Source organism: Peromyscus leucopus, chromosome 10 (assembly GCF_004664715.2).
Source record: "Peromyscus leucopus breed LL Stock chromosome 10, UCI_PerLeu_2.1, whole genome shotgun sequence".
Taxonomy (NCBI): Eukaryota; Metazoa; Chordata; class Mammalia; order Rodentia; family Cricetidae; genus Peromyscus; species Peromyscus leucopus.
Genome location: NC_051071.1, coordinates 41,863,926 through 42,145,713, shown reverse-complemented (window position 1 = coordinate 42,145,713; position 281,788 = coordinate 41,863,926). Strand labels below are relative to the sequence as shown.

General features: G+C 42.3%; 2 protein-coding genes, 1 long non-coding RNA gene and 1 pseudogene across 6 annotated transcripts; 2 read left to right on the top strand and 2 right to left on the bottom strand.

Moving 5' to 3' along the window:
- Nucleotides 1–84,836: 84,836 nt before the first annotated feature.
- Nucleotides 84,837–213,506, bottom strand: Tbc1d19 (TBC1 domain family member 19). Of its 4 annotated transcripts, XM_028865920.2 has the most exons (21): nt 213,276–213,505; nt 194,288–194,360; nt 193,330–193,375; nt 188,372–188,447; nt 179,088–179,162; nt 177,611–177,674; nt 176,106–176,152; nt 175,833–175,943; nt 171,630–171,702; nt 169,636–169,674; nt 168,054–168,166; nt 154,763–154,837; nt 150,986–151,048; nt 137,951–138,035; nt 134,856–134,900; nt 121,371–121,403; nt 109,467–109,576; nt 108,426–108,517; nt 102,303–102,418; nt 96,905–96,975; nt 84,837–86,088 (listed from the first exon to the last, which is right to left on the bottom strand). In XM_028865920.2, the coding sequence occupies exons 1-21, from the start codon at nt 213,372–213,374 to the stop codon at nt 86,014–86,016; spliced, it is 1,581 nt and encodes a 526-aa protein (XP_028721753.1). In that variant the 5' UTR covers nt 213,375–213,505; the 3' UTR covers nt 84,837–86,013. The 4 variants fall into 4 exon arrangements, with proteins under 4 accessions (XP_028721753.1, XP_037064929.1, XP_028721754.1 ...); XM_037209034.1 differs by lacking the exon at nt 96,905–96,975 and having other exon boundaries at nt 213,276–213,506; XM_028865921.2 differs by lacking the exons at nt 193,330–193,375; nt 194,288–194,360 and having other exon boundaries at nt 213,276–213,353.
- Nucleotides 87,078–95,814, bottom strand: LOC114690910. Its single transcript, XR_003734151.1, has 3 exons — nt 95,758–95,814; nt 90,994–90,999; nt 87,078–87,139 (listed from the first exon to the last, which is right to left on the bottom strand). It is a non-coding gene; the product is annotated as an uncharacterized LOC114690910 (long non-coding RNA).
- A 28,925-nt stretch (nt 213,507–242,431) lies between the features above and the next one.
- Nucleotides 242,432–246,269, top strand: LOC114690924 (annotated as a pseudogene).
- A 10,023-nt stretch (nt 246,270–256,292) lies between these two features.
- On the top strand, nt 256,293–257,332 carry LOC114690930 (M-phase phosphoprotein 6-like). The gene has a single exon (XM_037209330.1). The coding sequence runs from the start codon at nt 256,302–256,304 to the stop codon at nt 256,782–256,784; it is 483 nt and encodes a 160-aa protein (XP_037065225.1). The 5' UTR covers nt 256,293–256,301; the 3' UTR covers nt 256,785–257,332.
- The last annotated feature ends 24,456 nt before the right edge of the window (nt 257,333–281,788 follow it).

The following is a 281,788-nucleotide window of genomic DNA, read 5'->3' as shown; positions in this document are numbered from 1 at the left end:
GGGCGGGGTCCGGAACAGCCGGCCGGGCGGTGCTCGGTTGGAGCCCAGGAACCTGAGCGGGAGGAAGGTTTGTGTGTCTCGCCCACGCGGCGATCGGGTGATGGGCAGGAAGCCTGGGGACCTGGAGAAAGCGTTGTCGATGTCGCAGATCCTCGAAGCGCGCTTTACCGCGTGGGTCAGGAAAACGTTGCAGTAGGAAACAGCGGCCTCCCCTCACTTGGATGTAGGTGGGGCTTACCGGTTAGTTACCAGCTGTGTAGAAGTGGAAGGTAACCCAGGCAAACGTCGTATTTACTTAACAAACATTTGGCCGAGCGCTTGCTCTGTGCCAACGTGCTAGGAATTTCTGCAAGCAGTTTACAGCGGCACAGTGTAACGCATCCTCCTCATCGCCATTTTACAAGTGACGAAATCAATGCCCTGAAATGTTAAAATAACTTAACCCACCGTCCCACAGCTAATAAATGGACACGGCCAGATTTAGCAGCTACTGGATGGAAATGTTCAAATAATTTGCTCTAGCTTCTGACTGTTCTCCGTGCTGACATTACCTGCAGTCCTCGCCACACTGTTCCAGTCCCACCCCCTCCTGTAGACTCTGCCAGCTGAACAGGTTGCCACAACTACGATATAGACGTGACCATTTCGCTTCTCTGCAGCGAAGCAAAGTTTTGTACATTCAAGATGTTCATTCTCTTGCAAATTCTGCCCAGGACAGATTTAATTGGGTTAAAGGGGGGAACGAATGAGAACCTGTTTCATCTAAGTACTGGGTTGGGACAATGTTGTTGTTTGTTTTATTTTGCTTTTTTATTTGAGGGAGTGCCCGGGATGTGACCCCTGTGATGGCACTCAACTGCGAGCTACATACTGTAGAGACCCATACCAAAGCATTTCTTCAGGAACCCTTTTAATTATAAAAGGAGGTGCAGGCTGGACGGTGGTGGCGCACGCCTTTAATCCCAGCACTCGGGAGGCAGAGCCAGGCGGATCTCTGTGAGTTCGAGGCCAGCCTGGGTTACCAAGTGAGTTCCAGGAAAGGTGCAAAGCTACACAGAGAAACCCTGTCTCGAAAAACCAAAAAAATAAAAAATAAATAAATAAAAGGAGGTGCAGAACACACACACGCACACACAATTATTTAAGATCTTGTAACTAGAATTGTCAAGAACATAGGTCTGCCTACTGTTGTTTTTTGCCGTTGGCTTGGAGTTTATTTTGTTTCAGAAGTCAAAAAGTCAAACTAGACAGCTTCCAAAATAATTTCTTAGGTAGCCTGACCAAAAGAACCTCAGATCATTCATTGTGAAAGACGGAGATACACGCTGCAGAAGAGAGTCAGGAATAAGAATGAGGCTAATCAACCCATCCACAATTAATTCTTGACATACTTCTTGGGGGCGTTATGTCGGGGGGGGGGTGCAGTTCCTTACAGGGCAACAGTTAAGATTCTATTTTGCTTGCTGAAAGGAACAGCAATAAAGTCATGTGTTTGCTGAGTAGACAGTACTGTTAGGGCACCAGGAAACCGTGAAGTAAACAAGTTGGTCTTCTACTCTCCAGGAGGTATCATCTAATTGATATTTACTGAACACATAATCTATGCCAAGCAAAGTATTAGATGGTGGAGATTCAACAGACTAAGAAACACTTGCAAAAATCAAATAAGTCAGCACTTGAAGCTATTAATACTGCTAACAGTCCTTTCCTGGAACTTTACCACCTTGCACAGGAAATAAAATGTATGTCTATTAAATAATTATAGGCTATTACAAGGTAGGAATCAGTTACTAAAGTGGGTAGTGTGGACGGTGATATAGAAATAACAATATAAAACTAGGCGAATTAAAAAAATGCTGGGCCCAAGCTTCTTTAAACAAAGAGGACATAGCATTTCTTTCAAAGACAGAGTGCAAGCACTGGAAAGATACTGGATTCAGGGCATAATGTTTCTTTCTCTCAAGTGGGTCCACAGGTAAGGAACTAGCATTCACTACAGAGGCCTCTCTCAACTGGACACGGGTTAGAATAAAACCTTTACCTTGTATCTTTTTCGTGGGTACCAAAGTTTCTGACAATTAAAGTGAGCAGCCATGTTGCACGTTGTTACTCAGAGGGGTATCACTGTCCCTGTGCATCATATCGTAGGCCTGGATAACAGGCAAGAGCAAGTCTATTACTTTGCCAGAAAATCCCATCCATAGAATAACCTGTGCTTTCAATTGCAAGCTACACATAAACAGAGGGGTTGAGGGGTGGCAATCAGGTTGTCTACCCTGGCTCCCTTTCCTTTCTCTAGTAATCTAGTGTCCTGCCAGTCCTCTCTCTTGCCAAATCCCATTCAAAATCTACCTGAAACCCCTGTATCCTGCTGGCTACCCTACTTCTACAGCTCAGCCTCCTCCTTTTAAAATCCAAACCTCACAACTTGCCATGTATTTGCAGAACGTGTTCATTGTCTTGACTTCAATCATGACTTCAAGCATCTGATGGGCAGCCTTGAACTTTGTTATCACATCAACCTCGTAGAAACCTCCACTCCATCTTTTCAGTAGGACGCGTTAGGCAAGTTAATTAGGAACCCAATATACCTGCACCACAGTTACTGATAGTTGCAATAGAGTGGGAAAAAAAATAGTAACAAAGCCTTCCCTGGGTGCCTGGCACCCAGGTACTTTGTACTTGGTGACTCTGGCCTTAGGCTCTAGGCGTGTAGTCTAAAACGTGTCCTGTGTTAGAATTAAACGCATCGCACTTGTTCATCTTCCTGCAGATGAGCCCAACTCTCGGTGCACGCCCAACGCAGAAGCACTGCACCGGCTCCGCCCCATGCACTGCCCCTTCTCCCCGCGACAGCCTACACAGCCGGAGCCGGGCTCCAACTTGGAGAACCGGATCTCCGCGGGCGAGCGTAGCCCCGCGCCTCGCGTGCGCGGCTCCGGCACCGAGCGCGCCAGGGTTCCGTGGGCGGACGGTCCGCGCACGCCCGACCCCCGGGTGGTGACGTCACCGCGTGGGCGGGCGCGGCGGCTCTAGGAGGGAGCGCTGTGGGCGTGGGCCGGGATGGAAGTATCACCCAGGGGAATTCCGGCTGAGGTCGAGCCTGCCCACAGCTTCCCCGGCCTGACTGTGAACCCAGGGAGTGGGGGGTGGGGGCGTCCCTGCGACATCAGAGCACGGTGGGCTGGTCCTCTTTGCTAGCCCTTCTTGGATAGCTCCTGGGGACACGCAGGAAACCGTCCTCTTTGGTGGAAACCCGCTTGTGAACTAACTGGACCACTTTCCTAGCTTCCTTGGAAATCTTCAAAACGATAACAGCTAATAAGGCTTCAAATTTGAAGCAATGAAAGTTTCCGAATATGAGTAGGAGCTTCAAGTTGTGGGGTACATTAATAAAACACTAAAGGGGGGGTAGTAAAAGATATTCGCTAACAAGCCCCTTGCTAATCCTCTCCCACTCCCGATTTAGTGAAGATGGAAAAAACCTTTGCATCTTTCTCTGGGAGTGAGAAAGGAAACTTTTAAAAAGACACTCCATAAAACAAAAGAAAGTCAAATTCACCCACCAAAGGCAAGTGGATCGGTGGTTTTGTGACATAATTTGTAAATAATCAAAATAAATTTGCTCTGTTCCTGCTTGATAGGAAATGTTAGGTGAGAGTTGTTGAACTCCTGATATCTCGGGTAAGTGCTGGTGCCCTGCGGTAGGAGCAGTATTGACGTTGCCTGTACTAGTGGAACTCGATGAAGAGGAAAGTAAAAATATCGCGGCTGTAAATGACTAGACTCAAATGACGGTGCAGGCTAGAATACCAGCACTTCAGAGGGTAGGTGGGGCAATTATGCAAGAGATATTACGAGGCATACACTGACGTGCGTGTGTGTGTGTGTGTGTGTGTGTGTGTGGCGTGCGTGTGTGTGTGTGTGTGTGTGTGTGTGTGTGTGTGTGTGTGTGTGTGTGATAACAGGTAAGCCTGAAAACATAACTGGTGAGATAGAAAAATCTTTTAGTAAAGTGCAAGAAACCATGTTTCCATGTACAGGTGGTGGTGCACACCAGGAATCCAGCATATAGGTGGGAGAAGCTGGAGACTGGAGAATTCAAGGCCAGTGGAGGGTCTAGGGTACCAGTCCTGTTCCTAGAGTGAGGGCTAGCGAGTAACTCATTGGTAGGATGTACGTTTGTCATGCACAGGCTCTAGGTTCGATCCCCACAACATATACATTCACACTAAGTTCATAACCCACCAAAAAAAATGTTAAAATTAAAAAAAAAAAAACAGTAAAGTTACAGGTTACAAAACAACATACCAAAATTAAAGCAACAACAAAGCTATTGGCATAATAAATTAAGGATTGATGGCACCAAAAATTAAATAGAATACTTAAAGTTCAGGGAGGGATGGAGGGTCGGAATGTGAGGATTTGAGATGGCTGAGTTGGGGAGAGGGACAGTGAGGGAATGCAATGAAAGAGATATCTTGATAGAGGGAGCCATTATGGAGTTAGTGAGAAATCTGGTGCTAGGGAATTCCCCAGAAACTCACAAATACAGAACGTCCCCAGCTAAGACTCATAGCAATCAATGGTGGAGAGGGTGCTTGAACTAGGCTTCTCCTGCAATCAGATTGCTGACTGCCCTAATTGTTATCATAGGACCTACATCCAGTGACTGATGGAAGCAGATGCAGAGACTCACAGGCAAGCACTTGGCCAAGCTCCTGGAGTTCAGTTGAAGAAAGGAGGAGGGATCATAGGAGCAAGGCTGGTCAAGATCATGATGGGAAAAACCACAGAGACAGTTGACCCAAGTCTGTGGGAGCTCACGGACCCTGGACTGACAGCTGGGGAGCCTGCATGGGACCGCACTAGGCCCCTTGAATGAGGATGACAAATGTGTGGCTTGATCTGTTTGTGAGTCCTGGCAATCAGACCAGGACCCATCCCAAGTACATGAACTTTCGAGCCCATTCCCTATGGTGCCATGATTATTCAGCCTTGATGCGGGGGGAGGGGCCTGGGCCTGCCCCAACTTGGTATGCCAGACTATGCTGAATTCCCAAGGGAGGCCTTACTCCCTATGAGGAGTGGGTGGGGGTGGGATGGTAAGTGGTGGGGAGTGTAAGAAGCGGGAGGGGAACAGTAAGCAGTGAGTAAAATGAAAAAAAAAAAAAAACTTTAAATAAATAAGTAAACCTTTTTTTAAAAAAAAAGAGTAATAAGGATATGAAAGATCTATACAATGAAAACTGTATAACACTTCTCAAAGAAAATGAGGGGACACAGTTAAGTGGAAAATACAGCCCGTGTGGTGAGAAAGCTAAAATATTGCTGCTCCCCAAAGCAATCTACTGATTCAGTGAAATTCTAACCAAAGTTCTAATGTTTTTCCTCAGAGATAGAAAAACAATTCTAAAATTTGTATTGAACCAAAGAAGATTCCAAATGGCTAAAGCAATCTTGTACAAAAAGAACCAAGCTAAAGCCATAGCATTCCCTGACTTTAATATAGATTTGAAAACTACTGTAATCAAAATACATGGCGCTGCCATCAAAACAGACACATTGACCAGTGAAACAGACAGAAAGCCTAGAAATAAATGCAAGTATTTATTGTCAATGAATTTTCAACAAGTATCAGGAACACACAAATAGAGGGACATGGTCAGTTTAATCAATGGTGTTGAAAAATCTGGATGTCCACATGCAGAAAAATCATAATAAAATTCACCTCAACATGGATAAAAGCCAGGCTGAAGAGAAAGAAGGCTTAGTGGTTAACACACTGCTGCAGGATCTGGTTCCCAGCACCCACATGGCAGCTTATAACCACATCTAACTACGTGTTCCAGGGGACCTGATTGTTCTCTCTGTCCTCTGCCGGCTCGGTACATATGCGGTACACATGAACTCAAGAATATGCACATACATACAATAATGATAAATAAAAATACGATGGCCAAAAGACTCAAAATGAAAATAAAGAAGAAAGAGGTGGAAAACTAAGGAGACAGGCCACTGAGCTAGCCACACTTTGCAACAAAGACTGTTGGCTGCTGGGTCTCTCACCGTGTCCCCAGAGAGCACTTTGGAGCCTGCTGTGTTTGGGAACGACACCAGAAGTTGGAAGAAAAATGAAGTTCCCAGCACCCATCATCTAAAGGCTCCTAAAGGAGACATGAGCTCCCCCACACTTTCCAATGCCTGCCACCTTTCTCTTCTGGCACCAGGGAAGCCAGATCCCAGCGCAGCAGCAACATTAGCTGTGCATGAGCTGAGCCAGCGAGGGAATGAGCGCCAACACTCCTCCCCAGCTGTCCACCTGCAGCCTGCAGCTTCCCAGGAGAGCCAACCACTCTTGCAACAAGAAGGATAAGCTCAGGGGAAAATGACTAGAGGTCTAAGACATGAGGAAAGGCATCATTAGGACATGTCCCGAAGTATATGATGGACCTGGAACATGTGGAACGTCACAACATTCTGGCCACAGTCACCAAAGAAGCCCTAGAGTTCAACAAGCCTTGCTCCAAACACAACATAAGCATTGGTTTCTGTGTTGTGATCAACATTCCCAAGTGTTAATAGTATTATTAAATAGAAAACTGTGACCAAGCAAATCAAGAGAGGCACAGAATCTTAACTCAACATATTGATAATAGAATAACCATGAACTTAAAAGTGCAACATACAGGAGGAGAGATCTGTCTGGCCCATGGTTCCAGAGGTTACTGACCATGGTAAGTTGTCTCCATGTTTTCAGGGTAAGGCAGGATATCATGGCCAAAGGTTTTGGGTGGAGCCATGTTCACATCATGGCAGCATGGAAGCACAGAAATTGGGTTGGGGCCAAGATACAACTTTCAAGGCCATGACCTACTTCTTCCAGTTAGAGCCTACCTCTTTAAGTTTCTAACACCTCCCCAAAGAGTTCAACAAGCCGGAGAAAAGGCCTTCAGCATGTAAGATTACTGGAGATATTTCATATTTAAAGCAGAACATTTCAATCCTGGTTTTCAAAAAAAAAAGCATGTCTATCCCTGTGTTGGCTGGTTTTATGTTAATTTGACACAAGTTAAGAGTCAGATATGAGAAAGGGAACCTCAATTGAGGAAATGCCTCCATAAGACCAGGCTGTACTCAAGCCTGTAGGGCATTTTCTTAATTAGTGATTAATGGGCGAGAGCCCAGTCCATTGTAGGTGGTGCCACCCCTGGGCTGCTGGTCCTGGGTTCTATAAGAAATCAGAGTGAGCTAGCCATGGGGAGCAAGCCAGTAAACAGCATCCCTGCATGGACTCTGCATCAGCTCCTGCCTCCAGACGCCTGCCCTGTTTGAGTTCCTGTCCTGACTTCCTTTGATGACGAACAGCAATGCTGAAGTGTAAGCCTAATTAAACCCTTTCCTCTCCAAGTTGCCTTGGTCATGGTGTTTTTATCACAGCAATAGTGACCCTAACTAAGACAGTCCCTCGATGCATGTACCCCACTTCCAAGGCTCTCAGAGTCTCAAAGTCCCACCATGTCTCAAAAACCCAAGTTGAAAATCTGCTCTGAGACTTAAGGCAAACTCTTCTGAAGTGTCTCTGGAGATGCAGAAGGAACACAACATACTTCAGACTTACAATGGTGGGACAGGGTATATGTTTCCTTTACAAAAGAGAGCAATTAGAGAGAGAGGAAGGATGGGACCAAAGCATGATCAAAACCTAGTAGGACAAACTTACAAACTTGTATCTCTATATCCAATATCCATGGCATGTAGTAGCCTGAGGTGAGCTCCTAAGGGGTTGGCCAACCCCTTCCTCCACCCTGCACTCCCACCCACCCCACCCCACCCCACCTTCCCACTCTCATCCCACATCTCACTGGCATTGGCTTCACTAGTTGTATGTAGCTTACTCTGGTAAATATTTTGCATTCCTGGTACCTCCACTTTCCACAGCTGTCATTGTTTCTTAGAGTTCATTTTCATGGCTTCAAGTACCAGCTCCCAGGGACTGCCTACAGAAATCTCTGACCTCCCAGATTTTCCTTGAAGTCTAAGTAGAAGCTTCCATAACACTGTAATTCTTCAATCCTCCATGCCTGTAAAACTAGCATTGGATAGGCAATACCAAGGTCTACCCCCTTGAGCAGATGAGCATGGTGACATTAATCCTGGGCAACACTTCCTTAGGAGCCTTTGGTGAGCATAGGGTCACTTGGTCTTGGTGGAAAGTCCTTCAAACAAGCCTGTGCTTTTGTGCTCTTGACTCTGGGGTGGATGGTGTCTCTTATTCTTGAAGTAGTCTCAAGGATCTTTCTTACTGTTCAAATGTGAAGTTCTTGCTTCTTTAATGGCACCAGTCTCTAACAACTGTGCCCTTGTGGACTCAAAATTAAATATGCTCCTTTTCTGGTCAAATTTTCCAAAATCGTTGTTCTACTCCTTGCTCCTTATTCTTCCTGGAAACCTGGATAGAAGCAGCCAGACATACTCATGCTATAACCTGAATGCTGGCCACCTTGAAAGTTCATTCACTAGATTATCTAGTCATATTTCAGTTGACACCTCATAGCATCGCAGGGCATAGACGAAATGTAGACAAAATGATTATGAATGCCTCTAGTTCAATTCCCAGTGGAGTCCTCATTTCCCTCTGAAACCTTATGAACACTGTGTTTTGCTCTCTGTAGTTCTATCAGCATTCGGGGCTTCTGAGCTCCCTCCAGAAGCATGAAATTCCACTTATGGCATTCTAGTGGTTCTCTAGCCTACATCTGTAAATGTTCCCAGATTCCTCCCGCATCACCCAGAATAGCCACAGTAACAACCCCCACTGATTTGCTATGTTCAACTTCCCATCACTAACAAGTACCTGAAGGAAATAACTTAAGGGAGAAGAGATTTAATTGGCTCGCAGTTCCAGGGGTCTCATCCAAGGTTGGCTGGCTTCTATCACTTTGGGCCTGCCTCAGTGTAGATTCATCATGGCAGTGGGAGTGTGTGATTAAGGAGGCTGCTTACCTCTTGTGATTGAGAGGCAGAGACAGACGAAAGGAGCCAGGACAAGGCATGTCACCCAAGGTTGTCCCCCTTCTCCTAGTGACATACTTTCCCCAGCCAATCTTCACCTCCTAAAGCTTCCAGGACTTCACAAAATAGTTGGGGACCAAGCCTTCAGCACATGGGCCTGTAGGAGACATTTCATGTTCAGACCATAATGTTGCTGGGGCATGGTGGCACACCTTTATTCCTATTACTTCGGAAGCAGAGACAGGCAGATCTTGATGAGTTCAAGGCCATCCTGGTCTACATAGCAAGTTCCAGGACAGGACAGCCAGAGCTATCCAGTGAAATTCTGTCTTTAAAAAAATAGACAGGTTTTATAGGGTGAATTATTATAGAGAAAAGAATTTTGAAAAACTTTCCTTACATGGAATTTAAAGTCTAGATGGGAAAGCCGAACATACATAAGTAAATAAAGTATATTCTGTGTTCGACAGTGATACATGCTAAATGAAGGAGATAAGCAGGTAAGCGACCTTTCAGGTAAAGAGCTGCACAAAAAGAGATAATTGACAAATAACCACCGAGGGAGGATTCAACAAATGGAGGGTTCTCGGAGAAAGGTCCAAACGCCATGCTCAGGAGCACCAAGGAGGAAGAGCATTTGAGGACAGGAAGACTGGTTGCTCCAGGAGAAGGAACAGAGACCAGAGACTCCGCGTCTTACAGGGGTGAGAACTGTAGTTCCTTCCGATGACGTCGTCTGGAAACCATTGAGTAGAGCGATGTGACAGGTGTTTTCCGACAGTCAAAAGTCTGACTTCACGGCGGGAATGAGGAAAGGCTGTTAGGAGGCTACCTATTGTACAGTCCGGTGACAGCAGTCGGTCTAGACTCGCGGCAGAGGACATGATGGATGACAAATGGCGGAAGTGGTGGCAAATGCTGAAGGAGAAATTGTTATGATCTGGGGGTCAGCTGAATATAATGTGCGGTGGTGGGGGGAGGAGTAAGTGAATCTAAGCTTCTGAGCTGTCAGGAACTGTCAGGAGCTGGGGAAGGGAAGACCATAGAACAGCAAGTTGAAAGCCAGGGCAGGTGGTGGAAGAACTCTGGCCACTCAGCTTGAGATATGTGCAATTTGAGATGCCCATGAACACTCAGACACTCAGGCCCAGAGTTCAGAGGAAAAGCACAGGCTGGAGAGTTAAACTTAGGAGTCCATTAGCATACAGATTGTATTTAAAGCCATGAGGTTATTCATACTTGTCCCAAACATACTCTTCCTGTCTCGTACTCTGTACACTAAACAGGTGCAAATGAAATAAACAGTACTTAACCCAGCCAGGAACAAATTTATAGGCTTCACTATTCATAGAAGTATCATTAAATAAATATTTATGTAACAGGAAAGACAGCTTAGTTAACTTTAAACAATCCAGAGTAAGTTTATTAAGGGAAATCCAGTAGCTTGTACAAAGTGTGAGATGTTGAGGGAACATCTAATAATAAGTAGAAAAGTTTAGAGTAAGTTAACCTTAGAATCAGCCCATTTCCCATCACTGGTCATAAATTAAATGTCTGGAGTAGTCTGCTAGAACTGTGAACTGTTAGAAAAGAAAGAATTGGTGACAGAATAAGTAGGTGATACGTAGGTAGATAGATAGATAGATAGATAGATAGATAGATAGATAGATAGATAGATAGATAGATAGATAGATAGACAGACAGACAAATGGACAAAAGGACCTTAAAGCAATTGGATTCCATGGTTATGGAGGCCAAAAAGTCCTGTGACTGACCATCTGCAAGCTGGAGGCCCAGGGAAGCCCTCAGTGTGTGTCTTAGTCAGGGTTTCTATTGTTGTGAAGAGACACCATGACCAGGGCAACTCCTATAAAGGGAATCATTTAACTGAGGTGGCAACTCATAGTTCAGACGTTCAGTCCATTATCATCATGGCTGCGAGGGTGGTGGCATGCAGGCAGATGTGGTACTGGAGAAGTAGCTGAGAGTCCTACATCTTACAGGCACCAGGACTGAACACTGGGCAGTATCCAGAGCACAGGAAACCTCAAAGCCCACCCCGACAGTGACACACTTCCTTCAACAAGGCCACACCCACCCCAACAAAGCCACACCTTCTAAATAGTGCTACTCCTTAAGAAATTATGGGGGCCAACTACATTCAAGTTACCACAGTGTGGCTCAGTCCAAGTATGAGGGCCTCTGAATCTGGCAAACTGATGGTTGCCTCAACCTGAAGCCTGAGGACCTGGGGTCTATGCAAGCCAGTCCCAGAATCCAAAGGTTGGGAAATCAAGAATTCTGGTGTTGGAAGCTGCAGATATCAAGAAGGATTCAGCAAACCACCTCTCTCTGCCACTGTAACTGTGCCTGCCTCTCTTCGTTGGCTCTTCCCTAGTAGTATACTGGGTTACCTGCCAAACTTGCAGAAACACCCACACAGACACACCTCAAACTTCAGCAGATTTTACTAGCTACCTAAGGATCTCTTATTCCAGTCAAACTGGCACGGAGAAATAACTGGCATAGGCTGCTGTAAAAGTGCCACACACTGAGTGACTTACAAGACAGAAATTCACTGTCTCACATTTACTGGGGGCTGCAGGTTCAGAACCCGGAGGCTGTTAAGTCCAAAATCAAAAAGCCAGCAGCATCGGTTCCTTCTGAGGGGTGGGGTGGGGGGAGCTCTGTCTTGGATCTCTGTAGATAAACTTCTCCTCTCTATACCTCCTCACATCGTTGTCCCTATTTTTTCTCTCTCTATGTATGTAGGTGTTTGTGTAGGCAAGTACACGTCTGTGCACATGCCTGCAGAGTTGTCCTTCCCCAAGGGTCACCAAATAGGCACGCCATCATGCCCAGACTTTTGGCATGGCCTCTGAGGAGCTAACTCAGCTCTGCTGCTTGCCAGGCAAGCACATTACCTACTGAGTCAGTTCTCCAAGCCCTGATATTTCCTCCATGCATCTCATGCATCTCTCTCTCTCTCTCTCTCTCTCTCTCTCTCTCTCTCTCTCTCTCTCTCTCTCTCTGAATTCCCCCTTCTATATGGACATCATAGTATACTGAATCATAGATGCACCTGACGACCTCAGTCTAACAACTTATTTTCCAATTAGGACATAAATATGTGTTTTTATTTCCGTTATTATTATATTTGTACAGGTGTGCCTGTGTGTGTGTGTGTGTGTGTGTGTGTGTGTGTGTGTGCCTGTGTGTGTGTGTACATGTCAGAGGACAGCTTTTGGGGGTTGGTTCTCTCCTTCAGTCATTGAGTGAGTGCTCTCTCTCCTGTCCCCTTCCTTCCTTCCTTCCTTTTTTTTTTGGTTGTCATCGTTATTAAATGGAAAGGAGAGGAACATCCATCAAATAAGGTTACATTCTGAGACAAGGTTAGGACTTCAACATACAGACTTGGAGAAGACACAATTAAACCCATAAGAGTGTCTGTGGGAGTGGAGGGCAACACTTAAATTTATGCACTTAGCAGTACCTGAAAAAAGCAGGCAATCAAACGGTAGACTGATAAAGAACATGACATGATAAGTTAGCAATCTATACACAATCCCGAGAAAAACCTCCCACAGACATCAATGGGCTATCAAAATAATGAAAATGTCACTCTCCTTAAGGCCTACCAAATGTTGCATATTCAAGAGTTTTTTGGATGACCCTAAATTTAACCTGGAAAATAATTTAGAATTTAAATTGACATAAAACAAATTTAGAGGTCCACCGGACAGCTAGGGAGCCTTAATTTAACTGAGAGATAGCTAATCTCCTTCATTCTCAAAAGGCATTAATACACATAGGTATATCAGCATTACTAAGTAAAGATGCTGCCTGCTAGCATCTGAGGTCTAAGGAACTGATCACATGCACCCACCTCAAAAACATTTCTTTCTATTCAATGACGGAGACAGATTAGCAAGTATTTATAATTAAAAAATTAAGACAGCGATGAAATAGCATGCTACAAAACTACATTCCAGCTCTGAGGAAGACTTAGATAACCAGCTGAGAAAGCTATGGCTAAGTTAAACGTTAACTAGATAAAGAGGAAGAGAAGTCATTCTAATAAGACGCAAAACCATGGGTTCTTGCAGGCATGAAGCCTCAGGCTTCAAAGTAATACCACTGACCGTTTTTGAGCGTGCAGTGTATACTTAGAGGAGCAGAAAGGAGCAGGACAAGATCTTTGTAAAGTCGAGGCAGCATCAGTAGCAGCAAGGCTTCTCAGAATCTAGGAAGGAAAGTTTATTCTTGTGATGTCAGGGAGCTCAAAGATGAATTTGCTGGTTAATAGTCATGTAGGAGTGTAAACCTATATGTGCTGGCTGGTTTTATGTCAACTTGACAGAAGCTAGAGTCATCAGAAAGAAGGGAGCCTCAATTGAAAAAAAAAAATGCCTCCCTAAGATCAGGCTGCAAGCAAGCCTGTAGATCCCAACCCACAGATTGAGAACCACTGCAGTTGGCATTTCCTTAATCAGTGATCGGTGTGGGAGGGCCCAGCCCATTGTAGGTGGTGCTACCCCTGGGCTGGTGGTTCTGGGTGGTATAAGAAAGCAGGATGAGCAAGTCATAATGAACAAGTCAGTAAGCAGCACTCCTCCATGGCCTCTGCATCAGCTCCTGCCTCCAGCTTCCTGCCCTGCTTGAGTTCCTGTCCTGACTTCTTTTAGTGATGAACAGCAGTGTGGAAGTGTAAGCCAAATAAACCCTTTTCTCCACAAGTTGATTTTGGTCATGGTGTTTCATCATAGTAATAGAAACCCTAACTAAGACACCATATAACAGCTTATTCTGATTTATTTTTTATTTTTTTAGTCTATCAAAATGGTAGGTTAATGTATACATAGCAAATAAAAGAGGTAACTGACTTGAGGCATATTTAGTTTGATTTGCATTTAGTATGGTCAGGTATCAAGGTATAGAAACATGTGATGAAGCTCCTAGAATTCAGGATGTGTAAATTTACCCATTCCTATGGTTTTAAAGGTCACCTGTGTTTGTTAGGATTCCTCAGAGAAGCAGAATCAATAAAGTGTGTGTGTGTGTGTGTGTGTGTGTGTGTGTGTGTGTGTGTGTGTGTGTTGTAATATGTCATTTGAGATAATCTACCATCCATCTATCAATCAACCCACCCATTTACCTCTAGGTATCTATCAAGGAGTGAAGAAGAGAGATATTTAGTATAAGGATGTGGCTCACAAGATTCCAAAGGCTAAACAGTCCTGTGATCTACATCAACCAGCAGGCACCCGGGAGAGCCAGTGGCATATGTCCATTCTGTGAGAAAGAGAAGCCCAATGTCTCAGCTCAAGCAAGTCATGAAAAGAGTGACTTCTCCATTTCTTTCAAGGTTTTCCTCTATTCAGCCTCTTTATAGAAGAGAATAATGCCTGTGTACATTGGGGAAGCAATTTGCTTCACTCAGATTGGCAATTCAAATATAAAGGTTACCCAGAAGCATCCTCATGGACACATCCAGACTGCTTAACTAAAACCTAAACACCCTATGACTCAATCATGCTAACACAATGAGTATCACATGGCCCTTTTTCCTGAGTCCCAGGTTATTACTACAGCTTAGAGAAATCCTGTGAACTGGAGACTCACCTTGGTAATTTTAATGTCCAACCAACCTCTGCTAGCTTTGGATCTTAAAGCCTCTCAAAAGATTCGTTTTAAAGGATTCAGGTACAGAGTGTTAATCTTGAGCAGTGGTGAACCCTTTAGGACATTAGAGTCTAGTGGAGGTCCTAGCTCATCGTAAGTGTGCCTTGAAGGGAGAGTGTGGGACCCTAGGCTTTTCCTCTTTTGCTTCTTAGCTGCAAGGTAGAAGATTTGGCCCTGACATTGCTCCTGTGATGGTCTCATGCCTCACCACGTACACAAGGATTAGCTATCCCATCAAGGACTCGAACCTCCAAAACTGCGAATTAAAAAAATACATATCCAAAACCTTTCTTCTTTGTAAGCTTATTACCTCATGCATGTGTTGTAACAGACAGCTAACATAGCTTCTCAAATTCACATATTTGACAACTGTGTTCCAATTATTCTTCCCGGAGCTGCCTTCTCTCTAGAGTCCCCATATCAGTGAACAATTATGTCATCCATCCTCACATTTCCACACCTGATCACTTGACAAGTCCTGTAGGTCCTACCTTCAAAACAGGAAAGGAACATAGCATTTTCTTACCAAGTTACAGCTACTGCTTTCACACAAGCAAACATTGTCTTTTCACAGGTTTCTCTAAATTTCCTCTGAGCATGTTCTCATGTTTTGCCCATGTTCTCCAGCATCTACTCTTGACATACCTGCCTTGAACCCTCCAACTAAGCTGGGCGACATATTCCTATAATCTCACTGCTAACAAGGCTGAGGCAGAAGGATTAGCATCTCTGAGGTTAGTCTGCATAGCAAGTTTCAGGCCAACCAGGGCAATGCAATGAGACCCTGGCTAAAACAACACAACACAACACAAACAAAAAACCCAGTGACCACAAACATCTCCACCTCTTCAACTGAAGTAAAATGGTTCATGGGATCTTCCATGATCCAGCCCTACCTGGCATTCTGATCTCATTTCCTGTTGCTTTCCTGCTCATTCAGTTGCTGGAGCCAGTCAGTCTCCTCATTGGAACAAACCAATCATCTTGCCTCCTTTTTAAATGCTATTCCCTCAGGAGTAGAAGTGGGAGTTTTGATCAGGTCAGTGTACTAAGAGAGGACATATAACAGAAGGAATGAAAGATAGAAAGGAATCAACTTTAGCAAGCAGAGAAAAAGTACAGCAAAAAACCCTGAAGATCAAAAAACAAGAATGGAAAAAAGAAGTAGGAGAGAGCTATCAAACAAAGAGTTAAAAAAAAAAAAAACCAAAAGAAAAAGTACAAATGGGAGGCATTTATCTGTGAGTTATGCATTTCTGGATTGTACATCCACAGATTCAACCAAACACAAACCACAAAATATACAAGCAAACGCTGAATATGGTCTGAACATGTACAGATTTCTTTTTCTTTCATGACTCCCTAAACAATACAGTACAATAACTATTTACATGGTATCTTCATTGTATTCAGTAACTGCAAGTACCCAGAGGTGATGTAAAGTATAAGGTGCACATAAACAAAGTTCAAATATTCTGCCAATTTATATTAGAGATTTCGGCATCCATGAATTTTGGTATTCAGAGGAGTCCTAGAACCAATTCCCTATAGATACTGAGAACAACTATACTTTGAAACAGAATGGTTAGCAGTATCAAATGTAGCAAGAAGGTAATAATAACACTTAAAAGTATCCATAGATACCTTTCAGTTGCTTAAAAATGTAGATAATCTTACACCATATATCAATGAGCAAAGTGTTGCATCCAAATATTCAGAAAAGACATATATTTTAATGTAGGAAAGAACTTTCTAAGTTTAAATTATATAGTTTACAAATTTCCTGCTAGTTCTGACTCCATTAAATGAAAATTACTCTTTATCAAAAAGATACTAAAGAAAAATAAAAGTAACAAAGTAAATTGGGAAGTATATATAGTAAATTTGACAATGGGAGAAATTTTTATATTAAAAACTTACAATAAGAAAGATTAAGATTCTAGTACATGAAAATAGAACTATAAGCAGATGCCAATGGATCTCGTTGATTAACAAATGAAAGGGATGATAAGGTCATAAAATTTTTCTCCCGTTAATTAACAGAATTTTAAAAATATAATTATGGTAACTGAATTGGGAGATAAGATCACATATATGTTGTCAATATACCAAAGGAACTATAATCCATTTTAGAAAGTAATTAAAATATATGTTTGCAATAGCCAAAAGGTGGAACCTATCCAAACATCTATCAGTAGATAAACAGAGACAAAATATGGTATTTTACACACAGCAGCTTGTTATTGAGTCTTTAAAAGGAATGGAGTACTGATGCATGCTATAACCTGGATGAACTTGACAATATAATAAAGGATATAACTCTGACACAAAAGGACAAATACTGTATTATTCCACCTGAATAAGGTATCTACAACAGTCAAATCTGTACAGGAAGAAGGTAGAGTGCTGGCTTTCAAAGTCCAGGAGAGGGAGAAATGGGGTGTTCTTGTTAAGTGGGCAGGACTTCAACGTCAGATAATGGACATTTTCTATAGTGGTGATGGTTGCACAACACTGTGAATACATCAATACTGATGTATTTAATTATAGACTTTGACATAGTTAAAATATCAGTGTTACATGATGTGAATTTTATTATGCCACAATTAAAAAAAAAAAACCTTGACAACTAATAAAATCTTGAAAATGACCCAGAAATTCTACTTTTAGAAATGACTCTTGTGAAGATGAACCAGAATTTAAGCAAAGATTTTTTTATCAAAAATATTATTTGTAATTGCAAAACAACTCTTGCAAACAAAACAAATGGACAAATAATTGTGGAATACTCCTACTAAACTGGCAGCCACAGGACAGCAGGGACCTTGTCTCTTCTTGCTCTGCATTTTCTCTCCACCTCCTTCCTCTGGTTGAAACCCAGAAAACACTCAATGGTCGATGGTTGTTGTTGAACTAATTAACATGGTGAAGTGATGGGTACAAGGGTATTTTAAAGGACTTTAACAACATAGGAAAATGGATTGATAACAGGAACTGAAAAATGCAGGCTAAAACTTGCGTGCCATTTCACTTCAGCTACATTAAAACAAGGGTTCTCATTAAGCAAATGAATGAATTCCCTTATTGTTCAAGCCAATCTTGAGTTGTGGCTTATTACATCTGAAAGCTTCCTAGCTAATCCTCCCACCCACACAAGAACTTCACTCATAAAGAGCTCTTCCTGCTTTCCCAGAGCTTGTTAAAGAGAAAAAGCAGAAAATTTAAAACAAACACACAAACAACTGGAGTGGGGAATCATTCATAAAAATTACCTGACAGCAAAGGGAAAAAGTGAGAAAATTATTTAATCCATGCACAAAACAACTTACAGCTCCGTAGAGCACAGCTGCATGGAACCGTTCAGCGTAGGATCTGACAGCTTTACAGTGAGTAACTTTTTAAGCTATTCTTATAATGATAGATATTTGCAATAATGGTTCAGTGTCACCAATAAAAAGTCTGATTTGTGCAATGTATTTTGTTTGAGAAGATGGTGCCTTATGTAACATAGTTCACAAAGATTTTCAACAAAATGTTAAAACATTTAACATTAAACAAGGTAACCTGAAGTTTTGTTAACTTCACTCAGCTGGAGCTCCCCTTTTTCCAATGTTGCTAAAAGGAATGAAAAAAAAAAAAAAAGGCTATTTTGTTTGGCAATCTAAGTCTTGAATTTATGTTGGAAATTGGGTTTTTCTACACTTTGGAATGCATGGCAGATGGCCTGGAATGCATGCTGGATGGCCTGGGATGCATGGTGGATGCCCTGGCATATGTGGTGGATGCCCTGGAATGCATGGTGGATGCCCTGGGATGCATGGCAGATGCCCTGGGATGCATGGCAGATGCCCTGGGATGCATGGCAGATGCCCTGGAATGTGTGGTGGATGCCCTAGGATGCATGACGGATGGCCTAGGATGGAGCAGAGGCCCTTCAAAATTTTGATGGATCTGAGATAGAGCTTAGGGACTGCTGTTGTCAACAGATGCCAAAGTGTCTGAAGTGGGGTGATCTAGATGTTCTGAAACAGTAGAACTGAACTAATTAGACTTCATTTAGGAACTATAGAGAGTTCTATGTTTTCTAATCCTCAAGTTCAGGACATAGCAATGCTGGCCATTCTACCCGTGAAGAGGGTCAAGGAAAAATTTAACCTACTCAGAAACATCCACCAGATTCTTGAAGTAGGTGAAGATCATATCAGTTCTGACTCTGCCAGGAATTTGTGAGCCTGTGTTGAACTTTAAATCCTGTTCTGATATTAATAAAGTCCAAACCAAAATTGGATTTACCAGTTCTACCTCAGCTTTATATTTAATGTTGATTAAAGGTAATAAAGCATATGTCATTGGTGGCAGCTTGTGGCAGCATGCCATGCCGTGAGTGCTGGGTGCTTTGACACCAGCCCTCTTTCTTTTGGCTCTTTGAGAGGCGGAATCCCTGCATCTGACACCTACATGGAGGGTGGTTTATTTGTAAGACACTTGGAAGATCATTAGGCAAATAGAGAGTGCACATTGCTGACTTCTTGTTGCTGTCCTGACCAAATGTCTGGCAAGAAGCACCTTAGGGAGAAGGGCTTATTTACTCACGGCTGGAGGATGTAGTCTGTCATGGTGGGGAAGGCATGGCAAGCAGGAGCTGCTTGTGGCAGGCAGGGGAGCGTGGGCCACTGGACCCTGTGTCAGCAGAATGAGACACAGGAAGGATAGCTGGTGCCCGCATCATCTCCACCCGCTTTGGGTTCAGTCTACGACCCCAGCCTATGTGATAGCCGGTCAGGTTCAGTATGTCCCCCCTCCACCGTAATTCCTCTCTGGAAAAGTCTACACAGACACACCCAAAGATAGGGCTCATCAACACCCTAGGTGTTCCTTAATCTAATCGGACTGACGGACTGAGGGATCTTCACTGTAGGTGTGGCATGAGAAAGCTTAGGAGATAGGTCAGAGCAGATCTTTAACAGACAACCATGAAACTTTAGCAAATACCGTGTTAGCATAGCCCACTAAAAATTTTAACTGTAAGGTTGATTTCAAACACTCATCAATTTCCACTATACCATGCTTTTGTAACTAAAGGCACTCCCCCACCCCCACCCCCACACACATATGCACGCTCCTGTTTTCTCGTTAAACTTCCTAACATCTGTGCTGAAAATGAACCTCTAGCCCCCTAGGAACTCCTAGAAATAAACTACTATATACTATATGTGGTGCCTCAAATATCTATCCATTGTTCAAAACCCAATTCATCCATGACCTCTTCCCAGAAGCCTTGTCATGACTGCCCAGGCAGAATTAGTCATCCTTCATTCTGTGATCTTACAGCTTGCTACAACAACATTTACAACATTTATGATAACATGAACATTTATGCTCATTTGTATGTCTGCTTCTCCAAGCAGACTATGAACCAGTCAAAGGCAAGACCTGTATCTGGGTGGCAAGAGACTCATTGTGAACTTGAGAATATGAGAGAGCAGGAGTGTTAGAATACAATGGCAACATGGATATGAGACATAATTCCCTTCATTCATTCATTCATTCATTCATTCAACAACTTGGCAGCTAACCTATTATAAGAGAATATTTAGGTGATATTTAATTAGAGAAAGAGGAAATACAAGGCAAGAAATCATCATGGAGATGAGGTCAGATGAGCAGACTATATTAAGGTTACCTACAATCCTCCCTCTGGGAGGCCTTGCACCCTCTGATGTGGGAAGAGCTGGGTTCAGTCTGTAGCTATAAAAGAGCCTTCAGCCAATGGAGACCTGGGAAGAGTCAACTACACCATGGGTAGGGCCTGGTGAACAATGAAACTAAGGCCCGTTGAAAGCAGGGAAGATTGCCATGAAAGTCACGAAAGGACTAGAATGCTAGGCATTAAGTAAGCATCTCCATCCATCCATGGTCTGACTCTCAACGTATTATGGTGTTTTTTTTTTAAATCTGCTATTTAATGTTCTAAGTAGTGAAAGTGTATTATTGGCATTAATTTTATCGTCATTTTTGTATTGTGTGATAGCAATGCCAAATATAAATACCAGAATATTTTATTCATGTGTAGAACCACCAGAACCATGCAACTCACTCCTCATGGCCTAACCCAAGAGGTACCTGAATCTGATCAAAACTCATGAACAGAGGATAGACTAGGAGGAATCAGGAAAGGGTCATCAGGCACGGGTTGACCTGAAGACTCTCAGAGCAAATTCAGACTCTCTTGAGGGCTCAAGGACCAATCTGGGGACTCAGAAGGTCTACGTGAACTCAGGCCTGGTAGTTGATACACTGTCCCTCCCACAAACCGTGTAACACCTCTCCACGAGGGGCAAAAAGAGGCCCCTTCCATGAGTCAGTCTAACTGATGGCAGATGGTCGGGTGTCCCTCTAAGGTGTTGGAACATCTGCATCAGAATATGCCTGCTCTTTAGACTGGGGTTGTTGAGATGTGGGCCTCACCAAATGCCACCAATAAATTATGTTACTCCACCTAAAGTGGGAGAGACCACTGCTGCCACACCTTTCCCCCAAATACCATTGAGTACAGGCACAACGACCCCAATCCTCTTGTCCCTGAACGTAGTTCCCTGCCAGGGTGAGGGGGAAAACAGCAGTCTTGGGGTGATGGGTAGAAGAAGGGGGCAGGCAGGAGCCAAGATAGAAAGGGAGGAGGAACAGGTGGCCAGAAGCCTTCCTAGGGAGGAGATGGATTGCACTTGGGCTGAAATGCCAAGCTCCAGCACATGTGCTGCTGTCCCATGGAACCTCTCTCGCAGATCGAGACAGTATTATAAGAATTTCATGGCAGCAGCTGCAGAGCATTAAGCTGGGCACAGAGCCTTCTGCGTGTGGGGCCCTGGACAACTGCATTGGTTGGTTGAAAGCCCAGAAAGCTTGCCCTGGTCTATGACATGGCCCGAGAGGATTAGAAAATAGAAGAGGACCAAGGAGAAATGCTGGGGAGCCACAGCATGGGAGTGAAGGGTGCCATAAAAGACCGAAATGAGTGGGCAAGTGGGAGAGAGAACCAGCCCAGAAACCACAAGAATCCCGGAACCGTCAACAGCAGAGGCCTCTCGTCAGAGGTCTAGAGATACGTGGATTGTCCCATGAGCATTTTTAAAAAGTTGAGCCCATGTTTAGAAACTAGAAACATTCCCAAAAGAAGCAGGCTTTTTACATCAGCAACAAAAATAAATCAGAAGATGTAACGGTGTCCACAGTTCCCCCATGACCAACATGAACCATAGAGGAACAGCAGCTGCTTCTATGGAAGGGACAGACACATGCCCACTCCAGCATCAGACTCCTTCTGACTCACCAGTGTCTGCCCAGACAGGCTTGCTGGATGCAGTTCTGTCGTGAGGGTTACAGCCATCTAATGGGACTACGTGCCTGTACCCCTAGCCAGTGCGACAGAAAGTTCACCTAGGAGGGGACCTAAAAATAGGTCAGTGGATTAGGGATGTTGGAAAACAGCAGCCAACTTCATGAGAACATCTCAATGGGACATGGGGATGGAAGCCAGATGGTGGTGGGCTGAGAAGTGAATGGGAGGTGATGAAGTTGAGGCAGAAAGGGTACAGACTAATTTTTCAAGGGTTTTTTTTTTTTTCTGTCATAAAAGAGAGTGATGGAAAAGTAGATTGAACCCACCCAGCTATCCCCGTTCCTCCCTCATGCTCCTTCCCACACACCCTCTCTGACTAAATAAAGAAGGAAATCGACATGAAATGAAGCAAGATCTCTGTTTGAAATTTTACACTTCAGAAAAGTATCAATTCCAGACCAGAAGTGGAAATTAACTGGGATTTTAGCTGTTCCCCGGGAAGTGTCACATTCAAAGCTATCCATCTCTCGGAGATCCAAGTCCCTTACGTAAAGTTCTGCAGTATTGCCACACAATGTGTGCTCATCTTCTCAGGTTCTTTACAGTATCTTTAACTTACTCTCACTGTCTAATGCAATGCAAATGCTATGCAAATTAGTTGTTATGCCATATTGTTTCTGGAATAATGTGAACCAAAGTCTGTACATGTTTTGGTTTTTTTTTCAAACATTTTTGATCCTCACTTGAATCCATAGCTGTAATGATAATAAGGAGATAGGAAGCTGACGATATTTGTTGCTACTGTTGTTAGTAATTAGAAAAATAAAGTTAGGTTGAGACTAATTCAGAGGTTTTTATTTTACCCTTTGGCAATGGAATTTTTGTATGGGAAGTTTTAGGACAAACCTGTTTATACTAAGGAAAACAAAATAGAGTTACACAATCTGGGAGGTACTCTAAAATTTCAGAAAACAATGTGACAGCCCAATTTTATTTTTTGAAATAAAACTACTCAGATCCTAAGACGCTGTGTCAAACAGGCAACATCCCCCCCTTCGATTGTTGGATAAACTAATCTTTAAATAAACGATGACATCTGTTTCCACCTACTGCACCAATGTTTGGATGTTTTACAGGCTTGTTTGTTCATAAGAATGAAATTGGAAGGGCTGATATTTTATTATGAACATATTTAGATTTGGATTTAGCAGGCTCTGCATTTTATGAAGAGTTTGTCTTGATTAAGTAGATGCTGGACCTGAAGTGGGCCTTAGCAGAAGTATGAGAGCTTCATGCCTCGTGCTGGAAGCTACAGGGGACGGCCTGATTTGTGAAAGGCTCCTGAGAGGTGATTTAGGTTGGATTTGGGGATCTTCGTAAAGTCATCAGACTTAACTCTGCTTCAGTACGTTTGCCAAAGAAGAGGAAACCGTCTCCCTCTTCCGTGGCCAGCGGAGGACTGTGGCCTGCGAAGTTCACTGTGGTCTTGGAGATACTCAGTGCTCAGTACTTACCAGTGATGTCTGTCAGTGTGATTCTGTAGCTTCACGTGGGTGTACAATACACAATGCAAAGCTACACCCTATGAGGAAAAAAAGAGGGGGGCTATAACACTTATCGCATTCTTTTGCTCTGACATTTTGTTCTGTTAGGAAGTCAGGCGGCCTTCACTTAGTAAATACTAAAATTCCCTCAGAACTTTGAGTTAGTGTCTAGCTCTGAGGACACCAATCTTTGATGTTTAGCCATAACTTGAGCACATCTGATAAACTGAAGTTAGTCACGTGAACTCTGTGTCTACTGAAGTTCAAGCTCACAAGTCAGTAAGCTAGCTTCATATAAATAAGACCAGCCACTGGCCTGGACTGGACATCAATCAGGTGATGTCGTGGAATGTGTAAGCGAATCTTCTGAGGCATGCTTGGGGGGGCAAGGGAAAGAATCCACCGGGGAGAAGAGAGAGGCCATCCTCAGCGCCCCCCTTCCTACTCGGCTGCTTTTCAGCCTTGAGAAATGTGGACTCTGTCTCCACTACATCGCTGAAATAGCTACCTGCAACCCTCCTAGTCCCCCCCCCCATCTTCTTAACATCTGGTAGGACATGACTGTGTTGGCAATTCTCGTTTTTTCTTGATCTCTCTTCCCTTCCTTATACAGCACAATGCTGTCTAGGTCCTTATGCAAACTTTCTGCTAACCTGTCTTTCCAGCCAACCCTTTTCTTGCCTCCAACACAGCTTTCCTCCCCTTCCCCCTCCTCCCACCACCCATGCCATGCATCCTCGTAGGCCTGACTTTTTCTATTCTCCCCCTTGGTGATCTCATCTGCTCTCACGCCTTGGATCTTCTCTGCATATGGTTATCAGATTGTGGTATGTAGCGTTAACCTCTTTGCCAACTAGTGGAAAGAGCTGAAAAAAATGGATTCTGATCCAATGAGATCACACAAGTGGAGACTCAAAGTGCTGACTACAAATGCCTTTTCTGCCTTCCACAGCTTCCCAGGCATTTCCACTCTGCCTTGCTGACGTCACGGAATGACCCCACCTTCCGGTTAAATGGGGGAGATTGTGGTGTCCTCTTGGTTTTCCTCCTACTCATTACACCCAACCAAGTGCCATAGCCTCTTAGTACCGCTTTTCTGACAGTTTTTTAAAATTTTTTTTTTCCTTTCCTGGCATGTAGCCACGATCAGAAATAACATCTCATGCCCACTTCCAATCTTAGCGCTTAATTCAAGACCTCAATGAATCTCCAGTGTTAGCCAAAACCAGCACAATCTTTTCTTCGTGGGGTTTCACTCTTTCTGCAACACAGTCCTTTTTTGCTTCTGTAGCTTTTTGTTATACTTCTCTTCAGTCATCGTGTTCTGGCCAAATTGAAAGATTTTTCCACTCCCCAAGCCCCTTTCCAAACTCTATACCTGTGGACGCTTGCTTATGGTGGTCTAGTCCATAGAGTGCCTTTCTCTATCTCTGCCTTTGCCCTTCCAATGGGTGTACCAGTCCGGATCCAGGCGGGAGCATAGAAACTGCCGTAAGAGTTTCAAACTGAAGGAATTTGATGCAGGTAGGCAATTGGGTTCTCCGATGTTTAAAAGAAGGAAAACAGGGAGAGAGGGCCGAGGAACAAAAAAGAGGCTGTGCCTAAGCAGTCGTAGATTGGAGGCTCGACATTTACACCTGCTGCTCGTCAGTTCTGCATGGAACGGAGAGTGGGCCCTGCACCCCCTGTTGCTCTGCCTGGGCTGCCACAGTCTAGAGGCCGCACCCCTGAGCCGCTCCAGCAGCTGCCAACACTCTGCCTCAAAGCCAGAGCTCTTTCCGGCTCTCCGATTCCCCTCTGGACACAGCTGACATGGGAGTATAGCAAACACAGTTGTCAGACACCCAGCCCTGCCTCTACCTAGCAGGAGGATAGGCGGGGGTGCAAACAACCAATGACTCGATGGAGGAGGCCAATACAAATAACACATGCTTCCTAAAGTGTCTCCCGGGGCCTCGCCTCTTCCTGCTCTCTCCAACACCGCCAGCTAAAGGAACCCCCACCCCCACAACCCCTGGCTCTCTCTCTTTTGAATTCTGAACCAAGGCATCTTTGACGGGATTTTATATTTTTTGGGAAACTACTCCCCTCCAGGTATTGTCATCTGTGCTGAAAATATAGCTGTGGGGCGAGCTTGGCTTCCATTCCTCTCAAGTTATGTGGGTTTGAAGGTGTGGTTAGAGAAGGCACAATTTAGTGTGTGATCACAAGGTAGTTTGCTAAGCACTAAAATAGAGGAGGGGAAAGTATCAGGCTATACACTGGGAAGGTTGGGAAGCGCTTCCAGAGGAGGCAAAAGTCTGAAGCCGAATAGATGGAAGCCAAGGAGAAATACTTTTGGTAGAAAGAAAGTCATATACAAAGGTCAACTTATAACAGAACAGAGAAAAGAGTCCTTCTCTATTCAGGAGACAGAATGTGTATGGTACAGGGAAAAGAGAAACGAGTGAATGGGAATAAGAGGGTTTGAGGAAACGATAGATACCATAGAGTACAAGGTCTGGCCTGCAAGCCAATAAAGGCATTTGGGACAACAGGAAGCTATGGAAGATTGTTAGGAGGTGCGTGACATGAGCTGATCTTTAAGTTTAGGAAAGGTGTGTTGACTTTGAGGACAAGAACTCACTGAAGGGAGATGGGGGGCCAATTAGGAAGCTGTCAGAGAAAACAAGAACAATGGCTGAGAAGAGGTTATAGCATTGGAAATAAATGAATGTTCTTTGAGAGGTATTTAGAAAATAGAGTGGAGATGAGTATGTAGGAGGAGGTAGGGAGTCAAGGATGGGTCATCAATGAGCTTTGCCTTGAAAATTTCCTTGATCAGAAGTAGCACATGTAAGATGGAAAAAATTCAAGAGAGTGATATTTGAAGAGTGTATTGCTACTTTAACAAATTATCACAAACTTTAGAATTCATAATCATACAAATTTACTAGCATTTTAGGTCTTGATGTCAGAAGTCTGTGTTGTCTCGCTGGATTGAACTACAATAGTATGGAGGTTTTACTTCATCTAGAGCCTCTAACACAGAGACCATTTCTTTGTCTTCTCCAGCTTCTCCAGACCACAAGAACCCCTTTGCTCCTGGTCCCCTCCTCCACCTTCAAAGCCACCTTTAAATCCCTTTCTGTGATTCTGCCTACCTCTTGTAAGGGCCCCATGATTATACTGGGTCCACCCAAATAATCCAGGACCACCTTTTTGTTTCAAGATCCTTGACTCACATCTGCAAACTCCCTTTTGCCACACACACACACACACACACACACACACACACACAATAGTCACATGTAACCCAAATTTTAAAAGGTCTTACTAATAAAAAACAAAAAAAAACAACAACAAAAAAATCCTTGGGGTGGAAGCTGAGGATCAGAGAGCAAGCCAGCCATGTTCTTACCTCTACAAAATCCTCAGCCTCAAGAGAGAGATTTCTTGTTTCCTCATGCCTTATATATTTTCTGTGTCTTGCCATTTTACTTCCTGGGATTAAAGGCACGTGTGCTTCCCAGTACTGGGATTAAAGGCCTGTGCCACCACTGCCTGGCTGTTTCCAGTGTGGCCTTGAACTCACAGAGATCCAGACAGATCTCTGCCTCCAGAGTAAGGATTAAGGGTGTGTGCCACCAGTGTCTGGCCTCTATGTCTACTCTAGTGGCTAGCTCTATCCTCTGAACCCCAGATAAGTTTAACTGGGGTGCACAATATATCACTACAGTCACATGTCTCTGGAGCCTCTTGTCTTGCCTACTACAAGGAATGAAGGTACAAATAGGAGTTCAATTTTGCATGTGTGGAGTTGGTAACTATGATGATGGCAAATTACATAAGGCAAGGTATGGAGGTTTACTGTCTAAAGGGGTCTGGAAAGTGCCTTCCTGGCCACCAATAGGCAACAGAATGATGGACAACATTTCGTCTAGAAATAACACACCTACACAGCTCCCATCATCTATGGGACTTTTAAAATGGCTCTCTGCCAACTGCACCATCTGCTTTAAGATGCCATAGAGACATTTGATCTCTAAAAGCTCCTCTTGGAGGTTAGGTTCTTACTTCTTATGCTACTTTGTGTGGTTATGGTTATCGAACAATCTGGAAAAGAGAAAACTAGAAGAAGAGCAGCTGCTGGGGGCTGGGAGTGGCTAGAGCAGCCAACTGAAAAGGGGCAGGAGGGAAGTGCGATTTTATAGCCCTGTCAAAACTTGTACGACTATATACTGAAAAGGATGATTTCTATCTGCTGTAACAGCTTAATGAACCTGACTCTTAGGAAATACAAAAAGGAGGAGGGAAAAAAAACACCAAATTCCTTTCCTTCCTGCCGACTCATGCCATGACTGAATCCCAACTCCTTCGGCCTTGGCCCCATAACGATCAGATCACTCAGGTTCATGAGTATATATCTGGTTCCCAGAAAGATAAAGTCTTCCCTTGCCCTGCTTATATTTGATTGCTTTTCCTGAGGTGACTCTCAGCACTCACTGATTTGGAGGGGTTTGTGTCAATCTAGAAGATTGTTACAGTTTTGATTAACTTTTCTTAGCTTTTGGCTTGTCTGGTGCCAGGCCTTTTTCTTTTTCCCATTAAAGAAAGAAAGAAGGAAAGAAAGAAAAGAGAAGTAGACCCTCCGCTATTGCTTATGTGTCAATATGAATGATCTCACTAGATAGCATGTAAAGGTAAATATTAAACAGGAAGGTAAGACGATATCTACTTATTTCAAATGTTGGGGGGTAGTAAAGAGCAGAGTCCCCATTGGTTGGCTTTGAGGAGGGAAGAAATGATAGACTTCAAAGGAGTCATCTTTTTTTTCTCTCTCTAGTTGGACAAGCACCAGCCTGAGCCTGGCAGGCACCACCTGCTTGCCTATGCAGTGCCGAGCCTGTGATTCTGAAGATATCAGGTTTCTAGAAAAAGCAGAAGCCTACCTGTGGAGGATCAGGGTGGGGTTTCCCACATGGAGTGAGGCCTCAGGGCGAGAAGATTGTTTTTACCACAGTCACTTGCCAACAAGCTGATTTCCTTGAGTTGCACAGAAAGGTAAATCATAGCTTAAAGAACCCAGTGTTATATTTGTCTTGTGCCTTCAGAGAATCGAGCCTGTGGAGTTGTCGATTTTTACTGTCAAGTGTTAACACCACCTCGACCTTGTCCAGGATGTAGAAATCTTTGTTGAAATTTGTCTTCATCCCACAACCACCACCAATAGGGACTGAAGTCTCTTGAAGTCAGTACGTGTTGTAGACGTGGCAGATATGTGAGCCTTATTGTTCTCATTCAATAGCTTCTTTAAACAAGACAGAGTTCAGCAACTAACATAAAGACACAATTGGGCCTTACATATGTGCTTTTGTAAATAAAGTTTTATTGAAATCCTCCAAGCCTGTGTATTATCTAAAGCTGCTTTTTCACTACAAGGACAGACCCGTGTAGTTTCAATACAGAGAATGTGACCTGCAAAGCTGAGACTCTTCATCATCTAACCCTTATCCCCAGAGGGTATGATGCCTCCTGCTCTAAGAGATCACTATTTCCAGAACCTGTTTTAGAAGGTCCACCAGGCCTGAACTCAGACATCCTTATTTTTGAAGGTAAGAATGGAAACATAGCATCTAAGATGTAGTAGTCTCTCATCAGAATTTATTTTTGTTCTCAAAAGGCTCTTAGGCAAATTTCCCATTGCCCTTTTGGTGACATGGCATTTTTGTCTCGTCTGTGTCTTAGTAGTAAATCACTAAAATAACTATAGAATAAACTATACTTGGCTGGGCAGTGGTGGCACCACACTTTAATCACAGCACTCAAGAGGCAGAGGCAGGCGGATCTTTGTGAGTTTGAGGCCAGCTTGGTCTCTACAGAGTGAGTTCTAGGACAGCCAGGACTGCCTCACAGAGAAACCCTATCGAGAGAGAGAGAGAGAGAGAGAGAGAGAGAGAGAGAGAGAGAGAGAGAGAGAGAGAGAGAACAAGCTATACTTAAGTTGTGATGGGTTAGACCCTTTGGGCACCTGCATAGACAAAATTATCTCTTTTTTGGGACTGAAAATGGGCATATGCCCATGTTGAGATCACAGATCACAGAGGTATAGGCTAACCTGTTCGTGCAGGTAAATTACTCTTTTTCTGAAGGAAGAGTCTTCATAGGCTAAACCCCGGGTGCAGGTTGGGAATGTAGCTTAGTTGTAGAACACTTTTCTAGCATGTACAAAGCCCTGAGTTCCATCCCAGCACCACAAAAGCCATAAACAAATACATACAAACAAGCCAGTTTGAGGAGGGGATTGTGGGAGTCAGAAGGTAAATCAGGGTATCTCTGGCATCTGTGCAAAGATACTTCATAAATGACCACTTTGCTTTATAAGTCTGACATCTTAAATGGTTTTAAAAATGGAGGGTCTTGCCGGGCGGTGGTGGCGCACGCCTTTAATCCCAGCACTCGGGAGGCAGAGCCAGGCGGATCTCTGTGAGTTCGAGGCCAGCCTGGGCTACCAAGTGAGCTCCAGGAAAGGCGCAAAGCTACACAGAGAAACCCTGTCTCGAAAAACCAAAAAAAAAAAAAAAAAAAAAAAAAGGAGGGTCTTGGGGTTCTGGTTCTGTGTGATCTTAGGCACAAAATGAAAACATTTGAGACCTGATAAACTGAAGAAACTACAATGGATGATTCAGGAATGCCCAGTTGTAGAAGATGATGGCAGAGGTCACAGTTGATTAACAACCCAGTTATATGCAAACCCTGAACAATCTGAGAGTTCTGTGAGGTCCACACCTAACTCCATGGCCTGTGCTGGCATGCGGTGGAAGTTAGTTTGAGAGGAATGTCCGGTCTGCAGAAGGAGGATGTCACACGCACTTGAAGTAACTAACATCCTCATGCTGGACTCCATTGTCCAGCCTGAATACAGGGGGAGGTGCTTGGTCTTAGGGCAGCTTCATAGGCTGTGCTTTGCTCATGCCCGGGGGAGGACTGCCTCTTTCTGAATGAATACAGAGGTGGGATGGATTGGGGGATGGGAGGGAGGGGAGGCTGTGGTCGGGATGTAAAATAAATAAATAAATAAATAGATTTAATTTAATGTAAAAACAGAGAAAACGATGAAATAGAGCAGCTACCGTACTGCAAAGGTCATCGGGTCGAGTTGAAGAACAGAAGTGAGTGAGGAATAGCAGTGTAGGACGGGATCTTAGCACCGAGGAGGCTGAGGCAGGCAGATCTCGAGGTCACTCTGTGTTAGGCAGCAAGTTCCAGGCCAGCCTGGAGCACGTTCACAAGACCCTGTCTAAAATAAGTAAAACTGAATTACAATAAAGGCTGTGGGTGTAGCTTGGTGGTAGGGTGCTTGCCTAGCGTGTTCAAACCCTAGATTCAATCTCCAGACTGATAAGTAAATGAAACAAAAGTCAAGACTGATACGATCTGGGGGTTAAAGTTTAGCTGAGGTGCCGAGGGCACTGTCCCTGAGTCCTGGTCAAACAAGGACATTTGCATGTGTCAATAGGCCTGTTTAGTCAGAGATGAAACAGGGGGGTCATTTGCAAGGATTTGTCAGGTTGAGTAAGCAGTTATGCAATTCTCCCCTCCAAATTCAAATGTGCAGAGAGTGCTGCTCTCTGGAGGGAGCTCGATTTCACGGAGAAATCTGTTTGCTGATCTTGGTTGCTGCAGGCCAGTAAGCTAGAACAGAGTGGAAGGCCATCCCTTGAATCACAGTTCTGGGTGGTGTTTTACTATCTTGCACAGTGTGGGCAGGATGTTAAGGAAAATCCGGAGCCCTGTCTCTGTGGGGACAATGCTGAGCTGCCCCTTTATCGGATTGTGTTGTTTACTGAAGTCATCCTAGAGTTCCCGCCCGACACACATGCACACACTGCCCCAGACGACAGAGACTGAACAGGACTCTATCCACATATGTCACAAAATGCTGCCAGGACCAAACACAGCAGCAAGATTTAGTCCTAATGAAACGAAAATAAAGGAAAAAATAACTTTCATGGCCGCTAATAACTTCTGCCTTGGATAGTTGATGGTGGCTTGCTCAGCCTCAGACTTTCTTTGATTAATAATTGTGTCATTCGTCTACGATCAGATTGTCCTTTTTTTTCTGTGTATGTGTGTCAGGAAAACCAGAAAATTTCACATCATCTGCTTGTGGCAGCTTCCTTTGCTCTCCCTCCCCCTCCCCCCTCTCCCTCCCCCCTCCCTGTTGCTCTCCCTCCCCCATGATCCTGAAGATGAGTTACAGAAAGGGCTGACCAGGGCTTTAAAAACTTGAGCTGGGCCGGTATTGATTTCAGCTCAGACAGTTGCTAAGTGGCCTCAGGCAAATCACTGAACTCCTTTGACTTTTTTTTTTTTTTTTTTTTTTTTGTCCAGCTGTAGAAAATGAGCTTCAAGGTTGGCAAGAGTGCTAGCTCAGTCAGTAAGTCTTGCTTTGCAAGCACAAGGAGCTGAGTTTGATCCTCAGAACCCCTGATTTAAAATAAAATAAATAATAACAGCAAAAACCCTGGGTGTGGCAGAGTATGCTTCTAAGTCCTGGTGCAGAAGGATTCCTGGGGCCCTTTGGCCAGCCTGCCTCACCTGGACTAGATAGAGATCCAGAATAATGTCTGAATAAAAAAGGTGAACAGTGCCTGGGGGACAATACCACAGATTGTCCTCTGACTTCTACACATACATGAACACACACACATTCACACACAGACACACACACAAGTGGGAACACAAGAGAGGTGGGGAGATGGCGGGGAGAGAGAAAAAGAGAGAGCGTATGTGTGTGTTTAGGACTGAATGGTTATGAAGCTCCCTTCCTTCTCTAGAGTGATTTTGTGGCTGCTTTGGAGTACTTTGGGGACAGTCCCAGACCCTTTGACTCTCACAGTAAAACCAGAGAGAACGGAATGGCACTAGTGAGGAGCCTGACGGAGAAACTAAACCACTTGCCACTGTCACCGAGTCAGTAACAACAGAAGCAAGATTTGGAGGTGCTGCACTCCAAGGCACATGGCTTTCCAGCATTGTTCTTGGTCAGGCATACACTTGTGAAGCAATATCACAGTACAGTTTTAAAAACGTCATTTCATCAGGAATTCACCGTCCATGCAATAGGTTAGTTCAAAGATGATTCGAACACGGCAAAGTGATTTGGTAATCTTCCAGCTCAAAAGTGTTTCAGGCCAAGCTAGAGATCAAAGGTCAGGTGGCCTCCATTTAAGGTATCGGAGGCTAGATTCCAGGAGGCGGCCAAAATTAATGTCCCCAACTGACGTACATTGTCTACCCAGGAGCAGTAATCAGAATGGGCGGCACTCATGTACACACAGCCCTTTGGTCCTCTGCCAGGCCTGTTTCATAAAAGAGGAAATAGAGGCGCAGGGTAGCCGAGGCCTCCCTTGGGGACTATACGACTAAGGGAGCCAGGACCAGGTCTAGAGCTGGGGAATTCCAACCTGCCTCTTGGACACTTTCCATTTCCCCCTTATCGCCGCGTCTGTCCATCACAGTCTTGGAGAAGCCATCTTCAGAATCAGAATCTCCAGGCACGGGTTTGCTGGGCATCCTCGGTTACCCTCAAAACTCCACTCGGGAAAAACAGTTGCTTTACTTGCAGTGGATTCCGGGCCAAGTTTGAGCCTCTGAGCTGATGGGTGTGGTGACTCAGGTGAGATCCTTGAGGAAGAACCATAGTTAGAGATGAGTGTTTTCATTTGGGGAAAGTGAAAACAAGGACTTTCTGTCTCTGTGAGAAACTCGTCATTTCAATCTGTGGTGGGGAATAAAAGTCGGGCTAGGAAATCAGTGGGCTTCGGAGCACCAGAAAGCATCATGGGAAGGCCAATCTAGTGTGGTTAAAAATTAAAAATGAGTTACCTTTCCCTATGATATAAATGAATGAGCACATTAATAATTCATAAAAAGAGGTTGTGAAACTTCGTCAAGAAAAAGAATATTATGTAACCTGTTTAGAGGAGAGCCTGTCACCTCCCTCGTCTCAGTGGGGGGTTGGGTTACACGTCTGGGAGGTTCCTTCCTGTGTTGTAATGATTATTATTTCCCAGGAAGGGTTTATCTTTTATTGCTAATTATAATTTACTCTCCTCCGTTCCCTCAATCTACGTCACTGCCCACACCCAGAACCACTGTAAACATCCATCTTTCCAGCATGGGGCACTAACTTTCATGAGGAGAAGTTGAAACATCGTTAGGTCAGCCTTCACTGGGTGTATTGTTAGGGCTGCTGACTATTGTAGCTGAATCCCATCCAACAAGGGTCACGTCAGCATCAACTGTGACAATGACTCAAATCGAGAAATCTGAAAGGAACATTGCAAGAAGAGAAGCACTTATGATTGTAACAGCTCTAGCATCCTCGTAAGGAGAGTTCCTTTGGAATTCAAAGGATGGTTGGCAGTAACACTATGTGTTTCTTTCTCCGGCATAATTTCCCCTTAAAGACAGTAAGGGATACTAAAAGCTGAAGAACAAATGGCTGTTTCTATTGACTGAATCACAGTAAACACTCAAATAGGCTGGGTATTGTTACATACATCCATTACTAATAGCTAACGCCCGGTGAAAGCTTAACTTGTACCAAGGCCTGCCGTGGGGCTTCATTCCTTGGTATCATAAGAATCCTATAAAGTGGGTACTTGTGCTAGTTACTGTCCTCATTTGTTGCTGAGACAGAACAACTTAAGAAGGACTTGTTTGGGCTCAGGATTTTAGAAGTTGAGGTCCACTGTGGTGGAGAAGGTGGGGTAGAGTTCATTGCAGTCGGAGTGTGTGTCCAGGACTCCTCACATCTCAGCAAACTAGCAAGTGGAGAGAACTCAGGAAGAAGCTGGCCAAGCCACAACTCATAAGGCCAACCCTCCAGTGACTGACTTCCTCCAGTGAGGCTCCCCGCTCCCAAAGCTTCCACAACTTCCCCTAACAGTACCACCAGTTAGGGGACTGAGTGTTCAAAGCATGAACAGTAGGGACCTGCTACATTCAAACAACAACATTTCTATTATTTCTACTTTATCAATGGGAAAAATAAAGCACAAAAATTTTGTTTTAAAACAATGTTATGCAGTTGTCAAACAGCTACTAAATAGTTGCACTGGGATTGGAGCCCCTAAAGTCTGGACCAAACCTCTTTTGTTAGCTATTGTAACAATACAATAGTGCTTCTCCAGTCATTTTATTTCATTTGTGACAGGTCAGGCCAGTGTTAGAGGAAATTGGCAGCAAAAACTCAAAAGAATATCCACCAAATGTTTCTAACCAACGCCAACAGAAAACAAACAAAAATGAGTAGGCCACATACCCTTATAGGCTTAGTTTCCTCCTACCAAAAAATTAAAAGAATTTTTAGTTATGAAGAGGCAAATCAATAACATTACAATAAAAAACATGCTCTTCTTAATTTGAACAGAACCATCCAGAGACCATAGATGAGTCACCAAGGGAAACGTTCAAGTGGCCTGCTGCACAGCAATTTTGCAAGGTATTATCAAAAGCCTGAGCAGGCATTGCCTCTACTCAGCAATTCTGCTTCTAGGAGTTTATCCCATGCAAAACAATGTGTAAACATGCTCACTTAAAGATGTTTAAAAACAGTGGGTAAAAGAGAACCCGAGCATACGTGTGGGCATGCAAAGCCATTGTGAAGAGTGACCATGCCTGTGGGCTAAGATTCATCATCACAGATGCTCATGATAATAATAACTAGTGAACAACAGGGGTGGGGGAGGGAGGAAAGAAGGAAGGAAGGAAGGAAGAAAAAGAGGGAGGGAGACAGGGGAAGGAAAACAGTGCCGTCAGCTGTTGAAAAGAGGTAATTAGTTAACTAGGCTGTGGTGCAGGCGTATAACATGGACATTATGTATTGACTCACAAATAGTGCATGGAAAACGACACACTCTAAGACATCAGTAGCCGCAAATTCAGACTTGTGGGTTCAAGGGAATTTTGCTTTCTCTTCTCTGTGTTTTTCTGTGTCTCAGATTTTCTGCATTACGCATTCATTAATTTTAGACTAGGGAGCCAGGCATATTATAATAAATACAAATAAATGTTTGTTAGTCTGGGGAAATTCTTATCTACATTAGTCAAGATTCTATCGTCCAAGTGATAGAAAACCCATCTCCAACTGTCTTAGTAAGTGGGATGCTATTGTTTCACTTACTTCGGATGTGGCCAGATCCTATACTGTTAGGACTCCGTCTTTTCTCAACATGTCTGCATCTCCTGTCTTTCTTTCCTCTGTACTACTGCCTTTTCAGAGACGTTCTTCATATACCCCTTCAGCAAACCCAGGCAGTTGCCTTTTCAGCAGGAACGAGAATAAAAGATCCCAGACTCGTTTTCATAGACCATCATGAGAGCATCTACCTTTTCCTGATCTATTCAAATGGTCCCTTAAAAGGATTGCCCTGTTTGTGCCTGGGCCATGTGCCCAACTCTGGGGCAAGGAGTTTAGGGTCAACTAGCGTGATGACAGGTCAGATGCCCAAAGGGCAAGCTGCCTAAGCTTCCTGGGTGTGTGTTCTGTAAGAAAAGAGAGAAGGAGAAATGTTTGAAGGTGACAAAGAGCCAGAAAAAAAAAAAACACTCTGACCACAAGATCAGCAGTTCCCAACCTCTGGGGCGCGACCCCTTCGGTGGTCAATTGACCCTTTCACAGGGGTGGCCCAAGACCATCGGAAAACACAGATATTTACATTACATTCCCAACAGTAGCAAAATTACAGTTATGAAATAGCAGAGAAGATGATCTTATGGTTGGGGGTCACCCCAACCTGAGGAACTTATTAAAAAGGGTCACTGCATTAGGAAGGTTGAAAGCCATGGCTTTAGATGTTGACCTGGCTGGGAAGAGAATTCACAGCCTTGAATCATTTAGGTCTCTTGCAGTTACAAGTAATAGAGAACGGGGAATTTATTTGCTCAAATATCTGAAAGTCTAGCAGCAGATCTGGCCCCGAGTAAGTCCATGTTGCACAGGATTTGCCATCTGTCATCTCTGAAGCGATAATTGGCAGTTCTGGACTCTCACCACACAAGAGAAAACTGCCCTGGAGGCTCCACAGCTGACCAGATTTTGTCACCAAGAACCGGTGATCACCACCTCTCTTACTAGCCCAAATGGGATGGACTGGCTCAACCCTGACCCATCAATGTGGCTTAAGGAAGATGTGCTGACTGGCTGGAGCTGGGTAAAGTCTATTCCTGAGGGGGGGCCAGTCCCATCCAGATCACCAAAGAGAATGGAAGAGGGTTGTCTTCCCAAGGAAAAGCCACACAGGAGAAGGAAAGGGGGTCCCAGCAGGGAAGGGGAGAAGCAGATATCTGTCATAAACCCCCCCCAGGAGTGAAGAGCGTGGCATAACCCCCCCCCAGGAGCGAAGAGCATGGCATGTTTTAAAGTCTATCAACTGCTCTTTTTATCTGGCAAATATCTATCAAAATGACTGCCTGCTTGCTGTAGATTGTTGCTGACTGGTGGGAATAGATGGTTTCACACACCTCAATTTTCTCTCTCCAGGGTGTCTTTGCTATTAAGGGTGGAAACAGCACACCCTGGGAGAGTCCTCACTGAGCCTGCAGGCAGCCTCTCTTCTTTGGGTTCTAATAACCTGAATGCAGGTTTGTGTGTGTGTGTGTGTGTGTGTGTGTGTGTTGGGGGGTTGTTTGTTCTTTAGAGGTGGGTCTTACTTTGTAACTCAGGCTGGCCTCAAACTCTCCATTCTTCCATTTCTATTGAGTATTGATAAGATTATAGGAGTGTGTCACAATGCCAAACCCTTAAAAACAGGTTTTTTTTTTTTAATTAAATATATCTTCATGAGATTTTGTTTAGGAAAACGTGTGGCTTGGAAATGCCAGCACCCTGGGAGGAAGTCGGAAGTGCAGCGTTTTGTGCTCCTGTCTCCTTTGTTTACAGTGTGGGTTCAAAGTCGTGCTGGGTTAGCAAGAAAAACAAACAGAAGGATCTGGTGGCTCTGAGTGACATCTGTCCACTAGTAGCTTGCTTTTGGTTTTATAAGGTTTTTTTTTTTTTTTTCTAGACAGCACTGGCTAGGAAAGAAACACGTCCCCTCTGAATCCAGAGGAGGTTTGGCAGGACCCCTTCAAAGGGAGCCTCCTTGGTGGTCGATATACCAGCCTGTGCCAGAGTGCAACCAGAAAACCTCAGCAACGGACAGCTCAAGTGGAGGACGAACCACCAAGGCTAATGTCCTTGCAAATGAGGCACAGCTTCGAGGTTGCGTGATGAAAACTCGCTCTGCAGTCAACAGCGGGCCTTGGCATATGATGTGACTAACTGATCTGTTCTCCCATGTGGCCTCTGCTACAGAACGCTTCCCCCTCTCGCCTCACATGAGTCAACAGAGCTCTACTAAAGTCTCATAAAATGCCAGGAACATAGATCTGCCATCAGGGCCCAGGGGATGGTGGTGGTAGAGGTGGAGCGAAAAGGTCCACCTGGTCATCAATGCCCAGGAACTTAGGTTGGCTGTCAGGAGGCATGGGTAGGGATGCCGGCTTCAGGGCCACTGTGGTGAGGCATACCTTCAAGACTTTGCGACTTCTCCACACCGCCACGGAACATCATAGCAATTCCACTACAAATCCAGGACCTGCATGAGCACTCAGGAAAGTGAGACTTCATTTTTCTGACTCCCACCAGGGAAGTTGATGGAGGAGATTTAAAGGGTTCAAGACCGAGGCCTGATGAAAAGGCAGCAGCCCATAAACAGGGCCAGATCTCAAAAGAAAATAATGGCTGTCTTAAATTACATGAGGAACAGTGAAATGCAAGTTCACAAGCGTTTAAGTAGATGGACGAATATCATAGGACAAATTGATTGCTCATAAAAATTTAACTACATTTGAAACAGTTTTTAGTTTAGATTTTAGTTCACTTACAAAGAATTGATGACTGCTGAGAGTCAGAGCCAATGTAAATTAAATGAGTCATGCTGCGCATTGCCAAGTGATTTCAAAGCAGAGCTAGGATATTGCTTTGAAAAAGGCTGCAGCCAAAATTATGTTTCATGTGGAAGGTAAACATTTAAATATCTTGCTAAGACACGAGGTGGGTCCATCAAAAAGGAAGAACAGCAAGGACACAAAATCCATCCCACCTGAAATTGAGGGCTTCGTTTACTTTTTTCACACTTAACTATTCCAAATTTTCATATCTGTACTGCTCTCTCTCTCTCTCTCTCTCTCTCTCTCTCTCTCTCTCTCTCTCTCTGTGTTTTGTGTTATATGTGCACTTGTGTGTGGGGGGGGATGTGTCCACTTGTGTGTGCTGTGTCAGTGTGTGTGCACTTGTGTGTGCAATGCTCAGAGGCCAGAGGAGGAAGTCGGTTATCTTTGTCAATTTTCTCCTTACTCCCTTGAGACGGGTCTCTCATTGGACCTGGGGCTGGGCTGGCAGCCAGGAAGCCTGTGTGACCCTCCACACACACACACACACACACACACACACACACACACACACACCACAGCACTTGGGGTTACAGAAGCATGGGTCATGTCCTCATACTTATTGAGCAAATGTTCTTTCCTGCTGGGCCATATCCCCAGACAAGCTTTAAAACATTTTAATGAACACTTTATTTTATATATTAAACACATGGAATTTCAAACTTGCCAGCTTGCGACTATGAATTTTTAAAGTTAGCATACAAAGTAATAGGTTTTGTCAGGACATTTCTACACACATGTCATTATACTTTATTCTGGTTTGTGTCCTTCCCCGAATCTGCACCCACACTCCCTGTGTCTTTCTGGTAGGTTCTATCCCTTCCCCCCAGGTGATCCCTACTTCTGCTATCATGCCGCATATATTCTTCTGTCCTCTCTCCTCTCTCCTTTAAGATCTCTCCCTCACCTCTCATGATCCCTGTTCTAGTTACTACACACACCCCTAAATACCACCCCCACACATGTGCGTGCACACACATGCATAAACACCCCCCCAAAAAGCTCCCTCCCTGCCCCCTCCACAATTTCCCTGTGTAAGATAAAACATGAAGTAGTTGTCTTTCTCAGTCTGGCTTACTTTACAAGTTTCATCTATTTTCTGACAAATGTCACACTTTCCTTTTTCTTTATGGCTGAATAAAATTCCGTTGTGTACACGCACTACATTTTCTTCGTCGATTCATCTGTTGAGGGACAGCTCGAGTGCTTCCATTTCCTGGCGAAAGTCCTTTCTTCATGTACCACATTGAGACTCAGTGCACGTCTACCCAGTGCTATGCAGAGACTGGGTTCCCAGCAACCTGAAGAGAATGATTCCAGTCTGTGTACAGCAAATGGAGATTTACATGTCTGCTAAGTTCCAGGAGTTCTTCTGGATGCTGAAAATGCAGTTGTAAAAAAACAAATAGATACCAGAACTGACGGTGCTTCCAGTTCAATGGGGCAAACATTACCCCCAGTATAATAGTTAGACGCTCACTGTGCTAGGTAGTTAGAACTGAGATTAAAGCAAAGCCAGGAAGGGAAATGTTGAGGGTTGCCATGTTTAACCATGGCAGCCTCATTGTGCAAGGAATTACAGTTGAAGAGGAATGTCATGTAGGTATGTGACGGGGGAAGCATTCCAGGTGGAGGGAAGGGAAGACACGGAGCATCTGAGTCATGACAGGTATGGGAGTCTGAGGAGCAGGCAATGGGGCAGGGCAGGGGAGTTACAGCAGAGCGGTCATGGCTGAGAGGAGTACCTGATGAAATTAGAGGTGTCTGCAAAGCAGTATGGGTAAAGACATGCATATACAGCGAAGAAGGCAAGCTTCTCACAAACAGAAGGAAAAAGGGCAGCTGGCTCCCCTGCCATCTTAGGAGCCCGATCTCCATGGCCTTGTTGCCAGTGGCTGTCTGACAAGGCCACGCCTTGACTTTGTCTGCCCAGAGTCTGTCTACCTGGCATCCCCATCTTCCCACACACCACAGTCCCTTTCCTAGATGCATTGTGTACAGTGAGCTGAGTCTGGAGCCTCACCTCGTGTGTATCTGACATCCCGGAGGAGGGTATTTTCCTGCAGGACTTAGCCTCCAGGGTCTTACTCACCTTCAACTTGCTTTTCTAAACAACAGGGACGATTTTTAAAAACTTAAAGCACTGTCAAGATAACATTCCTGCTCTCTAAGGCGAAACGACTTGATGCAGCATGATTTGTGGGTATATCAAGATTCAGTGTGCTCAGGGTCCTTCATATTAAATACACATTTAATTATTTCATTTTGTTATTACTTATTATTATCATTTATCACTTTTACCAAGTGCTTCTTATGCACTGTAATGTATGAGACTTTGTCCTTAACCTCTCTGTTAATGCAAAACTGTGCGTACGCATTTACTTGTGCACACACTTTTATGGAAATGAGACATGACTCAGCACAGAGGAAGTCAAAGAGCACAGACCCAGGGGAGCTTGGCTGTTTTGACTCAACAGTGTATCCCTGATAACCCTGCCTCTTGATCTGCAGCTGTAGGGAAGGACACACCGTCTCACTGTCCCCAGCGGTGGCCATTTGTGTCCTCCTCCATTGTCTGGAGCCGATTTGCCAGCTCATTCTGCTCACTCTGAGGCTGTGTCCTCTTGGCCAACTGATGTAACTTCCTGATGACTTATTTTTCTCCTTCTTCTCTTCAAGGCGGTGATTAACAATCTCTACAAGGTGGTAGGAATAAAAACTGTTTTTCCCCCGAGAGAAAGTGACCAGCATACAATCAGTGGTTAACTAATAGTTGATTGTCAGTCATATTCTGACGGAGCTCTTACTTTGAGGTCTAAAAATATGGTGTTCTGAAACAAGCCTCCCTCATCTGAGCTTGGATGATGTAGCAGTGTGGCTTGTAGGGTGGAGCATATGTGGTATCTGAGCAATGCTTTACTTTGCAGGGATGAAGTTTAATGTGGCTGTCTTCATGGCTGCTTACTTCCATGGTGCAAAAAGCACATTTTTGTCAGCTTTGGAGGATATTCCTTGAGATAGTATTGAACTCTTCCCCCCTCACCCCGGTTTTTAATTTTAGTATGATTTCAGATATGGAACAGCGATAGAAATAGTATGGATATTTTACTATGTATCAAGGGTTACCATTTACTAAATTTGTTTTGTACCCATGTGTACACACATATCACGCATTTTTCTTCTGAGCGTTTTGAGAGTCCATTACCATTTACAAGATCAAGTTATCAAAATTCCTGCAGCAGGAAGCTTCACTGTCCCAGGCAAGCTGAAAAGATTAGTCACTTTGGGGGTGGTGTGACTGTGCTGGAAACAATGACTAATATGGATAATGGTCAAAATCTGGACATTAAATTTGATACAAAATGTTTTTCAAGCTATAGATCCATTTCAGATCTTGCCAATGTCCCCACTGCTGTTCTTTATAAACACAGAATCTTTGTACACACCTTCATGGACCACGTGTTCCATCTTGTTCTTTTCCATTCTGGCCCAGTTCTCCAATCCTTATTTTTCATAACATTGGTGCTTGCAGAGAGTCCGGGTTTAACATTGTCTACAGTGTCCTCCATCCTCCTGTGTTTGCTTGATGGTTTTTTTTGACTGGGTGCAGATTAATTAGCTTCAGCAGGGATGTCCAGAAGCACATGGACTGGGGTCAGTGTGTCTTAGAGTGAATCTCAAAATAGTTTTGATCACTTGCTTGGGCATGGGGTGGGGGTGGGGTCAATCCTGGAAAGTACTCCTGTGAAATCAGCCTCTTCTTTGCGTGAATAAGCATGTAACAGAGAGTTATTAGTATTTGGAGATTATGTAACTACCCCATTTCTCATTAGATTCTCCTACTATTCACTAATGACTTTTGCCTAAATCAGTTATTTTTCTGATGGGTTATTCAGTGGTTGGACTTTCTTTTTTTGAAAATGATTGACAGAGGAGTCTTTACTAGAAGAAACCCAAGAGTTCATGGAGAAGACTAGCAACTTGAAGCTAATTATAGCACAATACAGCAAGTGCTCTATTAGAACAAACAAGCTACACGTTTCTGGATAAATCCACACAACACCTGCCTTTGTAGATGAAGTTTTACTGGAACACAGTCATACCCAGGTGCTGACTTTCCTATTGTCCGTGACAGACTGCTTCTGTACTGGGGAGTTTGTTGGGAAGTTGCAACTAAAGTACATGACACGTAACACCTAACATAATTGCTCCTGAGCCTTTGCAAAAATGTGGGCTGGACTTGGGTAAAAGGCCCATGGAGAGAGTCCTGATCAAGTGAACTTCAGTTCTGTTTAATCCACATGTAGAGGCCTTTGGAGAAAGGAACTAGACCAAGTCCAGTAGATTGAAGTAGATTCCAACAATAGGTTATTGTACACACTGCAGAGAGTCATGTCCTTTCTTACTTAAGGGCCATAAACTCCTTGGAAAGATGAGGCAGAAGGATTGTCTTGAATTTGAGGCCACTAAGTACCATAGTAAGTACCAGGCCAGCCAGCAAGACACAGGAGACTTTGTCATGAAAACAAACAAAGAAAGAAAGAGATAAAACCACATCAAACAAGCAAATAAAGAGATTAATTCCCTTTTTAGAATGACTATACATTATCAAGAATAAAGAGAGTCATACCAAGTTACAATAATTTAAAAAATTATTATAATTAGCCTGACCAAACTGTGTATTTCAAAATAATGCCAAAGCATTGTAAAACATCCTTTTTAGTTCTAGCACACATTCAATACAACAAAAACTCCAGGGATGAAAAGAATTTGAACAACTCTCCAAGTTCATGTAGCGCAAACATAAAAATCTGTCTTGGCACTGGGTTTGGTGAATGCAAACAGTAAAACAGCAAGGGTTATCGGGAGGCTAAGTGTATTAATTATTCATTTACATGTGAAAGCCTTTTTATTTCCAGAATGTGTCTGGTTTCTTAAAGCACCCCCCACCACACACACACACACACACACACACACACACACACATCTCCCTTGTAGCATTAGACTACACTGAATGAGTTGCTCAGAAAGCTGTATTTTGTGATAGGAAGAGGGAGTTCTGGAAAATCAATTAGGAACTCAAAGTAACTTAATCGTGTTGATTGTTCTCTTGTGTGAGACACACCCATGTGCTGCTTGGAGCCTCCCTGGGAAAAGACCTGACTTGAGGGCCAGGCTGACGTGATTCAAGTAGAGGAGAGTGTTAAATGTCTGGCGAATTCTGGCCACTGAATGTTGATCTCAACTTTTCAAAAGTCAAAGCAACAGTTGTTTATTGGTAGACGCCACCTGTAGGGCATGCTTGCTTAGACATAGTGTTGACATGAGGGAGTGAAAGATGTTTGAAAGTGTCAGGGTACTTACTAGAAAGTCTGGCTTTATGAACTTGGGAAGCCTGCGACTTAAAAGCAGACAGTACAGTCGAAACACAGGATAGAGTGTGGAAGAGAAGCAAACCCAGATGATAACATGTCAGGAGGGATGCACAAGACACACCCAAGAGGATGATGAAAGTTAAAACACAGGCATCGGAGGACCATAGCATCCCCAAATAGACAAATACGAAGGAAAGAAGCCTGCCTGGGCTTTTCCAGCCACGCTGTTGCCCGCTTGGGTCTCAGCACAGGGTGTTGGTATACTTCACGTTAAACAAAGCATAGGCCCCTTTGTGCACAGAGTCAGAGGCGGCTAGTCAGAATAACCGCATAGTCGGTTTCCTTTAGCGCTTTTGCATTCTTTTATAGTTTCTAGGACATTTTCACCTACACCCATTGGTTTCATCATGACAGCTTGCTCTGAAAAAGGCAAGACTGGCCTCTTCTTCCAGATAGGAAAACTACGGACTAGAAAACTAAGTGACTCAACCAAAAGCAGCCAATCTTCAAAGGAGGGTCTCTTGATCTGAGCCCAGTGCATTTCAAGGGCGTTCCGGGCTCGGATTCATCAACTCCTATTGAGAGCAAAGGGATGGGGTACAGATCCAAGAGAACTGCAGAGTGGGCTGGTCAGTCAGAAATGGTAGTAGCCACCACACTCCAACTTTCACAGAACTGCAATATGCTAAAAATGTCTAATTCTAAAATTAATTTGAACCTACTTTATAGAGGCCCACCATATAATCTGTTATGTGCCCTCTGAGTCCAGTGTGTTCCCGAGTTCTGAATATTTTTTTATTCTAGAAGAATACAAACAATGTCTAAGTGTGCTTAAACTTTCCATCATGTAATGCTTCTCACCAGGGCATAGGTTAGAACTCCGTAATAAAACACATTGGTATTTCAGTGATCTTAAAAAAAAAATGTATAAATAATTACTTGGAGCCGGGTGGTGGTGGCGCACGCCTTTAATCCCAGCACTCGGGAGGCAGAGGCAGGCAGATCTTTGTGAGTTCGAGGCCAGCCTGGTCTACCAAGTGAGTTCCAGGAAAGGCGCAAAGCTACACAAGAGAAACCCTGTCTCGAAAAAACAAAAACAAAAGCAAAAACAAAAGCAAAACAAACAAACAAACAAACAAAAAAATTACTTGGAGATAAATACTGACTGTAAATAAGTTTCCATTAGTTCAGGTCAGCATATGATACTACATGTATTTTAATTCTAAATTATCCCCTAAATTGGATTTGGAGCTTTTAGGGTGTTGGGGTTGTGGATAGGGATTATTAAGCAGTGTTTTAGCTTCCTAGGACCTCATGGCCTTTTGTGGTCATCATCATGAATGCCGACTGTCCCAAAAGCTTCTTTTATTTCCAGTGGTTACATATATTCATCCATTTCTGAATTCTATAAAATGGGAATTTATCTTCCAAAGTTTTCAAAATGTTTTAGTTGAAAGAGAAAAGATCAGGGCAATTCACTTTACAACAGGACTTGGTACCGGAAATGAGTCATCAAGGGTTCTAGCCAGCATCCGGGTGGCGACAGTTCGGCTTTGTTAACAAAAAAGTGGAGTTGTCCTTTTCCTGAGTAGCTGTGAAAGCTATGTAAGGGACACCCTGAAAGTGAAGAGGGCGCCTCCCAGTCAGTCTCCATCCTCTGAAAGCCGGTCCTCTCTGAAATACCCAAGTGTCACATAGCGAGCGAGTCATGGCTTCTTGGAAGTCAGTGAGGACCTTTGGTAGCAGTTACGCTGGCAAGCACTCTTACTCTCGAAAGCTCTGAAAACTCCAGTTCTCAGAACCACTTAACAGGAAGCCTCACCCAGTAGCAGAGGAAGCTGAGGAAGGAAGGAAAGATGGCCGTGCTGGGGGAAGGGGAGGCAGATTAAACAATGAATGAAGTCACAGCTCTGGGATTCTTTGTGGTCCAGGACACACCCCACTTAGATGCCCCGCCAGTCCAGAAGCGTGGCTCAGCATCCACTCTCTTGCTGGCCTGGATTACTCCTTTCCCAGGTTGGCTCAGAAATATCCTCAGGGTCCCCATCTCTGGAGGCTTCCTCTCCCTGCTCCTCATCACCTCCAGTCTTTCGACTTAGCTCTCACCTCCTCCATGACCTTCAAAAATCAATGCTCATCTCTTCCCAAAGAAGTAACCACTGACATTTTTATCCACTCCATCAGACCACAAAGTGGTTTACAATTTCCTCAGAACGTCTACTGTATTTTACTCCATATGAGGAATCCTTTTATCCCTTCTACAAACTTAAATGTTTTATCCCTTTACTAATTTTTTTAATCCATTAATCAAGAACTTATTTAAAAACCTACTGTGTGTACAATAGCATGTTGGAAATTTGGGGATAAGTAAGAGAATTCCTGCATTCTGGAGTTTATAGTCTAGTGGGAGAAAACAGGCACCATCAAAATAGTGTCCGCATCTCTCAGTTTGGGCATCTGCTGGTTGAAGGTGGTCAGGGAAGATGGAAGCCTTAAAGACAAGTGGGAGGCGGATGAGTGAACGTCCAGGGTGAAGGCTGTTCCCAGCAGGGAGAGCAGCATGGCAGAGGGCCACAAAACTTGAGCAGACCGTGTTCCAAGAACTGCCTATAATTGAGCGTGGCTGGTGGCTAGAAAGAAGTCAAGCAGGGGCGTGTTCTGGAGAAGGGGAGGGGGAAAGGGGCAGTGAGCAGAAGACCGATTGTCAAGGCTTTTTGGGACCTTGCTAAGGAATTCAGTCAGTTCACTGCGCTTGCATGGCCTGTTTTGATGGGCTGTCATTTGTGTTCCAGGTGTTTTGGTTTGAGTTCTCATGAAGCAGAGTCTGAGACAGAGTTTCAAAGGCAAGTGGGTTCATGAGGCCGTGATCCTGTGACAAGTCAGGACAGTACGAGCCCTCTGGTTTGGGTGTGTGTTCTTCCATATGCAAAGGTTTATAACGTCCCTGGGAGGTGCTGTGGGCCTTTAAGAAGTACAGCCTGGTGGGAGGTCCTTAAGCCAGTGGAGGTGTGGACTGTGAAACCTCATTTTGTTTCCCCTTTCCCTCCCTCTGGCTCATTAGGTATGTTGTCATGCTCTCCTGCTGTTGGCATCTGGAACCTTCAGTAGAGGCTCAAAACCAACTGGGCTGCCCAGTCTTGGACTTGAACCTTAAAAACTCTGGACTAGACAAGTCTCCTTTTTTTTCATAAGTAGAGTGTGTTAGGTATTTGCTGTATTAATACAGGCATGGCTGATGGAGTGGGAGGTAAGTCAGGAGGTGGTTCAGGAGCAGGAGAGCTGGCAACTCAAGATACACCAATACATAGCTTGTTGCTGTAAGCAGGTCAAGTCAGACCTCTAGAAAACCGTAGAAGTACTTTGGAGGCACCCTACCTCAGAATCAAAAAGGTCCAGGAATCATTCACCAGTTCCCCTCAGGCTTCCATTTAGAGCTGTTCAAACGGCCTGCTCTGTGTGAGGCACTCAGGAGAAAACCCTTCAGGCAGACAGCCATGGATGCTTGAAGAAGCCTTGACTGATGATAAGGATGTGGGCGGGACATAAGCATCTACTACATCCGATTCTACATACGGAAAAATGAAGGAAAATATGGAGGGTTTGGACCTTCACTCTTTCAAAGAGTCAGGGCAGGAAAGACATGGCGGTGCCCTCCAGGGGCTGACGGAAGACTGTGATGAGGGGTGAGTCACCGAGGTGTGGGTACCTGAGGGAGCTACAAGGAACAGGGGCTGCCCCCTAAGTTCACAACAGTGGGAGGTCAGTCAGGATTAGCCCTGCTTCTGAGCTGCCACATTTGAACAGGTGGGAGCCCTGCCTTCTCCCTGCTCAGGTGGGGTAACTCTGAAGCTCATCCTGTTTCCCAGAGCTCTGAGCCCAGTGGCTCCTCCGTGCACATTCATGCCAAGCTGCATGCCTTGTGACGCTGCCCTCCTTCACCCGACCCACTTCCCGACTCCCCTACACCAGGCTTCCCAGCCTCACCTCCCAGGTAATCTACCTGGTGGACGAAGGCGAGAGCTGGAGTCAAGAGAAAGAGGTTGCTCAACCCAGGTGTCACAAAGATAGAAAACTGCAACCCTGCCAAGTTCCAGCTTGTGTGGCAGGAAGCTGAAGGCAAAAAAACACTATGTGCCTTTTTTCTTGTCCAGTTCCCCAGCCATGGGTGCTGAGAGCCAGAGGACAAGGAAGTCCCAGGACATGCATGGTCCAAGAGAAGTATCTCCTGGGGCTTGGAGCAGGAGGGATGTGGAGAGGACACTTGGCAACACCCTTCTTTCACACGAGAGTGTGTCTTTGTGACCTTCCCTGTCCAGACATGTGTCAGAAAGCTCCAGACTTAACGAGAGCACCAAGTTTCCCAACAGCCCCTTCTGTCGGTAGGCTTTTAACCGTTAGCTTCCATTGGCTTCAACGTAACTGGATCATCTGGGCCAAGAAGGTGATTAGAGCCATTCTCGACTGAGCCAGGGCCCGAGCCTTATCTGTCTTTGCAATCAAAGTCAAGCGTCCACTTCAGTACTTCACGTCTTCCCAATAAATGAGAAGTGTTGGTGCTTGGCACTGAGTGATTTATTCAGTTCACCCGAATATTTTCATAATAGTTCAGTTGGCCGCTGGAGCCAGAAATCAAATGCCTGATTCCCACAGACAACTTTTAGCTTTGAGTTTCTTAGTTTGACCATGAGCTAAGTTAATGTGTAACTTTAGATGGGACCTAAGGTGAGAATATCTGTCTTCATGAGGCAGAACTTCATACAAGTCTCCACAGGGTGAAGGATGCAGATGGATGTAAAGCCCTTTAGTCCCAAATGCACTTACGCTAGCACTTCACACAGTCAGACAGATCGGGGTCCAAAGGTGGGGATATCCTGTGCAAGCTTACCCTGCTGGGAAGGGTGGATCCAGGAAGGCCATATATATTTCACTGGCTCCAATGTCACACTCGTCTGTTTCAGTATGGGTTTCTGATGGAGTGTTGCTCAGAAAAGCACACTATTTGCTTCTAGAACCTCAACCAAAAGCACACCCAGAGTTGTCATCCTACAGCCTTTAGTGACAGTGTGAGCATGCTTCCTGCAGTGGTAGCTATGACTTCTGCCTAACTGTCACCAGTGTGCTCCTAGGCCTGGCCATCTGGCATCAGCTACTGGTCTGTGAGTCTTGTTCACTGCATAACCTTGGGAAAGCGGATCAGTCCCCTGTGACTCAGTTTCCCCATCACCAAATTGGAGTGAATGGCCATTCTTGGGGTACAATAAACACTAAATGAAGTTAATGGTGCCTGGAATGGAGAAGACGGTGGATAAAATCCCAGTGTGATCGTTTGGATTAGCTAGCATTGCCCTAGCCACCCGATCATTCTGTAGAGAAATGCCTTCAACCCCTAGCTTGCCCTCCAGAATACAGAGATTCACCTGGAGAGGCTGAGAAGTGTGGGAAGAGAAGAGGAGAGGGGGCCGGGAGGAGTACACAGTGGCTGGGTGCTTTTATGCCCTGGGTGATGCCACGTGTGGATAGGCCAAAATGAACTAGCCAAGCACGTGGCACATTGAGAGGTGGAGATTCTTGTCAGAAACATGATTTCCTCTGTGGTTTCTCTGAGCTATTTTTGTCTTTGCCAAATGACCCCCTTGGGAAATACAGCTTTCACACACTCACCCCGTGTGTGTGTGTGTGTGTGTGTGTGTGTGTGTGTGTGTCTGTCTGTCTGTCTGTCTGTCTGTCTGTGTATACACACACACTACCTCTAAGACTTGAAAGGGGAAGTGATAGGTTTCCCTGGAGAGGGCGGGTCAGGAGCTGGGGCACACAGTACGAACGCAGCACCGGACACTGGCAGGCGCTTGGGATTTTCCAGACAATGGAAGGCTTTAAGTGACGTAGGTTGTGAAAAATCATCCACCCTCCTGGGCAGAGGACGACGGTGTCTTGGTGGCAGGTGGTGGCTCTGGCATCTTGGGTCATGTTGAGCTGAGCTGGTCTGAGGCACGGTGGCTGCTGCCTCATCTCAAAGTTGAAGGTGGGGCGAAGTCGGAGTCCTGACTCCCTCCTGAGAGAGCCCGACCTGCAAACCCAGAGAAGGAAGGTGTTCACCCTGTCCTGGGGTTCCGAGGGCTGGCAGAGGTGTCTGGTTACTTCTTTATCCCTTCTCTCACTTAGAAATCCATCCTTTCACAGTTGTAAAGGCCAGAAATTCACGCTGAGAGGGCTGGCCTCTCTCTGCGGGCTCGCACATCTCCCGCACCGCTCCCCCCCGCCCCCCCAGTTTCTGGCTTTACAGGAAATCTCTGTGGCTCCTTGGCTCAGAGCCGCAGAGCTTAGTCTCGGTGTTCTCTTTCACAGGTCTCCTTCCTCTGTGACTGCGTCTGCGTTGGCTTCACCGTCTTCTGTAAGAACAGTTGTGGTCCTGTTCTGATCCCATGTGACCTCACCTTAGCTGCATCTGCAAAGACTATTTCCAAGTAAGGACACACATCGAGACCCTAGGAGGACGTGCATTGGGTGGGAGGGTACTACCGACCTCAGTACAGGTGGCTTCTTTACGCCAGGCACCCTGCCAGTTGGCCTGCCAACAAGGATGAGTAAGACCCCTCCTGTCTCAGAGTCTCCCGAGGAGATAGACACGTGAATACATCGCCATGATTCCACAAGATAAATATGTGCTAACATCATACATTGATTGGGCACTTCCCACATGCCCGGCGCTATTTAAAGAAATGTCCATATAATCCTCTTAGCAACCCTGAGCACTCTTGTCAAGATCCCCACTTCACAGGTGAGGAGACTGAGCTCTGGAGAGCACAAGTTGCCTACTGGGGGTCGTGGTGGAGGTGGTCCCAGAGTCCCATCTTTGGCAGCAGAGGTTGTTCCTGTCTCTCTGAGGAGCCAGCGTCCGAGGAGAGGACGGCCAACGGTGCAGAGGCTGGGGGCATGCGGGGTGAAGACCGGGTTCCAGGCAGAAGCCAAGGCCGATGCCAGTGCTGAGTCAGCCAAAAAGCTGCACATGCTTTAAAAGGGTGAAACCTCTGAGCTCAGGGAGGGCTGCCGGGAGCCAGATAAGGTCAGGGAGGGAGGGCCCTTAGGCCCATGCTGAGGAACAGGAATCTGTTACATGCGAACGTCTCAGTCTTGTAATCATGGGACCTGGGGGTTTGAGGCATTCCTTCCAAGGTCTCGTTGGCTGTGGGTGGAGGGTGAGCCGAAGCGTGAAGAGCAGTGGGTTTGGTCAGAGGTGGGGGGGACAGGCTGGGCTCTGGGGTGTGCTGGTGGCACTTGCTGATGAATGTAAAGGGATAGAAGAAAACAAAATGACGGGGACCTTGTGGCTGAGGGGCAGATGGGGGACAATATGCCCCGGGGTACATAGAACATGCCGTGGGTAAAGCGGTGGCAGGAAGAAGCAACGAGCATCCTGCGTTGGGCATCCAGGGGTTTGAGAAGCCGGAGTTCGAATCCCACCAAGACAACCTAGGGTGAGAGTTCTTCTAGTCAGTGTTGCGTGGGAGTACAGGATCCTAGGTCCAGACCCCGCTGCTCAGCTGAAAGACCTAGGCAGCATGTTCACAAACACACACAGTCCTGTGCTGTGTCTAGAAACCCTGATTTTTTTCCCCATTAACCTATGTCTTAGTAGGATTCTATAAAGTAGTAATAGCTCACATTTCTGAAGCAATTCCTATGTTAACATTTTGCCTCGATTTTTGAAAACTCTCTTTAAAATTCTGTGATGTGGCACACCTCCAGTTGTAGGTAAAAACACTAAGGCTCAGAGGAGCCCAGTGATTCGCTAGACTCTGGTAGCCAGTGCTGACCTCTGCAAGAAAGGACGGTGGCCTGCAGTCTGAAGCCCTACGTGGGTGCCACTGTGCCGCTGGGCCTCTCCTGCCTCCTTCCTACCTTGGGTTTGTCTCCTCACTGTGGAGGCCTAGCTTCCGGAAGGCGGCCTTCTGCTTCCCCCCTCCATCTAGGTTCATTGGTTCCAGCCTCAGTCCATCTCCTCTTTGTCTCCGTGTTTAAGTCAACTTTACATTTTCCCTCGTCAACCTTTCTAAATAAAAATAGACCTCGCCTTCTGGACTGGGTTGGCAGCTTCCCACACACTTGAGAGCTCTGTGTAAGGTGCCCAGGATGAGTGTGGGCACAGCAGGGCTGACAGATCACTGATGTCTGATGGAGGAAGAAGGGAAACCCCTTCTCCCCACAAACCCCGATGCCTCTTCCACTGCTGCTGGGCCGCTCGGCTTGGGCTCTGTAGCCTTGATGTGTATGATTCTCTGGGCTTGTCACAGCTAGGGCACCTGCACAGAAACCAGATCCTAGCTGCTTGCTGTCTGTGTCCTGGGGCTGAGGTCTCCCTGTTTCCTCAGGCCAGAGGGTGTGCCACCTTCCTGACCGACTTCCAGATACCAGTCAAGGATAGCACAAGCAATAGACCTTTAATAATAACCAAAACATGCAGCCAGCTACTTGCTTTGAAAAAAATTATTACTATTCTGTACTTCAGCCTCGGGCGTTAGATCTTTACACCCTCAGAAACAGGTTCAGAGACCGAGGGACTGAAAGGGCTGACTCAGCTTGCCCACTTGGTTTCCAGAAAAATCTGTCTTTCCCATCATATTTCCTTCTCCCCTGTTCTCTTTGACTATAGTTCAAGGAGATCTTAGCACACACACCAACAGGAGCGTCCAGATGATTGCAGACTTCGACGCGAGGAGACTTTTCCTCACCCTCTTCCCCTAGCCATTCTCTCTTCCTCCTCTTCTGCCAGGGCCTGCCAGATTGCCAGAGCCACCCAGGAACAGACTTCCTCTCTAATCTGCTGCATCTGTTCACCCATCCTACTCCACGCTAATCCTCCAAAGCGTACTGTTTGCCACAAACCGGGCAGGAGACAACTGGGGTGAGACCACAGGGCGGGTGCGTGACTTCAGCCACTCACGTGTCCTTTCGTTCTCATGGGCAGCAAGGGAGCCACCTTGATGCCGACAGCCGAGTGACACTTAAGAACCCTTTAGTCACAGGGTCAGCTCCAAGTTCCCGTTCCACACAGCCAAGCCTTTGTCATTTATCCATTTGCGCACATCAATTTTACGCCCGTGACTTAGTTATATTTATCTGGGAATGGTTCAGATTCAAGCCATGGGAAAGTCAGGAGGCTTGCATGATATTTATGGTTCAGTAATTGCCTTACTGTGGGGCCCAGGCTCAGGAGCCTGTCTTTCTCCATTGTGAAACAGGGAGGAATCTTCATGCATGCAAGGGCTGCTCATCAGATGTGTTGGAATCTGCTGTTACAAGCCTTGATTTATTTCTTCTCTCCTGTAGAAGTCCCCCCCCCCCACAGCCTTGATCCCCAAAGAACATGTGAGAACTTAGCACCAGTCTCCTATAATCTAAATGTTCAAATATCCACCTCCCAGCCCCAGCCCACAAATTGAAGCCCTAGGCCCCAAAGAGATGGTATTCAAAACTGCTTCCTCTGCTAGGTAATTAGCTCCTGAGGCCGGAGCCCCAGTGAATGGGATGATTGCCCTTGTAGGGAGAGAAAGAGACACCAGGTCAGCTGCTGCTGCCACATGAGGACACAGCCACCCAGGAAGAAACTTCATCAAAACTAAGTCAGCCATCGCCTTGATCATGGACTTCCAGCCCACAGTCCTGTGGGGGAAAAGCCACCCGGTTCAGGTGGTGTATCAGCTCAAACTGACTGAAACACTGTCCCTCCACTACGTGTTCCTCCATATTCATGATTATTGACATCAACAAGCATCTAGAAAGATCAGTACGAGTAAGGTATTTGCCATTGAGAGAGAGAGAGAGAGAGAGAGAGAGAGAGAGAGAGAGAGAGAGAGAGAGAGAGAGAGAGAGAGAGCACGCACTTAATACTTAGTACCTAAGGGGCTCTTAATTTACTTGCTTCACTTTCAAATTACTCTTTTTAGTGGCTGAATGTACCAAGGTACAACTGTGTGATATAGTCAACTAGTCCCCAGGTGAGTATTGTTTCTAGTTTTTTTTTTTTTGCCAGTTATAAAACAGTACACATAGCTTTGCTTCTCCTAGGAGGGAGTGGGACATCTGGGCAAACCTTTGTGTGTTTTAATCATGACAGACATAGCCAAATCACTTCCCAAATGGACCATGTCTGTATAGATTTCCAATCAGAAATGTACAAAAGTCCCTCTTATTTTTTAAATTTTTTTTCCTTCAGCAACAGGAATTGTAAGTCTCTTTGATGTTTTCCACCAGAGTAAATCCGAGTGAACCGACATGTCCTTGAAACTTTAAGTAGTAACTTCCTGACTGCACATGAACGAGTCTCTTCCTATATGTGTTGACTCTGTGGATTTGGCTTGGCTTGGTCCCTGTCTTGGCTTTCTGCTCAGGTGTTCATCGCTGTGTCACTTGTTTTGCAAAAGTTTCACATGTTTTTCACATGTTTGAACCATTTGCTCTTTCTGCTCTCTGAGGGTCTGTTCTTAGTCTGCTAACTTTGTGTCTCAATCCAGAGGCTGTAACAAAAGACCCTTGACTGGCGGTTTATAAATAACCGAAATTTACTGGATGGAGGCTGAAAAGTCCAAGGTGAACAGAGTCAATGTCTAGTGAGGGCCTGTTCCTCAGCTACTGCTTCTGAATGCTAACAAAGTGGAAGGTGTGCATTCGCTCCCTCGGGCCTCTTACAAAGACACTAACCCCAGGCCTGAGGACCTCACCCTCATGATGTGACCATTTCCTAAATGCCCCATCTCTTAATGCCATTTCCCTGGGTAAAGTTAGGTTTCCACATATGCACTTGGTAGAAGAAACAGATATTCAGACCATTCATTTTCCATAAAGGGTTCTTCCTGTCTCTGTGCTCCATTAAGCCCGTCTGTCCTTCTGCAGCTTTCAAATCAGAAGGCACTCAATCACCTTCGAGGTGGCATGTGTGCCCTGGTATTGGTGTTGTATAAATGTTCCCATGTATGTCTTCAGCTCATCTACAACTGATTTTTTACTTATGGGATAAGCGCTTAAAAGCTGCTCAAAGAATGTGTAATATAAGAAAGGTCACACGATCTGATAAAGAAGAAACCTGCGTGTTCTCCACTTACATGCAGGTCCTAGCCTATGATACATATGAAAACAACATATGTTCTCTATGTACACATGAAAACAAATACACACATGGGTACAGTACAGCATGTAGGAAGGAGAACAAGAAGAGGAAAGAAATTATTAGGTGATGAGGAAGGACTGAATGAGGTAATGGACACTTGAGTCATGAAGGAGGTTAGAAAGCTAATTGTTCTTCTAGTTTTAACTCTGACATGGATTTTTTCATTTTTTGGTGGTGGATAAGTGCATAGAAATATCTTTGATAGTGAAAGTATAAAATTCAGTGTGAAGCTCCACAGAACTTCATTGAGGGGTACAGACTTTGGGTCTGGTTAACATCAACATGTGATTCTTTTTTTTATTGGCAAGTTCTTTATAATGAAGTTTTAATACATTTTAAAAAATAAAAAAAGATATTCAACATTACTCCAAGTGGGAAAAAAAAAAACACAAATAAAATGTATGGAGAAAGATTTTGTGGCTCTTGACTTGGCAGTAATCCAAAAGCTTTGTAATACACAGCAGTGATGAGGTTTCTGGCAAAGACATTCTTATTCATTGCTGGTAAGACCGTGACCCCTTGAGATGGCCCCCAGGGAAGGCAATCTGGCAAAAGTCCAAACGCATATTCCCAGCAGTTGTGTGTTTGGGAAATGATTCTACAAATGCTTTGCCAGGGGAAAAGGTATATATTTGGGGACACAACTTGTATTGACAGAATATTAAAAGCAACCTCAATAGTCGATAATAGGGGACCAAGTGTGTGCAACTTGATCAAGTGGAAACTAGATCAGCTGCAGTGTAGGTGACAAGAGAGACCTTTGTGCACTTACAAGTATCTTACAGACTCAAGCAGAATCATGATGGAGTGTGTGAACATTCTACTGTTTGTGCAAAACACCATAGGAAAAAAATCAAGCTCCTTATCTATATAAGAAATTCCTGGAAGCATCTATCTGGTGAGATGTGAGACTGAATTGAGCAGATGTGAGATACAGCTGGGAGAAAAGTTTTCACCACATGCTCTCCTTGAATTTCATTTTATATTAGCCTTTTATCTATTCGAAAACTTTCTCCTAGTTACTCTTGGGCCCTCATCCTTCCATACATTTCAAGATAATTTAATCTAATGTCTATCTTCTCCAACAGTAATTGATTATGTTTATTTCTTAATTTTGGTGAGATGGACCTTTATATTATATTCATAACCAAGACCGAAATATTTCCCCCATCTGTCAAGATCTTGGTTTAGATCTTTCATAAGATGTCAATACTTCATGTCCTTCATTTTAAATTCATTTCTAATCAAAAGACCATCTTTACTGTGATTGACATGTGTTTCCCATTCTCTTTTCTAGGTGCTGACTGTCAGAAGAGATCACTTCAAGTTCCTTATTTAATTCCTATAGTGTTGACAAAATTATCTTTTTCTTATTTAAAATTTTTTTGTGTATGGATGTTTCACCTGCATGGATGACTATGAACCACATTTGTGCATGGTACCCACAGAAGCCAAAAAATGGCATCAGATCCCCTGAAACCAGAGTTACAGATGGTTGTGAGCTGCCATGTGGGTGCTGGGACTTGAACCTGGTGTCCTCTGGAGGAGCAGTCAATGCTCTTAACCACTGAGCCATCTCTGCAGCTCCAAATCATATTGTTTTCAAAGCATATAACCACATTCTCAACATAAACATGCTATGTCAATATTTATAACAGTTATTTCAGATTCAATTCTTAATTTGTTAGATTCCAATAACAATTATAACTTCATTTTCAGGTTCCTGATTTTAATGGAGGCGGTTCCTAGTACTTTATTTTTTATTTAGGTTAATATTAGGCTGAGCAGATTGTTGTTATACAGGTCTGGAAGAATTGAACATTGGGGTTTTATTTGATTCGGTGTGTTTGTCCTTGGCTTCCACACCTATTTTAGGTATTTATTTGAAATTACTTTTACACCGTATCAAATGCATGGTTTGCTGACTGTGTAGACTGTTACCTAGAACAACTGTAGCTGTATGTTTTCCTGCCTCTGTGCTCTTCTTTCTCACATTGATTTGACACATGCATGTGACTCCAGCCAACTGGACATGGCAAGCATGATGCAATCAGAACCGGATCAGCAATTGCACAATAGAATTGCTGCTCTTGGAAGAGGCCCACACTTAGAGTCCTGTACAGTCCGTATTAAAGAATGGGTTAGTCTACGAATGATAAGAAGCTGGTTGGTCCCTTTCAAAGACAATTATGTAAGTCACACAGTAGCACCACGTGGAACAGAATTACTCACCTGAGTCCAGCCAAACCGTAGAATCACAAAGAGTAACATATTGTTATTAACTTTAATTGAAATCAGCTCTTGTCAATCAGTGGGTCATGACCCCTCTGAGGGGTAGAGCAACCCTTTCACAGGGGTCAAATATCAGATATCCTGCATCTCAGATATTCACATTATGATTCATAACAATAACAAAATCACAGTTATTAAGTAGCAACCAAAATAATTTTATGATTGGGGGTCACTACAACAAGAGGAACTGTATTAAAGGGTCACAGCCTTAGGAAGGTTGAGAACCACTGATTTAAATTAATTAATTTGTCTTTTATAATAAAAAACACATCACTGGGAGATTGTTGTAATAGTAAACCATGGTGACAGATTTTTCTCCTCTGGGGAACTCTTGAATTTTGAAATAACTTCAAATCGTGTAATTATTAATTATCCTTTAGTTACTATTTTTGATTAACGGCTGGATTCTTATTGGTTGATTTAATTTTTTTCATTTAATTTTTGATTGATTTTTTTCTCTTCTAATACTGGTTTACACAACAACTTCGGTTTCTCTATAGCTTAGGGTTATTCAGGTTATATTTTAACCATCTATGCTGAACAGTTAAAACTCAAGTGAAACTCTCAGGCCATAAAACATTCTAGGGTTGATGTCACCCTTTTCCATATCCTCCAGAGTAACTCATGCTTATATTCACTAGACGTTGATATTTTACATATTGCTTACAGAGTATGTATATTTTAGATATCAATAGCTAGAGCTTTTTGTATCCTTTTGTGACTTTCAATTTCCTTCATGGATATGATTTTGCCTCTTTTTTATTTCCCAACTTATCTGCTTAACTCTTTTTTTTTTTTCAATACTTTTTTTGGTGTTGGGAGTGGAATCTAGGGCCTCATACATTCTAGTCAACTGTACCACTGACCTATATCCTTAGCTCTATGATTTCTTTTATCTTCAATGAAGGTTTTATAATCTATTTATTAGGTTTTCCAAATAGTTGAATTTGGGATCGATTTACTTTTTATCATATTGTCTTTTTATTTTTTGCCTTTATTAATTTAATCTTCCTCATTTCTTTTGGCTTGCTTTCTTTTTAAAAGTTCAGTTTCAGAATTGAGAGCAGTAACGAAGGATGGTGCTGTCTGTACTTTTCCAGGCTTTCACTCCATCCTCACTCCCCGGGTCATCTTTAACAGCAGTAAGGATCCCTCATTGAAAGAAGAGCGTTTCCATTATAAGGAAATTGGCCTCAGTAGTGGAGCCACACACCATAGTCCAGTCCCTCCTGCAGCATGCTTCTCCTGTCTCTTTGGCAAGTGAATATTAATTTCCCTTTACGGCACCTGCCTCCCTGTGATCTCATCTCCACCCATGCACAGGCTGTGTGACTCAGGCCTAGCTAATCAGAATTCTCTATCTGCTTGGCCAGTGATTGACTCAGGAACTGACACGTGACCCAAAATGGGCCAATCAAACGCCCTCCTAGGGATTAATTAGAACTCTTAGGAAAGAGGCTGCTCTGTCCTGGATTTCAGATGCTATGACCTAAGATTATCAAGAGCTGCTAGAGGTTGCTAATCTTTATTGTCTCTAGAAAGCCATCGCAGAATGACGACAATGCACAGGAGGAGAGAAGAGATTTTTTTTTTTTTTTTTTTTTTTTTTTTTTTTTTTTTTTTTTTTTTTTTGAGTGTGAAGGGTTTTTTTTTTTTTTTTTTTTTTTTTTTTTTTTTTTGAGACAGGGTTTCTCTGTGTATCTTTGGAGCCTGTCCTGGAACTCACTCTGTAGCCCAGGCTGGCCTTGAACTCACACAGATCCTTCTGCCTCTGCCTCCTCCCGTGTGCTGGGCTTAAAGGCATGCACCACCGCTTCTCGACAAAAGATGGGTTCTTAATGACATCAGTTGTGCCCATGATCAGCATGCCTGGCGGGGGAGGGATTCATTCTGTTAGAGCATTTTGTAATGTGAGTGAATCTTCACTTTCGTTTAGTGAGTCTGAGTGCCCTAAATCATAGGCTGAGTTCTGACAGACATAGAAAACGTGCGTCTTAGTCAGGGTTTCTATTGCTGTGAAGAGACACCACGGCCACAGCAGCTCTTCTAAAGGGAAACATGTAATTGAGGTGGCAGCTTACAGTTCAGAGGTTCAGTCCATTTTCGTCATGATGGGAAGCACGGCAGCACACAGGCAGACCTGATGCTGGAGAGGTAGCTGAGAGTTCTTCATCTAGATTGAAGTTTTGAAACCTCAAAGCCACCCCCAGTGACACACTTCGTCCCACAAGGCCACACCCCCTAATAGTGCCACTCTCTGTGGGCTATGGGGACCATTTTCATTCAAGCCACCCCACATAGTATCAGGAAAAGCCTGTATCTGCCCATGAGAGTCAAATCACCCCACACAGTCTAGATGTCACCATGGGGGCCCTCCCACTTGTATCCTCCACTGTTCCTAGCTCACTCGGATGCTTCACCACCACACCTGCTGCATTATTTGGTTGCCCAAGTCTTTTGACTGTTAGATGTTGGTGTTAAGGACAACAGAAAAACAAAAACAAACTAAAAACGAAACAAACAAACATGAAACAGTCCAAATACTTTTTATCTGAAAACCTGCTAGAGTTTGAGCTTTCAAAGGGAGAAATATAAGATTGTTTATTATTGCTGGAATAGAATCACCTTCTTAGTGAGTCTGTTTTCCTGGAAAGGTGGAAGGCTCCAAGAATCCAGTCAGGCCTAACCTGTGTTGAGGTGGAGGGAGGGGCGTCAACAGTGCAGCTCTGCTGCGGGGTGGAGGCAAGGAAGGCTGGGACGACCAGCAAGCTTGTTCTAAATTCAGCCTCTCAGAGAGCAGCCTCCATGCCCTGTCCAGTGCTTCAGGGAAATGGGACAAGAATAGCATTTCTTTGTGTGGATTAATTTTACTAAAATTAATTGGCAGGAATCAGATTACTCACAAATTAAAACAACCTTCAGAACAAAGGGGGAAAATTCACATTTACAGAAAACTTACTATCGTTATCTGGCCGCTTTGGTCAACGTATCTAAGTACGATGCCGTTTAGCCGGCCTGAAGGAAGCCCCTGTGGACCTGGTGTTCCCCTCCAGCCCTGTCCTGGTGAGTTGCCTCTGTTACAGTCCCACTCACGGAACAGGTTGAGTCTGAGTTGTCTGTGCCCACTTCTCTGGTCCTGATCTTTTCCCAGCCCACTCCCCGTTCGCTCTTGTGAAGTCTCTAGAAGATTCCACGTTGCTAACTGCAGTGGTCCATTTCCAGCCCTCGGTGTGTTGACCTCTCTGGGAGTTGATCCACCTCCTCTGGAAGTACTCCTTTCCTTGGCTCCCAGAACCCTGCATTTTGCCAGGTGCCCCTCCCAGTAGCCGCTCCTCTGGTTTGTCTCTTTTGCTGTTCCTCCTCAGCTTCCAGACCCCTTACTATGGAGGAGGGCTTCTTTGACGTCCACGCTAGCCATGTGTTCTGACCTATGGTCCCAGCCAGCTTCCCAGCTTCAAATGCCATCTATATGCTGACAACTTCCAAATTTGTTCCCCTGCCTGGACCTTTCCCCTGAATTCCTATTGCATACTTGTCATCCCCACTTGGATGGGGAACACGCATCTCGGACTTAACACACTACCCAGAAAGGAAACCCATCCTCCCTCAATGAGCCGGCTCCTGCCCTGTCTAGTTAAACGGCAAGGCTTTCACGTTTTTAGGCTTCAAACCGTGGAGTCAATTTTTATACCTCTTTTACACTTAAACCCCCACCTCCAATCAGCCTGAAAACTGCCGGGCTCTATCCTCAAATATATGTAAAATTTCCACTCCTACCGTCCTCACCCTGGCCCAAGTCACCATACTCTATTATCTCTTGCCAAGATTCCTGTCCTGGTCTCCTGGATTCGCACTTTGCCTGGGCTTGGCTATCCTCCATCTAGCAACTGGCATGATCCCTTCCAATACATATGTCAGGTCCTGCCATCCCCTGCCTGGAATCATCCTGGATTTCCTCCTTGCTCAAAGTCAAAGATACCCTCCCTATGAAGCTCCTGGAGGCCTCGCTTGATCCCATGTGTTCTTCCTAGCTCCTCACTCACCCACCCCATCACTTTCTCGAGCCTTGGTATAAATGCTTTACTGTTCCATGAGTCTTTATCACCTGGCTTAAAGTGGCATCTTCCAATTGCATTCTGAAATTATTATGCTCTCTTGACTTGTTTTCTGCTTGCATTTATCATATTTAATGTCATGATTTCACTTATGTATTCTTTAGCTTTTTACAATCAAATGTAAGCTTCAGAGATTTTTTTTACCTGTTTTATTCACTACATTAACTCATAGTCCATAGCAAGTACCCACCCCCCCCCCCCGAAAAAAATCCATGCTATTTTGGGTTCTTCCCTAGGAAAGCCTGTAATTCTCTGGAAGAGGCAGGATGTGGGGCAGGGGGAAGTGGTAAAGGGGGTGTCCTGGGCAGTGAGGAGGACATGGTGGATTGGCCGGATCATCCGGGTGATGAAGAGAAGATTGGTGCTGACTCGGGGTCTCTGCTTTGTTCGTGGGGACAGAAAGGCACCGCTGTCAGGGGAACTCCAGCACTTGGTGCAGAGGACCACTGGAAGTCTGGCTTCACATACTCACCCATCCCCCGCATGGGCACATCTCACGGGTTTCTCTGTGTACTGGAACTCAGACGAACTAGGAGGGATAAAGGCGTGCATAATTTAGGAGGGAAAATAGAAATTATTTTTGCATAAACATTCTATTTGGTTGAGAAGGAATGTTCTAATCGTCTACCTCATCTAAAAATGTATCTATCTGAAGGAACTGGTTTTGCACTAAGGACCATGATAATATATTAATAAATAATAATAATAAATGACTCAACATAATTTTCTTTAATTTCATATTTTGCCACCAAAATGTAAACTTTAGAGCTGCACACACACACACACACACACACACACACACACACACACACACACAAAGAAGTAAGACTGTGGTCAACTGCCTTTACAAACTCTCTTCCTCTCTCTCTCTATTTTGCTTTCTCTCATTAATTTACCTAGGCATCCATCACAACAAGACTCACATATATAGATCATTTATATATGTCCCAGAAAGTGTTTCCTATGCTAGTTTATTTAAGTCTGCCAACCACCTTGTGGGACAGGATACCCTTTATAAAACGTCACCCTAAATTCTAAGCCTTTTAACGTAATAATTTTCTTTTAATTTTATTAATTTGGTTCTTTTTAATTAGATGTTCAGTGAAAATGTTTGGCAGTCAGCCTCTCTTGCGGTAACTCGAGGCCTTCGGCTCCTTCACATGGTAGCTCGATCACTCCCCAAGGCCCTTGGGTCAGACACACCCTCCACCAGCAGGTGGTTAAGAGAGAGTGGAGGATCACATTCCATTGGCAAGAGAATCTAACTACACAGCAACCCTGACTGCTAGGAAAGCTGGATTGGGAGGACCAGGGTGGCCATGGCAGGAATGTCTTAACTGTCGCATGCCAGCCTCTGCCAATGGCAGATGCCTAGTATTCACCTAGAGGAAATCCAAGTGCAGAAGGACCAGAAACTTGCTGAAAAGTTAGTCAGCAATGCATAATGGAGCTGTGACTAAGTCCCAGGCTCTCAGTCTCCATGTGGGCTTTTTGTCATTACGGCTAGGGTAGGAATTAAGCCAATCATTTTAGGATGACAGTGGGTCATCCAGATGAATGAGAGGAACAAAAGGCAATGGCACACCCCAAATTCTTGTTCCGGTTTATTTTCCAACCGCTCTTTGCCAAGTGCGTAGCCACCTGGGCCAGAGTTTGCCCACTCTACCTCCTTGACAGTGCTGGGTAGTTAAGAACCGTCTTCAGCCAGCATGCATAGCACCAAGAGATGTCCCCTTAACAGGAAGTTAGCCTGACAGGTAGGTGGGGGCTATGCAGAGGAAGGCTAGCTAGAAGGAGGGTGGGGCTCGTGGTGTGAGGGCTTTCTAAGTAGGCTTTTCACATGTTTAATTTCTGTCTTAAAGCCAGAATTAGAATGTCTCAGAAGGCTGCTTATTTTAGGCTCTTGTGGTGTCAGGGGAGAAGAAAAGGTTGAGACTCTCCTCTGGTGTAGACCAGTTGTGTGACAATGGACCAATCACCACAGTGAGTCTACCTGTGGGCAAAATGAGGAAGTGAGGAGACTGTGTCAACTGATACACAAAGTTCTTAAAAGAAAATGTGTCTGATTGAAAGGGAAGGTCCTGGTTGGGCATAGCAGTATGTGCCATTTATTCCCAGCACTCAGGAGACAGAGGTAGGCAGATCTCTGGGTTCGAGGCCAGCTTGGTCTACAGAGCGAGTTGCAGGACAGTCAAAAGCTACATAGAGAAACACCACCAAAAGAAGAAGAGGAAGAAGAAGGAGGAGGAGGAAGGAGGAGGAGGAGGAGGACAAAGAAAACACACAGAGAAAGAAAGAAAGAAAGAAAGAAAGAAAGAAAGAAAGAAAGAAAGGAAAGAAAGAAAGAAAGAAAGGTGGGGAGGAGAAAGAGAGAGAGAGAGGGATAGAGAGGGAGAGGAGGGAGGACAGGTTCTTCTCATAAAATGAACTCACTAGCCTAAATATTAGAGTTCACAGACTCCCTGCAGGGTATCCGTGAATTGCCCACTCCGACCAGGTGGATGGTGAGATCTTTCATTTCTCGGTCTCTTTCTTCCCAAAGGCAACCATCACTGCCCTGGACTCTGCTGCCTCCTACAGAAGGGACCTTCCAAGCTCTAGGTTACTGTGCCAGCCTCCCTGCAGTCAGTGTGGCCGGAGATACAGTCTCTCCCCAGAATCATTGGCTCTGAGGAGCCTCCAAGCACCTGGAACTGTGCCCCGGATCCGCAGCCACAGACTGTTCTGGAGCCTTGTTGGAGGGAGAGGGTGAGTGAGGACACGGCCGGATGCTCTTTTGAGTCGAATGAGGTTGAAGGCTTTGCTTCCCTCAGTACCATCTAATCTTCAAAACTCTTTGGCACCAGATGTAGTGGCCTATGCCCATAATCCTAGCACATGATTATGGCTAAGGCAAGAGGTGGCCATGAGTTCGAAGTCAGTCTTAGACTACATGGGGAAATCCGGGCTAGTCTGGGTCGTGTGAGTAGACCCTGCCTTAAAAAAAAAAAAATCAAATCAAAACAAAACAAAACAAAAACCTTCAACCACATTGACTTCCTGCCATCTGAGAGTTTCTGTCTGCTGCAGCCTTGAAGCTGCTCCCTGGGGATGGAAGAGAGCTCGCGGCCAGGATCCTGCAGCTGCTGTGGACACAGGAAGTCTTGGTCACTTGTAAAAGGTAAAGAAAACTATAAATACTGTTAAAAACAGAGCTTCCCAGGTCAGAGGAAGTCCGGATGTTGTCAAAGTCAGGCCGTGGAAGAAGGGGGGCCCTGGGAGCCTTCCCAGTCCTCTCTGAACCTTCCAGAAATCTCTGCTGCTATCCAGGGGAGGCTCCTCAGCATGGCCAGTCTTCAGGCTCTGACTTGCCTTTCCTGCCCCATGACTCTATAGCAGCCCCACCCCCACTCACCAGCCTCTGATATTCCAGGCCAGGTTCTGGTGCATCACAAACTACCCTGTTCCTCCTTCCCACCATCTCAGGCCACTCTTTTCTTGAGCCTGGCTTAAACCCCAGGAATACCTGTAAGATTTTCTAGACACCACTAATGTGACTGAAAGGCTGTTCTCTTTGCTAAGGGCCTACTACCTGCCTGGTGCTCTACAGGCCTCATAGTTCATTCCCTTAACAAACATGGCAGGCAAACAGTGTCATCCCCTGTGACATGGGGAGAGAAGATAGGGGAGAAGTTGGCTTTGGAGCAGCATTTAAATATCCTGAGGTCACATCACCAAGAAACCACAGAATAGCAAATCTTGTCCAGATCCAATGCCATTATATACAACTTACAGTCCCTCTGTCCATCTGCCCACCCTACCGCTCACTCAACAGACCATCCACCCATTTCCGTGTCCTCTTCCCATACTTAGATGTAAAGTCCTGAGTCACTCAAAGTTTGTGACCATGCTCAGTCAGCCCATTGTGGTGATTCTCCTGGAGTAGGTATTAATCTTGAACTGTCCTAGGAACGCCAAATACAGGCATTCCTTACAAAGCCTGACTGGTCTCACACTTTGAGGGCATTAGATGAACAACTGGAAGACAGCTGAATGCCCATCTTTGGGTATAAATGTGGTGATATTTTATTTGGCTCTGGGGTTTTTATTAATAAGCTGGTTTCGCAATTTGTGTTACATATAAATGTTCCTAGGGTACAAGGGTAGTTATGTTCCTAGGATCTAGGATTCAATGCCATTGGGCAACCAGGCCCAGGGAAGGCCATTCAAGAATTAACAAGAGATGATAAGCTCCTTGCCAAAGCTCCAAGCCAATGTCCTTCTGGACTCAAATGAAGCCCAGCTCAACTTTTAAAACTATCAACACTGCTATCAAGAAACCCTGCCACAGAAACATGAAAAGTTACCCTTGAGATTACAATCACAGGAAATGTAGTGTCAGCTTCTTTAGTAGACATAATTCATTTTCTTTCCATCCTGCTGGCTGCCTGGTTGTATGACAACGAGATCTCTGATGCCTAGAACGCAAAACCAAAACACTGCTGGCAGCATCCTAAGTGTTACCTTTGGAAAGCCCCTGGAGATCTTGGTGCTATGCAGCTCACACAAAAGGACGTGATGAGAGCATGCGCTGTCTGAATCCAAGGCGGTGCTGGCTGCAGAGGCAGGCAACGGTACCAAGAGTCGTGTATACACATGCACACTCTAAGTCTGGTGTGGGAAAGCTTTTGTCCCAAAAGCACCTCGGCCGTAGTCTCCTGTCCCTGGTGCTGGCCGCAGTCTCTGCATCTCTCTCACTGTATTATCACTATCGTGTGGTTATTTCCTTCAGAAGGCAGTTGTGGAGAGAAGGAATTGGTCCTTATCATGGGGGTGATGGTCAGGTCACTTTCAGAACTCAGTGAGTTGGAGAGGGCGTTGAGAGGCAAAGTCACGTGGCTAAAAGTCTCAGCAGGCTTGGTCTGGAGGACTCCTGGAAAGAAGGGTGTGGAGCTCTGCTCTGACTGGTTCCTAGTGGCCAGGACAGAAGATGGAGAGTAGCTTTGTGGCGATGGTGGACACCAGAAGTGTGCTGTGAGAGCATGTCTCGACATGGCCATTCCACCCTACAGCACACAGCAGTAAGAATAGGCCATATCTCTAAATATAGATGAGGAGCCGCCTTCCCAATGTATGCACCTGCCCTGGCCCTCTGTTGGCAGCTCCCCCCCCCCACAGAAGTTATTTTGACAATGCACTGCCCATCTTAATACTTCAGTTCAGAAAGCATAGCGACTCGATTTATCAAAGGTGACAAACTTTCTGCCAACGGGGGAAATGCAGCTAGTGAGTCTACATACACACGGCATCTCTTTAAAAGTGCTCTCTTAACTTGGTGTAAGACATACCACGTTATTGGGATCCTTCCCATCTACGTAAAACACTTTTTTTTCAGGTATTCATTTATGAAACAAAATGTTTTTCCTTGTGTGGTTCAGTAGAAAGTGTTTCTGCCTCCAACCCTGGTAGCTGGCCGACAGTTGATCGCATCTCAAATCAATCACTCCTCATGCCTTAATTAGAGCTCCAAATAGAAAACTGCATAGTGAAATTCTCTGTCCAAAATACCAAGTGAAAACACAAGCAGGCTTCATTCCCGGTTGTAGCCACGCCAGTTTTCCATGATCTGACCTGCAGTTGACATCAGTGGACCAAGACCTTTCTTCAAAGGCGTGCATATATTTTTATAACCTAGATGCACGAGATGATGACAGAGGATTATCTTCGGTCATTGAAGATGCTGGAACATTCTTTCATACGGATGGAAAAACTAGCCCTGTGGTTACTTCAGAGCCATGTTGAAGCTGACTTATCTTTGTTGTCACATGGCAGGGACTCTAACTGTCCCATGGGCGGCACCTGTACTTTTTAGGATGGATATTTAAAAGCATAGTGATTACACAGCCCATATGTTCTATGGTCAGCCCCATTTTTACACTACATTTGAAAGTCACAGGTGATACACACACACACACACACACACACACACACACACACACACACACACACACATGATCTGAACTCTTTCCACAGGGCAAGCTGGCTGTCAGGATGTGCTGTATTTTATTATTCTGTGACCTTTTGGTTGTTTTGTGAGAAAAACAAAGCCAAATCTCAATGGTGTTTTTGATCGACACATTCTCGTCTTACAGAATATAAGTAAATAAATGCTCAGTTATGAGAAACACCAGTGTAACCACAGGATGCCAGTGTCAAGGGAAATTTAGCTTCACAATAAAGCTTTTGGTTTAAGCTTCTCTCTCACATAGATTTCACAATGAGAAAAAAATCAAAGAGACAGATTTGAAACTTCCTGTGTCCATGAAAGGAGATTAGATCTCTACTTTTGATATTTGACTGTCCTGTTTCCATAGGTGCACCTAGTTCACGGGCAGAAAGCCTGTCTGTGGAGCACAGAGAGTGTCTCAGGCCAACACCACCTCTGGCCACAAGTGAAATCCGGACACTGTTGATTTTCTCTACCATCTCAAGCATTTTTTTTTTTTTTTTATTTTAACTGACTCTGGTTCCTGCTCTTCAGCAGAAAGTCTCAGTCATAGCAAACCATTCTAGACCTTCTTCTGCAAGCATGCTAAGTGCATGTGTGCAGACGTGTGACAAGTTTGAGAATCTAAAGATTTGGAGAATCCCAGCAGCATCACCATTAATTTTTACAAGTCTATGTGCATATGAACATCATACATCTAAGCAGAAAAATGGTACAAAGGGATGCCTAAAATAGCTATTTCCTGTGAGTGAAAGGATGGGGTTTATTTTTCTTCTCCACATTTCCTTGTGTTTCCTAAAATTTCTGTTAAAAATGTCTATTTTTATAACAGGAAGCCACACAGTGTACAATACAGTGAAAATGTTCTCCATTACAAGGTAAGGTAAGTGCTCAAATAATTTTGCTTAGTTTTGTTAGATTTAATTACAAATTTAAAACAAAAGCATCACATGATCTGGTCTTCATCTCTTTAAACAAAACAAAAGATACCATCCCGCCTCCAAGAGTGTAAGTGCAGGCAGCTAAATTTCACTTTTAAAGAGTTTTAATCTAATCTTTGAAAGTATTTGGATAAAAGCATTGGAAAACATATTTCTGCTTAAAAAAAAATAAATCCTTATCCTCAGAACTCAGAGGCTAAGCTGAATTACTCAGGCCCAGAAACATTTTAAAAAGTTAATTAGAAACGCATTAAGGGCAGCATTGTATACATGGATGTAGCCATCTGCTATCTTGAGATTTTTGTCCTAGGCATAAATTAGGTTTTGCAGACTTCCTTTTAAGTAGCAAGGAAGAGGCAAACTCTCTCTCTCTCTCTCTCTCTCTCTCTCTCTCTCTCTCTCTCTCTCTCTCTCTTTGTTTTTTTTTTTTCCTCTCCTCTCTGTTTCTTGTGTTTGTTTTTGTTTGGGGGGGAGGTTCTTTTCCACAGTACTTGGAACTGACTCCAGGGTCAAGCAAGCTCTTTGCTCTCTTCCACTGAGTTACACTCCCAGATCAGCTCATCTCATTGATTGGACTCATCAGGAAGAGGGCCGCTGCAGCCTCTTTGCAGTTGTTATTTTGAGACAGAGTCTCATTATGTCACCCAGGCCAGGCTGGAGCTTATACCAAAGCCCAGGCTGTCCTTGACCATGCCATTCTCCTCAACCTCTCAAGTAGCTGTGTTTTCAGGCCTGCGATACCTGGCCCCGGGGAGACAAACTTTGAAATGCCTGACACGACTGCCCTGAAGAAGAGGTTGTATCTGCCCCATCTCAGAGTCAAGGAAACATGTGAACCAGGTTGCGTCACTATCAGGTCTCAATTTAGTTTTTTAAGGCCCTCTTTGTGACCTCTACCCCCTTACCTCTGGTGGATCCCCATTCAGTCTCACCTAAAGGAGCTAAAAGAATCTCATTAAAGCAGTGACCTTCCAATATAAGCTTCTACCAGGATCATGTGGACAGCCTGTTGAGCACAGCCCGTGGGATCCTCTAGCAGACATGCGTTCTGACTCAGCAGCCTGGGTTTCCAGGTGACACGGATGCAGCTTCCTGAAGACTACACTGAGAACCAGTGGGTGAGGCAAGAATCTTAACTGTGGGACATATAAGGCAGTTGGCTTAAGGCCTGGATCCTAGACGCCTCAGATAAGTTCGCCTAATTAATTGGATGCTTAAAGCTGCAGGCCCACCATGGCCTTGCTCCACCTCCAGAACTCAGAGACAGCCTGTCTGCACCCAGTGAGTTTCTCAATCCCCCAGGACTTCCCTCCGCCATTGTTTGTCCTCTATTGGCTAATTAGCTACCCCTAAAGTGAATTTTCATTAGGCTAATTACTCACTTAGGGGCCAGGATATTTCTCCTCTTATTTCATATTCAAAACCCCACAATTAAATAGCAGCCCCAAGGGAGGTGGTGGTAGGCTGGGGGGGAGGGGGAAGGAGGAGAACATGAACCTGTTTTGGCCAGTCACAGGCAACCAGAGACCTCTCCGCAGAGGCTGACCAGCCTGCCTGGTTGGGTACCTGATCATTTGCCAACTAGGGCGGTGGTCTCAGGGAGGTTGTCGAAACACATCGTTTGGGAAACCAAGCCTTCCCTCAGCTGTCCTTTAGAGAATAGCTAGGATTAACGTCTCTTGATACTCTTTGTAAAGAAACCTCTGGGCTATGTGAACATTTTCAGGTCTTGGGGCGGCTTTTCCTGAACGATTTGGTGCTGGCCCCAAGCTAGGGCCTGTAGAATCTGCATGCGTGTTGGGGGCGGGAACTTCGGAGTCCTACTTAGTCGCCTGCCCATTGGACAGTTTCAGCTCTCAGTTTTCTTTTCCGGGAAGCCTAGAAAAAAAAAAAATGGAAAAAATGGTTACCTTTGACCCCGTGTAATTCTGGGGAGGTGTTCTACCATCTCCGGTGCAGTCAGCTAAAGGGAGTTGTGAGTGAGGGTTCCTTGGACTTGGAACCCCCAGAAAGCAGACCTACTCAGTCTTTGTTTTCATAATCAATCATCTCCACTCTACCAGGCCAGGGGAGGTGAGGCGTATTCTCTGGGCTATTGCTAAACCCAACATAGACTTGCCTGGTGAGGTAAGTCCCTCACAACCTGCTGACGACAGTTGCTCAGGTCTTGCCAGAGAAAAAAGTATGTAAATTATAAGCTGGGGTGAGAACAGTGCATGTTAAATCCTGCTACATGGCAGTCACCAGACCAAATGCTGCCTGTCATGAATGGAGTCAAAGTGGAGAGCTGATCAAGTTCTGTCACGCCACTGTCTCCTAGGCATTCGTCACCACGGCCCCTTTCCTCTCCTGGCTTACGTTCCTTAGTTTCATGGCTAAGACTAAAAAGTTTTAATTTAGTCCAAACCAAGGAAGCTTTCTGGACTCGGGAAGTCAGGAAAAGCAAGAGAAGCCTAGATAGACTGGGAAAGAAGCCGTAGATGGGTGGTGAGGACACTGGCAGGAAAAAGGGAGTTCGATTGCAGGAGCTGTGGCCCTGGGGTGCCAGGAAGTGGCTGAAGACTGAGTGGCCCCCTGGGCCCTAGGAATCACGTCTGCCCCACATGCACCAGTACATGTTAGGTGTGAGGTACCTGACGGCCCCTCAGGAGCCTGGAGCACCCCTCCCGTTCTGTTAGAATTCATTATATTAGCTCAGAATTAACACACCAGAACCACAGCGCCACAGCAGGGTTTGCCTCCCTTCCCTATTTGTCATCACAGGCAGTGTTGAAGGAAACCCTGGGCAGTTTCATTTCACTTTAGAAACACCTTGGGCCAGCAACACCCCTGCCACTGGGGGCCTTGTTACCAGGACCAAATCTTGGCTTCCACTGAACTAAGATAGCCCTTACATGTGGGCTAGTGAACTTGACTGTACCTGGGAGCTAGTAGCCCTTATACATGGGCTGGTGAACTTGACTGTACCTGGGAAGATTTGACTCCCAAACACGGTAATCCAATGGCTAGAGGTTCTGGTCTGGCAACTTAGATTTTATATGATTTCAGGGGATATAATATGAAGTGAATTGAGAAATACAGCCTAAGCTACCTTCTTTCTCTCCTTTCTCTCTTCCTCACAGGCAAAGAGGTTTACGGGCATTTTCAAAAAACGTAAGACTCCCATCATGTTGGCCCTCTGTGTTTCTGTGTGTCCCCAAGTAATGTCAGGGCCACCGGTTCGTGGAGAAGCAAGGCATCAAGGCATATGAGAGTAACTGTGTGAAGGAACACAGGCTGTAAGCATGGGAGGACTCTGTGCCAGATTTGGACCAAGTGGCAGGGTCCTGGAGCCAACTCAGGGTTCAGAGCTGGGCAGAGCTGTGTTCTGGTCTTACCCCAGCTGTGGGACCTTGAACAAATTCAATAATCTTTCTGGTCACTATCAGGTTTCTCAGTTTAAAAATGGAGCTATGTGGTGCAGGGTCACACATGACTGTACTCCCGGCACTTGGAGGGTAAGGCAGGGCACAGCAAGCATTAGGCCAGCTTGGGCTAAATTGCAAATGTCTGCCTCTCTGACCCCAGAGAAGAGGATAATAATGACACACAGTGACTCAAACTGTCTCTTCTTGTAGACAATGTAGCCAAACAGAATACATGGTGAAAATAAACTACAATTCAAAGGTTTTCCTGAGCTTTAAAAAAGATTAAGATTACATATTGAAGGGGAATACCGTGAACCTCGGAATATGAACACAGTCAACCAAGACATTTTTTCCTCACTGCTTACTTTAAAAAAAAAAAAGGACACACATCTCAGGATAGCTATACAAAAACATTACATGGCTTCTAAAGGAAAGAAAGTCAGATTGGAGCAAGGAGAAAATAAGAATACCACATTTAAGATTCTCAAGGAAAACACAACCAGGGATTTTATACCCAACTAAACTTACTTTTAAATAAACAAGGTACACAGAACTTTATGCTCACCATGTAGCTCCTAGGGAAAATTGCTCTGCTACAACCCTCTGGGGGAGTCCACTAGAAAGCAAGAGTCACACAACCCTAATGACTAGGCAAGCCACAGGCAATGTAGAAGCAAGACTAGTATGAATGAAATGCAAGTGTGTGCTGCATGCCGATGATGGAGGTGTGCTGAATGCTTCAGCAGCCATTCTAGAACAGGGGGAGCAACTATTACATGTGGGTTGCTGGATGAAGCAAATGAATACTTTATCTGCCATTTTGCCAATACTTGAGATCTGTGATTTAGTGTGGGGGGTGGGGCGAGGGTGGGGGGTGGGAGCAGAGTACAAACTGAAGTGAGAACAGTTTGTATTGGAATTGGGAGCTAACTGCAGGTGCCTGGAAAGCCCTGGTACCAACAACCAACCTTGTTACAATGAATAACACTAACAGACAACAACTGGGACTTTTTGGGTAATTGACTGATTTGGGGTTTAGGGAAGAAAATGTACAAGACGAACTTGGGACATCTTGCCACACCCGACAACAAACACGCTTTGAGTGATGAGTCAGTAATATCAAAAGGACCCAGCAGGCTCCACAGAGAGGCTGCAACTGACCAAAAATTGGCCACTCAAGCTCCAATCGTGAAAAAGCTGCAATGTCTTGAAATTTGTAAATAATTCATTATTGTGTTTAAGCTAATGTTGTACCATGATTAAAAAAAAAAAAAGATCACCACTTAGAATAAGGAGCCAATTCAGTATCTTGATAATCAATAAATAAAGAGAAAGAATCAGTATATTCTAACAGCTCTGTATATTCTCATACTAGTGGATTTGTGTTGCTACGACAGAATATGGAACCCAGAAGTTATAAGAACAAATTTATTGGCTCATAGTTCTGGAGGCTGGAAAATCCAGCATCTACATATAAGGGATCTTCCTGCTGTTTCGTCTGACATTGGAGGACAAAGAGAAAATTCCTGCTTCTGAAAGCCCTTTAATTAAGGAGTGGACCCGCCTGCCAGGGTGGAACACTCAACGGTTTACCAGGGCATTAAAAGCCCACCTCTTAAGGCAATGCTGTTAACACTGGCACCTGAATTACAATATAAAGTTTGGAAAGGACAGAACCTAGACCACAGCAGTATAGTGCTATATTAATCAAGATAATCACTGATCTGTCTTATTAACACATTAAAAGAGAGAAATCGTGATTATATCAATACATATAGAAAATGCATTTTTACAAAATTCAACACCAATTTCTAATTAAAATTAAACTCAGCAAAGTTAGAAGTAATTTCTTGAATATGACAAAAGGTGCCTATTAAAAATTGGCTGCTTCGACATCGAGGTAATTTCAGTTAGTTCAGGAAGTTGATGCAGTTAGATCATGAGTTCAAAGCTAGCCTCGTCTACTTAAAGAGAGTTTCAGCCCATTCTGAGCTACATGTTAACAAAACTCACATCACTACCACCAGCAAAAACCTGGCATTTTCACACAATCTTAACAAATGGAGAGGGCTTCTGTTTTTAGATTCAAGGCATACAGGATGTTCACTCAACTTCTCAACATGTTATGGGAAGTTTAGCCAATGTAAAAAGACTAAGACAAAAAAAGTCATTTAGATTGCAAAGAAGGAAATAAAACTGTCTTTATTTATAGACCACATTGTCACGTAGGTATAAAATGTACAATTTACCACAAAGCTCCTCCACCCAAAATAAATAACTTTACCAATGTTTAGGATAAAAGACCAATGTACAAAAACCAATTATTTTTATATATCAGAAATCAGTCAGAGATCAGAATTAAGCAATAGCAGTTGCTGTAACACTGAAAAATGTGAATCAGGCTTAGGGTATGGCTCAGTGATAGAGTGCTGACCTAGCATGTGGAAGCACCTGGTAATTCCTTGTATGTGAATCTTAGCTGAGCATGGTGGCACATGTCTTTAGTCCTAGCTAGCAGAGAGGCTGAGACAGGTGGAACACTTGTGTGTTGTAGAATATTAAGATGTGTTACTTTGGCTTATGTTACATTTGCTTAACTCTGTGAAGTTGTGTTACTTTGCCAGTCTAAAACACCTGATGGGCTAATAAAGATCTGAATGGCCAATAGCAAGACAGGAAAAAGGATATGCGTGTCTGGCAGGCAGAGAAGGAGAAATCTGGGAGGAGGGAAAGAGGTAGCCAGAGAAGGAGGAGGACTCCAGGGGCCAGCCACCCAGCTACACAGCAAGCCATGGAGTAAGAGAGAGGTTTATAGAAGTTAGAGAACGGAAAAAGCCCAGAGGCAAAAAGTAGTTGGGATAATTTAAGTTAAGGAATGCTGGCAAGAAACAAGTCAAGCTAAGGCCGGATGTTTATAAGTAATAATACGCCTGGCGGGCCATCCAAAAGGGAAAAAAGCCAACAACACTTGTGTTCTGGAGTTTCAGGCCAGCCTGAGCAATATGGTAAGACTGTGTCTCAAGAAGAAACATGGGACAAAAACTGTGCAAACCTGTACCCTGACAACAATTCAGACAGACTGTGACAACATCACTGAATGAAATTTAGAAGGACCGTGAAACTGATTGCTTCATTGTCATTTTCAGCCAAATTGATCCATGGATTCAATTTGAAATCCCAGTCAAAATCCCAGAAGCCCTCTCTTTTTGAGAAGCTGGCAGGTGATTCTGGAATTCACAATATCAAGAGCCAAGATAGCCTGGTATCAGAGTGGCTAGCTGGTGAAGACAATAAGCATAGGTCAAAGTAACCATATACTAGGGCAGGATAAGAAGAGAGTAACCTAGAAAAGAGGGCTGCCCACCCATAAGCCTGTTCATCTTCCCTCAAGAAATAGTTCTGGCTGACAGTCAGGACACGTGTGAAGAATTGTCTCAATGCCAAGGCACCCCAATAAAACACAGTGTGGAGCGGGGGACCTGGAGGAGACAGCAGGGGAAGGGGTATGGGTGGGAAAGTGTTGGGCATTGAGTCAGTGTGGAGAAAAGTGTCTTCAGTCTCTGTTCCTCTCCTAAAGAAGAAAGAGGCTCTGAGGAAGGGCGCACATGCAGGTACCTGGGTTAGGAAGAGAGGCCATGACCACAGACAAGGCACTGCACCTGCTGGGCACCTCTTCTGGTGTAGGGAATGTCTGCCTCTTCCCTTGAGAGCAGCCATGCAGAACCTTTGTGATTGTCTGTGGTTGGGTCATTACAGTCACACAGAGAGCCTGGTAGTCTGTTTGTATTGCAAAGTCCGTAGCCTGTTTCCAAATAGTTAAGTCTGGCCCTAGGCCACAATACATGCAGGTGCAGAGAATCCAGAACAGCCAAAACAACTTGAGACCATAACAAAGTCAGAAGGCTAACCCTGCCTGCCATCAAATGTATAGACATGAAGTTTTTCATGTTTTCATGCATATATCATCTTGGTTGTTTCTGATGCTGGTAATTTTTTTTTTACCCTTATCAGCTCATATACAGCTTTATTAACTAATTTTGGTCTTATCAAGGTCTTATCTTTTTTTGATATTTTTTATTTTTGTCCATTTCATATTTTTTTTGCTGTGATCTTTGTTATTTCCTTTGTCTTACTTAGTTTTGGTTTAATTTTCTCTTGTTTATTTTTCATAGCACCAAAAATATTTCAAAACACTGAACACCAAATCAGCCCTGTCAATAGAACTTTCAGTGTACAATATGGCCTGTTTACTATCAGCACATTTTGTAGAGCAGGTCTCCAGAACCTGTTTCTCTCGAGTAGCTGAAATGTTATCCCCCAGTAAAGTAGCTCATTTCTCAAGATCCTGCCTCTGGCAAGCAGAACTCTGGCTTCTGCTCACAGTTTCATGTGTACTGCATATATATTGTTTGTCCTTCTGCAACCGGCTCATTTCACTTAGCATAATATTCCCAGGGATTATCCAAGTTTTTATAATACACAAGATTTCCTTCTCTGTAGTATGTTTACACCACATTTTCTTTATCTATTGATTCATCAATGAAGTGTGTTGTTTCCATGCCTTGGATATCAAAATTAATGCTGTAACAAACACAGGAGTTCAAACAAATCTTTGGGATTGCCATTTTAATTTTTCTGCATAAATACTAAGAAGGATTGTTGAATGTTACTATATTTCTATTTTTAAACTTTTTGAGGCAACCTCAAATTGTTTTCCATTGTGGTGGCATCATTTTATATTCTTAGAAAGTGTGCATAAGAGTTCCAGTCTCTGCAGCATATCCTCACCAACACACACACACACACACACAACACACACACACACACACACACACACACACACACAACACACACACGTTCACACTTACTGATGATCTCTTCTCTCTGTCTCATTTTAGGTTGGTCTTGTGGTCCTCAGAATTCACACTAGTGTTTTCTTCCAACAGGTCTAACCTCTTTTTAAAGCAGCCCCTTGTTCTGCATATTAGATGTTGCATTTTCTCTAAAACATTGTCTTGGGACTTTCCAAAGCATCATCCATGGGGCTGGAGGATTCCTCCGCAGTTAAGAGCACTTGTTGCTCTTGCAGAGCACTGGTTCAGTTCCCAGCGTTCACATGGTATCTCACAACCACCTGTAACTCCAGCTTGGAGGGATCTGATTCCCTGCCCTGGCCCTACAGGTACTTGAACGCACGGGATGCATATAAATACATATATACACTCAGAAACACATGGTTAAATTAACAATGTCTCCCAAAACTCCATTTCCTGCAGCCAGCTTCTTCTCTACCTTCTTGCTAAACAGGAAGTATTCATAAACACTTTATTTGCCCACTCTGTTATCAGTGTCAACTTCAGTTTATTAATTTTGTTCTTATTGAGTCAAATGTTTCTACTTCTTGATGTCTGGCAATGTTTTAAATGAAGTGCCCAGTGTTGTGAGTTTTACCTCACTGGGTGCTGGATATATTTGCATTCTTGTAAGTAGTCTTGAGTTTTGTTCTAGGATAAGTTACCCAGGAATCATTAATCCCCTTGAGTCTTTTAAATGTTCGCAGGAAGTGATCAGAATAGCATTTGGTCTAGGGTTAAGGCTCCCCCTTAATGGGGCAGCGCCATTCTGAGTGTACTACCTAATGTTCCAGGTATTAGGAAGTTCTTCATTCTGGCGGTCAAGGACAGGCACTATTCTGGGCCTCACGTGAGCTTGAAGCCTCGGTGCCTCTAATCCTTTTGAGCACTTCTCTTTTGACCTTGGGTGGTTTTCCTTACACAAGGGAGGCTCTCAGCTGTGGGGCTGAGGGATCTTTTGGATCCTCAGTTTTCTCTCGTGGTGCATTTTCCTCCTTTCTGGTTATTCTGTCCTTTCTTCAAACTTCCGTTGTTCTGTCCTTATTCTACTTGGAGTCTTCTCTCCTTCTCTCCGGGAGATCCCTGACTTCTCCTGGGAGCCCCCTTCTTAGGCTACATAACTGAATCATCCTACAGACAGCAAGTTGGTGCTCACAGATCTTAGTGCTTGGTTTTAACTTAAGAATGGTTGTTTCTTCTGGTAAATCTGCTTCTACCGCATCCATTATCTTAGACTGCTTTGGGGTGCCATAATGAACTATCATAGATTGGGTGGGTTAAACAACAGATATTTATTTTTCATAGCTCTGCAGAACAAAACGTCCAGGGTGCCAGCAAGGTAGTATTTATTCTGAGACCTCTTCTGCTGGCTTGTAGGTGGTCACCATCTCACCATGTGTTCAAGTGGCCAGTGTGTGAACACTTAGGGAGAGAACATCAGTCTCTTCCTTTTCTTATAAGGATATTAACTCCACCTTGGGTACCTAATTTTATGCTCTCTTTTAAGCACCATTACCTCCCAAAGGTAATTGTGGTTTTGGGGCTCATCATATGATTTTGAGAAAGGCACATTTGGTCCTTAATCTTCATCTTATTCAGAAGTGGGAATCCTCTCAGACTGTGTTTTGAGGAAGCCTCACCTTCAAGATGTATAATATCAAGGAGCTCAGGCAGTTAATCAGGTAATTTCACCGTAAGAACTCCAGTCTCTAACGTCTTGCGTGCAGTGTGAATTCCCATGAGGGATATATAGTACGGAAGAGCTCCCAAATTTATTATGAGAAAATTCTAAAGGGCAAAGCATGTTTGATGGAGCCCGCTGTTCGGACATCACTATTTTTGCATGTTTATGTACCTGTTAATTGTAATCCAGTCAATGAGTGGTGTCTCTTTTCCTTCTGATAGTTCAACTTTTAGTGTTAAATGTTTTATATGTTTTATACTTCCTTTCATATTAAGAGGACCAATGTTGGAACACAGTCCAAGAATTCTGAGCGCTTGTGAGGAATCTCCAAGAAAACAGTCAAGAGTCTTGTGACCTCCGTTTCCTAAAAACATGGAATTGTTCTTGGGATGCGTTTTTGTGCCCCTCCCAGGCATAGCGGGCAAGAGTGAGGTTACTTCCGATTATTCATTACACCTGGCTATTGTTATGTGTTTATATGGAAAAACATGCTTTTGCCATGTGCTGCTTATCTATCACATGAAGCTTGCCGTTGTGATTGGACACTTTACTCATGTGACTCCTCTTAATTCTGAGTATAAATCGATCCTCTGAATAAAGGTGGCTACTGCATAATACTTTAATCCAACCTCACTTATCGGCTCCATTCTCCCAGGCTCCACTTGGTAAAGAGACCGAGTCCTATTTAATTGACATTCATTTGCATATTACATAGGGAGAAATGAAAGCTTATAAATGTTAGGCAACACATTCAGCAATGGTGGAGGTAGAATTGAAGTCCATTTTTGATAGCCTATAAACAAAAAAAGGGGAGATATTTGTGTGTCCACGTGAGAATCTGTAACTGTAATGTCTGTTTTCTGTGTCTGCAGATCAAGGGTGACTAATATGCACATTCTATACACATAGGAAATGTGCCCCTCCCTCTCAGTCACCTCCCTCACTTGGACTGGATGTACCTTAGAAGGGGAGGCCTGAAGGTAATCCTGGGAGGTGACTTCATACAGCCAAGGATTTATACTGGTAAGAAGAATCTGGAATGCCAGGACGAGTGCTGTTGCCTTTCTCTGAGTCCACTGACTTCGTTTTCGGGCTAACGAGCTGGGTTGGCCTTCTGTTGAGGAGCGTTAGTTCCTTGTCACTCACAGAGTGTCTTACCACATGTCCGTACTTGAAGCAGCTTGGCATCATCCAGAGCTGACAAAGCTGGCTGGTGTGTCCCTTCTATCTGTCTCCTCTCTCCTTTCTGCCCTCCCTCTTTCTGCCCTATGTGTTAGTTCATCTTCAGTTGGAGTCAAGCTTTCTGCATTATGTGTGCCGGGAAATTTGTATATTAGAGATAATGCATGCTTTCTAGTTCAAGGGAGCTTTATACTAATTCCATTGATGAAGAAAGAAGCCTGGTGAAGTCTAGCGATGGCTGGCTGCTTCTTGAGATAGCAAGAGCTATGGACAGGTGCCTCTGCTCTGGCACTGTACTAGTTGGGTGACTTGGCTATTTCCCTTCGTCTGATGAATTTGATTCTCTTCTTCCTCTTTTGGCTTCCTCCTGCTCATTATTTCTATTTGCTCAAGGCATGGAGAGAGATTATTTGAATTGTTCAGGAAGAACTCTTCTTGGAATTTACTGTAGATTCTAATCCACGGCAGAGAGAGAGAGAGAGAGAGAGAGAGAGAGAGAGAGAGAGAGAGAGAGAGAGAGAGAGAGAGAGAACGCAACCAAAGGCACAAAGATTTGAAAGAAGCAATATTATCTTTATTCGAAGTTAATATACTATATATGTAGGAAATCCTAGGGAAGCTACAAAAAAAGGATAACAGATGTATTAAGTTTTTCAAGGTCTTTAGGATACAGGGTCAATATAAAATTCAGTTGTACTTCTATATATTAACAATAAACCATTGGAAATTGAAGGTTAAAAATATAATTTACAAGAACATAAATGTGAAATAACTAGGGAGAATTTTAACAAAATATGTGCAAGAACTCTTCACTCAAAACTACATTATATTATTGAGTGAAAATGTAAAAAACCTAAGTAAATGGAGAGATATACTGTGCTCATGGATTGGACAACTCAATATTTATGGTATCAGTTGTCCCCAAACCTATTTATAGAGCTAATGCTGTCTATTAAAAAAATCCTTAACAAACTCTTTCGTGGAAAATGAAAATGCTGATTCTAAAAGTTATTTAGAAAAGCACTAGTGAAGTAGCTTGAATCATTTTGACATCTGTGAACAGTTGTACTGTCAATCCCCAGACCTGCTCTAGACCCACAGAAATCAAGATGCTTTGTTGTTGTGGTAAGGATGACACAAACCCACAGGAAATAAAATCACACTCAGACACTAGCTAGCTCCTCCTGACTCTATGGAGGTCCTGATGCAGAAGGCAAGAGGGGGTTCTGCTAAGTAAACGGTGGGTATCCAAGGTGAAAACATGAACTTAACTTGCCACACACACTAAAAAGAACTTAAAAAAAAAGTAGACCTAAATGAATGAGCTAAATTTATAAAGTTTACAGAGGAAAACATGGAGAAAGTATGTGTAACTTTGAGTTAAACAAAGATTTTATAGATAGTATGCAAAAAAAAATACTGTAAAAGAAAAAAAGGTAAATTTGGTTTCAATAAAATTAAAGCTTTTGCTCTTGAAAAAGATAGTTTAGTCAGTGCTCTGCATGGGGAGGTAACAAATTGTATACAAATATGAATGAGAGCAAATTTTTAAATAAAATTAAAAAGAAATGGGAATGGTTAAAAAAATAAGGGATAACCCACAGAATGGGATTTCTAAGCTATATTCACAATCAAGAAGTCTTACAATGAAAAAGAAGGTCATTGATTTTAAATGGACAAAAGTTTTGAGTATAAAATAATACTTCTATGTATAAACAGCAACTAAGCATAGTAAGATGCTGTTGTATCTAACTAAGTAGATAGCAGGAAAAGTATGGCCACCTGTTAATGACAAGCAGGACTTGGAGCGACTTGGGTTGTTGGTGGGAATGTAAATGGTGGAATCCCTTCACAAAAGAACCTGGAGACATCTTAGAAAAGTCAACAAGTGCTTACATGTGACCAAGAAATTATACTGCTAGGCAACTGCCCCAGGGAGAGGAAGATGCACGTCCATATGAAGATGTGAATTTGGCAATAGCCAACAGTGAACTACCAATCCCACAGTACGGATCTCAGCACATTCTGCCAAGTAAAGCAAGGCAGACACAAGAGGACAGATGTGGAACCTCTAGAGAAGAAGCCCTAATCTTTAGGGCTAGCCACAGTTCTATGTTTGAAGTGAGTGTCTGGAGGACTGAATAGGAAGGGCACAAAGGGAACCGTTTTGGGTGATGTAAATATTCTGCTACTACAATTGTTGAAAGTGGTGACATTGGTACATTTATACATGTCATTTGTACATAACTTAAAGTGAATTCTACTTTACGTATGTACAGCTTTATTGTATGCATACTCACTTAAATGAAAAAATGAGGCAGTAATCTTTTTCCTCTAAAGATATTATTCCTGTTGAAACTTCCTCTGTAGGAAACTGAAGGTGAAATGTCCAAATCACGCTGGGCACGTCATCGTTCTGAACAATGTTCCCCATCACAAGTAAAATGAGTACGGAATAAGATGGCTCACTTATTCACTCGTAAACACTCATTACGCCTATAACAGGGCAAGACCTATGCTGGGCTCTAGCGATGTAAAGCTAAAATGAGACCATTTCTGCCCTCAAGGAGTTACCCTGTAGCAGAAAAGCAAGACAAGCTAAGACTGGCATGACCTGGGCTGATTTAGCAGTCTTCCTGATGATGTAGCACTTGAGGTAGGTTCTGAGGTACAAGTTATAGTTAGGTAAGAAGAGAAGAGAAAGCATTCCAAGTGAGGGAGCTATATGCTAAAAGCCAAAGGTCAAAGACCCTTGTTAGGCATATCAAGTAGGCACGGAACATAGGCTTTATCCTTGTAAGGCCACAGTTTTTTGCCTTGACTGAGGGAAGTTTAGAAATTCTATACCAGTTTGAATAGTGTGTAGATGGGGCTTCCTCATCTACTGGATCTCAAACCTGAAAGGAAAATAACCATAGAAGTTAGGATCCTTTCTATTGCAAAGAAAATCCTTTGGCTTATGTACAAAAGGGTCCAGCGGAAGCCTACTGGGGTGTGCTCTGAGGACCCACAAGGACCAAGAGCAGCTTTTGTCTCTCTCCATGGGACACCAGGACACCAGGTCTGGAGCATACTCTTTCTTTCTCACATTCAGTTTCCCTGAAGGTTCGATCACAGTCTTCTAACCAAGTGCCACTGGCTTTCACTGGTCATAGACTTTGAGTTGATCCCAGAGCCATCCCATGGCCAGTAGGATGGCACATGTAGCTGCCAGGTCAACCCAGAGAACTTGGGGGTAGGACTCAGTGTCACCTGAAACACATTGGGAAGAGGCAACCACAAGTAGAACTCAGAGCCTTTGTGGAGAGACCAGGTATTTGTGTTGAAGAAAATTGTATCCCAACCATTTTGGAACACTAAGGAAATGCAAAAACATGTGGACAATCTCTTCTTGTGACTTGGACAGCTAGGAAGTTAATGACAGTTGCCTTAAGAATGCCCACTATGACAAGCACCACATGAATGGATGGACAAAGACACAGAATAATTCTAATGTGTAGGCTCCAGCATATCTTGGCAACAGAAGAGCCTTTTCTGAGTGGGACCTTGAATACATGGGCTCCTTTAACAGAGATAAAATGAAGGGAACAGCCAGACCTGGCCGAAGATCATCCTGCATTTTGCTGAGGTTGTGCACGGGAATGGATCATCACAAGGAAATGGCAAGGCCAGATTACGAGGAATTACTCCTGCTCTGCTAAGGAGTGGGGACTTCATCTTTTAAGCAACAAGGAGACAAACTTTGTAAGCACAGAAATAACTCAAACTGATCAGCATTCAGAGAACTACAGAAATAGATGAGAGACTTCTTGAGACAAGAAGGAAGAATTAAGTATGGGGATCAAGCTAAGCTTTGGACTAGAGGGTGGAGAAGGTACAAGCTTATTGGTCTCTCTTCTCCCTGTGGAGTGGGAGAAGAGTCCAGGTGGAGCAAGACACACTAGGCAGTTAAGTCAAGGTGAAAATTTCAGTTAGCCAGGAAACTGCAGTATCAAAGCATCCTGATCCAAAGATGCTCAGACAGGCTCTTCCAGACACAAAGCCATGGTGCATGTTTGTGGACTGAGTTCAAAAGAACCAAACACAACTTGCCTGTGAGGCTGCTTCACTATGTGTCCATGACCATTAGCACCCACCACTAGTCTCCCAGACCCCTGTGGTCACTGACAGAGCAGAAGGGGAGGGGGTGTCAGTGATTTGATCAGAGATGGCACAGGAGAATGCCCTCGGAAGGAAGCCAAGTGAGGCAGTATGAAGAGAGAGTCAGTTAGGGATGGGGTGGGCAGACGAACTGATTGCTCTCATTATAGTGCTTAGCCAGCAGCACCAGCAGCTTAACCAGCAGCTAAGAGCAGCCTGACAGGGGTTTGCCATCATGGCAAAGTGGGAAGTTGCCTACTCACTTTGGTTTGGGACTAAGATTCAGAGCTACTGACTAGAGCTAACTGCACTGAATGAAAGCGTCTATCATGTAATGATTCATTTCTCAAGAGACATAATCTCAAGGTGTCACGAAATAAAGAACACATGCCAGTGAAGCTGGGCATTCTTCATATGTCACCTTCTAGCAGGTGACCTTAAGCTGTCACATAAAAATTAATAACACCATATTTAATTGGTGTTTCACATTAAAAAAATCACTTTCAGATATATTCTCTCATGTGGTCCTTTACAATCTTGTAAGGCAAACACAGCAGAAATAAAATTTGTTACTGTCTGTGTGATTTCCCTCTCAATTGCCAATAATAGAGATCTAATTATTTAGGAACATGTACTCAGGGCAGAAGTCTCTAATCCAGTGTATCAGACAAACTAATTAATAAGTTTATATTTTTCTTTAAAAACTTTAAAGATGGGCATGTCAGTTTACATCTACTAATCATCTAAAACACAACTGCTTCCTAATATTTTTGCCACTGTGGCAAAGGGAGGGGACACTAGCTCTGAAATCATGCTTGTCCCCTCCATGGAGGAGCGTGTGGACATGCACAATGGCAAGGCATATGACATGAATGTGTCACTTTCAACAACCATAACATGGGGGTTTATTAGGAATCAATCACAGAATAAACTGTTTAGTCTTCACGAAGTCAGCAGGTACCTGATGAAGAAGAGAATTTAGATTTTTCAGTAAATTCCTCATACCTAATTTCACCACACTTGAAGTATTATGTTGAATTTCATACTTTTCCTAATATATGCTGTGACAATAACAGTTTTGTAAGATACATTTGGATGAGACTTAATGAAATTTCAGTTAAGGAGAGTATTAATCTATTGATTTATTTGAGCTTTATTAGTGTGATCAGCATCTTCAATTTTCATGTAAAATCAGAAGACAATGGGTTTTTTCACATCCTATTATTTCATATACTAAAATGGTATGTCACTAAAGTAATATAAAACAAAACCTTTTGCTCATAATAAACACTAAAATAAGACCCGATGCCTTGAATAATGGCTTCAGTTCTAGAATGGATGAATACTTGTGGTGCCTCTGAGCTGTTCTGCTCCAGAAGTCAATCTGGAAGACCAAGCTTCAGCAAAGCCACTGTGGTTTTGATTCATCCTCCTTGGATTCTCCCAAGGAAACAGACTCTGGCACCATGCCTCAGCAGTGTCAAGGCTTCTACGTAAAAGACAGAAGGTTTCAGGGGTGCAAAGGGAGCCCTCTATACGTTTCTGACTTCTAGAGTGAAGAATAAACTATTATACGATGGAGGCAGGTGGAGTGGAACACACCTGTAATCCCAGCCCTTGGCAGATGGAGGCAGGAGGATCTGGAATGCAGTCATCCTCTGCTACACAGTGAATTTGAGGAGAGCTTGGGCTATATAAAACTGTCTCAAAAAAAAACAACAACAAAAAATTATGGGATGGAGATAGCTGTTTAACTTTTTCAAATAGAGTTGTTTAATGGAGAAATAAAATGGAAGGGATCTGAAAATCCATCATAAAAGTTGATAAAAAAAATTACGAAGCACATTTGAATTCCCATTGAAATGCATTATATTTCCAAGCCTTTTCGTGTCCTATCCCATCATTGGCTTTAGTGGGGAGCAATTTGTAAAACAGAACTATGATCTAGGGAGAAGTTTACAAACCGACAAGAAGCTGTGTTACCTCTTGAAGTTTATTACAGTGCCTTGAGTTCTTATTGCATAATATGGTGCGTGCCCGTTACAAGTTAGCGATCTGTGCAGGTAGGATGCTCGGTTCAGCAGAAGAGATGTCTATTGCTTCTCTCTTGACCATCATCAGCATGCAAATGCAGTGTTTGGTGTGGAGGGCTATTGTCTCCGAAAGTGTACAACTTCTTAGCGTTAACTGAGGAGGGAACATGATCTTTATTGGCTTATATGCAGAGTTTAATTTTGGTTGTATGCAGAGTTTGCATAGTTCATGATTAGTTCCTAATGAAAAACTAGATGTGGTGTCAGTGACCTCGAAGATCAGGTGACAGTGGCGAACAGAAAAATTTGAAGAAGAGGCATAACTTTTAAAGTAGAAAGGTCAGCCAGAACTGCCTGGAACAAAAAACCAAAAAGGAATTATTAACACCAAAGTCTGTCAAATCAAGCACAACATAAACACCTGTTCAGTGTGATCCTGGCAGCGACCCCTCTAAGTTCTTCAGCTGGCTCCACTCTCTCCCAGGGCTACAACTTCCTTCTTGGGATCTCTGAACATGTGTAAAATCTAAAGTACACATAAGAAAATAACCCGACCTCAGCCTTGCACTCTCTTCACATCCACAAGGCAGCAGGAGTTTATAGGAGGTCTAGCATTTCAGCTCGCTTCTATAAATAAACCTCCATTAGGAAGCCTAGCCCCATTACTCTAGTGTAGAGTAACTGCGGGGAATCCTGTCGAGATGGAGTTAATATTTAGTCAGTTGCAAGACATATAAACATCCTCTTCCCTTTAAACACAACATGGAGGCAGCTATTTGAAGGACAAGACTTACATCTGTCTGAGAGAACATATACAGTACCACGACAGGCACTATTTAATTGAACCACATCTCAGGTCTAAACTCTGTTATTGAAAGAAATCAGTCTTAAAGTTTATCAGTGGCTACACCATGGAGAGGAATGACAGCCCCCTCGAACAAGAGTCAATGGCAAATAGGCCCTCCCCTGGGCTCCAGTTAATGCAGAGACTCATAAGTGGTCAAAGTGCTGGTAATAGGTGATTGACAAGTGCTCTGTTCTCCTCTAAAGCTCAGCAATATGGTGATATTTTATTTGTACTGAAATGTGATTTTATTTGTATGTTAAGAAATAAAGTTGCCTGGGGATCAGAGCTAATAGTAAGCCATAGTGGAGCTGGGCATTCGTGGTGCACACCTTTAATCCCAGCACTTGGTAGGCAGAGCTAGGTAGATCTTTGTGTGGTCAAGGATACAGCCAGCATTGGAGACACATGCCTTTAATCTCAATACCAACCATAGAAGACCTGGAGGTCTGTACAGACAGGCAGTGATGAGGTGGTCATGTGCTTGGGTTTACAACCAATGAGAAGGCAGAACAGAAAGTCTATATAAAGACAAACACACAGGAAGTAGGTCTCTCTTGGCTGAACGGGATTGCTGAAGCAGGAAGTTGCTGTGGATTTCTGTATGTCTGTGGAGCCATTCTCAGGTTCTCGTGCTTTACCAGAGTCTGCATAGAGGATGATTAGACATGGCCTGAGTGCAGGTGTTGAGATGTCTGCACTTGCTGTACTGGGGATGTCTGTATGTCAAGTTCTTGATTGTCAATAAATAAAACCTGATTGTCAGTGGCCAGGCAGGAAGTATAGGGGACTAACAGAGAGAGAAATAAAAAAAAAGAGGAGAAACTGACGCAGCCATGACAGCAGCATGTGAAGACGGTAAGCCACCAGCACGTGCAAGGAATAGATTTATGAAATGGTTAACTTAAGATAAAAAACAGTTAGCAAGAAGCTGCACGCATACAGTGTAAGCAATATAAGTCTCTGTGTTTACTTGGTCGGGTCTGAGCGGCTGTGGGACTGCGGTACAGAGATTTGTCCTGACTGTGGCCAAGGCAGAAAAACTCTAGCTACAGTAAGGCTCTTAGCTCTGACCTCTTGGGCTTTTATCTTTACATTGGCTCTGTGTTTCTTATTTAATAAGACGGTTACTTCTACATTTGGCACCCAAATGACAAGAATCCATTAAACCACTTGACTTGGCTTGGCAGCAGGTCCTGCTGGCTCCCTAGCTCGGGCCCAGGTCAGCTTGGTCTCAGGCCAGACTGACCATAGCCCCAAGCGGTTAGCTGCAGCTGGAGCTACTTGCTTAAAGCCGGTACTACAAACAACTCAGGCCTGCCCTGTCCAACAGGGCTCCTGCCTGTAAAGCCAACGCACATGGTTGGAGCTTAAGGAAGCTGGAGCCAAGGCTTGACTCAGCTCAAGTGGGAATACGTGGCTGATTTAAGCTTTTAGCCAGAACTTGTGGCTACGCTTTCTTGCTCTCTCTCTCTTTCCCTCCCTCCTCCCCCTTCTCTCTCTCTCTCTGGATTCACACCTCAAACACTAGGTGGCTGTTTTGAAATTCCCTTGGATTTCTACTGTTCTATGCAGACTTGGTAAGTCAATTAACATATCAGATATTTTAAAGAAAACTATTTAAAAGAGAATTTTTTTCCACATTAAAAAAAAAATGGGTTTTATGTGTACATTGCAAGAAAATTGGGCTTTGTTTGAAGTTTTAGGCAGTATGAAAATGGAACAACTATATGAGAAGATTAATGTTGATTGAATTATGCAGTTTATTACTTTTCTTATCCTCATTTTACTATTTAAAAAGATAGTCAATTTAAGTGCCAGGATAACAGTTTTAGAAAAACCTGTTAAACCTGTAAAAATGAATTATAGAGAAATTCAAATTCAGACAGAAGAAATTAACAATTGTTTCAAGATTGGATCATAAGGTTAGAGAAAAAAAGCCTGTTTTCACACAATCACCCTTAATTTATCCGGTAACTGTACAGCAGTTGCCTAATCAAATGACTACACAAAATATTTGGACTCCAATTGAGATGTAAATCCAATTAGATTTACAAAGGTTTAAGGAGGCAATAGTATCTTATGGTATGCATTCCCCATATATAAAGCAAATGTTAAACTCTTGGTCAACATATAATAGGATTATACCACAGGACTGGCGGAAGCTGGCACAGGCTGTTCTGGAACCCAGTCAAAGGCTCCGGTGGCAAATGTGGTTCAAGGATGAGGCTAAAAACATAGAAAAACAATGGAGGGATAAAGGAATACAAGTCTTCCAGGATCAGCTTATTGGAGAAGGCCAATATGCTTCAGTACAAACACAATGTTTATATAATGTCCAAACCCTAATTCTATGTCGAATGGCAGCCTTGAAAGCATGGTACAGAGTTGAGGAACCAGGAAAAAAAAAAAACTGAGTCATTTACAAAGGTTATACAAGGCCCAAAAGAATCTTTCACAGATTTTTTTTTTTTTTTTTTTTTTTTTTACAAAGACTGGCTTCAGCAGTAAAGAGAATGGTCCTGGATTCAGAAACTAGTCAGATAATAATTGAATCTTTGGCCTTTGAGAATTCGAATGCAGCATGCAAATGAATAATCAGGCCACTAAAGGCAAGATCTGCACCTTTGGAAGATTGGATTAGAAACACGGTTAATGTTGAGGCTCATAACCATGATGATATGTGGGTAGGAGAAGCAATTTCAAAAGGTTTGAGGAATGTTAGATGTTTGGGATGTGGAAAGCAAGGACACTTGAAAAGGGACTGTAAACAGGTCATTCCCAGAAACAATGTTTCTTTAAGGAACAATGGCAACAGAATGCCCCTTCCTTCTGGAGTATACAGAAGGTGTGGTAAGGGAAAACACTGGACCAACGAATGTAGATCAACAAGGGACAGGCAAGGTAATCCTTTGCCTTGGTGGAAACTCCCAGAGGGGCCTCATGCAGGCCCCCATAGCAAATCCAGTTCAAACCTTTCCTGCAGTTGTAGAGGAAACCCCTACTCAGAGCAATTAAATAACCAAATGCCTATTGGAATAAATCATGCTGGTCAGGATGATGAAACAGAGAGAATAGAAAATTCAGGAGAAAACATAAAGAAAAACTTTTGGCAAACTTCTATTAATGAACAAAGACCAAAATTAACAATAAAAATAAATGGTGTTTTGTTGTCTGGTCTGGTAGACACAGGTGCGGACATTACCATAATTGCACCAGAATTTTGGCATCCAACTTGGCCTCTTTAGGAGGTAACGTTCAAGTATTAGGAATTGGAACATTATCTCAAGTGAAACAGAGTGCAAGATGGCTCGAATGTATAGGTCCAGAAGGACAGAGAGGAAAATTAAAACCATATGTGGCTAACATAGCTATGAACCTGTGGGGTTGAGACTTGTTGCAACAATGGAATACTCAGATTAACATCCCTCCAATCTCAGAAACAAATCATAAACTAGCACATGTTTCTGAGAGAAATATTAGAAGATATTATTCTAATGAGTGGTCACCAGCCATCCATATTATACAAGAACAGGGCACAATAACTGATGATCTTCCAAAGACACCAAAAGCTCTACCTTTAAAATGGTAAACAGACAAGCCTGTATGGGTTCAGCAATGGCCTTTAACAACAGAGAAACTCCAGGCTTCAGAAGAGCTGATAGAAGAACAGTTAAATGCTTAGCATATTGAAGAATCAACTAGCCCTTGGAATTCTCCTGTATTTGTTATTAAAAAGAAATCTGGTAAATGGAGAATGGTAACAGACCTTAGAGCAATTAACAAAGTAATTCAGCCAATTGGCTCTCTACAATCTGGAATTCCTTTGCCTACTCTGTTACGAAAAGGATGGCCTCTCATAGTTATTGATTTAAAAGACTGTTTCTTTTCAATACACTTACAAGAAAAAGACAGAGAAAGATTTGCTTTCACAGTGCCTATTTATAATAATTCTCAAACAGTTAAAAGATTTCAATGGAAGGACCTCCCAAGGGAATGTTGAATAGCCCAACTCTGTGCCAATATTTTGTACAACAGCCATTGGAAGTGATAAGTAAAACATTTCCTAAATCTATAATTTATCATTATATGAATGATATTTTACTAGCTGACTCAAATGCATATACTTTAGAAAGAATGTTTGAAGAAGTAAAGAAAATTTTGCCTTGCTGGGGATTACAAATTGCTCCTGAAAAGATACAAAGAGGAGATTCTATTAATTATTTAGGATATAAAAATGGAGCTACAAAAAATTAGACCCCAAAAGGTGCAAATTAGGAGAAATAGACTACAGACTCTTAATGACTTTCAAAGATTATTTGGAGACATTGTTGGGGTAAAAAATGATGAACTTAATAATTTGTTTAAAACCTTAGAAAGTAACAAGTACTTAAATAGTCCAAGAGAATTATCACCTGAAGCTGAGAAAGAATTGGCCTTGTTAGAAAAGAAAGTACATGAAGGGCACATGGATCATATTGATCCAAAGCTGGATTGCATTTTGGTTATTTTACCTTCTAGGCGTTCTCCTACTGGAATATTAATGCAGAGGGAAGATATTATATTAGAATGCATATTTTTACCAAATAATCCGAATAAAAAATTAAAAACTTATGTGGAAAAAATCTCTGACTTGATTTACAAAGGAAAATTGAGACTTCGTCAATTAATAGGAATAGACGCAGCAGAAATTGTCGTACCTTTAACTAAGGAGGACATTGAAAAATTATGGACAGAAGTGAACCTTGACAAAGAGCTTGCAGTAATTTTTTGGGAGAAATTAACAGCAAATATCCTAAAAGCGATAGAATTGATCTTATAAAGAGAGCTGATTGGATCTTGCCTCGAATTGTACGGGAAAAACCCATATCTGGAGTTCGTCCCTTTTATACAGATGCCAACAAACAAGGAAAGGCAGGTTACAAATCAGAAAATTTAAGTAAAGTGGTTCAAAGTCCTTATAATTCAGTTCAAAAATCAGAATTGTATGCTATTCTGTTGGTATTAATGGATTTTTCAGAACCTCTCAACATAGTAACTGACTCTCAGTATGCTGAAAGAGTGGTTTTACATATTGAGACTGCAGAATTTATCCCTGATGCTTCAGAATTAACTTCATTATTTATTCAATTACAAGATACAATCAGGAAAAGGAGTCATCCTTTATATATAACTCACATTCGATCCCATACTGGTCTGCCAGGCCCTCTAGCACAAGGCAATGATGAGATTGATAAATTATTGATAGAAAATGTGCTGGAGGCCTCAGAATTTCATAAAAAACATCATGTCAATAGTAAAGGTTTAAAAAAGGATTTTTCCATAACCTGGAAACAAGCCAAATCAATAGTAAAGAAATGTCCTACTTGTTCCTTCTACAATCAAAGGCATTACCAGCAGGATGTAACCCAAAGGGTACTCAGAGGAATGAAATCTGGGAGATGGATGTGTTTTACTTTGCAGAATTTGGAAAATTGAAATATGTACACCATACCATCGATACTTATTCAGGATTTGAAATGGGCAACTGCTTTGAGTTCTGAAAAAGCTGATTCTGTAATCACTCATTTGCTAGAAGTTATGGCCATCATGGGTATACCTACACAAATCAAAACTGATAATGCTCCAGCATATGTCTTTGTTAAAATGAAACAGTTTTTTGCTTATTACAATATAAAGCATGGTACAGGTATACCACATAATCCTACAGGTCAAGCAGTAATAGAAAGATCAAACAGAACTCTAAAGGATATGCTAAATAAACAGAAAGGGGTAACAAAACCCCCCAGAAATAGACTGCATAATGCTCTATTAACTTTCAATTTTCTCAATGCCAATGAGAAAGGAACAAAAGCTACAGAGAGACATTGGATAAACTACAGAGACATTGGAAAAAACTACAGAATTAAATCAGCCTATATACTTTAAGGATGTGCTGACCTCAGAATGAAAACCAGGATATGTGTTACATTGGGGACAAGGTTGTGCTTTTGTTGCTACAGGAGAAGATAAGCTGTGGGTACCATCAAAATTGATAAAGGTTCAATTTGAACAAGAAAGACCTCTTAATTAAAGGAGGTGATAGTTCATCAACCAGCATGAACATCCAATTTAAACTAACTTATACCAAAAACACATGCCTTTTCATTTAATCAGATAATAAGTTGCCAAAAAGGAACATCTCCAAAATTAGTCTTGGGGAAATGTTTTTGTTTTTGTCTTTTAGGAGAATGAAGGTTAAGGAATTTGAAGAACACTGGACAAATGAGAAAACTGAAGAAAAGGGACAAATCATCTATCCCAGGAAACAGAGTGAAATGGCGTATGGGTATATCATCTAAAAAATTTTATAAGTCTTCCTAAATGCTTGTTTCTGCTCTTCTCTAAAGATTTAATACTATTGGTCCTAATTCAATTAAAATTTAAAGCTGACTTTGGAGTTGGGGAATGGCTCTCTCCTTCTTTAAACTCAAGCATGTTGTTAAAAGGAAAATGCAAACTCCCTGTATTATGCCAGAAGAAAAGAGCCATCTTCTGCTATGGGAGAGGAGAAAAACCAAATTAATTAAGGGACTATTCTATTACTAATCTCAACTCCTTGATTCTATTCTGATTCTTTAAACTTTTCTTAAAGTATGAATTTTATATCAAAATTTATAAGATATATATATATATATATATACACATATATACATTTTAAACTTTGTTAAGATATGGTCATATAGAGTACTAACTAATTCTAGAAAAAAGGCTTCAATTAGCTGCATATATATGTCTTTGTGTTCAAGTCTCTTATCAGTTTTCTGCAGGAAATCACAGCCAGGCCTAACATCAACTGAAGTCTCCAGGAAGAAGATGGGGTCCCACAACAACAATTCCACGTGGACAATAATAATATCACTAAGCTGACAAACATCATCTACAGATCAGCTTTGAACTACAAGGTTCTCAGAGCAATTTTGAGAGGGCTAGCTGAGATGATCCAGTCTAAAAGACTACTTGAATAAGGACTTGAGATAAACCCTGAACTTTGGCATTATACACAGACTGGAAAATGAAGGATATAGTTACCTTTCCTAGAATTTGACAATTAACCTAAAATTTTTCTTTTCAGGATAAAGATACCTTCGCCTATACCCAGCAGGAAGCAATTTTAAGAATAAGATGCCCACATTCCCAAAGAGGTGGTGTGGGGAGGGTGGTTTTTTGGTCTTTTAATGGGTTTTGGGTCTGGGATAATGTTCATTATTTATGGGGGTTGGTTACAAGTTGTTGTCAAGGGTAAGGAAAAGGGCTAAGCAAAGGAGATTAGATTTAAGGTTCTTGTTTTTTTTTTTTTTTAAAAAAAAAAAGAAAAAGACAATTACTAGTTTTAAATACTTTACATTGGATTGGATTGTTTTATATTATATACAAATTATATATATTGAAATTGATATTGTTAGAAAAATGCTATATGTATATTTCTAATTGTACTTATACTGTTCATTTAACAATGTAATCCAATTTTATGATCCTTGGATGTTATTATTACCAACTATTAGGATATAAAGAAATGAAAGTTAGTAGTTCAACATTATAATAGAACCTGTAGTCATATTAGGTATGTTTTCAAGATTGAACAGATATATTTTAGATAGACAGGTCATCTTCAAACCCTTCAGAGATCTACAGAATATGGCATTTAAAATGTTTTAATAACTTAGAAAATTTTTCTTTTTGTTATGACTATGAGACATGTTGGCTCCTGGCAGTACCAATCTACTTCAGAGAAAATATGGGTACTGAAGAAACTGCATATGGAGTTAACTTTCATTGTGGCAAAAGTTAGCCACTGGACAACAAAGTATCCTTGAATCAACTGCTGACAAACAGGACAGACAGGACATGCAACAAAGGACTACTGATTCTTGCCAAGACAAGTGTGGTTATGGCTTTATCAAAAGGCATCTTCTGAGGCCAGGACAAAATGGCATCATCCCTGAAGTGGCCTTCGCAATCCAGAAAAGGTACGGTGCTCTTTTCTTCGAAGGCAGCTGAACAGGCGGTGGGCTGATGGCTTCTGATGTGCAGTGGAACAACAGCTGAAACAGTTATTCTTGAAGAGTAACTAAGCTCACGCCCCTCAATAGTAGACTGGCATTTAATAGAGGGATGTAGAGAAGAATGGGATGCTGAGATGAAGCCATATACACACAGCCAAGAAGAATGGACAGCTGAATTCAAAAACTGTCAACAATTTCCAGAATTTAAAATCCTGAATCATGACATGACACTAGTGGAATTCAGGTGTTTCTGGTACATGGACTGTTCTCACCCAATGTGAGGTTGAACTGTTGACCTTGTGTACATCCTACTTCACAAATGAGTCTGTCAGATACACTAAGCCTATAGGCTGAAGATGATACCCCAACACTGCAGAGAAACCTCAGGTGACTGTCCAGGCAGCTGGCTGTTTCTGTCAACTCACAAATTTTTTGGAAGTTGCTTGCATGCACTTCCTGTTTTTATTTTTGTTAGCTAATATTATTTCCTTCTTGGGTCTCTGAGGGAGCTGAAGATTAGTTAGTTATAGTTGAAAGTTAGTTAGTTATAGTTGAAGACGAGTTAGGATAGAAAGTGAATTACATTTTGGACTTACCAAAATAGGATAGATAATGGAATTATTTTCTCTGAATTTGTCAAATACAAATGGACTAGACATTGTTCATGTATTTATTACTTGTATATATTGTATATAGTTATTGTACTTTTGTAAATAGTTTTTCTTATGTTAGTTATAACCTTTTTTCCTTTTTTCTTTTTATTAAAATAGAAAAGGGGAAATATGGTGATATTTTATTTTTACTGAAATGTGATTTTATTTGTATGTTAAGAAATAAAGTTGCCTGGGGGTCAGAGCTAATAGTAAGCCATAGCGGAGTTGGGCGTTTGTGGTGCACACCTTTAATCCCAGCACTTAGTAGGCAGAGATAGGTAGATCTCTGTGTGTTCAGGGATACAGCCAGCATTGGAGACACATGCCTTTAATCTCAATACCAACCATAGAAAACCTGGAGGTCTGTACAGACAGGCAGTGACGAGGCGGTCATGTGGTTGGGTTTACAACCAATGAGAAGGCAGAACAGAAAGTCTATATAAAGACAAACACACAGGAAGTAGGTCTCTCTTGGCTGAACAGGATTGCTGAAGCAGGAAGGGTAAGGCTCTTAGCTCTGACCTCTTGGGCTTTTATCTTTACATTGGCTCTGTGTTTCTTATTTAATAAGATGGTTACTTCTACACAGCAACATCGTAGAAGAGGGAAGAAAAAAATGTAAGAGGCAGAGGATGGGGTGGGGGGCTGTGAGTCTGTGTTGTATGGACAAGACATGGTCACCATGCCCATGAACTCAGTTGTCCTTATCTTCTCAAGGCCTACACCAATTTAAGCCTGTCAAAATTCCATCTGCATGGGGGAGAGGTTCATAAGGTCCTCACTGTCCCAGAGGAGTTCTTGATGGTTAATGGCTGATGGAGGACGGGGTGAGAGGGGGGTCATTTCATTTTCTCCAGTGGTATAGCAGCTAATAAGCTGACTATACTTCAGTCAATAACCCTATGCCCGAGCTCATGAAAGCAACCCTAATTAAACCCCTGGGGCCACACACATACACAGTATGGGGAGCAGAGTAAGAAGCATGGGTATTGATTAATGGGAAAAAAGATTTCATCGAGAGAGAGGGATGAGAGGGTGTAAGCAGGGTGGCTGAAATTGACCAAAATTCACTATATAATTATATGAACATAATTGTCAAGGGAAAAAAAAAAGGCACACAGAGAAAAAAAATGGTAGAACACTAGCAAAAATCATGCCTGGATTTGGAGATGGACAGAAATGAACAGAGATGACAAAAAAGAAAGGAAAGAAGAAAACCAGCTTTAAATAGTTAATTCACCACTGAAAAGAGTCCAAAGCTTGTGCCATTAGAACTTCCTTCAAACACACACTATTTAACTCCTTCAACTAGCAATCCTGTTTGTAACGCATGCGCACAGAAAGCGTACCATAGGTTTCCATTAAAATCAGTAGGTATTGGGTTTCCCATAATGATTATAATGGTTTCCTGTAATAATCTTGTTTATGACCCTTCATAAGAAGGTTGTTTTCAAGTGATTAGGGAAATCTGAGCACTTAATAATACTTAACTCAGAATTTATAGGTTTTACCCGAGTTACAAAATTCAGCTACAAGAAGTGCGCGTCCTATGCAGCAGACACTAGAGTGACAGCCTGGCGGCCGCCCAGGAACTATTTCCATCTCATCGGAGTGAAACTTATCCTTACTTCAGCTGCAGCCAGTGATGTCACCTCCATCAGGTTCACTGCTCGGAAGGCAAACACGGCAGCGGCCAGCACTGGAAAAGAATGCACACTATTTCAACTGCTGGCTTCCTCAGCAGCCCGGACACTCACGCTCCGCCCACAGTCACCACACCATGCCCAAGGAGCCGGCAGGGCAGCTGTTCCCCTGCGGGATACCAGCTAGAGAACAGTGCCTGCCTGGCCACTTGACCGAGTAAGTTCAGTTTGGGGAAAGGAAAATTCAGTGGCCTTAAAAAGTCATTTGTAAACTATCTCTTTCACACCTGAACTAGCATTGCATCTAGTTAAATGCATGACACTCTAATGGTGGTCTTAGAAATCACAGTTCATTTTGACACAGATATTTCTAGTTATGAAATTGAGAAGCCTTGGATAGTTACATGAAGTTAAATTTTAAAAAGTCATGTGTTTGAGGGAGGTGTCCCAATATAAACATGGGCATAAAACCATTTAAAAGTAATTTTATAATATCTTATTAGAGTTATATCTTTATATTGACTTTCTTAGTATCATAAATGAATAGCTCTATGCAGAAGGCTGTTGTGGGGCTAATCTTGATATTTACAATGTCAGGTACAAGAAAAAAAGGTTGAAAACTTGAAAACATATAGACAATTTGAAGTTTAGTAACAGACATGAAGTAGAAAACATTGGGACTGTTTGTTTCTGTTAAACACACGCAAGAAGGGCCAGGCAAGCACACACTGTTTATCAATATAGGAATGACCATGAAACTCCATGCAAGTGATGAGCTATGAGGAGCAGAGGACCCACATACTAGACAGGCAACGATGGTAAGAAAATAGAATTGCGCCGGGCAGCAGTGACGCACACCTTTAATCCCAGCACTCGGAAGGCAGAGGCAGGCGGATCTCTGTGAGTTCGAGGCCAGCCTGGGCTACAGAGTGAGTTCCAGGAAAGGCTCCAAAGTTACACAGAGAAATCCTGTCTCAAAAAACAAAACAAAAGAAAGAAAGAAAAGAAAACAGAATTGCTTGGGGAGAACTCCTGACTACCATTTTCTCGACATGGCCTGAGGTGGTAGCACACTCCCTACCTTTCAAAGCACTGAAGTTAGGGGATAAATGGTAGTAAGCATTAAACAGGATTTGGAAGACTGATTCCTGGGTGTACTGTATAGTGAACACAAACCTTTTTTAATGATTTTGCTATGAGAATAAGCATGGCAGTTAATTTTCACACCACGCACTAAGTAGTATCATCAAGTCCATTTTGCTAGTGTAGGAACTGAGGCACGGTGAGTTGGCTGACATGTTTTTGGTCACACAGGGAGAAATAGTAGAGCTGATACTTAAGCCTGGTTCTAAAGCCTGTGCATGTGACCCTTGCATGATTTCCCTACTGAGTTCAAAGGCAAGGAGTAGGACTCAGCCCTGACACCAGAGTCTGTGCTCTCCTAGGGAGGGTCAGCTTTGCTGCGCCTCACGGACTTCCAGATGTGGCCTGCAAGGTAGGGCTGGGGTGGTCCTGGGCCCTGACAGGAAGGCTGTGCTTGAGGAGTGGATATCTGGCTCTTGCTGGTCAGGCCTCCAAATCACCCCAGGTAGGGAGCGGGGTAACCTCAGGGGAGCTCAGGCATTTTGCTTGGGGGGTGAGAGATTTGGGGAGGTCTGGGCAAGAGCATTATAAATTAGATAGAAAAGAAGAGCCTGGAAAAAACTAGGGGATAGTAAGAAGACAAGTTCAAATAAATCATCTGGAACTATTCACCATGAAACAAGGGATATGAGAGATTTGGATCAAAGGATTTTCTCTTTAACTGAAAAGAATTAAAAAGGAATGTAAAGTCATGGGACATCATGTTTACAAGAGTATTCAATCCATTTCTGTAGGCCAGCAATTGTTTACTGCTTCCCACTATCTGGAATCATATTTTGGACAGTGGAAACACTTTAGAAGCTAAGAAATATGCTTTCCACTTTCATTCCTGTATATAATTGAGCAGTTGGCTGAAAGCTTAACAGGATGTCCAAATATTCTGCTGTAGCAGGAAGGAGTCTTAGATGGTGGTCAGCTGTTGTCCAAAGGTAGAGAACTCTACTGATTAAACTCAGCATCCAAATGTGTGCTCATAGCCTTTATTTATCTTGGTGTCACATCACAGAAGTGCCTTTCTGTTTGCTTCATGTTGAGTTTGTCCAGCCCTTCTGCACAGAACAGGGTTGCTTGCTTTGGAGAGAGGATGCATACTGTGGGATATCCTTAACTGAAATCATGCTGCATATGAAATGTGGAAATTGTGTTCACTTTGGGATTTTTACAACTATTCTCACTACTTTGATCTTAATAAACTATCATGACATTAAGATACTTCTGTTTTAAGCTCTTCTTTAGTGGTCCGTAAATCAGAGTAAAGGACAGATATATTTATGAAAAGATTTCTTAAGACTCTATAATAACATTTGATATAAAAAAGTAGCTCTTAATTACCTTTATCAAAAGTATATGACAGAATTGATGGAAATCTACCCATTACTCTGTGGGGGATCCCTTTCACTTTTCTCTAGGGTACTCTTGAGGAGGTGAAGTGAGAAATATTTAGATAGAAGGATAAAGGGGAAAGAAACAGATAAACACAGGATAGCCTTGGGAAGGCCTGGATCATTTTCCACCAGCCCCTTCTGTCTCATCTAAAGGGCCTTTTATAGGAATACCAAGGGGTGGAGCAAAAGACCTCTCCCTAGCACAGCCAAGTGCAGACCCTTTCCAATCACCTGGTAACCATACATGTGGTCAAGCAATCATCTAAATGCAGCCCTGCTGGGTAAAGCCAGCTCAGATCTCACTAGGAAACCTTTGTGGGCCTCTAGAGAAATCTGTCTCTTCATGCAGTGATCTATTATTGCGGACTTTCATCTGAATTCCAAGGTTGAGAGCTCCCAACATTCCAGTTTCATTCGTAGATGGTCTAAAATTCTTCCCTGTGAGTTTTGAGAGCATTTAGGCAGCCGAATGGATGCAATATATGGACCAGTTTCTATCTCTAGGCCAGTGTTTTTGTTTGTTTGTTTGTTTTTTGAGACACAGGTTTCTCTGTGTAGTTTTGGTGCCTGTCCTGGATCTCGCTCTGTAGCCCAGGCTGGCCTCAAACTCACAGAGATTCACCTGACTCTTCCTCACAAGTGCTGGGATTAAAGGCGTGCGCCACCACAGCCTGGCTCGCCAGTCTATTTTTAATTAATTCACTGTGCTAACAGACTACCTGGTAAGGAGCAAATCCAGCATTCCACATACTTCTCTCTACAGCAGTGTTGAGGAACAAAATCAGAGAACTTGAATCTGAAGAGTCCTGAAAGTTCTCTGAATCAAAGCTTCTTTCACATGAAAACTACCCCACTTTTCAGGTGACAATTTGGTTCACTCAATTACTCTCTGAGGAAGCACTTTCCCACACTGTGCATTCACGCTATAGCTACTCTCTGAGGAAGCACTTTCTCACACTGAGCTCCTTTCTTTCACGCTCACTCACTGTTTTCTCTGAAATGATACCAAGTGTGGAGGAGTATGCTTTTCAAAGTTTCTGGTATACACAAAAAAGAGTAGCTTGGTGAAGTCTAAAATCCAAACATTTGTGAAATGGTAGCAGAAAACCAGACTCTTAGTCTAGAAAATAGAAGAGTCTAGGGAAAGATGGGTGAAACAGAAAAAACATGAAAACACCTTGGTTTAAAAGGGACATATTTGGAGCTGTAGAGATGTCTCAGTGGTTAGGAGCACTTGCTGCTCCTTCATATGACCCGAGATCAGTTCCTAGCACCCAGGCAGAGTGGCTCACAACTGCCTGCGATTCTAGCTCCATGAGATCAGATGCCCTCTTCTGGTGTCTGTGGGTACCTACACACACATGGCAAACACACACACACACACACACACACACACACACACACACACACACACACGTCTTTAAAAAGAAAAAAAGAATCATTTTTATCTTAGCAGTTATGTTATTTATTTTGTGTGTGTTCACATATGTATGTGTGTGGTTGTGAGTGCCACGGTGCACATATGGAAGCCTGGTATGTGTGTGGAAGTCAGAAGACAACTTGTGGTTCTCTCCTTCCACCATGTGGGTCTTGGGAATTTAACTCAGGCTGTCAGGCTTGCGGTAGGCATCTTTACCCACTGAGCCATCTCAAAGGCCCTAAAAGGGGCACATGTTAGTAAGCCATATCCGTAAAGACATGGGGCCTCTGAAAGGGCAGGATTACCTAGCACTTCAGTATGGAACAAAGGATAAGAACAGTTGGTCAGAAATGGCTGAAAAGCCAGAGGGCACTTTCTGGCATTCCTGCTTTCCTAGGTGATCTGGCACTGTCTTTTAACTAAGCTGAAGAAGGTACACTGTTCTTCTCAAACAAGTTGGTATGAGCTTTAAGAAAAATGAGGGAAGGATGCTGGGAGTTGTTAAAGCATCAATCAACGCCAGTCTGACTGCACCCGAGGTGACATCTATCTTCATGTACTTTATAGTTATTCTAATTTCACCTTTCCAAATGTCACCCAAATACTATGGGCTCTGGCATTCAAGACAATGTTAATATGGTGCCCAGAGAATATTCTTGGCACATTATTTTTCTAACTAAGCCTTATTTCCACAATATCCCAGAGAGGTAATTGTAATGTTAAGGAAGCAAACAAAACATTCCCAGCTTTTCTGTACCCCATGTGTTGTTGCAGAAATATTACTTGAATTTTCTAATAATCCTAGTAATAAAGTAACTGAGTCAACTGTGCACAGGTACATATAGGGGATATGTACCTGGTGTGTTACAGTGTGATTTACATCTGCTGTGTAAAATGCTTAATCATTAACAGTGGATGAATCTATGGCTTCCTTGTACAAAGGAAGAAATGCCTTTTTAATTTTTTTTTTAAAAAAATGAGAGAATACTTAAAAGAAGAAATTTTGGCACCGGGGTAGAAGCCAGAGACTACTAGCAAAAATGAAAAGGTTTGGAATCCAGGATAAATTGCAGTCTAGAAGAGATGTGCTTTGAGATATGCAGAGGGGCTCAGTCTCTGAAAGGGGGAACCGGACAGAATGTTATGAAACTCATGGGTTAGAGCAGAAAGCAAATGTATCTGCTGCACGAACCTCACAGAGACTAGGACTAGACTGTGTAGAGCAGTTAGACGGATGTATCAAAAGTGCAGAACTTCAGAACCTGTTTACTAGGCCTGCCCAATCAATTAAATGTCCATAGTCCTGCTCAATCAATTAAATGTTCAATGATGAATGCAGACCCTTCTCTAATGACAGTAGGTAAGTATTAGACAGGAAAGGGGCTTCATGGAGAAACAGCATGGATTTATTCCACAGACAAGCACTTACTCTTACCAGCAAGAATTTCCAGAGAGTTGTATCCTAGGATTCTATCCCACAAAAGCAAGAGTTGATCTGTAGCTAAGTATCCAGAAAAAGCTCGAACCATCCATTTAAATGATATACGAAGTCTGTAGACAAGAAAAATAAGAATTAATTTTGTTGTTAGATCCTTCCCTCAAAAAAAGGGAATATTAGAAGAATCCAACTAATTTTGTCATTATTACAAATCTCTTGACTCCTCATTTCCTAAAAGCTGAAAAGGGTCAGCGACAAGAAGGTGGGTCTTCAATTTGATGTTCCTAAACTAAGAGGAAGAACTGTGTGTGACGGAGTTCATGTTTACAAACCATCTTGCACTGTACCTTCTCGGAGTGCGATCAACAGCTGGATTCTAATAGTCTTAATTTTAGGAAAGCCAGGACATTTTGGATTGCTGTTCTAAATACTTTAAAGAACATTCAGTGCTTTTATACTTTTCAGTTTAATAAGTTTTACCCGTACATTTCAAGCAAACTGTTACATGGGGTGGATAAAATAAAGTAAACAACAAGTAGAAATCTGGAAGAAAAATGGTTTAAAGTAACAACATACCTTAAAACCCTTTGTTTTAATGAGGAGGTCAAAAAAACCAATTCAACTGAATTCATTTTGCTACAAAAAGTTCAAAGATGTATAAGGTCCCACTTTTATAAGTCATCTATATTATAGTAACAGTTTTTCACTAGAATTAGGAAATGAGCCCTTTGATTTATAATGCTCTAAGAGATAAACAAACCTCTCAAATTTCTGTATTATCTATCAGTATCTTAAAATCAAATGACTGTACCTGAGAGGTCACAGTCAAATTCTTTGTTGAATTATTCTAGATTCTAATATGACCAGTATTGGTCAGTAGTATTTACAAATTAAGTCTTTTGATTGGTTTAAAATCAAACAAAAGAAAACTTTGTCCATAAATATTTTAATATTGAAAAATACATCCAAATTATTACATTTAATCATTTTCATTTTATTCAAATTCTCAGTGTCTTGGGGAAGGAATAGTGTCTGTTCCCATAGAGATAGCACAGTGATGGCTTTAAAAGCATAAAGTTTACTGGGGGATGATTTAGCATAGCAGAATCTTACCCTTGCAAGTATACAGTTCCATGAATTTTATATGAAAGATAACAGGAAGAAAACCATAACATTAAATAGTATAATAGTTATTTGAAAAAGATGAAACATAATGATAAAACCTCCAAGTCACTGAGTAGGTCTGATAGCAGACTGAAATGACCAAGGAAAGAGTCGATGGATCTGACCATATATATCAATAGAATTATGATCTAAAGAAGTCTCTAGTCCAAATCACAGACAAAATGAATGGAAAACCAAATAACAAAAATTAAAATAGACACATAAACAAAAAGCACATCTTGGTGGTGGGGGTTGGGGGGATTGAAAGTATTGACGTGGCATCATTGTAACCCACAAGAGGAGAGTAAGTGTGGTGCTCAAAACATATCTGGAGGATGGAAGCTAACCAAAAAGTCCCACAATATGACAACAGCTGTAAGGTCATAAGATGATCAACAGAATACAAAACTAAAGAAATCTAAGTCTAGATACACTGCAATCAGGTTGCTGAAAGGTGAAGACATGAGTCTTGATAGCAACCACAGACAGGAAGGATTAAAATGATCCTTCCTGAAATGTTCAGGAGCATTTCAAGCTTAGAATTTGTTTAAAAGTGGAATATGCTGTGAAACAGGAGGCACCTACCAAAGATCGTTCACCAGCAGCACAAACAAGGAATGGTATGCATAAACTGGGGTAAAAAGTGCCCAGTTTTAACAGTAGGCACAAGATTTCAATCACACAATATCAATTATGTTAATAATAAGTGGCATAAACATACCAGTTAGAAGACAGGTTGCTATGTAGGAAGACTATATTTGACAAGAAACCCACTTGAAAATTAAAAGCACTGATAATTGATCAATTAAAAATAGAAAACACCATGCAATTTGTAATCAAGAGAAAGCTGTCATAGCTGTACCTGTATCCAGTACAGCAGATTTATGGTCAAGAATTAAGGACAATAATTAGGCCGTCTCCTTAAAACAGAGATTCAAAATATATGTAACAATGAAGGAAGAAGACACCCTATAAACAATTGTTTATAGAGACTAATATTGCTCAATAAATAAGAAAAGAAAACTGACAGAGTTGAATAAAAGTAGAAAGAAGGCTTTCCAATATGAGTTGATTTATTGACATTTACAGACTTCTGCCAAATATTCATGCAACATAAATCCTTCGTGTGTGTGTGTGTGTGTGTGTGTGTGTGTGTGTGTGTGAGAGAGAGAGAGAGAGAGAGAGAGAGAGAGAGAGAGAGAGAGAGAGAGAGAGAGAGAGAGACACACGGGGGGGGGGGGCAGTTATAGAAAAACTTTTAGGAGCCAGTCTTGTCTTCCAATTTCTTCTGAGGCAGGGTCTCTGACTGTTTCTCAATCTGTGCTGTGTACTCCAGCTCAGTAGCTGGTCTGCAGGTTTCGGGTACAGCCTTCATTTCTGCCTCCCACGTTTCCACAGTAGTGCTGGGATTACAGGTGTAAGCTACCACAGTCAGCTTTTTATGTTGGTTCTGGGGATGGGAAGCTGGGCTGTCAGGCTTGTGCATCAGATATTTTTACACACAGAGCCATTTCTTGGCCCCAAGAACATAAATTCTTTTCAGATGGATATGCAACATTTGTCTTGATAGATTATATTTGAGTCAAAAACAAATCTGAAAAAGTTAAAAGCACTGAAATCATATGAAATGTGATATCTAACAACAACAGAATGAAAAGAGAAAGTAATAATAGAAAAATATCTAACCTTTCCAATATTTGGAAAGCAATATCACATTAAAAAATTATGGGATGGGGACTGAGGCAGCATCTCTCTACATAGCCCTGGCTGTCCTGGAATTCATTATGTAGACTAGGTTGGCCTTGAACTCATAGAAATCTGCCTGCCTATGCCTCCCAAGTACTAGGATTAAAGGTATGTGCCACCACACCCAGCTTAAATTTGAACTTTTTAATAAAATGTTTTTCATACAATATATTTTGATCATATTTTCCCCCCTCTCTATCCACATAACTCCCTGTTCTTTTGCTGTCTTAAAAACCCCATCAAACCCCAAACCAAACCAAACCAACAACAAAAATCACAAAACAACAAAAACTCATAGAGTCTGTTTTGGGTTGGTCAACTACTTCTGATCACGAAGCTTGTCTTGAAGTGTAGTTGATAAACCCAGTGTCATTCCACTGAAGAAAACTGATTTTCCCTCTCAGCAGTTATCAACTGTAAATAGTTTCTTGGTTAGGGGTGGGACTTGGGGCCCAGTTCATCTTCTCTTGTGCATGTTGTCACAGTCTCTGTGAGTTCATTTGTGTGTCAGCCTTGGAGGATGTGGAAGACACTGATTCCTTGGAGTCATGTACCAACTCTGGCTATTATTTTCTTTCCACCTCCTTTTCACATAGATCCCTGAACCTTGATGGAGGGGGCAGTGGGATTGATGAAGACATCCCATGAGGCCCTGAGTGCTCCAAAGTCTCTCATTCTCAGCACATTGTTCAACTGTGGATCTCTGTGTTAATTGCTATTTACTGTAAGAAGAAGCTTCTCTGATTAGAGATGAGGGATGCACTGATTTATGGGGATATCAATATATCATTAGGATATCATCATATCATTAATCGGCTATATTCATTTAGTAGAATAATAGTAAGTTTTCTCTAGGGACCATTACCTGTCTAGTTCCTGGACTTGTTAGCAGTTTCAGGTATGGATTGTATCTCATGGAGTAGGCCTTAAGTCCAGTCAAAACTGGGTCAGTTACTCCCCTAACGTTTGTACCACTACTGTACCCGTGGGTATATCTTGCAGGCAGGCTGCTATTGTAGCTCTCAGAGTTCATAGCTGGGTAATACTGATGATTATTTGTGTAAGGTACCAAGGATGCTATGTCAGTAGGGGTGAAGCTTCTAATGGGAGCACGAGCTCAGTTTCTCCATAAACATCACAGTTTTAATATAACTGACAACCAAATAGGAAGTCACAAAAGAAATGAAACATTTTTAATTGAATGAAAATGAGATGATAACATATCAAACTTTACTAGGTGGAGGTAAAATTGACTTTGAGAGAAATCGATAACATTAATGCTTATATCAAAGAAGGAAAGAAAGGTACCTTAAATAAGAGCAAAATAAACCCAAAGCAAGTATAAAGGAAAAAAGATATAAATGGAAGAGCAGAAATAAGTGTAAATGAAACTGTAAAAGAAGAGAAAACTCAACAGAACATAGAACTCATTCTTTCAAAGATGGTTAAAGTTAATAAATCTCTAATAAATCAAGAAAAAGAGGCAGGGCAGGCCCTCTCAACCTGATGACCTGAGCCCTAGTCCAGGACCAACTCCAACAAGAGAAGAGACTCATGCAAATTGTCCTCTAATCTCCACACACATGCTTTTGTGTGTAGTGTGAGTGTGTGTGTATGAAAGAGAGAGAGAGAAAGACAGAGACAGAGAAACAGAGAGAGAGAGTGCACAGTGTATGTGTGTGTGTATATACACTAAATAATAAGTAAAAAACAAAAACACAACAGCAGTAGTTCTCACTTATGAAAGCCTTTTAAAAATTGATTTCTACCATCTACTGGGTTTTTTATACTTCTTCCTGTTGAAGAATTTTAAGTCACCCAAATCTAAATGTTCTTTGTAGTGATTTAAAATGTATAAGTAGATTAGAAAAACCATCAACATTTTATTTTCTAGCAATGAACTAAACATCTTCAACCCAACAAAGGCCTAGTTATAGCCAACTGCTAATTTCACACAGTAAACAGAGGTCAGTGAACTTTTGCACTCAATATAAACGATTTTTGTCACATTCCTGTTTTACAGTCTCATTGAAGAACAGAATATTTTTCAAATGAGGCCACAAAAGAAAGAGTATCAATTCTGAATTATCAAAGGATAATTTTTAAATAACACTTGAAATCTTTTTTAAATCCAATGGAGCTTTGGAGAAAGGCAATAGAGCATTCACATCTGCGCCCTCCATGTCTGCATCTTGTCTATACTCACTGAACCTAGAAACAATTCCACAAGGTGGGAATTCTCTTCATTTTAAGATAAAGAAGTTATCTTGATTTAAGTATAAATTGAATTTACAGCATAAATAACTTCACCTGGAAGGCGTGGCTTAATAGAAAGGGAGTTTGCAGCAGGATTACATTGATATCCACTAAACTAGGCATTTGCTGCAGATTGACGTCTGAAGAAGAAAACTATCACACTTGGTTGCCATGAAGTCCTCTCAAAGAGTTAGTGTCCCTTTTTCACATAGACCTTTCTTAACAGTGCGTGAGGCTGCTTAGAGAGGACAGGAGCAAAACCCTAATCTAGATAAGAGTATTTAATAGGAGACAGAACCATTTACTGAGGTCAGAGCCAATCTGCATATTTAACCCACTGCTCATACTGAGATCAGTGAAGCAAATGTAAACATCTGTCTGTAAGGGAAAACACGGGACAACTGCTGGGAGGTGTATGGTCTGCTTCCCTTGAGTGAAAACAGCAAACTTGAACCTTACACATTTCAGAGTTGGGCTCTGATAACTCTAAGTCACACTGACTTAATTTTGGTAGTATCACATTTCCCAGGCTCCATTTGTTTCCATAAATGTTTTCTTTATGAATTGAAGTTAGATTAATTTGTTGATTTCACAGCACAGACACAGAAGCCAATCCCAGGGAATACAACTTCTAATAGGACACTGGTCATTGTTCTAAGTATATTTTGCCTTCAGTGCTCGACCCTGAACCCAGAGGCTCACACATGTCCGCCAAGTGCTTTCCCACTGAGCCACAGACCCAGCCCTCCAAGAACCTTTCTTTCTTTCACAATAGAGTTGGGCTTAAGGATTAGTACTTTTGCGGGAAGAACTGTTGCCTTACTTCCTTGAGGACATGCTGTGGCTGTGTGTGTGTGTGTGTGTGTGTGTGTGTGTGTGTGTGTGTGTGTGTGTGTTTCCAGCTTCACCATGGGAAGCATTGTGAAGAGGCAGCGAGGCAATAAAACTACTCACGGTTGAGCGCCGATTTCTCGCAGATGATAAAAGAGTTGGGGAAGATACGTTTGAAGAAGGGTTTCAAACAGCAAACACAGTGACACGATACCCTGGATCACAACGAGTCAGAAGAGACATGGTTTAGTCTTTGAATATGAACGATGGGGGCAACTCATTCAAAAATGACAATGCATACTAATATTCTTTGCGAATCAAAACAGAGCACACCAATGGATCTCTGACACCGCATTTAAAGATAAATTTTATGTCATCGTGCATACACACTTGCTGACATGCTAAGCAGTCTCCTTTTAAACACAGCAGCCCTCACCCCCCACAGCTGGAGAACCCAAGGCAAAACAAACGTTCTGTACAGGAAATCTGCCGCTGTGTGAGCCACATACCACCCCTCAGGTCTAGCAAACTTCATTTTCTCTGGCTGTGTTCCAGTTCCCAGGCACTTCCTGGTGCTGTGGGCATTCCGGTCCCTCTCTCCCCATGTGTGTCTTTGGGAAACCATTTCCTGCTTTTCTCACCTCTTTGAATCACATCAAGAAGTTATCAGACAAACATATCTGATAACTCAGAATAAAAATTTTGTTTACTAAATCTACCTTTTTAAAAAGGCCATTGTTTGTAAAGTAGAAGTAACCAACTTAAACAAGTTTTTTTTTTTTTTTCAAATGTATTTAGTCCTTAGCAACTCTGATTAATAGTTTTCCCACAGCAGCACAGATGACCTCACCAACCTCTCTTCTCAGATGGAGATGGCAGTAAAGAAGGCTGGTAGCATCTTTGTCAAGGATAAGAATCCAGACAGCCCAGGTTTGCTTGTTTGGTTTTAAATTTTTGCACAGAGTGCTAAAAGTCTAGTTAATAAGAGATGTTTTTCTCTCTACTCTGCAAAATATTTAAACATCACTTTCTTTTCTCTCATTGATTCTAGAAACACATTTGAAACCATAAATTACAATTTCTTGCTCTGTAATTTGAGTGGGAGACTTCTTCTTTAAGGAAAGAACAGTTTAGAGACTGAGTTGACCCAGCTCAGGAACTTACAGAAGGGTGTGAGGAGATGGAGTGGAGTCGGAAGAAAAAGCGGACGTACATCTCCCGGAATATCTGATACAATTTGTAAGGTTCATGATACAGAAAACACAGTGGAGCAACTAAAAGAAAAGAGAATTGGTAATACTGCATGACTAAAACATTTAGAATAAGTTCATGAAGTGCAAAGAATAGAACAAGAAGGCATAGTGTTCATGCCCACAGCAAAGTCTGTTGTCATATGTCCACCGTGTTTTAATGTTCAAAGGGAATATACCCATGTGGAAGTCCAGACAACTGCTAAACATTATAGATGTACAAGTTATGACACTTAGGATCACAGCCTATCATTTGACTGAGAATGGAGTGACAGAGCTGGTATGCATAGAAATGAGGCCACAAGAAAGCAACACCCAAGCATTTCTTACCCTTTTTCTGAGACAGGGTGTCATAGCCCATGCTGGCCTTTACCCTGAGCTCCTTCTGCACCTCAGCCTTCCAAGGAGAAGTTCCTCCTTCTTTCTTTTAGTCATCATAACAACTAGAATTAGAATAACTGTTATCTGAAATTTGCAGATGGAGAAACTGAGGTACAAGGGAGCTGAGGTATTTATCCAAGGCTACAGCACAGACTTATTTCAGTGTCTGTGTTTCCATCTGTTACACCAGCTTGTTCATGTGCCCTTGGAGAAATGAAGACCCCACCCCACAGCACATCTTTACCCTAAATCAGAGCTTCTACAAAAGATGTAATTTTCTGCACCTTTGTTGTTAGTGCATAGGTAGAAAATTTGCCTTTGTATGGATTGTGTATTCATCAACTTTATTAAATTCATTTATTAATCCTCACCGATTATCTGATTATTCTTTTAGATTTTTTATGTACATAATTACAATATCTGATAATAATGGAAGTTTTATTTTCTTTCCAGTATCTGTTTATTTATTTCCTTACTTTTTTATCTTGCTTTGTTTCATTGGTTATGACCTTCAATGGACTAAACTGTACAACAGTACCAAGGGGAATCTTTATCGGTTTCTTAGAGACAAAGCTTTTAATATTGCTAAGTATAATATTTACTATATACTCAGGTATTATTGATCTGAATAAAGATATTCCCTCCTATTCTTAGATAAAAGTTCTTATCACAAATATTTTGTTTATTAGTATAGATTATTCATAAAGTTTCATTATTACATTTTCATATACATATATAATGCATTTTATCAAATTCACCACCAGTTCCCCTCCGTGACTTCTTTCTGCAGTGGACAGTGGTAACTGCAGATGTTCACAACTGGTCAAAAGGATGGAAATGAGTGACAGTTGAAAACTCAACCATGAATGGGGTACCTGTGTTACCCCTCCAAGTTTCTGGAAACACTGCGGAAGAATGGGTGGAGGAATGTAAGAGTGGAGGAAGCAGTAAGCAGTGGGAAAGTAAAGATGTGGACACAGGCTTCCTCACATCACAAGGCCGTTGCATTCTTCAACGCACAGTGGCTATGATTGCCTACACAAGATCAACATCTGATTATAGACTGGGGAGGATCTCATCAGGCTCCAACCCTCCCTGAGGATTTATATTCAGTTAATACGGGGAGGGGGGCATATTCCATTTTCTTTAGTGGTGTAGCCAACTGGCAACATGCCCTTGCTTCTTGTAAAGAATTCCTCAAAACAATCCTGAGCAAGAAGACCAATGTGGAAGGAATACCATTCCAGACCTCAAGATATATTCCAGAGCCATAGTAATAGAAACGATATGGTACTGGTACAGAAACGAACACGCAGATAGAACAGTGAGATACTTCTACTTCCTCCAGTTCTTACTTTAAGAACTCTATGTTCAGAGTCCTAGCCAAGTTTTTAAATGTGTCTTTGGTTGTTTGTTTTTTGACTGCTTTTAGTTCTTCATATATTCTGGGTAGTAATCTTCTGTCTGATGTACTTCTGGCAAAATTGTCTCCCAGGCTTTGGGCCTCCTCTTCACTTGATTGTGAAGTAATTGAAGAAAAACAACAGAATAAAACAGAATACCCAAATAAGAGTAACTACAGCCAACTAATATTTGACAAAGATGCCAATCACATACACTGGAGAAAAGATAGCATCTTCAACAAATGATGCTGGGAGAACTGGATGGCTGCAAGAAGAAGTATAGATCTGTATCTATCACCTTGAAAAAAACTAACTCCAAATGGATCAAAGACCTAACTGTGAAACCTGAAAACTGAAATTGCCACACAAACACACCTGGGCAGTATCCTACATGACTTAGGTGTATGAGTGGAAATTCTGAACAGGACCTCATCTGCCCAGGAATAAAGTCCAACAATTGACAAATGGGAACTTACAAAAATAGAAGGCTTCTGCACAGCTAAAGGAACAATCAATTGAGTGAAGCTAAAAGTCAATCTACCATATAACACAACTACACCACTCCTTGGCATATGCCCAAAGGACTAGACATCTTACTCCACACATAATTGCTCAGCCATATTCACTGATGGTCTATTCACAATAGTGAGGAAATGGGAAAATAACCAAATGCCTGTCATATGATGGATAATGAAAATGTGGTAAACACACACCATGAAATATTATTCAGTTGTAAAGAAAAACAAAATCATGGACTTTACAGGTAAATGGATGAAATGGAAAAGGTCATATTGAGTGAGATAATCCAGAATCAGAAAGACAAGTGTGGTATGTTCTCTCCCATCTGTGGCTCCTAACTCTAGCTATTCAGGTGTGCTCCTGTAATCTAGAGTAACTACAGAGACCAGGAAAGTAAAAAGGGACCAGGGAAGATGGAGGAGCAGAAGAGAGGGGAAAAGCATGGTACAAGTGGTGTGAAGAGGAAAATGGTTAAAGAGTGTGTGTATGTGGGGGGGGGGCGCTACTTGGAGAGGGGAAGGATGCCAATACAGAAGGAGAGGGAATAAAGAAGGTAAAATAAAAGTAAGGATGTCTGGAAAACTCACAAGGAATCATATTATTATCTATTTACTGAAGTTTCATATAATACATATAAGTTTATGTGTATACATATGTAAATTAAGTGATATTTTCCTATGTAGGCTGACAATGAGCCAAAGACTAACAAGAACCCCAACACCAGGCATGAGACGCTCCTTTCCAGTTATTGGTCATGGTAGTTCAAGACACTCCCCCAAATTGTAGGCTACTGCTGTTGCCGCCAGTTATCTCCCAGAGGTGGAAGGTAAGTCCCTATTACTGAAGACACCATGTACTTCAGACCAGGTTTCAGATGATCCAAGCTGAATCTGCCTGAAAACCTTCTCCCTGAGGTTTAGATTTCAATAAAGCAGAAGGTGCCATATAAGCTTCCAAAGGAGGGAATCCAATAATAGTTCTACCTACCTATGACACCTATGAAAAACAACAACCAGCACACACAATAACCCTACGAGTGCAGTAGTGGCAGGCATATCTGGGCAGTAACCAACAGCTCTCTCAATGGACTTTAGGCCACCTCAACAAGAGGGAAATCATGCCTGGTACTGGAAACCTAGTCAACTACGCAGGGCAGTGAGGTTATGGATGCTGGTGGAAAAGCTACAATTAACACTTTATTAAACCAGCAAAAACCCTAACTACATCCTAAATATTTGCCCTTATATCCATCCATAGACAAGTATAGCTCTCACCAAAGAAACTTCTCTTTGCAATAGATGGAGAACATTATTAAAAAAAAAATCTACAATCAATAAAAACACAAAAACAGAGAACACGTAATAGTGGCACCCAACTGATACATCTACAACACAACTCCTGCACCACGGCTCAAGGATGATTGTAGGAAAAGGGGCAGGAAGACTATAAAAGTCAAAAGAAGAGGGAGTCTGCCCTAAGACTGGCTCTCCTAGAAAATCCAGGGAAGATCTGAACGAGGAAGGCACCAACAGACATGGCAACATGGAAGGGCAAATCTCACGGGGCCTTAGCCCTAGACAAAGAACGACAGGCAACTAAGGAACGCTGAGAGTGGGAGAAACAGTCCTCCTGAGGGAAGAGGCCCCCCGTTAGTTATCCAGTCCCCACATAGTCAGCCGTAAAATCATACACATCCAGGTAGCATCATATAAACTGAGCAGGCTGTATTTATATAACAGAAATGAAAGAAAATGAGGTTACAAATTTGAGAAAGAGCAAGGTGTATTTGGGGGGCCGTGGGAGGAATTGAAGGAAGGAGAGGGGGTGAGAAAATGGTGAAATTATACTTTAATTTTAAAAAAAATTATATGCATATTTGTGTGTATACATACAAGTGTGTGCAAGTACACACATGTGAAGACCAGGGGTCAATGTTGAGTGTCTTCCGTTATCACTTCCCACATTACATCGTGAGACAAGGTCTGTCGTCAAATGTGGAGTGTACAAACTGGCTAGCCTGGCTCCAAAGATCCACCTGTCTTCATCTCCCCCCAATGCCTGTCCTTCCCCAACTCATCAGTTAGGGATGAGTGCCACCACTCCTGGCTGCTATGTGGCCACTGAGGTTCAGAACTCGGTTGCCATCAAACTTTGTGGCAGGCACTTTACTGACTGTGCCACCTCACCAGTCCTCAAGAACGTTAATTTTGGAAGTTAAGTAAAACATAAGATGACTTCTCAACATCTTTAATTAATTCACTTTGAAAGCAAACATTTGAATAATGTCTTCCTACTACTGGATATATTAAATGTTTTATGGTCTCAAACTCACTATGGGGCAGAAGATGACTTTCTGATCTTCCTCCCTCTACCTCCTGTGTGCTGGGATCATAGGCATGCACCACATGTTCCTTTTGTTGTTGTTTTGTGATGCCGGGGAGTCCTGCATGCTAGGTAAGCTGGCTGCCACCTAAGTTACATTCCTCAGCCCCTGACATATCAAAATAGCTTCCATCAACTTAACATGCTCCTTGGGCCAAAGATTCATTTTGGTAACAAGTGCTAAATGACATTTGTTTTTTTTTTTGCATCCAGTTATTGTCAGTTGAGTCACACTGTGGATGTCAGAAAATGCTAATCATGGGGACCAATCTGACCACATGATCCCACTATGCTGACAAACAATGGCACATTTTCCAGGAATTTGAGCATAAACAATGCAAATATATAAAACTGAATCTCTAAATATTAATTTTAACAAAAAATGTCTGCTTATTTGTAGTGTTTTCATACGGTACAAACTGGGTTGGGCTCTGTAACATCTTGGTAAACTCTGAAGACAGTGGATGGACATTGAGTAAGCAGGGAAACCACTGGAAAAATGTAGCATTCTTCTTTTTGACAAAGTGAACAGAAAAGTTATAAAAATATTGTAATTGCTTGTGCACAAAGCTTCAATTATAAGCCTAAAGCACAGTTTGCACTGTGAATGATAAATTCAGTGAAGTCAGCATTTCATATGGCAAATTCTACTTCTTCTGTAGGGCATGTGAGGAACAAATTACTTTCAGGGGAGTTAAAATATATATTAATAAATGAATTACTTTGAAATAGAAAAAACTCATATATAGTACATATTTTATATAGATATACGGTTGATAGCCAAAGAGGTGTGCCCTTCCATTTCAAAACTAACATTTGAAATCTATCAAAATACATTGCTACTTCCAGAAATAGCCCAAATTAAAGCATTCCATATACCTAAAAATTATAATTCATGCTTTAATTGTAATAAATTGTTAATAAAACTTCAAAATGAATAATTGGAATTTATTTCCAATTTCCAATGATTAAAGACTAGGACATGAATTTAAGGACAGGAGGAGCAGAACGGGAGGAGTTGGAGGGAAGGCGGTGTATAAATAATGTAAATATAGTAATCGTGTATGAAATTCTCAAAAAAATTATTTTTATTAATTAAAATCTGCAACCTCCAACTGAAGATTTTATAGCTTCTGAGATTATTAGCAACCATTCTAATGCAGAAATGAAGAATGAGCTTAAAGATAAATACATTTCCATAAATATAAATAATACAAAAACTTCTACAAGTAGTCAGTATTCAAGGCACCACAATATTTTGTTGAATTTCCTGAAAGAGCAAAAAAAAAAAAAAACCAGCAAACCATCAATCTATTACATATGACAGGTAAAAAGTAAACATGACCAAAATTTTGATTTCATGCATATTTCCCTACTTGGTTCTTCCATAAAAAGAAATGTATTCATTAACTTTTAAAGCAACATAAATGTGTGGTGGAACTTTACCAATGAAATGATAATGGCTATGTACTTATAAGACTATCTATGTAAATGAGGATCAGAAGACAGTTTAAACTAGTACGTTTTGAGTGGATTTTGAGAACAGATAAATACTGTCATTTGTAAAATGAAGAAACTGAAATGGCCAAGTGCTGACTACTTTTCGATGGTTTGCTGTGCTGGAACACTGGTGCCGTTAACTGGCTGATGCTAATGTCTCCGCGGATGCCTCCTGTTTCCTAATGTGATATATGTGAACTCTCCATCAAGTATTTTGCATCATTTATTTCCCTGTCAAACATTTCTCCCTTAGGTGTATCAGCATGGGCCTACTTAAGTGATCATGAACATGAATGGGCAGAGTCTGAGTCTACTAAAATATGCCAGGTGTCTAATCCTTCATGGCATCAAGTAGACTTCAATTCACTTGTGTATACTAAACATTTGTTTGTTTGTTTATCTGTTTTTGCTTATTTTTTAGAGACAGGTTTTTCTTCTGTGTGAGTAACAGCCCTAGCTGTTCTGGAACTCACTCTGTAGGCCAGGCTGGCTTCGAACTCACAGAGATCTGCCTGCCTCTGCCTCTCCAGTGCCAGGATTAAAGGAATGAATCACCACACCTAGCTAAACATTTTTCATTTGGAAAATGTTGAAACTTGGAGCTATTAAATTAAATAATAAAATTCAGACATTATTTATTGTCAAGGGTAAAGTTTATATTCTTAACCTCTTCATGTTTCTTGTTTCCGATTCCTTACAATCTTATAAAAGTAATATGCCAGAGGTTCACTATAATACTGCAAGTTTATAAAAAGGAGCACACTCTCATGCAAGCCTGTGAACAACACCATCTGGACAGCACAGGGTGAAGGTCCTCTAGGTCCCCTGCACATTTCTTACTGTGTACAACTTTGAAAAGTACATTCTGTCATTCATAATGACTTTGATTGTCAATGTGGCAGTATTTTTTTTAAGATATTGGAATATTGCTTGGCTTGTGTTAAAATGGTAAAATATTTAAGTATTTCTATGTATCCTAAAGGTCATGGGGAGAATAAAATAGATGCCATAAGTTTAGGTAACTCAGGAACACTTACAATCTAAGTGACATCATGAAGTATAGTGTGTTCTTCCTCTTGCCAATCTTTGTTAAGTGTTCACTATTCCTCAATGACCTGTAAGGTCCCCACGGCCTCCGAGTTCTCACACCTGTACATGGATTTCCCTAAGGATGAATGAGTGCTCCCATTCATGAGAGCCAACAGCAGGCATACCAAGAATGCAGAGAAGCCGTGGTTCACCACTCATGTTTCTGACAAAACGGTTTTTAGAGGGTTAGTGCAGAAATTTATGCAACCTGATTTTGAACTTACTAGAGTTAAATATTTTAATGAAAAAATTATGTATTTTGATCATGTTTTCCCCTCCCCCGATTCCTTCCAGATCCTCCCCGCCCAATTTTATGTTCATTTTTTCACGTAGGGGGAAAAAAGGCAAAAATTCTTTACAACAACACAAAAACAAAACTTAAAACAAATAAGCAAAAGACCAATAAGACCCAAAATTACAAAAAGAAGAAAACTGAAGCAAAAAGCCCATGAAAATACAAATGAATTTATTAGGTGTTGGCCAATTACTCCCAGACAGGGGGCCTACCCTGAACTGTGGCTGGTGGCCAGTGACACTCCACTGGAGGAAAGTGATTTTCCCTTTGCCAGTAGGTATCAATTGCAGATAGCTTCTTGGTTAGAGGTGGGACCCCATATCCACCTGCCTGCTCAGTGCTGGGACCCCATCTGCCTTGAACTAGGTGTAGGCCTTGTGTATGTTGCCACAGTCTCTGTGAGTTTATATGTGCATCAGTATTATTGCATCTTGGAGTCACCCATCACCTCTGGCTCCTACAATCATTCTGCCTCATCTTATGCATAGATCCCTGAGCCTTGAGGGGAGGGGTTTTATGAAGAATCCCATTTAGGACTGAGTGCTCCAAGGACTCTCAGTCTCTGCACATTGTCCGGTTGTGGGTCTCGGTGCTGATTTCCATCTATGCAAGAAGAACCTTCTCTGATGAGGGTTGAACAAGACACTGATCTATGGCGTATAGCAGTATGTCACTAGGGATTATTGCATTGCTATGTTCCTTTAGCAGAATAAGGTAATAGCTTTTCCTCCAGGCCCATGATCTATGTCGTCTCAGGTTCTTGGCCACTTAATAAGCATCAGGTAAGGGTTCCATCTCATGGAGTGGGCCTTAAATCCAATCAAAAGGTGGTTGCTTCCTCCCTATGGAAGAGGAGGTATAAGAGTATAAGAGCCAGAGGGGATGGAAAACACCAAGAAAACAGGTCCTCTAAATCAGTATGAGCAAAGCTCATATGAACTCACAGAGACAGAAGCAGCATGCAAAGGGCGTGCACAGGTCTTCACCAGGTCCTCTGTGTACATACTATGGCTTCCAGTTTAGTGTTTTTATGGATTCGATTCCCGAGTGTGAGAACACGTGGGTCTCTGATTCTTGTACCTTCTTTGTAGCTCTTTTCCTTCTGTTGGTTTGTCCTGCCAACTTTAATGTGATAGTTTTTGTTTTATCTTATTATATTTTGTTATATTTTAATATTATCTCTTAGAAGTCTGTTATTTACTAATGAGAGACAGAAAGGAAGGGGATCTGGATAAGAGAGGAGGTGAGGAGGAACTTGGAGAAGTGGGTGGGGGGAACTGTAATCAGGATAAATTATGTAAGAAAATAATCTATTTTTATAAAAGGGAAAAAAAAGAGTGGTTGGTTCTTTCCATAATATTTGCGCCACTATTTCACTACTGTATCTGACAGGCAGGTTACTGTTGTAGATCACAGGGTTTGTAGCTGGGTGATAGCGATGATTATCTTTCTTCTCTGAGAGTGAGAAGGCTACCTTCCAATACAATAATGGTAGTCATTATTGAAGCTTCTAGGTAGGCACAGCTCAACATTCCTATGTTCGTTGATTTAATTAACTGTTGTCTTCAGCAGTAGGGCCTTACCATCAGATTGTAGAGAGCAACCAATAGCCTTAACAATATCCTATGTTTGTGGGTTTCCATGGAGCTCCTTTGGCCAATGATGCAACAAGATGTAACCTATTCCTGCCCTGAAGGTTTACTTGGTGACACAAGAAGTCTAGCTGGCACACTGTCTCTCCCATTATTTGGTGATTTCATTTATATTCCTTTTATATATGCATGTGTGTGTGTTATATAATTTAAAGTATATTGATTTATATATTAAATTTACATTTATACATTAATTTACTATATATAAATATATATTCAACACAAATGTATTTATGATTATAAATATATAGGTATGCCTATTTCAGAAATCTTCTATAGTAGTAGGTATCCATATGGTTTTTCAAATGGCCTTTAATATTAATTGGCCTTCCCCGTATTCCTTCCTTTACTCTTCTCTTCCATCCCTCCCTATTTAACTTCTATTCTAGTTTCCCTTTGACCCTCCATAACACCGTATTGGAGGTTCTCTCCTCCCCCTATCCCTTACTAGTTACCTAACCTCTGTCGTTATTTGGACTGCAGCATACATACTTACTGAAGGCTTAAAATCTAAAACCACATATAAGAGAAAATACACAATATTTGTCTTTTGGTGTCTAGGTTATTTCAAGCAGGGTGATTCTTCTACCTACAACCACTTACCTACTAATTTCATAATTTTATTTTTCTTAACAGCTGAATTCTGTCCCATTGTGTAAATATAGCACATCTTCATTATCTATTCATCAGTTGAAGGACATATAGGCTGTTTCCAATTTCTGGCTATTATGAATACAGTAGCAATGAACATGGGTGAGCAAGTATCTCTCTGTAGTAGGATAGTCCTTTGGGTATAAACCCAAGAGAGGCATAACTGACTTCTGAGATAGATCTATTCCAGCTTCCTGAGGAATCACCTTAAATTTCCATAGTGGTTGTAGCAGTTTGCACTCCCACCAGCAATATATGAGTGCTCCCCCTTTCTCCATATCCACACCAGCAGGGGCTGTCACTTGTTTTACTGATCTTGGTCATTCTGTCTGGGAAGATCAAATCTCAAAGGAGTTTTGATTTACATTTCCCTCATGGCTAAGGATGCTGAACATTTCTTTAAGTGTTTCTCAGCCATTTGTGTTTCATCTTTTGAGAACTCTCTGCTTAGCTCTGTACCCCATTTTTAATTGGGTTATTGCATTCTTGATGTTCAGAACTTTCAGTTCTTCATATATTTTAGATACTATCTCTTTATCAGATGTGTAACTTATGGTGATATTTTATTTGTATTAAAATGTTATTTGTATGTTAATAAATAAAGTTGCCTGGGGGTCAGAGCTATTAGCAAGCCATAGGAAAGCAGGGCAGTGGTGGCGTATGCTTGTAATCCCAGCACCTGGTAGGCAGAGCTAGGTAAGTCTCTGTGTGTTCAGGGATACAGCCAGCATTGGATACACATGCCTTTAATCTCAATACCAACCATAGAAAACCTGGAGGTCTATACAGACAGGCTGTGATGAGGCAATCATGTGGTTGGGTTTACAACCAATGAGAAGGCAGAACAGAAACTCCATATAAAGACTTTAACACAGGAAGTAGCTCTGGTTAGGAGAGGTAGGACCACCGCAGGAGGAAGGGTAAGGTTTTAGCTCTTAGCGCTGACCTCTTGGCTTTCTTCTTTGCATTGGTTCTGTGTTTCTTATTTAATAAGACGGTTGGTTACATCTACATGTAACTGGTAAGGATCTTTTCCCATTCTGCAAGCCGCTTCTTTGCCTGCAAGATGGTGCCCTTTGCTATATAGAAGCTTCTCAGCTTTGTGATGTCCCATTTGTTTGTTTGTTTATTTTTTGAGACAAGGTTTCTTTGTGTAGCTTTGGAGCCTGTCCTAGAATTCGTTCTGTAGACTAGGCTGTCCTTGACTCACAGAGACCCGCCTACCTCTGCCTTCCAAGTGCTGGGATTAAAGGTGTGTGCCACCACCGCCTGGCATGATGTCCCATTTATTAACTGTTGGTCTTAGTGTTGTGCTATCAGTGTCCTGGTCAGAGTTTTCTTTCTGTGACAATGAGTTCAAGCCCATTCTCCCCTTTCTCTTTTATCAGTCAGGGCATTTGGTCTTATGCTGAGGTCCTTGATCCCTCTGGAGTTGAATTTTGTGCAGAATGATGAGTATAGGTCTATTTCTTTCTTCTACACGTAGCCATCCAGTCTGATGAGCACCATTTGTTGAAGATGCTGTATTTTCTCCAGCATGTATTTTTTACTTCATTGTAAATACACATTGTATCCACGGCATGTGAACCTAGTCTGGGTCTTCAGTTTGATTCCATTAATCAGTATGTCTGGTTTTGTTCCAACGCTGTTTTTATTACTATAATAGAGCTAAATACTAATGTGTCCTTATTACATTAGATTAGTTGGCAAAGATCACAGCAACCTTCATAGTGTGTTTTAATTCTCATCTGATGAGAAATCATTACCTGAACAATTCTGATCTTTATTATTAATTTTCTTAATTAGAAACATAAAAATACTGAATTTAATGTTTAAAATATACATAGTACGTTAAGCTTGTATGAATGGTGAGATATAAAGCATTATCATTATGTTTAAATTTCGAAAACATAACAAAAATGGTGACTATATCAAGTCCAACTTACCATACATGGAAAATCCATGGAAAGGGATTACACCTGCAAAGTAAAAAGAGTATTGGTCACACATCTCTGCTTCATGCTGGAAGTTACGGGATCAAAACGGCCAGTTACAGGATCAAAACTGCCAATGGAGTTGTTTCTAGCTGTCTTCTACTTTGTTTGAAATGTCAGAAAGACAGTGATTGTAACCAATAACAGTTGTTTTAACACTCTTAGAAAAGGAAACTAGACATTTTCAAGCATATATCTGAGACTGAATAAACAAGGAATTAGCCACGAGGTGACTGTGGAAAGCTACAGTAGCCTTTGTCTTAGGCAGGGAGCTAGAGAAACGACCTGCCCACGTCTTGGCATGTGTGTCCAGTTACGTTTAGAATGCAGCTTTGTGCATGAACATCCTTTACTGCAGATGCTTGTTCCCACTGTGTCGGGAATTAAGGCGTTATCCTTTCCTAACCATGACTCGTGCACTAGCAAGGGTCAAGTTACTATCATCCTCAAAAGACCAGGGTTAAGGTTAATCATAACACGTTTGCATTACAGTTTGGACCTTTTCCCTTGTGGTCTTTTCATAGGAAGATATGCCCTATAAAGGAGATGGGGTTCACCATGATTTACAAAGGGATAAAAAGATTACCTTATATCCATGAATAAACATACCACAAGCTTCATAAATATTTATAAAGCAGTAAAAAAAAATTGACAAGGCAGTACCCAACTGTCTATCCCCACACCCGCCCTCACCCCTACCCTCACCCCCACCCCTACCCCTACATATACAGATTTGGGTTAGCCTGCTCCGATCTCTCCGGGTTGTTCTATCATTTTACATTGCTTTGAAAATTAACTTCTGCCACTGTCTGTATCTCTCAGTTAGATTTTTCCTTTGGAAAGAGCAGAATAGAAAGGAAATCTTCACCTGATGAGACACACAATTAATTTTCCATTGAGATGGTAGAGCAAGAAGAACTGAATATACATGATTACAAAAACCAGAATCAAGCCGTAAAGGCTGGCCATGGGACTAAATTTGAGAACCACCTCGATGATCTTAAAGTCAGGTGTTAATGTTCCTCCTTAACAACTACATCTAGCTTACTAGAATCCAGTCTGCCAAGGACCAGTGAGACTTTCAAGGCACTTCTTGTAAATATCACTCTATAGAAATTACAAGTATTTCATCAGTTTTACTAATAATTACATCCTGGGAGTGACGTAGGAGACACATTGACAGGGCTGTATTATAAATTCATATGGTATAATCATTGGCAAAAATTTTACACAAGCCGGGCTGTGGTGGCACATGCCTTTAATTCCAGCACTAAGGAGGCAGAGCCAGGTGGATTTCTGTGAGTTCGAGGCCAGCCTGGTCTACAGAGCGAGATCCAGGACAGGCACCAAAACTACACAGAGAAACTGACTCGGAAAAAAAAAATTACACAAAATCTACATTGTTTACAAAGAAAGACCCAAATCTTAACTTTAGCACACTAAACATTTTGCTATATTCTGTGAAAAATTGGGATTTGCATCGCCTTGGTTCTAAAGAGAGCATCTGTAATATATACCATTGAGAATCTTACATGCACTAAATCAGTTTATCAATGCACTCTAGAAAAAAGTTCAAGTTTATATTTATTTATTTTGAAGTATAGAAATGCTGTGTTCTTCTAACCAGTCCTGGAAGGCCATCTAGACTAGGTTATAAGAAAACACAGCTGGTTCTCAGTCTAAAGCATGCCCAGCAATAGAGGACATGGGCCACTGCCAAGGCATCTTTGTGGGCAAGTTTCTCATCTGGTTCGATCTCCAACTACCTCTAATGATTACTACTACCTCTAATGATTACTACTTTTTCTTTTAAATTTTTCATTCATTTACATACCAACCACAGTTATCTCTCCCATCCCTCCTCCTGCTCCCTCCCACCCTCCTACCCTCTAGCCCCCATCCAATCCTCCAAAAGGGGAGTCAACAAAGCCTGGTACATTCAGTTGAGGCAGGACCAAACCCCTCCCCCTGCATCAAGGCTGAGCAAGGTATCCCAACACTCCTCCACTGCTGGTGGGAGTGCAAACTTGTACAGCCACTTTGGAAATCAGTATGGTGACTTCTCAGAAAATTGGGAATCAATCTACCTCAAGACCCAGTGATACCACTCTTGGGCATATACCCAAAGGATGCTCAATTATACTACAAGGACACTTGCTCAACTATGTTCATAGCAGCATTATCCCTAATAGTCAGAACCTGGAAACAACCTAGATGCCCCTCAACTGAAGAATGGATAAAGAAAATGTGGTTCATTTACACAATGTAAAACAATGACATCATGAAATTTGCAGACAAATGGATGGAACTTGAAAATATCATCCTGAGTGAGGTAACCCCGACTCAGAAAGACAAATGTCTACCTCTTATTCCTAATTCTGATCATGAAAGTCATATGCAACATGTCTAATTTGCTTTCTAACGTACAGGAAAATGTTCAGAAATATTTACTCTCACCCTAGCCCTGTTAAAATTGGGGACCCACAAAGGCTCTCTGAGGTTCTTGAATGATCTGGCTCCCCTGATTTATTCTCATCTAAGAGTTTATGACCCAAACCTCTAAGTGTTTTTTTTATCCCCACACAGCCACAGCTATGTCAGTGCATCTGGACAGCTGATTTTGGAGCCGACCAGCGGCTGTCCTCTTATCTGCTACCTTTCTTCTTTGGGGAATCACTCCAGTTGGCGATAACTCTGGGTTTGCATGGTTATCTAACGTGTTTGCCATTCTCTCTGACACATACTATCCACGTGCTCATCTAAGGCCACACAGAGTGGTGAACAGGAAAGGGTGAGGACAGCCCTGTCACTAGACCACCTTCCGGTGGGCTCCAGCTCATTAGCCAGAGCCCTTGTGGGCGGGGAAGAGCGTGCTGGGGGGACAGCAGAGTTGGCGGCTAACCTGGTTTTGTCACTTAGGAGCTTTTGATGTCCTTCAGTAAGGTTCTTAACTTCTGTGGGCTTCAGTTCCCTTACCCACAAACCAGAGAACATGCTAGAGCTAGTTTACATGATCACATGAGAAAATGGCTGTGGTTCAGCCATCAATAGAGAGTTAAAATGCTTGAGCTTGTAATAAACGTATAAGCAGTCACAAAGCGATGTCATATTTCTTTAAAAACAATTTAATAAAAACATTACGATGGGAATGCAGTTATTCTTTTGAGCTCGTCCTCCAGAGCCCCCAGAAGTCAGGCAGCATAACTCTTAGGTGTCCCACGCTTGAAGTTTCATCCCTTTCTTAGGTGTCTCACCCCACAGCACGCGGCAGGGTTCTAAGTCATTGTTTTGGCTGTTTCCGGGCTTTCCAGGGTTCTATTTGTCTAGCCACTCTTTGCTTTGAAAACGTTCTCACTTTTAACACCCAGCAGACCTTCCTTCCCCTGCACGAGAAGGCTGACGTCACTGGCGTGGACTCTGACCTGGCTGTGGTTTATATTCACTTTTCTCACATTCTCAGCAGGAAGACATTTCCCTTTCCTCTCTCGGATCCCTAAATCCTGGTCCTTTAACGTCCGCAGCTGTTAGCAAGCTAATTCTGCTCCACAACCTGTTTATGTTTGCCTCGTGAGCTGAGAATGGCTTTTGTAATTTTGAGGATATTTATAAAAACAAATAATAATATGGAGCAGAAAGACGGTGGCCAGGAAAACTGAAAATACTGACCATCCAGCTGGTTAGAGGAAGTCTGCCAATCTTGCTTTGGAATCCTGTCCGTCAAATTATCCCTTCTCCCCTCCATGCATATTATTCAACAAGTATCTGCTGAACTTCTAGTACGTGCTGGATGATAGTCTAAAGACTGCACTGACCTTTGTTAGAGAAAAATCCTAAGTTCCTACATTCTGACAGTGATAAGTACGGTCAAGAAAAAGAGCAGACTGAAGAGGGGTGAGGCAGATAGCCAGGCCAGGGGGAGGAGGCCACAGAGGCTGTACAGGTTAAGCTTTGGGCGAAGGGAGCGGAAACGCTAGCAGTCAACTGATGGCTGTGAGGAGGAGAAAAGTTCACTGTTCACAGGTAGTCTAAGGTGGCTGGCGGTGGGTCTGCTCTTTACTTCTACTATGGGGGCACAGAGGTTCCTAAGTTTTTGTAACTTTAGTTTCCATAGAAACTTTTCAAAGATTTTACACACACACACACAACACACACACACACACACACACACACAAAACCTATACATCTCCTCACACATCATAAGTCCACTTTCTTCCCCAGACACCTTTCTATGAGGAAGTTTCTGCGCATATGGTGATAACTTCTGATCACCAAATCTCGGGTCTCTCTGCCTGTCATGACTAAGTTAGCTTCCAACAACTGAAGCATCTTCTCAACCTTGTCCTTCACATGGCAATGATGAGCTGGCCAGATCAGGCTGTTCCCCCCAAACTTGAGTTTCCGTGGTTTGTTTTCTGTGGTTCTTCTGCTCATTCCTAACCTCAGCTGCCTTCCAAGACATTTACTTCCATTCTCTCCCAGAATACTCATTTTTACTCTTTAATTGAACCTGTGAATCCCAGAATCTTGCCTCCTTCTGGATGCTGTTTGTATGAATGCACAGCACATCTCCTGACAAGCAGGAAAGGAATCTTTCGGCTACTACTGCTTCCTAGTTCTCTTTTGGATCTGGAACCCAATGTATTATGTTTCTTTCTGGTCCGCTGTGCGCTTGGCTACACCAGCAACAACATTCTTTTTGCCTACCCTACAAACATGACTCTTCCTCCCCAGTGGACAGCCTCCCCTTTAGCCTTTGGGTGGACAGGGCTACAGGTGATGGCATTCTCCTCCAGCCTTGTCCCTGACTTACCCTGACTTATCTTAAATAATGTGATATTTTTAAAAATTTTTTTTAAAAATATCACATTATTTAAGAACTTATACAATGTATTTTGATCATATTTAGCAACGCTCTAGAATCATCTCCCAACATTGCTTGACTTCTCACCCCAACAGTTCATCACAGAACACTCCTGTCCCAGCTGACCTGCCCTGACCACTTTTCCTCTGTGTACTCAGGCAACACTATGCAAATCCAGCTCTGTCACTGTCTACAGACGTGGAGGGAAGTTACTGAACCTATTTGTTCTTCCAGAACTCTCTCAGGCTAAGGACAGTGGCCCTGGGCAGAGGACTCTGCTCTGACAATACTCCCTACACCAAGTTCATGGCTCCTTTGAGTAACCATCCCACACTTCCAGGCTAAATTCCCTGAAGCGAGCTCACAAGGCTTACACGTTCTTTTCAGTCCTGATGGATGTATACTGCAGGACAGAGAAGTGGTCCAGGGGTGGCTCACTGTGGAAGCAAGAACAGGATGACAGGGGTGTGTATATTGTGCTCTGCTGAGGAGTCAGAGAATCCAAACCTGGCCTTCCGGGTTGTTATGAAGGTGTCTGTGTCCAGGAAGAAAACACAGAAAGTGTGACCAGATTACTGCTTTGATTTACAACTTATCATATTTAGATTTATGGTAGATGGATCCTGTGAGGGTTATGGATAGACCAGCTTTCATAGGAAGTGTTGCCAATGGGATGGTTGGGTAAATAAGATAATGTATGTAATGCAGCACAGTATTTGACAGAAGTCAGTAACTAACACAAGCCATTTTCCTTCTCTTATCTCACTGTCCTATAATTCATTTTTAGGAATATAAATCCTTTGAGCATAGGAACTACTTATTACTTATCTATCAACTAAGATAAGCACTGTGCCAAGAAAATAAATGTGCCCATTACATGCTTTCAGAAAGAGTGTAGGGAGCCTAGAGAGCCTGCCTCCGCTATTTCTAAACCTTTTATTTAGTTACCTTACATACGGAACCTGTAATTGGACTCTATGAGCTCTTACCTGTGGTTCTGCAAAGCCTCCCAATTTCTGCTCCTCGCTCCAAATGCTCGAGTCACTAGCCAACTTTTGAAATTGCTCAAGTTATCTTCTGAAATACTGCTCAAATTATGAGGAAGGCCTCTACATCCGGGGCTTCCTGCTGCCCATTTGTCCATCACCACATGTCACCTCAGACTATGAGGAAGGCCTCTGCATCCACAGCTTTCTGTTGTTCATTCATCATCCACTGAGTCAGCTGAACTTCTATTTGTTGAACTAACTGATACTCAGATACCTACTCTGTAGCCTCTAGAAAGGTTAAAATAAGTGAGATACAGACCCTTCAATACTGAAATTCAAATTCTGCTTTTGTTACTTTGGTTAAATGTGTACAGAGGGGAATTTAAACCTGGGACTTGGCCCCGCAACCTGAGATACATCTGTTTCTTCTTTACTGTACGATCCTGAGTCCGGAGCCAGCAAACTAGATTCGCCATCTAGGGTACTTTAGGTCTCATCAAGTACTTTCATACTTCAGTAGCTTTTAATAATGATTCTGTATACAACACATCCTATCAAAACTCTATTAGAATGAGCTATAACCTAAAAAGAAAAAAAAAATCCCTAACCTCTTAACCTTATCTCAACACTCAGAGCACCTGAACTCTTATGCATACTCCATCCCCCCCCCACAACATTTACATTTAAAAATAAAATACATTTTTTAAAGCCTCTATTGTCTTTCCCTGTTAAGCCTCTACCGAAACATTTCATCAGTGGGCTGAAATGAAGCCATTGTTATTTTCATCGACTACAAATCCTGAGGATGTGCTAAGGGAGTCATAGCTTCATCAGGACAGGCACTTTCAACAAGGACGATTAAGGTGAGGTGCCGGTGACCTGCACAGATGCACAAAGGGGCGTGCACATCAATATTGCTGTGGCCAGTTAAACTTTCCCGACATTCTCCCAAGACCTGATGTCTGCAACTGCTCCACATAAAGCATGGCCCACATTTCACACTGTGGATCTTCTTCAGAATCCAGCACAGCCTCTTCTGTGAGGTGCCAGATAGTTAATGCAGTTAAAGTTTAGAAATACAATGAAGGCTTGTAAATAAAACATTCAAGTAAAAACTCACGTATAAACGTGTGATTACCATACAGCACAGGATGTTCTATATGACATCGTAAAGAACAAAGACTCAGTGATGTCATATAGACATGGATTTGAATTTGTTGTGACCTTAGTCAAGCTACCATTCTCTCAATCCTTGTTTTAATTTATGGACTTTTGCTGGGTTCCCTTCAAACACAAATGAGTAGTTATATTTAAAATATCCCAGTATAATCTCTAGTACACACTGATGTTCAATACCCACAGCTATTTTATGCTCTTCATGGAGAAAGAACCACAAAGGATGAGCATAAACCCAAGAAAAGCCTGACTAACACTAAAGAGTGCTCCAAAAAGCCTCCATAGTCTGAAGAGGGACACAGTAAAATGATGGGGAAAAAAAGCAGGGGCCTGAGGAGCAGTGAAGTACCCATGAGCACTCTGGGATGTCCACGGGGTTCCTTTGATTGAAGGGCTGTTTCTTAGTCGTTTTGTCTCCCAACACTTCAGCCTTTCAAGAGTCAAGTTTCATTCATCTGGCTCCTATCCAAGCATGTGCTTTCTGCAAACATCAGAGCTGGGGACACTTTTTGCATCTGGCTTCCAAGTTCCACAAGCTTGCTATGAGTGGCTGTTTTCAGATCCATGCCTCCCTTATGCATCTGAAGAAGCTCTCAGATGTTAGCTGCCCATCCCAAGTAATATGACTAATGGTCCAAACATACCCTTGTCAGATCTCAGAAAACACTGTCAACGAAAATACATCTTGAACTAGATAAGATATAGATAGTAAATATGACTCACAAACACCACAAATATCAGCACGCTTCATACTTACCAAATCTGTTGCCCCCTTTCCTGACTGTCTTTATAACTTACATTTGATTCACTTCAACTCACACCAGTTGAAGGGGTTACACCCCTTCATCTGGGATTGCTTAGTACATTTTATTACATTCATTTGTTGAACTAATGAATTCCTCTGTTTATTCTCACCTTGCATATAACCAACATGTCAGGAAGGATAGAGATTAAGACATGGACAAACTGACTTTTTAAGCTATTCTCATCATCTTTCTGAATTAAAACTTTAAACTTTGACTTTGATGCTTTATTTAAGTCATTAAAGTTTTCCAAACCATTACAATATAACAACATCTAAATGTGAATCCAAAGGTCATCTTTAAAATAAAATTTTAGTGAGTTTCTCAATTTACATCTAAATTCACGCTCTAAATAGACATGAGGTGTCTGCTGACAATCTCTGTTCTAGAGCCCAACCTTTCCTACTCAGTGTCATTTAGTGATTAATGATTAGTACATTATGGCCTTACAAATCACACACAGTTAAGTCTCAGGCAGATGTCTGGGTATTTTTCCTGCTATCATAGGAAGATCTCCTCAGTTCTCTTCTTGGTCCTCTGGATTCTTCTGCATTAGTTCCCTCATATTCATCCCATAATGTTTACTGATTACAGACTTTATGCTACATATGATTACAAATGCTGGATATATTGGTCATCAAAACTGTTAAAGTCTGTGTTCTCTTCAAGTTTACATGGTAAGGACACTCATAGTGTACATAGCAGCCAGGATGATTGTAGTCGAATGTTTTTTGACAGTATTAATCAGAAAGTGGAAGAGAGCCATCATGAAGAAGAACGGAGGAGGCAATTCCCAAACACTGTCCCTTTAGTTAAAGCAATGCTTAACAGAAAAAATGCTAGAATCAATTTTTTTAAACACTCTGGAATCTAATAAAAAAAAAATACCCTCACAACAAGGGGGAAGCTCAATGAAGCAAGAATTCTGGTAAGACATAACTGTGGCATTTTAATTTGGCCACCCACTGCCATCCCCGACTCCCCAGCTTGGCAACAGCCATGAAAACAGCAGCCCACATTCCTGGTGTAACTTGCTTGTGTGAAAGAGGGAACAATACAGATCTTTATGGGAAAAAATGTTCCTTTGTGTTCTGAGCTGTCTAGCAGCTACCTGAAGGACAGGTTCAGATATGCTTTGCTACACCTGCTAGTCCCAGTGATTTCTCAGGACCAAAGTGGCCTGCCAGGCAGCATTTGTCATGAGCTTTAAAGGCAAATACAATAACTATGGCTCCAAGGAAGAAGGAAGAACAGATGGGCCAATAAAAGACAGACTGAAAAGCATGGACAGGAGCAGGCTCAGAAAGGAGCTACTGGAGGAAATACGGACTTTGAGATCTCCTGCATACAGAATACAGAGGGTCGAGCAAGGACCTGAGAACCCAGCTTTCACTTCTGACTTTAGGCCTCTGTAAGAGAAGTGCACACTAACAGAGTTGTGAATTGCCTAGATAACCTTCATGGTGTGACCCATTTCAAGGCAATTTGCAAACACCGAGGAAATGTTTTAATTTAAAAAAATTAGTTCTCAATATTTAGGGAAATTCTCATCAAATCTCTAGCTCACTATTAAGCTAAAGGAACAGAGATTTCAGTACGCACAAAAGCAGTAAATAAAATAATTATAGGAAGAGTTGTCATAAATACTAAACAAACGAATACAAAGCACAAGTAGCAACCGTGAATTCTGGGGGACGGAGGGGAGTCTAAGTCCCCAAATTACTGCATCATAATCGGGGAGACAGCCAACTTTCAGCAATGGAAAAAGAAATCCACTAGGTATGCAAAGAAATGAAGTACAGCTTATCCACAAGGGTGGAAAGTAGAAAGAAATGAATACAAACTGTCTTGAGTGATCCTGGATAGACTTAACAGCAATCATATCCCACCCTGGTGTGGCCCGTGTTTGCCTCTCCTACTTACCCTGTGTCAGCTCATTAGAAGAAGTCACCCGACCTATCGTCGTGTTCTTCAGACCATCAGTCTTGGTCCTGCTCTTGCCCTTAAACATGCTACGCCCTCCCTCTGGAATGTTCTTTTCCCACTGCTTGGCATAGCTCACTCCGCTCACTCAGATTCTAGTCTTTTCTGCTTCCTCTGGGATGCCCTTTCAGCTGCCTTATCTACACCAGCCAGGCCTTCCCCAACTCCCCACACTTTCTGATACATTTTCTGTTTAGTTCACCACCCTCTCCAGGAATTTCTCTTTCCCTCTTGTCTCTCTACTATACTAGCATGAACGGTCCTTGGCAGCAGGTCCTGTATTTCTAACTTTCCTGCTTGGGTCACTCAGCTTTGAGCCAGAGTGAGCAGAGGCAATCTATAGATGGTGAATAACAACAATAAATATGAAAGACTTTGAAGGATCTGTGAGAAGTCTCCCTTAGCTCAGACATCTTGTTTAAGGAGAATTTAATTTATCAGAGAAGATCTGTCCACTGATGACTCTTCAGTGAGGTAATGTCTCATGCCACCATGGCTTTCATTTCCATCCTAGGAAAGGTAGTCATGGGTGCGTGGAGGGAAAATGTAGGTGGGAGTGAGAAAACTTCTGTCCATGGGAGCACTTGCTGGTCAGGGACAGAGTACTCTAGAGAGCTGCAGGGCAATGTCTCTGCCCAGGAAAGTCAGGCCAGTCCTGACTGGGACAGTGCTATAGATATCCCTCAGCTTTCAAAGTACTATTATTCTGGCAGAGGTTGGAAACTGTGAAATATGCTGTAGTATTGCCTAAGCTTCAGAGAGAGGAGTCCGTACATGAAGTGGACTTTGTTTCTAGAAAAGTGTGCTTGACTCCGAGTCCTAAAACCACCCAAAGGAAGTGATTCTGTAGAATTATATTTGGGAGCAGCTGTGAGTTTACATCCCTTGTATTCAACTATTTCTTTCTAGTGTGTGCAGAACTCTTTGGAGGACTACTCTATGCAACTCTTTGTCAATACTGTAGCCACTTTCTTTTCCTCCAAAGATACTATAACAACTTTAGTTACATGTTCTGAGGCTTAGGGGCAAGCCATAAAAATACTGTTTCTGAAAGCCAGATATCCTGGGTTCAAAGCCTGGTTTTTGTCATTCACTAGGTGGGTAGCTTAATCCTTTATGCCTCAGTTTCTTTAACTGTAAACTGAATAACAGTAGTACCTGTATCATAGGGTTATTATAAGGATTTCATGAGTTAATATATACTTAACACAATTCTGGCTGCTTAGTGTGGCTCAACTTCTCCTAAATTGTTATGGTGACTGTATATACATCTTGAAATGATTATAAAGATCTTATCTTAGGGCTAGAGATATAACACAGCGGTAGAACATGTGCCTAGCATACCTGAGACACAGGGTTAACACCCAGTACCACACACATACACAAAAGAGCTGAAATTACAATGTGTACACCTATAATCATTGCAAAGATCAGAGAGTTACTGGCTTTTATATAAATCAGTCCCAGGATGATTTGCTGGAGTGCTCCTGTATAATGTTTTATAGTGTGAAGTCTTTACATTTCAGTTCTGACACATGTCGGGCACGTGTTTAAGTAAAAGCTAAGATCTTCTAAACCATGCCTCCTGTTACCTTGAGTCTATGAACACTTTTTTTCCCAGTTACTGAGACATTTTTTTCTGATTTTCTATTTCTTAAATATTAAAAAGTTATTGGAAAATTAAGTCCCTGGGATAAAGGATAAAAAATTTATGTCTACAGCATAGATATTAAAATTAAAACATATCTAATTTAGTTCAAGTAAACTCGCTGCAATATTACTATATGTTAGATACTGGGAGCGCAATGATGAAAAAAGAATATGCCCCTGGACTTTATGAAGTCTGCAACATTGAGAAGGAGATGAAGTTGAGAGTTACCAAAGTTCTCTGTCCAGGCACATGGGAGCCAAGAGAAAGGCCCTTAACCTAAGAGGAATGCAATGATGCACCCAAACAGTTCATGTCTGAACTGAGCCTCCACGATGACCAAGGGAAGAAAAGCTGAATGGTCCGTCCTAAGCTAGAAACAATATTGGGCATGAGGTCGGAAGCAGCACAGTGCTTGTGTCAGAGTGTGTGGCTGTGTGTGAAAATAAGCAATTGGGTATCGATTTTAGTTTTTTAACACTGAGATGGGAAATGGTAATATGTGAAGCTAGGGAGTCAAATGTACAGGAGTCAGACCCCAGGGGTCCCACAATTTGCAACATACTGAGAAGCCTGGGTGTTAAACTTTTCAGCAACATTAAGAAACTTTAAGAAAAATGGCAATCTTCAGATTTTCATTTTGGAGGTATAACTGAGATGGCAGAGGCAAAAACCGAGAACTAGAAAAGGTAAGGAAGAGACACCCCAGGTAGACGGTCATCACAGTTCCACGGGAGACAGTCAGGTCAGACGGAGGGCAAGGCAGCCGTGAGAGTGAGAAGAGATGACCCCAGATGAGAGCGAAAGGCTCTGGAGACATGGATGGGGCAGGGCGAGACCGAGGAGTCTAGGATGACTTCCAGGTCTCAGGCCTCGGGAAACCAAGTAGAGGAAAATGGCAGTTAACTGAGACAGGTATAGGTTGGGGGCTTGTTATTTTAATTTGTTTTTGTCTTGATGGGCACAGGAAAATAATAGACTAAGTTGGGTCACATTAAGTTTGGGGTAATCACAGAAGAGGTTAGAACTAGAGAGAGAAATTTGAGTAATTAACAAATAGATCCAGAAAGGTGGAGGGTTAGGGAAATGTGTGAAAAGAAAAGAGGAGAAGAGCACCAAAACATGGATGTCAGGACCCAGGTCACAGAGCTGAAAGGTACAAGATGGACAGGTAGGAAAGCCATGTCTGATTTCAGACAGTGCTCGATCCTGCTAAACACAACCACCATGGCTCGCTAAGTTAGGCCCTGTGCTCCTGTTTTCATAACAGACCTCATGTGACCATTATCCACATGATAAGCTGATGAGACTTGAGGTCAGGGAGGTCAAGTAACTTAACCAAGGGCAGAGGATGAGATGGCAGAGCTCAGATCTGAACCCTGGGTTACAATGCCCAAGCTCTTAATTCCTCTAAAGCAAATGTTCTTCAGGGTGTAGCTTAACCCCGGCAGGAGAAGGACAGTAACAAGCTGTGTTTCTCTACATACTAAAAGACATGGATACTGAATGTCTAAATAGTAAATATAGGTCATGTGCAATCACGTCTCAGCAAGTTCAGTGATTTTCTTCACAATCTTTGTATTTCATAAACACTGACTGCTTATGAAGACAATGAAATATAACACAGGGCAGTCTGCTCCCCTAACTCCAGCACTGTGATGATAACATAGAGTGAAAAAAGTCCTAGTTGAGCTAGTTAGTGTTCCTCAAGGAGAACTACAACATGCCTTATACCTGGGTGCTTGTGTTGACTCAGCTTCTCACAAATCTATTGGTCCCAAGGAGAGCTGGAAAGGCTGTGTGCAGTTTGGCATTAAACTACACAAACATGGAGGAAGTCACTAAAATATAGCTTGAAGAAATATTCCAGATGATAATTTGTGCTCCATTTGAAGGACAGAATGAGAAAGTTACATGCCCGGGACAAAAGCTGTCATTTCCTCATCCCCCTCTAGAGGAAGCCGAAGCATCACTTACCGTTTGGTGGATAAAAGACAGCGTATTCTTCTAATCCTAGCTTTCCTGTAAGAGAAAGTCATACACACGGTAAAATAAAGTTTGCTGGTTTCGTTTTGTTGTTTTGAGACAGGGTTTCTCTGTGTAGCCCTGGCTCTTCTAGAATTCATTGTGTAGACCAGGCTGGTCTTGAATTCACAGAGATCCCCCTGCCTCTGCCTCCTGAGTGCTGGGGTTAAGAGCATGTGCTACCACACCCAGCTAAAGTTTTAAAAACCAACATTCTGTGAATGTCCCAATAACGAATGGATAACGAATGGAATTTTAAAACTAACCACAGTCTAACTTTATTTCATTTCCTTATATGGAATTAGTTGAAAAATCTGTCAGCCAATTATCTGATACCAGCAAAGTCTTTTAGGAATTAAAGTCAATAATACTGTTTAAACAATGCTTCCAAATTTCCTTAAGCACTTGAGAATAATTTGTAAGCATAAAATTGTTTTTTTCTAAACTTAAAAACCCTGTTCCTTAAAGCAAGTCTGAAGTCTTGCCATATCCCATTAGCTTACATTTTTAGAAAATGTACTGAAGAGTTAAAAATTAAGCATCTTCAACTACAACAGTCATCTATCCTGACTCCCAACATAGTTTGTATGATCAGAGAAAAAGGACAAACATTTGAAAACAGAATTCTTCTACGCAAGTACATTCTCTATAATGTTCAACAGCTGCTCACTTTTCCACTGAATAACTTGAGGTACTGTGCTGGCTAGTTTTATGTCAGCTTGACACAAGCTAAGCTTATCTGAAAGGATCAAACCTCAATTGAGAAAATGCCTCCATAAGACCAGTCTGTAAGCAGACAAGCCTGTAGGACATTTCTTTTTAATTAGTGACTGATGGGGAAGGGCCCAGCCCATTGTGGGTGGGGCCATCCATGGGGCTGGTGGTCCTGGGTTCTATACAAAAGCAGACTGAGCAAGCCACGAGGAGCAAGCCAGTAAGCAGCACCCCTGCATGGCCTCTGCTTCAGCTCCTACCTTCAGGTTCCTGTCCTGTTTGAGGTTCTGTCCTGACTGCCTTAGATGATGAACTGTGATATGGAAGCATTAGACAAATAACCCTTTCCTCCCCAAGTTGCTTTGGTCCTGGTGTTTCCTCACAGCAATAGTAACTCTAACTAAGACCAGTGGCTTTCATCCTAACAGTTTTCTTAACAACTCTGGACTTATTAAAAAGACATTCATTTTGTACTGGGATTTGAATTAAAATTAATTATTAAGTTTTTTGGGGGGGTATAAGGCAGGGAGACGAGAGAGTAAAAAGTGTGGCCTTGGGTGAAGGTGAAGACACACAGACCTGATCTTCGTGAGAGGAACAAATGGAATACTGAATACAGACACACAGTTGACCAAGTAGTAGATATCAAGACAAGCACAGCAAACAGAGGGCACAGTCCCCACCCACCTTATAATCCAGGGCAAGCCACAAATAATAGACTCCGTTTGCTGACTTCTTGTAAATGGGCTTTAAGGGTTTCAATGCCTGGGAGGAGGGGGGATTGATGATAGGTTGGTAGACATGAGATAGAGGCTAGTTCATCGAGGACCTGTAATTTGTGGGGAAGGAGTGTGAAGCTTTTCATGCACTAGGGCTCTGGAGGGGGGTAGAATGAATATAGCACATTGTGAGATAATCGGGGAAGAAAGGAGGGTGAGATAGTGTGCACAGGTGGAGTGTCTTAAAACTATAGCTCATTTTAGCCCACTAGGAAATTAAATTTTATTACCACTCTATGTGCAGGTCAGGATGTAGGGGTGTGTCGTGCACTGTGTGTGTGTGTGTGTGTGTGTGTGTGTGTGTGTGTGTGTGTGTGTGTTTGTATATAGAGATCAGAGATCAAAATCATCTGTCTTCTGATCACCCTCCACCTTATGTTCTGATGATTCAGCTAGAACGGATGGCCAATGAGTGTCTGGGACCTGCTTGTCTCTGTACCCCAGTACTAGGGTTATTTATAGGCATGCTGCTCTGCCTGGCTTTACTGGGGAACCAAAGTCGGAGCCTCAGGTTTGCACCACAGGCAACTTATCCACTGAGCCATTTCCCATCCCAACAGTCGCTTTAGATAAAAAGAAAAGGAAGCTTTTCTGTATTCATGTCAGCCCCAAGCTGCGGGAGCCTGACTCCAACACAAGATGGTGGGGTCTGTCCCAGGGCAAGAGTTGCAACAACCAGGCAGCGATAAAATCCTGCAGAAGTGGTTTCATTCTTCATGGAAGCGGCCGAAGGGCCACACACAAACACACAACAGGGCAGTGAGATTTTAGAGCTCGGTGTTTACCACGCCGTGCAAAGGGGAGAAGGACTCAGGTTAGTTCAGTCTTAGGTGGTGACAGACACTGACATGGATACGGTGAGGCAGCCAGCATTAGAGAGAACACGAGAATAGAAATTAGAGGGGTAATAGCACGTGCTTTATACCACAATTTTAAGTGTTGGTGGTATAAAGAATAGACAAATTCAAAGATTAATTTACAAAAAGAAAGTTAAAAGACAAAACAAAAACAAAAACAAACAAAAAACTGTGATGAGTGTATGGGTAGAGGAGAGAAGAAAAACCGGCAGGTTTGACACATATGGGACAGGGAAGCAGGAGATGACAAGGACAACCGCAACGTATCTCTGTCACTGGAGGAAGATCTGTGATCTGTTGCTTGGGTGCTCACATTGAAAAGACAATAGTCAGTGCTGCAGAGAAATCGGAAATGATTTTCACTTTAAAAACTGGAAATACAGCTGGGCGGTGGTGGAACACACCTTTAATCCCAGCACTCAGGAGGCAGAGGCAGGTGGATCTTTGTGAGTTTGAGGCCAGCCTGGTCTCCAAAGCAAGTTCCAGGAAAGGCACAAAGCTACACAGAGAAAGCCTGTCTCGAAAACAAAACAAAACAAAAACAAAAAACAAACAAAAAAAACCCCCAAAAAACAACAATAACAACAACAACAAAAAAAAACTGGAGATACCAATGTAAGATATAAAACATTCAAACATCCTTGGAATGATTATGTAAGTCTTTAGTAATTTATCTTTAGTATTATGAAAATATTACCTCTGATGTACGATTTCGGTGGTGAAGCACTGTTGTATGCAAAGTGACCCAGTACAGACGTATCCCGTGAAAAACAAAGTAATACCTGGATATAACATTGGAAAAATAAACAATGAGCCCTGCTATAGAACAACTGATAGCAATTAAATTAATTATAACTTCATGCGGAGGAGGCACTGGAGTGAGCCGGCTCAAGTTCGGCACTGGGCTTTGCAATGGGAAGAGCGCCCTCTATCGGTACACCTACATTACTCCTCATGAAGGCAGGCAATTCTCACAAAGATTGTTCCTTATTTGCTTCCCAGACTTTGAACACCAGAAAATGCACGTTGCTAACTATATGCTGATTTTCCTGTGTTTTCTCAGGAAAACAAAATAACCTTGAGAAACTTAACAGATCAGAACTACATAGGGGCACCTGTGGGCGATCACACACAAGCACTGAGGGTATAGGAAACTGAACCAGACAGGTGGGCATGTCAAGAACGAGGGGAGGGCATCCATCCCCAGACAGGATGGCGGCAGCAAAGCAGTAGTTTTCCCAGTACAGGTAGAAGCTGGCTGTCCTGGCCAGCAGGGGCACACGGCAACTCTATCAAGAAATAAAATGGAGAGGGTGCAATCAGGACCCAGGCTTCCCAGTAGAAGCAACTGGATTGTTGACACTGGTCTGGAATTGGGGGCAGGAGTCCAGTCCTCAGGAAGGTGAAAGGACATTTAGAAGACCCGGGATTCTAAGGATATCACAAAGACAACTGCATAAAGAAAAATGGGCATAGAATGACTTGGGACCTTTTGTGCCAGGGCAATTACCCATCTAGACTTAATTTTGCTGGACTTTAAACTGTAGCTACACAGTTTATTAACTGGATGACAAGGGCAAGTATTACATTTTTTTTAATGATCCCCACTTTTCTCTGTTTACTTTTATAGGACTTCTATAATTCTGACCTACACTTATTCAACCTTCTGTCCTTTTCAATTATTTTTATCACTTCGAACTCCACTTTGGAGAACCTCCACAGATTTCTAAAAATTCAGTCTTACTGTACACCAAGCACAATGTCAGGGTGAAGCAGGGGTACATCAAAGAAAGACATGCGCTGGGTGGTGGTGGGCACGCCTTTAATCCCAGCACTCAGGAGGCAGAGCCAGGTGGATCTCTGTGAGTTCGAGGCCAGCCTGGGCTACAGAGCGAGATCCAGGACAGGCACCAAAACTACACAGAGAAACCCTGTCTCAAAAAACAAACAAACAAACATACAAAACAGACATGCAAACAAAGCACTGCGCACAGTTACGGTGGAGGAGGTAATGGAGGGCCACAAGCGTGGTGAGTGAATTAAGCAGCACATTAGGGAGCAAGTGCTGCAGGAAGAGGACAAAGGAGACCCAGGGAAGGGCTTGCCATCCCATAGAAAGTGGGTTTTGAGAAGGTGCCCTTTAGTCAAACACTTGAAAAGGGTTGGGAAACTTAAGTGTGTGGCTAACCGGGGAAGAGTACCCTGGGAGGGAGAGGCAGCGGCTGAGAGAGGAGGCTCTGGGGCTGTGGAGGTGGACCGTGACGCCCAGTGGTAGGCGCAGGTGCCTTTGCGTCAATGGGAATATGCCCAGCACTTAACAGTAAGGAACGCTAAATTACATTAGGACAGGAATGCTGCTATTATACAGACACAGTTAGCTGAGAAATGCATTTCCTTTCTAGGATATAAGTGGTATAAAATGGATATTAGGTTGTAAATATTAACAATGTAAACACTGAACATCACCAACTGCACACTAAGGAATGGTTAAGGTGGCAAATTTCATGTTTTTTTAAACCACAATTTAAAAATATTTTATTAAACCCAGCTCAGAAAAATTATTGGCATCTGCTGAGTAAATTTTTAATTTTGACCTATTAATATAATGTATATTTTCCAATAATTAGGCAAAACCATTGGTCTCAACAATTATAAAGTTATAAAATGTTACTGAACTGGTATATAATATTGATCTCTTCTCATTTTGTGTACTCTGATTTTATTTATAATTTTAATTTGTTTAGATCATTACAACATTCTTCTTTCCTTTCCTCTCTCCAACCCTTCCCATGTAACTCCCATCTTATTTCGTTCAAATTCATGGCCTCTTTCTATTTAACTGCTATGTGTGCACATTTGTGTGTGCACGCATGCACGCACATGTATGTTCCTAAACATATAAATACAACCTGCTCACTCCATATAATGCTCCTTGTGTGTATACGTTTCCCGAGCTGAATATTCGATACTGGATAACCAATTGGTGTGCTTTTCCCGAGAGCAGATCTCTGATGTCGGCATCGCTCAGGTGCCTGTACTTCTAAGGCTGTCTAGGGTTGAGGCCTTGTGAGCTATCTCCTTTCATGTTAGTATGTCACTTGATGACGTCCTTGTTCAGGTCATAGTTAGTCAGTCATATTGGTGAGACTTCATGGACGGAGCCTCTCTGACAGATTCCTAGGAGACACAATCTCAGCAAACTTCTTGGTCCTCTGTCTTTTACAATCTTTCTGTCCCCTCTTCCCCAATGATCCCCAAACCTTACTTACAGGAATTACATTCAAGATGTGTCGGTCGGGACTGGGGTCCATAAGTGATCAGCTGCAATGGTCTCCGCCTGTTTCACAATAACCCTAAGGGTGCAATACTTGCCCGCATATCCTAGTAAGTCTAATTGGACTTGAGGCTGGCTCACCGAGAGGGAAATCAAGCCTGGTATTGGGTATTGGCAACCCGGGGATAGTCCTCAGGGAGGGGCATTCAGATCAGTTCCAGCTCAGGGGCCTCTCTCTGTGCTCTGTCTGAAGTGCACGATGTCTTCAGCAATAGGGACTTACCTTCCACTTCTGGGGGGCAATATCAATAGCCTATAAGACTTTGGGGGTCTCCTGAACAACTCCTATACCTGAGGCTCAGGGGTCATTTTGGAAAGAGAGTGGAAAGATTAACACAGAAGAGCTGATCATTTGCTGTGAGACTGCGTCTCCTAGAAACGTCCAACGCTACCCCCATGAAATCTTAGCAACACAGCTGCCTAAACATGAACGGAACAAGGAAGAGACCAGGAGATATGCAAATATGGGAGGGGGAACTCATGAGGCCTCAGCAAGAATGAAAGAGCCTTCTAGAAGCCGGGAAGACAAAGCAATGGGTTCTTCTTCAGAGCCCAGAAATAACACAACCCTGTGGATACCATGAGTGTGACCAAGTCAAACCACTCGGATTTCTGTGTTTCAGAACCTCGAGAGGATTTATACACTTTAAATCACTGAGCTGTAATAATTCATTACAGTCCCAGCAGTAAGCTAATACAAACAATAAACTAATATAATAGATACATCCAAATAAAGGCAAAATACCCAAATGTAAATCTTTAATAATTTATTGTTGCTTCAGAGAGGAAAATCCCAGGAAAACGTCTATATGAACATCCCCTTGGTTTAGCAGACTAGGGTAGTACAGTAACTTTAGAAGAAGCGCTGTGCTTAAATATATCCCCATGGAGGCCCCGCTGCCTGTGGCCTCAGAGAAGGCACGACATCTGAGACTGCTCCAGGAGAACCCTGGGGCTGTAAAGTGAGAATGCCAGAGGCGGTGGTTAGACAGTGTGTACGGGGTGCAAGCCTGGCCTACAAGCAGAGAGCTGCCAGCTCCTACTCCAGTCTGAGCTGGTTTAACGCTGATTTCCTTATCTGGAAGGAGATGGCAGACTCACTGTAAATCTGCTAGGATATATGCTCAGAAGATGGTGGCCACTTAAAAATTAAGAAAAACATAAATGTACTAGGCGAGATGACTCACAACAGGGCTCTCCATTATTTAAAAGAACCATAAAGAAACCAGGCATTAATATGAACTGTGGGCGGATACCACAGAGTTAGACCAAGAATGTCTGCAAAGGGTTTACTTGGGCCGAGAGCTTTCTTAATATGTCAAAGTATATTCTTCTAAATGTTTGTAAGAAAAAAGTTGTTTGTGTCATGAAAACCACAAAAGAAATGATGGGTACCAACTGGACAACATCTTTAACCTATAAGTGCTATACATCTTCCCATTTGTATACTTCTGCATTTTCTCCAAGCTAATGAAGAAATGATCAAATTCCAAGAACGGCTTTAAAAGTACTCTTCCCTGCTGTAAATTTTCATAACTTCAAGGGCAGTGTGGCTCTCTGGGTTTTGGACACGGACGGAACTGGCTGGGGGTTCTGGTAGTTGTAGGAGCTTGGGATCTTATCTTCGGCATTTGATCTGCAGAAAGTGAATAAAGTTACCCCGTAGAGCTAGTCATCCCTGCAGTCCTGGCACTTGAGATTAGCCTGAGGCAGGAGGATCACTAGTTTCAGGACAGCATGGACTATATAGCAAGACCCCATTTCAAACTCAAAGCCAAACAATGGACCATTTTATGAGGTTGTACCAATTGGCTATCAAGAGAGTTCTCCTAAGATGATGAAGTAGGAAGCACATATCGTCCCATGCAGAAAACCACTGTGCTGGAAGATAGGTCTGCTCTAGCTATTGGGAAGCATGGAGTCGGCTGACATCTTGGAATTTTCAGGGGCACCTTCAGTTGTGGTTAACCTGCTCAATGCCAGCTTGTAACACAGCAGCATTTACCCACTCCCCACTCCCTAGTCTTGACAAGCAGCTGTGTGTATGTTCTTAAGACTCTTGTAAATAAAGCAAGTAACTACCATGCATAACTCCACCCAATACAAATGCAATGTTTAGTTACTTGTAAGTAACCAAATTTAAGTTTTCTAGGTACAACTGCTACTTCCTTAAAGTGTACATCCTAGAAAATTCCAGCATGCCTGCCATTTCCTTACAGAATGCCACATCAGAGTGGGAGCTGACAGCCTCCTTCTTGCTGCGCTGCTGAGCTGCACACCACACCGGACACCTGCACCCCGACTGCTGGTTACTCCATCTGCCCGAGTGGTGCAGAGGCAGAGGGTGGAGCTGGAGGAGGGTCTGTGTTATGCACACCTCTACTGCTTCTGAGCTGAAGTGAGGGCCTGGGATTTAAACAGAGAATCATCCAGACCCCACCCTGCTCCTTTCTCCCTTCCTCCTGTTTGGAGACAGGACATTACAGCAAATGCCCCTCGTTACGAAGAGAATGAGGAGGTGACCTTACATGCCCAGGTAAAAATGTAGGCTCAGGAAAGCCCTGTACGGACCTTAATGGTATGTTGCATGCTGGTTTCAGAAAGAACTTACAAAAACCAAAGCAACAAAAACAAAAATTCCAAACAGTAACCAAAAACCATGAGCTGAGAGATGAACAAAGTATAATTTTCAGAGATAGATTATTATTCCCCAATATCCAGTTTTCAACAAAAATCATAAAGAATAAATACAAAGATATGGGAAACTATGGGCCATTCAAAGGAAAAAGTCAAATAACATTGTTCCTGAAAAGATTCGATGGTAAACTGAATAGGTTCAGGTGTTAAGACAATGCTATCAAAGATGTTCACATAAACAATGACATTTGAACAAAATGGAAATCCAACCTAGAGACAACCAACTCAGAAAAACAACAACAGAACAAAACAGTAACCCTGCGTCAGACAGGAAAGACAATAACTGAAGTGAAATTTCACTGGAAGATGAAAGGCAGATTTGAGCAGGCAGAATCTACTCAAGACAGCTGAAGATAAAGCAATGGAAATAAACAGGTTTGTGCAACAGAAACAAAATAGTAAAGTGGAACAGACATTGGAACCTATGCCATGACACTGACCACTGTATGCGCTGTGGAGAGTCCAAAAGAAGGAAAGAAAGAAAAAAGAAGGGAAGAAAACGCTTGGGAAGTATGGTGTAGGGATTCCAGAAAAAGACATCAGAGAGAAGGAAACACTGAGAAATCAGCCAATGAATGTGAATGCCAGCAGGTAGGACACAGGAAACTCATGCGCCTCATATCCTAAAGGTCAGGAAAAGAAAGAAACTTGAAGAGGGCATGACCAATTGTGCACATAATCTCACAGTGGCTCTGACTGCATGCTCAAAACCTGTGTAAGGACCAAGCAAGACAAAATCCCTATATGAACAGGGGAGAGGCTCATGAAGTCCCACCCGCAGCTGAGGAACTATTGGCAACTGATGACTGATGGAGAAGGAAAGTCAGTTTTCTTCAGGAATGCAACCCCTGACAGGCTATCCATTCTACAGGAGATGGTCCCCCACCAATGCACACATAGGCAGCCTTAACTGGACTCAATGTTTTGTTGGTGATGGTTTTGTCTTTGTTTTTCTAATAAGAAAAGAGCACATGAAGTTGAGAGGGGAAAGCAATGGAGGTTAGGGAAGGTTTGAAGGGAAGGGAATGGGAATGCATATTTATATGTATGTATGAAATCCCCAAACAATAAAAAAGTAGACATTGCTTAAAATGTTTCATTCTGTAGTTACTACTGAACTCTGTGCATTCCTAGAATTTTAACTGATTTTGCACAGAACTGAACACAAACCTCTAGTATACTTGTCAAATAATATCTATATATTTACAATTCTCCCAATTTCCCCAAAAACATAAGCTTTAATAAATATCATCTTTTACTAGCACCCAACAGTGTCTATATAAGAACATTCAAAAATGTACTTAAGTGGACACATGAATAAAAGATACCTAGAGGCTGGGGAGGTGACCAAGTAAAAAAAGTGTTTACCATGTAATCATGAGGACCAGAGTTCAGATCCCCAACACCCACAAACATGCTAGGTGGGAGTGGTGACCTGCTTGTCCGGGTCCAGCACTTGGAGTATGGAGACAGGGGAACCCCAGATGAAGTCAGACTAGACATATGGGCAGCTCTGGACTCCACTGAGAGATTCTGCCTTAATAAGTACGTGGGAGAGCAACTGAGGAAGACTTCTATTATCAGTGACATGTAGGCCCACACACATGCGTGTGAACTTACACACATGTGAACACCTAATTACCTTGGGGTCTTTCTTCAACCCCGGTGACAGAACACCTTATAAATGTATCATATTTTCCAGCACTGCTTCTCAGAACATGCCACATATGAGGAAAATTTAGCACATAATACAGAGTAAATCCTCCAGCCTTTATTATGTGGGTTCTTTTCTACAAACTTTTATGTACTTTAGACATGCTAACTTATGTACATTGTGATAATGCCATTTAGTTCAGGAACCTGAAAGGTTCTGTTAAACCAACCAATTTCCTTTTGTTGAGTAAGAGATGGTTTCTGATTGAACACATTTTAAAATTGAGATCACTGAAAACTCAGTATCACTAAACATTTGTAAGAATGTCATGAAAAAGAAGGTCTAAAGTGAAAATGTTAGGAAGTTCTTTCTTACTGAAAGCATTATCTCTGCAGCATTGGTGTACCCTGAGACACAGAAGCAGCAGTGACATGCTCAGGGGCAGGCTGCTGCAGGTGCAGCATGGCCAGGCTGCTTTAAAAGGGATCACTGGAGACTCCCCCTTCTATATGCAGATACCACCATGCCACATGCCATCTAACTCTGTAGTCTAGTCACAAAATCCAATAGACTCACATTAGCTGGAAGGGATATGAGCCCTTATGCCAGAAAAGCCAAATTTACTCTATTACCATTAATGATTTTCCTTAGAGCAGCTGTGTTGCTAGAAAATGGCCAATGGAAGTGTAATTAAAGATGAGCAAAGTTTCTCCTGTCTCACTGTTTTTAATGACACACACATATATGTTGTGAGATATTTGATTACACTGTGTAAACATATGTCACTCTGATTGGTTTAATGAAAAGCTGAGTGGCCAATAGCTAGGCAGGATTTCCAGGCACAGAAGACTCTGGGAAAAAGAAAGGTGGAGACTGGAAGAGATGCCAGGGATGCAGAGCAAGCTGTATGGGCATTACAAAGTAAAGGTAACTGAGCCACATAAAAGAACATAGATTAAAAGATATGGGTTAATTTAAGTTATAAGAGCTAGTTAGAAACCAGCCCAAGCTATCGGCCAAACTTTCATAATTAGTAAGTGTCCGTGTTGTGATTTGGGAACTGGCTGGCAGGACAGAGAAAAACTCACTACAAATATATATGAATAAAAATCTGTAAAAATTTCTCTGTGGAAAAAGAACTCATTTTTTAATAGTCAAATGTTGTTTTCAATGCATACAATTATATATATATACATTTTTATAAACTTTAAATAAATTCAGGCTAATTCTAAAATAATTATATTAAAAATATTTTTATACATCTTATATTAATGTTTCTCCTCCCCTGATTATTCCCACACCTTTCCCACCTCCTTCTTCACCCAACATTATGTTCTTTTTCTTTTTCATAAAAGAAAAAAAAAAACAGCAAACAACCCCCTCAACAACACAAAAATGAAAATAAAAACAAACAAGCAAAACATTGATAAGACAAAGAAGCCCCAAACAAAGCAAAATCAAACAAAAAGTCCAAAAAGCACCACTGAGTTTCTTTGGCATTGGCCGACTACTTTTAGGCATGGACTCTACTCTGGAGTGTCATTGATGGAGAAAACTGATTTTCTCTTTGTCCGTGGGCACCAACTACAGACAGTTTCTTGGTTGGGGGCAGGAGCCTGTGTTCAGTTCCCCCTCCTCTCACTGCTGGGACCCCATCAGGCTTGAACCAGTGTAGGTCTTGTATGCACTGTCATGGTCTCTGTGAGTTCATATTTGTATTGGTCCTGTAGTGTCTGGAAGATGCTGTGTTCTTGGAGTCATCCATCATCTCTGGTTCTTAGAATCTTCCTGCCTCTTCTTTAACGTGGCTCTGGTACTGGAGGGGAGGAGTTTGATGAATTCAGAACTGAGTGCTCCAAAGTCTCTCACTCTCTGCACATTGTCTACTTGTGGGCCTCTGTGTTAATTCCCATCTATTGCAAGGAGAAACTTCTCTGATGAGAGCCGAGGAAAGCACTGATCTATTAGTAGAGCAGTATGTAATCAGGAACCATTTTATTACTGTGTTCCTTTAGTGTAGCAGTTCTCAACCTGTGGGTCACAACCCCCACAGCGATAGCATATTAGATATACTGTGTATCAGATATTTACACTATGATTCATAATAGTAGCAAAATTACAGTTACGAAGTAACAACAAAATAATTTAACAGCTAAATACTATCCCATGGTGCAAATGTACCACATTTCCATTATCTATTCATCAGTTGGTGGATATTTAGGCTGTTCCAGTTCCTGGCTATTAGCAATAGAGCAGCAGAGAACATGGCTGAACAAGTACCTCTGTAGTTGGACAAAAAGTCTTTCAGATATTTGCCTACAAGTGGTATAGATCTTGAGGTAGATCAAGCTCAGCTTTCTGAGGAATCACCACACCGATTTCCATAGTGGTTGTATCATTTCACAATATGACCAGCATTTAATAAGTGTTCCCCTTTCCCTACATCCTCGCCAGCATGTGCTGTCATTTGCTTTATTATCTTGGCCATTCTGACAGGGGTAAGAAAAATCTCAAAACAGTTTTAATTTGCATTTCCCTCATGGCTATGGATGCTGAACATTTCTTTAAGTGTTCTTTGGCCATTTGTGTTACATCTTTTGAGAAGCTGTACCCCATTTTTAATTGGGTTATTTGAATTCTTGATGTTCAGAACTTTTTAGTTCTTCATATATTTTAGATACTATCTCTCTACCAGATGTGTAACTGGTAAGGATCTTTTCCCATTCTGCAGGCTGCTTCTTTGCCCAAAAGATGGTGCTGTTTGCCATGCAGAAGCTTCTCAGCTTCATAATGTCCCATTTATTAACTGTTGGTCTTAGTGTTGTGCTATCAGTGTCCTGGTCAGAATGTCCTTTCTGTGACAATGAGTTCAAGCCCATTCTCCCCTTTCTCTTCTATCAGAGTCAGGACATCTGGTCTTCTGCTGAGGTCCTTGATACATCTGGAGTTGATTTTGTGCAGGGTGATGAGTATAGGTCTATTTCTTTCTTCTACATGTAGCCATCCAATCTGATGAGCACCATTTGTTGAAGATGCTGTTTTTTCTCCAGCATGTATTTTTGGCTTGTTGATCAAAAATCAGATGTCCTTCGGTGTATGGACTGATGTCTGTGTCTTCAATTCCATTCCACTGGTCAACGTATCTGATTTTAATTGATTTTAATGCCAGTACCATGTTGTTTTTATTGCTGTAGCTCTGTAGTACAACTTGAAACCTGTAATGATGAGACCTCCAGAAGTTCTTTTATTATTCAGGACTTTTTTTGCTAGCCTGTTCTTTTTTTCGTGTGTGTGTGTGTGTGTGTGTGTGTGTGTGTGTGTGTGTGTGTGTGTTTCTATATGAAGCTGAAGATTGTTCGATTTCTTTGAACTGTGTTGGAATTTTGATGGAGATTGTGCTGAATCTGTAGATTGCTTTTAGTATCATGGCCATTTTCACAATATTAATACTATCAATCCATGAGCATGGGAGCTCTTTCCATCTTCTGGTGTTTTCTTCAATTTCTTTCTTCAGTGTCTTAAAGTTTTCATTATACAAGTCTTTCAGGTGCTTGGTTAGTATTATCCCAAGGTTGTTGTTGTTGTTGTTGTTGTTTTAGGCTATTGTGAAAAGTACTTTTCCCTGATTTCTTTTTGTCACTCATATATAGAAAGGCTAATGATTTTTTTGTGTTAATTTTATATCCTGTTACTTTGCTGAAAGTGTTTATCAGCTGTACAAGTTTCCCGGTAGAGTTTTTAGGGTGTTTTATGTATAAAATCATATCATCTGTAAGTATATTAATTTGCTTATAGTTTTAAATAATCAGACTATTTATAAAATAACTTTAAAATATCATCATGAAGAAAGTATTTAATACCTGACTATATAAAAAACTTAATTAAGTCCTCAAAAGTGTTGTAATTATCTTCTCATTATGCAATGAGGATAAAGATGCACATCAAAGCTTATTTAGAAAAATGAATAAAGAAAATAGTGTGTATACACAATAGAATAATGGTTAGTCTTTAAAAAGGAGGACACCCTGCCCCAGGAGACAGTACAGGTGAACCTACAGGATACAGCTACTTGAGGTAAGCCTGTCACATAAAGCCAAAGATGGCAGTATCCTACTGATATGAGACTTCCAAACAGTCAAATGCACAACAGCAAAGACCAGAATGGTCCTTGCCAGAGTTTGGAGAGGGCACAGAGGGAGTTGATATTCAATGGCATAACATTTCAGTTATGCCAAAGCAATCATAAATTTGTGAGCGAGGCTATTAAAGGAACTGTGGTTTATACAGTAAGGATCCCCTGAAGATTGTCCTGGTTCTCCTCAGCAAACACATGCACTGCTTGAAAATGATTCTGCTGTCTGACGTGTTTACTTTCAAGTTTCTTACACATCGTCATTTATGTGTGGGGAAAATGGATATGCTCTTACGGGTCACTTTCTGGTATTAACTGGAGAAATTGTTATGCTTGCTCACTGGCTCTGTCAGCAAGGGAGATGCATTTGTCACCTAGCAAGAAGCTCCTGTTACCACCACAAAAGACTTTATAGTTGGAACTTAAAACTGACAGTCTCTCTTCATTCGCCAGTGCAACAAACTTGTCAAATTTATACTTTATGTGACCACACATAGAAATACAATAGTCCAAGACTATGAATCATGTCATTGTTGGATCTTGGTCGATACATGGTAACTGATATGTCCATAAGTTTGGTGTTATAACACTTTTAAAATTTGGTATGGTATGCATGCATGCATGTATAGATGCATGTGCATGTGTGTATGTATATATATGTATACATATTTGCATGTGTGTGCATGTCCACGTGTGTATGAAGATCCAAGATTGATGTCAGAAGTCTTCCTTAGTCATTGAGGCAGGGTCTCTCACTGAACCCGTAGCTAGAATACAGGCACCATAGTCTAGCCAGCTGATTTGCTCCAGGGATCCTGTCTGAGCCTTCTGAAAATTGGAATGATTGGCAGACCACATGCCCACCGACATCTACATGCATTCTGGGAATGAGAACTCTAGTCTCTGAGCTTGCATGCCAAGCTTTCTTCAGAGAGCCACGCCCTTGGTCCTGCTGTACAGCCATTTTGTGTTTGTGATTGAAACAGCATAAAAAGGACCACACGTTTTAATAAGCAGAGAAAGTTAGATATTTCAGGTTTTTTGGTTCAAATTATATCTTTACTTGTATGACATTAACTACTCTATTTTCCTTAGAATCAGTTCAGAAAAGGATCCATTACAACAGGAACTAAACCATAAAAAAGGAAATCTAGAACTCTATGATACTGGGGAAACCTCAGCCAGATAGGAATACTAAAATACTAAAAACAGTCAACTTTTGGATAAGGAGAGCAAGTTCAGTTCATTAACTGCTGATCTATCTTCCAAGTTCGTTGATTACTTACTGATTTTCCATCCAGAGGATTTTTCATTTCAGTTATTTTATTTTTCAACTCTAAATTTATCTTTTTTATTTTCATCTCTTAATTGACCTTACCTACTTGATTAACAAGTCATCATACTTTACTTATTTCAGAGTGGTTTCTTAGTTCTTTGACATACTTATTTTAAAAAGTGTTTATTTATCCTTTGACAATTTTATACATGTATACAATATATCTTTCCATATGCCCTGAACTCTCCTCTCTTACTTACCCTGTACTTTGAAATATTTCTAATGGATGCTTTGAAGTTTGTGTCTGTCAAAATGATCAGAATACTCATGCTTCTCCACATTGATTTTAAAACATTTAATTATTTATTAATATAGCCAATAGAAAGTATCATGTAATATGCATTCTCTAACACCTTGAGACTGCCTAAGTATTAAGTTGACATTGAGTTTTAGAGTTTGTGCCAACAAAATTTTAGAAAATTGACCTGCTAGCAAATCCTGGCTGTAGCATATATAACCAAAAGGGGCGGCCCAGAAAGTCATTTGGGAATTCGGAAGATTTACTTAACTATAGAATATCTTTAAAGTATTATAACTTAGAGAACCTAAAACAAAGATCTGGATAATGTAAAAACTTACCTGATATAAATAATCTTCAAATACAAAATAGTAATCGTCATTGCTTGCTGTCAGCTTCACATCCTAGAATTAAAGTTGCAAAGCACTGAAAATTACTCAAGAGAATCTGCCTCTAACTCTAAAGAATAAATACAACATTTGGAAATAATATTACAATGAATTTTATATCTTATGTGATGTTATAGAAATTTCCTGGTGAGAATTTATTCCTATGACATATTTATTCGGCAAAATATGTACTACATTATTTGATTTCTAATTCCTTAAGGTTTCATTAATAACGCCTTATGATTTATTTCAGTTAATCTCCTCTTAGATGTCTTAAAGCTGTAAAAGAAAACCAAACAGGATCATAACTCCAGCAGCAATCATAACACTCTCTCTCCAGACTAAACTCCGTCTTCATCACTCACACCTCAGACACTTAGGCATTCCTTCAACTGTCTCCTACGTGTGTGTCATTGGTTACCTGAGAATCATCACGTGCTCCTGGGAGGCTAACATCTGAGATTTCCTGCCCCATGAACTTCAGGGCTAGTGCATGTCATCCCTTGGATAGAATGTTGGTCCTTTCTTTAGCTACTTCTATGTGGATTTCCTGACCTGGGGTTACTTTAAAACATTCTCCTTTCCCAGTGAGTGAGACTGAGGACTCTCTCAGCTCTAGCACCTTGCTTCATACACACCTAGCTCCCTCACAGGGTCTGACACCTAAGTGTCCAGCACATGTTTGATGAGTCAATGATAAAGTGAACAGAAACTAACTGCCTAATTGCAGTTCTCTGGGACGCAATGTATCATCACATAGGTGACCTCTCCAACAGCAAACAAACATCAGCTCATGGGAAAAGCAAAATATCCACATTCCCCCTGGACGGTCTCTGAACAGTTTTTATGGTGAGTTGAACACACTCATCATGTACTTCAGGGTGAAGAACACAGACATTCCACCAGATCTGACTAAGAGTTTAATTCGGCTACACCACTTCTAGCTACATAACTTTGGCTAGTTACTCCAAATCTAGGTCACTGTGCTTTGATAAGTGACCCCTAAAAGCCTATGTGTTAAAGGCTTAACCTCCCCCCTACTTCATGTACTCTTGAGAAGTGCTAGAACGTTAAGTTCTGATACCCAGTGAGGGAAGTCCAGTTACTAAGAAGTGACTCTGAGGGGATATGGACCCTGGTACCTATCTGTCCCTTTCCTTGTATCCTAGCTGCCACAAGGCAAGTAGTTTTGCTCTACCTTGACTCTTGCCACAAGGTACTGACTTGCCAGACCCAAAAGCAATAGAGGTCCACGGCCATGAACTACACAGTAAGGTAAGCCTTTCCTTCTTCAATGGTAGTATCTCACGTGCTGTCACTGTAACAACAGAAAAATGAGTCTCCATGTCTGTAAATGGGTAGTTACTATGTTTGCAGCATATTTGTACACTGTGTGAAGATACACTGCTGTGATTGGTGTAATAAAAGGCTGAATGGCCAATAGCTAGGCAAGAGAATATAGGCGGGACTTCCAGGGAGAGAGAGAACTCTAGAAAGAAGGAAGGTGGAGTCATCAGCCATATGCCAAGGAAGCAGGATGGAAAAATGTAGATTTTAAAAATATGGGTTAATTTAAGTTATAAGAACTAGTTAGGAACAAGCCTAGGGTAAGGCCAAACTTTTATAATTGATAATAAGTCTCCATGTCATTATTTGCGGGCTGGCGGTCCCAACCATAAAGTACTGCTACATTACTACTTACTTCAAAAGGTGTGGCAAGTGCTTAGAATAGCATCAGATTCTGAGGAGTACTCAAAAAACTCTGAGAGTTGATCAAAAGCCCCTCCAGGTATATACTGACTATACCTTGAAGAACCTCTGCACCCAAAGGATGGTGATACTTTTGAACCTACCATATAATTATTTCAACAAGTACTGATTGGTTGATCAGGATGAAGTACACCAAAAATCAAAACACAAACAAAGAAAACGAAGACAATGTTTACTTTTCAAGAAATCTACCATATTGGCTGGAAAGGTGGCTCAGTGTTTAAGAGCACTGGTTGCTCTTCCAGAGGTCCTGAGTTCAATTCCCAGTACCCACAAGGGGGCTCACAGCTATCTATAACTATAGCTCTATGGGATCTGTTGCCCTTTTCTGGTGTGCAGATATTCACGCAGACAAAACCTCCATATACATAAAAAATAAATCTACCATATCAATGAAAAGAACAAATATGTAATAAAAATATGGGAAGAATCACAATGACAGATTAAAACAATCCATGACTACATAGCTGAAACAGTCCAGGACATTCAACTAAACAGCTGAACCAAAAGAAGTCAAGGGCTCGATGGACTAAGTCCTGCATAGCTCTGGAGAAAACTTGAAACTACAGAGTACAGGGAAAGAAATGGATCATTCGTCTGACGTCGAGGTTCCATGGATGGGTGGACGTGAGAGTAGTACCTTCTCAGCAAAGGTGATACTGACGCAGCCAAAACTGGTCCCGGGGTTAAAATTATGAATTACAGTGGCACGTGGAGCCCCAAAGCTAATCCTCACTCAACAGAGTCTTGCTCATTGTCATTTATTATTAGAGATGAATTAAGCTTTTCCCTTAGGGGTATGAGAGTAAAAAATGAGAAACACTGGTATAACTGGCAGGCCAGAGTAAAGAGTAGAACAGAACTAGAGGCTACAGACACGAGGCCAACTGTGGGGAGGTGAGGGAACCCAGCACAGGTAGAAGAGTCCAAGTGATCAGTTCCGGGAAGGTATTCAATAAGACTTCCCACACAGTCCTAGAGCCACCATCATCCCAGGGGGAAATGTTTACATTTACAGTATAACTCCTGGCACCAACGACTCAATGTATCTCTATGACAAAACTTAAGATATACTTGGCCACATACTTAGAAGCTTAAAAAAAGTTTGTTTTCTTTTGTGGCTGAAGAGACGGTTCAATGATCAGTACAATAGTACTGCTCTTTCAGAAGACTCAAGTTTTCCCACTTCAGACAGCTCACAACCACCTGTACCTCAGGGGCACCTCATTCACGTGCACACTTCCACATGAAGACATATACACATAATTTAAAATAGCTTTATTACAAAGAAAATATACATCTAAGCCCTAAATAATCATGAGACAAATAGGATTACAATACTATACTCTTGTTTTAATTTTAGCTGTTTTTCCATTCTCTTTGTGTGGAATGGAAAAACAGACTTGAATTTAAGATGAACAATGTTTTTTCTCTTCATGAAAACATGGAGAGACTGGGAAAAGAACACAAGAACAACTCCCTAGGGAAGAAGACCACAGTGTCTTCAGGCCTCAAGCTTGGGAAGGCAGCCTCGACTTCACAGGCACAATGATCACGTCAGGCATTTCCTCTCCCTCCTCCCTCCCTCCTTCCCTCCCTCCCTCCCTGCCTGCCTTTCCTTTCCAATCCTTTCCTTCCCTTCCCTTCCCTTTCTTTCTTTCTTTTCTTTTCTTTTTTTCTTTCTTTTTTTTTTTTTTTTTTTTTTTTTTTGAGACAGGGTCTCAGGAAGCCCAGGTTAGTTTCAAAGTCACTATGAATCCAAGCATGACCTTGAACTCCTGGTCCTCCTTTCTCTGTCCTTAGATACAGGGATCCTAGATATGTACTATCACACAGCCACTCCAATTATTTTTCTAGTTTAATATGTACTTTTGCCCACAGTTCAAGCCCTGCAGAGAGAAAACTCTTCACTGTAAATGCTATTCATGAAATGGAAAAACAATGGATACTTATACTTACTTTATAAATTAGACTGTCCACCAAAAGGTCATGCTGTATCACGTTGGTTTTAAGTTGCTCATAATACAGGATGTCCTATATTTGAAAGTAAAATACACAAAAATTTAATGTTTATAAGATCAGCCTCAAACCTTAATAAACAATAGTCAATAATAAAATTATAGCCATTAAGAGATAGGGTCTCTTTTATTCATTACTACATAATGATAGCTAAGTAACAGTAGATGTTTAATAATATGCCCATTTCCAATACTGGTATCTAGTGGGTATTCACTCAATATTTACTAATAATAAATACAATATTTATGAACTAGGTGCATCTTTTTTTAAGATTTATTTATTTATTATGTATACAGTATTCTGCCTGCATGTATGTCTGCAGGCCAGAATAGGGCACCAGATCTCATTACAGATGGTTGTGAGCTACCATATGGTTGAAGGGAATTGAACTCAGGACCTCTGGAAGAGCAGTCAGTGTTTTTAACCTCTGAGCTATCTCTCCAGCCCAAACTAGATGCATCTTACAATTCCTTTAACAAAGTGAAATGGATCAGTGAGAACTATCTCCACTCACATTGGAGGAACTTAGGTCCAGAGAGAACAATAACTCGCTGTCCAAAGCCACACACTGGTCACTGTCATGGCTCTACAGTTGGGCAGGACTACTGGGAATACTATAAGAGCTGGTCCTCAGGAGAAGGCTTCCAGGTCAAGTCCTCTAAGTCTCGGATATCACAATTTTAAACTCATGCCCCTAAAATGGAGACTCAGGCTGTCTCTCGGTAGTTTGTCCCTATGCATACTGCTACAATAAATACCCTTCCTGTGCTATGCTTTCCTGTGTGCAGGACAAATGGGCAAAGCAGAGCTGGAGGGTGAAAACTATTCTCATCTTACACTAGCATATGGACTGCCTGACCACTTCCTAAGAACAATAGCAATACAAATTTTCCCCAGCCAAATGAGGTGCCATTGTGTCTACACCTTTATCTCAGAAATGATATTTCATTGTTGTGTTCATTTGTGCTTTTTCAACCAGCAACCTGAAGAGTCTCCCGCTGTTCCCTGGCCACTTGGATTTCCACAGCAGGGATTCGCCCTTCCCAGTAGTATCTGCCTGTCCTGTAGGTGGTCTTTCTCGGTAGAGTGTGTCAGCCTCTTCATTAAGAAGGAGAACTGACCTCCTGCCATTATGCTGTAAGCATTTTTCTTCAAAGTAACATGTTCCTTGAATTTTATGGTAAACCCTGACAATTCTTTAAGTGTTCTTTATGGCTTTGGGTTTTCTTGCATTAGGACAGGCTTCCATATCACATGTTCATACAAATAGTTTTCACTCAAATATCTGTACATTTCCTTGATCTTATTATCGTGTCTTGTATCAAAAGGTCTTACTGTTCTCTGCCAGTGTAACAGTTAATTATCAGCATCAGTGTTCTCAACTGAAGTAAAATTACAGAGCAAGAGCTATCTATTAAGTCACTACTCCATTTTCCTTAATAATGGATTTGGTTATTCTTAGACACTTAACCTCCACAAAAACCTTAAGGTAACTACACCCAGTTAAAAATAACAGAGATTTTCCCAAATATTTGTTTAGAAAAGAAGGGATGTTTCATGATGCTAAGGTATCCCATCAAGAATATGATGGAGATCTTTGTCGTGTAAGGCAAATCCACAAGCTTTTGTGGGCTTCAGAGAACGATGGCAGCACCTTTTCTGTAGGCTGTTGTGGGGAAAATGGAAACATGCCATAAGCTCAGAACAGTGCTGGGCAGGTTTTACTGTTCTGCCTTTTGTGTCCACTGTTTTCCTCATAGGGGCTCCAAAGGTCTCTTGCTCTCCACATTAAATGTTTTCATGTTCCTGCTACTATAAACCAGGTGTTTCTCACTTCCATATTTCAAGTTGATAATATGGATAAAAGAAGCCAGGCAGTGGTGGTGCAAGCCTTTAATCCCAGCACTTGGGAGGATCTCTGTGAGTTTGAGGCCAGCCTGGTCTACAGAGCGAGATTCAGGACAGGTACCAAAAACTACACAGAGAAACCCTGTCTCAGAAAAACAAAAATATGGATAAAAGCAACTAATTTTTAAATATTTTATATAATATCTTACTAAAATATTTTATAGTAAATTTTTAGTCTTCTAGGTACTCAACCATGATCATGATCATCTCTGGAGAATATGACGGTGTGTCTTCTTCCTCCAATCACAAACCAGTTCATATTCCTGACTTAAACATTGGCTAGAACCTAAACAGTGATGTTCTGTAAACAGTGGTGCCACTGCAGCCTTCTGCTGGTTCTAACAAGAAGAGTGGGAGAACTGCTCCTCATTGCACTCAGATGGCTTGTAGGTACTGTCTCCAGTTTCAGTACTTTCATTTCAAGATTTGATGCGAAAGGGCTGCTGGATGTCATCTAGGCCATATGGCACCCACTGTTACTTTTCTCTATGAATACACTGATGTCTGTGATTTGAAGGCCCAGGGCCACCCATCACTCAGTGGCCTGACAGTGTGAATTCAGTTGATCCAAGCTGGACAGGACAGACTTTCTCCCCCCTCCCCCTTGGTGACTGTCTACAGTGTATGTGTGGCCAAAGATGACCATTCCTGTCGGAGGTGACAGCTCTGCAGTTGAGAATTACCAGTGAGATATTGCACTAAACTACATTTTATCCTAGGACTTTTACATCTCCCATAGAAAGCAGAGAGAAACACAGTCCTGGTGACATCTGAAAAAATAGTGCTTTAGAAAAGAAAGGTTCAGTGAGTTTACACTATTAATATTTATTTTAATTCGTTGTTTAAAAATTTTTGTTCGAGATTCAAGATGGCGGAGACAAGCAGACGCAGGTAGGCCTGTGGCAGCGGCCTGCGGAGGTAGATGGGTCCGGAGGCAGCGGCCGACAGGGACATTTAGGCCCGGCGGTAGCCGGCCGAGACATTCAGGCCCAGCGGCGGCCCACAGAGGTGGACAGGCCCTGCAGCAGAGATAAGCAGATAGAGGTGGACGGGCCCGGCGGCGGCGGCCTACAGAGACATTCAGGCCCGGCGGCGGCGGCCCACAGAAGTAGACAGGCCACTGGGCAGAAACGGGCGGATGCAGGTGGGTCCGCGGCGGTGACTCGCGAAGGTGGAAGGGCCCGGTGGCAGCGGCCGACAGGGACATACAGGCCCAGCGGCAACCGGCAGAGACATACACGCCTGGTGGCAGTTCGCAGAGGTGGATGGGCCCGGCAGCAGTGACAGGCAGGGGTAGGTAGGCCCGCCGCGGCAGCCGGCAGAGACATACAGGCCCGTTGGCGGTCCACAGAGGTGGACAGACCCAGCGGCAGCTGACAGGGACATACAGCCCCAGCGGCGGCAGAGACAAGTGGACCCAGGTGGGCCTGTGGCGGCGGGCCACAGGGGTGGACAGGCCCGGGGACGGAGAGGGGCGGACGCAGCTTGGAACGGGGACGCCCCTAGCCCCAACACCTGGGGAAGAGGTTATCTCCGTGGGTCAGAACCAGGGCGAGTCTGGGCACTCCGTTTGGGGACAACCCAGGGCCCAACTGCTGATCCTGTGAAACCCAACAACTTGGAGGTGTTGGTGAGACTACCCTGCTCAGCTGAAACCCATCTGGGAGAGGATTCAGATGCCTACAGTTTGAAGTCTGAAGAAACAAGATCAGCTGAGGAGTTGACAAATGAACAAAACGTGACCTGGGAACACAGAAGAAGGCGCTACCCAGCCACTAAACCAGATCACCAGAATCATAAGTATATAATTCACCGACTGAAATCAGCTGTCCCTGAAGAAACAGCCCAATAGCACCAATTTAACCAAGAACCCCTACTAAACTAAGACTAAAAATTAGAACAAGAGAGGCACTCTCAGACACAGACACCACCTGCACCGCACAGAGGAAAAGATGAGTAGACGCCAGTGCAAAAATACAGGCAACAACATAAAGACCTATATGGCAACATCAGAACCTAGTGATTCTACACCTGCAAGACCTAAACATACCATGACAGAAGAAACAGAAGAGATCAACCCTAAAAATGACTTTAAGAAGATGATAGAGGCCCTTAAAGAAGAAATAAAACATTCCCTCAATGAGGAAATAAAAACTTTCCTTAAAGAGGAAATGAAAAACTACCTTAAAGAGGAAATAAAAACTTTCCTTAAAGAGGAAATGAAACACTCTCTTAAAGAGGAAATAAGAACTTCCCTTAAAGAGGAAATGAAAAACTCCATTAAAGAGGAAATAAAAAACTCCCTTAAAGAAATGGAAGAAAAAACGAACAAAAAATGGGAAGAAATCAAATCAAGCCAAGAAAAAGCAATTAAACAGATGAAAGAAACATTCCAAGATCTGAAAAATGAATTTGAGACAATAAAGAAAACACATGCTGAGGGAATGCTGGAAATAGAAATCCTGACAAAACGAACAGGAACTATAGAAACAAGCATAACCAACCGATTGCAAGAGATGGAACAGAGAATCTCTGACGCTGAAGACATGATAGAGAAAATAGATTCGTCAGTCAAAGAAAATACTAAAGACAAAAAAGTTGTAACACAAAACGTCCAGGAAATTTGGGACACCATGAAAAGACCAAACCTAAGAATAATAGGGATAGAAGAAGGAGAAGAATACCAACTCAAAGGCACAGAAAATATATTCAACAAAATCATAGAAGAAAACTTTCCTAACCTAAAGAAAGAAATACCTATGAAGATACAAGAAGCTTACAGAACACCGAATAGGCTGGATCCAAAAAAAAAGTCCCCTCGCCACATAATAATCAAAACACTAAACACACAGAACAAAGAAAAAATATTAAGAGCCGCAAAGGAAAAAGACCAAGTAACATATAAAGGTAAACCCATCAGAATAACACCAGACTACTCAATAGAGACTATGAAAGCGAGAAGATCATGGACAAATCTCATGCAGACACTAAGAGACCACAGATGCCAACCCAGACTATTATACCCAGCAAAACTCTTAATCACCATAGGTGGAATAAACAAAATATTCCAGGATAAAACCAGATTTAATCAATACCTGTCTACAAACCCAGCCCTACAGAAAGCACTAGAAGGGAAAATTCAACCCAAAGAAGCTAAACACATCCATGAAAAATCAAGCAATAGATAATCCCACACCAACATACACCACAGAAGAAACAAGCTGGCGTAGCTATCCTAATATCTAGAGAAAAAGGATGTTTCAAAAGAGAAGAAGTCTTGTGGCAATGCCTCAGTGGTCCAGGTAACTACCAGAACTCAGAAAAGTTGGTTGAACTTGGGATTGACTGGGAAGCCAAAGATTTAAAAAGCAGAAGATTCTCTCAAGACATAAGTTGTATGATAATAGTGTGGTTTGTGTGTGTGAATGAGAATTTGTAAATGTTGAATTCTAGGCTTCGACAATCATTGTCAGTGCAGATTAAGCTGCAAGTATTTATGTTCTAAAACTTAAATTATAAAGCTAGTTACGTCTTTCTAACAACTAGTTTTAATGTTCATGAGCATATTTTACCTACATTACTTTTTCAGGATGTTGAGAAAGCACAGGCTGGAGGCTGGGGGCTAGATAGTTTTGAGGAAGAGGTCTTGGTGGACTCTTTCATAGAGCAAAGGGAAGCAATGCCTTCTGGGAAATGAGCTAAGTTTTAATCTAGTCTTTAAGATTAGAAGTCAAAAACAAAAATATTAAGGAAAGGAAAACTTAATTGATCTTTGAAGTATTGTTATGTGGAATTGAGTGGGACTTTTGAGGCCTTTCTTCCAGAAAACAAGGACTTTGTTGTCAGGCCTATATTAGGCCTAAACCTTGGTGCCATATAGTTGTACTTAAATCATTTCAATGGAAAGTGTCTTAGTGATTGGATCTTCTAGTGCAGTTTGGAGTTCTTCCATTTGAAAAATGTGATATTTACATGGGATTGTTTGAATCTTGTTTTCTAGTCCCTCCCCATCACCACCCTCATAATCTGAAGGTAGATTTTTCTCTTGATAAAGGAACAAAAAAGGTGAACATCTTGTTTGTAAATAGGTATCTAGTAACTAGTGGTAAACTTGAAATGGTAGAATTCTTTAAAGCCTAATTCTAGGTAGCCTTAAGAAAATGTATCTTAATTATTTTTGAACCTGTATTCACCTTGTTTTTTTTCAAATATCTTAAGTTATATTTTCTTTTTCAGAGCTGCTTCTTATTTGGGGCTACTTTTTTTTTTTAATTGGGGCATAATTCATAAAAGGGTATATTGTTTTGATGAGACTTTTTACAACTATGGCTGGATGTCTTTCTTTAGTCTTCCAAGAAGGGCCATTTTACTTTTTTAGAGTTACTTTTTAAAGTCATGAGGTCAACAACTTGGACTACTATGCATGTAAGCGCTAATGCAAATTAAAGCCCAAGTTGACCTCCAGCAGCAGTTCATTCTATGTTGACAGTGAGAGAACACTTTGCCTGTTAGGATACTGTTACTCGTGGACTGAAATGCTGAAGAAACCCCTCCCCCTATTTTGTTTTTTGCAAAAATCAAGGTATATTCTAGGGTTTCCTGGTTGACCTCAACAGATAAACTGAGCTGATAGTCTTAGTTCAGAAATGATCTGAATGTAGATTTACAGTCTACGTGTACAGCTGGCTAAGTGAGATCACTTTCACAGTTCTGCATGTATCCCATCGGCTCCCCATTAGTCACTGAACTCTTAAAACTGGTATTGTAACATTATCACAATGTTTCGCGCCAATTTTATAAACTTTACAGTGCAATATGTGTTCCTTTTCCGAGGCAAACCAAAGGTATATTTCTCAAGGTTCTGCTGCTATCAGCGGCGTTGATGGAGATCTTTTATACATTTGTAATAGATAGAAATAAACCAGAAAAAAAGAAGAAAAAAAAAAGTGGTGGAGGAAAAGGTGAACACTGCAAGAATACTCAAAAGGGCTGAGAGTTGCAAACGCCAAGAATGGCTTTGCATAGTAAATGGAATAGAACAGCTCTGAACTATAGCTTACTTTTCCTGGTTTGGTCTGACAGAATGATTGAATGCTTTTGTACAAAAATCAGAGCCTTAAAAACAAGGATTTGGTGAGATTGTGAAATGGTGTGCACTTTGGCAAAACAGTTTGGTGGTTGGTCAAAATGCAAAACATTGTTACTCTGTTACTCAACAATTCTACCCTTAGGAATATATCCTCAAACTACTGAAAATGTGCACCTATGAAACATGTACATGAAGGTTTACAGCAGTGTGTTGCTAATAGTAAAAAAGTTAAAACAACTCAAATAGCTATCAAATACTGGAGAGAAATAAAATGTGGCTTATTCATACAATAGAATATTATTAAGACATAAAAATGAATGAGAAACTGACAGATTAAATGACTTTGGTGAACCTTCATAATTTCATTTGTAGATCTTTCCATTTCTAATTTATAAATACATTTGGGGTTATAAATTATAAATGTACTGCCTCCTGTCAACATTGTATACTTCTATTTGATGATTTCTGTGTCAAACATTATATGGAAATGTTTCCAAGTATTTTCTGTATTAACTGTGAATGAATAGAACAAAATAAATTGCCTGTGATGGAAAAAAAAAAAAATTTTTTTGTTCATATGTATGCTGACATAAATAAAATAAATAAATAAATAAATAAAATAAAATCAATTATAGGAATTAATTCCTTGGGTAATAAACACTGGAAAATTAATCTGCATTATTATTAATGAATTATAAATGCTCACAAATAACTTCACTTTAATTGCTATACTCAACACTATTTATTTTCAGTTGTACTTGTAATGCTATTTATTATCAATTAATTCATGCTTTTCCTGGCCATTGCTAGAAAAGTAATAAATATCTTAATAAGAGTAATTAAAATACTAATTTTAGGATCAAATATTTCTATAAAGAAATATGTATTCAAAAGCATTGAATAAAATTTTAAACACAAAGAAAAATTTTACTGGGCCCAATTACTCAAAATGTCAACAATCCCATAAATATATTTATATAGTAATCTTGTGAGTTAGTTGAACTGGCTACAATTCAGACAAGCAATGAAATATTGTGCAACAAATACAAAATGCTGGGTGACTGAGTGAAAACAAGGTCATGTTGGTTCAGAAACTCATCTGTCCATAAAATTTCAAAATCACAGGCTCTGATATTTAAGACACTTCATAAAACAAGTTCACATTCTTTTCACTGTGTAGTTAAAATATATTGGCTTCTTCTAATAAATAAATGGAGTTGTTTCTGTAGCCTTCATAAAATGATGATAACCATAGCACCTTCACATTGATTTTAGTACCAATTAGCATACAAAATAAACTATAATAATTTATTGATACTGCCATGTACCAAAGCTTCTGTGTACTCAAGAAATAATTATACAATTAAATATCTTTGTACTTTGCTTTTAATTATTTTTTTAATGTCATATGACTTGCTAAACAAATGTTTAACCTTTAGCATAGTTTATTTAAAATTGTTTGGACATTTCATATTCTATCTTTTGGAGATAGAGCTCGGGAAAGAATCTAGATAGACAAGTTATCTTCGCAAAACTGTAAGTTAAACTAAGACTTAAAAGAATTTTTAAAAAAAATTCTGTGTATGGGTGTTTGCCTGCATTTATGCTTGCGTACAATGTGTGTGTCCATGGAGGCCAGAAGGGGTACTAGATTCCTTGGGACTGGGTTACAGATGGTTTTGTGAGCCACTATATGGGCTCTGAGAATCAACTTCAGTCCTCTGGGAGAGCAGCCAGTGCTCTTAACTGTGGAGACATCTCTCCAATCCCAAGACTATTTGTAAATAATCTTGTAAATCGTGATTTAGGCACAAGCTCAGATAAATTTCTTGGAAGGTGAGCTAAGCTACCCTATTCTAGAATTACCATTGCGCAATGTGTTTTCTTATAATGCAGATTGTCATATACATTATAGTCCATCATTTACTCAAAATTATATTTTTCAATAGTAAACTAAAGATAATTGCTATTTTCCACACTATTTTAGTTCTTCAAGATTTAAAAACATCTACTAAACCAGTCTGAAGGCTCTCAGCTGCCTCAGAACAGCGCGAGAGGAAGAGGTAACTATCCATGGCCCTCCAAGAAGCCCTACTCTCCCATGAAAATAGAAAAAAAATAGAAAAAGGCAAATTTTAAAAAGGGGTAAATTAAAAGGAAGATTTAGACTATTCCGGACGAAATAGTCAAAAGTATTAAGTACAGCAGCTACAAGAATTAAAGTATGTTCCCTGCTCCTTGGCAACTTGTGTAGGGCATTTGCTGGTATATAGTGAGGACAGATACTAGACTATGGCAGATTGATTATTTATTAAATAAAGTAATTCATTTTATTAATGTAAGTCATTAATGAAATTCAGCACAGCACAGACTTTTGTCTAAGCAGCTTTGAAAGGAAAGAGGAAAAGGGAGACAGCTAGAAAAGACACCGAATCTACAATTTGCTTTTGTTCTTAGAACAGAGAGGATGTGAATTGACTGCCCTGGCTCAAGCCTGCAGGGCTATGCCGAGGGACGGATGCACCGAGACACAACTCTTTTCTGGGTAGAGTTTGCTCATCACACTTGAACGACACTCTCTAAGAAAGAATGTGATGGCCATGAGGCTAGTCATACTAATTCTCCATAAACATGCCTGTCATTAGACGTCTCAAAAATTCAGTAAGTTGGGGTTTGGAGAGATAGCTCAGCACTTAGGAGCACTGGCTACTCTTGCAGAGGACTCTGGTTCAATCCCCAGGTTATAAATTCCAGCCAGGGAATCCAGTGCTTTCTTTCGGCCTCAGAGGGCACTGCACGTATGCGGTGCACAGACATACATGCAGACAAAACACCCACTCACACACACAATTTTAAAAATAATAAAAAGCCTTTATTAAATTGGGATTCATATTTCTTGGTCATCTTTTATGTGCTAGGTATGATTTTTTTTTCCCAGCACTCAGAACAGACAGTACTCAGTAAATGTTTATCGATTAATTAATGTCAGTGTGGGAGCCAGGCAGGCTTTCTGGAGAAAAGGATATAACAGACTTGGAGTATCACAGCCTGTAATAGGGCAAGATTTTGTCTGTCTGTCTGTCTGTTTGTTTAGTATATGGGACATATGGAAAGATCAGAGAGAAATAAGGTGTGCTAAGGAATCTTAAAGAAGAGGTTTAAAATGTTTTAAGCAGAAGGGCGGTGGTGGCACATGTCTTTAATCCTAGCACTAGGGAGGCATAGGCAGACGGATTTCCGAGTTTGTGTCCAGCCTGGTCTACAGAGGGAGTTCTAGGACAGCCAGGACCACACAGAGAAACTGTCTGGAAAAACCAAAAGGGGTAGGAGTTGGGGGTCAGAAATAGCAGACGTTAGCATTAGAGAAAGGATGTTTGAAAGATTTGTAGGGAACAAGGCTACGTGCAGGAAACCAGACTGTTTGAATCCAGGCACAAGAAGATAGTATTTTGAAATGGAATGGTAGAAACATGTACAGAGAGAAATACATGAATTTCAAACAGATGGAGGAACTGAGTCAAGAGGGAATTACAGATGCATATGTTATGAGATTCAGGGAGAAAGAAGAGAATGGCACTAGCCTTTCATCCGGGGCGTTTTGATGGACAGAGGTACAAAACAAACCAAGACTTCAGGAGGAACTGAGACATCCTGAACTCGAGGTGCTTTGGAGACATTCATGTGCATCAGTGCACTGGGCAGTCCTGTCTGAACCTCAAGAAAGAGACCTGACAGACCGTCACCCTGAATCAACTGTAGCGGGAGCTGGGGGAGCTAAGGAGGGTTACCACACATACAAACGAGAAGAGACAGACCACCGAAAGCTTAAAACCCACGTGGAGAGGGGAGGTCAGGGCCAGAGCACCGCTCAGGAAGTCTGAAGTACTGGGTTTAATGCCCAGCACCCTAACACCACACCACTAGAAAACCTTATAGAAGTGTTGTTTTCATCAATGAGCAAAATATAGAAAAGCTTTTGTTTTTAGTTAGCAAACTTGATATTAAGCATATTTAAAATATGAACATTCACTAAATACATTTTGCGTGTATTAATGAGCATATACAAACAATCCTTTAAAACACATCACTTATTTTCTTGAAAAACAAAAAAATCAAAGTTAAATAATTTTCTATTGAATGTACTACATTAACTAACAGGAATTCAAAGTATTATGCTCAAGGTCTTTGCACTAAAACAAAAAAATTAAATTTTACTTTAGAATAGCTTTCATTTACTGGAAACATTCAAGGATAGTACAATGAGTTAACCCAAACTCTATAGATTTAGAGGAGTAAAATTTGAATGTTCTGCTTATGTGTCTAAACTTTCAACTATGACTGTAACTAGATACACAGTTTAAGGGATAGAAAATTAATTCAGCAAAAAGGACCCTCCCTTTCCTTTCCTTTCCCTACCTACCCTTGATGCATTACCTGTAACAGTTAGTTTGAAACTTCTGTACTCAAGTGTTTTTCTGAAAATACTATTTTCTGATTATAAATATTCATTAGATTTGGCATTTAAATTTAAATTTTTAAATGGCTACAACTTCAAAATTCAAATGTAAAAATCATATTAGAATACTTCCAAAAAACAATCATTATCTGTCATTATTAAGGTAATATTTTTTGGAAACTCCTAAATTTGATTGTGAAAAGGTAGGATTTCCTTTGCACAGAGAACAGGACTTGTTTGACTCCGCAGCAGTTGAGGGTGGCATGTTACTTGGAAACTTAAACCCAGTGAAGCATTATGTTTTCTAGAAAATCACACAAACAGAAAAATGTCTGTTTTGTAAACAATTCTCTCCAAAGTGTTACAAAAGATAGCAATACCTCATGCTGCAAAACTGCTCTGCAGCAAATCCCAAGCTTTCTTCTTTCAAATAAAAGATATGGACAGTGCTGTTCACAGAGGGAAACTTGAAACACATACACACACACACACACACACACACACACACACCCATACACACCATACAGATATACACACATACTTCGCATAATTAGCAAAGGTTAGAAATGCAATTTTTATAACAAACATTAATGTCTTACTTTGTTATCAGAATTATTCATTACAATTAATCTGTAACATAATTACAAGTAATACTAATTATTATGACTACTACCATTAGTGGCAAACATTTGTGTCCATTATTACATAATAGACATATATGTTACTTTCTGTATATTTATCACAAGTCTGTGGCATAAATATTATTACCTATATTTATGTACAGGTTAACTTAAGCTTGAAGAAATTTAAGCAATTTGCTCAATGATATGTCTTCAGTAAGTTAGGGAACTCTGAGTTTAAACCAGGTTTATATAATCATAGAACCTGTCACACTATTAGTATGACAATGATTAAAAATCTTTAAATGGGTGAATTTACAAATATATATATTACAAATTTATATATATATAACCACTATACATAGGTAATTACATATGTGCATGCAGTGAGACTATTCCAGAAGTCAATGTCTTATGCAGGTTTTCATTACTAAGTCTGTGACCTCGGCTGGGGATATAACTCAGTTGGCTTTGCAGGCATGAAGCCCTAGGCTCCATCTCCAGCATCAGAAAACAAAACACCCATGGTCTGTTAGTGATTTTCTCACTTCCTTTAATATTCATTGCATTTCTTGAAAAAATAATCATGTATTTGGGAAAATAATATTTGTACATTATGTCAAATTTTAGAACCATAGGGATAGCACACACTTCAAAGGGAATCATAAATCCAAGTGTGGTTGTGCATGCCTATAATCCCAGCACTTTCAGAAGCAGAGACAAGAGCATTGGGAGTTCAAGGCCAGCTTCAGCTACCTAAATTAGTTTTTAAAGCAATACAGGCTACATGAACCCTACCTCAAAAAACCAACCAAATAAATAAAAAAACCACGGAGAATTCACTTACTCGTTCGCAGTTGTTTTTCTGCATTACTTGCTATTATAACATTCCACTCTGACACATCTTCGCTGATCTGAGTTCTTAAGAGTTAGCTTCTTGTTTTATTACATATATACAGGATCACGGTATTTAGAAGTGTCTGTGGAGCACACTGATCAAGTTTGGTGTTAAATCCTGCCTTACCTTAAAACAACCGTGATGCTGGGAATGAAAAGCAGGGTGAATAATGAACTACGTGGAAGCTTTTCTGCTTTGAAAAACCAAGATTTAGAAAACAAACTGAACAACTAAATTTGATCCCTCTCTTTGCTTCTTACCTCGGGTTGACTGGAGATATTCAAAATGAGCGCCCAGAGCTCAGCTCTCAGTGCCGTGGGACTTCCTTGTCGGATGTACTGCTGGGCAGCAGCGCTATCCTGCTGCACTAGAACTGTCAAATGCATGTGATAATCCTGTTAGAAAAGTCACAATGCCAGGAGCGTCTCAGACATCTTTCATTACAAATCTTTCGGGAAGCAAAACTTCAGTCTCTGTATGTGACCTCACGGATCTATCTTTTTCTTCCTTCACTCTCTGGGTTTTGAGATGGCCCTATTACAGACCAAAAGTTTCAGGCCTTAATCTCCCTTAGCTCCTCCTCAGCCAATCAAAGCTTTCAGGGTTGAAAGCTTTAGATCACTGTGCTTTTCCACAGTTCCACAGATCTACAACTACTACCGAGACGGGTGTCTGTCTACTATGACCACGCAGAGCCTCATCTTCAGAACCCATAATTTTCACAAATGTATGCTACCAAGTCATGGAGCTTCTGTTATTTGGAAGCAGTACTGTACATGCAGTATCCTGCCCAAGAATAATGTATAAGAATGTTAAGACACCCATTCTACCAAATGACTCCTTAGCTCTGAAAAATTTTTTAAAAAGGTCAGATTGGGAAAAAAATGCAAAACAGACTAAGAAACTTTCAACAAAATTATCATTAAGCACCCATATGAAAAAAAATCAGTATAGTATCATTTTGCTTCCATTTTTATTTTCTTTAATTAAAATATGAACTATTCAACCTGAAAATAAAAAGCCCACAAAATAAAAGCAAACAAACAAAAATATGAGACCACCACGCATCCAATGTTTATCTAACAGCATCATTTTCTTGTTTCCTTTTAAAGGGAAGAGGAAATTTTCTAATAAAAAAAAAAGACATGATGAAAAGACACATGGAGAGCATAATAATTTTAACGAACATTCTTTATCTGAATGTTTAATGAAAGAGGCCAAGCCTACAAAAGAAGTCTTTGAAATTAAAATGACTTTGAAGCGCTGAAGTAGGGACATTGGTACATGACAATAATTGTCACAGACGGTTCAGTCTGACACACAGCCTTCTTACCTCAAAGACAGTAAAGGATTTATAGAAACAAGAAAAAGAGCCAAAGGATGGGCAGTTGTTCCCCAGGATATGGAGACCTGCTACGCTTATTAAGCCTTATCATTGTGAGCCATCAGCAGGATTTAAGAGCTCCATCCTCTCCTGATGCAGGAGCATGCCCTCATTAGCGCTAATGAGAGGTGTGTGGGTGCATTAAAGAGGAAGCTGCCTCTTTGATTGTGAGATGAAATTCTGCTGTAGAGTGCTCGCCTCTCATGCGGCTGATGAATGTAGGTCTGCATTTCCTGTTCAGGGAGCCAGCTGTGTGCTTAATCTCCTAAGACAGCTAAAACCCTGCATTGGCTTCTAAATAAAGATCCCCGTTAGATTACCTGCTCGGTTAAATATTATGACTCTCTGGTGCTTCACTTTACAGAGAATGAATTTCAACTGAGACTATTTCATGGGAACCGTTACCTAGAACTCTCTCAATTTTTTTTATAGATTTTAATAAATGTGACTACACTTACCTTTTTGCCCAATACGCACATGCTCATTTTCAAAAAGTTCTAAAAATATTAAGAGAAAATAAAACTATTAGACACAAACATGATTAATTACAGTTAGAGTAAGAAGTATTTCCCCATTACTGATACTTATTTTTAAAGTTGGATAACTATGCAGAAAATGTAAGAATGTATTTGTTTATTTATCTGTCTGTCTGTCTGTTTATTTAATTGAGACAGATTCTTGCTGCCCAGGCTGGTCTTCCTCTCACTAGCAGTCTGGGGAGGCCTCAAGCTCTCAACCCTGTTGACTCAGCCTTCTTCATTCAAGGCACACACTCACACTACTACACTGGCTCTCAACACTGGAATAAGCAGCCTAAATGCAAAAAAACCTAAGTGGTTAAAAGTAAGTTCACGCATTTAATTGGGGAACAAAAATGGACAAATTAAGTTTTCTTTTGTTAAAACAGAATGTATTCTTATACAAAAAATATTTCTGTACATCCAGAAAAAAATTCAAAGAAAGGTTGTTTTTACTATCATTCCAGTGGCTGGAGAGATGGCTCAGGGCTAAGAGCTGTTGCTGCTCACTCAGGAGGACCTGAGACCTGTTCATAGCGCTCATGTGGGCTGCTCAAACCCCCTGCAAACTCCAGCTCCAAGGGATTTAGCACCTGCTCTGGTTCTGTGGGCACCCTCTCACACACAATCACACAACTGCATAGACACATACATACAGAAGTACACATCCACACACCACATAAATAATACAAAGTAATTAGTTTTAAAAAATCAAGAAAAATTTCTTTGAACTAAACCCAGCCACCTTGCTAACAGCTTCACTTATAAAGTCTTATTTTCACTCCGGTTGAGCATCAAAGGCTGTCTAAGCACGGCCTGCCTCTTGTAGGGAGAAGCTCTGCCTCATGAATGCTATGCAAAAGCTTTCACTGGAACAGTTGCTCTTTAAAAACTATCAATCATAATGCAAACAGACTCATTAACTACGACATATTAAAATAAACTCTGTTCACAGTAAAAGAAAAGAACACCATTAAGGGAGTTTTTTCAAGGTAAGTGTCTGAATTTGTAATGTGTATGTGGCAGAGGACTTGTATCCAGAATTTAGGAAGACAGCTTTATAGAAAGAGGCACTTGCCAGACACAAATAAGCCAAGAGTTTGAGAAGGTTCTTTACCAACAATCAACCAACAATGGTACAAAAAAAAAAAAAAAAAAAAAACAGGAAATATAAAAACTGCTTGACTCTATTAATCATCAGAGAAAATAATTAGAATGCATATAAAACATGGAGCCACGGCAGTGGTAAAAAACAAAAAAAGACTGGAAATTCGTGGTAAAACCAAAAAAGGACTGGCAATTTTAAATGAAAAAACGTATGAAGCAATGAACTTCTCATACAAAGTTGATGAGAGCGTACGTCGGCATGGTAACTTTGGAAAACTGGCAATATCTGCTGACACTGTACATATGCACATGACATGATAACTATCAGTTCACTCTCAGGTATGTGCCCTCAGATGGACATACACATCCAATGGCCTGTCAAGAATATTCACAGCAGGACAACTGACGATAACCAAATGATGAGAATAATTCAAATGGCCATCAAGCACCAACAAAATAGACAGCAGTATTTGCATATGGTGGATCACAATACAAAAACTGAAACAAATAATTTTTTGTCATAACACCATGTATCTTATAGACAACAGTAAGCCAAAGAAACCAGATGCAAGTGAGTGCAGCGAATAAATTCAAACAGTCTACACTAGCCCTATGGTGTTTCAAGCAGGATAGCCATTACTATGGGGATGGCAGAGTCTATACCTGTGCCCAGGGGGCGTCTAAGCTGTTGGGATATGCTGTTTCTTGATTGGACTGGAGGTCACACAGTGTGCCCACTTTGTAACCCACTGATCTGCATACAGATGGCTTGTGTACTTGGAAGTTATCACTTGTCACTAATTAAATGTAGCATAGGAAATACTAACCAGGAGGCACTTGTGTAGAATCATCTATACCCAGTTGTCCTGTATTTAAGCCAAGTTCTACAAAGCATTCTTTCTGAAAAATAACATATGAAGAATTAGCACACATCTCAGACTCTGGTGTATTCAAAAAGGTTACTTTTACCTAAATATTAACAAGTAAAGAAAATCACATGTAAAAAATAATCTTTGTTTAAAAAAAATGAATCTTTGTTTCATTCAAATATCAAAAGTAAAAGAACAGTAATAGACTCTAAACATTAAGGGGCAGAGTAACCACAGCTGTGTACTGCAGATAGGGCTATGCATCATTTTCATGAAATAAACATGACTAGAAAAGTCATAGCACTTAGGAAAAATTAGTAAACATAATGAGAAAAGAACATAAACATACAGTATTTTTCCAGTACAGGACCTTTGGTAATGTTTTTTTTCCATCACTTTTTTCTTTCTAAACTTTTTCACTTTGAACACTTTGGACAGGATGAATACTGGCATTATCTTCTTCAAAAGTTTTCTCTTCATTTTGCCTCCTTAGGTAAGCCACAAATCAGCATAGTAAGAGGTGATGACTATCCTTCTAGGTAAAGGCATAGTAATGCTCTAACCTTTCCTAAAGCAAGCAAGCAAGCACACATGCACGCATGCACACATACATGCATGTAAACACACACACAGACATGCACACTCACTCACTCACATCATATTTATCAGTTTTATCTAACACACTGTAAAATCACCAACATAAACTTCTCTGTGTTTTCTATGACTTGGCATCTTACTCTGATGATAAGAAGCTAAACCACAAATATCCAAAACAAGTTCAGTTTTGAGCCAAAATGAACTATTGAGTCCTCAGCTAAAATAAGGATGGATTAGAATTATTCATAAGATTTCCTTCTCTTATCTGGTAATGTCCTAAGACAATAATCACATTTGTATTTTGTAAGCATAGAAAACCCCATATTAATCATATTATTTTATTTTACAAGTAATTAAATATTTCTATTAATAGTTGCTTCAGTGTTTTGTAACTATTCTGATTGATGAGCCATACTTCATTCTCCTTTAAGATTGAGGTTTTTTTGCTTTTTGTTTCTTTGTTTGTTTTCTGAGACAGGATTTCTCTGTGTAGCTTTAGAGCCTGTCTTGGAACTCACTCTGTAGACCAGGCTGGCTTCAAACTCGCAGAGATCTGCCTGCCTCTGCCTCCCCGGGTGCTGGGATTAAAGATGTGCGCCGCCACCACCCGCGTAAAATTGAGTTAATTTTAATTTTTCCAAATTATCTGTTCTGTATGTTGGTGAGTTTCATGATTCTTCCATTTCAACCACTGTCTTCCATGTATTTTATGACTCTTCTTTCACTGAATCATTACTGTTAATGATTACGAATCTCAGTTTAAGAATAGCATTGATCTGGATACTAAAACACAAATCTACGGCCAAGCAACACTTCAATACTAGGTTCTGTAATCAAAATGAAGAGTTTTACTTATGACATGTGAGATCTGAATGTCCATTTTCCATGTCATTGCTCTGGACTATGTGTCATTCAACATTAGCGAATTCTCAGATTTCCATCAAAATTAACCATAGGGAATGTTCCTCCTCAGATGTCTTCCTTGCTATGCCGGGCTGACAAAAGGCACTCTCAATATATTATCTTTACTCAGCCTTTACCTATACTATACTATACTATACTATACCATACCATACCATACCATACCATACCATACCATACTATACTAAAACTGTTCTTTTACTGTCTATCCCCCTACTAGCATGCAGTCCTTTGGAGATGAGGACTGTCTCTTAGTACTGAGCTCTCCAGTACTTATCAAAGCACCTGACCCAGCAAATACTGAACACCGGTGTCTGGTCCCATCAAGCTGCTCCACTAAATTAGCCACAAGCTCTCTTTAGAGATATTAGTTCTCCATTTCAAGAAATGTCCTTGTACCATGGGAGAGTCAGAATCACCCTGACACAGTGTACGGATGGCAGGGACTGGTCCTAATGACTACAGATGAGGAGTAACCACGCTCCTGCAAGCTACAATACTGACCTGGCAAGCAAGATGTGCCCACTGGTGGTACAGTAGAGGCATGGCCGCTATGGTGACTAACCACTTTCTGACTGGACTTGAGGCCTGCTCCACAAGAGGGACTATCGTGCCTGGTACTATAATCCTTGTCAAAATCCATGACCAGGAGATCATAGGCCATAGGGTAGAACCTGCAATCATTATTTTGGCCAACAAATACTATTCTAACCATAGAGAAGGGGAATTTCTAGAGATGGCAATGAAGAGAGAAAATAGAAGGGAAAAGACTCTACCAGGACCCCAAACAGACCAGGATTGGAGCCAGAGCTTGAGACCACCAGGAGAATGTATTTCTGACATCAGTGCTGGAACACTGGCATGTCTGTCTTCTGTCTGTGTCATTCTATAAATCTAAGTTATTGTGGGGTCAAGCTGTGGCCTATTCTCTTCACGTCACCCTAAATCCAAACCTTAAACATCTACAACACCTACTAGTGGCCATTCTATAAATTTATATTCATATTCATTCAGTCTCAGTCTTTCTCCCCATCCCCCTCTCCTTTTGGTCTCCAGTTCATTGCCTCATGCTCTCAAATTGCAGCAGTTTAAATATCTGTGGGTTTTAGCTTCACCACTCAAGTCTGAGAATAAAGCAGTAAAATGTGATTAGGAACTATGCAGTAAAGACTTTCCCTGGAGTGTGGTGGGCCACTCTGTCAGAAAACTCTGTAGCCAGCCAATCTGCTTTACATAAGGTTCTCCAAATCGCCACCAGCTTTGCTGGCATTCTAGAGTTGGTAGAGGGTCAGAAAGCAGAGCAGCAAAGATAAGAATATAGTCTCACTACTCCATAGACTTCCATCTTCCTACTGTACATCAGAGGTTTCTGAGCTTACAGTTGTTCTGAGTCTGTATCTCTGGTGAATGTGCCTCTGGGCTCCTATGGGGATGGGGAGAGTCATGTGACTCTTAATAATGGGAAGGAGCCCCACATGATAGTCTTCCACAGAAGTTCTAATCTCAGCCCTGTGGGTTGCCATGGCAGTACTCAGGATGTCTCTGATCCTTGAGCCTTCCAAGGTTCTTTGAAGAAAACCATTTTGCTTCTTTCATCAGTCAATTTCTACTTAGGAAAGAAAAGGCATGCCACAGGCGTCAAGAGGAAAAAACAGAAGTAGCAAACGCAGAAAGCAACAATGGCTTCTTGGAGCAGAAATGAAAAGGAAGTATGAAATCAGAAGTGTCCTCCCAGGGCTCAAGGCCATGGTCAAGACCAAGGGTGGTGGGAAAAAAAAACGCCCAAAGGAGCCGGCTGGATCCGGGCTGCGGACGACATTATTACACATGGGAATCAGAACGGAGACGACGTCCTCCTGCGGGAACCTTTCAAATGTCCCTCCACAATCATCCTTTCACTGACAAAATAACACGAGGCCTGCTGCCAAGAGGAAATAGTCAGGATCTAGCACAATGCTGCAGATCACAGAGTGGAAGATGTGGAGCCGACAGACGGGTGGGCCTGCACACCCGCATCCACACTTCCCATCCGCTCTGACTGCTCCGGCTTTAGGTTATTTATCAAGGCCTCTCCATCTTTAAAGTTCAGAGAGTCACCACAGAGGTGCTGACTATGCTGTGTCCTTTATTACTTTGGAATGGGTGACAGAAGTGATGACAACATGGCTCCACCATCAGGAAATCTGCTCACAATTCATCTTAAAAACGAATGCCTCCCTGAAACGATAGCTTCCGGAGCAAACGCAGTTTCCCTTAGTGTCTCACCATGTTCTGGGCTCCAGGAAAGTTGGTTAAATAAAGTGACATGCGCTTTCTTAAACATCCTTTTATAAATCTTAGAATTTATTCCAATCATTTTTACAGCCATGCATCAGAAACCTGCGTCCCAGCAAACTCCCTCATAAATATTTGCTCTTTATTGAAATAATGGGCAAAACATTTATAGGCCAATGTGAGCTTGCTTTGACTTCTACATAAAAACTTGCTCTTTCTATGCACATATTTCCAACTAAAAAGATCACATTAGAAATTTGTTTAATGCATCCATGACTCTTCTTATAATAGATACATGCTGCACTAAAATGTTTTTCTAGTGGTTATCTTCTAATACACATTAATTTATTCTTTAATGTCTATACTTACCAATTCAGGGATGTCTTTTACTTTCAGAGGAACTTGGATTAAACCCAAATGAGTCCTAAAACTAAGAGAGTCACCATTTTCATAATTTGGGTTGCGGAGATTAATTAATACCTTTAAAAATAAACAACAAGCCTGGTTAGTGTTTTGTATAGATTTGCCCTTGCCAAACATGATAATTCTTGTTGCAAAGCCATAGGTTAAAAAGCCATTTGAGGTCATGCACATTCTTCAATTACACCCATCTTATTTGCATATCTTTCCAACAGAACATACCTCAAGAAAGTCCTTAGGTGCATAAACAGGTCGAAAAAGGCTTAAATCTGGAATGAGTTAAACAAAATTTCAGGTAATATATGAAATGACCAATAAATATTAATGTCACTTTACTGTGTTTCTATAGAGATGGATCACATATGTATTAAGTATTGATTATTTGTTGTACATTTTGTGAAACACTGGGAACACAGAAATAAAAACACAGTCCTTGACAACTTAAACAACATATTACAGAAGATCTTAAGAGTTTCAAATAAAGATTCTGTATTTAGAATACAGATAATGCATTCTCGGTGAATTCCTCTGCTTGTTTTAAACTTCTCTGATTTCAGGTGCAACATTTCCTATTATAGCATGTTGCTTGCCTGGTTCCCAGACTAGCTTTAGTAGTGGGGGCCACAAGCTGGGGCCAGCCATGTATGCATCTGTCCATGTAATTATAGGCATCTACAGTATACAGTTGTTACTCATTATATGTTTATAAATCTGGCTGTATATTAACTTTAAAGTGAGATAAAATACAATTTAAAACACTTTAATTTTTGAAATTTACTTTTCATTAGTCAATCTCCTCAGCATAATTAAGCTTACAGAATTTCTACCCTAACTAAAGACAAGTCTTGGGAAGCTATTGAATCCATTTTCTTTACTTGTTTGATTTTTTTTCATTTTCATTAGCATTTATTAATGAAATTGCATAAACTGACAGGCTTCATGATGACATTTTGCACATGTGTATAACCTACTCTAATGACTTCAATCCCCGTCACCACCCACCTCCTGCCACTGTCCCACTCTCTCTAGCTCCAAGTCCCCCTTCTGAATTCATGGATGATCTCTAGTGTCTTTCTTCTTTAATTCTATAAACACAACCAACCACGTCCACTTTGTGTTGCTCATAGCATGTTTTTAGGGCTGACCACTCGGCATTGGATAACTGTTGGGGCACCCCTAGGGAAGGCTGGTTTTCCTTCTCTCAGCAGACGTTAACTATCTGCAGTCCTTCCTCCAGGAGAGGGGGCTTCATGAGATCTTTCCCCATCCATGTTGGCAAAGCAACTGGTGTCCCTGTTCAGGTCTTGTTTAGGCCGCCCTGCCATGCTGCTGTCATTTCATGGGCACAGCTTCCCTGTCCTGTATAGAAGACATCATCTCACAGCAGATCTCCTGGTCCTCTGTCTTTTACAATCTTCCCCAATTGATAAATCTATTAACAAACCCTACCCCATGGCTCAGTGAACATCACAGAAGAGGGGGCAGAAAGATTACATACTTTCTTATAAAAATGTTTAAAATGCTATCTGAAAAAAAGGGAAAACGTGGTTTAATGCTGTCTAAGCAATGGGAAACACAGCCTAAAGTTGGGAGTCCTTGAGCAGCAAACTAGACGCCAACAAATCAAACACCCAGGGATTAGTGGAGATGGAAAGTTGCAGTGTTCCAAAAGAAGTATTATGTTACTTCAGTCAAATTAGAAATCTTACAGGAAATCCTTCACATACCTGGCTCATCAGTTCCCATTTCATTCCATTTATTGAGAAGTTCTTTCTGTTCTCCAACTGGTCTCTAAAATTTATTTTAAGTAGTTTCAAAATCAATGACTTATTCAAAAGTTTAAGGTACCATAGCATATGATAAACAAAATACACATGGGCAACTTCCTTGGAATTACACTTAAATTAACTTTTAAAATGATTGAAACATATCTAGTCTCAATGGCTTAGTTAGAACTTGGTGCCAATGAGTCCAAGAAGAGAAGGTAAATGATCAGACTGGCCAGTAACTCTCACAAAGAACTGCCTGCTCCACAGCCACATCCTACAGTTCCTATCCCATCAGCAAGCTCAGAAATTCATTGCAAGAGGATTGGCTGAGGAAAGATGCCTGACTCAGTAGCATGATCCTCTGATGTGAAAGACAGTATCAAATCATACTACACATGCAGACAGGTTCTCGTCTAAGCTTTTTCTAGACACTACCCTGGTGGTGCCTTCAGTGGCTTCTCCTTGGCTCTCATCAAAAGGGTATGCACCCGATCTACTCAACAGTGGAGGATAACTGGCAAGCAGAGAAAGCAGTGAAGGGAAACTCGTTCTCTTCTACTTGTGAGCAGCCATAGTATCCAGAACAGACTCCGGTGATTCTTCTCTCACTTCCTACCTCTCCCACCATTAAGTAAGAACCAGATCTAAATAGATGTCCATGTCCGCAGAGATACAACAAATAATTCTATTCATTCCTTATACTAGTGCTGAAAGATGTTATCACATTGTCAATGACAAGATTGCAGTCATTGTGGCCTTCAAGGAATAGTGCTACTGTGCTCACTGGCTCAGAATGTACAAAGACTAAATGTCATTAAAATCTTTAAAGTGGACTCACTCTTCACAGCGTGGTGGTTTGAATGAGATGCCCCCTGAAGTTCCGGGCATTGAATACTTGGTCCCCCCACTAGTGGTGCTATTTGCGGAGGTTAAGAGGTGTGGCCTTCCTGAACAGTATGTCACTGGGGGTGTGCACTTTGTGAGTTCAAAGGTTTGCATCATTCCCATTCACTCTCTGATTCCTGCTTGTGCTACGGCTGCTGCGCTGTTCAGCAGGCCTGCCTACTGCCATGCTTCCCACTGCGGCAGTGAAGGACTCTACCCTTCTGGAGCAGTCAGCACCAGATAAACTGTTCTTTCTACAACTTGCCTTGGTCACAGTGTTTTAGCACAATAATAGAAAAGTAACTAAGACAACAGCCAAATGTCTTAGTAGGCTACAGCACCAGTTCATTATAACAACCACTAAAGTATATAAAGTAAGAGTATGTGTAAGACATAACCAAACAATTGGCACTTACAGGTTTGCATTAAAAAAAAACAAAACTGATACACCAGCAAATGAAGACTAACAAGCCTAACAGCTGCACAACTTTGTGACATTTTTCAGTTAACTCACAGTAAAGGTACTTCAGCAGAAAAATGTTAAATTTACCTTTCGTGCCAATGGGATACTCAGTTCAGTGCACATACTATTTAAACTCTTCAAGATTCTTTTTTCCCAACTTCCCTGAAACAAAAGGAACAATCTATCATCGTTTTTCACTAGCAATATCCACACTAATAAGAAAAAACATTACCATGATGTTCATAGAAATGACAAAGACGGTTGAGATCGGCATCCTCATTAGTTCACTCAACAAACACCGATTACTTCTCACTCTGAATCGGGTACTGCCCAGAGTGCTGACATCAACTGTATTGTAGTTTGGTCAGTCGGTGTTCTTGGGCCCATATATTAAAGTCTTGGACCCCAGCAGTGGACAGTTGAGAGGAAAGGGGACTTTCTGAGAACTAGAACCCAGTGAAAAGTCCTTTAAGGCATTGGGAGGGTGTCCTGTAGGGCACTTTGGAGACTGGTAGACATACACATGGTGGTTTTTGAGTTCCACAAGTAGATAAGGGCTAAATGAATTCCACCAGGAAGCATGGATTCTGGTGCACACTGTCTGGGTCTAGTTCCACTGACTGCTTTGGTGAAGTTAGGCAGAGTGACTCACCTCATCAGCTGCCATGCATACTAAACAAATGGCCACATGTGAAGTACTAAGTTGCTGGCACGTTAGAGCTCTGTGTGCCACTGGCACTAGTTTAAAAGAAAACTGACCCATTTACAAGCACCACACTTGTACCAGCTTCTTTGGATACAATGTTCTTTGAATGTACCAAAGTAGTTCCCAAGGTTTTTTTATACAGAAATGGGGTTTCACAATCATGGAAGTTCAAATAACACTGGAAATTTTACATGTTTAAATTTTACTTAATCCAATGTTGTTCAAATTTATGCAACTACGGAAGCATGACTGGTAGAAAAGCTGCAAACTCTTAGTTCAATATGAACTGAGTTCCTGCTGCATCGAGGTCAGGAGAGTAGAGGCAACGGATGCAAGGATGCTTCAAGTGTCCTTTGAGGGGCAGACAGCTGCAGAAGGGTGTGTACAGAAACTGCTAATGCAGCTGATGCTAAGGGCTATAAAACAGAGATGTGGGGTTGAAGCGGGGCAGATCCTTTCAACGGGGATACTGGACAACAACATCAGAGAAAAGATGCCACCTTAATTGAGCCTCACAAAATAGATGGCATCTTGATGACACAAAGCAAGCAGAAAGCTCTTTCCAGGACAGAAAGACAAAGTGCAAACAGCGTTCATAATGCAGGAGAGAAGGACCCAGTGCCCCAGATGAGCACACAGGACAGTCATACAACAGCGGAGAATATGGAAGGGAAGCTGAGGGCTGAGAGTGGAAGTTCTTCATGCCGAGCTTTAGATTAGGAGCTCCACCTCCAGGCAACTGGGAATCACAGCGATGTCTTAAATGGCTTGGTTTATCAGACGATCACAAAATTCTCAACAAAGTAAGCGACAGACACTAAAGAGGAGTGGGACACTAATAGAACTGTAAGTCATTCAAGCATGGCGAAGTTCTGGTTCAATATAAATGGAAGGCAGATACTAAGTAAAAAGTATAAAATTACCAGCAGGAAGAAAATTAATCCATTAAAAGTTAAACAAATGATTTTGGACTAATGGTTAACAAAATTAAGTGACTTTCTGACCCCAAAGTTGTCAATAGTTTGAGAGGAGGCAATAGACAGTAGAAGTACCATTAGTCTAAGGACTTGAGCAGCAAACAAAATACATCTGAAGGAGTAAAGGATTCTGAGGCACAAGAAGGGACGTGATAAAATGGTAGTCATGAGATCTAGATTAAGTAGGCTCCCTGGAAACTGGAGAACATTGCTCAACAGGACAAGGAACTGAACTGGCTTTCCTATGGACAGCAAATACAGGAAAAAAGACTGGCAAACTAGGAGAATATTCTAATGGTTTGAATACAAACTGCTCTGCCACAAGCTATTATTAACTGGCAGTCAATAGTGTTTGGGAAGTGGTTGGATCCTGAGGGTTCTGACTTAATGAATTAATCCATTAATGATGGATCTATAATATAATTTCATTACTGGAAGATAGTGGGAAATAGGAGGTGGGACCTAGTGGGAGGATTTAGGTCACTGGGGACACACCCTATAAAGATGTGTCTTGTCCTCGACCCCTGACTCTTAGCCATTTTCTATCTGACAGAAGGAGAGAAAATCTGTTCCTCAACAGCCTTATGCCATACCATGGCACAGAACACAGGAGCTAACTGATCATGCGCTGAAGCTTTTGAAGTGTGAGCCATAAACCTCCCCTCCTCTTGAGTTGTTCTCTCAGATACTTGTCACAGTCATGAAAAGCCTAATAGGAAATTGGTACCAGGAGTAGGATCATTACTATGACAAAACTCGACCATGTGGTTTATGGTGAGAACCAGGAGAAAAAAAATGCAGATCAGAAAGATTCAAATATTGAAGTTTGGTCAGAAACATCTATGTAAAATTGGTATTAAGGAAGGTTTGTTTTATTAAGAGATTCACATTATTAAAAAGAAGGCAGATATTTGAAATTCAGACAATAGAACAGACATCTTGAAGGCATCCCAGGAATTGGCCAGAGCCCACCTATTACAAATCCAAAACTACAAAAGGTATATTCATTTGAAATTGTCTCATGACAATAGCATGTGTTGAGACAGGGTACCCTGCTGGCAGAGTCACTGTGCTCAGCTGGCCAGGGAGGCAGAGGCTGCTGCATGCACAGTTCCAAGAGGCCTGGCTGTCACTCTGGCTGAGGCAATCTTGTTGTCATCCATGGGATACTGGCTTTGCAAGCACACAAAATGTAAATAAGCACTCTGGTGCCACAGAGGCATTCACCCAGATTTCAAGTAAGGATAAACTGATGCCAGGAATGTGGAATGTCTGTAGGCTGGGAGAAGCCAGCATAGGGGAGAAGCCATGTGGACTGCAGTTGGACACATCTGCAGAGGTGGGGCTGCCCAAAGCATCTGGAGCTCACGTCAAACTACCCTGTGTCCCAGATGACAGATTAATATTCTGTTCGGTCACAGTCTTGCTTTGGTTTGACCCTTCCTTTCCATGACCCAATTACCTATCTTTTGGAATAGAATTGTTCACTCTGTACCATTGTGTAAGTAGGTAACTTGCTTTTTTAAATTTATAAGGGTTCACAGAAGAGTTTTCCCTAAGTCTTAGAAGACAATCTGGACTTAGATGTTTGAGCAATAATAGAACTGTTAAGAATATGGGAACTCTTGAAGATGAATTAAATGTTATCACCTTATGAGAAGAACGTGAACTTTTAGGAGCAGGGAGCGCAATGTTACAGTTTAACTATCAGATACCTCCATAAGCTTATGTATTGGGCAGGAGCTTTATTGTTGTCAGCTAATTGAATCTGAAAAGTGAATGGGTAATAAGACCTCTGAGATAATTGGTGGATTATGCCCTTACAGACACATAATACTTAGTATTACTGGGAAGTGGTGAGAGTGGGAGACAGAGATGAGTTGGAGGAACTGTGTCACTAGGAATCTGTTCTGTAAAGATGGATCTCATCTCTGGCCCTTCCTCTTCCCTGTGATTTCTGTCCACCAAGAGATAAACAGATCTGTTCCCCCACACCCTTCCACCATAACGCTCTGCTCAAACACTGCACAGAAACCATGGAGTGGAGGATCATGGACTGAACCTCTCAACACTGAACCAGAATTAATCTATCCTCCTTCTCAAGTGGTTCTCTCAGGTACTTCCCACAGACTAATAGAAAGAGATAGTTCATAGGGCATGGGTAAGGAATCAATTAATTCAACAGACACTTATTCAGAAGTTCTCTAGGCTAGGCATTAGTGGGGTGCTGGGGCAGACGATCTCAAAGGCAGTAAACATTTGGAACAAAAGAACAGGTAAACACTACAGGTTTTTCAGGTCACAGGGCCTCCATGTGGTTGCTGAGAATTGAACTTAAGACCTTTGAGAGAACAGCCAGTGCTTTTAACTGCTGAAGCATCTCTCCAGACCCTAGCATACACTCTTTATGTAATGTTGATACAACTCAATATAATATGTTAGGGTTTATTTATACTATAGTGTGTATTAATAGCTTGTTTTTATTCATTTTTGAATGATAGTCCAACTATGCAAAGGACACAGCTCATTATTTTTCTAACTGATAGCCAGGTGATTCTAGTTTGGAGCTCATAGGAATAAGGCTTTTGTGAACATCCTCCTAAAAGTCTTTTCATGGATACTTATTTTTTATATTTTGGACAAAAGATAGGGGATGGAGCTTGCGGTTAAATACACACGTTTACTATTGTATGAAACTGTCAGACTTCACCCCAGCGGTGACACCATTGAACTCAGGCTGCCACCACCCCACCAGCATTTATCTTGTCAGTCTTCAGTTGTGGCCATTCTTCTGGTGCACACAATTCAGTTCTTAATATTATTCTAATTTGCTTTGCAGTCAGTTAAAAACACTTGTAAAACTCCCCTTGTTAGTCCTAAAAAACAGGTGTCAGACTGCACTGAGACCAAAGGCTATTGTGTGACAAGTCCTCAGTCTGAAAAGAAAACAGAATCCATCATATACAGAATAAACTGATACCACTCAGAGTCGGCCACTGGCAGTTTTAGAGATGAAGTTACTATTTGCCTGTTGTCTTACTTAGGGTTGTTATTGCTGTGAACAGACACCATGACCACAGCAACTCTTATAAGGAAAACATTTAATTGGGGGGGCTCGCTTACAGTTTCAGAGGTTCAGTCCATTATCATCATGGTGGGCAGCATGGTGGCATATAGACAGATGTCATGCTGGAGGAGTAGCTGAGAGTCCTACATCTTACAGGCAGCAGGAAGTTGACTGAGACACTGGGAAGTATCCTGAGCATATTAAACCTCAAAGCCCACCCCCACAGTGACACACTTCCTCCAACAAGGCCACACCCACTCCAACAAAGCCACACCTCCTAATAGTGCCACTCCTGTGGTGGTATTCTAATTGTACTGAAATGTGATTTTGATTGTATGTTAATAAATAAAGTTGCCCAGGGGTCAGAGCTATTAGAGTCATAGACAGAGTGTGGCGGTGGTGGCGCACACCTTTAATCCCATAGATCTCTGTGTGTTCAGGGATACAGCCAGCATTGGAGACATATGTCTTTAAGACCTGGGGGCTGTACATACAGACAGTGACAAGGCAGTCACATGTTTGGGTTTACAACCAATGAGAAGGCAGAATGACTATGAAACGACTTACACACAGGGAAATAGCTCTCTTTCTAAGATCAATTCTATCACTTTTGGGATATTTGCTGTTAATTTCTCCCAAAAAAATTACTGCAAGCTCTTTGCCAAGGTTCACTTTCTGTCCATAATTTTTCAATGTCCTCCTTAGTTAATGGTACGACAATTTCTACTGGGTCTATTCCTGCTAATTGACGAAGTCTCAATTTTCCTTTGCAAATCAAGTCAGAGATTTTTTCCACATAAGTTTTTAATTTTTTATTTGGTTTATTTGGTAAAAATATCCATTCCAATATAATATCTTCCCTCTGCATTAATATTCCAGTAGGAGAACGCCTAGAAGGTAAAATAACCAAAATGCAATCCAGCTTTGGATCAATACAATCCACGTGCCCTTCATGCACTTTCTTTTCTACCAAGGCCAATTCTTTCTCAACTTCAGGTGATAATTCTCTTGGACTATTTAAGTCCTTGTCACCTTCTAAGGTTTTGAACAAATTAGTCAGTTCATCATTTTTTACCCCAACAATAGTTTGTAGATGAGAAATATCTCCAAGGGCTGGTTGATTCTTCAATATGCTGAGCATTTAACTGTTCTTTTACCAGCTCTTCTAAAGCCTGGAGTTTCTCTGTTGTTAAAGGCCATTGCTGGACCCATACAGGCTTGTCTGTTAACCATTTTAAAGGTAGAGCTGTTGGTGTCTTTGGAAGATCATCAGTTGTTGTGCCCTGTTCTTGTATAATATGGATGGCTGGTGACCACTCATTAGAACAATATCTTTAATATTTTTCTCAATAACGTGCTAGTTTATGATTTGTTTCTGAGATTGGAGGGATATTAATCTGAGTATTCCATTGTTGCAACAAGTCTCGACCCCACAGATTCATAGTTATGTTAGCCACATATGGTTATAACCTTTTGCTTTTTTTTTCTTTTTATTAAAATATAAAAGAGGAAATGTGGTGGTATTCTAATTGTACTGAAATGTGATTTTGATTGTATGTTAATAAATAAAGTTGCCCGGGGGTCAGAGCTATTAGAGCCATAGACAGAGTGTGGCGGTGGTGGCACACGCCTTTAATCCCATAGATCTCTGTGTGTTCAGGGATACAGCCAGTATTGGAGACATATGCCTTTAAGACCTGGGGGGCTGTACATACAGACAGTGATGAGGCAGTCACGTGTTTGGGTTTACAACCAATGAGAAGGCAGAATGACTATGAAACGACTTACACACAGGGAAATAGCTCTCTTTTGGGAAGCTAAGACCACCACAGGAGGAAGGGTGAGATTTTAGCTCTGAGCTCTGATCTCTTGGCTTCCTCTTTTACATTGGTTCTATGTTTCTTATTTAATAAGATGGTTGGTTACATCTACACACTCCCTGTGAGATTATTGGGGGCCAATTACATTCAAACTACCACACCTCTCTATCTCTCCTTTCAGTCATGCTAGAAAGCCAACCTCTGCACTTTGTTTCTCAGATACTAAAACTGATGATTTTTCTATATTCATTAATTACAATTTTCTGCTAGGCCTGGTAGTGCACACCTTTAATCTCAACACTCTAGAGGCAGAGGCAGGTAGATCTTTGTAAGTTTGAGGCCAGTCTGGTCAACATTGTGAATCCCAGGCCAGCAAGGGCTAAATAGGAAGACCCTGTGATTTAAAACTATTTTTCCTATCCTGGCATGGTGGTGTACATCTTTAATCCCAGAACTACAGAGGCAAAAGCAGATGGATCTCTGCATTTGAGGTCAGCGAATTTCAGATTCGCCAGGGCTACATAGTAAGACCCTGCCTCAAGAAAAATAGCTGTTTTTTGTTTTGTTTTGAAAAATCATATCAAAGCCCAGGCTGCTGCCAAGGACCATGTCTGGGTCCATGGTCCTATAACCAGGGTCTATGTTGATGTTTATGGCCCCTGGTGCCACACAGATGCCTAGAGTATAGGCTACAACCTGTAGCCATGTTGGTGTCCAAGGGCCATGCCACCACTGAGGCCATGCTGATCTCAATGGCCTGTGCTGCCACATGGGGCCACGATGACATCTGGGCCTGAGCTATTGCCAAGGGCTGTCTGTGTCCGTGGCCCTATGGTAACCAGGGTCTGTGTTGATGTCCATGGCTTCAGTAATCACCAAAAGCTGAGAGGGTACCTGGGGTCTGGTCAGCCACCTGAGGCCATGTTGGTGTCTAAAGGTTATGCTGCATTGGGGCCATAATATCTGGGTAGTCTGCACTGCCACAAGGTGCCACGGTGACATCTGGTCCTGGGCTGCAGCTGAGGGGAATGTCTGGGTCCATGGTTCTGCTGCAGCTGGGGTCTGTTAATGCCCACAGCCCATATGTTAACACAGGGGGGCATAGGAACCATGCATGTTGAAATCTGAGGGCCTGTGCTGGGTTGGCTCTGGTCTTGGCCCTGGCTGGACACTGCAGCAAGATAGCTGGCCCTGCCCCTCATGGGAATGCTCCCCCACCCCCGCGCCACAGGTTTGGGAGAGCTGGACCTGATAGCATGGGCCTAGGAGAGCTGGCTCCACCCCTCACCTGAGGTGAGTGGTCCACTCAGGCCCACATCCTGGGCCTTGGGTTGGCCTGGGCCTGGGCCCACCCTAACATCTATGACCTGATGGAGCTTTTGAGGGACTGGTCCTGTAGAATGATACCCGCAAGATCTCCATGACTCAGGTCAAAAGCAGGATATCTGAAAGGATTTCTGGTGAGGCTCCAGTGATGATGATGTACCAGAAACCAGAGGCCTCAAACCAGACCAATGACTCATGACTTGTTGAAATGAACATTTTGTTGATAGGGCTGATTGGACAAAAGGGTATACCACATGACACATCACAGCTCCCAATGCCACTAGGATAAACGAACAGGTGTTGGAAAGACAGAAGTGAGGTGGTGGGTTTTTTTGTTTTGTTTTTAATTAATTTTTGGAGGGTTTTTTTTTTTTAAGGGGGATGCTGCAGGAATGAGGAACGGATATGGAGGGACAGGAGGTAAGTGGGATTGAGGTATGTGATGTGAAATTCCCCAAAAAATCAATAAAGAATTGTTATTTAAAAATATTTAGACCTTACCTTTCTAGGTTTTTTTTTTTTTTAGTTTAAATCTTTATAACAAAAGCCATATGACTCTTTCATGAATGTATTTAATTATCATGCTTTTATACAAACAGATAAATATTATCTGACCCTAGAGATACCACCTAGAAATAAATAGACTTCTGTTCCACTGTCTCTGTCAGCATCTAGCTGGAGGCGGTTTTAATGAGGATAAAAGGCAGAATCTTGCTAACGTACACTACTGTGAAGCTGGCAACTGACATGGCAGAGCATCGTCTACAACAGCAATGGCATGTCGGCTGGAGCAGAGGGATGAGGGCACAGGATTTCTGCAGGAATGACTTCAATCTGTTTCAGAGGCCATGCTGGAGAGAAGAACCCAGTATATATATATATATATTGGTTTATGTGAGACAGGGTTTCTCCGTATAGTTTTGGTCCCTGTCCTGGATCTTGCTCTGTAGACCAGGCTGGCTTCAAACTCACAGAGATCTGCCTGGCTCTGCCTCCCGAGTGCTGGGATTAAAGGTGTGTACCACCACCGCCCAGCATGTATTTTTAATATGGTATCAGTAATACAGGCTTCAAAGGACAGAGGGTTTTTTTGTTTGGGTTTGTTTTTTTATGTTTGTTTTGCTTGTTTTTTAATGCATTATTCCATTCTTTTAAATTCACGGGCCATGAGGAGTAGATTGTTAGAGAAGACGTTACCCTATTTCAGACTTCAAGCCCTTTCCTTTCTATGTACTGTTTTCCATGGTTACTATAGTTTAACAGGTACGAACCTTGATTACCAAAAATAAAAAGGCAGAGTGTGCAAGAATTATTAACATTGCTTAAAAGGTTCTCACCCAGTCTTTATATGAAGAATATATATATATATATATATATATATATATATATATATATATATATATTGCCAATAAGAATATATTTTGCACTGCATTACTGAGCATGGAAAAAGAAAACAAAGATGAACAGTGGCCAACCTGTGCCTTCCTCATGTACACCAAAGGCTCTTTGAGATGCTCAGGCGGTGCAGAAGGATGACTGGGTAAAGGGTACCTGGAAGCAGAAAGAGGCAGCTAAGCAGCATACTGAGCTCGCAATAATGAATTCTCTTGGTAAAAAGTAACTTACCTCTGCAGTCCCTGCTATGAGCAAAATAGAGTATCTGTTAACAGTTCAGATGTGCACACCAGATCTAATAGAAATTTTAATTAGACCATTCTAGTATTGGTAATGTTTTGCTCTGTATTTCACACAGGGTCTTATTGGATAGCCCTGGAAGGCCTGGAACTTGCTATACAGACCAGGCTGACCTTTAACTAGTCCCTGCCTCTGCCTCCCAAGTGCTGGGATTATAGGTGTGCATTACCACACCGAGCTAAAATGTAATCAGTTAAGAACAGAAGCACTCTGGCTTACAGTTCTAGACCCCAAGAAGTCAAACATCCAGGCGTCAACATCTGCCAACATCCTCCTATATCATCTGGTTGTTGCATTTGTTTACGTTATGGAATATTTAACTATATACAGATGTGTTGCATTTGTTTAATTATGTAAAGATGTGCTGCTGGTTTACATTGCCTGCCTAAGGCACCTGATTGGTCTAATGAAAAGCTGAATAGCCAAAACTGAGAGAGGAAGTATAGGTGAGTAAGTAAGAATTTAGGCTTGAAAAAAGAAAGAGAAATCAGGGAGATGCCAGGGGCCAGACAGACAGACATGGAGGAAGAAGTAAAGTAAGGCATACAGAATGAAGGAAAGGTTAAAAAAAAAAAAAAGCCCCAAGGCAAAATGTAGATGAATAGAAACAAAATAAACTAAATTAAAAGAGCTAGTGCAACAAGCCTAAGCTAAGGCCGAGCACTCATAATTAATAACAAGTCTCCATGTCTTTATTTGGGAGCTGGTTGGTGGCCCAAAGAAAAATCGCAATGACATCTGGTGACAGAAGGTAAGAAGCTCACTGGGAAAACAGGGCCCAAACTGGCCTTTCACAGTTTCTCCAGTCCAACCCATAAGGGAAAGGCTCTTGTGCCCTAATGGCTCCTAAGGGTCTCAGTTGGTAATACTGTTACAGTGGCAATTACATTTCACCCATGAACTTGAAGGGAACATTTAAACCACAGCAGCCCACTTAAACAGTTGCTAGGTCTTCCCTCAGGACAGCACAAAACAGACTAAGACACTGTCTGGGCATTTACAGACAATGGGCTCATGGACCATATGTACCCAAGTATAGCTATGAATGTGACTCAAAACAAAATCACAAACCTACTTGTCTTAGAGTTTCTATTGCTATGACGAGACATCACGACCAAAGTAACTCCTTTTAAAGGAAAACATTTAATTGGGGCTGGCTTACAGTTTCAGAGGTTTAGTCCATTATCATCATGGCAAGAAGCATGGCAGTGTGCAGTCAGACAGGGTGCTAGAGAAGGAGCTGAGATTTCTATATCCAGACTGGCAGACAACAGGCAGTGAATGTCACACTGAGCATGGTTTGAACATCCGAGACCTCAAAACTCGCTCCCAGTGACAACTTCCTCCAACAAGACCACACCTCCTCCAACAAAGCCACACCTCCTCCAAGACCACACCTCCTTCAACAAAGCCACACCTCCTAACAGTACTACTCCCTATGAGCCTATGGGGGCCATTTTCTTTCAAACCACCACACTACTTAAAAATTATTGGCTTAATTGCATTTTTTTTCCTTTGTAACTTGATTGAGTAGTTGAGTATGAACATTGTAATGTCAAAGAAAATTGGACATGTCAGGTAGATTGCTCTTCCATAAAATGCTGATAATATGAATTCCTACTTGGTAGAAGTGGTTATAAAGATTGCATTCCATATTTTTTTCTCTTTTTTCATTCTTTTAAGGGAGTAGTGCTGGGCATTGAACCTATGTCCTGGTACATAAAGAAACCAAAGAATATAAAGTGTTCAAGACACTGATACAAAGTAAGCATTCCAGCAATGCAAACTCTCACCAATATAACCTGGATAGCTGTTATACAATAGAAGGTATATATTTACTTTAAGTGAATGGAAAATGAAGCAGGGTGTGCAATCTGAAGTGGGAAGGACCAAACTGAGCTAGAGTGGCAGATTTCATGTAATAACAGAGTATGAAAGATCTCCTGTTCAATAAAAGCCTAAAATCTTTGAAGTGTTCATTAAAACAAATAAAATGAAAAAAAAAATGCACGCCTTTAATCCCAGCACTCGGGAGGCAGAGGCAGGCGGATCTCTGTGAGTTCAAGGCCAGCCTGGACTACCAAGTGAGTTCCAGGAAAGGTGCAAAGCTACACAGAGAAACCCTGTCTCAAAAAAATAAAAATAAAAATAAAATGAGGTAAGCTTTATTAGGCATGAGTGTGTGTGTGTGTGTGTGTGTGTGTGTGTGTGTGTGTGTTTAGATCCAATTATTTGTTACCTAACAAATACTTCTAGCCTACATTTTGCCTTTAAAAGGATTTATTTTACTTTTAATTAAGCATATGTGGGGGAGGAGGTATGTGCACAAGGGCAGTTTTCACTGATGCCAGAAGAGGAAGTCCTTGCATCTCTTGTTGCTGGAGACAGGTGGGTGAGCTACCTGATGTTAGTGCTAGGAATCTAACCTGGGTCTTCCACTAGAGCAGTATGTGTTCTAAACCACTGAGGCATCTGTCCAGCCTTTTGCTTTATTCCATCCAATGGTTGCTGCTAATGAAAAGTGCAACAGAACTCATTCTATAGACCAGGCTGGGCTAGAAACTCACAGAGATCCACCTGCTTCTGCCTCCTGAGTGCTGGGATTAGAGACCCTGTGTCCAAAAAAAAAAAAAGAAAGGAAGGAGACCCAATAAATACACTATGTCCATTTTCTCCTTTTGCTCACATCAGTGGAGACCCATTTTCCCCATTCTCGGTGTGCCATTTCCTGGGAACAGAGCCCGTCTACTACAACAGCCTCGGCTTCTCCCCAAGCGTCACCATGTCACAAGTATTTGTTACGAGTATTCTTAACACCTTCTCCAACCTTTCAATCCGAGAGGACACAATCACGCTCGCTAACCCTGATCCAGCTATGTGACTGGATTTTTAAGACTATCTAATCTTTGCATTGAGGTTAGGGTTTCCCTCAACTCTCATTATAAGCTACGGCCTTTATTCAGTCTTTAAAAAACCAATTCTATGTGTGTTTACATGTGTGTGAACTCGTGTGAGCACATGTGCATGTGTCCCTTAGTCTCTATCAGTCATGAAGTCTGATTTTGAGCTTTCACTTACCATTCTGTTTTATCATTTTTCTCCTTTTGTTCAGAACTCAAGTAAGAAGAAAGGCAGTATTAATGAGCCCCCATATAACTCTCAATTAGTCATTAAAATATATATAAAGTTGCACTGTGTAGGGTACTGAAGATATGACAAAGAATGAAAGATGGGCCTTGCCATCTTTGACAGTTGGCCATACAAAACTACTTTCAGAAATTAGATCTCCAAAACAGAAGTCATTAGTAATCTCAGATTGAAAACCCAGTATTAGGAATAATATACAACAGGTCTATCTATTACATTGTGTGAATTAATATTTTTATTTGTCATGACAAACATCTATTCCTTTGGCGGCCAGAACTCTCAATGATATGGTTACACTCAACTTCAGTAATAGATACCACTTATATCTTATGTTATCTGAGAATTCAAAGACCAACTTGAAGATGGTGATAAAAAAAACACTAAAAATAATTTTTAAAATGTCTATGGTGGTTTGAATGAGAATGGCCTCCATAAGCTCCTATATTTGAATGTTGGGTTCTGAGGTTTTGGAACCCTTTGGGAAATATTAAGAGGTGTGGCCTTGTTGGAGGAGGAGTGTCACTGAGGTGTAGGTTTTGAGGTTTCAAAAGCCCACACAGGCCCAGTCTCTTCCCCTCCCTCCCTTCCTTCCCCTCCTCCTCTCTACCTTGGCTTACCCATCAGATGTAGGCTCTCACTACTGCTCCAGGACTATGCCTGTTTGCCCGCCACTTTCCTCCCCACCAGGATGGTCATGAACTCACCCCCTGAAACTGTAAGCAAGCCCCCAAACAAATGATTTCTTTTCTAAGTTGCCTTGGTCATGGAGTTTCTTCACACCAATAGAAAAATAACTAAGTGTATGCCCAAAGTGTGAATCGACCGATCTTCATCTGGGCCTACCTCAGGAGCAGTCTGGTTAAGCAAGGATATCTTATTTCCCAGTCAACAACAGGTTAAACAGAGAATGTGGGAAATGGGAGTGTTAGAAACTGGAAAAGGCTAGAGACAGAGCAAGTGGTAAAACAAAATAACAAACAAAGAAACTCCTTGGGCCTGATTATTACACATCATGAGAACAGGATGTGGGCCTAGTTTTCTAATCTACACCCCGAGTGCTTCTCATCCCACTACCACACAGTGAACACTCCATGAACAATGGGTAAACAATGGGGTGTTGAATAAACTAGTATTCTGCGGCTATAGTTTTTTAGAGTACAAGTTCTAAACGCTTTAATAAGCCCTGTTGGTAAATCGAGACAAATAAAAACATTGGGTTCTTAGCAACAATAGTAATCCTACAAAGAAAAAGAAGTATTCAGAATGATCAGTTTGTAATGTCAGAAAGAAGTATGACATTCAAAATTCAACAATAAAAAGAATGCAAGTATTATGAGAACTATCCCATTACCTAATTACACTGGATGAACACATTCTCCGTATACAAATTTGGTAATAGAGAAAAGTACCCCCAATCATTACTCATTCTCAGACCAGACTAGGGATTTGTGACAATAACTTACTAGAAGCCCTATAAGCACACTAATTCAAAATGGAAATATATATAAGGACAGCAACACTAATTTTACTACATACAAACTAAATCTACTTCCACAAAATAGTATCTCAAAATAGACAGAAAAGAACTCACACATTCAGTTCACTATAAACAGCATTCTGAAGTTTCTTCTCCCAACCTGTTTTAAGTTAAAACAAAACATTAGTGTCTTAAATATGCAACAGAGTAAAATTTTTTAAACTTATAAAATGTATTTATTTTACTTCATGTGTGTGTGTGTGTGTGTGCCTGAATGTACATATGTGCACCAAAATTCATGCATGAGCCTGCAAATGTCAGAAGAGGGCATCAGATCCTCTGGAAGTAGAATTCCAGGTTGTTGTGGGCTGCCATGTGTGGGCTGGGAACTGAACCAGCATCCTCTGCAAGAGCAGTCAGTATTCTTAACTGCTGAGCTATCTCTCTAGCCCCAGCTTACAAAAGTGTTGGCATCATGGTTATTTGTGAAAGAATTTTGTCAACCATTAACTGCTATGGAAGTAAAACTACTGAGTCATTTTTTCAAGTTAAGAGGAACGCCTTCCTCTGTCAACCTGCTAAATGAACACCAGTGGCTTTGAACTGATGCTGTGATGGATGTGTCGGGAAGAAGGACAAGAATCTGGTACGTGCCAGAAACAGAACAAAGAAGCAGTTACAGATAACTAGTCATCAAACTGCTGGCCAGCCAAGGCAGAATGAACATTCTGAGGCGCTGCCACTTAGTCTCTCAGCTCCCACATTCCCACATGCAAGGGTTGACGCCAGGTCAACCCTTCTGTCCAAAAACTAAAGATAATGTAGAAGGAGAAGAGCCTCAGCAGGAAGTAAAAAGACAACAACTAAGTAAGGATATATTCACCACACTCGGGACATACTTTGAGTTGGAAGCAAAGCAGTCATTTCTACAGTGTCCTTGAGTATTTGCACAATTTTATCAAAATGTGAACTCTAATCCTCTCCAAACAGAAGCCCATCAGCCAAGTTATATCAGTTTTGAGGAAGAAGTTGAAAGTCTGTGGATGCTTAAAGAGAGGGGGGCTTTACGAACCTGATATTTTAAAGAATTCCTTAATATCTTCTTTGAGTGACTCAAGTCTGATCTCGGGTCTCTGAAGGCAGGCCTAGATTTTTGGGAAAGAAGGCAAAGAGAAAAGAGAAGTGGAAAGTCACCAGGCATTTGAGTTCATATGCAACGCTAACGTATGTGTAGAAGGAAACACCAGATGTCTTCACATGCACTGGAGGGTAACGCACCTTAGACACATCCAGACTGGCTCACCATGGAGAAGGTCTCACTCACTCCTCTCATGATAGCACACCAATCTACACAAAGCACACGGGTGTGCAGCTTACACACACTTAGCATGTTTACCTAAAGTCCCAAGTAGAAATATGCTCAGATTTCAGCAATCTCTTCTCATATTAGACCCCAAATCCATGGTACCCACACCTAGACACCAAAGCACCAGCTCTCTCAATGTAAGTGAGTGCAGTTTGGATGTCTGTTCAATGTACCCATGTGTCATGCCCGTTTATAAAAAACACATAAAAGTCCGAATTTATTAGTGTTTGTTACTAAGGTCTCTTTCATCTTCAGATGGATGCTTTGTATTCCACACTGCAGTTTTTGCCATAGTGTATTTTTTCCTACCTGTGATAGAATTGATCACCCTCAAGGTGTTGGGGTTTCATGACTTAGCTGTCTAGGAATACTTAGAAGCACAGTTCTTAACAAGACATTTCCGTTACTTCATGGTATTTTATGCTCACTTCAAACCTACTAACACAAATCTTGCTCTCATTCTCATGTACCTTGCTCTTTTCCTAAAACTTTAAATATTCTTTGTGGAAACGGCCACCCATCTCATCGTCCAGGTCAAAACGTTCAAATCTAGTTATTCTCAACTGTACCCTAACCCGTCATGGCTCAAGCTCTTGCTGAAAGAGGAGGCTGGTAGCCGTGAACAGTGTGTAAGACTTATTTTTATTATCTGTAATTTTGCAGATATATGTCTTTATCTGTGCAGGAGTATGAGTACATAAGTACAGGTGCCTGGCGAAGACATAGGCATCGGATCTCCCTGGAGCTGGAATTATAGGAAGTTGTGAGCTGCCCAACATGGATGCTGGGACCAAGCGGGTTCTCTCAAGTACTGTGTACACTCTTAACTACTGAATCATCTCTCTTGTTTAAAGCTTTTTTTTTTTTAAATCTTATTTATTATCAGATAAAAAAAACAGACCAACTAATAACAAAACCAAAATTCCAGGGAAAACATGTATAGCAAAACTAGGTGGTATCTATCATAAATCCAAAATACAACTGGCTGTGACCACTTAACAGCCAGGAGACCTATATAGTGTCAGCACCCATGTGGGGAAAAGCCAAAGATCAGGAGTACCTGACATGTGTGGGAAAACACAACCCTCAAATAGCCAATAAATATGCTCTGGAACATTTAATGAGTCAACCATAGAGCAGAACCTAAAACCTGGTGGGGCTGGTCTACTCCAGTGTGAGACATGAAGACACTAGAGCAGTCCAACCAATCAGGGCTCCCTTTTCTAATAAGAACACACTAGAGCGAAAACATGGATAGAGTCACCCAACTGTGGGTGATGGGGAAATAACCCATTTACCTTGAAAACTGGTAAATAAAGAAAACACATTTATCCTGTCTTTCTAATAAGAATTGTACAACTGAGAAACCAAACCATAAAGGGGAAATGTTTGTTTAGTAAGTATTGCAGCTTAAGGGCTGGAGAGAGAGCTCGGCAGGTAACGCCACTTGCTGTTCTTACAAAGGACCCAAGTTCAGTTACCAGCACCCACATGGCCGCTCACAACTGCCCATAACCCCAGTTGGAGGGGTTCCAAAGCCCTCTAGCCTCCATGACACCAGGCATATATGTGGTGTGTGAATATACATTTCAGTAACACACACACATAAAAAAATTAAAGCATTGTAGCTAATAACTAAAACAGATCTGGTTAAACCATCACATTTGCAACCCCAGTGAATTGCTGACTCTAGGCCTTGAGCAGACACAGCTATTAACTCTGCAGAAGAGACACCTAGACAGTATGTGCCACTCATGAAAGAACACTCTGCTTCCAACAGCTGTGCCAAAAGGATGGCACCTGTGCTGCAAACGTAATAATATGAAGTAGGATGTTAGCTGATTATGACAAGCTAATACCTGGAAGAAGCCAAGGGCCTTCCAGAGGTCAAGCCAAGGCTCAAGGAGTCTTGGTGATATTAACTCTTGAATATTAGCCATTTTGCTGCAATGACATTTCTTGCGTGCTATCGTAGCTTTTTCATTAGGTTCCTTTTCTAAGAACAGTGTGTTGATCATCCATTGGGCCCAATTTCCCCTCTACTAATGGAATATTTAGATAACCTTCTGTGCAGAAATTCAGCCAAGATCCCTAATTTCAGGCCTTTCTATAATTATCGTCATTTGCAGCATCCAGCCAGGACCATCCCCAGATGGATGAAAGTATCTTATCTGAGATACTTCACAGATTCTCTAAGAACAGACTTTAGCATCCAGACTATCTGCTTGAGAAGACCTGGCAGATGTGCTAATTAAGCTTAACTTTCTCCTTTTCAAAGTCTTATCTCTAGTTTTAGTTCCATTCTTAACAATTAACTCAGAACTAAAGGGTTCCTACTTACAGGTACATTTCTCTGTGATGGAAGTTGCCTAGCCAAATCTAGTGACCGAGCACACTTCCCCTGCCCTGCCAGAAATGGCAGGAGCAGAAATAGCTTGGAAAGATAAGGGCCAAAGGGAGTTTTATTTTCAGAGCAAGGATGGAGAAGAAAAAAGAGAATGGAAGAACTAGATGGGTAAGAACTGGAGGGGAATGAACTGAGATGGACTAGATTGGAAGAGAACTAGTTAGAGAAGAACTAGATTGGAGGTCTAGGAGAACTAGAAAGGTGAGATGGAAGATGGGGAGGAACGAGATGAGAAAGACCAAGATGGGGGCAGAACTAAGATAAAGGAGTCAAGACAGTCTTAGAGGGAACAGCAGAAAGATGTAGAGAGAATCAGGCAAGAAAGGAGCTAAGTGTGAGAGCAGAAAAGAAGCTGTGTAGAGGGAGAACTGACTACAAGGAATAAAATGTATGGACTAAAGAGTTTCGTGTATATAGATTCATCCACCATCCTTCAGATTAGACTTCTCAGCTGGTTGATAGATTCTTCCACAGACCCTGGGAGAGGGCTATCGAGGAGCTGGACCCCAACAGTCCTCAATACACCTGAGTCTGATGAAGCCTGGGGTCCATCTGCCAATCAAGAGAACATACAGAGGACAGAGCATGGTAAGCTGCACTATGAGTTTACAGTCAGTAAGGTGCAGGCTATGAGAAATGCTAAGATCAGCCCTTTAGCTAAGGAAGCGTCCTTGAAAAGGAGGAAGAGGCTGGAAAGAAGATTCGGTGAATGAAGTGCTTACTGTGAGAATGTGAGGAGCAGACATGGGAGCCCAGCACTCACAGAAATGCTACGCAGATATGGTGGCCTGCTCGTACTTCCAGGACTAGAGAGACAGTGACAGGGATCTCGGAGCAAGCTAGCTCACCAGAGTAGTCAAGTTAGCAAGAGCTTGGTTTGTGTGAGAAACCCTGTTCAGTATATACAGTGCAGAAAGCTGGGGAAGACGCCCAGCATCAATCTGAGGCATCCACATACATGCAAACACATGTGTACATGTACCTAAGCACACACACGAGCATAAACACACATGACTATGTCTACACCTACACACACATACCACAAAGATAAATATGCAAACCTAAATTAAAAAGACTAGAAGGCATTCGTTTTTTGAGTTGGCGAGAATAAGCTATACCAAGAGATATACATATACAGGAAGTTGATCACCATAAACATCAGGTGGCTGGGAAGAACTGGTCTGCAGTTCTAATGAGGCCAGCGGAGGGTCTGGCTGTGACAGTCTGACCTGCTTCCATGGTAGGTGATAGTCATTCACCTTGAATAATGCATTACAGACTTGTCACTTGTTTGTATGAGAAAGCTTCAAAAATGAAAGAAAAGAAACATATCTTCCCAAACACCCCGTTTCTCCACCTAAAGTCTCACCTTTAGTCTAGTTTTTTTTTTTTTTTCTTTTAAAATTTACACAGGGAGAGGGTGTCAGATCCTCCAGAACTGGAGTTACAGACAGTGGTGAGTACTGGACATGGGTGCTGGGAACCAAACTCAGGTCCTCTGTAGGAATAAGTGCTCTTAACCACTGTGCTGTCGCCACAGCCCCTGGCCTCATCTTTTACCTGAATAACTACAATAGTTTCTGAACTTGGCATGTTGTTATCTTACTTAGATGGCACTCCTCATCTGGCATGCCCAAGCTCCTGTACTTTTTCTTCTTTCTTAGCATCTACTAGCTCCTAGCCTATGCTCAATCGATTCATTTACTATGTTTATTGGCAAAGCATATGTCTCACTGTTTAATGGCCAGCTCCACTAGGGTAGCTATCTTTGAGCCTAAACTAGTTACTTTCATAAAGTGGATACACAATGTATGCTCATTGAATGAATGAATGGACCAACATCTCCTTTTCCAATCTGCTCTCTAATGCTTTCTTCCTAACAGAAGTCTGTCCTGGCTGTGGCTCTGCAGACATACAAAGGAGCCAGAAATTTTCCACAGGCATACATAGTCCTTTGCAATGTAAATCTACTTTATCCTACAGATCTGCTGCTGCTGCTGCTTGACCAAGCTAAAGATGCTCTCAATTTCTCATCATGGTAGTCACTAGTCATAGGAAATTACATCCAGTGATCCCACAGCTGGAAATCCCTTGAGGGCTCCAAGCTTCTGTTCATGTCATTTCCTTAGGAAAAAAATGCTCCCTCATCACAAATCCATAGTAGCTTCCAAAGCCTCCTCCCCAGCTCCCCTAACACAGACAGGACACCATGTCCTCGGTGACAGCACGGAGGCTATACTGGAGCACTCATCTCACTTACTTATCTTTCTGACTAGATTATCTACTGAAGGACAAGGGCCAGGTCTCCACTGTTACATCCTACATATTACCCTGGCATTAATCACTGCTTGACAAAATTACATTGACCAAACCATGTTCTTTCGTTTTTAGTCAATTTTATCCCAAAATAAATAAGGAACTTCATAAAATTATTTTTAACTGAGCAGAATAATTTCCAGTCCATTATTCCCAGGAGTATTTTAAAAGCTGTAAAACCTCCGGCTCATTATTCACAATGGCCAAGGCAAATGGAAATTTAACTTCTCCTGTCTGTCTTTCCCATCTCTGGCTTGTATTTAGAAATGATTCATAGAGTACCATTTAAAGAATTTGAAGAGAAAAGGCTTGTTATTCTTTCTAAACATTTTCACTATTTCAGTGGTGCTGGACCTCCCTGATGGACTTTTTATACTAAACACAAGCCTGTAGAGAGAGGGAAGCCTGAGTGGGTGGGAGTCCTGAGTGAATATGTACTGCTGAGCTGGGCACAGCTGGGTCAGAGACTCCAGAGCCTCAGGTCCATGGAGGAATGGCAAAGCCTTCCCTTCTGGTCCATGTGTGGATGGTGACAGTGTAGAAAATATCTACCATAGCATTCCCCTGAGATACTGACTGAAGACTACTTCCCCACAAGATTAGATAAATCTGTCTCCTTGGTTCAGCTATATACCATACACCCTGCCTCCTAGATTTCCTGTATGCAATAACTCATCTCTCTAGTCAACTCTATTATAATAAGCATACTGAGCTTGGGGTGAGGAGGGGCAGGCACAGGGCCTGAGGTTTCTCTAGCAGCAAGTCCAATCCACTGGGTCACAGTTTTCTGCCCATGTGTCTGTCTGTCTGTCTGTCTGTCTTTTCTTCATCTCCTCGCTGCCCCAGTGAGGTCCATTCCCAGAGCCCTGCTGGACATGGGACAAACCAAACTCACTAGCCATTCAAGTTAATTATTAAAATCTTTAGAAAATGGAGACCTGAAGCAGGACAGGGTAGGTGAGGATGTAGCTAAGTGGTAGAGGGTGGCCTAGCAGGCTCAAAGGTCTGGGTCTGAGCCCAGGACCACAGCCACAGCCACCACGCAAACCAAGACACAGAACAGGGCAGTAACTCAGCATCACATGCTACTGTGACATAGTTCTGATGCATGATTCAGTAGCATGAGCCTCTCTGAAAACTCCCTCGAAACACTCTTGGGAATCCGGCTGTATAAACCACATTGAAGGCAGCTTTACTACACATTGAGAAGGAGCCTTTTCTCACAAACACTCAATCAGTGTTTAAAAGGCGCAGCTTCTCTCTGATACAGTTCCAGTATCTTATTGCTATATTTTGTTCTGATCACTCAACATGGACAATACTTCTGATTCACAGAGAAGTATTTGTATTACTAATTTCCTAGCAACCTAACCACACTCCCAAATTAAAGCAATGCAGGAAATTGACAGAGAAGTAGTTAGAAATTTTTAGGATAAATCCAAAATTCCCTTATCACTAACACAGAAATTAGACTAGGGCTTCTGACCCACCTGCCCAAGTGTGTGTGCATAGTATTCCTTCTGCTTGGTGTGGGGCAGCCCAGCAGCAGGCTGCAGTAGCAGCCCCATGAGCATGCGCACGGTGTTCCCCTAACAACCCTGCCTTTCACAACAGCTACAGCTGCATGCATCCTCACTTTCCACAGTACGTCAGACACAACACGTGCAAATGCAGACGTCTGCAGGAGCCATGCGGACCATGCACTAAACGACTTTTTTGGTGCTTAATGAGTTGGAGAAGTTATTTTAAAAGTTGTTAAGCCGGGCAGTGGTGACGCACACCTTTAATCCCAGCACTTGGGAGGCAGAGCCAGGCGGATCTCTGTGAGTTCAAGGCCAGCCTGGCTACAGAGTGAGTTCCAGGAAAGGCGCAAAGCTACACAGAGAAACCCTGTCTCAGAAAAAAAAAAAAAAAAAAAAAAAAAAAAAAAAGTTGTTAAATTGCCTGTTTTTAAGCTTGGATATAATAGAGCACAGTTTAAAAAGCACTTAGGATGGCATGCGCATGGGTTTGGCACCAGAGAGCTGAAATTATCTCCCAGACTTACTTAGTAATTTGATTAAGCCATTTAACATCTCTGCATTTGTTTCATTATTTAACAGAGAGAACAAAACTAAGTTATTATGGTAATCAAGAGAAAAATTATCAAAGTAATTTTTAGGCTATGTAGTCCAATATAAAGTGGTGTTATAAAATAAGGTGTGCCCAGATGGTAATAGCCTGGATATCTGTAACAGATTTTCATGGAAGAAGATAGGAGTCTTGGAGAGAGATGTTTTTAAAAGATCTACAAGCAGAACTTTAACCTTCTTTAAACCCAATGCCTCTAGCTCACAAGAACTGAACATGCTCCTCTAGCAAGACAGTGAGTGGGTAGAAACTCGGGGTTCTGAGCCTGTGCTCACTCTCCATCCTTTCATGCTGATGGTGACATCACCCTTCTGCGTGTCAAAAACATGATCTTCCTCTTCCCAATGCACAGGTGTGCAGACACACTTGGTCTCTCTCTCTCTCTCTCTCTCTCTCTCACACACACACACACACACACACACACACACACACACACACACACACACACACACAGTTTCCATTCCCACTCCAGCAGTCCTAAATTCAAAGCCTTGGCTATGAACAATCTAACATCTCTGATCTCGGTGAGTAGAGGAAACTGGAGAAGGGAAACAGCAGCTGGGTCGGGGAGGGAGGCTGAGGCCACAGGCTCCGGAAGGGAGAGCAGGGCACACAGCAGGGTTCACCAAAAGTGCTCTGTGAGCCTCTGCTGGATGGGCCCCATAACCTCCACTTCTTACTACACTTACATACCAATGCTGGACTCCAGGAAGCCATCGATGCCTGAAAATCATGGAAATTTAGGATTAGAAGGGACCATAAGGAGCTCTGCTGGGCCACTAAGCACTTAAGACCCCTGCAATCTGCAAGTGGTGATCTGCCTGAGAAATCCAACGTGGAAGCTGAACCAGCTTTCCAGCTTAGAAATGGTTTACATCCCTACCCTAGCAACATCCTACCTTGCCTTACATTACTGCTCTGAATTATTGTCATGAGATAAAATGCACTAACCTAACATGAGCCACCACTCACCCCTCCACCCTCAGGCCACAGTAGGTTTGATCCCTTTTGGTGAGAGAGAGGCCTTTAATCAGAGCTATCATGCCTTCTCTGAATTTGCTTTCCTCACGGCCACATCTGTGCCAAGCTCTCTCATGTCATAGCGATGACGTTCTCTAAGTAACTCTCCCCTGGCCCGTCTGCCACTGCTGTGGCTTCCTAACTGACCTGGTTCACTTGTTCCTCCAGATCACTTATTCTCAACCTTTCCGGTTCAGGCTCCCCATTCTCTTAAAATCAAGGACTCTGGGAGGCTTTACACAGATTATACATATTGGTACACCATTTGATTAAAGTAAAAACAATTAAAAATAATTATTAGTATGGTGATTAAAAATGAAGCGCATGATTACTGTGTGATTTGGGAATTCTCCGTCTGGCTACATACCCAAAGAATGCAAAGCAGGACTCAAACAGATACTTGACACCAGTACTGTTCTCAACAGCCCAAAGGTGGAAAGAGCCCAAATAACTATCTATAGATAAGGAACAGATACACAGAAAACTATTCTTCCTTTTAAAAGTAACTTCTGAAGCATGCCATGTAGTATGGATGAACTTGAAGACATCATGCTACATGAAAGGGACATACATAAGAAAACAAAAGCAAATACGATGATTTGCTTTTGCCCAGAACAGTCAGCCGAAACAGAAAGGGGCATGTGGTGACCAGGATGGGGAGAGGTTGGGGAGTCAGTATTTAACAGCACACAGCTTCAGTCGGGATGATGTTCAACAGTCTAGTGTGTTTAATAGTGCAAATGTACTTAATGCCAAAGGACTGCACACCAAAGGGACAGAAGTAAACTTTATGCATATCTGATCACAATAAAGAATAGCCTGATTCATTTTAAAATAATCATCATAACTCATTACATATTAGACTAAATATTTAAAGTAGCTGAATTTTCAGAAACAAATGTGAATTCAAACATCAATGAGAAGCATTATGTAATCTTTCAATGTATGAATCAGTAGATGGAAACCATCACATCCTTGAAATGTCCATGGCAGTTAGTCTACGGCACTTGCTGTTTTGTCTGATGTATATGGAGCACACATATGTGTAACTGGAAATGGAGTCGACTTTTATTATCCTTGTCAGACAGTTCAAGATGTTCTTTTAAGAATACACCAAAATCTGCTAAGTAGTGGTTTTTGAAAGATTGACTGTGATGTGGACTCTGACATCAATAAACTCTCCAGTCTCTAACACTTAAAAATGCAATGGTCAGCCTTGAACTTGAGTCTGTTCCCTACATATGACTCTGTAACAGCATGCATGGTCAAATACTGTTTAACTAAGTCAAGTGATTGACACAAAGAACTGAACAACATCAAAAAGTAATATTCATTAATGTCACCACCAATACCACCCACAAATAGTTTTTAGATATTGGCAAGCCATTAAATTCACAGTGGCAGGCACACTTTCCCAATGTCACATTTTTATTCAGAGCTTGAATTTTATCACCACACATAATGGCTTTCTTTTAAGGGACATGTTAACTTCATTCATTTTTTGATAAAGTATCTTCCAAATACTTTTAAATAGTAACATGAATACTATGATAACAACACACATGAGTAAATATGGATTATAATAGCTTTTGACAGTTGCTCAACTGTTTCACTTTTGAAAAATCAATTCCATTTCCTTGTAACTCCTAAGTGGTTTGAAATTATTTTTTCTTTGAGATTATAATTAAATCATTACCCCCTTCCCTTTCCTCCCTGCAAACTTTCCCATACACCTCTCCTTGCTCTTTTTCAAATTCATGGTCTCTTTTTTCATTAACAGCTGTTACATAAATATACATGCATATTATTCCTAAATATAACCTGCTCAGTCTGTATAATGTTACTTGTATGCATGTTTTCAGGGCTGACCACTTGGTACTGGATAATCAGTTGCTGTGCTCCTCCCTGGGGAAGACTGTTTCTCTAGCTCTCAGCATTCCTTGGTTGCCTGTAGTTCTTTATGTAGGGTTGAAACCTCCTGGGATCAGTTTGTGCTCTGTTTGTGGAATCACAGATGGTTCCGTAGAATGTAAGAAGTAAAAGTAAGTAGAGGAAGAGTCCCATCCACCCCATCTCTCCTGATTAAAGGAGCATGTGTGTGCTCTGAAAACAATCCTGTGCCTTCCCCCTCCTGAAAATACTTCAAGCCCTTCATGCCCTGTATAGTTAACAACAATAATAATAGCAGTAATTGATACTCATTCATGAACTTCAAACTCTCCAAAACACTAGTCCCACCCAACCTAGATACCTTTACCTATCCAGAAAGTTCCTGCACTTGGCCTTCTCATTGCCTCATCACCAGTAACTGGGTTTCTTCTCCCCCCCCCCCCCCCACTGAGTGCTACACAAGACTTCCTAACGCTGACTCTCAGGCCACTTCTTTTAGGTGCATTTATGTTCCATTTATCTGTATTGCTCTTGCAATAATTAATTGAATCCTTTGTACATGTCAGTTGTTAAGTTTAAAAATAAAAAGAAGATAGCCTCCCTTACTTTTGAAGATCTCACAGCATAATTAAAGACATAAAAACAAAAGTGAGAGATACTATTTAAAAAGATATTACCCTTTCCCATAGTAATTTCCAAACATCCTTGTCATTACCATAATTGTTCTGGACTTCATCTAATTCCTCTCAAGAGCCTACTACCATCACTAATGAGATGCTCAATGAAAACATGTTGAATTGAGTATCTCCATTTCTTCCTAATACTTCTGGTTCCATCTAAAACTGTCGGGCAGACTCATTGCTGTAATCCTAGAAGTCCCAGTGGACACCCTGTAGCCAGGAGTAAGCGTTAATTTCAGATTGGAAGGTCCGGCGCCCAGAATGCTGACTGTGCCTTACACTCTACATGTGCTGTATAATTCCAGCCTGACTCCGGTTTCTGTCACCTGAAGATGGATCCTCCCTTGGCCACCTTCTGCTGACATGCCCAAGCTGACCCATTTTTCTGCCTACACTCTCTTCCTTCATTCTCACCATTACGTCTTATTCTCTTTCATAGAATCATTCTCAGGTCACCTTCTGTGACCAATTTTCTCCCTTCGCCCTTTCAGCTTGTTCTTACTAATTCAGGAATCCTACGAGACATTTTTTAAACAATTCAGTGATGACATAAACCACAAAATGTACACAAAATGAACAAGCCAAATTCACATTGTAATATATATCTTGTATTTTAGGCATAAATTCCATACAGGCAAGAGCTCTTGGAATTCTGTATGACACCATTCATTTCTTTACTATCCTACCTTATAGAATTAAAGATACAACAAAAGACAACGTAAAATGGATAAGGAGGACATCACTTCCTGGTTCAGGACAACTATGGGACCCTGAGTTTCTAATTTGTATATCAACTCTTAACAGTCCAATCCAGATCTTCCCCAGATATATGCTAAATAGTACCTAAAAATATACCATACTATGCATACTGCTCTTCTGCAGGATCCAAGTTTAGTTCCCAGCACTGACATCAGGCTGGTTACAACACCTATGATTCCAGCTCCAGAGAGATCGAGATACCTCTAACCTCATGGGCAGCTGCATTCACAGGCACTCACACACACACAGACTCACACACACCAGATCGAGATACCTCTAACCTCATGGGCAGCTACATTCACAGGCATACATACACACACACACACACACACACACACACACACACACACACACAAAATTTTAAAATAACTTTTAAAAATATTTTTTAAAAGATAGAATTATTTTGCTCTAGTCATGGCCCAGACCTTTCATACTAATACAAATTCTATATATCTGAGATATAATTTCATAAGTTTTTTTTCCTAGTATTAAGATGTTCTGGGGTTCTAGACATGATAGTACCTATTACATATTCCTCTCTCCAAAGTCTATCTTGTTTCAGGGCCCTTCCTGTTATAATTCTACTATTTATAATTAAAAATTGAATCACGTAGATCTCATCCATTTCTCCATCATAGGCTGATCCCCGTGTCTTTCTTGGGGTCCTGTTTTCCAGGTAGCCTCCCTGGTGATGTGAGTAGCACTCCAGTCATCCTTGTTCCACCTCTAGTATCCTCCTATGAGTGAGTACATACCATGTTTGTCTTTCTGAGTCTGGGTTACCTCACTCAGGATGATTTTTTCTAGATCCATCCATTTGCCTGCAAACCTCATTATGTGACTGGACCTGCCTGGACTGAGTCTACTGGGTTGATCTCAGTCCTCGGGGGAGGCTTTGCCCTGGAGGATGTGGGAATGGGGGTGGACTGGGAGGAAGGGGAGAGGGGCGGGAGGGGGGAGAACAAGGGAATCCGTGGCTGATATGTAGAACTGAATTGTATTATAAAATAAAATAAAAAAAAAAATTGAATCACAAGACATATTAAATGCTTAATAGAATAAAAATAACATTCCAGGGCTTCATATAACATCCATTTTAATCACAATAAAATAAAGCAACAATACTGATGTTTCGCTGGACATCAGTTTGGAATGGGACTGTCACCCAGTGTTTAGGAAATGAAGGAGAAAACTCCATCCTAAGATTAGACTAACTTCAAGACAGCTACTTGGGAATATTCAGAAAACAAAAAATATAACCAGTTTACTATATAGGAGGATATATTTAAACACAATTGGTGGCTAATTATATATACTAAAGACAACATTAGATTGCAAGGAGAAAAATCTAAAAATCTATATTTAGCTTTGAAACATCTATGCAAATATATTTTTCTATGTAAGTTGCTCTACCAATTTCTGTGAACACCTAAATAGAAAACTTGAGGCAGTACAGGAGCTGGGCCAGAGGAAAATATGCTAATTAAATGTAAAAGACACATAGGATCCCGTCAGCTATTCAAAAGTACTTTAGCAAAGCTAACTAAAGGAATAAATAGGTCAGTGTTTCAAGGGTGAAAGGCAAAGTACTATATGAACACTGAGACAATGAAGGACACTGGAGGAAAAAATGCTGTTTCATTCACACCTTAAAAAAAAGCCCAGGTTTCCTTTTATAAACCACTTACTAGTAAGTGTGAGATATATATTATCATGTGATATATATATATCAAATGGGATAAATCTGTACAAGGTGGATGGAAAAACTGCTAGCTGGTTAATACTCTTGTCTAGAACAAAAATTAGAGATTCTCTCTCTCTCTCACACACACACACACACACAGAGAGAGAGAGAGAGAGACAGACAGACAGACAGACAGACAGAAACAGAGACAGACAGAGAGACAGAGAGAAGTAGAAAAGCACTGCTGAGTAAAGAGGAGTTAGAGTAACAAGAAACCCTCCTGGGAGGGGAGAGTAACTGGCTACACTTCCTCTGGATGGTAAGCCTATTGGGAAAGACATGGGCTTGAGGATCAAGGACCAGGCCAGCACAAAGCCTCATGAAGAACTGCCAAAGACCACAAAGAAATAAGTAGGGACTTTGCAAGTATGAAGTATCCTCAAGAACTGGGACTCGGGGGTAGAAGGCTAAAAACCTAAACACAAAAAAAGCACTGAGGAAGTATTTCAGCAGTCTAAAAAAAAAAGATTAAAGTTTTAGAGCCCAATGTAAAGGACTCACAGAATATATCAAGTCCTTTGTTGAAAACCTGAGAGACCCAGGAAAGAACCAAGGGCAAGGTGATCTTGAGAAAACTCAGCCTTGACTCAACACATTCCAAAATGGCATTAAAGTGAGTAATTAGTCCCAAGACTGACTCGTGGGGCAAGGTGACAATGATGTTGTCATTTGAGGTTATATTTTAATTTGTACAGAATGCAAAGCTTTCAGTAAAGGCATGCTGCTGTCTGACTGACATCCCACAAACAGAAGCAAGAGGAAAAAGATTACAAAGAGCTCCATGAGTAATCTAGGTAAATGGAGAGGGACTGTTACAATATGAAGACACAGCACCTAACATCACACATTTATGAAAAAATGATTTAAAAAATCCAGGAAAATAGACTCAGAACTCGCTTCCGTAAACAATAATCACCTGAAAGGGCTGGCAACAAAGCTCAGCGGTTAAGAGCACTTGCTGATCTTCCAGAGACCTGTCTAGTTCCCTAAACCTAGTCCCAATGGCTCACAGTGCCCTGTAACTCCAGCTCCAGGGGACCTCATGTCTTCTTCTGACCTGTACCTGCACACACACTTATGGCAGACACACACACACACACACACACACGCACGCACGCACGCACGCACGCACACACGCACGCACGCACGCACGCACGCACGCACACACATATACATCTTTACAAGAGAACCACCTGGAAATTTCACAACTGAAAAATATATGGATAAGAACTCACTGGGTGGATTTATCAGAGATAAGAAACAGCACAACACAGAATGAATGAATTAGAAGGTACAAAGGAAATCTCTAAACTAAACAGGATGAGGGCAGGGGAATTACTAAAAAAACATTAGAGACATAATTAGCCACGAGGCCCTCTGTGGAACCAAGGAACAAGTGGCAGAACAGGCCTTTGAAAGATGCCATTCAGATGATTTTCCAAACTGGTGCTGGGTTTAAACAGGCTCCAGACCCTGTCTTACTTAGGGTTACTAGTGCTGTGAGGACACACCATGAGCAAAAGCAACTTGGGGAGGAAAGGGTTTATTTGGTTCACACTTCCACATCACTGTTCATCACTGGAGGAAGTCAGGACAGGAACTCAAACAGGGTGGATCCTGGAGGCTGAGCTGAAGCAGAGGCCATGAAGGAGTGCTGCTTTCTGGCTTGCTCTCCACGGCTTGCTCAGCCTGCTTTCTCATAGACCCCAGGACCACCAGCGCAGGCGTAACACCACCCACAATGGTGTTACACCCACACCTCCCCCATCAATAACTAATTAGTAAGAAAATGCTCCACAGGCTTGCCTACAGCACGATCTCATGAAGACATTTTCTCAACTGAGGCTCCCTCTTGTGTCAAATTGACATAAGACTAGCCAGCACAGACCCAAACAGAATAAATGATCATCAATAATAATATAAAAACAACAATACCTTACCAATGTGCATCTTAACAAGTCTGCTGAAATCCCCCAAACAGAAAGAAAATGTTAAAAGCCACCAGCTAGAAGCAGGCAACACATATTCAGTGATGACAGAATTCTCAACAGAAGTCAAAAAGGGAAAGACAATGGATAACACCCCAAACACACTGCCAGAAAACCACTGCCAACTTAGAAAGCCGCGTGCAAAAGAAGTATCCTTTAAACTAAAGATAATGAAACATCACCAGACGGATAAAAAACAAGAAATTTAAGACTCAGGGTATAACTCAGTGGCGGAATGCAAGCAAGACTCTGGATCAATCTTAGACCCTAGCCCCCATGCAAAAGCTAGCAATTTGATCTAGAAATGTGTCCCGAAAGAAATGCTATGTCACATAATGAGTCACACATACCAGACATGGGTGACTACAAGTACTGGAAAAAATGTGATAAAATGGGAATTGTCATCCGTTGTTGATGAGAATAAAAACACGCTGTAGCCCCTGGGAAGACCAGATGTCATTTTCTTGCAAATTAACCATAATCTTAGCATGAAACCCATCAATCACTGTCCTTCGGATTGTTGAAAATGTGTGTCTACACCTGCAGCATAAACATGAATTGTCTATAGAAGCTTCATTCATAACAGCCAAAACTTGGAGGAAACCAAGATTTTTGTTCAGCAGTTAAGTATACAAAATGGTGAGTTTACACAGTAAAATATTACTTAGCAGAAGAAAAATTATCAAGTCATGCAAAAGACACTAGGAACTGATGCGTTATTGGTAAGTTCGAGAAGCCAGTGTAAAGACCACATACTGTGTAGGTGTGATGGTATGACATTCTCAAAGGGAAAAATTTAGAGACAGAAAATGATGGTGGTAGATGGAGTCTGGGCATTCAGCACAAGGAAAGGATGAACAGCACAGTGGGGCACATCGAGTCTTACATGATATATATCTCTGAAAGCTCTGGAGCTGTACAGCAAGAAGAATGAGCCCTAGCGTGAACTACAGAGTGCAGTAATAGTCAATCAGTTTTAGCCATCCGTAAGAGCTGCACCACACAGCAGTGGGACAATAAAGGGAGCAACTTGGAAGGTTAGAGCAGTGACTCTATACTTTCTGCTCAACTTTTATATAAACCAGAAGCTACTCTAAAACAAAGTGTGTTGATTTAAAAAATTAACTTCCCAAGCAGAAAACCCTAAACACCGGCTATATTGGAGAACTCTCCCCAGTGTTTAAAAAAACAAAATTTCTTAACACTTGCAGAGCGTAGCAAATGAAAAAGGAGGTAACACTCCCTTACTCAGTTTATGAGGCCAGATTACCTCTATATAAGATGTGACAAACACATTTAAAAATGGTACAGAGATTTTTTTAGCATGACATAGTTATATTCCTTAATACACAAATCAGTGGGTTTGTGTCAACTCCATCTTAGAAAGCCAATGTGAGACAATCTCACGCACAAACTAACAATGAGAAAAGTATATATTATTTATAAAGCCATACATTTTTGCCTTTAAAATCTTACTTGTAACAGAGACATAGCAATAAATAAATGTAACAAAATATATTATACAATAAATGTATGTATAAAGTACGAGACTGCAAAGAACTTTGTATGGCATAAGAAATGGGTAGAAATTTTCACAAAAATTTTACCAAATTTTACAGTATAAATAGAAATTCATTTGACAGAAAACAATAGAAGTAGAAATGGAAAGTAGTTTCTAGATTTAAAAAAAAAAAGAAAAGCAAGTGTAGAGGTGAGAACCCTAGCACTCTGAGTGTTCTACCTTAGCAAAAACCCTAATTGGGATTTATTTATTTATTTATTTATTTATTTATTTATTTATTTATTTATTTATTTATTATTTTAAAATTTCATAAAAATTAACACTGTAGAATTAAAGCCATAGTTTGGCCCCAACACAGGATTAGTGTGTGATTTCAATATCCAATTCTCACCAATAACAGGTCATTTGAAATAAAATCATAACTTTTTCTCTTTTCTTTTCTTTTGGATTTTTGAGACAGGGTTTCTTTGTGTAGCCCTAGCTGTCCTGGAACTCACTCTATAGACCAGGCTGGCCTCGAACTCACAGAGATCCACCTGCCTCTGCCTCCTGAGTGCAGGAATTAAAGGCATGTGCCACCACCACCTGGAAAAATCATAACTTTTCAGACCACTCTGACTCACCCCCAAAGAAAACCTGAAAATGTTAAGAACACAAAACCAACCAGATTCTAAACAAGGTCATCCAAGGACAAACTGGTCTCCAAACTATTGGCAGGGCATGGGAGGAAAAGGGGGGCTGACACACAGGCGGCAATAGCAATCAACTACTAAACATATAGACTGATGTTTTTCACTTTTGTTATATTGGTTTTTAATTATTACATTTCTCTATTTTAATTAAAATCTTTTCAGACCATATATTTTTATCATGTTCCCCACCCCATGCCCCTCAGATTCTCCCCACCTAGCTACCTACCCAATTTTATGTTCTTTTTCTCTCTCAAAAACAAAAACAAAAGATAAAGAAAATCAAAATAAAGTGCCAAAAAATCAATGAGACAAAAAATGCCAAAGTGGAACAGAAAGTCTACCAAAAAAAAGCCATTGAGTTCATTTTGTATTGGCTAACTATTCCTGGGCATGGGGACTGCCCTGGAGCGTGACTGATAGACCCAGTTACAATCTATTGGAAAAAACTGCTTTTCTCTTTGCCAGTGGACACCAACTGGCGATTGGAATTGAAAGTGTATCCACTTTCCCCTCTCAGGGATGGGACTCCATCTGACTTGAACTTGTGCAGGTCCTATGTATGCTACCAGTCTCTGTGAGTTCATATGTGCATTGGTCCTGTTGTGTCTGGAAGACACCATTTTCTTAGAATCACCCATCACTTCTGGCTCTTACAATCTTTCTCTTCCACAAAATCTAAATAATTAACATAATATGAATGCTCTCCATCATGGAGTTAAACTAGACATCAACAAAAGAAAGATATTAGAAGGGTTTCGCAAAATTTGAAAATTAAACAGTGCATTTTCTAGATAACCCATGGATCAAAGATAAAGTCACAGAAAATACATCTTGACATTTCCCATAATTTCTAAACAACCTAAATATCCACCAGGAAAGCACTACAGATAACTAACAATGAGGCTTCCAAACAATGAAATACTATTCAGCAATTAAAATGAACAGAAGTACTGAAATACCAGCAGTATGGGTGGACCCCAAAAGCCTAACACTGACAGAAGCACCCACAAAAGTTTACATCCTGTATGATTCCATTTACACGACATTCTCATATAGTAAAGATCTCCCGGTCATTCTATGTATTCGCCTAGTCTGTTTGAATGTGTTGAATAAATGCTAGATGGGCACGTCAGAAATCCCTGCAGGGACAGTGAAATGCAACAAAGTGACACATTTTTTTTAAAAATGCATATTGGGCCCCAATCCACCCACAAGACAGTAAAAGAGAAGGAAGGCATGCCAGTCAGTGAGCCCAACGCTTAAGAGAATAGGTCCCTTAAATGACTACAAGAATAGATAAAGAAATGAGACGCCTTTGCCATTCTCTAGCCTGAAGAAAGGCATGATGTGCCCCACCCATCTTTAATAAAATACAATCGCCCCACCCCTGGGTCTGAGCAAACCAAGGTGCGGGGCTCAGGGAGGGGTTTAAGACACCAAAAGAGGTGGGGAAGAGCAGACAGCTCTGGCTTGGGTGAAGGCAGTGTGGCAGACAGGACGTCCTGCGGCCCGCCGGTCTCCATAGCTTCCCATCAGCCCCGCTTACCCAGGCCTGCCGTTCCAGCTGAGCGTACAAATTGGAGCCCTTGAGTTTCTGGACTATCTGGGCAATGATAAGAGACAGGTCGGACTCCTCCTGCAACATTTCCCCTGCCCTAGCCCGCCCAGCCGCGGGGACAGCCGCTGGCACGGAAAGAATGCGCTGCAGAGTCCCACTCCCGGCCGCTGACACTTCTCCCGGACCTTTTTTACGCTGGGACTCCTCCAGCGGGCGTTGCCAGGCAACTGCTGGGCCTTGTGTCCGTCCCTTTCTGGTCCCCTCCGCATCTGAAAGGCGTAGCACTTGCGTTCCGAGGACGGAAAGAGCCCAGGGCCGGGAAGTAGATTTCATTTCATTGTTCCTACCCAGGTTGATTGAAAACCCAGAACAAAAGCTTGCTCTTCCGCAGCCACAAAGTTTCGTGTGTGTGTGTGTGTGTGTGTGTGTGTGTGTGTGTGTGTGTGTGTGTGTGTGTGTGTGTGTGTGTTCTGAAATTTAATATATAGACTCAGTCTACCTCTTCAGAACACGCCTGTGAACACAATTGCTGGTAATCCTAACCAAGAACTGTGGACTCTGATACTAACTGTCGCATTTCAACGAGGTGCTTAAATTTCAGAATTCATTTTACACCAGTTGACAGGATGTTTTGATGGTTGGGTGAGATAGGAAACAATGCATGAAGTTGCACTTTTGTTTCCTTTTCTACTGTTTCTAATTCTCTAGAGTCATAACCTAAGACTAGTCTCCTTACAGATAGAAATTAACCAACAAACATAACTAGTACTTTTCTTTTTTAGCATTATTAATTCAAAGATGACTAAGGTATTGTCCTAGTCTTCAAGAAATTTACATCTAGATATCTCCTCTTCCATGTGTTCATTCAGTCTTTTAGTCATGGCTCAACTTTCAGCTTTTCAAACATTTACATACAAGGAACTGTGTGAGCACAAATATTTAATAAAATGCAGTACTTGTCCTCAAGGAACTATATGAAAGACATTTGTAATTAGAAGAACTGATTTAACTAATTGAATGTCAACCCAAAAGCCAATCATAGCTCAACAGAAGCCCTAAGGTAAAATTACACATTACAATAATATCACTGAAGTAATTAAGGATTAATTTCAGTTTTGTGTGTGTACATGTATTTTAAGCAAGGCAAAAGTAGCATTTCAGGAAAACAGCCTGAGATTGCTGAAAAGGCTACTCTGGTCTAATTACATTGAACTTTAATGAGCTTAAGAATCACAGGAGATTTTGCTAAATCAAATGTGGGTTCTGATTCAATGAGCCTCTAGTGGGAGCCGGTAATTTGAATTGCTGACAAAGCCCTGGAGATTGTAATGCTTGTAATCAAAAAGCTAAACTCTAAATAGGGAGGGACTAGAGCACATAAACAAGAAGAATTCAAAGACCTTGAACACCTATCATCTATGTACACCTACCACATCCTAGCATCTGTCAAGCCATCGCAGAGATACTATAAAGATAGATACAGATTCTAGATAACCCACCTGGTCTACACGGTTTAGGAAAACAACTCTGAAAGAGCCGAGCAGGAAAGGGATATGGTACTTTCTTTACAAAATAGTCTCCCACAACACAGAATGTCTTGGACCTGTGGATGAATAAATCTGGATTCTTTTTGTCCCTCCAAGGCAATGCCCTGCCTGCTCATGAACCTTCAAAGCAACCTGACTTTGAATAACAATAAAAAATAAAAAAAAAACATGGTAAATTCTGCTTTGATGCTGAAAATAAGGGGCTGGTAACAAAAGACGTAACTGTGCTTGCTTGGGCTTAGAAGGGTCTTGGAGTAAAGAAGCAAGACTTGCATTCAGAAAACATTCTCGCTCCCTTCCTAGCATGTGCCCCAAGAACTACATGACTTCTTTCCCTTTCAGCTTTCTCACCTGAAAAAGAAGTAAAATGCCATCCTAGGAGTACTATGAGAGAAAGGGCATCTAGTATTTAAAAATTAATGAATAAGATAACAAAACTGAGGTAATTAGATAAAATAATATCCCATAATATTGACAGGGAACAGAATGTAACTAACCATACAAGAAATGTGTAAGTGCCCGGCAAGTTTTTGTACAGATGTCTGCTTTAAATTATTTCTGAGAGAACAATTTTCAGGCTTAAAGCAGCAATCAAGAGGTTTGTATTTGACTTTGAAACCATACACAAGGAAAATAAACCCTTAATCATAACACTAAAAAATGTTTCTTACCAATATAGAAGCAGGTGTGTCAGAGTATGATTCAATTCTAGACTGCCCTCTGCTCTCTTTTTCCAATTCAATTTGGCAAGACCTTTCAAAGCACCTGCTGCGGGCTAAGACTGGCAAGGAATACAAAGAGAAGTAAAATGGTGCCTTCTCTCATGGAATTCTTAGTCCTTCGGGGATGATGCAAAGAGCTGTAGTAAAGATAGACCCTGTTGGCCTCCCACCTGTGTGTATGCATGCTTTTTTGTGCTCAGGTCCCCGCTCCACAGTTAACTGAACAGGAAAAGCCTCATCTCCAGTCTCCAGTTGAGGACTTCGTAATCAAAATCCTTACTGCACCCACAATGAGCAGAGACTGAGAAAATGCTCCAGTTTTACATTTGAGACTGAAACCTGACTCAACCTAATAGGTGAATGACAGAGTCCAGCCTCACCTGAGTGGTTACCGCTGCCTAAACAGAGCCGGAAGTAAAACAGTCAGAGAGACATCTCCTGAACTGCTCCCAGACTTGTAAGAGCGATGCTCTGGAATCAGCGGATTTGGGGTCTCTCAGCCCCGCCCACCTTCCTCAGAAACGCTCTGCTTTGCTGTGTGGGTCTCACTGGGTAGAGGTTGAGCCATGCCTGTGAAAAAGCACTGAACAGTGGTACCAATGACAAGGATGTGGATTGTGTCAAAAACACCCTTCCAGCCTGAGAAGTCATTGAGGCGTACCCCAGGGGTACTGAAAAGCACCTTTCTTTGCTCACATGAGCATGGTTTTCATAAACTCTACTGTCTATACTGAGAATTATTTCCACTTGCTTTAAAAGAAGATGCAGATTTTAGCATGTTGTATTACAGAATAAATTGAACTACATGCTGTCAGGAATTGACTTAAAAGATTAAAAAAAATCCAAGCACATGTATTCCATGTTATCACAAATGCCACACACCTCACTTACTTTGGGAACAAATAAGTTTATGATTATATCCATTACCTATCAGTGGGTGGACTCTGCTACAGAGGTATGATATGTGGTCCAAATGGCGTTAGCATAAGGGTGGCTTTGTGATGGAATATTTGTAGTATTTGTAAATAAGCATCTTGGGTGAGCCATGTGCTAATCAGTCCTATACAGACTATACTTAAGAGTTAGGCAATCTACAGGTTCAAGACCATTCACATAGAACTCATATCAAAAAATCCAAAGTATTTATTTATGTGTCATGTTTCTCAGTGTCATGGTGACATTTTAAAAGCAAAAAAAGGAAGGAAGGAAGGAAGGAAGGAAGGAAGGAAAAAGAAGGAAGAAAAAAGAAAAAAGAAAAGAAAAAAAAAAAAAGAAAGAAAGAAAGAAAGAAAGAAAGAAAGAAAGAAAGAAAGATGGATGGGTGGCCTTTTGAAAATATGGTTTGAGAGTATGTGACAAGAGGAGAATGTTTGCAAATGGTATTTTAAAAAATAGATTTAAAAGACGGATGCCTTGAGAAGGAAGTAGCTTGTTTGGAAATTACTTCCATCTAATTCCTCCCTCTGTTTGGAAGCCACTCTGCTAGAATTCTTAGTGATTTTCTTTGGCTGTACAAAGGAGAGTGGACTTTGGAAATACAATTTGCACTATTTGGAGCAAATGAGTTTTACTGGTTAATTTTTAAAACAGAAGAGGAAAGAAAGGGAAGGCAAGGCAAGGTGACTCCCTGGTTTCTCCGGGTTCTTCCTGCAGGTGGGGTGAGAGTGGAGCAAGAGTCCTCTAGCTTGGTGCCTCCTCAATTCTCTAATCACAACTCTGTTTACTTATCCTGCCAAATTTCACCCCACACATTCACACCTTTTCATTCCAGGTAAATATCTTTCCAGGGTTTTATTTTTCTTATTTTATATGTGCTTCTCTCTCTTTTATTTTTAACTTTTATTGATTCTTTGTAGATCTCACATCATGCATTCTGACCCCACTCATCTCCCCGTCTCCTCACATCTGCCCTCTACCTTTGCAACCTCCCCCAAATCAAAACCAAATTTGAAAGAAAAAACAAAAACCAAACCAAACAAAAAGAGAAGAATCTTGTTGTGGAAGCTGTAGTGTGGCCCATTGAGTCACAGTTTACCCTTTAGTCTGTTCATCTTTACATGCGAGTGTTCATTGCCATGAGTCATTGGTCTGGCTCAAGGCCTCTGGCTTCTGTTATACCACTGGTAATGGGCCCTCACTGGGGTTCCTCGTGGACATCCTGTTGTAATGGAGATCCTGCTGTTTTGGATCTGTGGGTTAGTCCCCTTCACATGCTCCAACAGTTCATAGATTCAGTGGGCTGTAAGTAACTGTTGCAACTTTGTGGGTTTGGTCCTGGGTTTTGGGCACCAAAATCTGAGTTTGCAGCTCTGGGGGAAAGGTATCCTGCCTATCTGGGAAGTCAGGTGACATCTTGAGCTGCTAAGACAGCTCTGATGGATGGAGCTGCATGAGACAGCTCAGTCCTGGAAGGGAAGGCTTGCTGACTGCTCAGAAGAGTCAGGCCTGGAGCTGCTGGGACAGCTCAGCAGGGAAGGGTATCCTGACTGTTTGGAAGTCAGGCTACACCTGGTGTGGTGGGGGATGGTCTCCCCGCAGGATATAGCAATCCCGCTCCTCTCCCGGGGAGCTCCTACAGCTGAGCTTTGCTCAGCCCCCACTTAAGGGGGCTTCCTAGCGGAGCTCTGCTTCTTGTCAGGCCTAAGATGTTGCTTCTTTTGCTTCACTCTGCAGAAGGGGAAACCCCTGTAGAAATCTCCCAAAACACTTTTGAGAAAGGGATTTATTTGGGAAGGAAGAGTCCAGGAGAGTGGCTGCCTCTACCAGGGTGGAGAGAACAGCCCACAACTGACCAGGCAGGGTGATTTATATAAGATCTCTTGGGGGCAGAGTCAACCAGGGATTGGTTAGTTTTTTTCTGCCCAGGGATTGGTCAGTTTTGTGGGCTAGGGGCAGAGATGACCCTGATTTCAGAGCCAAACTGTGTTTCTTTCACTGGCCTTTCTTGGCTTTTTGACACTAATTCTAAGGCCAGGGCATATTTCTTTCACTGACTCTGATTCTAGGGACCAAGAGTGTTTCTTTGGTACTAGTTTCAGAGTTAGGGCATGTTTCCCTGGTTCTGAGTTTGGGGATAAAGTGTTTCTTTCTCTGGCTCAGGTCCCAGACCCAGACTGTGTTTCTTTCCCTGGTTCTGGGCTTCAAGGGGTGCTACTTTCTTGCTCTATTATTGGTTGGTTTCACAGGTCAGTTGGCCAGGGGCAGAGATGACTCTGATCTCACTGAGTTTATTTAGCCAGCCCCTTTTCCCTACATGGGCCAACTCATAGGCCTGGTTCTGGGCCTGGGTGGTAGCTGGGTTGATCAGCTCGCTAGCTTTCCCTCATCATCACTACCTGGGTAAGCTCTCCAGCACTGCGTGAGCTAGCTCACCCAATGCCACCTACAGCAAGAGCAGGGCCAGGGCCAGCTCCCCTGCTCTCAGGCCCTCAGATCCAGGTCCCCATCACTCATATTGCCAGGGCCAGCTCTACTGTTCTGCCCAGGCAAGGTGCAGGGCCCTCTCTCCTGATTGCTGTAGGGGGAATGAAAGGGGGGAGCAGGGTCAGCTATCCTGCTCTCATGCCCTCAGGGCTGGCTCACCTACATCCCTGACCACAGGGGCAGCTCTAGTGTGCTTCCTAGGTGAGGTGCATACCTATGGTGAGCGATGGGGCCATCTTACCGAGAGCAGGAGCAAGCTCTCCCCCTGAGGGGTATGGCCAGCTTGCCTGCTGCAATATCCATCGAGGGGCAGGACCAGTCATCCCAGGACCAGCAAAGGGCGGGGCCAGCACAGCACAGCATGGTTCCAATGGCCCCTGTGCTAATACAGACCCCAGCTGCAGTAGGACCACAGACCCAGACATGGCCCTCAGCAGCAGCTTGGGCCTGGACACCACCACAGCCCCAGTGGCAGCACAGGCTGCTCAGATCAGCATGCCCCTCCCCCACCCCCACCCCACCCTGCCATGTGCCCCTCCCCCCGCCATGGCAGGATGGCCCCTGGATACCAACATGGTCCCTGGTGACTCCTGGCAACTGGCCAGATCCTGGGCATCTGTAGAGTCCTTGATGGCAACTGGAGCCAATGACATCACCCAAGACCCTGGCCTCCATTGGGCCACAGACTCAGACATTGCCCTAGGCAGTGGCCAGTGCCAAGATGTCTCCATAGCTCCAGATGGCAGCACTGGCCACCCAGATCAGCATGGCCCTGGGCACAGCATTGTCCTCAGACACTGACATGATCCCAGGTGGCTGAGCAGACCCCAGTCATCCTCATGGCCCTTGGTGACAACAGGAGCCCTGGACATCAACTCAGAACCTGGCTGCTATAGGGCCACGGACCCAGCCATGGCCCTCTGTCACAGTCCTAGCCCAGACAACACCATAGCCTCAGGATGTCCCTGATGGCAGCATGGCCCTTGGACACCCTCATAGCCACAGGTTGTGGCTCAGACTCTGGGCATCCATGTTGCTTTTGGTGGCAATGTGGGCCATGGACATCAATATAGGCCCTCGCTGTGGTAGAACCAAGGATCCAGACATGGTCCTAGGCAATAGCCTGGGCCTGGATATCACCATGGTCCCAGGTCGTGGCGCAAGCCACCCAGACCAACATGGCCCCAGGTGACAGCCTAGATCTTTGGGATTGGCATGGATTTCAATGGTCTCAGGAGCCACAGACACCAACACAGACCCTGGATGTGGAAGGGCCACAGATCCAGATATGGCCCTCAGCCATAGTTCTGGTCCAGACTATACCATAGCCCCAGTTCATAACTCTGGCTACCCACATCAGACTGGCCCCAGCAGCATCACAGTGCTCTGACACCAAAATGGTCACAGGTTGCAGCCCCTACCCTGCACATCCACGTGGCCCTGGCAGCAACATGGCCCAGGGACATCAGCACAGACCTCCGATTGCAGCAGGCCACAGACCCAGACATGGTCCTTGGCAGCAGCCAGGGCCAGGTTGTCACCATGCCCCCCCCCAGGTGTCTGTGCAGGCCACCTAGATTGGCATGGGCCAAAGCAGTGCAGCCCTCAGATACCAATGTGGCCCCAGGTGATGGCCCAGACCACAGGCTCCTGCACAGCCCCCAGTGACGACAGGATCCACAGATAGCAACACAGGCCTCCTCGGTTGCTCTAGGGCTCTGAATCAAGACCTGGCCCGTGGTCATAGCCCAGGCTCAGACATCTCCCTGGACTAGGGTGGCCAGCTGGTCATTCATGTCAGGCTGTTCGTCACCACCCTCACCTCCCCAGATCCACCTCTCTCCCAAGCCCACAGACCATTCCACCTGCCCACCCTGTACTCTCTCACCACAATGGTGGCCGACCACTCAGTGTCAAGGCCCTTGACAGGGTCATAGGTGGTGCTTGGTGGAGTACTGCCCGCCCCAGCCGCAAGGGATGGTGGGGAGCTGTTGTCTTTTCTTCTCTCTCATGCCTGGGCCTAGAGACCTTGGGCAGTACTTGCAAGCTATGATGGAACTTGATTGCCCAGTGCCAGAGGCATCAGGTGGGCTCCTGGTTGATTGTGGCCCCCATAGACCCAAAAATCTTGAGGGGGCTCCATCTATGTCTACCGCTGATTCAGGCCTGGCTGGGGCCAGTGGTTCCTGCTTGATTGTGGTCCCACAAACACAAAAGTCTGGGGTTGTGCTTTTCCTTACTGTCTCCTTGGGAACTAAATACCAACTGCCATCTTTGCATGTGCAAGAGATTCCAGTTTCCTTGAATGTGTAACAATATGTACAAGAGAAGTACATGTGTAAAGAAAAGGATGGCTAAAGTATTAGCACTTGAGTTCAAATTGAAGAGTACAGTTGGGCATCTTCAAATCCATCGTGGAAGTCCACAAGCTGTTCACATGGTTGCAGATGAGAAATTAGGATCAGCTTATAGAACGAGAAACATCAGAGACCCAGTAGTCAGGACAGGACTCATGTGTAGACGGAGGGTGGAATTTCAGACTCACTGAAGATGCCTTTAGCAGGTGAAGCCCCGGAGCAAGGGCCAAGCATCTATTACCACAACTTGACCCTGAGAAAAATTCAGTACAGGGTATGGAGCAAGGCCATAAAGCTTAGAGCAAAGTGGGTGAGCAAAGAGAATCCTTTGATCAAGAAATCAAACTGTTTATTATAAAAGAGAAGGAGGGGGTATAAAGACAAAGACTGTGATAAAACGATGCTTCTTAGTACAAAATGTTTATCTTGCTTTTGGTTAAAGATTCATAAGACTATGTACTCCAGAGCATATGTTTGTTACTGTGATGTGAAAAGCCTATAAATAATGTAATATCCTTAAAAATCAATGCACTATTGCAACTGCTGGATTTTGGTTTACTCCCAGGCACCCAGCTAATACATACCCGCACTGCCAAGTCTCTGACATCCCAGCGCTGTTTATCTCAGTGGCCACATCTAGACTCTACTCATTAGCCTACACTGTGTGGGCCAACCTCCCTTTTCCTCTCTCCCATCCCGTTCCTCTATCAGCATTTCCTAGAGTCACCTCCACTGTTCCTCTTCTTTTCTTTTTCTTTTTTTCACTGTCCCTTTTATATGTAAGTTCTTATCTCACTGTTGGCGTCCTGGAAACCTAACTCTGTCCAGCAGCGACTAGGGTACCTGCAAGGCAGAATGTACTTAAGAAGTTTGGGTTGAAGAAAAATGCAAACCATCTCCAATTTCCTTCAGGGTGCAGATTGGTGGGTTCTTGGAGATTTAACTACGACTTTCCAGCTCAACGGGATCTTCCAAACCCTGCAATGGAGAAGGAAAAGTGCTAAAAGAGGGGTGGATCAGTCTATATTATCAGGAGCCAATAAAGAATATGGAGAGAAAGGGGAGGGAGGGAATGGAAAGGGGAGAGAAGGGGACGAGAGAAGAAAGCAGAGCTGTTGAGAATTTGGTCCACACAGTCTGGGGTGGCGTAACTGACATCTACTCAGCAAACCCTGCAAGCTCGACGTCAGACTCGGGAAGAATTTCAGTGTTACAGTCCTGACACAGACTCCTTTCTTCTTGGCTTCAGTGTGGAGACCCTCACATGATGGATGAGGTCCACCTAGAATCATATGATCACAAATGCTCATCAGGTCTGTCAGATAATCTCACAGCAACATCTGAATTAGTGTTTAAACAACTGGGTGCCATGGCCTTGCCACTGAGGCACATAGTAATAACTAACCATTGCCACAGGTCTCCATGCTCTTGATATGACCCTTTTGTTAGCCCTGTCCTGGTCACAATTTCCTCTGACTCATCTCCCTGATATCTCTACAACACTTCTAGTTTGATTCTGTTTTAAGGTGCTCTTGGCTCTGTTTCTCCATTCTTCTGTGCATTGTTCCCCTGCTGAACAAACTCCATACTTGGAGCCTAAGCCCTTGAACTGGGTGAGGGTCCATTCAAAATGCAATCTGCAACCATCTGCTTCCGGTGGTCCATTGTGCCTCAGTCAAGATGTAAGACTCTCTCCAGATTCCCCCAAACAAAACAAATTTTAATTCATGGAACTAAACACAAAATAATTGCCAAATTGCACAGTTGTTAAGATAAATGGAATGTGGTACAAAAAAAAAAATCAAATGGTGGTCCCTACATGGAGGAGAAGGAAGGGCCATGATTCACCAGGAGTAATTCAAAGCATTTTATTTGTTTGATGGTGTTACTTAATGTCCAAGCATGCTGGCAATGCTTTCAAACAGCATCCCTAGAACACTGCATTATATAAATAAATGATTTCATCTCAACAGACTCACTTGCTGGAACCACTTCACTGGACAATACAAAAAAAGCAAGGACAGGAAATGAGGGCAGTCAAAAATACATTTCGTGTTGTTCAGGATATGAGTAAAGGTATAAAATTGTTAATCAATTTTAAGATTTATGTCTGCATTCCTGAAATGTTAGCTGTCACGGCAAATTTGGCAAGCTAAAATTTTCATTTTCCTTCAACGACAGTGAAGTATTTTCTTTCCAAGAGTGGAACTCAGAGACTCATATAAGCTACACAAAGTGATGTCGGCACAGTTCCCGGTCCACAACCAAGTTTGCCGAAAATTTGTACAGCCGTTTTCCACTACTCTGAAATGTGCATCTTGCATCAGGTGCCTGGCTACTGACTTATTTCTTCGACATGCTTTTTTAGTTTCAGAAATGCAAAGAAAAAAGTTCTGATACTGTTTCATTTGACCCTTGGCATGCCTCCCAAGTTAAGAGCTATTGTCTCTAATTGTTGATGGATTAAGATGCCAACGTTGGAAATTAGATAACTGGACTTGGGTTAGCTGCCTAGGCAGCTAAAAGACTGTCTCACTTCTCCTTAAATTCATCCTTCTCAGATCTGATGGTGTTTGATGACTAGGGTGCCAGTTTAATAGCCCCCAACCCCAAGGTTACAAGCACCTCGATAGCTCATTAATAGGTTTCCTGTTAAAAGTACAGACCGGTGTGCCTCATGCACAAGCTTCATAGTCCAGGATTAACAGGTTTCAGGTGTAACTTTGGAGGTTCAGAGTTTTAAATTTCCCGATTGTCTTCTAAAAATGTTCATGCCTTTTAACCCAAAGCTATAGCCTTTTGCTATGACACCAAGATGCAAATCTGATCCAGCTCTCTTACAGACACCTGCAGGTTCCTGGGAAAAGTTCTGCTACTGTATCAGGGAATCTGGTCAGATGAAAACAGTCTCCAGAGCCCATTTTGACTTCACCCATCTTTTAGCATATTTTGTAGTTTCACTCATCCTGCCAGACTTGTGCCAAGGCCAGTCCACGAGGGTCCTCCAGATACATCAGCCTTGCACCAGCTCTGAGGATGCCAACCACCCAACCGAGGATACCAACCAGGAGAATACTAACAGGTTAACTTCACCCACATGCCCACTCATAAAAACTCCGTTATTTCCTAACTTGTTGACACTTTCACAGAATGGGGGCATTTTCCACCTCCAGAGAAACAGCAGATGTGGCACCTGTACTCCTAGATCACATCATCCCTTAGTTTGATGTGCCATCTTGCCAAGCTCCTGGGACTTCACTGCTGGCACCTACCCAGCAACTGGAACCTGGTTTTCCAAGATGTGCCAAGGAAGGGCATATCCGCTCTCGTGTCTCGCTCACTCATTCTTGCTGCTTCTGTGCAACCAGGGCACTCTTCCATTCCATTCTTTCTGGCAGTTACCACTTTTCCATGGCTAGCGCTGCTCATGGGGCCAATAATAACAATCTAATTTTTCTCTCCTAGCAACCTGCCTTCTCAGTTTCCTCAAGGAACAGACACCTGAGGACTCCATGACAGCTAATTGAATGCTTCTTCATTCACACCTCCCACTGTGCATGACCTCAACCCCATCCCAACTCAGCAGGCAGTGGTCTGGAGAATTCTGTGCCCTCATCCCCCACTTGCTATGTGTAACTCCCCTTTTTGTAATAATCAAAAAGGGAGGAATGTTAGTGCTCAGACTCATTTCTTGGAATCCTGGCCAATAAACAGATAACAGCCTGGCCCTGATGTCATCTTAAATAAAGCCCACTTTAAGAGAAAATGCCTCCCCCCCTTTTTTTTCTCTATATTCCCATGAGGTATGCACCTCCTCTCTCTCCCTCTGCCTCTCCCTCTCTCTCTCCCTCCCTCCCTCCCTCTCCCTATCTCTCTCCCCTCCCTCTCTCTCCCCACCTCTCTCTCCCTCCTTCCCCTTTATCCTTCCCTCCATTCCCTTCTCACTTCCCTCAATAAACTCTCCATGTAGACATTGTTAGGATTCTACCCTCACTCTTCTGGGTTCTGGAATCTTACATCATCAGGGGCCACAGGCGACTGCATATCCACTGCGTGGTCATGCAATCCCCACCTTAAAAAGCCAGACGCAGACCCCCACACTCTTTCTGTGTTTCCTCTCTGTGCCCTCTCTCTCTCTCTCTCTCTCTCTCTCTCTCTCTCTCTCTCTCTCTCTCTCTCGCTCTGCTCCCGCCATCTTCCTTTCTCTCCAGGCCTGACTTCTTTCTAATAAAGTTCTTTCTAACTCTGGTAGTTGTGGCCAAGGCTTGTGAATTTTCCACCAGTAACCAGCGCCACCCACCAGCACCATTTTACCATCATTTGGTGCTGTGTCTCTGGTAGGAAATTCTGCGTACTCAGCATCCGGGGCTAAATGTCAGAAACCTAGCCGAGGACCTATGACTGATGGTGACTGCCAAATCCGCTTTTTTTTTTTTTTTTTTTTTTCATTTTCCCAGCTGCTGGGCCCGCACACCACATGTCTCCACCACACATGCAATTGGTGAGTCTGGTTTCCAGAGGCTCTGCAGCCTGAGGTATATTACTCACAACCGGACCTCCTGGGGGGTCCTCGGCTGTGTACCACGACACATTCTATCTTGACTAAGTATAGGATGCTGTCCAGCCCTTGGGGGTCTTCTGGGTACCAATGTCCCAGCCCTTACCCCTACTGTGATGATGGTCTGGGTAACTTGTGCTGATACATAGATCCTTCTCCTTGCCTCAGGGACGCTTGAGATAGGAGCCTGGGATCCAGGTTTGTTATTTTAATTTTTTATTTTCTTCTCTTTTGGCTGCAGCCATGGGACATAACATGGGGCAGATACCAGTAAATTTGGCCACATAATGGCTTCACCGGAACTTCTGCCAGCGAACGGCAATGAAAAGAGTTAGCTTGTCCCCAAGCTTCCTTCTGAAGTTCTGAACCCTTCTCCCTCCCCCATGGCCCCCTGCCACATGCAACCATTTCTGTCTATCTGACATCTGCTTTCCGCTCTCTGGCAGTGGGCGGGCTTTGACCCACCTCACCTTAACTCCTGAACAAGTGGGCGGGCCATCCAGTGTTGGGTGGGCCACTTCTGCTGACTCTCACCCTCACTCACCTTAACTCCTCCCACTCATTCTCAAGCTGCTGTGAGAGGCACAGATGGGTCTGGAAGGAGGCTAGGATATATGCAAATAAGTTTACAGTAATCAGGATGGCTCTTAAGCCAGAGATCAGTTTATAGCCTGCCTCCTGGCAGGTCTACTTCCCCGACATAGGACTAAAACTTAAGCATCTGGAGAGCAATGCTCCTGACCCCACAGGCCAAAGTGTCATCTGTGGTATTCAAGCTGTGCTAGAGAGAGAAAAAGCCTGAGAACAAAATTGCCAAGTGCTGGCACACGCTGGCTCCCGAAAGCCATTGGTCCCTGTTCTAAGTGTAGAAAAAAGGCCACGCGGGCTAGTGAGTGCCCGGTCAGGCCATCATTTGAGCCTTGTTCAATATGCTGCCTAGAAAGACAACCAGTCAGCAGACTGCCCCCAGGCATGGGAACATCAAGCTAAGACCTCCAGCAGACCTAAGCTTGGCCACAGGTTCTCAGGGAACCCAGAACACAGCATGGAAGTGATCCATTTCTTTCCTTCTGGACACCAGAGCCACTCTGGGAGTTTTGGGGTCTCACCTCTCCTCATTTCCCTATTGTTGGGGTGAGGAGGACAGCCTTACTCATCCACCTCACCAGATTTAATTGCACTTTCAGGGTTACTTAATGGGAAAAGATTCCCAGCTAAGGTAGGAGCTTTCATTTCATTTGCTCCTTCCATGTGCCTCACTCCAGACTGTCAGAGTGCTTCTCTTCCCCATGCACACAGACAGGACCCTGATCTCTGCCTTGTTCCTGATTCCAAAGAAATAAGTTCTCCTGCACCACAAGCTTTTCTCTTCCCAGTTCCTCTTCTAACTCACTGCTCAGCTAATGGTACAGGACCACCACAGAACTGGAGTCCAGACATCATCAAGGAATAAACTGTAACAGCTAAAAGGTATTTATACCCCCAGACTCAAAAGTGTCTGGGTTCTACAAAAACAGACTCTAACATAACCATCTATTACAATCTGTCTCTGATAAAGCTTAACATGTTCCAGTCTGTCTCTCTCATTAACACTAACCAATATAAGCAGAGTACTAAACACCACATATGGTCACTAATCTTCTCACGGCTGCTTCTTAACATGTTCAAAAATTTTCCCAAGTTCCAGAAACCAGCTTAAATCCATCTGGACAGGTCAGGTCTACTTCAGGCCTTTTCCTATCTCACCAGCATCCTGTCAGATACAAAAGCAGCCAGAGTGCCAAGCCAAGAGGGATGGACAGCTCTCTGGCAGCAGGACAGCCTTACCCATCATCCCAGAATGCCTGTCTACCTCAGAAGACTCCCCTTCCCTATTCCCTCTAAGAGCTGACTGATGCCCACCAAGTCAGCTGGAAGCAGTTTTTCCCCGGAGAAACGACGCCCCTATTCCTATTCACTCGCTTTTTTATAATAAGCAAAAAGTCTGGAATGTTAGGATCCTGCCCTCACTCTTCTGGGTTCTGGCATCTTACATCATCAGGGGGCGGGGGCAACTGACTGGGTACCCACTGTGTGGTCATGCAATCCCCACCTTAAAAAGCCGGACACAAACTCCCACGCTCTCTTCTCTGTGTTTCCTCTCTCTCTCTCCCTCTCTTTGCTCACGCCACCTTCCTTTTTCTCCAGGCCTGGCTTCTTTCTAATAAAGCTCTTTCTAACTCTGGTAGCTGTGGCCATGGCTTGTGGCTTTTCCGCCAGTAACCAGCGCCACCCACCAGTGCCGTTTTGCCATCAGACATGTGTCTGCATGGTGTGAGTAACTTTCCCCCGCTCCACGATGCAGCCTGCGGCCACATTTGCATGGCTTGTCTCCCTCACGCACTGGTGCACCTTGGCCTAGCATGTGAAGGCCTCCCACACCCCACATCATAATACCCGCCACCATGGAGCCAGGAATTCCACTGTGCCCTCCTAATTACACCAAAAGCAGGAAAGTTAGAGATTTACTAGACACACTGGACCCCAAGGGTGAAATAAATGCCTACAATTCAGATCCAGAGCCTGAGGCCATTAAGGGCAAGAGTTCAGTTAATAAGAGTAGAAAAGTCAGAATGGTACTGTATAATAGGAGAAGAGTAAGACATCAGGACCCTCCCTTTGGGGAGCATTATGAGGGGAACAGGCCCATGTAGTAAGACTAAGAAATTGTAGTATAGTGTCTGCTCCCCAGAAGAAGCCCTTTTCCCATGCCCTTGGGGGCGTGATGAAAGTTCCTGCTAGATAAAGCAGTCATTTTTCTTATCTCTAGCAAGAGGAACTTGTGACCCTTCCATTAACATATGACGGGTGCCCATTGTCAAGGGCAGTACTAGATACCTCAGCCCCTGATCTCAAGCCACACCCCAACTCACATATTCCCTGTCTCTTGTTTAATCCTATGTGCAACCATAGCTTATAAAAGGTGTAGTATGAATGGTCATATAGAATACTAACTAATTCTAGAAAAAAGGCTTCAATTAGCTGCATATATATGTCTCTGTGTTCGAGTCTCTTATCAGTTTTCTACAGGAAATCACGGCCAGGCCTAACATCAACTGAAGTCTCCAGGAAGAAGATGGAGCCCAACAACAACAATTCCATGTGGACAATAATAATATCACTAAGCTGACAAACATCATCCACAGATCAGCTTTGAACTACAAGGTGCTCAGAGCAATTTTGAGAGGGCTAGCTGAGATGATCCAGTCTCAAAGACTACTTGAATAAGGACTTGAGATAAACCCTGAACTTTGGCATTATACACAAACTGGATAATGAAGGATATAGTTACCTTTCCTAGAATTTGACAATTAACCTAAAATTTTTCTTTCAGGATAAAGATAACTTCACCCATACCCAGCAGGAAGCAATTTTAAGAATAAGATGCCCACATTCCCAAAGAGGTGGTGTGAGGAGGGTGGTTTTTTTGGTCTTTTTAATGGGTTTTGGGTCTGGGATAATTTTCATTATTTAGGGGGGTTGGTTACAAGTTGTTGTCAAGGGTTAGGAAAAAGGCTAAGCAAAGGAGATTAGATCTAAGGTTCTTGTTTAAAAAAAAAAGAAAGAAAGAAAAGAAAAAGACAATTACTAGTTTTAAATACTTTACATTGGATTGGATTGTTATATATTGTATACAAATTATATATATTGAAATTGATATTGTTAGAAAATGCTATATGTATATTTCTAACTGTACTTATACTGTTCATTTAACAATGTAATCCAATTTTCTGATCTTTGAATGTTATTATTACCAACTATTAGGATATAAATAAATGAAAGTTAGTAGTTCAACATTATAATAGAACTTGTAGTCATATTAGGTATGTTTTCAAGATTGAGCAGATATATTTTAGAAAGACAGGTCATCTTCAAACCCTTCAGAGATCTACAGAATATGGCATTTAAAATGTTTTAATAACTTAAAAATTTTTTTCTTTTTTGTTATGACTATGAGACATGTTGGCTCCTGGCAGTACCAGTCTACTTCAGAGAAAATATGGGCATTGAAGAAACTGCATATGGAGTTAACTTTCATTGTGGCAAAAGTTAGCCACTGGACAACAAAGTATCCTTGAATCAACTGTTGACAAACAGGACAGACAGGACATGAAACAAAGGACTACTGATTCTTGCCAAAACAAGTGTGGTTTATGGCTTTATCAAAAAAGCATCTTCTGAGGCCAGGACAATATGGCACCATCCCTGAAGTGGCCTTCGCAATCCGGAAAAGGTATAGTGCCCTTTTCTTCGAAGGCAGCTGAACAGGCAGTGGGCCGATGGCTTCTGATGTGCAATGGAACAGCAGCTGAAACAGTTATTCTTGAAGAGTAACTAAGCTCACGCCTCTCAATAGTAGACTGGCATTTAATAGAGGGATGTGGAGAAGAACGGGATGCTGAGATGAGGCCACATACACACACAGCCAAGAAGAATGGACAGCTGAATTAAAAAACCGTCAACAATTTCAAAAATTTAAAATCCTGAATCATGACAGGACACTAGTGGAATTCAGGTGTTTCTGGTACATGGACTGCTCTCACTCAATGTGAGGTTTAACTGTTGACCTTGTGTACATCCTACTTCACAAATGAGTCTGTCAGAAACGCTAAGCCTATAGGCTGAAGATGATGCCCCAACACTGCGGAGAAACCTCATATGACTGTCCAGGCAGCTGGCTGTTTCTGTCAACTCACAATTTTTTGGAAGTTGCTTGCATGTACTTCCTGTTTTTATTTTTATTATTTCCTTCTTGGGTCTCTGAGGGAGTTGAAGATTAGCTAGTTATAGTTGAAGATTAATTAGGATAGAAAGTGAATTAGATACATTTTGGACTTACCAAAATAGGATAGATAATGGAATTATTTTCTCTGAATTTGTCAAATACAAATGGACTAGACATTGTTCAGGTATTTATTACTTGTATATATTGTATATAGTTATTGTACTTTTGTATATAGTTTTGTTATATTAGTTATAACGTTTTTCCTTTTTTCTTTTTATTAAAATAGAAAAGGGGAAATATGGTGGCATTTTATTTGTACTGAAATGTGATTTTATTTATATGTTAATAAATAAAGTTGCCCGGGGGTCAGAGCTATTAGAGCCATAGCAAAAGCTGGGTGTTCGTGGTGCATACCTTTCTTTAATCCCAGCACTTGGTAGGCAGAGCTAGGTAGATCTCTGTGTGTTCAAGGATACAGCCAACATTGGAGACACACACCTTTAATCTCAATACCATAGAAGACCTGGAGGGCTGTACATACAGGCAGTGACGAGGCAGTCATGTGTTTGGTTTACAACCAATGAGAAGGCAGAACAGATACTCTGTATAAAGACAAACAGACAGGATGTAGGTCTCTTTTCAGAGAGGTCTCTTGGCTGAAGAGGCTAGCTGCAGCAGGCGGTAAGGCTCTTAGCTCTGATCTCTTGGCTTTCTTCTTTGCATTGGTTCTGTGTTTCTTATTTAATAAGATGGTTGGTTACATCTATATTGTAGCCTTTTTTCAATTAAACACTGCTGACAGCCATCCTGATTTACCCTCAGATCATGTCTGTCTGTGTCCTCCTTCTCTCTCCCCACTGACTCCATACATCCTCTTTGGGACCTGAACACTCCCTCCCTGCCTATAAATTGCCTTTATTATGTTTAGATACGTCCCTTGTATCCCTAATCTCTCCAGTACTTTTATCATGAAAGAGTGCTGGATTTGTCAAAGGCCTTTTCTGCATCTAATGAGATGATCATGTGGTTGTTTTCTTTCAGTTTGTTTATGGGGTGGATTACACTGACTGATTTTTGTGTGTTGAACCATCCCTGCATCTCTGAGATAAAGCCTACTTGATTATGGTGAATGGATGATATTTTTGATGTGTTCTTGGATTTGGTTTGCAAGTATTTTATTGAGGATTTTTGCATCTATGTTCACAAGGGAAATTCGTCTATAAGTCTCTTTCTTTACTTAGTCTTTATGTAGTTTAGGTATCAGGGTAACTGATCTTATAAAGTGAATTGAGGAATGTTCCTTCTGTTTCTATTTTCTGGAATAACTTGTGGAGTATTGGTGTTAACTCTCCTTTGAAAGTCTGATAGAATTCTGCACTAAAACCCTCTGTTCCTGGGATTTTTTTGCGGGTGTGGGGATTTTTACTGATTTTCTATTTCACTAGGGGTTATAGGTCTACTTAAATTGTTTATCTGATCTTGATTTAACTTTGGTAAGTGGTACCTACTGAGAAAATTATCCATTCTTTTAGATTTTCTAATTTTTTTAAAAAATTTTATTTATTTTATTTTACAATACCATTCAGTTCTACATATCAGCCATGGGTTCCTCTATTCTCCCCCCTCCCACCTTTACCCCCAGCCCACCCCCCATTCTTACCTCCTCCAGGGCAAAGCCTCCCCTGAGGACTGAGATCAACCTGATAGACTCAGTCCAGGCAGGCCCAGTCCCTTCCTCCCAGACTGAGCCAAGTGTCCCTGCATAAGCTCCAGGTTTCAAACAGCCAACTCATGCAATGAGCACAGGACTTGGTCCCACTGCCTAGTTGCCTCCCAAACTGATCAAGCCAATCAACTGTCACACCTATTCAGAGGGCCTGATCCAGCTGGGGGCCCCTCAGCCTTTGGTTCATAGTTCATGTGTTTCCATTCATTTGGCTATTTTTTTCAATAATTGAGTAAAACCAAAATTTATTATAAGCCACAGTCGTCCTAGGGATCTCCATGCTATATATATAGCCTCCATGGTTCTATGGGTTGTGGTCTGATTGTTCTTTATTTTATTAGATTTTCTAATTTGGTGTAGTACAGGTTTTTAAAGTATTTCCTTAGGATCCTCTGGATTTCCTTGGTGTCTATTGTTATGTCCCCTTTTTGTTTCTGATTTTGTTAATTTGGATAGTCTCTCTGTGTCTTTTAGTTAGTTTGAATTAGAGTTTGTCTATTGTTGATTTTTATCAAAGAGCCAACTCTCTGCTTCACTGATACTTTGTATTGTTCCTTTATTTCTATTTTATTTATTTCAGTCCTCAGCTTGATTATTTCCTGCCATCTACTCTTCTTAGATGTACCTGCTCCTTCTTGTTCTAGAGCTTTCAGATGTGCTGTTAAGTTGCTAGTATGAAATATCTCCATTTTTTTTATGAAGGAACTTAGTGCTATGAACTTTTCTATTATCACCTCTTTCATTGGGTCCCATTAGTTTGGGTCAGATGTGCATTTATTTTCATTGGAAGTCTTTAATTTCTTTATTTCTGTCTTGACCCAGTAGTCATTAGTAGAGAGTTGTTCAGTTCCCATGAGTTATGAGCTGTTGTTTCTGCAGTAGATAATATTCAGTTTCAACCCATGGTGCTCAGATAGGATGCAGGGACTTAGGTCAGTTTTCCTGTATCTGTTGAGACCTGCTTTGTGTCCAAGTATGAGGAAAATTTTGGAGAAAGTTCCATGAGATGCAGAGAAGAAAGTATAATCTGTGTTTGGGTAAGTGTTTTGTAAATATCTTTAGGTCTATTTGGTGTATAACGTCTGTTAGCTCCAGCATTTCTCTGTTTAGCTTTTGTCTGGATGACCTGTCCAATGGGGTATTGAAGTCTTCCTCTATTGGTATGTGAGGGTCAATAGGGGATTTAAGCTGTAGTACTGTTTCTTTTACAAACTCGGATGCCCTTGTGTTCTTGGCATAGATGTCCTGGCTGTTGTTGGTTGTACTTTTACCCCAGCATCTAGGCATCTGGGTTCAGGGTGATTATAGGTCTAAGGTGCTGATTTCTGGGTTTGTCTTTGTTGGGTGGGTGTTTCGTTCCTTGGTTTCTCTTTCCTCTCTGGGTTTCCAGAGAGTATGCTGGCTGTGTGGTGCTGTTTTACTGCGCTGCTCAGCTGGTGAGACTGTGGGGAGACACTGGGACCTCAGGAGCAGTAGGAGAGGGGTGGGTCTGCCTTTAGCCTACTTGTTGCCCTGGGAGGAGTGGTGTTTAGGTGAGCAGGGGGTGCCTGCTGGGGTGGGGGGCTGGGATCAAGTGACGGAGTTGGGGGAGGAAGACTTGGAAGGGATGGACTGTGGGAGCCACAGGACATGTGGACAGCAGAGAAGAAAGCTGCAGCTGTTGTACTATGGCAGCACTGGGCATGAGACTGGGGGATTGGATCTGGGGACATAAAGAAGAGAAGATGGCCAGCAGTCTGCCTGGGTTTTTGTCAGGCGTGGCCTGTGGGTTAGCAGGGGGTGCCTGCTGGTGTTGGGGGCTGGGGTCAAGCAAATGGGGGGGCTGTTAGGAGGGTGTGGACTGTGGAGTCCACAGAATAGATGGGCAGGGGTGACGGAAGGCTGCAGCTGGTGGTCTGTTTTAACACCAGGGAGGAGACTGTTGGATTGGCTTTGGAGGGGAGGATGAGTGGTGAGGGTCTTCAGTCAGCTTACCTGTTTCCCTGCTTTGCTTAGTCAGCTGCTGTGTCCCCAATGATTGGCTGCTGGTGTTGGAGGCTGGGACACTGGGATGAGTTGGGGAATGGAAGGTTGGAGAAGGTCTTTGTGATCCCTTGGGGACAGGGTCTGGTAGGAAGGGGAGACTTGCAGCAGGTTTCCAGCTACAGAGCTGGGGGGGAGGTTCTAGCATTGATGTTTATCTGAGACTGTTCAGAGCTCTGGTATGAGGGCGCTGGGAGGGGGGGGGGGGGGTGGATCGCAGGTCTGGGGAAGGGAGATGCAGCAGGTTTCCAGCTACAGAGCTGGGGGGGAGGTTCTACATTATTAATTTCTAAATATTAGAAGATAATGGGATTTTATTAAACTTAGAGATTCAATCTTGAGAATGTTAGAAACATAATTAGTAAGAAAATGAGTGTTGGATTCTGCAGCTATATAATAGTATTTCTACCTATTCTTGGAAAACTCATAATACTTTCTCCCATAAATAGGTAGAACCAGGGGTCACTGTTGTCATTCTCCATTTCAAGGATAACAATAAAACTTGGCATGATGGTTTTGTCTGAGAGCAATTATTTCCTCAGTCCATTCCTTGACTTAAATCAATCTTCATAGGCTTTAAAGTATATGTGTTTATCCGAGATGCTATTACTTCACTAGACAGACAGGAGCTATGAGTCCATTTCCTTTCTTTAGTAAATTAATGGCTTGGCCAGAAAGATTGGGATATTATTAAGTGAAAATATTTAGAGAAATTAACTTTAAACTTGAATATGAGTCCCCCTTGGGGACTACAAAAGGGAAATCACTCAAATAGAAGAGTTCATGAGTCATGAGCCTGTGGCTTGTGTTCACATAGATAAAGTTAGATATCAAGATCTCCTACTCACTAGCTTTGTGATCTTGGGTATTTTTCTAAGGTGTGTGTGCACCTCAGTTTTCTTATCTATAAAATGGAGCCATAACATTTCATACCTTATTAGGTTATTGGGAAAATTAACTGAGACACTGAACCTCAAGTGCTTCTAGTACGTCTCATTCCTCATAGGCCTCAATGAAGGTTTGAACCAGTACTTTTTCAAATTTGGGTGAGTATTTGATCACTGAGAGGAAGTGTTAAAAATCAAAGACAGTGGTTTTAGTCTATCTCAGTGATCCCAGGATTTCGTGTTCACTATTAACTTTCTGTCTGATAATGGTACACACTGATAGAAAATCACCAATGGAAACACCGACAGTAAACATCTGTTAATCTTTCGTATGGGCCAAACACTGTGCTCAATGCCAGGGGCAGATAAGAGTGTATCTGTTACAGTTCATCTGCGAAAACCAGACACCACTTCAGCTGTCTTACCCAGAAAAGCATTTGGGAAAGGCTGCTTAAACACTTAAAGCAAAAGAGTTGGAAAAGCTGGGCAAGTTCTAAAGTAGCCCAATGAGGCAGCTGCTACTTCTGCCACAAGCAGGGGAGGAGGGGATGGCTACCCTCAGGAATGACTGAATTTGAGCACACCCTGCTTAGGCACCATTTAATGAACCCAGGTTCATCTTGATCACTGTCTCAGAGCCTTTGGGCCACCCTCCCAGCTGGATCCCACACTACAGTCTTCTGAAGGGACTGCCCGCCCCCTCCAGACGATGCTCATTTCAACAGTGCTTACAGCATCTGAAAGTGTCCCTTCCCCTCCTTAGCCCTCCATGTCTCATATGTGGTTACCCAACTGGGGAATCAAATTCATATCTGGAGACTGGAAAAAAACAAACAGCGACACTTCAAGCCCTTGGGCAGTGGGAGATGACACACTGGAATGAAGTCAGAGAAGACGCTTCCCTAGTCACAGTAGATAAATGTAGCCAAACTGCATGCCCTAAACAACAGAAAGCTGTTTATCAGAATTCTGAAGGCTAGAAATCCAAGGAGAAAGTGTTCCAGGGCTAGTTTCTCCTGGCTTCACTCTCTCCTCCTTGGTTTGAAGATGCTGCGTCCTCACTGTGTCTTCTGTGAGCACAAAAGCACAGTCTCTTCTTACAAATCCATTTCTACTGGATTAGGTCTGGCTCCAATGAACTCTAACAGTAATTACTCCTTGAAAGGCCCTATCTCCGAATATAGTTGAATTGGGGTCAGGACTTCCACCTGTGGATTTGGGGAGTCCAGGGTACATCTGTAACAATGAGTGGAACAGACCTCTGCTGTAAAGAATTGGCTCCAGGAGGAGAGGATGAGAACACATGGGCATGGGTGAAGGAGGTGAGTATCTCAGTGGAAGTATGCAGAGAACAGAGTGAAAATATAGCATGTATATAGAAGAGCCCCTAACAATGAGTCCTATGAAGAAGAATAGATCTTCTAGGTCCAATTCTTTATTGGAATTTATTCTTCTCCATTCCAGATGTAGGGTTCCCTAAAAACCCAAATACTTAGTAATGAGGAAAAGGAAAGTATGAACTATTCCGTGCAGGATGTTAATAATTTCTTTTTTTTTTTTTTTTTTTCGAATTTTCTGTGTAGTTTGCTTTTGACTATTGGTAGCAGGTGTCGAATCACAGATGCTGTCTGCTGAGTGCTGGATAGGGTGCGAAAGCGGTGTTAATACATTTCTATACAAACCTCCACTCCTCCTTTGATTTCGGGAGACACCTCATTTCAAAGAGAAGCAAGATAGCTTTGCTCATGAGCCCTCTCTTTATGAACTGGAAACGCCTAAATAAAAGGAGCAGCTTTTTTAAGTCTTAGTAAGAATCAGAACGAGTATAGGATCCTTACTTGTCCATCACCCTTAAGCCCCTAGAACAGAATTATCTATACTTTTACCACTATGGTCTGACTGTGCCCCTCAGAATGCATGTTGAAATCTAATCCTCACATAGGCAAGATGACTCAGCAGGAAGAGTACAAGCCTGATAGTCGGAGTTTGATCAGAACCTGCATGGTAGAAGGGAAGGACCATTAATCCCAGCACTCGGGAGGCAGAGGCAGGCGGATCTCTGTGAGTTCGAGGCCAGCCTGGTCTACCAAGTGAGTTCCAGGAAAGGCACAAAGCTACACAATGAAACCCTGTCTCGGAAAAAAAAAAAAAAAAAAAAAAAAAAAAAAAAAAAAAAAAAAAAAAAAGAAGGGAAGGACCAGCTACCATAGGTCATCCTCTCCATGCTCACACTGTGGCAAGCATGTACACAAACACAGAATAAATAAATAATTAAACAAACAAATAAATACTTTTTAAAAAAGTTTATAGAGGAATCTAATCTTTTTTTTTTTTATAGTATCAGAGATGAGGGTCTCTGGGCCATGAACAAATCATTGGAGTTCTGCTGCCAAGAATGGAATCAGTGTCCTTTAGCCAGAGGCCTTAGAGAAACCCCAGGTGAAAAACGTAGCTGCAATGCACTATCTATGAAGTAGAAAGGAACTCAGCAGAGAACAGCCCCACCACACCTTTGTCTTGGACTCTTTAGCCTCCAGGGCTGGAAGCAACAGGTTTCTGTTGTTTATGACTAACCTAGTCTAATGTATCTGTGACAGTGATCTAAGACATCAATCCAGGAGAGTGAAGCTTGGACTGTAGGACTCACTGGGGTCACACGGCAGAACGGGGAAAAATCTGGAGGTAAATGTTTCCAGTGCCCAAGCTTACTTGTGGTGCTGGGAATTCCAGGTCCTCTGTCCTCTTTGACCCTCAATTGAGTCTACAGTTTAAAGCTTTGGAACCTACGTCTGCCTCTTTCGGTTTCCCTCAAATTTATTTCTGCCTTTTAATGTTTTTTGTTTTGCTTTTGAGCGTTTACCTGTAAAATCATTATTTAAACTTTGTTCTGACTCCTTTCCACTCTCTGGCTTTGCGGGTTTTGTTTAGTCTTGCGTTTTGTTTGTTTCCTGTTTGTTTCCAGTTTCTCTATGGTTTTCTGCCCATGCCTGCCTTGCGTGGCAACTTGGAACTGAGGTTCATTCTAGAGGGGGGAAAAGAGATCTGATTAAGCCTATATGCCTCAAGTTTCAGATATTTCATTGACACATGTTTATGAGGTGTCTTTCATATGCTGGACCGTGCTAGACAAAGGATGAAGACACAAACTGGGCCATCAAGGCACCCGATGGAACAAAGTTTGCGCTCTGTAAAGGAGTGAGCTGTGAACAGACGAACTTTTCAACAGTGGAACAGTGTAAATGACCGCGGTAGTTTTGGTGAAAAGGAGACACAGCGACAAGGTGGAGGTATCCGAGGGCTGGGGGGTCCGGGACAGCAGTGACGTTCCACGAGGCTGGCTCTGGCTGCTAGAGTCATTAGCCTTGTCTACTTGCTTTCTGTTACTACGCTAAATGCCATCACCAAAGGCAACCTCGGAGAAGAAAGGCTTGATTTCATGCTTACGTTTCATGCTACGTGTCGCTGATGGTGACAGTCGTTCAGCGGGGGGCGTCAGGGCAGGAACTCAAGGCAGGAATTTGAAAGCAGAGTCATGGAGGGATGCTGCTGCCTTTCCTCCACAGAAATAAGTGTCTCATTCTCTGGCTCACTCATGGGCCCAGGCTTAGCTAGCCTTTGGCTAGAGCCGGGACAACCTAGGAATGATGCTGCCCACAGTGACCTGGCCCCTCCGACGTCAATCACTAGTCAAGACATTTCCTCACAGACATGCCCTCAGACCAGCCTAATCTAGGCAACTCCTTAAGTGAGGCTCCTCCCCCTCAGACGACTCTAAGCTACGTCAAGATGACAATGACGCCTAAAACAAACATCAAATTATATTCGTCGCTCAATCACCAGACTCAGAGAAGTAGTTAATGCTTGTGCAAACACGTAAAAAGCGAAGGAAATGAAGCCCCAGTGGCAGGTGGGGAGAGGTTTGCTGAGAGCGGTGACGGAAACGGACTAGTCTAGTCACGTGGGGCAGGGTCCCGCTCCAGTAGGTTTCCGTGCGCTCTGGAGATTTCTTTGCAGACTCCTACCCAGAAAAATACGAATCCTTCGAAACCGCAAGTTCTATGTAGATGTTTCTTCCTGTCAGTAATCAGTATAACTCTGTGCTGATCGTTGCCTAGACTCTGGCATCACATTGAAAACTTTAAAATGATGATCTCGGCGAGCCATTTACATGTAAAATGCACCTCATTATGCTTAAAGGGCGCTGGCTTCTGATTGCAACTTGCCTCTGGATTGCTATATCCTTTCGTTCACATGCTGTTTCCCTTTCAGCTAATTTTCGCTTATTTTAGTTGTGCGACCTCACATCCAGCTAAACTCAGTTCATTCATTAAGATAGTAATCATCAAAACTCATGGCTGGAATTTCCAATTATATTCCCGTGGAAACAAATTGTTCCTTGATGATAATGCAAGTTTGAATTTCAAAGTAGATGGCTGTAAAGATGGCTGATTGGAAAAAAAAAAAAAAGGTACCAGACTATCATATGATATTTACAAATAGTTATATTTGTTATGATGTGGCAATGTTACTCAAACAATCGACTGGGTTTTGTTTTGTATCATTTTCTTGTTTTATTTTGTTGTATTTTTTTTTTCAACTTTCCCCGATGACTCAGGGTAGATGAAAGCAAGAAATTGTTTGAATTCTAAATGTTCTAGCTTTAGACGTATAAAATCAGCACAAAGCACTGCCTAGCTTAGAAAGGACATTTTCTCTGAGGCCTAGGAACCCGGTTTTCTAAATCCATTTGGTGACTTTAACCTTGATTGTGACCTTGCCCTTTAAAATGAACTCCCGAGTTTTAAATACAAAATGGAAATACTGAGGAAAGCATAAAACAAACAGATAATCAAGATCTTAATGACTTTATCATTACCTGGAATTTTCCTTCCTTGTAAGACCAAGCAGAGGAAAATGTGGAACTGAATGGAAAATCAAACTCTTAGAGACCAACACATTACCTGATAGCACACGGGTGATCTCATGAGACTGGGGGAAAGAATCGAAAGATTCGCCAATTCTCTCCTCCTGTAGAATTAGGTTTGTTCCAAAGAAGCCATGCCAGTCAATGGCCCCTGGGTTTGAAGGATATGGGACAAGTGTTGTTTTGGAACCACCGAGGACTTCTGACCTTGACAAATGGCGCCCTGTGCTATGGTGACAGAGACCTCGATAGCACTCAGAACACATGGCTGTCACTATTGTCTTGCTGAGAAAGTGGTGGTTATAGAGCTCTGTGTTTGTATTGTGAGGACGTCATATGGCTAGACAAGCTCTTTAAAGATAAGCTTGGGAATCCGGCATGGTGGCACTACCTGTAATCCTGCTGGTTGGGAAGCCCAGGCAGGGAGAGGGTGAGTTCAAAGCTAATATGAGCTACATAACAAGTTTGAGGCTTGAACTAATGGGGAGCTTTGTATCAAAAAGAAAGAAGTCTATGATGGTCTGAAGCTAACACTGGCCCAATAGCTCAACAGTGCTGTGTTGCAAGGAGGGAAATATTTTACAATATAGTAAAAACTGTATTAACAAAAATGTGATTTTTTCAGAATTCTGCTACATATTAATTTCTTGATGTACTAAATATGGATATGCTATATTTATACTGGATATAAAAGATCAAACTCGCCGGGCGTTGGTGGTGACGCTTTAATACATCGGGAGCAGAGCAGGCGGATTTCTGTGAGTTCGAGCAGCCTGGCTACAAGTGAGCTCCAGGAAAGGCGCAAAGTAACAGAGAAACCCTGTCTCGAAAAAAAAAAAAAAAAAAAAAAAAAAAAGATCAAACTCAGGAACTGTTGATTGATGTAGAAATAAAAAGTAATGATTACATTATGACAGCCAAACATCTTGACAGGTACCGATAGACAGTAGGTCGGTAGGTACCATCTACACTGCTTCTATATGATTTAATTACATTTTTGGCATAATAACAAGGCCACAAAGGACGAGTCTTTCTTTTGGTGTGTGTCTAAATTATAATACATTTAAAGAGACTTTCTCAGTCAATGCGATGCTTTGTTTTTGTACTGCCAACTTCTGTGATTACTAAAACCTGTGAATTTTGTGGCTCTAACTTTAAAAATGGTCCAAAATTCCTTGTGGTTTAGTTCTTTATCTATAAAAGGCTCAACCACACGAACGTGAGAGATTCCCCCAACTGCTGACATCCCGAGAAGCTATGTTTTGGGATAATTTCGAAATATAGACTCATTAATTCATTTCAACCAACCTAAGAAATGCCTGCTACCAGCTATACGGGCCTGGAGAGAGAAAGGAATACCTTGCCAACTAGCAAAATGACTTCCTGTACACAAAAGCTATTTCAAGACTATCACAAAAGGACATTTTCAGGTCCTATGCCCAGAAAAAAACTCTCCCACTGCCTGACACAGAGAATTTGAGATTCATCTGTTTAACTTAGGACCTTATTTTCTGGAAAAAATTACAAATGCCACTGGAAAGGTCACACATTCAACATTGTCAGTAATTTTTGTCTTTGTTTGAATAATTTTTTTTTTTCAGTTTGACCCTATCTTCCATGAAGGATTTGACACTGTTTACTGGGAATGAGTTAAGCAAATGCGTTTCTGAGATCAGATCTGAGAAAAGCCCACAGGAGCCAGGGAGGATATAAGGAAGGTGCCACCAACAAGGAAAGCTCTCTGTAAATTGCAAAGGGCTCTAGGAAATATTAGAAATCCTGCTAGGAACAGGGAGGCTGAGTACTCAGAGATAAACCTTGCCCACTTGCCAAATGATTCAGAGTCCACTACGGCAACAAGTCATATCTGTCCTCTTTCCGAGTGGGGGGCCTAATGTCCCTTGTCTTACTCTTTGGACACGTTATTAAAAAGAAATCCATTTGCAGTTTGCTTTTTTCCTTGCTCACGTTGCTTCATTTCCTGAGTGGCATGAAATCCTGCTAGCCCTAGCACCGTCCCGTCCCTGACTCTCAGTCTCCAGGTCTTTCCTTTTTCCTGGAAGTGCAAAGATTCTTTATCTTTGCCTAAATAGGTATCTATTAGGCTCAGGAAGGGGGAAATGACTTCACATTGCCAGAGCTGATTGAAAGCTGATTGGAAGCAGACAGACTATTCTGGGACAATCGGATGAGTCACGGTCCATTTCTGAACGATGAAAGCGTTAGGCAAGGATGAAAGCATCAAGATGTGCAGGTCAAAGGGCAACTTTCAGGAGTCGATTTTCAACCAGCCAGTAGCCACAGCCTTGAAGGACACTGACCCTCCTTCTCCAAGTAGCTATCACTTGCCAAGAGCTCCTAAGCAAGAGGCGAGAGAGAATTCAATGCCACCTCCCCACTCCATGCTGAGATTTTGTCTGGCTTCACCTCTCACAGGATTTGTGCATGCTGTCACAATCTCTGTGTGTTCCTACGTGCATCTGCAATGTTGTGTCCAGAAAATACTGTTTCCTAATTGTCATCCACCTCCTCTGGCTCTTACGATCTTCCCACCTCTTTTTCTGCAATGATCCCAGAGTCTTTGGAAGATGAAAATACTGGTGTGTGTGTGTGTGTGGTGTGTGTGTGTGTGTGTGTGTGTGTGTGTCTCCCATCTAGGGCTAAGTATTCCACAGTTTCTTCTGCACATTGACCATGTAGTGGATCTCTGTTTCAATCACCATTTATTGGGGGTGGAGGAGCTTTCTCTGATGAGATTTGAGAGATGCATGTGTATGGCATCTTAGTTATTTTTCTATTGTTGTGATAAGACACCATGGACCAAGATGACCGAGGCAGCTTATTAAAAAAAAAAAAAAAAAAAAAAAAAAGCATTTAACTTAGGGCTTCAGTTTCAGAGGGTTAGAGTTGAGGAGCATCACAGCAGGGAGCATGGCAGGCAAGCAGGTAGGCGTGAGACTAAAGCAGTAGCTAAGAGCTCACATCTTGAGACACCACAGCTAGGCAGAGCGAACTAACTGGAAATGCCATGAACTTTTGAAACCTCAAAGCTCACCCCCAGTGACACAGCTCCTCCAACAAGGCCATATCTCCTAATCCTTCCCAAAGAGCTCCACCAAAGTAGAACCAAGCATTCAAATGCATGAGCCCATGGAAGCCATTCTCAGTCAAACCACCACATATGAGTATGTTGAGAAGTCATTGGAGTTAGCTTAATACTACGTTCACTTAGCAAAATAATGGTAGGTTCTCTCCTAAAGGCTACGACCAATCTAGCCAAAGGTTTGTGACTCTGATAATGGTTCCAGGCATGGGTTCTGTCTTGTGGGGCAGGCCTTATGTAGCTGGAATCCAACATACAGAATGGTCTCAAGGCAACTTTATTTATTAACATACAAATAAAATATCACATTTCATCACACACACACAAAATCACCACAGCCTTAAATCCAGTTAAATAGTTGGTTACTGCCATAACACTGGTGACACCACTGCATCAGTGTGCATATTTTGCCAAGCTAGTCATCCTTGTGCATGGCAAGGTTCACAGCTGGTGTTACTGATGATTGCTTTTCTCTTCTGGTGTCACACACAGCACCTTCCAGCTCTGTCAAAGCCAGCCAGTTAAAAAGTCGTTGTTCTCTGGGATACATTTACGCTACAGAGATATTATTTTTTTAAAACTGATATTAGAAGTTTTCTACAATGTCATGATGCTTCTCTAAAGAATTTATGCTTTTACTTATAAAAAAAAATGGCCATATTGATATGCTAGTAAAACTGGGTAGCTGAACTTTGTAGGGCTTTGAAAATCTCTATTGATCTTTGGGTAAGTGTATGTTGCTATGTAAGTTATGACTCAAGGAAAAAAAAATTCCCTAGCGAAGAATGTCTGTGGTTCTCATGTCTCTTGTTGGAAGTAACGGATAGAGCATCTTTTGGTTTGTTTGCAAGAACAAGTGACGGACATTGGGAAGGTAGAAACTTCCTAGATGAATTCAACAATACTCACAAAACTGATGTGTGGAGATGAAAAAGAGCATCATTATTTGGAGAGCAAAATAAATGATACCTTCCATCCAGCTAGACTGTGTGTCCTAGTGAAGTATTTTCTATAGCCGTGACATAAAATCAATTGCCAAAGGAGTTGAAGTTAGAGTCTACCTTCTCATTGCTATAATGTGAACTGTTAAATTAATGCTCGAAACAAGCACAACTATTTTAAAGTGTTTCTCTTCATATTGTCCTTTCAAGATATCCACTTTTGCACAATCTTAAATTTCATGTAAGAATGACACATGTGAATAATTTACAAATTTGCATTTGTCATTAAGGTTTGTGAGGCATGAAGTCACACTGTGGGGTTTTTAAGAACGGGGTCTGAACACACATGTGTGTGCTGGGAATTATAAATAAGCGAATGCAGTGTAAGGAGTAAATTCTTAAAACATTTTACTGATAGGAATAAAATGATCTCAGATTTTTAAGGCATTGAAAAATGCGTATCTTCTTATATTCACGAGCTCCTGCCCATGAATACTTTCTCTCCCATATCTTTACTTCCTCCAGATGCCTCCTTAAACTCAGACAGGCACCAGCATTCATGCTTAGTCCTGCAGCCTCTCTCTATGATTCCGTTTCCTCTCTTTGTTGCCAGGATTATGGACTGTGTGGTCACCACCAGGTGACTGGGGAGTGGTCTAACTTGCCTGTAGTAGAAAACTTAGTCCCCATTGCTCAGCATAAGGGAAGCCAGCAAGTGATACAGCAGGGTAGCCACAGAGAAGGCTCGGGTGCTGCTGGACACATCACCAGAGCAAACACTCATCGGGGAGATGCAATGCAGGGTCAGGACAGTGATATGGAAGAAGATCGGATGACCTGCTGCACCGTAATTCCAGCTCTATTTTGTTTGGAATTGTATGGAGAACGGTACTTAAATGGTCTTTCTTTCTGTCTTCTTACTGCCCTAAGGGTTCCTGTGAAAGATTCATTGTGAAATGCAATACTGATTTTAAGAATCTCAAATTAACTTTACTATTCTGTATGCCTATTTGGATTTGGTGCAGGAAAAATAGTAATTTTATAATGAGAAGGTTTAGGAAACATGTAGCCTATAGGTTTAATGTTGGCTTCGGGTCCACTCCAAATTTATAGGTTAAGAATGAATAAAATTCCCTTTTATCCAGTGGAATAAGATGCCCAAAGAAAGTCAAGGGAAAGAAAGAGGTCCCAGCCTCCACCGTCATGAAGAAGCAGGAAGTCAAAAAGGTTGTGAATCCTGTTTGAGAAAGGCCTAAGAACTTAGACATTACAGAGGATACCCATCCCCAAAGACACCCCACTCACTTCATCACTGGCCTCGCTTAGTCCAATGGCCCCGCCAGCCACATCAGGCTGCAGCGGCAAAGGTCCGTCCTCTGTCCTATGTGGCTTAGTTTCCTGCGACTAACCAGTTCACCCAGGCCCTGGGCCCTCAACCAGCACCCAGCTGTGCGAGCTTGCGCGGAAGTGCAGGCCAGAGAGCAACAGTCTGGAAGAAGAGAGCAAGGGGCTGTCAGAGCCTCCTGTCTTGCTCGTAAGACAGAGAGTCTGAGCTCAGTGCACCAAAGGGGCGTCGTACGTCCCCACTAAGAGACCTTCTGTCCTTCGAGCAGGGGTCACTACAGTCACCACCAAGGGGGCGTCCCCACCAAGAGACCTCTGTCCTTCGAGCAGGGGTCAGTACAGTCACCACCTTGGTGGAGAACAGGACGGCTCAGCTAGTGGTGGTCTCACACGATGCAGATCCCATTGAGCGGTGACTCTTCCCAACTGCCCTGTGATGCAAGATGAGGGTCCCCTACTACATCATCAAGGGGAAGGTCAGGCTGGGGCGGCTGGTCCACAGGAAGACACGCACCGCTGTTGCCTTCACACAGGGCTCTGGAGAAGCTGTGGAAGCTAGCCGGACCAACTACAATAGATACAGTTGAGATCAGTCACCACTGGGGAGGCAATGTCCTGGGTCCAAAATCCGCCTGTATTGTAAAAGATGACCCAGAGTCATAGCCACTTGAGGATGTCAGTCTATGAACCTCTGTGAACCAGGAGGCAGGCCCTCCGCAGACCCCAAACCTGCCCACCTTGATCTTGAACTTCCTGGCTGCCAGGACTGTGAGGAGCAAATTGGTGTTGTTTACAATGCTTGAAGTCAGTAGGGATTTTGTTGTATTGTTGTTGTTTTAAAAAATCAGAAGGGTCAGCATTGTTACAGCAAGAAGACGAGAGATGCACTCTTCCCTGAACAAATGGAGTTTATGCTTTCTTTAGACATTTCTGCCACTTACATTCCTATTCAGATCATGTCCAATCCTTTATAAAATAAAATGTAGAACCAAAAGCTCCAGTTGGGGGAAGAATTCCTTTCCTTTGCTTGTGGTGCCTCTGGAGACATGTTTAGTACCAGGCTGGGTACAATAACCAGCTCTGAGGACTGGGCTCAGCCCCTGAGGCCCCATGGGACAGTTAACTGACATCTCAATGTGCATATTAGTTGAATCAAGTGATGGTATTGCCTTTTTATAGGCTCCTGCAGAGCCCGCGGCATGATAGCGTCCAGTGAACAACAGCTGTATTCTTTGTAGTATGAAGTCCAATGTTCTCACCTGTCCTGTGCATAGGAAGGTACTTCACAGCCTGAATGACAACCATTCATTCTCTGTCCCCAAATTACCTCACTGGTTCCTTTTTGAAGTTTATTTTTATTTTTGATGGATCATTTTCTCAAAGGTGACTTTGAATTATATTTATTTTCCCCAATGTGTTAACGAGAAGACTCAGCAAAGTAATCAAGAAGCAATATAAACAAGCTTGGAGATGTTTTCACCCACATAATAAGAACTAAATTATTTTGACCTCTATCTCATAGAAGACCAATCAGTGTGATTCTCCTGGGTGGCTGTCAGCACTAGTCAGTCTACAGAAATCTCATCTTCCTGATTTAATGAGGAGAATTATCAGCAATCTTTTATTAACCGCCTAAAACATTTCTAAGAAGGGCAAGAGACGGAGAGGACCAGAAAGTTCAGTTCTGCTACAGGGAGGCTTTGGAAACACATACAAACACTTGAAAAAGACATGCAGATAACAAGAAACAAAACATCACCAGTGAGTATTTGTCTGGGATGGTGCTAGGTCAAAATGGGCAGAGCTCAGACAAGGAGCTGGAACACAAAGCTTAGATGCTGAGTTGCCTTTTACAGACAAGGGCCGTTTGAACATTTTTTTTCTCATCTCTATTCCAAACCAGATCCTGTTCTAGACACCGAGGTAAATGACTAATAGAAACTGCCCCACCCCACCCCAACTTGTGAAACTTACAATCTAGTGGTCTCTGGCAGGGATGTGTGTGTGTGTGTGTGTGTGTGTGTGTGTGTGTGTGCATAAGGGTGTGTGTGTGAGGGTGGGTGTGCAAGGGTGTGTGTGCATGTGTGTGTGTGTGAGGTGTGTGTGTGCATGTGTGTGTGTGAGGGTGTGTGTGTGCATGTGTGTGTGTGTGAGGGTGTGTGTGTGTGCTCGCGCGTGTGCGTGTGTGCGCACGCCCATTCATTTTATTAATGAGAGTCTCCTCTCCTTGTGGTTAGTTTGGCTAGGTGATTACATTTACTGATTATTTTTCAAAGAATCAGCTCCTTTTTATTATGTAAACTGCTCTTTTAGTCCCATGACTAATTTCTTCTCTAATCTTCATCATTTCCTGCCATCTACTGTTTCTGGTTTTGGATTGTTCTTGTTTTTCTAGATGCTGGCTCGAGATGCATCATTAGGTTATTTATTTGAGTGCTCTCATTTCTCAGTGTGAGCACTTAGAGCTATAGCTTTCCTCTTGAACGACCCTGGCTGTAGCCCAAAAGTTTTGCTTTCATGTTCACTTGACTCTAGGAATTATTTAACGCTTTCCCTTATTTGGAAAAAAAAGGGGGGGCACTTTATAATCAAGTTGAGGTTTCCAAGCAAGCAAGCAAGCCCAAAGTCCCATGACGAGTGTTCTGCTTAGAATGAGGGAGAGGGAGATTTCACAGGCAGAAGACAATGGGATGAAAACAAGGCCAAGCTTGAAGTGATATAGCCATAAGCCAACGGAGCCAAGGGATGATGGAACCTCTGGGGCCTGGAGGAACAGAGAGAGACTCTCCCCACAGGTTTCCAGAGGGAAAGAGGCCCTAGAAGCACATTGGCTAATTCAGACATCTGGCTTCCAGGAGAGAGTAACTTTGTTGTTTGTAGGTACAAAGTCAATCACTGAATAACATTGGCCACAAAGTGGCAACAATCCAGACATTTTAATCTTATGTTAGTGAGCTTGACTACATAGAATATAATAAAAACAACATTTTCTTTTCTCTCACTCAGTGGCCAGCTCTGTTGTGCCTCTAGGTAAAATTCTAAGCTGCTCTCGTATTTCTCCCAGATATTTAAGATCATTCAAAGGCACCTGACTGTAGTTAGAGTTTTCCTGCCTTGCCCACAGTTAGGACAAATCTCTGTCACCCGCCAGTCCCACAGCCGCTCAGACCCAACCAAGTATACATAGAGACTTATATTGCTTACAAACTGTATGGCCATGGCAGGCTTCTTGCTAACTGTTCTTATAGCTTAAATTAATCCATTTCCATAAATCTATACCTTGCCGTGTGGCTTGTGGCTTACCAGTGTCTTCACATGCGGCTTGTCATGGTGGCAGCTGGTAGTTTCTCTGCCTCAGCCTTCTGCTTCCCAGAACTCTCTTCTCTCCTTGTCCCACCTACTTCTGCCTGGCCACTGGCTAATCAGTGTTTTATTTATTGACCAATCAGAGCAATTTGACATACAGACCATCCCACAGCACCTGACTGCCAGGATACCTTTCCATCTGAGCTGCAATGCTTACAATTTCTCCGCTGGATAGATATTTATAATTCCTCTTAAGCCTGTGGGCATCTGACATCCACTCTTTATGGAGTCACATTAGCCTTCCAGAGAGTTCTGTGGATGGAGTTCAAGATGGTTTCATCTGAATCCTCCCCAAATGTCCCCCAGTTGGTCTGCCCCCCACCCCCTGACTCTGTTGCCGTAACGCCAGCGTTACCAATACCCGTTCACCATGTCGAGGGGCTGCGGATTAAAAATAAGAGACAAGAGACAGCGAGTCATTCTCCACTGAATGCCGAATGCCAAATGTTGTTTATTGAAAGAAGGAGGAAACCTTAAATACAGGCTTACAGCACAATGGAGGATCCCTGGAGGGCAGAAGTTCGCCCCGGAATGTTCTACATTCTTGCATCTAAGTTGTTTACACCAAATGCAGGATACAGGAACAAAGAACCTCTGGTGATCTCTCTGTGATCCTTAGGTGAGAAGGAAACTGGCAGGGAATCTGAATAGGGAGGACATCTGGTCAAGGTCGGCAAGCAAGGCAGCAGCCACTCACAGTCGGGGGGCCGGGGCCCACATGACTCCAGAGCCTCTCACTTGTCTACTGGTGAGTTACCATTTGTCCTCACTGAGCCTTTCTGTTGGCCATTTGCAGCTACTTCACAGGTCACCTGCCTACAGGATCTGTCAGGCATGCATCAAATGCCACTTCCTAGGCTCTTCTGAGTCCAGTGGACACAATCCAAGCCATCGCATTTGGCTTGAACTGAGAAAACAGGAGCCTCCTCTCCAACCTCTGTGAGTGTTCTGGTGGATGCTCCACCTCAGCCCCTGGCATCCTGGCAGGCATCCATATACCCAAAGAGTCTGGAATGTTCTGGTGGAAGATTCACCTCAGCTCCCCTCTCCCATCTCTTTCCCCAAATCTGTACCTTCAAAGCTGGCCAAACGCGGCTCCTCCCCCAGAGAGGTTCAAGACCACTCCCACAGGGTATTTAAGCTGCATCCCAGAAAACAGACACATGATTCTTTGGTCTCTCGACCCCATCTCCTTTCTGGGGGCCAAAGAATCACTGGGAATGCTTTACCCATTAAACCAGGGCTTTTTCTAATTCGGTCTGATTTGGTTTGATTTGGATTGCTGCATCAGCAAAGAGGCTATTGGGGTGCAAAAACCTTTCAGTGAAGAAAGCAGGATGCATAGCCTGTGCACATCTCCCTAAAGAAGAGCCTCACCCTTGGTGCTGCAAGATCATCCACTATGATGATAGTCACCAGGCACCTCACTGTGGGATGCGGACATTCGGGTCACTTTGCTTAACTCAGGTATTTGTGCTATGCACATGTCTTTTTGTATTTGTGTGTGGTATGTGTGCACACATGTATGTACACGCACATGCACACAAGAGGTCAACCCAGCCTGTTGATCCTCAGGTGCCATCCACCTTGGTTTTTGATACAGAGTCTCTCACTGGCATAGAGCTTTCTAAGGCCACTATGGATCTGCCTGTCTCTGCCATCTCAACACTACAAATGGGGGTCACATACTGAGACCCTCAGGCTTCCACAGCAAGCATTTTTATCAACTGAGCTATCTCTCTAACTCCAGTTTGTATTTTTTTTTTTTTCAAATGTACTTTGAAACATTATTCTTTGAGCCCTGGGTCCAAATAAGAAGAAAAAAAAATCCTTTTGTCACTTTGATCTTAGAAACCTTGATTCTCTTTCTGGTGGCTGTGGGCAAGCTCCCTGATGGATGAAATGAGGACATGACCGCTCCTTGGTATGGCTGAGGAGAAGGGTTTTATTGTAGATACGAGGGAGAGAATAGCCAGAGACATCTGGTAGAGTCCAGAGCAGAGGGAGAAAGTAGCAGATTGAACATGGCCAGAATGTTCATGAGAGGGGCAGGGGTGGGGGAGGGAGAGCAAGAGAGGAAGAGAAGGGAGGGAGGACAGAAGAGGGGGCCAGGAAAGGGAGAAGAACCAAGAGGCCAAGGGTGGAGCCAGGAGAGAGCATGGGAACTAAGATGTCGAGATTATACAGGAAAGAGAATCTGGGGGAAAGGAAGTGAAGCTCGGGGGCTGGAGAGCTTTAGGGTCGGAGGTGGGAGTGAGAAGTGTTGAGAAAGAACCAGGACTCTACAACAGGTACTCATGATGCTGGGAGAGCCAGAGCCAACCTCTGCTTTGATATGGTAACAGGCACCTCAGCCATTTGCATTGGGGTGGGGTGGGGATGGTTCTTGGGTACCTAACACACAGGGATGGCCTTAGCTTTTCTTCACCAGCAAAATGGAGCAATGCTCAGCAATTCACCAATCACTATGAGGAGTTGAAAGGTCTGTCAAAGTGTCTCATTCCTCACTCACAAATGTTCCATGAGAGAGCTGCCTTCCTTTCTGTTCTAACCACAGGCACCCAGGCTATTTCCAAACTGCAAGGGAAGAGATAACAGAATAGAACAGTTTATAATTTAAAGATGACTTGGAAGAGAGGCCCTAACAAGGGATACATTTGCTAAAAACAGAACCCAAACTCTGCCCTCAACGTTGCTCCGTGTGAATGTTCTTGTGCGTGGGCAGCATTCCCCTTATCTAAGGTAAGAGAGGAGGGCACAGAAATTAGATTTAGATTTTTTTCTTCACTTCCACCATGCCCAACCCAGTCCTGTATAAACAAGACCAAACTGCAAAAATCCACCCACTGCTCTCTGAGACTATCTTTCTGAAAATAAAATATCCTGGGTGGACTGATAATATACCCTGAAACAAAACAAAGAAAGTATATCCAACTCACAACAGGCAATTGAGTTTCTTGTCAGTGTTTGGATAATATTTAGCCGTGACATAACCAGGGAGCCTTGTCAAGTTTGTGTACACAAGGACAGTGGAATGATGGGTGGTCCTAGTGTGATGAGCCAACGCCTGGCAGATGCAGTTAATACAACAAAACTGTCAGCCAAGCCTAAAGGCTTATTATAACCTACTGGGTGGTTTCTCTCACACTGTTTTTACTATAAAGCATTTCTTTTTTGCTGGGAAAATGGATGTGTTTGAAAAATTGGGTAGCTCTGTTCATTTCAGAAGTCAACAGGAAAAAAGTCGAGCTCTTCTATATTTGGGAGCCCCAAGTCAAGCTCTACCCTGCACAGGGTATGTATGGGACCCCAGGAGAGTTCTAAATTAATTGAAAAATGAGACAAAGAAAAGCAGGCAGAGTGGACTCAGGAAAGATTAACTTGATTCAGAGTTCCATACACACAATACCCCAGTCAAGGATGTGAAGCCTAATGTTCTTGTTTCCAAATCCCCACGAACTTTGCTCCGTACCCGTTGTTTCTCAGTGAAGGTCACTGCCCCTGGTAGTGGTTCATTCACATGGCCTCCACTTTGCCATGTTAGATCATGGGGCAGAGTGATAAGCCCATGCATGGGCCTTAGAATTAGCCAAACTTGGGTATGAAGTTAACTATGACTTGTGCTAGTACTTAGCTTGCTTGAGACTCAGTTTCCTCATAGGTAAATGGTGATCACAATAGCTCTTTTCAATGGGGCTGTTACCTGCAGTCAGAGGCCTGCTAGCAGGCTGTAAGACTAGGAGCTCCTTCCCCAGGAGGACCTTCTCTCAGGTGTGGCCTGGACCTTATGAATGAGTCCAGGTGAAACAGAAGGCAGACTGTTCATACACACCCAAGTGTGAGTGTGGGCTTTTCAAGAGTGTGACCGGAATCATACTGGAGTGCGACTTTGTGGCTTTTGAAGTTGTATTGCTTAACAGGCATAATGCATAGGCAAGTTCAACGGTTAAGTAAAGTTTAAAAATTAAGTCGGAGGTGAGATGGTTGACTTATTGCCCTGAAATCCTTTCATAAATGAAAGCGGGGGATAGTTTCTGAGATGCAGCGCTGGGGTTTAAGGACAAGAGAGAGGTGCGGAGGTTAAACTCCAACACTGGCCTAAAGCAGGTCCAGCTGCTGTTTTAACATCTGCTCTAGTTTTCTCTCTGTTGCTGTTCCCCGGGAAAACGGTCCTGGGCTGTGTAAGGAGGCTGGCTCCACCTGAGCCAATAGAAAGCCAGCCAGCTGCGTTCCTCCATGGTTTCTGCTCCAAGCCCCTGCTTGAGTTCCTGCCTTGATGTCCCTCAATGAAGGACTGTAACTTGTGAGATTAAATGGGCACTTTACTCCCCTGGGTTTCCCCTGTCAGGGTTTGCTGTTTTGTTTGTGTGTTTGTTTGTTTGTGTGTGTGTTTGGGGGAGTTGTTTTTTTTTTTTTTTTTCTTTCACAGCCCAGAACCATTTACACAGGACACAGCACCACCCATAGTGGGCTGGACCCTCCCATGTCAGTTAATAAGCAAAACAAACCCCAACAGACATGCCCTCAGGCCAATCTGATCCAAGAAATTATTGAGTTGAGAGTTTTGTTTCAGGTGACTCTAGGCTGTACCGAGAAGACAAAGTTCGGACACATCTTTACTAGATTGTAAATAGAAATCTTTTTTTGTGGTGCATTTGACATCATGATTTCCTCTTTGGAAAGGGAATATTGTCTTTGTGAGTAATCCCCCTCCCATTCTCTCTCCATCCATTTCTCTCTCTCTCTCTCTCTCTCTCTCTCTCTCTCTCTCTCTCTCTCATCTATCTATCTCTATCTCTCCCTCCTTCCCCCACTTCCTCCCCAAAGCTACAAGGAAATCTTGACTGTCAGCCTGTAAGAAACACAAACCAGATCCTGAAATAGTGGGGCTTTTTTTTTTTTTTTTTTTTTTTTTTTTTAAACCATGTCTATTTCATCCTCCGCATCTTTTCAGCCTGCCTCCTGGTTATTGTAAAGCCTTAATTAGCAAAATGCACATGGAATACTTGACAGAGAGCTTGCTCTGTAGAAAGTATGAGTTGTCTCAGGAAAAACCATATGCCGTCCATTCTCGTTGTTTGAAGAACTCGTATTTGTGAAACTACCTGCTGATTAAAAAAATATTTGTGCCAATTAACACCCATGGTGCCCTTGAAGTCTTTGTGGGAAAATGCGGAATGTCAAAAACCTTCGAGTCAATGTCCAGACTCAGCTGAGGCTAAGCAGAGGCAACGCTCCACCTTTGCTTCATCTTTCAGACTGTGAACAAGAATCTTCTTTGTGGTCCATCTGACATGGTGGCTTTCATTTTTTACCGCTGTGTGTTTTTTCATGGTGAATTTACTACTTAAAAAGCTTCAGGTGCTTGGTGCTGCTGTGCCTCCGAACACAAGACGACTGTGATGCCTTACAGTGAAAATGTGAGCGTTTGTTCAGGCCTGAGTTACAGTGCCATGACTTGGCATGAATTCAATGGTAATGATTGACAATACAAGTAAGGTGTCTCTAAATAGAAACACACAGGGGCTGTAGAGATGTCTTAGTCAGTGAAGTGCTGGTCCTTTGAACATAGGAACCTGAGGACCTATGTTCAAATCCCTAGAACCCCTGTTGGGGGAAAAAAAAACTTGGTGCAGTGGCACATACTCATAATCTGATGCTGGGAGAACAGCGACAGGAAGATACCAGAGGCTTGTTGGCCAACCAATCTGGTTGACTCAGTGACCTCCAAGTTTACTGTCTCAAAATAAAGTAAGGTGAAGAGAGATAGAGGAAGACAAGCAACATGGACCTTTGATACACACACACACACACACACACACACACACATACACACAAACACATGAGTAAGTATGCATGCATATGCATACACCGCATTCATTCACATACAAGGAAAACAAGTTTATATATTAATCAGTTGATGAAAACATGACCGGAGGACTTTGGTCTTTAAGATGTCTCAGCCTCCTAGGAACAGCAGTTTTCCACTTCAGCGCTCACACCAATTTCGTAAGAGCTGCAGTAGTAGCTGAAGTTACAGCTAGGCAAGGCCATCCCTGCAGGCCATCCCTGCAGGCCATCCAGAACCCATCTGGTCCCTGTAACCTGTGCAGCCCTTCCTGAGATACAAGTGATCTGACAAGCTTTTATTTCAGTCTCCAAATGTCCATTGCAAGTGTGGCCAGTTGGCTTTGATGATGGTCAGTGAGACGTAATTATTTTCGTGGTTGTGGGTATTGCTAATGGGAAGCATTATCCTGATGAAAGAGTTGGAAAAATTGGTTCTTGGAGAAAAGACCAACAAAATTGGTGTCATTTTCCTCAAAGAAAGAGGAAGAAGCATCACACTGGCCTTCTAAAGGCCACAGGAAGCAGGTGGGCAGCCACTGTCCGTCCCAAATTGAACTGTTAACTACAGCCAAGATTGTTCCTGCGGTTGAGATTTCCAGAAGTGTCTGTAGAGTCCTTGTTAAAGTGAGTCGTGAGCTGCTCTTTTTCTTAAAGTGACTTTTTTCCTTCTGTTGATACAAACCCAGCATGCATTTATGTTTAAAAACATAGAACGAGCACAAAAGCTGGGGAGAGCGTCAAGAGTGCTTTGCAGCACAGATGTAAGACTCCTGAGCTCGGGTCCCAGCACCTACCTTAAAAGCAGGGCGTGGGGATCTGGAAGAGATGGCTCGGGGGTTCAGAGCACTGGCTGCTCTTCCAGGGGATCGGGGTTCAATTTCCAGCATCCACGTGGCAGCTCACAACTGTCTGTAGCATCAGTTCCAGGGGATCTAATGCCCTCTTCTGACCTGTATAGATACCAGGAATACAAGGATGCACAGACACACATGCAGGCAAAGCACCCACACACAAAATAAAATGAGTTTTTAGAAAGCCATGGCCATGTGCTTACTTACCTATAAGCACTGACGGTGTAGTAGGGTAGGAGCCATTGGTGTCGTTCTGGGGTGTAGTGGGGGTAGGGACCCTTAGTGTACCTCTGGGGTGTAGTGAGGAAGGTGCCATCAGTGTAGCTCTGGGGTGTAGTGGGGAAGGAAGGGGCCATCAGTGTAGCTCTGGGGTGTAGTGGGGAAGGAAGGGGCCATCAGTGTAGCTCTGGGGTGTAGTGGGGAAGGAAGGGGCCATCAGTGTAGCTCTGGGGTGTAGTGGGGAAGGAAGGTGCCATCACTGTAGCTCTGGGGTGTAGTGGGGAAGGAAGGGGCCATCAGTGTAGCTCTGGGGTGTAGTGGAGTAGGGACCATCAGTGTACCTCTGAGTTCAGTGAGAGAACCTGTCTCAAAAGAGTAAGACAGAGGAGCCTCTGGAACTCTACCCAACATGGCGTCTAAGCGCAAGACTAAGTTATCCAAGAACCTGCTGCGCATGAAGTTCATGCAAAGGGGCCTGGACTCAGAAACCAAGAAACAGCTGGAGGAGGAGGAAAAGAAGATGATCAGCGATGAGCACTGGTACCTGGATCTGCCAGAGTTCAAGGAGAAAGAGAGTTTCATCATTGAAGAGCAGAGCTTCTCACTATGTGAAGATCTTCTCTATGGAAGGATGTCGTTCAGAGGATTTAATCCTGAAGTTGAGAAATTAATGCTTCAGATGAATTCTAAGAACAAAGCCGCGGCAGAAGAAGAGGAGACAGTGGAGGTGGATGTGTCGGATGAAGAGATGGCGAGGAGATATGAGACTTTGGTGGGAACAATTGGAAAAAAGTTTGCCAAGAAGAGGGACCGAGCCAATTACGAAGAAGATGAAAATGGAAATATAAAACCCATTAAAACAAAGAAGATGTTCTTAAAGCCCCAAGATTAAAATGGATGCCTCGGATACAGCAGATGCCTGTGAGCACAGGGGGTTTGACGTCCTCCCCGTGGCGTCTGTAGTGGTTAATGCTCCAGTGTTACCTGTAAGGAGTGTGCTGTTCTTGAGACAGATGTGTAGTGGATGTTATACATCCTTTCAATGGCATTCTTCAGGGTCTTCAAATGTGTGGGCACATGCCGCTCCTGTTTGACCTGATTTTGATCTGTGTGTGTGTACACACAGACAGGACACATGAACAGCTCTCTAGTCACTGTCCTGGAATGACTGTTGTAACCTAATTATTGCCATTGTTTCAACTACCCTTATATTTCTAACTTACTTTTTTAATCATGTCAAGCCAATTCATACATTCACTTTGGAATCAGATATTTGAGAACTTCCCAGAAGTGATTCACCAGGAGCAGACATGTCTCTCCAACTTGAAATGTCTATGTGCTGCCGGGTCTTTCTCATCTGCAGAGGTGTGGTTTTTGATTATTTAAAGCAGTCAGTTGGGTTGTTTTTCTAATATTCTGTAATAAACATCTGTTTTTGTATACCTTTCTGTTTTTTTTACACTTTGAAACAATTTTAGTCTTACTTAGTGATACAACCTTATGCAAATAATAACTTATAAGGACTAGCCATTAATTAAGACTATACTGATATGTAAGATTGAAACACAAAAGGTTTCCTTGTGTCAGTCAGGAACAGTTACCAGTTTCTTAGGGTACAGCTTGATAGAATTGAGCACTGACTAGACCTCATTCTAAGTACATCAGCACATGGAATTAGACATCTGTCTGTGTGGAGATGCATGCTGAGATTTCTGACTATTACCAGTAAAGGACTTGCCTTTCTCTGGATCTCTGTAGTCTACAACTGTTGTGACCTCAGCACTGTGAGTTATGTGTTGACTTTGCCATCCAGTCAAGAATACTCAGGTAGGCCTGTTACCAAAGAGGAATAGTGGGTCCCCTAGAAACTGACCCTAAACCAGCTGGGATTCTGCTCACTTTGAAGATACTTTCTGTACAGCAGACATTTGCAGTTTATTAAGTAGAAATAAAGATGAATTTCTTACAGCAGTGGGAAAAAAAAAAAAAGAGTAAGACAGAGAAAGATAGAGTGGAACACCCAGTATCCTTCTCTGGTCTCCTGGTGCATGCATGGGCATGCGTAATGGCACACACACCATGACATTCACCCCACACTCAACACAGATACATACATACACCAAAATAAAAGAATGATGGCGGGCAGCGGCGGTGGCGCACGCCTTTAATCCCAGCACTCGGGAGGCAGAGCTAGGAGGATCTCTGTGAGTTTGAGGCCAGCCTGGTCTACAGAGTGAGTTCCAGGACAGGCGCAAAGCTATACAGAGAAACCCTGTCTTGGAAAAAAAAAAGAATGAGTGAATAAATAAACAAAGAAGAAAAATATAAAGAAAACCTAAGTTTTCCACAAGTCTATTACTTTGAGATGAACATAGATAATCCTTTGATGAACAGTCTTCCAGGACTTTTATTCTGTATTTTTCCTCTTATGGAAGAATCCCTGAGACAGGTCCTGAAATCTTACCTGACACCATTGGTATGGGATTGTAATCCTGATTTGTTGTCATGGAAACAAATGCAAAAGATATACTAGCTAAAGATGCTGGCTGCTTCTCTTTGATGAGGGAAACTCAGAGTTACTAAAAAAAAAAAAAAAAAAAAGCTCTAGACATCCTGCTTATTTGTCCTTCTAATATCTACATGTCTTCTTTAATTAGAGGGGAACTATTTTCTTTTCATCCTAAATCAGAAAAAGGAAATTTTAAGTTGTTTTTTTTTCCCCTTGGTTGACTATTGCTGTCCTTGGACAGAAGACCCTCAAACTGTTAGGAGTGACTTAAGCTTAAAAGACTCGAACCCCCTCTGTATCATTCCCAACAACATCAGCACCAGGTGCCAGGATGGATGAGGCGAAGAATTTCCCACCTCCTGGGCGGGGATGGAGACATCACAATCCTGAACACTGTCAACAAACAGGAGGTGGGAAACATCTCTCTCTTCTATAGAAGAGGAAATGAAGGCATGGCCGGGCTGCTGGGATGTATTCACCATCACGAAGCTGGTAAATAGGAGGGTGAGGCTTTGAACCCAGCTATTCCCGACTCTAGAGTCTATGCCCACAACCATCAGCTAGATGGCCTGTCTGACAGCATCATTGAGGATATTGCATGGATAGAGACTGTAAAACTTGGGAAACCCAGAGGTTTAACTCTTGAAGACTGCTGATCTGAAGAGTAGACCCAGAAAATAGGCCTGGGAAACAAGGGAGAATTGACAATGGTACCAAGGCGGCTGGGTGTGAATAAGCCTGGTACTTCTGCTTCAAAGCCATGGAAGTGAAAACACCCCTTTCTTTCCATTTCTAGGCCCTAGAGCAGTGGTTCTCAACCTCCCTAACCCTGTGACCCTTTAACCAGTTCCTCATGTTGTGGTGACCCCACCACTCTAAAATTACTTCATTGCTACCTCATAACAAATTTTGGCTACTGTTATGGATTGTGATATAAATATCTGATATGCGATCTCCCCCCAAAGGGGACATGACTCACAAGTTGAGAACCACTGCTGCAGTTTGTCAGATGAGTTTAAAAGTATCTGCCTTACAGAGGTGCTGGTAAGGTGAGGCAATGCCTGCCTGTGCCCTGTACTCCACCATCTGGGTCTCTGGGATCCTTTTATAGCTGCCATATTCATTGCTTAAGTCACTCATGTGTGGAGTTGAGATTGCTTTTTAGAGTTCCCCAAGGCACGCACCACACGGGAGTGTCCGTAAGGAGTGTAGACTGTTATGGTTTAGATATGAAGTACATCCCCCAAAGACTCACATTTTCCTTTGCTTTGGTCTTTCGAGACAGGGTCTTCTGTAACCCAAGCTGACCCGAAGCTTGCTATATAGCCAAGGATGACTTCGATCCTTTGCTCCCATCTCCCCAGGGGCCTGGATTATAAGCGTTCGCTACCATGCCCCACTCAAGGCTCCGGTATTGATCAAAGATCACTTCCCCAGGGTGGTACTATTTTGGAAAGTTCTAGAAACTTTGAAAGGAAGGACTTGCTAAAGGAAGTAGGTCATTGGGGGAAGGTCCTTGGGAGCTGTATTATCCCTAGCCGCTTCTGGCCACACTGTCTGTTTCCTGTCTGTACAATATGAACAGCTTCTGCCACATGCTCCCAGGGTCATATTTTGTCACGTGGACCCAGAAACACAGAGCCAGGTGATCATGTACCGAACCTCTGAAACCATGAATCTTTCTTCCACTAGATTGTTTTGTTAGGTATTTTGCCACAACAGTATACAAAGGAACCAATACATAAACTGTGCTAAAGATTGTGGGCAGATGGTAAAGAAGAGCTTAGTGTATTGGTCCCCAGCAGACGGCTTACTGTTGCTTTTCCCAGCTCCCCTTGACTGTTAACCTGCCACAGGAAGAGAAGGCAAGGAAGGTACTTTAAGTTCTCTCTCTCTCTCTCTCTCTCTCTCTCTCTCTCTCTCTCTCTCTCTCTCCATCCACACACACTCAGCTTTTAGCCCCATTGCCCCTCCAATATCTCACACCCCAAGAAAATCTAAGCAAATTACTTGGGCTCTATAACACCTCTGAGTTCTCCACTCACATATGTGAGTTTGATGTACCACCAGGTAGACAAAAGCTCCCCAGTTATTCCATCAGGGCCCATGTCTGTGGGGCATTTACCCACTAACCCCACAGTTCCCCGGAGTTTTCTTGAGTGCAAGCAGCAGGAAATATTAGATAGAAGGATTTATATTGAGGAGATAAACAGATAGAAAATAAGGATAGCCTCGAGAGGGCCTGGAACCTTTTCCAATGGGCCCTGATTATCTCTGCCCCAGGGTATTTAGAGAGATGCCAAGGGGTGGAGCAAAAGACCTCCTCCCCCAGCACAGCCAAGTGCAGACCATCTCAGACACCTGCACTCAGGCCCGTGGTCCTAATCATCCTCTCTATGCGGACCTGCTGGGTAAAGCCACGAGGAACCTGAAAATAGGCTCCCACACATGTCTCCATTTTAAAACTCCCCAAACATACAAGCTCCACAAAATGACAATTATGTTCTTTGGGTTGAATGGGTCTAATTTGGTAGTTACTGTGGTTTATAGATGTCAGTTAGAGGTGTTCATGATCGAGAGACTGGAATGTTCCAGGTGGCTTACTTACTGGCTGCCAGTTGATGCTGGCTGTCTTCGGAGAGATGAGCTGGGACACCTCAGCTAGATTCCAGATTCCGTGGGGAGAAACATAACCACTTGCTTGTGCTTCCCATTCCTTCTCAACTGGGCTCTGAGAGCATCCCAGTCACTTGAACTCAGAAGCTGTCAAGAGTGTATATAGAAAATGTCTATCACATCCCCATTGGTCAAAGCTAAAGCCAGCTCATGTTGAAAGGAAAGAGGGACAAAATAGGTACACCATCATCAATCCAGCACACCCATCAGGGTTATAAATAGCAATGTTTTCCATCAAGCACCTGTTCAAAATACTTGATATATACACACCAGAATGAGATTTTCTAACGTTTCCCACTCCTCTTAGTAAAATGTGGATGCTGGAAGGTTTATAGAGAGGGGAATGCCTAGGTTGGAAAGTGCAAGCTAGGAATAGACCTTAAGTTTTACATCGATATTCAAGTCCTCTCTTGCCAAATCTTAGACTTCTAACTCTGAAACAAGGTTGTGTTTATTGGACAGCGTTCTTTACTATGGAATATTGCTTGTTCTCTCCCTCAGCCTCCAGAGGGCCAGCCTAGGGGATGGACCCCAGGTCTGTTCTGCTCACAGGTTCAGCATCTCCTGTCTCACACCCCTCTGAGCATCTCTGTGCCAGGCACCATCTCATTTTTGTTGGATGTTAAGTTTATTACATTCTGAATGCTACATTTTAAATCTGACAGGAAATCAAAAGGCAATATATTTTATGTTGCCTGTAAAAAAAGAAAAAAAAAAGTAATTGTCAGACTCTAGCTAGCCATCAAAGCCAAGCCCAAACATTGTCTAGTAGCTATAATGAAAAGGAATAAAGAGGATTCTTTTTAACTGCCTCCACTTCAGCAATAATACATTCAGAAATAACCTTGTAAACAGAGCCAAGGGAGCTAGGGAGAAAATCTACTTTGTGACCCAAGTCATCTCTGTCTAATTAAAACAATCTCATAAGTCTAGACATTGATTATTTAAATTCTTCTAAAGACAGAAAGTAATTTGGACAATAAAAATAATTAAACTTTCCAAATATGTAAGAGCAATTCTTAAGGGAGAAGCCACAGCTTCTTCCTCTGGAATATCAATAATTTCCGAGAGTAGAGTGCAGCTGGGTTTCAGGCAATTCTGAGAGCATGGAAATGGTTTCATTTGGGGCTTAAGCTATGTGGTCTCCGATGACCATCCAATGTTTTTATTCACTTTAGCTTGGCCTTCTACATGCGCAGATTTTAATGGGGGCCAACAACACCATGGGGTGATCAGTCAACTTGTTTGTGGTTTGCTCAACATAAGACTGGTGTTTTAAGTAGTTAGACCTATTGATTGCTCCCTTTGTGGTTTTTTCTATTGCTTTTATGCTCAGAAAGTGTCATTTTTATTCCAAGATTGGTTGACTAGCTGCTTACGTTTTCTCCTAGTCCTTTAGGCGTTCCTTTTGTACAGGAAACTTTTTAAAGATTTATTTTTTTTTATCTTATGTGTATGTATGTTTTGTCTGAATGTATTAATGTGCATCATGTATATGCCTGGTACCCTCATAGTCAGAAGAAGGTATCAGATACCCCTGGAACTGTAGTTAAAAATGGTTGTGAACTACTACGTGGGTGCTGTGAATCGAATCTTGGTCCTCTGGAAAAGTAGCCCTCTGTACGGGTAACTATTTGACTCAATTCCTAGAATTTATTTTATAGTATTACAGTGAGCATTAAAAATATTTTGGCTTATCAGATTTTTGATACAGTCTTTGAGTGTATGTGTTTAGAGTTCCTACCTTATCCATTTGTACATCTCTCATGGCATTAGCCAGGAAATGGATGTCCCATCTGCCTTTGCACGTAGGGCATAACCAAATAGTTCCAAGTGAAATTTCAGTTTTGTAACCTATGACAAGGCTACCATACTTCAGGAGTGCTGACCGAGATCTCATGTACTATGTTTGGCTTTGTTAGGCATAGAGTGCTGTTTTGGGTACACAGAGATGGCCTTCCGATGGAGGCTCATTAGGACTCTCCTGCACCGTAATATGTCCCTGACTGTACAATCACCAGATCTGATTCCTGTCTTTCTCAGTGAGGTCAGAGCTACCATATCCTTTAGTAATTTAGCAATTTCCGCTTCCATTTGTATGGACCAAAGAGGTCTGCAGCCAAGAACACTAATAAAAGTTGGCTGAGGTAAGGAAGAATGTATTTGTTTCCAAATAGCTACTAATGGCTCCTATATGACTTGTTGAATGATAATCCCCCCAGTAAGCTGGAAAGAACATCTTATTTTCTTCAATACAGGGAGGTTGGTTCTGTTGCTCTTGATTGTGTTTGACTGATCAACAGCCAGACCAATTGCTTGGGAAAGGAAGCGACGCAGACGCCCGCAAACCTCGTTTTGGGGCACGCCAATGAGTCTCTGCTTCCTCACCCCCACCGGTGACCGTGCCCTGGCCTTGACTGCTATTCATATCATTTAAGGTAATGTGATTTTCACATTCTGAGTCACCTCTCCAATTTTCTTCTTAAACAATACAAGCTAAGAAAGTGTCTAACCTTCTCTTCACCTCGGTCAAGCAAACGGCCTGATGGCAGTTAGAGGAGCCTGTTACTTGGTGGTTTGGGGGTCCGAGATAAAAATTTGTATGACAAGCAGAATTTTTCCATTGTTTAGATGCATAATGTAGTCTTTGTCTCTCTGTCTGGTCTGTCTGCTCTCTCTCTCTCTCTCTCTCTCTCTCTCTCTCTCTCTCTCTCTCTGTGTGTGTGTGTGTGTGTGTGTGTGTGTGTGTAACACACAACAGGAAAATTTTCACATGCAAATTCCTGCTACAAGTCTCAAACTCAAAAAAAAAGCTAAACAGTCTTAATGTGGGTATTGTAAGAAGCAGGTTCAAATCCCAGTTGGAACATTCAGCAACTGTGTGACTTTAGGCAGCAGGCTCTGCATGTAGAATGGAAGCCACACCAGAGTCAATAGAGTGTATTCATTACCACACACTGGTTGCTGTAGGAGAACAAGAAACCAGGCTCATCGAAGAAGAGAGGAAGTAAAGGAGAAAGTTTGGGGTGCTCATAACACTCATGAGAAGGGCAGGGAACTTGGAGAAATAGAAAGTAATGAAGGACCAAGAGAGGTTGGACACAGGAAACAGTCTGGCTCTCCAGATACCCATTTTGCTCCTCTGCTTCCATGGGGATTAATCCTGGTCAACTGGGTCAAGTACCAGCCACTTGGACTCCACAGGAGCCAAATTGTTCACTTCAGACAGCACTACGTTGATGCTGATCAGTCACCCCTCAGCCCCCTAGCAGCTGGAGACTGGAACTTGTTTTTCAGCTTGTGTCTATCATGTCTGAAAAGCTCTGCCTCCCTAGGCCAACTTCCAGGCTTGCCTGCAAGCCCTCCCTGCTATCTCCAGTCCCAGGTTCCTTCTACATTCATCTCTTATCTTCGCCAAGATTCCCCACTTGGAGCAAACCCCCTCCTGATCTATTCTTTAGGCTTCCAGGCTTGGGATTGGTCCACTGTTTGGGGACGGCTCCAGGCTGGACTGCTTGCTTTAGCTCTTGATATGCATGTGCCCTTCTCTAATGGATCACTTCCACCCATACCCCCACCCCTGTGCTATGGTGGATTTAACTCAATGCTAATTCTCAGGTGGTCATGTGGCTTGGAGCTGGCCAGTCAGTTATAGTTCCCTGACACTAGGAATGAGGTAGGAATTTCAGCAGTGAGAGCCAAGGATGAATAATTCAGCTTGCTGCTGGTACTTTCTGGAAAGAAGACCATCTATGAGCCTGAGTGAATACTGATCTGGAGCTCCTGGCAGCCATCTTGCTGTCAAGATAAGACTGAGACTAGAGTATACAGGAGATTAGAAGGTAGAGATGCACCAGGCGGCCGTGGTACACGCCTTTGATGCCAGCACTCAGGAGACAGGAGCAGGCACATCTCTGAATTCAAGGCTAGCCTGGTCTACATAGAGAGTTCCAGGCCAGCCAGGGCTACATAGAGAAACCCTGTCTTGAAAAATTAAAAAGAAAAAGGAGGAGGAGGTAGAGACGCTGGCTTCTAGTAGCATCCTCTGAGTCTCTGAATAAAGTCATTTTGACAGTCAGAATATAGGTAGACCTTTCAATTTTGGAAGTAATAATTTTCCTTTGCGTTCAAGGTAATTTGAGTTGATTTCTTAAAATTCAAATCTTCCTAACTACTGGCCTAGATCCCATCGAGTCCAGAATCAGAACATGGACAATGTGGGTCTTCAAGGATCACCAATGTCCGGGGTTTCTTGTGGCTTTTGTTTTTCCCAGGTCCTGCGTTGTCACTTGGGACTGTCTTGATGTAGTGAGAATTTGTGACTTTTAGCTGCCCATTATCTAATACCTTACAATTTCTGTGCAAAGGGATCTCTCTCTCTCTCTCTCTCTCTCTCTCTCTCTCTCTCTCTCTCCAATCCTTGGCTGTTATGGAAGGGACAGATGGCCCAGGTTTTGAGAATCAGTTCCTCTATCCAGAAATCAACACAAAAGCGTACAGAAAATGTTCATAGCAGAAATGACAGCTTGAATCCAGTGGTCATGGGAGCAGTGGTGTCTTAACAAGAAAGTTCAGCCCCAGGATCATCACTCAAGGATAGCAGACCTCCAGGGACAGGATATCGTCCATGGAAAATTCCTCCGTCAGAGCAAGGACATCAAAGGAGTCGGAGCCTCTCATTAGATTCTCTTGACAACAACGCTACAATTCTATATTAAGATAAGTAAGTCTAGCTTCTGGAGCTGGTGTCAGGAGTCAACACGAGAACAGTTCTTTCTGCTTATGCAGAGTTCACTAAGGTCAGATGATACTCCTGGGAAGTTGGCTTCCATGGTGACTCAGGGATCTAAGCTTCTTTAAGTGACTATCATCTTTGAACCTTTGTTCCAGGGTACCCAGCTGGAGAGGAAAATAGCATTGGATTTGACACAGTGTTTTAGGGTTCTCCAGAGAAACAGAACTAGGGAAATATGTGTATCAATCCACAAAGGTTTATTTTAAGGAATTGGTTCCTGTGACTATGAGGACTTCTATCTTATTCCCTTAAAGACTAGTATGGTAAAGGCTTGATATCTAGAGTAGCAACATTTGGACCTGGTAGGCCTTTAAGGAGGTAACTTTCTAGAAGGTCCTTGGGTCATTGAAGGGATGCACTCAGAAGAGAGTATGGGACCGGACTCCAACCCCCCACCCTGCCTCCTTCCTCCTTGATTTATGTTATTCTTCCACCATGTACCCCTACCATTGCTGCCCGGAACACTGAGATCAATAAATGATGAATCCACAACCTCCCAAACTGTGAGGCAAAGTGAGATTTTTTGATTGATTGATTGATTGATTGGGTATATATCTCAGGCATTTTTTTTTTATAGTAATGGAGAGCTCCTTGACACCCTGAATGATGGGCCAGAAGTCTGAAGACATGGAGAGGGTCAGCACCATACATTCAAATCTGAAGGCATCTCCAGGCAGAGAGCAAACTGGTGAGATCATTAGGAATCTCCTTTACGAGATTCAATCCAATTTAACTCACATTAAGCCTTGGCTTACATTCTATGCTAGATATTCTTTTTGATGATAGATAATGATGAAAATTATCAGAATAAAAAATACTGTTTTAGAGGTGTTTTTCCCAATTCTTAGTACATGGAAAGTGCTTTTAGAGAACTTTAGCACATTGATACATGTCAAGGGATCAAGGGAGTATAGAAAGCAATATATTTGGATAATAGAAAGAAGAGGATCAGAAAATGTAAGCCCTCGAGGCACAAAATGCCACCATTGCTGAGTCCCAGTTCTTAAAAGAGGGGAGGTTAATGAAAATAGCACATCTTATGACGAAGACAAATAGTTTAGAGCTATTGCCCTGCCTACTGCATTTCCTATCAGGCAAGTTACTTAACATTTCTACATCACATTTATTCTGTGCGTGTGTGCGTACACGGATACACTGACACTGGGGATTGTACCCATGGCCTTGTTGACTGTTCTTCCAGAGGACCGAAGTTTGGTTTCCAACACCCACATCAGGCAGTCAGGCAGCTCACGACCACCTGTAACGTCAGCTCCAAGGGATCTGACACTCTCTTCTGGCCTCTGAAGGCAGGCAGGCAGGCAGGCAGGCACGCACGCGCGCACACACACACACACACACACACACACACACACACACGCACGCACTCACGCACGCACGCACGCACACACACGAGGAGGGAGGGAAAGAGGGAGGGAGAGAGAGAGGAAGGGAAAGACAGAAGGGGGAGAGAGAAATATAAATATAAAGATAAATCTTTAAATGGGGATTTTAATAAATGCTCTGACAGCTGGAGTATGCAGTATATTGTAGGAGCTTAGATGTGAAAGTTCCTAAAAAAAAAAAAAATGCTCATGACCTCTGACTTCGTGTGATCACAATATTGTAAGACTACTACTATTATTGTTCATATTTTTAGGTGAGGAAGGCAAGGTCGAGGATGATTTGATGACCTGCTCAAAGTCACACCAAAAGTGACACCTCTTGGGTTTGAACTCAGGTGACCATTTCAGAGCAAACACAGTCAACTTCACAGTACACATAATGTGTAATGTAATATTCAAACACAGTACACAAGAGGGAACCGGATTTGAGATTTTATGTGTATGTGTCTCTGGGTGTGTTTACATATGTGGGTATGGATTGGTCATAAAACAGGCGATCATGAGAGTGGGGGAAGAGATCTTAAAGGAAGTGATATAGAGATCATGGTGCACTTGTATTAGGAGAGCAGAGAGGGACTAGTTGTAGGGAGAAACAGGGCAAGCTGGCAGCAGGGGCCCAGGGAAGACCAGCGTGGGAGAAGAAACAGGAAGAACAAGATGTAATGGCAGGTGCAATATGAAGATGTCCTGATGAAACCCATTAGCCTTTTCAAAAAATCATTAAAAATCAAACAATTAATTAAACTAGCCATGAAGATGTGTTGGAGTTACTTGTTCCCAATTAGAAAATTAAAAGTATGCTCCGACTTCACATCACGCAGAGAAAAGTGAACTAAAAGTGCTGAAGGTGAATCGGAGAAGACAACAGCCTTGACTGCAGGAAGGTTTTTCCCAACCATGAAATGAGACCAAAGAACTCAAGAAGACAGACAGGAGCCGCTGACACATGAATGAGGGAGAGCGCTTGTGTTTGGTAGATTAGAATGAAACGAGCTATCACAGACCGCAGAGTCCCTGTGAAATCAGGAAGTCCAAGTCACTTAGTAAAGACATGGCCACCTGATTTAGCAAGGCAGCTCATTGCAGAAAGACGTGTGGTTAATGAATATTAACAAGCTGCAAATGCTCCCAGCAGTGAAAGGAGCTGACTTACACAGCCTTGGGATTCTGGCCTCATCAAAACACGTAGAATGGATTTCCTGTAGTGTGGGCAAGCATCCTGAGGAATAGGCACTGTTGTTGTTTGTTTTTGCTCTCTTGGGGGGCCCACCACCCAGCTCCCAAATAAATCATACACAGAGGCATCTTATTACTTATAAATGCCCGGCCTTAGCTTGGCTTGTTTCTAGCCAGCTTTCCTTAACTCATTCCATCTACCTTTAGCCTCTGTGCCTTTCCTGTTCTCTTACTTCTGTAAATCTTACTCTTAATCCATGGCTTGCTGTGTAGCTGGGTGGCTGGCCCCTGGAGTTCTCCTTCTCTGGCTACTTCTTTCTTCCTCTCTCTCAGATTTCTCCTTCTATATATTCTCTCCACCTGCCAGCCCCGCCTATCCTTTCTCCTCCTTTGCTATTGGCTGTTCAGTTCTTTATTAGACCATCAGGTGTATTAGACAGGCACAGTAACACAGCTTCACAGAGTTAAACAAGTGCAATACAAACAAAAGTATACACAAAATAATATTCTACGACACACTGTATTTTAATGGCTGATACAACCTTTGGGGTGTTACTTAATGATAATATCTTTCAATACATGCACAGATGTCACCTGTGACCCAGAAATTCTGCTTGCAGAAATGGAATCTTCAGCCATACTAGCACCAACAGGTAAGGTACACAGGAAGATATTTGTTGAGCCATTATTTAGAATGATCAAAAACCGGATATGATCCAAGGCACCATCAATTAGAGTATGGTTAAATAAGTTGCTGTATAACCAAACTGTGACACTCTATGTAACACCTGGAACAAATGAGGTCATACTCTATCAATTGATCTCAAAAATGTCATAGATTTTTCTAAAATGAAAAACAGATTATTATACAGTAATACAAAAACAGTCCCAAAAGGAGTGGAAACAGATTGGACAGGGATATATATTCTTTATACATGTAGATACTAGTGTATATTTTCAAAGAAGGTTTGTGTTTAAAATGAAATACAATGCGGGGCGGTGGTGGCGCACGCCTTTAATCCTAACACTTGGGAGGCAGAGGCAGGCAGATCTTTGTGAGTTGGAGGCTAGCCTGGTCTACAGAGTGAGATTCAAGAAAGGCGCAAAGCTACACAGAGAAACCCTGTCTCGAAAAACCAAAAAAAAAGCAATAAAATATCTAAAAGGTTTGACTTTAAGGCGTTAATCGTAATTACCTCTGGAGAGCTGTACTGGGAAGGATGAGTTCCCAGAAGACAGAATGATGTCTTTTTAAATTGTATGTTATTATTTGAAAATTTTCAGTATGTATTAATTTTGTGAGAACAAAAAAAAATCATTGAGAGAAAAACAATAGCAAAAAGCAAAAGAAAAGATGGGAAACATCACCAATGTCTCCAGCTTTTACTGGCTTTCCTTTAATCTCTGTCTCTACAAGCAGACTGAATAGCAAAGACTATTTAGAAGCTGAACATGTTCCAATCAACAGGCTTGGTGGCATTTATCTAAAGTACTCAGAAAATGGGGAGATATGACTGAAAAGCCATTAACTGCTATTTTTTCCCCCTTTGGAAGAATAAAAAGAAGCCATTGGAGGATGAGAAAAGGTCATTCTGATACAAATGAAGAAAAGGGCGGACCTCGGTGTTACAGCCTAGGCCTTTTCAACTCCCCTCTTACCCTGCAAAGGCGTTAGAAACAGGCCTTGAAAGAGTTAAAGTGCACCTGCTAAGATCTTGTGAAGCTGGGTGACTGGGTGTCATAATGTCCCCTTCAGGCTTTTCAGGAACATTCAGGAACAAGGTCTCTGGTCCTTCAAAGGTTACCCTGTGTTGTGTCAAACATGCCCATCTTGGAGGCAGGTGAGTTGGGTCACACGTCCTCTGCCACCTTAAATATGGGAGGGTCTATCAGGTTTACTTAGTATCCAAGATCCAGTCTGTCAAGCTGAAGCAGGAAACCTGGCTCTCTCAACTGAAAGCTCCGGCCAGGTGACAGTCTTTGTGACTTTTTCTAAGCCCTGCATTCGCACGAACTCCATATTTAATTGTCTCCCTTTTTCTATAGCCCCGCCCCCAGGCTTCATGCCCAGTAAAAGAGGACCCTTCTCCGGGCTACACTCCAGATGAACTTCTGTTGGTCCTGAAGAGGTCACTCCTAGAGCTATCAAGTCATTCACCTTCACAGGGACCTCGGACTTTCAGTGGAGGTATTGGCTCAAATAATGACAAGCGTGTCGCCATTGGAGTCAAAAACCAATGTCTACTGCAATCCCATTGGGCAAATTACCCAAAACAGCCAAGTCTGGCTTTTCTCATATGTATAGAGGATGGATGCAAAGGGCTCATCTCATGAAATGATCGAGAGAAAGAATCTGAATAAAAGCACTTGCAACTCAGAAAGCACAATTCGAAAATGGCACATCAATGATACCATGTGCCTTAAGTAACAGGAAGAAAAAGTCAAATAAAAAAAAAACAAATCTAGAGAGAGAAATGAATTTAGAAAAAGGCACGTTGTTCACAAGAGAAGTGAATAGGGCAACAGGGAAGGAATCAACCTAGGCCACAAACTTGAAAATGAAGGAGGGCCTGAGCAATGAATGGTTCAGCAGGTAAAGGTGCTTGCTGCCAAGCTAGACAACAGGAGTTCGATCCTCGGGACATACGTGGTGGCAAGAAAGAACAGGGTCTGACCTACACACACACATGTCATGACACATGCTCCCCTACCCCCCACTATACACCAGTAATTTTTTAAAAGAAGAAATAATGGGCATTTTTTAAAAAACAAAGGTGCAAAGAGGCCACTCTCCACAGCCAGTGGAAAGATCAATGGTTGCTAGGGACCAGAGGTAAAGAGGGAGGACAAGCAGGACACAGAGGATTCTAGGACAGTGAGGGTGCTCCACGTGATGCTGTCATGACAGACAACATGTCCAAACCCATAGCATCCAAAACGGGAGTGAAAACAAAGAGGAGTGAACTTTACTGTAAACGACGCACTGTGGGTAGTGATGATGCAGTCATCTCGCAGGTCCGTCAACTATAAGAAATTCACCCGCTGGAGTGGAGTGAATCATGGAGGAGGCTGTGTGGGAAGCCCACCTGTGAGAGAAATCTCTGTACCCCTTCCTCTCTTTGACTGTGAACCTAAAGCCACTCTCAGTTAAGAACAAAGAAGAAGGAAGGGCTGACATGGCAATCTGTTGAGGAATCTGACATCGGCTTGGGAAGCATCTGCCCAGACCCAGGAGGGAGGGGAGTCTCGGGGTTGTGAGGGTGATGGGTGTGGGGAGCAGCTCTTGGTAGCTCCGGCTTGGGAACTGCCTAGTAGGCAGCCCCAGGAGCCTGGCAGGAGCGCTAAAGAAAGACCTCTGTGCTCCTCTCTAGACAAGAAACTCGCTGGACTCTCTTCAAAGTGTAAACAAGCGCTTATTCGGCTGCCTCTGTTCCCTGGCTCCCGGAATGGCCTAGAGTGGGAACGACACACACTGGGAAAGATAAAGACGCTAAGGTTTATTTTATGAAAAGCAAACATTTGTCCAGCATTTAACCTATTGAAGCCTGTGTGGGCAAAGCCATTAGAAGATGCTGACTTCTCTGGAAGGAACCGGCTTTTCCACCTCTGTGCGAGAATGGACTCTCCCTGGGGGAAACAGCTTGGAAAGTGACTCCTGCCTTAAATTTCGCCTCTGCCAAGACCTTGGCTTGAGCTCCCCCTCCGTTCTACTTGCATCATTTTCCTCAGCCATAGAAAGGGGGCAGGGCTCAAATAAATACTTCACAGGTCCGCTGTGAGGATGGAGTGAATTAACACACCAACTCTAAGGTACAAGCAGCAAATGTTAGCTAAAATAATTACTTTTTACTCTCTTATCAAAATATCTCAAATCCCCAGGTGGTGGTGGCGCATGCCTTTAATCGCAGCATTTGGGAGGCAGAGGCAGGCAGATCTCTGCGAGTTTGAGGCTAGTCTGGTCTACAGAGCGAGTTCTAGGACAGCCAGAGCTGTTACATAGAGAAATCCTGCCTGGAAAAAAAAAACCAAATATATATAAAATCATGATATCAGCCATCTACAAAGATCTAAAATCAGAATGTCAATTAGACATATTTTTTTCTCAGCTGTAGTATCTCCTATTCAAATACCTCCTGCTCATATTTAAAAAAGGAATATAAAAATTAGCATACATTAAAATTAAGAATTTGTGTACCTACTCTATTCCTTCATTGCTACCTTCCCAAAGAGCATTCAGCACATAGGGAATGATACAGAGGAGCGCAGGGTGGCTTTCGCTGAGGACACCCAGCCCCTCTTTCCAGGACTGAAAGTCCCCCAGACAGGGGCTGCCAGTCTCACCCCTTCCACTTGCCTCCACAACAACCACCCCTCCTCAGCCTCCTAACATTCTCTTCCTCTCCTCCGTCCACTAAGCCAGGCGTCACTCTCCAAACCACTTCTTGCCCCAGACAGTCCAATGTTTTTCCCATTAATTTCAGGAATCCATTAATTCTGTTTATACAGTATGTTAGTTTCAAGTGAAGGAACAACCCAGCCCATGTTCCTCTACCCACTGCGGGTGATTAAGTCTAAATCCATCTGAGGTGCTCCCAGAAGTTGGTCCTTTGTGCCCATTTGCCGTGTCCAAGCTTGTCTCTCCACAAGGTTTCCCATAGTGAATGGAACATCCCTTTAGATTCCACAAACCTGCATGCTGACCCTTCCCCTGACAGTCCTTCTGCGTGAGTCAGCTCTCCTTCCCACTGTGACTCTGCTGTCCGTTCTGAGGTCGCCAGCCAGGCTCACCCTGTATCTTCCTTTTTACCCTGTTTGCAGCTTTAGGTCATGTGCCAGGAGTCCTCTCACCAAAGAATGCTTGGCTCTTGGATGGTAGTTTCTCAGGGTCTTTTAAGAGAGAGATAGCAGCCAGGCAGTGGTGGCACACGCCTTTAATCCCAGAACTCGGGAAGCAGAGCCAAGCCGATCTCTGAGTTCGAGGCCAGCCTGGTCTACAGAGTGAGATCCAGGATGGGCCCCGAAACTACACAGAGAAACCCTGTCTTGGAAAAAAAAAAAGGAAATGGATAACTTTCTGCATTAGAAATGAACTCATTGAGAATGTCTACAGCACACAATATTAAAGCAAAGGCCTTTAAAAACAAGCAGGATAGGAAAGTATGGCTTTCACAGTTACTCTGGTGTGACTGTGATGATAGACGAACCATAAATAACCTAAAGGAAGAGAGATATCTTCTGCTTCTTGGCTTCAAAGATGTCAGCCCATCATGTCAGGGGAGTTGTGGCAAAGCAATTCATACCGCAGTAGGTCAGAAAGTAGAGAGAGGTACACAGGAAGTAGAGAGAGGTACACAGGAAGTAGAGAGAGGTACACAGGAAGTAGAGAGAAGTATACAGGAAGCAGAGAGAGCTACACAGGAACTAGAGAGAGGTACACAGGAAGGAGGAGGGCAAGACACAGGTGGAAGACATGCCATTGGTGTCCTGCTCCTCTCATAAGGTCCCCCTCCCACCTTTTACCACCTCCCAGTAATGTTATCACGTGCCAAATCCATCATAGAATTAACTCGTTGACTATGGCAGAGTCTCGTGGTCTAATGTCTCACACGCTGATCCAGAGGTGTGTGTCACTAATCTCTCAGGCCAGGCCTCTCAATTTAATCCAGCTGGCAATCAATAATTAGCCACCATACCTTCCTAACAGTAGAGAAGCTGCCTATCTGCTCTTTGCTGTGGGGCAATGGTCTGTTCTAAGTCATTACCTCAACGGATTTGAACTCCAAGACAGGTTCTTAATAAGATCTGTGACCAGAGTGTCCTCACCTCCAAATTCATATGTTGACAATGAATTTCACTGTTCTGGTGTTAACAGCTGAGACCTATGGTAGGTGATTAAGTCATGAGTTCAAGGCTACCACAGAAAACACCCAGTGGAGTTTATTCATCGCTAGCAGGTACCTTCTATGAGCTGGAAAGTAGGCCTTTGCCAGACACTGAATCTGATGGCATCCTCAGCTAGGATGCTCTAGTCTCACAACTGTAAGAAATAAATACCTGTTGTTTGTGAACCACACAGCTTGTGGTATTTTGTTATAGTCATGCAAGTAGACTATAAAAATACCCCGCAAGAAGGCTTCATTTTCTGGTACTTATTATGAAATAGAAATAAAGTTCACACATTTGCAGAGACATGTGGATTTCCTCACATTTCTCATGCTTTGCACCCATGTATTCAAGGTCCTCACTTGCTCCAGTATTTGTCTTTCTCCCTAGTAAGAATTCTCTGCTTGCTAATGAGCTTGAGGTACAGCGGAAGTATTGCCAGTTTCAGAGAGTGACCATTGCCGTGAGTTTTCTAATGTTAAATCAAAGAAGTTTGTAAGTGATAAGCTCCACTGGGATTTTCTGTCTTGAAGTCTGTGACAGGAGTGAGGACCACACCTGGGTAAATGGTATTGCTTGTGTTCCATAGACCTACTGGGGTGTGTACACTGTATGAATCACATGATGTCTCTGCATCCTTTTACATGTGATTTTTCTCAGTGTAAATTCTATAGTGTTGGCAGATGTCCGAGCTCTGGGTAGAGGAATTCTTACAATCTTTATGTCTATAGAACTGTTCTCTGACAGGCACTTGTACCAGGCAACACTGAAAACATGAATGACAACCCTGCCTTCTCGGCCACTCCATGTGCTCCCTGATGTCCTGCCTATACCCTCCATGCATTGGTTTCACTGGTTGTTAATACTTTGGTGCCTAGGAAGACATAAGCATTTGCTGAAAGCCTTCCTACGCCCACTACATTCCTGGTCTTTACCCACATTATGAACTACAATTCGGAACAAAATGAGAGTCTTCCTAAGGCTCAAGACCTTCTGTCATGGCTAATCTTCATTGTCAACTTGACTGCATTTAGAGTCACCTGGGAGATACACTTCCAAGAATATCTTTGAGGGCACTTCCAAAGAGGATTAACTGAGGAGGGAAACCTTGCTTAAATACGGGTGGTACTGTCTGTGGACTGAGATCCAGGACTGAACAAAAATGGGAAAAAGAAAGCAAGCTGAGCACTAGTGATCTCTGCTTCCTGTCACAATATGATTAGCTGCCTCCTATTCCTGTGGGATGTAGTTCTATATGCTGTGAATGTGTTGCTCTGATTGATTGATAAATAAAAAACTGATTGGCCAGTAGCCAGGCGGGAAGTATAGGCAAGACAAGCAGGAAAGGAGAATTCTGGGAAGAGGAAGGCTGAGTCAGGAGACAACCAGCCCGCTGGCCAGGGAGCAGCATGTAATGGCACACAGGTAAAGCCACAGAACACACAGCAACATATAGATTAACGAAAATGGGCTGAGTTTAATGTGTAAGAGCTAGTCAGTGGTAGGCCTGAGCTAATGGCTGAGCAGTTTTTATTAATATAAGCTTCTGAGTGTTTACTTGGGTCTGAGTGGCTGTGGACCAGGTGGGGGGATACAAAAAAACTTTCAGCTACAATTGTGCATATCTGGTGAGTAAGAGACAAAGCAGAAAGGCATGAACACTGGCTGATTTGGCCAGGAAAGAAGCAACTAAAGTTGCAGATAGCCAAGGCAGGTGCAGATAAGGGAGCTATTCTTATTGAGGAGATTGGCATCAGATCCCCTGGAGTGGGAGTTACCAGTGGCTGTGAGCCTCTTGAATGGGCCCTGCAAACCCAACTTGAGTCCTCTGGAAATAGATCCTCTGCACTCTGAACCACTAAGCAATCTCTCCAGCTGAAAAACATTCATTTAAAAGGTGCTTTGTGGGCAGTGTTGGGGCATGCCTTTAATCCCAGCGCTTGGGAGGCAGAGACAGGTGAATCTCTATGAGTTTGAGGCCAGTCTGGTTTACAAGTTACCTCCAGAACAGCCAGAGCTACAGAGAGAAACTTTGTCTTGGAAAAAACAAACAAACAAACAAACAAAAGGCACTTGCACCAAAGCTCAAGGTGAAAGCTGGTAAGGTCAACAAGGTTGGAGTTGTAGTATCCATGTAGATAAGCCTGGATGGGCCATTGCATGAATCTGTGAAAATAAAGCCTGAGTTTCAGGGGACATGTCAGAGCTACTGGAAATATGGGACATCTGTTGAGTAAAGCTGCAGGCACCAAGTGGAGCTTTCTGACCAAAAGAACCTATATGTGCTGCAGGCAGTAGGGCCATGAAGATGGAACTACCCAAGCCTACTGAAGCCTGAATAATGTTACGGCTGTGTGCCCCAGATATTATAACATCTAGCTTCAAGGTTTCATTCTGGTCTTGCTTTGGTTCAATCTTTTATTGCTTTCCTCTTAGACCTCCCTTTTGTGACCATCGTGTTGACTCTGTGCCTTTGTATATTAGAAGTATTAACTTTTCTCCCCCAGAAGCTCACAATGAAAAGATTGTCTTGGTCTTAGAAGAGGCTGGTCTCTTGGACAGTGTTGAGAACTTTGGGAGGTCTTGAAGTTATCCTAAATGAACTTTACATTATGTGGTGGCCATTAGCTTATTGAGTCCAGGGGACGAACCTTACTCTGGGGGTCTAAGATGTCCCCAACAAGTTCATGTCTTTGAACACATAGTCCCTGGCTGGTGGTGATGTTTTGAGAGTCTGCAGCACCTGGCTGGCAGAGGTGGTCTCTTGGGACAGGATTATAGTCTGGGTTTTTATTCTCTGCTTCCTGATGGAAGGACGCGAGCAAACTTCCAGTCACCATGGACAGAGCTACCCCACGGCCGTCACAAAAGTCTCATAAAACCATGAGCCCAAATAAGTCTTTCTGCTTCCCTTGAGTTCTTACTGCCAGATGTTTGGTCACACACGAAGGAAAACAACTGTTCCTTCCCAATTCTGCCTTCCAACCCTGCGCCCAGAGATTCATGCCTGAATCCTGGGGAGAAGAGATAAAAACCACACTGCTTTTTTGGTACATTAGTGAAGGTGAAATTACCTAGTGTTAGCATATTCAGGTTTAATAAAGCAAAGAGGAGAAACATCCAGAGCACTGAGCAGTGTGGAAAATGTTAATCATAAATGAAGTCTCTCTCAAGGCAGCCAGAGCAAGAGCCAGCTGGGGCAGTCTGGGCAGTCAGGCCCTGCCTGGGAGGGAAATTGCCAATAAGACAAGAGCTGGGGAGGGTAAAGCCGATAACAAGGTAAATATTCCCGGCAGCAGCTGCCCATTGCTCCTGTGGAGCTTTCCCAGAGGGTAGGCTCTAGAATATTCCATGCCTGGTAAAATGCTCTGTAATTTTTAAGTCAACAGGGGTTGTTTCACATCAAAGCTCTCCTCCGAATTGACTCCTTCTGTTTGTGTTTTCTTTTCTCATTGGAAGGGGAGTTGCTGTTTCCTGGGTTCTGAGAGCCTTGTCTTTCCATTTGCTCCCCGATGGAGCACAGTCCTGGCCTGCAGACTCTGCTTGATAAACGAATGAGAGCTGTCTGTTTAAAGCAAAAAAAAACCACACACATACTTCACATCTGGAAATTAAAAGAAAGAGGAGGTCACTCTGAAGGATTGCATTTTCAGTTGGCTGTAGCTGGTCCACATGCCTTATGGTCACGGCCGGGACCATCCACACATTATGCTCTGGTGTTGGGAAGAATTGGCTCCTAGAACCACTTGCCAGGGTGAAAACCTGCCAAGGTTTATTTGTCTTGTTGGCAATGATTTGAGGAAAGACAAAGAAGATCTTTGCCCATAAATACGTCTAGCGCCTGCTGCCATTAGTCATTTTTTTTAGTTATTTATTTGTGAATTGTGTAGGAACTTGTAAGAATGAGATAAATTAGAGTGCACCTTCCTCTGGTACCTGTGTCGTCCCTCCATCCTCAGATCAGCTCTGATCCAGGCCTCCTCTTACTCGCTGATGCCTCTAATTCAGTGGACTCCAATGTGAGTAAGAACATGAGGCAACTCACTGGGGCTGCAATGTTCTGTCTCTATTTATTTCATCCTTTAAAATTCCTACACAATTCACAAATAATAAGTAAACAGATGACTAATGACAGTGGATGCTGAACATTTCTGACCTACGAAAGAAAGATGAAGAAAGCTTATTGTTTTTGTCTCCAAGTTCTCCGGTTCCCTTAAGGCTATTCATATTAATTCATATTCACATTGAGGCTATTCACTCTTTCAATTATCAAATATTAACAAGTGCCAACTATGTGACTGTTTCAAGTATGGGAAGATAACAATAAGATTAAAATTTCCTTGCCCTCATCAACATTCCTGAGAGAAATAGACTAAAAAAATATTTTAAAACTTATAATATTACTAAGCAATGGGTACAATTAAAAATTAAACAAGTCAAAGAGCTAGAGGTGATAGATGGTATTAGTTTAAATGATATAGTCAGAGGTGGACTCTCTGAGAAGAGGACAGTCAAGTTTTAAATAATAAAAAGGCAACCCAAGCAAGCACAAGATAGGCTGATGTAGCAAAGAGACTCCGCAGCATAGCCACAAAAACCATGAATACTTCTCTCTGGTCTAAAAGACTAAATAGAAGCACCCCAAACTGATATGAGAGGGACCTGGACTCTGTCTCTGATTCATCTGCTCTCTCAGTCTGCACTGTACTGTTGCAACACAGCACCAATGACCGGATCATTTGTAACAAACGGAGTTTATTGGCTCATGTTCTGGAGGCTGGGAAGTCCGAGGTGGAGAGGCTGGCATCTGTGAGGGCCTCTTTGCTGCATTATCTCATGGTGAAGGATGAGAGAGATGAGAGAGGAGAGAGATCACCCGCCCACAAACTTGCCTTTTCATAACAACTTCATTCCTCGTGATAACAAACTCACTTTCACAAAAACATCATTAATCCGTTTATGAGGGTGGAGCCTGCGTGACCTAATTACCTCACATGGGGACCCACCTCCCAACACTCTGGCACTGTGGATAAGTAACAGCGCCACACGATAATGTTGCCTTGGGAGAACATGCAAACCACTGTATCTGCCATCCCCGGAGCAGAAGTCAGTAAACTGAGGTACACTCCCTGGCCAAATCTAAGCCACTATCTGTTTTTGCAAATAAAGTTTTATTGGCACACACCCATGCCTGTTCATATGGTTTCCTTCATGATTAAAGTAGAGCATCATGTTGTGACAGAGGCTACTTATCTCCCCAAACCCAAGCTATTTAAGACCTGCCTCTTAATAAAATATTCGCTGAGCCCTGCTTTGGCTTTCTGGTTTGAAAGACACATTTTTAATGTCATCTTTCCCCAACTAAGCAATTAACTTCACTGAAGTAGGTAAGATGCTGAGTGAGGACTATTTCTGTGGATTTTGCTTTACAGAGGTCATTCAGAATGGCCAAGGGATTAAGAACACACAGCAAATTCTATCACCCCATCACCCCTCATCCCCCACTCTAGGATTTATGTACCATAACTCCATCAGACTCACCATCTCCAGAACACTCTTATCCTACTCCGAGTCCTTAATGCTCTGTCAACAAACCCAGGGGACACCGAGCAAAGCTGAATGGAATGAAAATGGCCACCACTGGGCCCCCTGTGTAGTCATTGTGTGTGTGACCTGGGCCATGTATTACACCTTGGGTGATCAGTTCCTGAACTGAGTAAAACCCAACAGGCTAGTCAAGGAAGTGCTAGAGCGAGAGGAAACAAGGAGCAGTCCCTTCCTCTGCAGGCCTGTGTGGGCCCCCTGCTTTGCACAAAGCCAGGCCTGGCACAGCTTTACTAACAGAGGGAACCCCTGCCTCCCTAAACAGCCTCCATGTCATGTCAAGAGTTTGAGGAGTAGGGGGAGGAGCGGACAGACACTGAGAGATATCTCCTTTTGTCCCCTATGCGTGTAAGGGTTTGTCAAGAATGGGACAACTTGAGTAACATCACAGCTTGAGGATATGAGGTCTTAAGTCATCATAGCTCATCAGCAGGGCTGTGCTTAAAGTCACAGAACATCAGATAAAGAACAGGAGAACTATTCCATTTAGCTTACTTTAATAGATGGCGGTACCTCCTGCAACCTTTGGGGAGGATTACCTTTGATCTAGAAACCCCTGCGTCTCCACCCTACTGCCAAGGTGTCGATTTAGGATGATTAGACCCAAAGTCAGAAGAGAGGCTTCAGAATCCCTTCATCTAAACATAGCTTGCTTCATTTTCTGTATTAATCACACAGCACAGAAGGTTGGATGAAAGAATCGCGTCACACTAGCCTCGTCGTGGCAGAATAGGAGGAGAGAATAGATGTATAGCCACCTGGCCTTGTTCATCTACCCATGTGTGCATTAAGGATCCACAGAAGGGAGAATTTCTGTAGGTAACAGTCTACAGAGAATGACCTCTATTGGGGTAAAAAGGACGCCAGAGTAGAGGGTGTTCCGGGCATGGGGAATGTGATGGAGTTATGGTGCATAAATCCTATGGGGGGGGGTAATGGTGTGACAGAATTTACTGTGTGGTCTTAATCCCTTGGCCATTCTAAATGACCTCTGTGAACCAAAATCCACAGAAATGGCCCTCACTCGGCATCTTACCTACTTCACAGAAGCTAATTGCTCACTGGGGGAAAGATGATGATGTATAGGGGAAAAAAAAACCAGAAGAGGTGGGGCTCACCTTGACCTTCTACTGAGGATCAAAGTGTCAGGCAGGGTGGGTGCCCTTTGCCTTTTTGCTCAGGTTCTCTTTGCCTGCACTTCTCTGGGCATCCCATGCTCTGTCCCTAAGTCTGGGTTTAGAGAGCACTGGACGTGGTGTCTTCTAAAGGGATGACAAAGTTCCTCTCATCTGCCTTTAACGGGGTGCAGGTAGAATCTGACTCTATGAAACAGTGAGCATTGGGAAGCCAAGAAGGAAAAGCTAGCAGGGTGTGCCTTGCAGGGCCTCTGAGCCCACGCTATGATGGACAACTGCATCCTTGGCCCTGAAGGACAAGGAGTGAGCTATCGTTCTGTACAGTGCAAGAGCAGCCTGGGAAACGTTCTGTCCCAAGAAAAGACACCTTTTTCCCCTTCAAAGAGTGCTTGATATAACCTCACTGGAAAACAGTTTGGCAATTTGTTTAGAAAATTAAACCTGCATTTACCATACAACCCAAAACTCCTACTCTCAGGAATTAACCTGAGAGAAATTAAGACTCAGTTTTGCACCAAAAAAACAAACAAACAAACAAAAAAAAACAGTACAGGAACAATCATTAAAGCTCTACCCATTTTCACTCTAAGTTGAGAATAAGGCAAACTGTTTTGTGTGGATGTATGGATAGATGCACAAGGTCCCACCAATAAAGGAGCACTGCTCAGGAGTGAACGTGAGCAACTATTGGTGTGTCTAACTTGAATGGCTCTC

What these genes read in the sequence shown, in the direction of transcription:
- LOC114690930 (XM_037209330.1), top strand. Translation starts at nt 256,302, where the DNA reads ATGGCGTCTAAGCGCAAGACTAAGTTATCCAAGAACCTGCTGCGCATG.
- Tbc1d19 (XM_028865920.2), bottom strand. Translation starts at nt 213,374, where the DNA reads ATGTTGCAGGAGGAGTCCGACCTGTCTCTTATCATTGCCCAGATAGTC. An exon ending in GTTTATAGTGAACTGAATGT is followed by an intron (nt 188,448 to 193,329) that starts GTGAGTTCTTTT and finishes TTCTGCTTCCAG; the next exon opens with GTACCCTTTACCCAGTCATC. An exon ending in CGAGAAATCGGCGCTCAACC is followed by an intron (nt 102,419 to 108,425) that starts GTGAGTAGTTTT and finishes TCTTGTCTACAG; the next exon opens with ACTTCGTATATCATTTAAAT.